Below are 256710 nucleotides of genomic sequence, written 5' to 3'. Positions count from 1 at the left end.
CATAGCAACACAAGCAACTAAAGAATCTATGTTAGATACTTTTCTTTCTGAAGTCTCTAGGCCAGGGGTGGGCAAACTTTTTCACTCGAGGGCCACAATGGGTTCTTAAACTGGACCGGAGGGCCGGAACAATAGCATGGCTGGAGTGTTTGTGTGAACTGATATAAATTCAAAGTAAACATCATTACATAAAAGGGTACGGTCTTTTTTTTTTTTTAGTTTTATTCATTTCAAACGGGCCGGATCTGGCCCGCGGGCCTTGTTTGCCCACAGCTGCTCTAGGCCATTTTCCCAGAATGTGCTCCAGCTTTGTAGCAAATACCTTTTGTTAGAGTCAGGGCACTTACCTAGGTTGCAGGCTCAATCCCCAGTAGGAGGTGTGCAGGAGGCAGCCAATCATGATTATTTCTCATTGTTGTTACCTCTTTCTCATCTTTCTTATTGATGTTTCCTCTCTCTCACTCTCTCTCTCTCTCTTCCTCTCCATTCCTCTCTGAAATCAATAAAAATATATTTTTAAAAGGTTAAGATGGTCAATTTTATGGTATGTGCATTTTACCACAATTTTTAAATAAGAAAAATGCAAAAAGTACAGAAGTCACTCTTCCACTTCTGTCCAACAGCCATCCAATTTCTTCACCCAAAACACCTAACATCACCAGTCTTTGTGTATCTTTCCAGAGTCTATGTATATACAAGCAATTACATATAATCATGCAGACAGGTTCATGTGGGGAAAAACTGAGGCCTAATACACTGTGATACAGGGGTTCAGTGAGACAGACTTCAGACCCTTTATGCTCATTCGTATATTAACAAATGTTGCCCTTGTAATGGTTGGGGACTTAACCCCAGGCTCCAAGTCTTCCTCTGTATAATATCAGCCACGCTAACAACCTATAGATGTTTGTGGGCACAAAATTCCTTGAACCCAGCATATGAAGAGGACAAATGTGTCAATATAGTGTTTGGGGGAAACTTCCAATCAGAATAACAGAGCCCTGGCCAGAGTGGCTCTGTGGCTTGTATGTTCTCCTGTACACCACAAGGTTGTCAGTTGGATTCATGGTCAGGGCACGTGCCTGGGTTGCAGGCTCAATCCCTGGCAAGGTCATGCAATCGATGTTTTGCTCTCATATCGATGTTCCTCTCTCCTTCTTTCCCTTCTCTCTCACATTAAAAAAAAAAATCTTTGAAAAAATTTAAAAGAACATAACAGAATTTACTCAATCCCCAAGCTTCCATAGAAAGGGATTAGGCCAGACTTAGTTGGACCATGTGTCCTTTGGCTACAGTTCCTGTGGAGAGGGAGCCTGCATGGAATGCATCACGCTTATAGGGAAGGTGAAGGCAGGGACATCTGTACCACCAACATGAAAGCTGTTGGATGAAAGAAATTATCTCATTGGAAAAGGGGAATATTTTTCCATTACTTGCTGGTACCTGCTGAGCTAGCGATCTGGTGAGCTACTGAAAGGGGACAGGAAATGAGTCTCCAGGACGATCCCATTTGTTGTTCCTCACCTCCTGGATTCCCCACACTCACTGATCCCCATTCCCAGGCTGTGCCTTAAGCACCCTATGTATTTGCTGGCTCACAGGTCAACACAGAGAAAAACACTTGCTTTCATTCTCAGTAAGGAACTTTGGGAGGTCACTTGGGCAGGCACCAAGAGAACAGCATCCGAAAACTAATTAACCACATAGGAACTGGAGGCCCTTGCACTCTGCCTAGAACCGCACCTAACCATTTCAGATAAGAATTCCAAATTGTCCCCATTTACCCTTTATTCTTATAGAAAATCTCATCCTCATTAGACAATCCTTGTCATGTAGCTTCTGTGCCATGTTTTGCTTGTATGTGGCATTGAGAGGTCTAAACGTATCCCTTAGCCAAGGCGGCTGCTTTCTCCAGAAAAAGCCCTCCTAGAAACAGACACATAAATATGAATTCTGCGTTTCCCTTGTTTCTCCTGCCACAAAACATGCTGGGCTGTTTCCCTGTCCTACTACTCCACTGGGGGACACTGTTCTATTGTTCTGTGTGTGGTTGGCACCATTCTGCATCCCATATTGCTAAGCCACCAGTGTTTATCTGTGGTCATTTACGTCAATTATTAAATCTTGTTCACTCAATTTATTTTACTCACGCAGGCATTTAAATCTCATGACTTAATATGATTTAGTAATGACTCTCCTCTCTTTGCAGGAGTGGAAGAACCAGTACATTCACTTAGAATCACTCGTCGAAGGGTGTGTGTTGGACACAGAGGAACGTAGGTAGGTTTGGTGCTGGGCTGAGCTGGAGGGAGCCGAGGAGCACACACATGACCCGCAGTGGGGTCCACAGAGGCTGAGGCAGGACAAGTGAATGGAGCAATGGCCCCACCAGTACGATTCCAGAAATAAAGTCCTGAGGAGGGAAGTCATAGGGAGTTACTGCTCACACACTCTTCTTTATCTCCAGCAACTCCTTGATAGCTGGCCAACAGTTGGGAGGGGTTTTTTGTTGTTCTTTATAAAGATGCTTGATTATTTATTACTTGTTTTTATTTCAGAGAGAGGAATGAAAAGGGAGGGGAGAGAGAGACAGAGGGAGACAGAGGGAGAGGGAGAGGGGGGAGAGAGAGAGAGAGAGAGAGATTAGCTGCCTACCGCCTGCCCTCCTACTGGAATTGAATTTGAAATCGGGCATTTGCCCTCACCTCCTGATGCATGGGACAAAGTTCAACCAACTAAGCCACGCTGACCTGAAGTAACCACAAAGGATGGTTTGAAATTAAAACTTTTAAGTAAAAGCAGTTTATGGCAGGTAGTCATGACCTGGGCTAGAATCTTTCCTGACAAAGTCAGTCTTTACCATAACTGAGCCTGTTTATTTTGTTTTGCATCTACCATATCTTGAGAAACTTTATATATATATGTATATATATAAAAAAGGAAGTATGCAAATTAGGCCAGGATGCCATAAGGGGTCACGACCATTCAGGAGGAGGTTTTGCCCAGGTGAGGCCAAGACGAAGACAGAGACAGGTGGGCTGGTGAGCCACCGTGCCCCGGCTCCAGCCGGCCCCCTGGAGCCGGAGCGGACATGGACAAGGACAGGGGGGCTGGCTCGCAGCCTCCGCAACAGAGCATAGGCCCGGAGAGGAGACAGTGGGCCTGTAGCCTGTGGAACCAGCGCTGCTCCCTCTGGCCTCCCTCGGAGTTGGCCTGGGTCCCTCCCAGCTCCCATGGGCACCAGAGGCTCGCTTCAGCCTCCCCTGGAAGCAGTGCAGCTCCCGGCAGTGCACTTCGTTCCCCCGACCCCCCGGCTCCCGCAGAAACAGTGGGCAGCCTACTGTGTGCGATATCGCAGGATGGGCTACTAGTATCAGAATAACTTCCCTTGATTCAAATCCACCTATCACATTTCCTTATGTGCTTCTGGTATATGTTAAACCACCCCTAGAAAATTTTTACTTCCAAAGCATATCCACATATACACATTTACCTGATGGGGCTGGGGATGGGGGTGGGGGTGGGGGGCTTCGGCTACCACCTGTCTTGGACAAGCTCAGCTCCATCTTAGGCACCACCTCAGCCTGGGCAATAGCCCACTTGCCCTGGCGGTTGCCTAGGTGCCTGGAGCAGAGCACCTCTCCCCATGGGTCCAGCACATGGGCATCTACCATGTGAGGCACAGAGCTGGAGCTGGGGGCTGCTTGAGTGGTCTGCCCCTGCTGGCCCCTCCAATGGGAGTGCAGCCAAGGAAGAAGGGAGAGCTGAGTGGGGAGGTGCTGGGACCAGGCAGAAGGTACAGGCCTGTGGAAATGGGTGCAGGGAGAAGGCCCATCGGAATTGCTGAGGCCCCTCTGGACTGCCTTCAGCCTTTTCTTCCCTCTGGCTGTGTGACCAGAACGGACAATGGGTGGAGCACGGTCAGTCAAGGGAGCTATGTCTCCAAGGAGCATGGAAGAGACTGAGCCCATGAAGGGCCGCTATGGGGAGCCCAGTGAGGTAGGGATAGGATGGCGTGTGGGGGGTCCTGAAGGTAGCCCAGGCACCTCTGTGCTGTGGCATATAAAACATCAGGGCCTCCCTCCTTGTCTCCCTTTCCAGCTTGGAGAGGAAGGCAGGGGAGGCCCCAACGGTGTCCCCCTCCTGCCCCCTTGATGCCAAAAGATCCCGAGGGTATTGCGGGGGCGGAGGGCGGGGGGGGGGGGGGGGCGGAGGGAGGCAGAGGAGGAACTTATGCAACCCAAGCAGGCCAGGGCAGCAGTTAATCCACTCCATCCACAAACAGCCCTGCCTCTGACTTAAAACCCTAAGCCAAAGTGCTATAGATTTTAGGAAAAAACTCAGTACTAATTAGAATATCCTATTTACATTTGACTCTTTCTCCTCAAGCCCCTCTATAAGAGGCAAATGATTGAATATTTTCATGAGAGTTTATTTAAATCTTTGGAAGATAATTTTAATGGAAGGCTACACGAGATCAGTATTTGAAGCAAAATCTTAACCAAAACTTCCCTCCTCCTAAGCATCCTAGCAAGAAGTCATCTCTAAAATTTTAAAGTTAAAGGTTCTGTCAGGTATTGCCTAAAATCAAAAAACAAAAACAAGCAAAATATCTGTGTTGTAAGGCAGAAAAATTCAGCTCAGCAAGTTAGTAGTTTAACAAGGGGAGGGCTTGATGATGTATTTGAAAAGATGAGTTTCAAAACGAAAGAAAAAAAGAGAGGTTCCCACTACCCCAACACACACCAGAAACAGACCCTCCTCCAGCTTACCCAAAGGCTCCTCGGCCATGCCAACTCCCAGACTCCTGCACTCAGGATGACACCACCTGTAAAGCACAGAACTTCTGCTTTGCTTCTGAAGTGATGCAACCACAATACCTTCATTTTCCCTTTCTTCAAGGTCAGAAAGATCCTGAAGCTGTAAGGATTTTGAAGTAAAGGTCCTTCCTAGAGTCTCAATGTAGACTTTAAATGTTTTGTTATTAGAAATAAAAACTAAGTTCCAACAATCTCAGCTGTCAGTTGAGGTGTCCTGTAGCTTCAAAATCAAGTAAGACTTGCAGATGAAGTACTAGATATGAACAACTATTTTTATAAGTACCATACAAATACTGGAGAAAATTATGGACACCATCACCCAAGTCTATGTAATTATTATTAACTAGAGGCCCAGTGCACAAAAATTTGTGCACTCAGCGGGGGGTCCCTCAGACTGGCCTGCGCCCATTTGCAGTCCGGGACCCCTTGGGGGATGTCCACCTGTCGACTTAGGCCCACTTCCCCGGGGATCAGGCCTAAGCTTGCAGTCAGACATCCTTCTGGAAGCCAGGGAGCCCTTGGGGGATGTCTGACTAAAGGCTTAGGCCCCCAAGGGATCGGGTCTAAACCATTAGTTGGACATTCTTAGTGCTGCCACAGAGGTGGGAGAGGCTCCTGCCACCATCTCTGCACTGGCCAACCATGAGCCAGCTCTGACTGAGTGGCACTCCCCATATAGAAGTGCACTGCCCACCAGGGGGGCAGCTCCTGCATTGAGCGTCTGCTCCCTGGTGGCCAGTGCGCATCATAGCAAGCAATCATTCTGCTGTTCAGTCAATGTGCATATTAGCCTTTTATTATTATTATATAGGATGTCCCTATTCCCCCCCTTTCCCCCCTCTACCCAGCTCTTGCCCCCCACTTCTCTCTGGCCATCACCATAGTGTTGTCTGTGTCCATGGGTTGTGCATATATTTTCTTTGGCTAATCCCTTCTTTAAATTCACTTCTTTATATTTTCATTTTCGGATAAGTGCTTATAACTGCAATATTATATATTTTCTATTATATCATTTATAATTAAGATATTTTTTAATTGAACCCTTGTAAATTTTAGCACAATTTAATAAATTATGCTAGAAGCAATTAGGAGATTTTTCATGTAATGCAGATACATTTCAATTAATATTTTATTAATTTTTAATTTTTTAATATTTTAATGTGAAATAATCTCATACATGTAAAAAAAACTATAAAATACTACAGCATATTATATGCACCTTCACCCAATTTCGTAGGTGTTAATAATTTAAACATAACCATTATACAACTAACAAAGTTTGGAATATATTTTTCTTATAATCTCTTTAATGTTACTTAATCCATTTACTTTGTTTTTGTTAATCTTCACCCAAGGATATTTTTCCATTGAATTTGAGAGAGAGTGAAGGGAAAGGGAGAGACAGATTGATTGGTTGCCTCCTGCACATGCCCTGATAGGGACTGGGGATCAAGCCAGCAACTGAGGTACATGCCCTTGACTGGAATCAAACCTCAGACCCTTTAGTCCATAGGCTAATGCTCTATCCACTGAGAAAAACAGGATGCAGCTTAATTCATTTACTTTCAATCTATATGCGTCTTTATATTTGAATTGGCTATTGTTTTTGATTCACCCTCATAATCTGTCTTTTAATTGGTGCATTTATGCCACTGACTTTCAGAGTGCTAACTGATAGTGTTACTGCCATATCAGGTGGCTTCTGGGGCTTCTGGGGCCGGCCTGGGGCCCAGGATCGGATCCAATCATGGGCGGCAGGCAGGCAGCTTCCGGGGTCGCACAGGGGGGTCGGGATGGCGGCTTGCACTGGCGGCTCACACTGTCCCACCCTGCCTGGAGTATGCAAATTAGCGTCCATCTTCATTGGTGGTTAGTTTGCATATCATGCTGATTAGCCAATGGGCGGCATAGCGAAGGTACAGTCAATTACCATGTTTGTCTATTATTAGATAGGATTCTAGGTGGCAGGCCAATATTCAGATACTTCCACTTACAGGTCTCTCACATCTCCTCCCCACAACCCAGGTCTATTCTAGTCTCTAAAGTCTAGAATTTCAATGTTGAAAGGAGTCTCATTAGTCAAAGAAAATCCACAAAGTTTACCTTACTGATTCCTTTTGAACGATCACTGAAAACAACGTAGTAAATTGCCAGTACTTAGTTAGCACTGGGAGCTGTTTAGGGCAAGGGCCTCATGTTGAACTGCCCTATGTCTGATGCCAAGATGAAGCAAAAGACAAAAGATATAGACCTAAGAATATCACAAATCTGACACAGAGACTTATTTTTAATACACCTGAAAGTTATGAATTTCATAGTGATTGTGAATATTAAATAGGATACATTTTAAGCAATAAGTTCATAGTAAACTATAAGTATTATTTTTTAAGCCACAGTACTTTTCGGCACAATTTCTAGGGGCCCTGGCTAACTGAAAAGTTGCACTGAACTCTGGTGGTGAAAATGATGATGGAACAACTTAGAAAGCCATGCATATGCCAATTACAGGGTTATGGGTACCCAAAGGCAGTAAATTGTTTTAGTCATCCCATCCTGTAGCTCCTGTTTCAGACTATAACCTGAAGAGCAGAAAAAATGGACCTGCCACCAAGGTAGGATCTTAATTTGCAGCACTCCCCCCCCGCAAGTTACGAACCCCTGTTAGAAGATACCTCTGCATAAATTTTATAAGCAACTAAAACAAAGGTCATCTGCATGTAAAGTTCAAAGCTGCTTTCAGAATGCAAATCTTCAGTGTTAACTCTCTAAATAACTTACACATTCATGTGGATTTCTCATATCCCTAGCCCTTACTTAAAGGTGTATTTCAATTTTTAATGATGTAGTACCACAGGTCCTCAAATTCAACATCATTTTGTTGCGTTATAATGTCCACAGGAACTTAACTCTTGTGTTATTATTTAACCTATATTGTAAAATTGGTTTTGTTTTACATCATTTCACTTAAAAGTTGCAGATCATACCAGCATGGTTATGTGAGCACTTCGTGTATATGATGGATTTATAAAATTCCAATAATACAAATAAAGTCAAAGCATTATTTTTATTGAGTTATTGGTGCATCTTCCTCTATCACTAGTCTGTAAGCTCTTCAAGTGCTAGAAGGAACCATATCTTATCATCCCCAGAACTAAACACAGTTCTTGGCATATCATAGGAGGTTGACGGTCCTTTGATTGAGTGAATGAATGAAATGAGCAAATATGAAAATGAAATTACTTTTTCCAACTGAAGCTGACTGCTGACAAGCAGGGCTGAAGACAAATTTTTAAATGCTGACTGCTGCAGGGAAGGCCAGCCTGTACAGTGAATCAGTGAAGCAGCTCTGGACAACAAGGAAGCTTCCAAAGCTGGTCCCTGGGGAGCAGAGACAGTTGTCTCCTTGGATAACCTGGCCACACTGCTTGCTGGCAACCATTTTCCTTCATGATACTGAAAAAAAAAACAATCTCTCTGATGCCTTAGGACTTTCCTTGATTTTAAGAATTATTCATTTTCTGAATTTATAAGAGTTTAATCATGTGTACTTGCCAAAATATAAAGGTATACATACTCACTAATAATTAAGGCCCTGAATTAAATAAAGAAATCGAATATGAATGCCCTCTTTTCTCAACTATATATTAACTTGTGGAACATTTCCTTCATTGCTCTGTCAGTGATGGGCTTTATGCTGTGAGAATCTCAAAACCTAAAGCTTATGCAATGAATTGGTCTCAATGTCCAATTGAGAGGGGAAGAAATGTATTATAACGGATATGAAGTAATTGTTTCCTGATCTTTCCAGTACCTGTAACATCTGAGTGGCTGTGTGAAATGGCTACATGCTTGAATGAGGTAGATCAGAGTCTGCAAGTTAAAATCTGCTGATCATCTTTTCAGCGACAGGATTGAAGAAGGTGGTGAGCAGGGTACACAAGTAAAGATGGTCTACCTGAGTCATATCTGAGGAGAGTTCTCAGACTCAGTAGAGGTGAAGTCAATGAGGAAAAGAACATGGGTAAGAACAGGCAGCAAGGTCAGTAAAAAGCCAGATCATGAAGTCAATCAGAGAGGCTTATGAAGACATAATTATAACATGAAAAGTTTGGGAAATCTAAGACTCACTCATTCATTCAGAGGAATTAAAATGGTCCATGAGAGGTTGGGTAGGTGGGAAGACATCAACCAAAGAACTTGCATGCATATATGCACAACCCATGGACAGAGACAATAGGGTGAAGGGCTGGGGTGGGGGGCGGGAGAGAACTGGAAGGGGTCAATGGGGGGAAAAGGAGGATATATGTAATACTTTCAACAATAAAGATTTTTAGAAATAGTCATGGCTAATAATAATAATAATGATATAATAATAATAATAATAATAATAATAATAAAATGGTCCATGAAAAAAGAATTATGGTTGAATTGAGGCATATACCTGGTAATTAACTATATTTCTGGGGCTCTGAGAAAGTAAAATTGGACAGCATTTTAAATGGAATAAGGGAGGGGAAACCAAGATGGCGACATAGGTTAACGCTGGAGTTTGCTGCCTCGAACAACCACTTCAAAAATACAACTAAAAGACGGAACGGACATCATCCAGAACCACAGGAAGGTTGGCTGAGTGGAAGTTCTACAACTAGGAGGAATCGAGAATGAGAGGAGGCGCAGTGCTGAAGTAAAATACTAAGGTGCGGAGTGTGCAGGGCGCGGGCTGGTAGCTGAGGGCGCGGTTGTCTGTTTCAATCAGGAGGGAGCCTCAGACTCTGAGCTCCAGATCTGGGCGAGTCTCTAGGGACCCAGACTCAAACGGGAGAAGCAGGACTGTCTGGCTACGGTCCCTCCGAGGTTTGCAGCTGTTGCTAGGACAGAGAGGCAGAGCCCCTGGGGACGGACTGGGAGCAGCCATAACTGCTCCCTCCTCCGCCCTGTCGATCCCCTGGGACCAGCCCCGCCCAAGCCCTACACAGAGGCATTTGCAGGATAGCCTCAGGCAAAGGCTAGATTAGCACCTCCCTAAAGGACACAAGTTCTTCCACTGCAGACACAGCTGATTATCACAGCCAGTCGGCCTGGAGGTCAAATCCCTCTAGTATTAACTACAACAATCAAGGCTTAACTACAACAAGACTGCGCACAAAGACCACTAGGGGGTGTACCAAGAAAGCGTAAAAAATGCGGAGACAAAGAAACAGGACAAAACTATCAAGGGAGGATATTGAGTTCAGAACCACACTTTTGAGGTCTCTCAAGAGGCTTCTAGAGTCTGTCGATAAACTTGATGAGATGTACAGGAAATCTAATGAGACCCTCGATGGTGTGATAAAGGACCATCTAGAAAGTAAGCATACACTGACTGAAATAAAGAATATTATACAGACTCCCAACAGCAGACCAGAGGAGCGCAAAATCAAGTCAAAGATTCGAAATGCGAAGAAGCGAGAAACACCCAACCGGAAAAGCAAAATGAAAAAAGAACCCAAAAATACGAAGATAGTGTAAGGAGCCTTTGGGACAGCTTCAAACGTACCAACATCAGAATTATAGGGGTACCAGAAGATGAGAGAGAGCAAGATATTGAAAACCTATTTGAAGAAATAATGACAGAAAACTTCCCCCACCTGGTGAAAGAAATAGACTTACAAGTCCAGGAAGCGCAGAGAACCGCAAACAAAAGGAATCCAAAGAGGACCACACCAAGACACATCATAATTAAAATGCCAAGAGCAAAAGACAAAGAGTGAATCTTAAAAGCAGCAAGAGAAAGAAACTCAGTTACCTACAAGGGAATACCCATACGACTGTCAGCTGATTTCTCAACAGAAACTTTGCAGGCCAGAAGGGAGTGGCAGGAAATATTCAAAGTGATGAATAGCAAGAACCTACAACCAAGATTACTTTATCCAGCAAAGCTATCATTCAGAATTGAAGGTCAGACAAAGAGCTTCACAGATAAGGAAAAGCTAAAGGAGTTCATCACCACCAAACCAGTATTATATGAAATGCTGAAAGGTATTCTTTAAGAAGAGGAAGAAGAAGAAAAAGGTAAAGATACAAATTATGAACAACAAATATGCATCTATCAACAAGTGAATCTAAGAATCAAGTGAATAAATAACCTGATGTACAGAATGAACTGGTGATTATAATAGAATCAGGGACATAGAAAGGGAATGGACTGACTATGCTTGGGGGGAAAAGGGGTGTGGGAGATGCGGGAAGAGACTGGACAAAAATCGTGCACCTATGGATGAGGACAGTGGGTGGGGAGTGAGGGCGGAGGGTGGGGTGGGAGCTGGAAGGAGGGGAGTTATGGGGGGAAAAAAGGAGGAACAAATGTAATAATCTGAACAATAAAGATTTAATAAAAAATAAAAATAAATAAAAAAAATAAATGGAATAAGGTTTCAACAATGCATTAAAGAATGTTTAAACATTTTTCTGGGAACTGAAGGAAGTTCTGAATAGGCAGTTTGGGAGTGATGATGATGATAAAGCATCCTTTGGGTTATAACTCATGAAGATTTTGTCAAGCACACATATCTTAAAACTACATAATAGTAAATGCAAGCAAGATTCTTCCTGTGGACATTTCTTAAATTAAGGGGCAGCATAAAATGGCATGGGGCTTTAACATCATTAAATTTGGGTTTGACCTCGAGCTTCCACTGGTATTGTCATGAACCTTAAGTAAGTCCCTTCACCCTCCTGAGTTTAAGTTTCTTTATCTAAAAAACAAATAATAATAATAATAATAATAATAATAATAATAAAATGGGACCCAGCAGATGGGTGTAGTGAGGCATCCTTATGGATTCTGAAAGCCAGAGTGCCCTGCAAATGCCAGCCTGTTATTCCTGAGTTCAGTGCTTCATGCAGTGGAGATGGTGTTACAGAAGCCAAAGAAATACCAAGCATGCTTCCTAGAGAAAGGGAGGGACCCCGTTTATTAACACTAGTGGATTCCTGGAATAATTTCCAAATCAGAGGGAAGAAACATGCAGAGAGCCTGTCTATATATATCCCGCTGAGGTCTTTGTCTTGCAGATATGCCTCCTGCCCCTTTCCTGGCCCTGCAGGAAAGCCTCAAGGTGTCAGGCCACATCTAATGGATGGTCTGTCCTGGTACCTGCATAACAACCCTCCCCCCATGCCCCCCAGGGCGGTGCATTGTTCACAGTTTTTATGGCCTGAGGCGCCTTGCAAGACCAGTTTCCTCCTCACTGGGAGTGTGCACCTGGGCCCATCTTCACTGGAGATTTCGGGGAAAGCTGCTCTGGTCTCAGGCCTTTGGCCTCCGTGGGCATCCCTGGCTGAGGAACATGACCTTCCATGATGGCACGGGAGCCGGGAGGCCCTGCAGCCAGGAAGGCCAGGCTGGGAGCACCCTGAGGACGCTGTGGGTGGTCCCCGGCCATTTAAGTGAAATGTCAGCCTGGAAAACAAAACAAAACCGCCCCTTCCAGCCTATTCCCCAAGGCACCTGCGGAGGGGGTGCATGTCATGAACCAGTTTTTGTCTGAAATCCTAACATTTGAGAAGCACGAGGAGGCCACCTGTGATGCTGTGGAGAGTTCTCTCTCGAAAATCAGTGCCTGGGAGCAAGGGCCCCGCTCAGAGGACCTGAGGCAGCTGAGGTGCTGAAGCTGGACTCCGGATACTCCGTCTCCTGAAAGCTGTGTCTCCATCCCTCCCTCCACCCTGGCCAGGCCCTGGCCCTGTGTCCAGGGCTCAGCTCCCATACCGCCATGGTTTTGTTACTGTCGGTGGGATTTGCAAAAGGCACCACCAACTCCTCCATTCCACCATTAATGGTTACTGCAAAAGGCACCAACTCCTCCATTCCACTGTCATCGGCTACCACAAATGCCACCATCTCCTCCATTCCACCATCAACGGCTTACGCAAAAGGCACCAACTCCCCCATTCTACCTTTAACTGTGGGTTCTGAACCTACTCTAAAGACAGACTATATATTGGAAATATGAATTAACTGTTGTCTTACCACAATGAGACATTAAATTACAATAACATGTTGTTACTGAAGTCACAGGTGCTGCCATGATGAAGTTGTTTTTATATCAAAGAAGAAGAAGGAGGAGGAGGAGAAGGAGGAGGTAACTGACTTTTTTTCTCCTGCTGCTTTTAAGATTCACTCTTTGTCTTTTGCTCTTGGCATTTTAATTATGATGTGTCTTGGTGTGGTCCTCTTTGGATTCCTTTTGTTTGCGGTTCTCTGCGCTTCCTGGACTTGTAAGTCTATTTCTTTCACCAGGTAGGAGGACTTTTCTGTCATTATTTCTTCAAATAGGTTTTCAATATCTTGCTCTCTCTCATCTTCTGGTACCCCTATAATTCTGATGTTGGTACATTTGAAGCTATCCCAAAGGCTCCTTACACTATCTTCGTATTTTTGGGTTCTTTTTTCATTTTGCTTTTCCGGTTGGGTGTTTCTCGCTTCTTCGCATTTTGAATCTTTGACTTGATTCTTGCGCTCCTCTGGTCTGCTGTTGGGAGTCTGTATAATATTCTTTATTTCAGTCAGTGTATGCTTACTTTCTAGATGGTCCTTTATCACACCATCGAGGGTCTCATTAGATTTCCTGTACATCTCATCAAGTTTATCGACAGACTCTAGAAGCCTCTTGAGAGACCTCAAAAGTGTGGTTCTGAATTGAATATCCTCCCTTGATAGTTTTGTCCTGTTTCTTTGTCTCCACATTTTTTACGCTTTCTTGGTACACCCCCTAGTGGTCTTTGTGCGCAGTCTTGTTGTAGTTAAGCCTTGATTGTTGTAGTTAATACTAGAGGGATTTGACCTCCAGGCCGACTGGCTGTGATAATCAGCTGTGTCTGCAGTGGAAGAACTTGTGTCCTTTAGGGAGGTGCTAATCTAGCCTTTGCCTGAGGCTATCCTGCAAATGCCTCTGTGTAGGGCTTGTGCGGGGCGGATCCCACGGGATCAACAGGGCGGAGGAGGGAGCAGTTATGGCTGCTCCCAGTCCGTCCCCAAGGGCTCTGCCTCTCTGTCCCGGCAACAGCTGCAAACCTCGGAGGGACCGTAGCCAGACAGTCCTGCTTCTCCCGTTTGAGTCTGGCTCCCTAGAGACTCACCCGGATCTGGAGCTCTGAGTCTGAGGCTCCCTCCTGATTGAAACAGACAACCGCGCCCTCAGCCACCAGCCCGCGCCCCGCGCACTCTGCACCTTAGTATTTTACTTCAGCACTGTGCCTCCTCTGATTCTCGGTTCCTCCTAGTTGTAGAACTTCCACTCAGCCAGCCTTCCTGTGGTTCTGGGCGATGTCGGTTCGGTCTTTTAGTTGTATTTTTGAAGTGGTTGTTCGAGGCAGCAAACTCCGGCGTTAACCCATGCCGCCATCTTGGTTTCCTCCTAAAAATATTTTAAATTACATGTAAAAATTTATAATGAAGTAAAATTGTTCATAGTATGTCAAAGTATGGGCCATAAAATTGTTGGTGTTATTGTTTTTTAAAGTTCGAGAGGTGTTGTTATGATCTCATCTAGGGATAAAAAACACAAAGATAAACCTAAAACTATTACTGTGGGGTAACAGGGGATTTCTGTTTACTTCCTTTTGCTTAAGCATTTCTAAATTTTTCCACAGTTTTGCTTTATTTATCTTACTTTTTTAGTATATTTTATTGATTTTTTACAGAGAGGAAGGGAGAGAGATAGAGAGTTAGAAAAATTGATGAGAGAGAACATCAATCAGCTGCCTCCTGCACATCTCCCACTGGGGATGTGCCCGCAACCCAGGTACATGCCCTTGACCGGAATCAAACCTGGGACCTTTCAGTCCACAGGCCCATGCTCTATCCACTGAGCCAAACTGTTTTCGGCCACAGTTTTACTTTTAAAAAATATATATATTTGTATTGATTTCAGATTGCCAGAGGCAAAGACCAACAGTAGTTAGCATATTAATGTGAAAAGACCCACTGGAAAGCCAATGGACTTTGATATTCAGCAGAGCTGAATATCAGCATAATATTGCCCTGCTATTGGCCAAATGGCTCAAGGCAATCCCCTAAACTGATAGTCCTTTTACTGTGTACCAAACTTTACTTTTGATATGCCTGTATGCATTCCTAAAGGGCAAGTGTGAATTCAAGTGAATAAAAGCAGACGGGACCCAGTTTTCAGAGAGCTTCTCCACTAGAGGGGTGTTTCTGCCTGGCCCCCCATGCCTTCTAAATTCATATTTCTTGTCTAGTGTTTTCATTTGTGCGCAGCCCCTTCTTCAGATCCTGAACCCTTGCTGCAAATGGATGCAGCATCAAATGGGAATGGGGAAAGAGAAAGAGATAGAAACATCAATGATGAAAAAGAATCACTGATTGGCTGCTTTCTGCACACTCCCTACTGGGGACCGAGCCCACAACCCTGGCATGTGCCCTGACCTGGAATTGAATCATGACCTCCTGGTTCACAGGTTGATACGCAACCACTGACTCACAATGGCCGGGCTCCACAGTGTTGCTTTTAAAATAATGAATCAGAATGAAGGCTTTTGCTTTGTCTTGTTTTATTTTAAAGAAGGAAGTGCCAAAGGCTCAATGCTTGCTTAAATTCATAGAAGACCCAATGCATCTTGTTTATAGCTAAATCTCTGATATGTGGACAGTGCTCAGCTCATAGTATGCATTCAATAATTATTTATACAATAAACGAATGAGTAAATGAGCGAGTAAATGAATGGACAGAGTGTTAACTGAAGAGGTGGAAGAACACTTGGTCTCCAGTTTATAATGTACCTTCTCCATCCATTACAGTCTAGAAAGGGCACAATTCCCAGTTAATAAGAAAATGAAGCCTAACGTGGGAAGGAAGATTGTTTGGCATCTCATTCCTTGCTTGAATGAAGTCCTTTCTAGCAGCTGAGACAACATACAGTTAGAGACTGATAATCCTGGATATTGGAAGGCAGAGAACTTATAGAATATTGAAGACAAGCACACAGCCAACCAGCTTTCCAAAGAGGAGGGGGAAAGAAGACAGATTCCATAAACTTAGGAGTGGTAATATTCTCTACCTATGCAATTCTTGGTAAGAAACCCTTTGTTGGCAATTTAAAAGGGAAGTATTCATGCAAGTCAGCATGGGTGCAGCTAGGGTGAGTCAGGCTGGATGGACCCCTTCCCTCTCTGGTGGCAGGAACATCTGAGGAAGGGTGGGGTGGAAAGAGCTACAAACAAAATATCTGATCTTCAGCACTAAACAAAAGTACCCTGGGATCAAACAGCAAAGAGTAAAATACAGGAAAGTGCTGTGCAATCTAATGTTAATCAGCATCATTGCTGTATGGGCCAGTGTGCAAAAACAAAAACAAACTTTGAGCCTTAATGTCCCCCAAATTCTCCTCTCCCGCTCCAGTCCTTCTTTGAATTGGGAAAGTGGAGTCAGTTAAGCAAGACTGAAGCTCCAGAAGGAGGATGGATGTTGCCTACCAAAGACCAAAGCTTGAAGACAGATGACTCAGTGTTCTCAGTAACTTTGTAAGACCTAAGCAATGGTACACGTCAGCTTCGTCCATCCTCTTGCCCATGTGTGTCTCCTGCATCCGCACATCGGATGTTCTTGTAGCCACGGAGACAAAGGCCACTGACTGCCACTCTCCCCCTCCTGCACACACAGTAGCCCACAGTCTGTAGAGAGGAGAAAGACAGTCATCAGAGGCATCCATCTAAGTGTCAGTTTCTCTCCCTAAGTATGCTCTCCGTTTGTTGAGAGAAAGAAGGCAATTCAGACCCTCTCCTAGGGGAGGGAGAATGAAGTCTAAGGGGGAAGGAATCCATGGCCTTTTCTTCCCTGGTTATCCTTAACCAACTGACAAGTGTTCTTGTTAAATCCACCCACCTACTCCCAAGGAGATAGCTACCCAGGTCCACTGGAATATGAGCCATATTGGCTTGCTTTGTCACTACCTGCAGTGCCCATGTGAACGAGAGGGCTGTGAAATACAATGCAAAGTGTTAAGTCAACAGACCATAAGAACCTGGACAACAGACCTCATCTCTATCACTCTCACCCTCACTTCTTTCTCTCCAGGAGCCCACTCTTCTGTCTGTTCCTTAAATGCACCAAGCCCATTGCCACCTCCAGGTCTTTGCCCTTGCTGTTTCCTCTACCCAGATACACTGCCCCCTAATTTGTGTGAGTCTGGCTCCTTCTCAACAAGCAGGTTCTAGATGAAATGATACCCCCTACCAATGGTCTTCCCTCTCCAGCTTATTATGCAACTTCCACCAAACCTTCAGGCATTCTCTATCATATTATATATGGTTTATTTTCTTTCTAGCTTTGAACTCCATCTTCTACTACCTTGTTTGTCTGTCTGCCCCACTATATTTTCAGGATCTGAAGAGCAGGGATCTTGCTTTTCTTGTCTGTCTCTGTATCCCCAGGGCCCAGAAAGTGCCTATCATACAGTAAAAGCTCAATAAACATCCACTGAATATGGACGCAAGGAAGATTTCACTCACTTAGATAATTTACGTTACATATCCCTTTCAGTAACCAGGTACAACTTTAAAACCTTAATTGTATTACTCAAATGTTCCCATAGCATCACGAGTGGTGGATTTCAGGACTAAAAAACAATCCCTTTGATTAGCTCAAAAGTTCCTGCTCTTTGGGCTTTAAAGTTTTCTTTTGAGTAAAAGCACATATTCTTTGCAAACAAACTTACTTGGAACCCCACAATATAAAACTAATAAAAATACAGGTGCTTGCCAAACCGGTTTGGCTCAGTGGATAGAGCGTCGGCCTGCAGAATGAAGGGTCCCAGGTTCGATTCCGGTCAAGGGCATGTGCCTGGGTTGCGGGCACATCCCCAGTGGGAGGTGTGCGGGAGGCGGCTGATCGATGTTTCTCTCTCATCGATGTTTCTGACTCTCTGTCTCTCTCCCTTCCTCTCTGTGAAAAATCAATAAAATATATTTAAAAAATAAAAAAATAAATAAAAATACAAAAAAAAAATACAGGTGCTTAAATCAAAACCACAATGAAATTCCATCTCATGCCCATTAGTATAGATACTACCAAAAAAACAAAAACAGAAAATAACAAGTGTTGGCAAGGATGTGGAGAAATTGGAACTCTTGTGCACTGTTCATGGAAATGTAAAATGGTATACAGCTGCTGCATAAAGCAATATGAAAATTAAAAATAGATTTACCAAATGACCAAGCAATCCCACTTTTGAAAACAGGATCTCCAAGAAATATTTGTACGTTCCTGTTCCTAGCTAAAATGTGGAAGCAACCCAAGTGTCCATCAACAGATGAATGGATAAGCAAAATAGATATATGCATACAACTGGAATATTATTCAGTCTTCAAAAGTAAAGAAATTATGATATACGCTACAAAATTGATGAATCTTGAGGACATTATGCTAAGTGAAATAAATTAGTCACCAAAAGACAAATACTGTATGATTCCACATATATATGAGGTACCTAGAATAGTGAATTTCATGGAGACAAAAAGTAAAATGGTGATTTCTAATGGCTGGGAGGAGTGGGGAATGGGGACTTATGTTTAATGGGTATGGAGTTTAAGTTTGCAAGATGAAAAAAGTTCAGAGATGGATAATGGTGATGATATATGAATGTACTTAATACCAATGAACTGTACAATTAAAAATAATTACAATGGCTGCCTGGCCAGTGTGATTCAGTGGTTGAGTGTTGACTCATGAACCAGGAGGTCACCAGGTCAATTCCCATTCAGGGAACATGCCCAGGTTGCAGGCTCAATCCCCAGTGTGAGGTGTATGGGAGGCAGCCAATCAATGGTTCTCTCTCATCATTGATGTTTCTATCTCTCTCTCCCTCTCCCTCCCTCTCTGATATCAATAAAAATATTTTTTAAATAAAAACACTTATAAATGAGCTAACAAATTTAAAAGTGAAATGAATACTTAATATTGCATATCCAGAGGGCAGGAGAGGTAGAGTAGCATTTTCCCTTGAGGCATGAACTGTATTTGTCACAAGAGTGGATGTTTAGGTTACAGGTCACATGGGCCAGCCCTGAGTACCACATCCCAAGAGACATAGGTGCTTTTGTGTTCCCTGATCAATTAGTTTTGTATGTTTTTGTGATATGAAGAGTCCTCCAGAGCATGAGGTCTAGGTCAGAGTCCCTTCCTGCCTGTGTCTCAAAGTAGTACCAATCTCAGTGCTTTGAAAGTTGGGATGTATTAAGCAAATGATACCTCTTGTCTACCACCAGGAGCAGCAGTCCCAGAATATCAACCTTATGCATGGCTTGTAGGTGTCAAGAGTTGCCATGAAAGACTCACTTATAGGCCCTGGCCAGTGAGGCTCAGTTGGTGGGTGCGGTCCCATGCACTGACAAGTAACCAGGGAAAGTGTGGAAAGATTGCACGCACCAGACAACCCTTCGCAAAAGGTCATGCAGCTGGTTTAAGAGAGAACTAGAACATTAGTTCTCCTTCGTTGAGGACAACAAACAGAGCTCAAAGCACTTTCTTTAGTCACCATGCATCTTGCAGATGAAGTCAGGCATCTGAGATGGTTTCACTTGGAAACACAAGGAAGTTTGCAAGGAAGAGTCACAACGTCAAGGTTCTTTCCTCAGAAGGGACCCATAAATAGAATAGCTATTCTAAGATTTCATGAGCTGTCCAGGATACAGACACATGACAAATGGACTGATAGGAAAGGAGGGAGAGGGTAGGTTGAAGTAACAGCAGAAAATTCCCATATAGACCAATTGCAGGACTGACAGGAGGGTGGATGACCCCAATGAGGGAATATTGACCCTTCCCTCAGATATACTGACCTTTGGCTTCCTCTGTCACTGAAATAGTAGAGTAACTCAGCTTATACTAAACAAACATGGTGTGCAAGCACATATCACAGGATGTAGTAAGAGGAGCATTTACAGAAAGATGACAGGATATTTGGTATTTCTGTAAGGGAAGAAACTATGGATGCTCTAGGCACTATTATGAAATAATTATAGTAATCACCTCATACAGGAAACACTTCATCTGAGAGATGATGCCCACAGGGCCCTAAGGGTAGTCCTGAAGCATAGTTAGTGCTCACTAAACATTGGTTCCTGTTGTTATTGGGCTGGAAGACCTGAGGCTTGAGTAGCACATGTAGAGTATCACAGCCTGGTCTCTTGTTTATGCCAAGCTAAGTAACAAATAGAGCTCATCTGATTCTTAAATGTCACCAATGATGCTTGGGGGCCTGGGAGGTCCAAAGGGGGAGGTATAAAGACTCAAGAAGTACACAAACACACTTACAAAATGTTTCCCACATTGGGGAAGTCAAGAAATGGCAGTGAGTATATTGTGAAATCAGACATTTGTTCCTTCATTTTTTCTTTCACTGAACAAGCAAGTATTCCGTGCTGTGTCAGACACCTCTGTATACCACTTCCATTCTTTCACCTCATCTCTTACTCTGGCCACCACCTCAGCAAGTTCTGCACACAGTTTGTCCAGCTCCATGTAGATACCATCTGACGGCACTTTACTTTGGCCATCATGCATAGCCCTCTTTTCCTGTATCAGAGATTCTCTGATGCTGAGATATAGAATGCCTACAGGAATCTGCTCAATACTCGGGCATGTGCAACCTAGAAGTACTGAACAAGCACTCATGACTAAAGTGGAGGGTATTACAGTGAAGGAGGAAATCTGTGACTTGTCCTGTGGATGTCAGCCAGCCTCTGCCCTCAGCCACAATAGTGCTAAATGCAATGAGGTTGTGCAGAGGCACGTTAGTGACAAGGACGGAGGCTACACATGGTACCAACAGTATGGGATTTCTCTCATCAAGGCCAACTTAACTATTGCCACTACTGAATGTCTAACCTTCCAGCAGCAGAGATGTCAAGCCTCAATATGGCCCTTCCCTCAAGGACAGACATATTGAGTATCTTGAGAAAACAATCCTGCAAGAGAGAACAATCCAACCTCAGTGCCTTTGCCAGCTGGTAAGATTTACAGACAGCATGGTGTTTGCACAACACTGACTCCGGCAAGATGTTCCCTTTCATAGCAAATGAGATGAGTCAGTGGGCATATGGGATCCACTGGTATTACTATGTACTTAATCACCCAGAAGCAGCCAGACCAAGAAAATGGTGCGGTATTAATAATTTAGCTAAGACAACAAACTTCAGGATTGAGACTCCACAATGCAATATATGCACTAAACTAAAAGCCGATAGAGGATGCCATGGCCCCAGTAACTAGAACATATAGGAACCAAGGAATTAATGTAGGATTGGTCTCTCTCTCTCCATGATTCCCCTTGATCTATTTGTGGTTCCCATCCCTGCAACATTAGGCTTTGCTGGATTAAGTTGGAGTAGGCTCTGCTAGGTTCCTGGGAAGGATGGGGACAATGATGATGCACTAGTATAGGGTTCCACTTCACCTGAAAGAACTAATAAAACTATCTGAAGGAGGCTTTCTAATGGATTTGACAAAACCAAGGCACAAACATATGGGAGGGAAGCAAGGGATGGACTGTATCATTCATATCTTTTGACTCTACCCCTTACCTCAGCCACATGCTCAGTCATCACTCTTTTAGATTTACATAAGCTTCCTGCAGGTGTCTTGCTTCCGCCTGTCCTTCATAACCCTAACTTCCTCCATGGGGCTCCTCTGATCCTGTGATGTGGAACACATGCAAGAACACAACACACACGCATGAGCAAAGCAGAAGTGCGAGGAAAGTATACCTGTGACCCACCATTGGTCAATGAAGGGTTGCTCCCATCATCTATTACTGTGTAACCAATCACCCAAAGCTGAATGGTATAAAATACAACTATTTTGTTCTACTCACAAATTCTATGAGACAGAAATCCATACAGGGCACAGTAGGGATGGCTTGTCTCTGCTTCATGATGCCTGGGGTCTCACCTGGGAAAACACAAGTGGCAAGGGGTGACTCCAATGGATGGGGAATCACCTAGAACAGCACTGTCCAATGTAAAAATAATGCAGTCATATATGTAACTTTGAATTTCCACATAGCCATATTAAAAAAGTAAAAAGAAACACATAAAATCAATTTTAATAATATATTTTCTCTAACACAATATATCCAAAATTTTATCATTTACGCATGTATTCAATATAAAAAAAGAGACATGTTAACAATTTTATTTGGGACGGGGGGGGGGGGGGGGGGCGAGGTGGAGGGAGTACTAAATCTTTGAAACCAGGCTGTAGTTTGTGCCTTCAGAACATCTTAATTTAGATTAGCCTCATTTATTTCTTTTCTATTTTAAGTATACTTTTTATTTTGAATTAATTGTAGGTTCACATTTAGTTGTAAGAAATAAAAATAGACATGATACCGAGAGCACAGACAACTGAAGCAAAAATCAACACATGAGACTACTATGATATATAAAACTTTTGTACATTAAAGGACACAGTCAACAGAGTGACAAGGCAACCAGTAGAATGGGGAAAATTTACAAATCATATATGTGGTCATTTTTTTTGGGGGGGTGTCTATTTTCTGTTATTCATATTGGGTGATTTCTATTGTTCTGTTTCTATTTTCTCTGTACCCACCCACTGAACATTTTATTTTGGTTATGGCATTTTCCAGTTCTATGATTTCCATTTAGTTCTTCTTTATATCTTCTACTTCTCACTTTCTATTTCTTTACTGAGGCTTTCTATTTTTTCATTTGTTTCAAGAGTTAGACTAGCCCCATTTAAAGTGCTCAGTAACCACATGTGGCTTGTAGTTATATTAAGAAATACTATATAGTTCTAGAGGCTTCCTCACTCCTCTGCCTGGAACCTAGGCTGGGATGACCTAAAGGCTACGTTCATGTGGAACTGTCTATCAGAACACCTGCATGTGGTTTGGGCTTCCTCACAGTATGGCAGTCTCAAACTAGTCAGTCTTCTTACTGGTAGCTTAGAGTTCCAAGAGTGAGTGAGTATCCCAGTGATGAAGGTTGAAGCTCCATGGCTTTTCCCAACCTAGCCTCAGCGGTCACATGATTGAACAATAGTCACTAGCCTTCTCTGTTTCAAAAGAAAATATAGACCCCACTGTTTGATGAGAAGGGAGGGGGTCATAATGGCCCCATTTTCTAAATGCCAAAGAGATGAAAACCAAGAGATAAATGCTTCCTCTCTCTTTCCCCAGGCAAAATATTCTGAGATGCATTCATAAGGCTCTTCAAAAATCTCAATAGAATCAAGCACTAATCCCCACAATTGGCTGAGTTCCTCACTCCTGCTCCTAGGAATACTTCCCAATTTACCAAGTGCTCATGCTCTGCTTTCAGGGGAACCTAGACTAAGACCCTAACATATGCTAGTCACCAGGGAAACCACAGTAAACAAAGACGCAAAAATCCCTGCTCTCATGGAGTTTATGTTCTAGAAGATACAAATATTAAAAGATTTTGAAGTAAAACATGTAGTATGTTAAGTGTTAGGTACACAGGAGAAAAATAAAGAAACTTGGCCAGGGGGAGATTATAATTTTAGAGGTCACAGAAAGATTTAATAAAAAGATAACTTTAGAGGAGGTTAGGGATAAAGTAATACAGATATTTGATGGAAGAGTGGTCAAGCAGAGGGAACAGAAATCTGGGTCAGCCTGCATAACTGAAGCAGAGTGAGTGAGGGGGAGTAGTAGGACATGAAAACAGAGAGCCAACAGGGGCCAGACCACATAGGAGCTTATAAGAGAGAGCAAACAGGGATCAGATCACACAGGGGCTTGTAATTTAGTATAAGAATCGGGCTTTACACTGAGTGGAATTAAAAAGCCATTGGAGTTCCAGCCAATGTGGCTCAGTGGCTGAGTGTTGACCTATGAACCAGGAGGTCATGGTTCGATTCCCTGTAAGGGTATATACCTGGGTTTCATGCTCAATTCCGGAGGGGAGGAGGCGTGCAGGAGGCAGCCAATCAATTATTCTCTCTCATCATTGATGGTTCTATCTCTCTCCCTTTCCCTTCTTCTCTGAAATCAATAAAAATACATATTTTTTAAGAAGCCATTGAAGGGTTTCAAACAGGATTGAATTGATCTAACTTCCTTTTTAACAAAGTCACTATGGCTGCAACGTGCAGAATGAACTAAAGAGGGGCAAGGACAGAATCTCAGTGAGAGACAGGATGGCTTGGACCAGGAGGAGAGAGTAGAGGTGGTAAGGAATAAGATGCTGGACATATTTCCCAAAGAAAAACCAACATATTTGTTAATGGATTGGATGTGGGATATGAAACAAAGAGAGGAGTTCAGGGTAAATATTCTAGGTGAGGAGTCACACAACCAGGTTTACACATTAGAGCAGCGGTTCTCAACCTATGGGTCGCGACCCCTTTGGGGGTCGAACGACCCTTTCACAGAGGTCCCCTAAATACATTCTGCAAATCAGATATTTACATTACGATGCATAACAGTAGCAAAATTACATTTATGAAGTAGCAACAAAATATCTATGATTCTTCAGAACATGAGGAACTAACTGCATTAAAGATTCGGGGCATTAGGAAGGTTAAAAAACATTGCATTAGAGCATTCCTTCTAGGGATCACCCCTGATAATAGGCTCTTGGTGCACTTGAAAGTAGTTAATTCCTGAGGGGAAAACTCTGATTTAGAAGATTAACCAAATCTCCTTAGGAAGGATCTTTAATAAAATACGGTCACTCCTGTTGACTGTAAACAAAAAGTCAACTAGGTATTCTTTCTGCAAAAAGGAGTTGGGAAAAAGTAAAGATTGCACTCTAGTATATACATACATGACCTTTACAAAGAGAAAGTAAGGAGTTCCTTTACAGAGAGGGAGGGGAAGATAAGGGGCGAGGCTGTTTTGACCACAATGCTCAGTAAATCGTTAACATTCTTTCTATAGGGCTTTCATGATCCGCATAGGACTCAGTGATAGTGAACCTTTTGAGCTCGGCGTGCCAGCATTTTGAAAAACCCTAACTTAACTCTGGTGCCGTGTCACATATAGAAATTTTTTGATATTTGCAACCATAGTAAAACAAAGATTTATATTTTTGATATTCATTTTATATATTTAAATGCTATTTAACAAAGAAAAATCAACCAAAAAAATGAGTTCGCATGTCACCTCTGACATGCGTGTCATAGATTCGCCATCACTGGCATAGGATGTGATTCCTGTCTTGGCTAAGGTTCTTGTCACCAATTTTGACACTTTTGACTATATCTATTGGGCAGAAGGGAAAGCCCCAAATCATTGTTCCCCCAACTTCCTATTGCATTCCCAGGCTTGTTCCCTTTCTTAGAAATATCTGTTGTTGATTGTATAGCCAAAGAATAGCATTCTTCTGCCCTGTAACTTCCTGATCCTCCTCTTATAAATACAAAGGCTGAGCTGGGTCCAGAGAATCAGGGAGCAAAGAGCCCAGGATCCTCAGGCCAGCACTGTCTGCACACTGGGGAGATGAAGGTCTCTGCAGCTGCTCTCTCCTTCTTCATCCTTGCTGCAACCCTTGGATCCCCTGCCCATGGATCCCTGGCCCAGGAATCCGGGGATGATGGTGAGTTGAATGAGCCTTCTCACTGGGGACCAACTGAACGGTAACTTGCAGTTAGGGAGGACACACAGAGGGACACTCTCCTGCAACATAGAGGTGAATCTGGCACTTGTTTAAAAGCAGTAGCAGCAAGTATAGACCTTTTTCTGCAGCTTTTGGTTCATGGGAAAAACCATATAAAGAAGACTTGTCTCACTTGGGGAAACAATTTTCTTTCCTTTTTTTTTTTAAAATATATTTTATTGATTTTTCACAGAGAGGAAGGGAGAGAGATAGAGTCAGAAACATCGATGAGAGAGAAACATCGATCAGCTGCCTCCTGCACATCCCCCACTGGAGATGTGTCCACAACCCAGGTACATGCCCTTGACCGGAATCGAACCTGGGACCTTTCAGTCCGCAGGCCGATGCTCTATCCACTGAGCCAAACCAGTTCCGGCGGAAACAATTTTCATGGCCAGAATTATTTAATCCTTTCTCTTGGCTGATATAGGATTCTATGTACAAGATCAAAAGAACTGTACTAAAATTATAAATCTGGAGAAAGAAGCATAGAACCCTACTTTAGAACTATTATATACCATGTGGAGTGAAACTATCATTTTGAAGAAGAAATGAGACAATCTGGACAAGTGACTCACCTAAGTCCACCTCATGATTCTATTTTTAAAACTAGTATCTAGCACTGTCTATGTACAAGCAGGCACTGCTCTAATTGTCTTATAGATATTAATACATTGAATCATCTTTAAGATCCTGGCATCAGGATTTTAGAGATGCTTAGGTGGGGCATGGCCAAACAAAGGTTGGAAACCACTGGTCTAGATGTATTTTGGAATGCAGAATCTTTCAGGTTTTACAAAGGTAATATAGCCCTGGCTGGTTTTCTCAGTGGTTAGAGCATCGGCCCTCGGACAGAAGAGTCACGGGCTCTATTCCCAGTCTGGGAAAGGGGGTTAGGCTGAGAAATGAAATAGGTAGAGATAGGGAGACACTGCTGCCTCCCAGTGACTTCTCTTTCCTTCTTGTCTGTTTCTCCCAAATAGAACGAAGAATGGTGATGCATCAGTTGAATCCCCTATCGGACTCTCTAGGTAAATGAGCCTGGCCAGTCTAACTCAGCAGTTGGGCATTGACCCAGATACCATTAGGTCACTGGTTCAGTTCTGGGTCAGAGCACATGCCCAGGTAGTGGACTCAACCCCTAGTAGGGGCTATGTGCACCCCTTCTCTCATCGAAGTTTCTATCTCCCTATCCCTCTTCCTTCCTCTCCTTCTAAAAATCAATGAAAATACTGATGTGTTTTTTAAAGAAGGTAAAAGTTTAGTTGTGGCATATATTTAAAAGCGGCTGGTGGGTACAGATCTGCTCAGTGGCTTCATTCACCTTGTTTAGAGGACATGGGGAAGAGAAAGGGTGCTGAGGATGGTGAACATCTACAGGGAAGATCAGATTGGGCCATGGGTCCCTCCTCCATAGATGACCTCTGTTCCTCCTGCCTGTCCTGGAGAAGGCTCACCTAGGGGAGAGGGTGCTCTCTGATGCCCCCTGCACGCATCGAACCCTTCCACTTCTGGGAGAAATGGTCTTGGCCCTGTTGTGTCCTTGGCCTGGGTGCTTCAGACACAACTCAACCCGGGGAAGTGTGAAGCAAGGAGATGCCAGCAAATGCTGTAGAGGAGGAAAACACGCCCTTTGAGCCCTGTGCCTTCTCACCCTCCCCAGTACTTTGAGGAAAGGAGGAACGGAAATAGTCTTTTCTAAAGACTGTCTTTTCTCTTACTATAGGCATTCACCATCCTGCTGACTGCTGCCTGTCCTATACCTCACGAAAAATCCGATGCAAATCCATGAAAAGTTACTTTTTAACGACCAGTGGGTGCTCCCAGCCTGCTGTCATGTAAGTGCCAAGCATACCAGCCATATCTTGGGAGGAGGGACCTGATGATGGATGGATGCCCATAAAAGTCTCATCCTCTGGATCCTTCAAGGTCAAGGGAGGCTGTGTCCTCATTCTTATCCTGCAGAGCATCAGATATGAGATGTTGCCATTGAAGATGGAAGCTAGGGAAGGAAGGAGAGAGCAGGAGCAGGTCTGCACCAGGAAACTCCCATGAGTCACTAAGAAAGTCTCACGGGCTGAGGGAGCGTCTCAGAGAGGAGACACCCTGAGTGCCTGCAGCAGAGAAAGGAACAAGCTGGGCTGAGTGGAGAATCTGAAGGGCCGGGAAGATGGGTCTCCCCATCTCTATTTGCAGAACCCTCCTCAATGTGTAACCTTTCCCCTCCTTGTTCCCCAGCTTCAACACCAAAAAAGGGAAGCTTGTCTGTGCCAACCCCGATAAGGCGGATGTTCAGGATTGTGTAACGAAACTGAAGCAGGATCAGGCTCTGGAGGAACCTGAGCAGGATTCATTTGAGCTACTGAGCAAATTGTTGACTGTTAAGAAGGAATACTAGGTCCCAGCCCCCCATCTCCATTCCCTCTTTTCTCACCTCCTGGGAGCATCTTGGCCAGAATTATTTTGTCAAAAGCAACAATTACTATTCCGTTCTGGTTATAAAAACTGTGCATTAATAAAACGCATCCAATTTAACTTCACTTGACCTTTGAGAGGAAAAAGAAATGCAGGAATTGCTGAACTTTGGATTTGTGTGTTTTTCAAAATGAGACATCAGACTATCATTTTTTAAGAAGCTAAAAACATGACTCATTCAGCCCAGGCCAGCGTGGCTCAATGGTTAGAATGTAGGCCTTCACACCAAAGGGTCTTAGTTTTAACTTCCAGTCAACAGCAGTACCTGTTTTGCAGGTTTGATCCTGACCCTGATGGGGTGCATGTGGGAGGCAATGAGTCGATGTATCTCTCTCATATTGAAGTTTCTCTCTCCCTCTCTCTCTCTCTCTCTCTCTCTCTCTCTCTCTCTCTCTCTTCCTTCCCTACCTCCTTTCCACTGTCAATGGGAAAAAATATTGAGTAAGAATTTTAAAAATAAATAAAAATTTTAAAAACATGTCTCATTCAAATTTGACAGATCGCATATATGTCAAAGATGTACTTCACCTATTAATGAGGGAACCATACTGATTCTATTATCATCTGAGGAACAGAGATTTATACAGTTAGGTGGGGGTGGCATTCTGAAATTTGGTTAACTTAGAGAAAAATGAAGTAATATTCAATATTCCAATATAACTGTAACTTTTGCAATTATCTTTTCTACCAAAAAAAAAAAGCCCCACACATTTTCATCAGAGCTGGACAAAAATTTACAAGTTAACATGTAAGTGGTCTGATCAACAGTAAATAGAGCATCCATCAAAAGTTCATTCTCTTCACCCCTCACAGATGAAAGGAGTCCTGGGGTGGGCCTTTTAGACAATTTCCCAATGTAATTGAAAGGCATGCAGTCATCCTTTTGGAATGTTTTTTCTTAATAGATATACTTCCTAAAAGATGTCATCTTTAAACTTAAAGGACATTAAGGAAAACATTTCAAGTTGAAGTTAATATCAGTTTTACATCCATACCTTTAAAGCCTATACATTTATATTTACAATTAGTAAATCTTGGTCAACTCTCTCATAAAACTCAGAAGAAAGCACTGAATTCTAAACAACCAGAAAGCTTTTCTATGCGTCTATCATAAAGGCTGCATAGATTAATGGTTTGAAGTAAATAGATTTTGCCCAAGCTTCCTGTTTTATAGGTATTCATCTCAAAAGGCTTGAAAAACCAAGAGGATATGAGGATCAGTCTCTAGAAAAACAAAAAACACCCAGGCATACTCAGTCAAAAATCTGAGTTCTGTGTGACTTAGTCGGTACAGAGATAGACAATCATATAGAGAAAATATTCCTGCTGCAGAGAGGAATTTTGCCACCGAACTCAGTGTACTATACATAAGGACTTATGCACTATGCCCTGAGCTTATGTTTATGTTTCCTGTGAGATCATGAGTTACTAGAAGGGTAGGACCCTGTCTTACCCATCTTTGTGTCTACAGTACTAGTTACAGCGCCTAGCATATTCTCTTTTAACTAGTTCATTTTTTATAGTATATTTTTATTGATTTCAGAGAGGAAGGGAGAAGGAGAAAGAGAGAGAGAGAGAGATCAGTGATGAGAGAGAATCATTGGTTGGCTGACTCCTGCATGCCTGCTACTGGGGATCGAACCCACAACCTGGGCATGTGCCCTTGGCCAGAATTGAACCTGGGACCCTTCAGTCCTCAGGCCATCGCTCTATCCACTGAGCCAAAACAGCTAAGGCTAACTTGATTATTGGTTGGCTTTTTTAAAATTGATTTTTTACAGAGAGGAAGGGATTGGGATAGAGAGTTAGGCACATCCATGAGAGAGAAATATCGATCAGCTGCCTCCTGCACACCCCTCACTAGGGATGTGCCCACAACCAAGGTACATGCCTTGACCCGAAATGAACCCATGACCCTTCAGTCTGCAGGCCGACACTCTATCCACTGAGCCAAACCAGCTAGGGCTAACTTATTTATTGATTGGCATTTTTTAATGAATGGGAATACTTATGCTAGCATGAAATAATTATCTTACAGTGTATTTCACAGAAGTAATGAATGACCTAATCTATTGAGCAGTTAGTTATCTCATTGTCTTCCTCCAAACTGTTTGTCAGGCTTAGAACCCAGATGGCAGAGGTACCCAAGAAGATCAATACAAAAGTGGTTGTCCCTTGAAAGGTTTGATAATTCAAAGGGCTATTTTTAGTATCATGTGAGGCTCCTTATAATCACTTCCCTTAAGCCAAAAAGAATCCATTTGCTAAAGAGCACCATTAATTAGCTTAATAAGGATTAATGACATACAAGGCTCTAGGTGCCATGGACAAAGGATCATAACTGAGTTTTTATAGAAAAGAACATCTCCTTATATCTCAATAAATAGAATTATTAGGCATGCATTTCATCTTTGACAAGGAGGATGAAGAGATTTTTATTTTGTAATTAGTTTCATTAGGGGCATTTTTGATATATTTACTTATGTAGACATTTCTAACTATACCACTTAACCATCATTTTTAAATTATGTTTTTCGTGATTTCAGAGAGAGGAAGGGAGAGGGAGAGAGAGATAGAAACACCAATGATGAGAGAGAATCATTGATTGGCTGCCTCCTGCATGCCCCCTACTGGGGACCAAACCTGTAACCCAGGCAGATGCCCTTGACAGAAATCAGAACTGGGAGCCTTCATTCTCTATCCACTGGGCCAAACCAGCTAGGGCTTAACCATCATTTTAAACATTTATTTTTAATACTAGAGGCCCGGTGAACAAAAATTTGTGCACTTGGCAGGGGGGGGAGGTCCCTCAGCCCGGCCTGTGCCCTCTCACAGTCTGGGACCCCTCAGAGGATGTCCATCTGCTGGCTTAGGCCTGCTCCCCGGGGAATTGGGCCTAAGCTGGCAATCAGACATCCCTCTGGCAGCCCGGCAGCCCTTAGGGGATGTCCACTTGCCAGCAGGGAGCAGGTCTAAGCTGCAGTCGGAGATCCTTTAGCGCTGCTGAAGAGGCAGGAGAGGCTCCCACCACCACCACCGCTGTACTGGCAGCCATCAGCCTGGCTTGTGGCTGAGTAGAGCTCCCCCATGTGGGAGTGCACTGACCACCAGAGGACAGCTCCTGCATTGAGTGTCTGCCCCCTGGTGGTCAGTGTGTGTCATAGTGACCAGTCATTCCCAGTCTTTCTGCTGTTAGGGTCAGTTTGCATATTACCCTTTTACCATATAGGATAGAGGCCTGGTGCACGGGTGGGGGCGGGCTGGTTTGCCCTGAAGGGTGTCCCAGATCAGGGTGGGGGTCCTGCTTGGGTGCCTGGCCAGCCTGGGTGAGGGGCTGATGGCTGGTTGCAGCTGGTCACACCCCGTTCAGGGTTGGGATCCCCACTAGGGTCCCTGGCCAGCTTGGATGAGGGGCTGATGGCTGTTTTCAGGCTAGCCACACCCCCTTTAGGGTGTGGTTCCCCACTGGGGTGCCTGGCCAGTCTGGGTGAGGGGCTGAGGGCCGTTTTCAGGCTGACCTGCGACTGAAGCTCCCAGCCTCTCCTTTTTTTCTTTTTTTTTTTTATTCTGGGATTTATTTACCTTCTATAATTGAAACTCTGTTGTCGTCACTGGAGCTAAGAGCTGGGTCCTGCTCGCTCCAGCTCCGTGGCCACGGCCAGCTGAAAGGAGGTATCTGGGGTTTATTTACCTTCTATAGTTGAAACTTTGTTGCTTTGAGTGTAGCTTAGAGGCAGGCCACAGCAGGTGGGGAACCTTGGCTTGCTCCATCACTGGAGCAAGCAAGCCTCCTGCTCGCTTCAGCTGCGTGGCTGCCGGCCATCATCTTGGTTGGGTTAATTTGCATATCTTGCTATTTAGCCAAAAGGAGGAATAGTGAAGGTATGGTTAATTACCATGTTTGTCTATTATTAGATAGGATTAGTATAACAATTCCTACATTGAAATCCTTAACACCAGTCTGCTCTCTTGGTAACTTAATATGTTCTTAATATTGTTTACATAACTCATCTGATTAATTAAACATTTAATGTATACATGTTCATCTAATTTAGATTATGGTATATTATTTAAAAATTCTGAGTTAATGGCATTTAAATTAATGCAAGTGTTCTATATTTATTGTCCTATAGAAGACAAGTTGAGGTTAAGCTGAATTCCTCTCTTCTTTTACAGCCCTTCAAAAGTGTCAAAACCATTATGGGTTGTAAAAACACACACCATAGGCCCAATTTCATCCATGGGCCCTAAATATAAATATAAAGATATATAAATATACATATACATATAAATATACATATAAATATAAGCAGATGGTATATGAACACTTATATAACAAGGCTCATATGAATGTGTATAATAATTCAGACCTCATTACCACTTTTCCTCTATAATTAAAAAGTGTTTCCTGTCTATACCTTGTCTATATGATTATAAAATTGAAAATGCATGGGAGATATTAAATGCTAGAGATGGGCTGGAGCCCTACACAACTTACAGAATTGTAGAATTTTATTCCTGGCAGAAATTGTAGAGATTACCTGATTTGAACCCCTTTTTTATTTTACATATAACTAAAAACTCATATATAAATATAATTTATAATTAACTTACAAATACTTGAAGAATAGCAGGACTTCAAATGAATCCTTGTGTAATTCTTTCAAATTATTTTCGCTGAGAATTTTGAAAAAATGTAAGTTATTTCTTTTTGTTTTTAAATATATTTTTATTGATCTTAGAGAGAAAGGAAGAAAGAAAGAGAGAAACATCGATGATAGGAGAGAATCATTGATCAGCTACCTCCTGAATGCCCCACACTGGTGATTTAGCCCACAACCCTGGCATGTGCTCTGACCAGAAATCAAACTGGTGATCTGATTCACAGGTCAACCTTCAACCACTGGGCCATGCCGGCCTGGTTGTAAAGGTTATTTCTGAATCAAAATGCAAAATAACTACAACTATTTATTGCACAGAAATATATACATATGGAAAACCTGGGTAAATGTGCCATGAAAATACCCTAATTTTTATTTAAGGATGGTGACCTCTGCTCTTTTTTCATTCAAAAATTTCTTCTCATGTCCTCCTCTGTCTCCATCACTCATCACTCACACATCCAAACACACACACACACACACACACCTGTCCACTCTTCCCACTAAATCATATATTTAATGTCTACCCTCTAGATCACAAAGTCTGCTAGAACCCAAATCTGAGTGGTAACAACATTAGCAGATCTGCCATTTCCTCCGCTCCACGCATTTCTCTGATAATACAACTACATATTTAATACAAAGCAACAATTGCGTGGTAAAAAAAAAAAAAAGCATCTCAGCATCAGGCTAGAGAAGCTTCCTGATGAGAAAACTGGAGAGGAGTCGCCATGGATAAATTCATTACAGATCCAGGAAGGACGTTTATCCTTTGAAATGGGATAAAAAGAAAAAGTCATTTCCTAACAAATCCCCCTACACTTTTGCTGTGTGACTTAGAAGCTGGTCCAAAAGTTCATCTTCTGTAATTACATCTGCATGATCAATTGTACAACTCCTGCAACAGGTGACATGAAACTGTTACTCAGGCAAAGCAAAAGGATCAAATTAGTAAGACACCTAATTCCTATAATTTCTTACTTTAATTCTGGATTTTACCAAAATGACTGAATCGGGTGAATTATCACATTTGTTTTGGTTTTGCTTTTTTTTTTCTGCTTTGCTTTTTTTTTCCTGCTTTGCTTTTTAATCAGCTATTCACCAGCAACTATAACAGAAGCTCATTAGCATTTAAGAATAAAAACACAACCAGATAAGGCTCCCCCAACAACTGTGGGCTAAAAGGGGCCACATGATAAACCTGACAACTTCAGGGGAGGCCTGTGTGGCAGCCTTACAAACTCAGAGACTTAAAATAACCACAAAGGATGGTCTGAAATTAAAACTTTTTAAAATATATATTTTTATTGATTTCAGAGAGGCAGGAAGAGGGACAGGGAGATAGAAACATCCAGTATGAGAGAAAATCATTGATCAGTTGCTCACAACTTGGGCATGTGCCCTGACTGGGAATTAAACCCGGACCCTTTAGTCCACAAGCCAGCGTTCTATCCAGGGAGCCAAACTAGCTAGGGTTGAAATTAAAACTTCTTATCTAAAAGCAGTAGTCATGTGCTAGGCTAGAATCTTACCTGACAAAGGTCAATTTTCACCTTAACTAAGCCTGTGTGTTTTCTTTTTGCATCTACCATAACATTCCTTTGGAATCTCAAAGTAATTTCCTTTTTCTAAACCCCTCAAAGCACAGGTGCCACATCAGAGGGGAGACCACAAATCACCTCATTGTTATTGAATTAATTGCTGACTGTTAACTATCTTGTACCCACCTATGTAAAAGAAATATGTGTCTGTCATTTTACTTTTTATTCTATCACCAATGGATTTAACCCATGTAAGTCTTATTTGGATTGTAATGTACCAAATAAGATGAAAAACTGCCATTCTCTGGAGCATTTTCTCAATCCTTTGAGATTCTGCTTCCCAGCAATTGTCAGTTTGGCTCAAATAAACTCACAAAAATTCTTACAGGTTTGAATATTTCTTAGGTTGACATAAACCAAAATGATCCATTTCCTCACCATAATTTTAAAACCACACAGCTAGGGGTGCAAAGAGGAGCGAGATAGTGTGTGTGTGTAAGAGAGAAAGAGGAGAGAGGGAAAGGGAAAGGAGGGGGGGGGGGGCGGAGAGAGAGAGCTCGCGGGCGCTCAAGGAGGTAGACAACATGTCTAAATCCTCAAGTCCCTTTTAAAGAACAGATACATAATAAAAACATAAGGAAACTACATTAGAAACACAGAGAGGTTTGCAAATCAAGAGGCTTCTTTCATCCCCAAAATACCAAACCAACACAAGGGGAGAAAAAATGAATGCAGTGGATCCATGTGCCAAAGTTTCGGTCCTGCCTCATGGAGACACTGCACTGGGGCAAATTTTGAAGAGGAAAATGGGAGGGCTGGGGGCAGAGAAAGAGCGAGCCAGTATGTGGCCTGCAAACTGCAACAAGGCAACCTCCACAAACAATGCGCCTCTGTCCTCTGGTAGATGTAGGTGTGCTGTTCTGTTGTGTTGTGTGTGTTTTTGTTGTGTGTGAGTGTCACTCGATGTGCCCTGGCCTTTCCCCTCAGTCGGGGGAGTGGAGATGGGGGTTCGGGTTTGGGAGAGCTCCGGTGAGGGCAGAGGAGGTGGGCAGGAGCCCGCAGCCATGGGCTGGGTAGATACCTGTAGGCGCTGTTCCTCCTGAAGCTGCTTTCTGTTCAGTCACTGGCTGAGTCATCCTCTTCCTTGCCCTCCCCTCCTCTTCCTCGGCGTCCTCGGAATCCAGGGCCTCCTCTGCTTCCCGGCCTCGTCGTCCTCTTCTCCTTCGTGGTCAACGTACACCACACAGCATTGGGTCTGAGCCACGGAGCCCCTTATGGGCCCCCCCCCCCGCCCCCCCCGGCGCTGGGGGTCGGGTTGGGGGAGGTGAGGGAGGAACTGGCGGCTGCTACCTGGGTTGACTGCTGCCCCTGCCGCCCCCCGGCCCGCATCATCTAGGTCCCCACCTCAGCCACCTTGTCCTGCTGGGGAAGCGCCCCCAGGGGAGCGGAAGTGCTGCCAGGGGAGCAGAGCCCTAGATGGGTCGCAGGTGGGCAGGGGCAGGGCCAGGGCTGCCTGGTTGTCAGAGCACATCAGAGCAATGGAACTTATGGTCTCCCAGTCGAACTCCAGAGGAGACAGTTTGCATATTAGCCTGGAAAAACCCCATACAGTTTTATATATTTACATTCCATACCCTGCTAAATTTGCAGAAATGACAGATTTTGCAACATAGCAACACAAGCAACTAAAGAATCTATGTTAGATACTTTTGTTTCTGAAGTCTCTAGGCCATTTTCCCAGAATGTGCTCCAGCTTTGTAGAAAATACCTTTTGTTAGAGTCAGTGCACATACCTAGGTTGCAGGCTAAATGCCCAGTAGGAGGTGTGCAGGAGGCAGCCAATCATGATTCTTTCTCATTGTTGTTACCTCATTCTCATCTTTCTTATTGATGTTTCCTCTCTCTCTCTTCTCTCTCTCTCTCTCTCTCTCTCTTCCTCTCCATTCCTCTCTGAAATCAATAAAAAAATATTTTTAAAAGGTTAAGATGGTAAATTTTATGGTATGTGCATTTTACCACAATTTTTAAATAAGAAAAATGCAAAAAGTACAGAAGTCACTCTTCCACTTCTGTCCAACAGCCATCCAATTTCTTCACCCAAAACACCTAGCATCACCAGTCTTTGTGTATCTTTCCAGAGTCTATGTATATACAAACAATTACATATAATCATGTAGACAGGTTCATATGGGGGAAAACTGAGGCCTAATACACTGTGATACAGGGGTTTAGTGAGACAGAATTGTGACCCTTTGAGCTCGTATATTAACAAATGATGTCCCTGTAGTGGTTGGGGACTTAACCCCAGGCTCCAAGTCTTCCTCTGTATAATATCAGCCACGCTAACAACCTATAGATGTTTGTGGGCACAAAATTCCTTGAACCCAGCATATGAAGAGGACAAATGTGTCAATATAGTGTTTGGGGGAAACTTCCAATCAGAATTACAGAGCCCTGGCCAGAGTGGCTCTGAGGCTTGTATGTTCTCCCGTACCCAAAAGGTTGTATATTGGATTCCTGGTCCGGGCACATGCCTGGGTTGCAGGCTCAATCCCTGGCAAGGTCATGCAATCGATGTTTTGCTCTCATATCGATGTTCCTCTCTCCTTCTTTCCCTTCTCTCTCACATTTTAAAAAAATCTTTTAAAATATTTAAAAGAACATAACAGAATTTACTCAATCCCCAAGCTTCCATAGAAGGGGATTAGGCCAAACTTAGTCGGACCATGTGTCCCATGGCTACAGGTCCTGTGGAGAGGGAGCCTGCATGGAATGCATCATGCTTATAGGGAAGGTGAGGCAGGGGCATCTATACCACCACCATGCAAGCTGTTGGATGAAAGAAATGATCTCATTGGAAAAGGGGACTATTTTTCCATTACTTGCTGGTACCTGCTGAGCTAGCGATCTGGTGAGCTACTGAAAGGGGATGGGAAATGTGTCTCCAGGACGAGCCCATTTGTTGTTCCTCACCTCCTGGATTCCCCACACTCACTGATCCCCATTCCCAGGCTGTGCCTTAAGCACACTATGTATTTGCTGGCTCACTGGTCAACACAGAGAAAAACACTTGCTTTCATTCTCAGTAAGGAACTTTGGGAGGTAACTTGGGCAGGCACCAAGAGAACAGCATCCGCAAACTAATTAACCACATAGGAACTGGAGGCCCTTACAGTCTGCCTAGAACCCCACCTAACCATTTCAGTAAAGAATTCCAAATTGTCCCCATTTACCCTTTATTCTTATAGAAAATCTCATCCTCATTAGACAATCCTTGTCATGTAGCTTCTGTGCCATGTTTTGCTTGTATGTGGCATTGAGCGGTCTAAATGTATCCCTTAGCCAAGGTGGCTGCTTTCTCCAGAAAAAGCCCTCCTAGAAAACAGATAAATATGAATTCTGCGTTTCCCTTGTTTCTCCTGCCACAAAACATGCTGTCCTGTTTCCCAGTCCCACTGCTCCACTAGGGGACGCTGTGCTATTGTCCTGTGTGTGGTTGGCACCATTCTGCATCTCATATTGCTAAGCCACCAGCAGTTATCTGTGGTCATTTAGGTCTATTATTAAGTCTTATTCACTCAGAATTTCTTTCACTCACTCAGGCATTTAACTCTCACTGACTTAATGTGATGTAGTAATGACTCTCCTCTCTTTGCAGGAGTAGAGGAACCAGTACATTCACTTGGAATCATGCGTTGAAGGATCTGTGTTGGACACAGAAGTAAGTAGGTAGGTTTGGTGCTGGGCTGAGCTGGAGGGAGCGGAGGAGCACACACATGACCCGCAGTGGGGTCCACAGAGGCTGAGGCAGGACAAGTGAATGGAGCAGTGACCCCACCAGTACGTTTCCTGAAATAAAGTCCTGAGGAGGGAAGTTGTAGGCAGTTACTGCTCACACACTCTTCTTTATCTCCAGCAACTCCTTGATAGCTCGCCAACAGTTAGGAAGGGGTTTTTGTTGTGTTTTTAATAAAAATGCTTGATTATTTATTTTAGTTCTGGATTTCAGAGAGAGGAAGGAAAAGGGAGAGAGAAAGAGAGAGAGAGAGAGGGAGAGAGAGAGAGAGAGAGAGAGATACTAGCTGCCTACCGCCTGCCCTCCTACTAGAATTGAATTTGAAACTGGGCATTTGCCCTCACCTCCTGATGCATGGGACAAAGTTCAACCAACTAAGCCACGCTGACTTGAAGTAACCACAAAGGATGGTTTGAAATTAAAACTTTTTAAGTAAAAGCAGTTTATGGCAGGTAGTCATGACCTGGGCTAGAATCTTTCCTGACAAAAGTCAATCTTTACCATAACTGAGCCTGTTTATTTTGTTTTGCATCTACCATATCTTGAGAAACTTTATATATATATGTATATATATAAAAAAGGAAGTATGCAAATTAGGCCAGGATGCCATAAGGGGTCACAACTATACAGGAGGAGGTTTTGCGCAGGTGAGGCCAAGTCGAAGACAGAGACAGGTGGGCTGGTGAGCCACCGTGCCCCTGGCTCCGGCCGGCCCCCTGGAGCCGGAGCGGACATGGACAAGGACAGGGGGGCTGGCTTGCAGCCTCCACAACAGAGCATAGGCCCGGAGAGGAGATGGTGGGCCCGTAGCCTGTGGAACCAGCGCTGCTCCCTCTGGCCTCCCTCGGAGCTGGCCTGGGTCCCTCCCAGCTCCTATGGGCGCCAGCGGCTCGCTTCAGCCTCCCCTGGAAGCAGTGCAGCTCCCAGCGGTGCACTTCGGTTCCCCCCACCGGCTCCCACAGAAGCAGCGGGTGGCCTACTGTGTGCGATATCGCAGGATGGGCTACTAGTATCAGAATAACTTCCCTTGATTCAAATCCACCTATCACATTTCCTTATGTGCTTCTGGTATATGTTAAACCACCCCTAGAACATTTTTACTTCCAAAGCATATCCACATATACACATTTACCTGATGGGGCTGGGGATGGGGGTGGGGGTGGGGGGCTTCTGGCTACCGCCTGCCTTGGACAAGCTCAGCTCCATCTTAGGCACCACCTCAGCCTGGGCAATAGCCCACTTGCCCAGGCTGTTGCCTAGGTGCCTGGAGCAGAGCACCCCTCCCAGTGGGTCCAGAACCTGGGCACCTACCATGTGAGGCACAGAGCTGGAGCTGGGGGCTGCTTGAGTGGTCTGCCCCTACTGTCCCCTCCGATGGGAGTGCAGCCAAGGAAGAAGGGAGAGCTGAGTGGGGAGGTGCTGGGGCCAGGCAGGAGGTGCAGGCCTGTGGAAATGGGTGCAGGGAGAAGGCCCATCGGAATTGCTGAGGCCCCTCTGGATTGCCTTCAGCCTTTTCTTCCCTCTGGCTGTGTGACCAGAACCGACAATGGGTGGAGCACAGTCAGTCAAGGGAGCTATGTCTCCAAGGAGCATGGAAGAGACTGAGCCCATGAAGGGCCGCTACGGGGAGCCCAGTGAGGTTGGGATAGGATGGGGGTGTGGGGGGTACTATAGGTAACCCAGGCGGCTCTGTACTGTGGCATATATCTCATCAGAGCCTCCCTCCTTGTCTCCCTTTCCAGCTTGGAGAGGAAGGCAGGGGAGGCCCCAACGGTGTCCCCCTCCTGTCCCCTTGATGCCAAGAGATCTCGAGGGTATTGCAGGGGGTGGGGGAGGGCGGGGGGAGGAACTTATGCAACCCAAGCAGGCCAGGGCAGCAGTTAATCCACTCCATCCACAAACAGCCCTGCCTCTGACTTAAAACCCTAAGCCAAAGTGCTATAGATTTTAGGAAAAAACTCAGTACTAATTAGAATATCCTATTTACATTTGACTCTTTCTCCTCAAGCCCCTCTATAAGAGGCAAATGATTGAATATTTTCATGAGAGTTTATTTAAATCTTTGGAAGATAATTTTAATGGAAGGCTACACGAGATCAGTATTTGAAGCAAAATCTTAACCAAAATTTCCCTCCTCCTAAGCATACTAGCAAGAAGTCATCTCTAAAATTTTAAAGTTAAAGGTTCTGTCAGGTATTGCCTAAAATTAAAAAACAAAAACAAGCAAAATACCTGTGTTGTAAGGCAGAAAAATTCTGCTCAGCAAGTTAGTAGTTTAACAAGGGGAGGGCTTGATGATGTATTTGAAAAGATGAGTTTCAAAACGAAAGAGAAAAAGAGAGGTTCCCACTACCCCAGCACACACTAGAAACAGACCCTCCTCCAGCTTACCCAAACGCTCCTCGGCCATGCCAACTCCGAGACTCCTGCACTCAGGATGACACCACCTGTAAAGCACAGAACTTCAGCTTTGCTTCTGAAGTGCTGCCACCCCAATACCTTCATTTTCCCTTTCTTCAAGGTCAGAAAGATCCCGAAGCTGTAAGGATTTTGAAGTAAAGGTCCTTCCCAGAGTCTCAATGTAGACTTCAAATGTTTTGTTATTAGAAATAAAAACTAAGTTCCAACAATCTCAGCTGTCAGTTGAGGTGTCCTGTAGCTTCAAAAGCAAGTAAGACTTGCAGATGAATTACTAGATATAAACAATTGTTTTTTATAAGTACCATACAAATACTGGAGAAAATTATGGACACCATCACCCAAGTCTATGAAATTATTATTAACTAGAGGCCCGGTGCACAAAAATTTGTGCACTGGGGGGGGGTGGGGGGTGTCCAGGACCCCTTGGGGGATGTCCACCTGTCAACTTAGGCCCACTTCCCAGGGGATCAGGCCTAAGCTTGCAGTCAGACATCCTTCTGGAAGCCAGGGAGCCCTTGGGGGATGTCTGACTAAAGGCTTAGGCCCCCAAGGGATCGGGTCTAAACCGTTAGTTGGACATTCTTAGTGCTGTCACAGAGGTGGGAGAGCCTCCTACCACCACCTCTGCGCTGGCCAACCATGAGCCAGCTCTGACTGAGTGGCACTCCCCATATGGAAGTGCACTGTCCACCAGGGGGCAGGTCCTGCATTAAGCATCTGCTCCCTGGTGGCCAGTGAGCATCATAGCAAGCAATCATTCTGCTGTTCAGTCAATGTGCATATTAGCCTTTTATTATTATTATATAGGATGTCCGTATTCCCCCCCTTTTCCCCCCTCTACCCAGCTCTTGCCCCCCACTTCTCTCTGGCCATCACCATACTGTTGTCTGTGTCCATGGGTTGTGCATATATTTTCTTTGGCTAATCCCTTCTTTAAATTCACTTCTTTATATTTTTATTTTCGGATAAGTGCTTATAACTGCAATATTATATATTTTCTATTATATCATTTATAATTAAGATATTTTTTAATTGAACCCTTGCAAATTTTAGCACAATTTAATAAATTATGCTAGAAGCAATTAGGAGATTTTTCATGTAATTCAGATACATTTCAATTAATATTTTATTAATTTTTAATTTTTAATATTTTAATATGAAATCATCTCATACATGTAAAAAAAATGATAATACTACAGCTTATTATATGCACCTTCACCCAATTTCGTAGGTGTTAATAATTTAAACATAACCATTATACAACTAACAAAGTCTGGAATATATTTTTCTTATAATCTCTTTAATGTTACTTAATCCATTTACTTTGTTTTTGTTAATCTTCACCCAAGGATATTTTTCCATTGAATTTGAGAGAGAGTGAAGGGAAAGGGAGAGACAGATTGATTGGTTGCCTCCTGCACATGCTCTGATAGGGACTGGGGATCAAGCCAGCAACTGAGGTACATGCCCTTGACTGGAATCAAACCTCAGACCCTTTAGTCCATAGGCTAATGCTCTATCCACTGAGAAAAACAGGATGCAGCTTAATTCATTTACTTTCAATCTATATGCGTCTTTATATTTGAAGTGGGTATTGTTTTTGATTCATCCGCATAATCTGTCTTTTAATTGGTGCATTTATGCCACTGACTTTCAGAGTGCTAACTGATAGTGTTACTGCCATACCAGGTGGCTTCTGGGGCTTCTGGGGCCGGCCTGGGGCCCAGGATCGGATCCAATCATGGGCAGCAGGCAGGCAGCTTCTGGGGTCGCACAGGGGGGTCGGGATGGCGGCTTGCACTGGCGGCTCACACTGTCCCACCCTGCTGGGAGTATGCAAATTAGCCTCCATCTTCGTTGGTGGTTAGTTTGCATATCGTGCTGATTAGCCAATGGGCGGCGTAGCGAAGGTACAGTCAATCACCAAGTTTGTCTATTATTAGATAGGATTCTAGGTGGCAGGCCAATATTCAGATACTTCCACTTACAGGTCTCTCACATCTCCTCCCCACAACCCAGGTCTATTCTAGTCTCTAAAGTCTAGAATTTCAATGTTGAAAGGAGTCTCATTAGTCAAAGAAAATCCACAAAGTTTACCTTACTGATTCCTTTTGAACGATCACTGAAAACAATGTAGTAAATTGCCAGTACTTAGTTAGCACTGGGAGCTGTTTAGGGCAAGGGCCTCATGTTGAACTGCCCTATGTCTGATGCCAAGATGAACCAAAAGACAAAAGACATAGACCTAAGAATATCACAAATCTGACACAGAGACTTATTTTTAATACACCTGAAATTTATGAATTTCATAGTGATTGTGAATATTAAATAGGATACATTTTAAGCAATAAGTTCTTAGTAAACTATAAGTATTATTTTTTAAGCCACAGTACTTTTTGGCACCATTTCTAGGGGCCCTGGCTAACTGAAAAGTTGCACTGAACTCTGGTGGTGAAAATGATGATGGAACAACTTAGAAAGCCATGCATATGCCAATTACAGGGTTATGGGTACCCAGAGGCAGTAAATTGTTTTAGTCATCCCATCCTGTAGCTCCTGTTTCAGACTATAACCTGAAGAACAGAAAAAATGGACCTGCCACCAAGGTAGGATCTTAATTTGCAGCACTCCCCTCCCCAAGTTACTGACCCCTATTAGAAGATACCTCTGCATAAATTTTATAAGCAACTAAAACAAAGTTCATCTGCATCTAAGGTTCAAAGCTGCTTTCAGAATGCAAATCTTCAATGTTAACTCTCTAAATAACTTACACATTCATGTGGATTTCTCATATCTCTAGCCCTTACTTAAAGGTGTATTTCAATTTTTAATGATGTAGTACCACAGGTCCTCAAATTCAACATCATTTTGTTGCGTTATAATGTCCACAGGAACTTAATTCTTGTCTTATTATTTAACCTATATTGTAAAATTGGTTTTGTTTTACATCATTTCACTTAAAAGTTTCAGAACATACCAGCACAGTTATGTGAGCACTTAGTCTATATGAAGGGATTTATAAAATTCCATTAATACAAATAAAGTCAAAGCACTATTTTTTATTGAGTTACTGGTACATCTTCCTCTATCACTAGTCTGTAAGCTCTTCAAGTGCTAGAAGGAACCATATCTTATCATCCCCAGAACTAAACACAGTTCTTGGCATATCATAGGAGGTTGATGGTCTGTTGAGTGAATGAATGAAATGAGCAAATATGAAAATGAAATTACTTTTTCCAACTGAAGCTGACTGCTGACAAGCAGGGCTGAAGACAAATTTTTAAATGCTGACTGCTGCAGGGAAGGCCAGCCTGTACAGTGAATCAGTGAAGCAGCTCTGGACAACAAGGAAGCTTCCAAAGCTGGTCCCTGGGGAGCAGAGACAGTTGTCACCTTGGATAACCTGGCCACACTGCTTGCTGGCAACCATTTTCCTTCATGATACTGAAAAAAAAACAATCTCTCTGATGCCTTAGGACTTTCCTTGATTTTAAGACATTATTCATTTTCTGAATTTATAAAAGAGTTTAATCATGTGTACTTGCCAAAATATAAAGATATACATACTCACTAATAATTAAAGGCCCTGAATTAAATAAAGAAATCGAATATGAATGCCCTCTTTTCTCAATTATATATTAACTTGTGGAACATTTCCTTCATTGCTCTGTCAGTGATGGACTTTATGCTGTGAGAATCTCAAAACCTAAAGCTTATGCAATGAATTGGTCTCAATGTCCAATTGAAAGGGGAAGAAATGTATTATAACGGATATCAACTAATTGTTTAACTGATCTTTCGAGTACCTGTAACATCTGAGTGGCTGTGTGAAATGGCTACATGCTTGAATGAGGTAGATCAGAGTCTGCAAGTTAATGTCTGCCGATCATCTTTTCAGCGACAGGATTGAAGAAGGTGGTGAGCAGGGTACACAAGTGAAGGTGGTCAACCTGAGTCACATCTGAGGAGAGTTCTCAGACTCAGTAGAGGTGAAGTCAATGAGGAAAGGAACATGGGTAAGAATAGGCAGCAAGTCAGTAAAAAGCCAGATCATGAAGTCAATCAGAGAGGCTTATGAAGACATAATTATAACATGAAAAGTTTGGGAAATCTAAGCCTCACTCATTCATTCAGAGGAATTAAAATGGTCCATGAGAGGTTGGGTAGGTGGGAAGACATCAACCAAAGAACTTGCATGCATATATGCATAACCCATGGACAGAGACAATAGGGTGAAGGGCTGGGGTGGGGGGCGGGAGAGAACTGGGAGGGGTCAATGGGGGAAAGGAGGATATATGTAATACTTTCAACAATAAAGATTTTAAAAAATAGTCATGGCTAATAATAATAATAATAATAATAATGTTATAATAATAATAATAATAATAAAAAAAATGGTCCATGAAAAAAAAAATGATGGTTGAATTGAGGCACATACCTGGTAATTAACTATACTTCTGGGGCTCTGAGAAAGTAAAATTGGAGAGCATTTTAAATGGAATAAGGTTTCGACAATGCATTAAAGAATGTTTAAACATTTTTCTGGGAACTGAAGGTAGTTCTGAATAGGCAGTTTGGGAGTGATGATGATGATAAAGCATCCTTTGGGTTATAACTCATGAAAGATTTTGTCAAGCACACATATCTTAAAACTACATAATAGTAAATGCAAGCAAGATTCTTCCTGTGGACATTTCTTAAATTAAGGGGCAGCATAAAATGACATGGGGCTTTAACAGCATTAAATTTGGGCTTGACCTCGAGCTTCCACTGGTATTGTCATGAACCTTAAGTAAGTCCCTTCACCCTCCTGAGTTTAAGTTTCTTTATCTAAAAAACAAATAATAATAATAATAATAATAATAATAATAAAATGGGACCCAGCAGATGGGTGTAGTGAGGCATCCTTATGCACTCTGAAAGCCAGAGTGCCCTGCAAATGCCAGCCTGTTATTCCTGAGTTCAGTGCTTCATGCAGTGGAGATGGTGTTACAGAAGCCAAAGAAATACCAAGCATGCTTCCTCGAGAAAGGGAGGGACCCCGTTTATTAACACTAGTGGACTCCGGGAATAATTTCCAAATCAGAGGGAAGAAACACGCAGAGAGCCTGTCTATATATATCCTGCTGGGGTCTTTGTCTTGCAGATATGCCTCCTGCCCCTTTCCTGGCCCTGCAGGAAAGCCTCCAGGTGTCAGGCCACATCTAATGGATGGTCTGTCCTGGTACCTGCATAACAACCCTCCCCCCATGCCCCCCTGGGCGGTGCATTGTTCACAGTTTTTATGGCCTGAGGCGCCTTGCAAGACCAGTTTCCTCCTCACTGGGAGTGTGCACCTGGGCCCATCTTCACTGGAGATTTCGGGGAAAGCTGCTCTGGTCTCAGGCCTTTGGCCTCCGTGGGCATCCCTGGCTGAGGAACATGACCCTCCATGATGGCACGGGAGCCGGGAGGCCCTGCAGCCAGGAAGGCCAGGCTGGGAGCACCCTGAGGACACTGTGGGTGGTCCCCGGCCATTTAAGTGAAATGTCAGCCTGGAAAACAAAACCGCCCCTTCCCGCCTCTTCCCCAAGGCACCTGCGGAGGGGGTGCATGTCATGAACCAGTTTTTGTCTGAAATCCTAACATATGAGAAGCACGAGGAGGCCACCTGTGCTGCTGTGGAGAGTTCTCTCTCAAAAATCAGTGCCTGCGAGCAAGGGCCCCCGCTCAGAGGACCTGAGGCGGCTGAGGTGCTGAGGCTGGACTCCGGGGTGCCCCATCTCCTGAAAGCTGTGTCTCCATCCCTCCCTCCACCCTGGCCAGGCCCCTGGCCCTGTGTCCAGGGCTCAGCTCCCATACCGCCATGGTTTTGTTACTGTCGGTGGGATTCGCAAAAGGCACCACCAACTCCTCCATTTCACCATTAATGGTTACTGCAAAAGGCACCAACTCCTCCATTCCACTGTCAACGGCTACTGCAAATGCCACCATCTCCTCCATTCCACCATCAACGGCTACTGCAAAAGGCACCAACTTCTCCATTCCACCATCAATGGCTTACGCAAAAGGCACCAACTCCCCCATTCTACCTTTAACTGTGGGTTCTGAACCTACTCTAAAGACAGAATATATATTGGAAATATGAAATAACTGTTGTCTTACCATGAGACAGAAAATTACAATAACATGTTGTTACTGAAGTCACAGATGCTGCCATGATGAAGTTGTTTTTATATCAAAGAAGAAGAAGAAGAAGGAGGAGGAGGAGGAAGAGGAGGAAGTGGAAGAGGAAGAGGAGAAAGAGGGAAAGAAGAGGAGGAAGAGGAGGAGGAAGTGGAGGAGGAAGAAGAAAGAAGAAGAAGGAGGAGGAGGACAACAACATTAAAAAAAACCCCACAAATATATGGAAAGCTTAAAAACAAACTATTCTCTAGCCTATTCTAATGAATTGCTAACTATTCTTAACTACTATTCTAAAACTCCACTCTTTCAAGTGGTTCTTAAGGAATACACCAAATCTTATAAGTTCTTAAAGAACAGAGGAGAAACCAAGATGGCGGCAAGGTAAACACCTGAAATTGCTGCCTCGCACAACCACTTCAAAACTACAATTAAAAAACAAAATGGACATCATCCAGAACCACAGGAAGGCTGACTGAGTGGAAATTCTACAACTAGAAGGAAAGAGAAAACCACATTGAGACTCAGAGGAGGTGTGGAAGTAAAGTGCAGAGGTATGGAGGCACACGCGGAAAGGGCTGGCAACTGAGGACACGGTTGTCTTTTTCAATTGGGAGGGAGACACAAGCTCCCGACTGCTCTGAACTCCAGTTCCAGGCGAGTCGGGGACCCAGACTCATACAGGGAGAAACTGGACTGTCTGGCATCGGGCAGAACTCGAGGACGGCTTTCTCTCAGAGGTGCTTGCAGCGATTACCGCAGGACACTTAGACCCCGGGCCTCCTAGGGCAGGACTGAGGATCAGCCATAGCTGTTTGCTCCACCCTGTTGAATCCCTGAGACCCCGCCCCACCCAAGCTGTGCACAGAGACATTTGCATATGAATGGCCTGGCCCTTTGCAATCTAAAATTACCCAACAAACTGCAGCTGGGTCAGAGAGACACAGAACATCCAAAAGAAGGCCCAAGGCCCCACAGCAGCTTGCATTGCTTCACAGCTGGGCCTCATCTGGGCACCTCCAAACCCCAAACAAAGAAGAGGAATCTTCAGCTCTCTCCATAACTCCTGCTGGGTAGCCTCAGGCAGAGGCTACATTAGCACCTCCTTAGAGATCCAAGAGCCAGTGTACCCAGTGGTCAGAGTGAGACCATCCAGATTACAACTCCTCAGATCCATAAGGGACACACTCAGGGGGCAGACTCAGTGAGCACCAAGGCCCCACTGAAGCAAGCTTTGCCCCATAAGGCTGACTCCAGCACAGAAGTTCTCACACTATAGTCACAACTAATTCTCACAGCCAATTGGCCTGGAGGTCAATTCCTCCCAGTGATACCTACAACAATCAAGGCTTAACTACAACAAGACTGTGCACAAAGCCCACAAAGGGGTGCACCAAGAGAGTCCACCTCAGGTAATTGGGGAGGCTGAGCCACTGGGCCCTATTGGACACCTAGAACACAAAGCCACTCTATCAACACAGGGAAGCAGCCAAAATGCGGAGACAAAGAAACAGGTCACAAATGACAGAAATGGAGGAAAGCAAACTACTGGATATAGAGTTTAAAACCATGGTTATAAGGTTTTTCAAGAATTTTCTAGAAACCGCCGATAAATTTAGTGAGACCCTCGATAATCTAGTGAGACCCTCGAGGATATGAAAAAGGACCAACTAGAAATTAAGCATACACTGAATAAAATAAAAAATATTATACAGAGATACAACAGCAGACTAGAGGGTCCTAAGAATCAAGTCAAAGATTTGAAATACGAAGAAGCAAGAAACACCCAACCAGAAAAGCAAAAAGAAAAAAGAATCCAAAAATATGAAGATAGTGTAAGGAGCCTCTGGGACAATTTCAAGAGTACCAACATCCGAATTATGGGGGTGCCAGAAGAAGAGAGAGAGCAAGATATTGAAAACCTATTTGAAGAAATAATGACAGAAAACTTCCCCTATCTGTTGAAAGAAATAGACTTACAAGTCCAGGAAGCACAGAGAACCCCAAACAAAAGGAATCCAAAGAGGACCACACCAAGACACATCATAATTAAAATGCCAAGAGCAAAAGACAAAGAGTGAATCTTAAAAGCAGCAGGAGAAAAAAAGTCAGTTACCTACAAGAGAATATCCATACAACTGTCAGCTGATTTCTCAACAGAAACTATGGAGGCCAGAAGGGAGTGGCAAGAAATATTCAAAGTGATGATTAGCAAGAACCTACAACCAAGATTACTTTACCAAGCAAAGCTATCATTCAGAATTGAAGGTCAGATAAAAAGCTTCACAGATAAGAAAAAGCTAAAGGAGTTCATCACCACCAAACCAATATTATATGAAATGCTGAAAAGTATTCTTTAAGAAGAGGAAGAAGAAGGAAAAGGTAAGGATAAAAATTATGAACAACAAATACATATCTATCAACAAATGAATTTAAAAATCAAGTGAATAAAAAAATCTGATGAACAGAATAAACTGGTGAATAGAATAAAATCTGGGCCATAGAAAGGGAATGGACTGACAATTTTCAGAACGAAAGGGGTGTGGGAGGTGCAGGAAGAGACTGGCCAAAAATTGACACCTATGGATGAGGAGAGTGGGGCGGGGGAAGGTAAGGGCAGAGGGTGGGGTGGGAATCGGGTGGAGGGGAGCTATGAGGGGGGAAAAGAGGAACAATTGTAATAATCTGAACAATAAAGATTTAATTTTTAAAAAAAGAAAAAAAAGAAAAGAAGACATGAAATAAATGAATAAGGCATCCACCTTAAAAAGCTAGAAAAACTTGAGCTAATTAAACCCAAAGTAGAAGGAAGAAAATAATAAGATTGGTAAGCAATGACCCAGAAAACAAACAAATAAAAGAGAAAAATCAGCAAAATCAAAGACAAATAATTTGGAAAGATTAATAAAAATTGATAAACCCTTGCTGATTCTCATCCATTTCTCATCAAGTCCTCACAAATTTCCTATTACTGGTAGAGACCAGCAGCTGTTGCTCCCAGCCTAGTGCCATGTCAGGGCCAGTCCTCCTGCCCACCATGGGGGAGAGAGCCTACAGGACATGGAGTAGAACACAGCCCACAAACCACAAAGCACAGATATGGGGATGGGGTACCATCCTGGGAAGACCCAGCCCCCTGGGGCCCCAACCAGGTGTGCAGGGCCTGGGGAGTGGTCCCTGAGGTGTTTCTGCATAGGCCCAGAGCCAGCAGGGAATTGAGGAAGAGCTCCCTCCATACAAAGAGAGGAAGGGATAGCAGAAGGCAGTCAGCCCCTATGAGCAATGAAAAAAGTCTAGGCACCTTGAGATTGGGGGACCATTCTTGGCTCTGAAAACAGTCTCCGAGATCCCCAGATCAGAGAGATTAAAGATAGAGATAGAGATAGAGATAGAGAATGAATCCCATAGGTATTCTGCTGTAGAATTGTTCCTTTTTTATTATACTAGTATACTTCTCCCTCTCACCATTGCTCCCTCCATGTAAGAGACTGGAAAGGTCAGTGTCAATCCCAGAAAGGTGTAGGTCCAAACATACACAAGCAATTGAAATTAGACTCTTGAGGGTCTGGAACCTACAAGGAAAGCACCAGAAATGCTAACTGATTGGGCACAAGGACCTGAACTCTATCTGACCTATGTAACCTCAAACACCTCTTCCAGACATATTCTAGGGCTCTGTTTACATTTATTTTAAATTTATGCATGCTATTCTATGGTTCTAATTCCTTTTTGATTTTGAATTGTGTTATTGACTAAATGTTCTGAGAGATCACATAGGCCCCTCTTACTTCCCTTTATTTTTTTTTTCTTCAGTCACACAGGGGATTTCGTTGGCTGCAATGAGCTGAGTCTAGGCAGACACTGTAAGAAATTCATCAAACCAGCAATACTTGTTGACTATGAGTACCCAGTTCTGCTTTCTGGGTTTGGAAAGAATAGTTTTCCTTCTTCCCTCCCTCCATCCTGGATACTCCCTCCAAATTTTATTAAATATGAAATTTGAGAAGTGTTAATATTAAAGAGGGTGTGGAACAATCAATACATATACTCTGCTGCTGGGAATGTGAATTAGTCCTATTGCTTTGGAAAAGACTGTTGTCATCTGTAGAGTAAAGGTAAGCATAGCCAACCTTCTCCTACATACATCCTGCAGATACCATTGCATATGTATGCCAGTAATCATTCACAAGAATGCTCATAGCAGCCCTGCTGGCATTAGCAAGCATAAAAGGGGGCAAATGAAAAATAAATCGTGGTATAGTCAGACACTGAAATATCAGCAGGAGTAAAAGCAAACTACTACAGCTACACACAGTAACATGGGTGAATCTCAGAAGCATAATCAAGAGTGCAGTGTAAACAATATTAGGGAGAGAGATGGCTCAGAGGAGGAAGGGAAAGGGGACAGAATTATAGAGGGGTATATGAATGGAGAGCACAGGGATGCCTGTTATATTGTTAGCCTTTATTCTCAATCCACATTTGATGTCTACTCAATATTAAATAAAAATAATTATAAAACTACAAAAATGAGGTTATAGAAAAGAACATTTTTAACGGTATATGTATATAATACCTATAATTATTATATAGAGAAAACTGCCTAGAAAATTGTGCACCAAAAGAGTAATAGTGGTAAAAGTTAGCTTTTTCCTCTTCTTTATTTTTCTTCAAAATTCTAGCAATAGCATGCACCATTTTTGTTTTAAAAATATTTTAAATTACATATAAACATTTATAATGAAATAAAATTGTACATAGTATGTCAAAGTATGGGCCATAAAATTGTTGGTGTTGTTGTTTTTTAAAGTTAGAGAGGTGTTGGTATGATCTCATCTAGGGATAAAAAACACAAAGATAAACCTAAAACTATTACTGTGGGATAACAGGGGATTTCTGTTTACTTCCTTTTGCTTAAGCATTTCTAAATTTCTCCACAGTTTTGCTTTTATTTATTTTATTTTATTTTTTTAATATATTTTATTGATTTTTTACAGAGAGGAAGGGAGAGAGATAGAGAGTTAGAAACATTGATGAGAGAGAAACATCAATCAGATGCCTCCTGCACATCTCCCACTGGGGATGTGCCCGCAACCCAGGTACATGCCCTTGACCGGAATCGAACCTGGACCTTTCAGTCCGCAGGCCGATGCTCTATCCACTGAGCCAAACTGTTTTCGGCCACAGTTTTGCTTTAAAAAATATATATATATTTGTATTGATTTCAGATTGCCACAGGCAAAGACCAACAGTAGTTAGCATATTAATGTGAACAGACCCACTGGAAAGCCAATGGACTTTGATATTCAGCAGGGCTGAATATCAGCATAATATTGCCCTGCTATTGGCCAAATGGCTCAAGGCAATCCCCTAAACTGATAGCCTTTTACTGTGTACCAAACTTTACCTTTGATATGCCTGTATGCATTCCTAAAGGGCAAATGTGAATTCAAGTGAATAAAAGCAGACGGGACCCAGTTTTCAGAGAGCTTCTCTACTAGAGGGGTGTTTCTGCCTGGCCCCCCATGCCTTCTAAATTCATATTTCTTGTCTAGTGTTTTCATTTGTGCACGGCCCCTTCTTCAGATCCTGAACCCTTGCTGCAAATGGATGCGGCATCAAATGGGAAGGGGAAAAGAGAAAGAGATAGAAACATCAATGATGAAAAAGAATCACTGATTGACTGCCTTCTGCACACTCCCCACTGGGGACCGAGCCTACAACCCTGGCATGTGCCCTGACCTGGAATTGAATCATGACCTCCTGGTTCACAGTTTGATACGCAACCACTGACCCACACTGGCCGGTCTCCACAGTGTTGCTTTTAAAATAATTAATCATAATGAAAGCTTTTGCTTTGTCTTGTTTTGTTTTAAGAAGGAAGTGCCAAAGGCTCAATGCTTGCTTAAATTCATAGAAGACCCAATGCATCTTGTTTATAGCTAAATCTCTGATATGTGGACAGTGCTCAGCTCATAGTATGCATTCAATAATTATTTATACAACAAACGAATGAGTAAATGAGCGAGTAAATGAATGGACAGAGTGTTAACTGAAGAGGTGGAAGAACACTTGGTCTCCAGTTTATAATGTACCTTCTCCATCCATTACAGTCTAGAAAGGGCACAATTCCCATAGTTAAGAAGAAAATGAAGCCTAACGCGGGAAGAAAGATTGTATGGCATCTCATTCCTTGCTTGAATGAAGTCCTTTCTAGCAGCTGAGACAACATACAGTTAGAGACTGATAATCCTGGATATTGGAAGGCAGAGAAGTTATAGAATATTGAAGACAAGCACACAGCAACCAGCTGTCCAAAGAGGAGGGGGAAAGAAGACAGATTCCATAAACTTAAGAGTGGTAATATTCTCTACCTATGCAATTCTTGGTAAGAAACCCTTTGTTGGCAATTTAAAAGGGAAGTATTCATGCAAGTCAGCATGGGTGCAGCTAGGGTGAGTCAGGCTGGATGGACCCCTTCCCTCTCTGGTGGCAGGAACATCTGAGGAAGGGTGGGGTGGAAAGAGCTACAAACAAAATATCTGATCTTCAGCACTAAACAAAAGTACCCTGGGATCAAACAGCAAAGAGTAAAATACAGGAAAGTGCTGTGCAATCTATTGTGAATCAGCATCATTGCTGTATGGGCCAGTGTGCAAAAACAAAAAAAACTTTGAGCCTTAATCTCCCCCAAATTCTCCTCCCCCGCTCCAGTCCTTCCTTGAATTGGGAAAGTGGAGTCAGTTAAGCAAGACTGAAGCTCCAGAAGGAGAATGGATGTTGCCTACCAAAGACCAAAGCTTGAAAGACAGATGACTCAGTGTTCTCAGTAACTTTGTAAGACCTAAGCAATGGTACACGTCAGCTTCGTGCATCCTCTTGCCCAAGTGTGTCTCCTGCATCTGCACATCAGATGTTCCTGTAGCCACGGAGAAAAAGGCCACTGACTGCCACTCTCCCCCTCCTGCACACACAGTAGCCCACAGTCTGTAGAGAGGAGAAAGACAGTCATCAGAGGCATCCATCTAAGTGTCAGTTTCTCTCCCTAAGTATGCTCTCCGTTTGTTGAGAGAAAGAAGGCAATTCAGGCCCTCTCCTAGGGGAGGGAGAATGAAGTCTAAGGGGGAAGGAATCCATGGTCTTTTCTGCCCTGGTTATCCTTAAACCAACTGACAAGTGTTCTTGTTAAATCCACCCACCTACTCCCAAGGAGATAGCTACCCAGGTCCACTGGAATATGAGCCATATTGGCTTGCTTTGTCACTACCTGCAGTGCCCATGTGAATGAGAGGGCTGTGAAATACAATGCAAAGTGTTAAGTCAACAGACCATAAGAACCTGGACAACAGACCTCATCTCTATCACTCTCACCCTCACTTCTTTCTCTCCAGGAGCCCACTCTTCTGTCTGTTCCTTAAATGCACCAAGCCCATTGTCACCTCCAGGTCTTTGTCCTTGCTGTTTCCTCTACCCAGATACACTGCCCCCTAATCTGTGTGAGTCTGGCTCCTTCTCAACAAGCAGGTTCTAGATGAAATGATACCCCCTCCCAATGGGCTCCCCTCTCCAGCTTGTTATGCAACTTCCACCAAACCTTCAGGCATTCTCTATCATATTATATATGGTTTATTTCCTTCTTAGCTTTGAACTCCATCTTCTACTACCTTGTTTGTCTGTCTGCCCCACTATATTTTCAGCATCTGAAGAGCAGGGATGTTGCCTTTCTTGTCTGTCTCTGTATCCCCAGGGCCCAGAAAGTGCCTGTCATACAGTAAAAGCTAAAAAAACATCCACGGAATATGGACACAAGGAAGATTTCACTCACTTAGATAATTTACGTTACATATTCCTTTCAGTAACCAGGTACAACTTTAAAAGCTTAATTGTATTACTCAAATGTTCCCATAGCATCATAAGTGGTGGATTTCAGGACTAAAAACAATCCCTTTGATTAGCTCAAAAGTTCCTGCTCTTTGGGCTTTAAAGTTTTCTTTTGAGTAAAAGCACATATTCTTTGCAAACAAACTTACTTGGAACCCCACAATATAAAACTAATAAAAATACAGGTGCTTAAACCAAAACCACAATGAAATTCCATCTCATGCCCATTAGTATAGATACTACCAAAAAAACAAAAACAGAAAATAACAAGTGTTGGCAAGGATGTGGAGAAATTGGAACTCTTGTGCACTGTTCATGGAAATGTAAAATGGTATACAGCTGCTGCATAAAGCAGTATGAAAATTAAAAATAGATTTACCAAATGACCCAGCAATCCCACTTTTGAAAACAGGATCTCCAAGAAATATTTGTACATTCCTGTTCCTAGCTAAAATGTGGAAGCAACCCAAGTGTCCATCAACAGATGAATGGATAAGCAAAATAGATATATGCATACAACTGGAATATTATTCAGTCTTCAAAAGTAAAGAAATTATGACATACGCTACAAAATTGATGAATCTTGAGGACATTATGCTAAGTGAAATAAATTAGTCACCAAAAGACAAATACTGTATGATTCCACATTTATATGAGGTACCTAGAATAGTGAATTTCATGGAGACAAAAAGTAAAATGGTGATTTCTAATGGCTGGGAGGAGTGGGGAATGGGGACTTATGTTTAATGGGTATGGAGTTTAAGTTTGCAAGATGAAAAAAGTTCAGAGATGGATAATGGTGATGATATATGAATGTACTTAATACCAATGAACTGTACAATTAAAAATAATTACAATGGCTGCCTGGCCAGTGTGATTCAGTGGTTGAGTGTTGACTCATGAACCAGGAGGTCACCAGGTCAATTCCCATTCAGGGAACATGCCCAGGTTGCAGGCTCAATCCCCAGTGTGAGGTGTATGGGAGGCAGCCAATCAATGGTTCTCTCTCATCATTGATGTTTCTATCTCTCTCTCCCTCTCCCTCCCTCTCTGATATCAATAAAAATATTTTTTAAATAAAAACACTTATAAATGAGCTAACAAATTTAAAAGTGAAATGAATACTTAATATTGCATATCCAGAGGGCAGGAGAGGTAGAGTAGCATTTTCCCTTGAGGCATGAACTGTATTTGTCACAAGAGTGGATGTTTAGGTTACAGGTCACATGGGCCAGCCCTGAGTACCACATCCCAAGAGACATAGGTGCTTTTGTGTTCCCTGATCAATTAGTTTTGTATGTTTTTGTGATATGAAGAGTCCTCCAGAGCATGAGGTCTAGGTCAGAGTCCCTTCCTGCCTGTGTCTCAAAGTAGTACCAATCTCAGTGCTTTGAAAGTTGGGATGTATTAAGCAAATGATACCTCTTGTCTACCACCAGGAGCAGCAGTCCCAGAATATCAACCTTATGCATGGCTTGTAGGTGTCAAGAGTTGCCATGAAAGACTCACTTATAGGCCCTGGCCAGTGAGGCTCAGTTGGTGGGTGCGGTCCCATGCACTGACAAGTAACCAGGGAAAGTGTGGAAAGATTGCACGCACCAGACAACCCTTCGCAAAAGGTCATGCAGCTGGTTTAAGAGAGAACTAGAACATTAGTTCTCCTTCGTTGAGGACAACAAACAGAGCTCAAAGCACTTTCTTTAGTCACCATGCATCTTGCAGATGAAGTCAGGCATCTGAGATGGTTTCACTTGGAAACACAAGGAAGTTTGCAAGGAAGAGTCACAACGTCAAGGTTCTTTCCTCAGAAGGGACCCATAAATAGAATAGCTATTCTAAGATTTCATGAGCTGCCCAGGATACAGACACATGACAAATGGACTGATAGGAAAGGAGGGAGAGGGTAGGTTGAAGTAACAGCAGAAAATTCCCATATAGACCAATTGCAGGACTGAGAGGAGGCTGGATGACCCCAATGAGGGAATATTGACTCTTCCCTCCGATATACTGACCTTTGGCTTCCTCTGTCACTGAAATAGTAGAGTAACTCAGCTTATACTAAACAAACATGGTGTGCAAGCACATATCACAGGATGTAGTAAGAAGAGCATTTACAGAAAGATGACAGGATATTTGGTATTTCTGTAAGGGAAGAAACTATGGATGCTCTAGGCACTATTATGAAATAATTATAGTAAGCACCTCATACAGGAAACACTTCATCTGAGAGATGATGCCCACAGGGCCCCAAGGGTAGTCCTGAAGCATAGTCAATGCTCACTAAGCATTGGTTCCTGTTGTTATTGGGCTGGAAGACCTGAGACTTGAGTAGCACATGTAGAGTATCACAGCCTGGTCTCTTGTTTATGCCAAGCTAAGTAACAAATAGAGCTCATCTGATTTTAAATGTCACCAATCATACTTGGGGGCCTGGAAGGGCGGGGTTGGAGGTATAAAGACTCAGGAAGTACACAAAGCACACTTACAAAATGTTTCCTACATTGGGGAAGTCAGGAAATGGCTGTAAGTATATTGTGAAATCAGACATTTGTTCCTTCATTTCTTCTTTCACTGAACAAGCGAGTATTCCGTGCTGTGTCAGACACCTCTGTATACCACTTCCATTCTTTCACCTCATCTCCTACTCTGGCCACCACCTCAGCAAGTTCTGCACACAGTTTGTCCAGCTCCATGTAGATACCATCTGACAGCACTTTACTTTGGCCATCATGCATAGCCCTCTTTTCCTGTATCAGAGATTCTCTGATGCTGAGATATAGAATGCCTACAAAAATCTGCTCAATACTCGGGCATGTGCAACCTGGAAGTACTGAACAAGCACTCATGACTAAAGTGGAGGCCATTACAGTGAAGGAGGAAATCTGTGACTTGTCCTGTGGATGTCAGCCAGCCTCTGCCCTCAGCCACAACAGTGCTAAATGCAATGAGGTTGTGCAGAGGCACTTTAGTGACATGGAGGGAGGCTACACATGGTACCAACAGCATGGGATTTCTCTCATCAAGGCCAACTTAACTATCGCCACTACTGAATGTCTAACCTTACAGCAGCAGGAATATCAACTCTCAATATGGCCCCTACCCTCAAGGAGAGACATGCTGAGTATCTTGAGAAAACAATCCTGCAAGAGAGAACAATCCAACCTCAGTGCCTCTGCCAGCTGGTAAGATTTACGGATAGTATGGTGTTTGCACAACCCTGCCTCAGGCAAAATGTTCCATTTCATAGCAAATGAGATGAGTCAGTGGGCATATGGGATCCACTGGTATTACTATGTACTTAATCACCCAGAAGCAGCCAGACCAAGAAAATGGTGTGGTATGAATAATTTAGCTAAGAAGACAACAAACTTCAGGATTGAGACTCTCCACAATGCAATATATGCACTAAACTAAAAGCTGATAGATGATGCCATGTCCCCAGTAACTAGAACATATAGGAACCCAGGAATTAATGTAGGGTTGGTCCCTCTCTCCATGATTCCCCTTGATCTATTTGTGGCTCCCATCCCTGCAACATTAGGCTTTGCTGGATTAAGTTGGCGTAGGCTCTGCTAGGTTCCTGGGAAGGATGGGGACAATGATGATGCACTAGTATAGGGTTCCACTTAACCTGAAAGAACTAATAAAACCATCTGAAGGAGGCTTTCTAATGGATTTGACAAAACCAAGGCACAAACATATGGGAGGGAAGCAAGGGATGGACTGTATCATTCATATCTTTTGACCCTACCCCTTACCTCAGCCACATGCTCAGTCATCACTATTTTAGATTTACATAAGCTTTGTGCAAGTGTCTTGCTTCAGCCTGTACTTCATAACTCTAACTTCCTGTGTGGGGCTCTTCTGATCCTGTGATGTGGAACACCTGCAAGAACACAACACACACGCATGAGCAAAGCAGAAGTGCGAGGAAATTATACCAGTGATCCGCCATTGGCCAATGAAAGGTTGTTCCCATCATCTATGCTGTGTAACCAACCACCCAAAGCCTAATGGTATAAAATGACAACTATTTTGTTCTACTCACAAATTCTATGAGTCAGAAATCCATACAGGGCACAGTAGGGATGGCTTGTCTCTGCTCCATGATGCCCGGTGTCTCACCTTGAAAAACACAGGTGGCAAGGAGTGACTCCAATGAATGGGGAATCACCTAAAACAGTGCTGTCCAATATAAATATAATGCAGTCATATATGTAATTTTGAATTTCCTCATAACCACATTAAAAAAGTAAAAAGAAACAAATAAAATCAATTTTAATAATATATTTTCTCTAACACAATATATCCAAAAGATAATCATTTCTGCATGTATTCAGTATAAAAAAAGAGACATGTTAACAACTTTTTGGGGGGATTGGGGAGAGTACTAAATCTTTGAAACCCAGGATGTAGTTTGTGCCTTCAGAACATCGTAATTTAGATTAGCCCCATTTATTTCTTTTCAATTTTAAGTATACTTTTTATTTTGAATTAATTGTAGATGCACATTCAGTTGTAAGAAATAAAAATAGACATGACACCGAGAGCACAAACAACTGAAGCAAAAATAAACACATGAGACTTCATCAAACTTAAATCTTTTGTACATCAAAGGACACAGTCAACAGAGTGACAAGGCAACCAGTGGAATGGAGAAAATTTACAAATCGTATATCTGGTCATTTTTTGGGGGGGGTGTCTATTTTCTGTTATTCATATTGGATGACTTCAATTGTTCTGTTTCTATTTTCTCTGTCCCCACCCATTGAACATTTTATTTTGGTTATTGTATTTTCCATTTCTATGATTTCCATTTAGTTCTTCTTTATATCTTCTACTTCTCACTTTCTATTTCTTTACTGAGGCTTTCTACTTTTTCATTTGTTTCAAGAGTTAGACTAGCCTAGCCGTGGGCAAACTACGGCCCGCGGGCTGAATCCAGCCCGTTTGAAATGAATAAAACTAAAGAAAAAAAAAGACCATACCCTTTTATGTAATGATGTTTACTTTGAATTTATATTAGTTCACACAAACACTCCATCCATGCTTTTGTTCCGGCCCTCCGGTCCAGTTTAAGAACCCGTTGTGGGCCTCGAGTCAAAAAGTTTGCCCACCCCTGGACTAACCCCATTTAAAGTGCTCAGTAACCTCATGTGACCGGTAGTTGTTGTATCAAGCAGCACTACAGTTCTAGAGGCTTCCTGACTCCTCTGCCTGGAACCTAGGCTGGGATGACCTAAAGGCTATGCTCATGTGGGACCATCTATCAGAACACCTGCATGTGGTTTGGGCTTCCTCACAGTATGGCAGTTTCCAGCTAGTAAGTCTTCTTACATGGTAGCTAGAGTTCCAAGAGTGAGTGAGTATTCCAGTGAGGAAGGTTGAAGCTCCATGGCTTTTCCCAACCTAGACTCAGCGGTCACATGATTGAACAATAGTCACTAGCTCTCTCTGTGTCAAAAGAAAATATAGACCCCACTGTTTGATGAGAAGGGAGGGGGTCGAAGTTTCCACATTTTCTAAATACCATAGAGATGAAAACCAAGAGATAAATGCTTCCTCTCTCTTTCCCCAGACAAAATATTCTGAGATGCATTCATAAGGCTCTTCAAAAATCTCAATAGAATCAAGCACTAATCCCCACAATTGGCTGAGTTCCTCACTCCTGCTCCTAGGAATACTTCCCAATTTCCCTAGTGCTCATGCTCTGCTTTCAGGGGAACCTAGACTAAGACCCTAACATATGCTAGTCACCAGGGAAACCACAGTAAACAAAGATGCAAAAATCCCTGCTCTCATGGAGTTATGTTCTAGAAGATACAAATATTAAAAGATTTTGAAGTAAAACATGTAGTATGTTAAGTACACAGGAGAAAAAGAAAGAAATTTGGGCAGGGGGAGATTATAATTTTAGAGGTCCCAGAAAGACTTACTGAAAAGATAACTTTAGAGGAGGTTAGGGATAAAGTAATACAGGCATTTGATGGAAGAGTGGGCCAAGCAGGGGGAACAGAAATCTGGGTCAGCCTGCATAACTGAAGCAGAGTGAGTGAGGGGGAGTAGTAGGACATGAAAACAGAGAGCCAACAGGGGCCAGATCACATAGGAGCTTATAATAGAGAGCAAACAGGGATCAGATCACACAGGGGCTTGTAATTTAGTATAAGAATTGGGCTTTACACTGAGTGGAATCAAAAAGCCATTGGAGGTCCAGCCAATGTGGCTCAGTGGCTGAGTGTTGACCTATGAAACAGGAGGTCATGGTTCCATTCCCTGTCAGGGCACATGCCTGGGTTTCAGGCTCAATCCTGGGAGGTGGGGGGGGTGGGGGGGGGGGCGCGTGCAGGAGGCAGCCAATCAATTATTCTCTCTCATCATTGATGTGTCTATCTCTCTTTCCCTTTCCCTTCCTCTCTGAAATCAATAAAAACACATATTTTTTAAAAAGCCATTGGAGCAGCGATTCTCAACCTGTAGGTCGCGACCCATTTGGCGGTCAAACAACCCTTTCACAGGGGTTACCTAAGACCATCCTGCATATCAGATATTTACATTACAATTCATAACAGTAGCAACATTACAGTTATGAAGTAGCAACAAAAATAATTTTATGGTAGGGTCACAACATGAGGAACTATATTTAAAGGGCCAGAAGTTTGAGAACCACTGCATTGGAAAGTGTCAAACAGGATTGAATTGATCTAACTTCTTTTTTAATAAACTCACTATGGTTGCAATGTGCAGAATGAACTAAAGAGGGGCAAGGACAGAATCTCAGTGAGAGACAAGGATGGCTTGGACCAGGTGAAAAGTGGAGGTGGTAAGGAATAATAAGATGCTGGACATATTTTTCAAAGAAAAGCCAACATATTTGTTAATGGATTGGGATGTGAAACAAAGAGAGGAGTCCAGGGTACAGATTCTATGTGAGGAGTCACACAACCATGTTTACACATTAGAGCATTCCTTCTACTGATCATCCCTGATAATAGGCTCTTTGTGCACTTGAAAGTAGTTAATTCCTGAGGGGAAAACTCTGATTTAGAAGATTAACCAAATCTCCTAAGGAAGGATCTTTAATAAAATACGGTCACTCTTGTTGACTGTAAACAAAAAGTCAACTACGTATTCTTTCTGCAAAAAGGAGTTCGGAAAAAGTAAAGGTTGCACTCTAGTATATACATACATGACCGTTACAAAGAGAAAGTAAGAAGAAAGTAGTTCCTGTACCTAGAGGAAGGGGTTAGTTAAGGGAAGAGGCTGTTTTAACGACACAGCTCAGTAAATTGTTAACATTGTTCCTATAGGACTTTCATGATCCACATAGGATGTGATTCTTGTCTTGGCTAAGGTCCTTGTCACCAATTTTGACACTTTGGCCTATATCCATTGAGCAGTAGGGAAAGCCCCAAATCATTGTTCCCTCAACTTCCTATTGCATTCCCTGGCTTGTTCCCTTTTTTAGAAATATCTGTTGTTGATGGGATAGCCAAAGAATAGCATTCTTCTGCCCTGTGACTTCCTGATCTTCCTCTTATAAATATAAGGGCGGAGCTGGGTCCAGGTAATCAGGGAGCAAAGAGCCCAGGATCCTCAGGCCAGCACTGTCTGCACACTGGGGAGATGAAGGTCTCTGCAGCTGCTCTCTCCTTCCTCATCCTTGCTGCTACCCTTGGATCCCCTGCCCATGGATCCCTGGCCCAGGAATCCTGGGATGATGGTGAGTTGAATGAGCCTTCTCACTGGGGACCAACTGAACGGTAACTTGCAGTTAGGGAGGACACACAGAGGGACACTCTCCTGCAACATAGAGGTGATCTGGCACTTGTTTAGAAGCAGTAGTAGTAGGTATAGACCTTTTTCTGCAGCTTTTGGTCCACGGGAAAAACCATATACAGAAGATTTGTCCCACTTGGGGAAACAATTCTCTCCCTTTTCATGGCCAGAATTATTTGATACTTTCTCTTAGCTGATATAGGACTATATGTAGAAGATCAAAAGAACTGTACTAAAATTATAAATCTGGAGAAAGAAGCATAGAACCCTACGTTAGAACTATTATATACCATGTAGAGTGAAACTATCATTTTGAAGAAGAAATGGGACAATCTGGACAAGGTACTCACCTAAGTCCACCTCATCATTCTATTTTTAAAAACTAGTATCTAGCACTGTCTATGTACAAGCAGGCACTGCTCTAATTGTCTTATAGATATTAATACATTGAATCATCCTAACAACCCTGTGTAATAAACTATCAGCAACTCATATAGTTTTGCATATTGAATAGTTATTATTCTCAATAATATAAATGAGAAAACTAAGGCATAGAATCCTTTGATAACTTGGTCAAGATCACACAGACAGTAAGTAGTGAAGTTAGGATATGAGCTAGTTAGGAAAGCTGTTACAGAAAAACAAGGCCACTTAAGACTTTATTTTCAAGCCCCACACACATCATAACAAGCAACAAATCCTATGCCTCATTAAGTATAATTCATACGAAACTATCTAAGAACTGAGCTAAAAGTTTAGTTGTGTTTACCTAATTAGCATAATGCAGGTCTACAATTCCTTACCCAAAACATGAGGTCTAGATCAGTGGTTCCCAATGTGGGACCACCACCCCCACACAGGGGGGTCAATTTGATTTTTAAGGGGGACAATTTGAGAATGAGTTATTAACAGTGAATTTTTTGCATTTCTTATGGTCTAGGGACCTCATATACAGTATATGAATATGTATTGTGACATATTTAAGCATTTCAGTACTCTATTATGTTTTGAAACTTATTTGCTATTTTTTCATATCACTTCATATTATTTTTTAAAACAATTTTTTAGTGATTTCTTCCTCAGTACTTCAACTGTCCTTTCATTCTTTTATTTTTTTCTTTCATGAATGCCATGTTACTTGGAAGCTTGTTTAGACCAAGTTAATGGCCTTTTAGGATTCCTCCATGTGAATAGGAGTTTGCTTTTTGAATAATAAGAATTATATGTCACAGGGGGGCATCAGGATTTTAGAGATGTTTAGGTGGGGCATGGCCAAAAAAAAAAGGTTGGGAACCATTGGTCTAGATGTATTTTGGAATGCAGAATCTTTCAGGTTTTACAAAGGTAATATTGCCCTGGCTGGTTTTCTCAGTGATTAGAGCATCGGCCCTCGGACAGAACGGTCACAAGTTTGATTCCCAGTCTAGAAATAGAATAGGTGGAGATACTGAGACACTGCTGCCTCTCAGTGATTTCTCTTTCCTTCTTGTCTGATTCTCCCAAATAGAACCAAGCATGGTGATACATCAGCTCATTCGCAAGCAGGAAACTCAAGGTAAATGAGCCTGGCCAGTCTAAGTCAGCAGTTGAGTGTTGAGCCAGAAACCATTAAGTCACTGGTTAAATTCTGGGTCAGGGCACATGCCCAGGTTGCAAACTAAATCCCCAGTAGGGGCTGTGCAGACTCTCTATCATCCAAGTTTCTCTCTATCCCTCTTCCTTCCTCTCATTCTAAAAATCAATGAAAACACTTATGTGTTGTTTTTTTTAAAAGAAGGTAAAAGTTTAGTTGTGGCATATATTTAAAAGCGGCTGGTGGGTACAGATCTGCTCAGTGGCTTCATTCACCTTGTTTAGAGGACATGGGGAAGAGAAAGGGTGCTGAGGATGGTGAACATCTACAGGGAAGATCAGATTGGGCCATGGGTTCCTCCTCCATAGATGACCTCTGTTCCTCCTGCCTGTCCTGGAGAAGGCTCACCTACCAGAGAGGGTGCTCTCTGATGCCTCCTGCATGCATCAAACCCTTCCACTTCTGGGAGAAATGGTCTTGGCCCTGTTGTGTCCTTGGCCTGGGTGCTTCAGACACAACTCAACCCGGGGAAGTGTGAAGCAAGGAGATGCCAGCAAATGCTGTAGAGGAGGAAAACACGCCCTTTGAGCCCTGTGCCTTCTTACCCTCCCCAGTACTTTGGAGGGAAGGAGGAACGGAAATAGTCTTTTCTAAAGACTATCTTTTCTTTCACTATAGGCTTTCACCGTCCTGCTGACTGCTGCCCATACTATACCTCACGAAAAATCCGATGCAAATCCATGAAAAGTTACTTTTTAACGACCAGTGGGTGCTCCAAGCCTGCTGTCATGTAAGTGCCAAGCATAGCAGCCATATCTTGGGAGGAGGGACCTGATGATGGATGGATGCCCATAAAAGTCTCATCCTCTGGATCCTTCAAGGTCAAGGGAGGCTGTGTCCTCATTCTTATCCTGCAGAGCATCAGATATGAGATGTTCCCATTGAAGATGGAAGCTAGGAAAGGAAGGAGAGAGCAGGAGCAGGTCTGCACCAGGAAACTCCCATGAGTCACTAAGAAAGTCTCACGGGCTGAGGGAGCGTCTCAGAGAGGAGACACCCTGAGTGCCTGCAGGAGAGAAAGGAACAAGCTGGGCTGAGTGGAGAATCTGAAGGGCCGGGAAGATGGGGCTCCCCATCTCTATTTGCAGAACCCTCCTCAATGTGTAACCTTTCTCCTCCTTGTTTCCCAGCTTCACCACCAAAGGGGAGCAGCGTGTCTGTGCCAACCCCAATAAGGCGGATGTTCAGAATTGTGTAAGGAAACTGAAGCAGGATCAGGCTCTGGAGGAACCTGAGCAGGATTCATTTGAGCTACTGAGCAAATTGTTGACTGTTAAGAAGGGATACTAGGTCCCAGCCACCCATCTCCATTCCCTCTTTCCTCACCTCCTGGAAGCTTCTTGGCCTGAATTATTTTTTCAAAAGCAAGAATTACTGTTCTATTCTGGTTATAAAAGCTGTGTATTAATAAAACGTATCCAGCCCTAGCTGGTTTGGCTCAGTGGATAGAGCATTGGCCTGTGGACTGAAGGGTTCCGGGTTCAATTCCAGTCAAGGGCACATGCCCAGGTTGTGGGCTTGATCACCAGTACGGGGTGTGCAGGAGGCAGCCAATCAATGATTCTTTCTCATCATTAATGTTTCTATCTCTCTCTCCCTCTCCCTTACACTCTAAAATCAATAAAAATATATTAAAATAAATATATAAATAAATAAATAAAAAATAAAACGTATCCAATTTAACTTCACTTGACCTTTGAGAGGAAAACGCAATGCAGGAACTGCTGAACTTTGGATTTGTGTTTTTCAAAATGAGACATCAGATTATCATTTTTTAAGAAGCTAAAAACATGACTCATTCAGCCCAGACCAGCGTGGCTCAATGGTTAGAATGTAGGCCCTCACACCAAAGGGTCTTAGTTTTAACTTCCAGTCAACAGCAGTACCTGTTTTGCAGGTTTGATCCTGACCCTGATGGGGCGCATGTGGGTGGCAATGAGTCGATGCATCTCTCCCATATTGATGTGTGTCTGTCTGTCTGTCTGTCTCTCTCTCTCTCTCTCCCTTTCTCTCTCTCTCTCATCTCTCTTCCCTCCCCACCCCCTTTCCACTGTCAATGGGAAAAAATAGTGACTAAGATTTAAGGAATAAATAAAACTTTAAAAAACATGACTCATTCAGCCGAACTGGTTTGGCTCAGTGGATGGAGTGTCGGCCTGCAGACTCAAGGGTCCCAAGTTCGATTCCGGTCAAGGGCATCTACCTTGGTTGCGGGCACATCCCCACTGGGGGGTGTGCAGGAGGCAGCTGGTCGATCTCTCTCATCGATGTTTCTAACTCTCTATCCCTCTCCCTTCTTCTCTGTAAAAAATCAATAAAATATATTTTTAAAAAAACAACATGACTCATTCAAATTTGACAGATCGCATATATGTCAAAGATGTACTTAACCTATTATTTAGGGAAACATAAAACTGATTCTATTATCATCTGAGGAATAGAGATTTATACAGTTAGTTGGGGGTGGCATTCTGAAATTTGGTTATCTTGGAGAAAAATAAAGTAATATTCAATATTCCAGTATAACTGCAACTTTTGCAATTATCTTTTCTACCGAAAAACACACACACACACATTTGCACCTGTGCACGACAAAAATCTACCAGTTAAAATGTAAGTGCACAAAGTTTGCAGTCTAATCAATAGTATATAGAGCATCAATCAAAAGTTCATTCCCAGCAGCACTCCCACCCCTGGCAGTGACGGCGCGATGCCCTTTGATCTCAGGAGGTCTTGTCTGTGAATCTCACTGCTGGTGGCTCCCTGGGGGACTCACCTGCACATCTCAGGTGACCTCTTGGCTGGGAAAGACTCTGGTTGCTTAAAGATGATGCTCTCTGCTTGAGATTGCAGAGCCAGGCGCTGGGGACCCTGATGCAGAAGACCCATTTCTATGCTTGAGGAGTTCACGGTTTCAAGGGGAAGACACCAATAGTATTAATGAGCCTGAGTGGGCTGCGCTGTTCATCCAGTGATTGTGGTCCACACATGTTAATGATACACACCATGGGCCAGATGATGACAGAGCAGCTCAGGGTTCCTCTGCCAGCCTGGGACTGATGGTGGTGGCTTCTCAGAGCAAAGGATGTGCAAGATGAGTTCTAAAGACCAGGGGCTTCTCACCTACTCTCCCAGTCCAGCTGTATCAGCTTCCTTGCTATTCCAGGAACCTGCCAAACATGCTCCCTGCCCCAGGGCCTTTGCACTCACTATCCTTTCTGCCTAGCATGCTCTTCCCTGGATGTCCATGTGGCTGCCTGTCTCATGGAACTCTCATCTCTGTTTGCATGTCACCTTGTCAGATAAGCCTTCTCTGACCCCCTCGACCCCATCTAAAGCAGCACCCACATTCCAGTCTGTCTCCTTAGCCTGCTTTATTTGTCTTCATGGCACTTGTCAGCAACGACATATGTTAGTTCATTTGTTGTTTGTCTCCCCCACTGGGCTGTAAGCTGGGCGAAGGCAGGGAGCTTCATGTCTGACTACCATTGGATTCCTCACACCTAGAGCAGTGCTTGGTCCGCAGTAGGCACTCAGAAATGACAGAAAGAATGGATGAGGAGACCACCACGATGGCGAGATAGGTAAACAACTGAACTTGCTGCCATGCACAACCACATTAAAACTACAACTAAAACACAAAACAAATATCATCCAGAACCACGGGAAGGCTGGCTGAGTGGAAATTCTGAAACTAGAACGAAAGAGAAAAGCACATTGAGTCGGGTAGGAGGTGCAGAAGTGTGGAAGTGCAGAGGTACGGAGGTGCATGAAAGAAGCTGGCAGCTGGGTATGCTGTTGTCTTTTTCAATCAGGAGGGAGATACAAGCTCCTGATTGCTCTGAAATCCAGTTCCGAGCAAGAATTTGGGCACCCAGACTCATACGGAGAGAAACTGTACTGTCTGGCATCGGGCTGGAACGTGAGGGCGGCTTTCTCGCAGAGGTGCCTGAGGCATTCATTGTTCCTGCACGGGGCCGTGGGACACAGACCCCAGGACCTCTCCAAGGCAAAGCAGACTAGCAGCCATTGCAGTTTGCTCCACCCTGGTGATTCCCTGAGAACTCGCCCCACCCAATTTACAACCCTACCCAAGCTGTGCGCAGAGGCTTTTGCATACTAATGGTCTGACCTTTCTCCACCTAAAAACCTGTTAAACTGTAGCTGGATCAGAGAACCCCAGAGCTTCTAAAAGAAGGCCTAAGGCTCCTCAGCAGTCTGCATTACTTCACAGCTGCACCTCATCTGGGGACCTCCAAACCCCAAACAAAGAGGAGGAATCTGCAGATCTCTCTGTAGCTCCTGCTGGGTGGCATCAGGCCGTGGCTAACTTTGCACCTCCTTGTAGATCCAAGAAGCAATCTGCCCAGTGGTCAGAGTGAGACCATCCAGATTACATCTCTTCATATCCATAACAGGCAGACTCAGTGAGTGCCAAAGCCCCACTGAAGCAAGCCCTGACCCATAAGAGTGTCTCCAGCACTGAAGTTCTCCCATTGGAGACACAACTGGTCCTCACAGCCAACTGACCTGGAGTCAGTTCTTCCCAGTAATACCAACAGCAATCAAGGCTTAATTACAACATGACTGTGCACACAGCCGACAAAGGGGTGCACTAAGAGTGTCCACCTCAGGTAATTGGGGAGGCTGAGCCACTGGGCTCTATAGGACACCTAGCACACAAAGCCACTCTATCAACACAGGGAAGCAGCCAAAATGTGGAGACAAAGAAACAGGTCACAAATGAAAGAAATGGAGGAAAGCAAACTACTGGATATAGAGTTCAAAACCACAGTTATAAGGTTACCCAAGAATATTCTAGAAACCTCTGAGAAATATAGTGAGACCTTCAAAGAAATAAAAAAGGACCAATTAGAAATTAAGCATACACTGACTGAAATAAAGAATAATGTACAGAGATCCAACAGCACACTAGAAGGTCCCAAGAATCAAGTCAAAGATTTGAAATACGAAGAAGCAAAAAACACCCAACCGGAAAAGCAAGAGGAAAAAAAGAATACAAAAATATGACGATAGTGCAAGGAGCCTCTGGAGCAACTTCAAGAGTACCAACATCCAAATTATAGGGGTGCTAGAAGAAGAGAGAGAGCAAGATATTGAAAACCTATTTGAAGAAATAATGACAGAAAACTTCCCCTAGCTGGTGAAAGAAAAAGACTTACAAGTCCAGGAAGTGCAGAGAACCCCAAACAAAAGGAATCCAAAGAGGACCACACCAAGACACATCATAATTAAAATGCCAAGAGCAAAAGACAAAGAGAGATCCTAAAAGCAGCAAGAGAAAAACAGTTAGTTACCTACAAGGGAGTACCCATAGGATTGTCAGCTGATTTCTCAACACAAACTATGCAGGCCAGAAGGGAGTGGCAAGAAATATTCAAAGTGATCAATAGCAAGAACCTACCACCAAGAGCTAAAGGAGTTCATGACTGCCAAACCAGTATTATATGAAATGCTGAAGGGTATTCTTTAAGAAGAGGAAGAAGAAGAAAAAGGTAAGGATAAAAATTATGAACAACAAAGTGACAACAAATACATATCTATCAACAAGTGAATCTAAAAATCAAGTGAATAAAAAAACTGACAAACAGAATAAACTGGTGAATAGAATAGAATCAGGGCCATAGAAAGGGAGTGGACTGACTATTCTCGGGGGTAAGGGAGTGTGGTGGGTGCCGGAAGAGTCTGGCCAAAAATCGTACACCTATGGATGAGGACAGTGGGGGAGGGGGGTAAAGGGAGAGGGTGGGGTGGGAACTGGGTGGAGGGGAGCTATGGGGGGAAAAAGAGGAACAACTGTAGCAATCTGAACAATAAAGATTTATTTTTTTAAAAAGACTCAGGAAGTACACAAACACACTTACAAAATGTTTTCTACATTGGGGAAGTCAAGAAATGGCTGTAATATATTGTGAAATCAGACATTTGTTCCTTCATTTTTTCTTTCACTGAACAAGCAAGTATTCAGTGCTGTGTCAGACACCTCTGTATACCACTTCCATTCTTTCACCTCATCTCCTGCTCTGGCCACCACCTCAGCAAGTTCTGCACACAGTTTGTCCAGCTCCATGTAGATATCATCTGACGGCACTTTACTTTGGCCATCATGCATACCCCTCTTTTCCTGTATCAGAGATTCTCTGATGCTGAGATATAGAATGCCTACAGGAATCTGCTCAATACTCGGGCATGTGCAACCTGGAAGTACTGAACAAGCACTCATGACTAAAGTGGAGGGCATTACAGCGAAGGAGGAAATCTGTGACTTGTCCTGTGGATGTCAGCCAGCCTCTGCCCTCAGCCACAACAGTGCTAAATGCAATGAGGTTGTGCAGAGACACAATAGTGACATGGAGGGAGGCTACACATGGTACCAACAGTATGGGATTTCTCTCATCAAGGCCAACTTAACTATTGCCACTAATGAATGTCTAACCTTCCAGCAGCAGAGATGTCAAGTCTCAATAAGGCCCCTCCCCTCAAAGAGAGACATGTTGAGTATCTTGAGAAAACAATCCTGGAAGAGAGAACAATCCAACCTCAGTGCCTCTGCCAGTTGGTAAGATCTGCGGATAGTATGGTGTTTGCACAACCCTGCCTCAGGCAAAATGTTCCATTTCATAGCAAATGAGATGAGTCAGTGGGCATATGGGATCCACTGGTATTACTATGTACTTAATCACCCAGAAGCAGCCAGACCAAGAAAACGGTGTGGTATGAATAATTTAGCTAAGAAGACAACAAACTTCAGGATTGAGACTCTCCACAATGCAATATATGCACTAAACTAAAAGCCCATAGATCAGCGGTTCTCAAGCTGTGAGTCGAGACCCCTTTGGGGGTCGAACCACCCTTTCACAGGGGTCGCCTAAGACCATCAGAAAACATATATAATTATATATTGTCTTTGTGATTAATTACTATGCTTTAATTATGTTCAATTTGTAACAATGAAAATACAACCTGCATATCACATATTTGCATAATTATTCATAACAGTAGCAAAATTATAGTTATGAAGTAGCAATGAAAATAATTTTATGGTTGGGGGTCACCACAACATGAGGAACTGTATTAAAGGGTCGCGCAATAAGAAGGTTGAGAACTACCGCGATAGATGATGCCATGTCCCCAGTAACTAGAACATATAGGAACCAAGGAATTAATGTAGGATTGGTCCCTCTCTCCATGATTCCCCTTGATCTATTTGTGGCTCCCATCCCTGCAACATTAGGCTTTGCTGGATTAAGCTGGAGTAGGCTCTGCTAGGTTCCTGGGAAGGATGGGGACAATGATGATGCACGAGTATAGGGTTCCATTTAACCTGAAAGGACTAATAAAACCATCTGAAGGAGGCTTTCTAATGGATTTGACAAAACAAAGGCACAGACATATGGGAGGGAAGCAAGGGATGAACTGTAACATTCATATCTTTTGACCCTACCCCTTACCTCAGCCACAAGCTCAGTCATCACTCTTTTAGATTTACATAAGCTTTGTGCAAGTGTCTTGCTTCAGCCTGTCCTTCATAACTCTAACTTCCTGACTGGGGCTCCTCTGATCCTGTGATGTGGAACACCTGCAAGAACACAACACACACGCATGAGCAAAGCAGGAGTGCGAGGAAATTATACCAGTGATCCACCATTGGCCAATGAAAGGTTGTTCCCATCATCTATGCTGTGTAACCAACCACCCAAAGCCTAATGGTATAAAATGACAACTATTTTGTTCTACTCACAAATTCTATGAGTCAGAAATCCATACAGGGCACAGTAGGGATGTCTTGTCTCTGCTGCATGATGCCTGGTGTCTCACCTGGAAAAACACAGGTGGCAAGGAGTGACTCCAATGAATGGGGAATCACCCAGAACAGTGCTGTCCATTATAAATAATATGCAGTCATATATGTAACTTTAAATTTCCCATAACCGCATTAAAAAAGTAAAAAGAAACAGATAAAATCAATTTTAATAATATATTTTCTCTAACACTATATATCCAAAATATTATTATTTTTGTATGTATTCAATATAAAAAAGGAGACATGTTAACAACTTTTTTGCGGGGGATGGGGAGAGTACTAAATCTTTGAAACCCAGGATGTAGTTTGTGCCTTCAGAACATCGTAATTTAGATTAGCCCCATTAATTTCTTTTCAATTTTAAGTATACTATTTATTTTGAATTAATTGCAGATGCACATTCATTGTAAGAAATAAAAATAGACATGACACCGAGAGCACAAACAACTGAAACAAAAATAAACACATGAGACTACATCAAACTTAAAACTTTTGTACATCAAAAGACACAGTGAACAGAGTGACAAGGAAACCAGTGGAATGGGGAAAATTTAGAAATCATATATCTGGTCATTTTCTTGGGGGGGGTGTCTGTTTTCTGTTATTCATATTTGGTGATTGCTATTGTTCTGTTTCTATTTTCTCTGTACCCACCCATTGAACATTTTATTTTGGTTATGGTATTACCAGTTCTATGATTTCCATTTAGTTCTTCTTTATATCTCCTACTTCTCACTTTCTATTTCTTTACTGAGGCTTTCTATTTTTTTCATTTGTTTCAAGAGTTAGACTAGCCCCATTTAAAGTGCTCAGTAACCTCATGTAACCAGTTGTTGCATGAAGCAGCACTACAGTTCTAGAGGCTTCCTCACTCCTCTGCCTGGAACCTAGGCTGGGATGATTTAAAGGCTATGCTCATGTGGGACCGTCTATCAGAACACCTGCATGTGGTTTGGGCTTGCTCATAGTATGGCAGTCTCAAGCTAGTCAGTCTTCTTACATGGAAGCTAGAGTTCCAAGAGTGAGTGAGTATCCCAGTGATGAAGGTTGAAGCTCCATGGCTTTCCCAACCTAGCTTCAGTGGTCACATGATTGAATAATAGTCACTAGCTCTCTCTGTGTCAAAAGAAAATATAGACCCCACTGCTTGATGAGAATGGAGGCGGTCGAAGTTTCCACATTTTCTAAATACCACAGAGATGAAAACCAAGAGAAAAATGCTTCCCCTTTCTTTCCCCAGGCAAAATATTCTGAGATGCATTCATAAGGCTCTTCAAAAATCTCAATAGAATCAAGCACTAATCCGCACAACTGGTTGACTCCCTTACTCCTGCTCCTAGGAATACTTCCCAATTTACCTAGTGCTCATGCTCTGCTTTCAGGGGAACCTAGACTAAGACCCTAACATATGCTAGTTACCAGGGAAACCACAGTAAACAAAGACGCAAAAATCCCTGCAATCATAGAGTTATGTTCTAGAAGATACAAATATTAAAAGATTGTGAAGTAAAACATGTAGTATGTTAAATACACAGGAGAAAAATAAAGAAACTTGGGCAGGGGGAGATTATAATTTTAGAGGTCCCAGAAAGACTTACTGAAAAGATAACTTTAGAGGAGGTTAGGGATAAAGTAATACAGATATTTGATGGAAGAGTGGTCCAAGCAGGGGGAACAGAAATCTGGGTCAGCCTGCATAACTGAAGCAGAGTGAGTGAGGGGGAGTAGTAGGACATGAAAACAGAGAGCCAACAGGGACCAGATCACATAGGAGCTTATAGTAGAGAGCAAACAGGGATCAGATCACACAGGGGCTTATAATTATGTATAAGAATCGGGCTTTACACTGAGTGGAATCAAAAAGCCATTGGAGGTCCAGCCAATGTGGCTCAGTGGCTGAGTGTTGACCTATGAACCAGGAGGTCATGGTTCGATTCCATGTCAGGGCACATGCCTGGGGTTCAGGCTCAATCCTGGGAGGTAAGGGGAGGGGGGCCTGCAGGAGGTAGCCAATCAATTATTCTCTCTCATTATTGATGTTTCAATCTCTCTCCCTTTCCCTTCCTCTCTGAAATCAATAAAAATACATATTTTTTTAAAAAGCCATTGGAGGGCTGTAACCGGTTTGGCTCAGTGGATAGAGAGTCGGCCTGTGGACTGAAAGGTCCCAGGTTCGATTCCTGTCAAGGGCATGTACCTTGGTTGCGGGCACATCCCCCGAAGGAGGTGTGTAGGAGGCAGCTGATCCATGTTTCTCTCTCATCGATGTTTCTAACTCTCTATCTCTCTCCCTTACTCTCTGTAAAAACTCAATAAAATATATTTAAAGAAAAGCCATTGGAGGGTTTCAAACAGGATTGAATTAATCTAACTTCTTTTTAAATAAACTCACTATGGTTGCAATGTGCAGAATGAACTTAAGAGGTGCAAAAACAGAATCTTAGTGAGAGGCAAGGATGGCTTGGACCAGGTGGAGAGTGGAGGTGGTAAGAAATAATAAGATGCTGGACACATTTTTCAAAAGAAAAGCCAACATATTTGGTAATGGATTGGATGTGGGATGTGAAACAGAGAGAGGAGTCCAGGGTACAGATTCTATGTGAGGAGTCACACAACCATGTTTACACATTAGAGCATTCCTTCTACTGATCATCCCTGATAATAGGCTCTTTGTGCACTTGAAAGTAGTTAATTCCTGAGGGGAGAACTCTGATTTAGAAGATTAATTAAATCTAAGGAAGGATCTTTAATAAAATACGGTCACTCTTGTTGATTGTAAACAAAAAGTCAACTACATATTCTTTCTGCAAAAAAAGTTGGGAAAAAGTAAAGATTGCACTCTAGTATATACTTACATGACCGTTACAAAGAGAAAGTAAGAAGAAAGTAGTTCCTTTACCGAAAGGAAGGGGAAGTTATGGGGGAGAGGCTGTTTTAACCACACAGCTCAGTAAATTGTTAACATTCTGCCTATAGGACTTTCATGATCCACATAGGATGTGAGAGCTCCTCTCACATGGTCTCAATTCCTGTCTTGGCTAAGGTCCTTGTTACCAATTTTGATACTCTTACCTATATCCATTGGGCAGTAGGGAAAGCCCCAGATCATTGTTTCCTCAACTTCCTATTGCATTCCCTGGCTTGTTCCCTTTTTTAGAATTACCTGTTGTTGATGGTATAGCCAAAGAATAGCATTCTTCTGCCCTGTGACGTCCTGATCCTCCTCTTATAAATACAAGGGCAGAGCTGGGTCCAGGGCGTCAAGGAGGAAAGAGCCCAGGATCCTCAGGCCAGCACTGTCTGCACACTGGGGAGATGAAGGTCTCTGCAGCTGCTCTCTCCTTCCTCATCCTTGCTGCTACCCTTGGATCTCCTGCCCATGGATCCCTGGCCCATGAATCCTGGGATGATGGTGAGCTCCATAAGCCTTCTCACTGGGGACCAACTGAACGGTAACTTGCAGTTAGGAAGGACACAGAGGGACACTCTCCTGCAACATAGAGGTGAATCTGGCACTTGTTTAAAAGCAGTAGCAGTAGGTATAGACCCTTTTCTGCAGCTTTTGTCCTTGGGAAAACCCACATACAGAAGATTGGTTCCATTTGGGGAAACAATTCTCTCCCTTTTCATGGCCAGAATTATTTGATACTTTCTCTTAGCTGATATAGGACTATATGTAGAAGATCAAAAGAACTGTACTAAAATTATAAATCTGGAGAAAGAAGCATAGAACCCTACGTTAGAACTATTATATACCATGTAGAGTGAAACTATCATTTTGAAGAAGAAATGAGACAATCTGGACAAGTGACTCACCTAAGTCCACCTCATCATTCTGTATTTAAAAACTAGTATCTAGCACTGACTATGTACAAGCAGGCACTGCTCTAATTGTATTATAGATATTAATACATTGAATCATCTTTAAGATCCTGGCATCAGGATTTTAGAGATGCTTAGGTGGGGCATGGCCAAACAGAGGATGGAAACCACTGGTCTAGATGTATTTTGGAATGCAGAATCTTTCAGGTTTTACAAAGGTAATATAGCCCTGGCTAGTTTTCTCAATGGTTAGAGCTTTGGTCCTCGGAGAGATGGGTCACGGGTTCAATTCCCAGTCTAGGGGATGGAGTTAGACTGAGAAATGACGTAGGTAGAGATACTTAGACACTGCTGTCTCCCACGGACTTCTCTTTCCTTCTTGTCTGTTTCTCCCAAATAGAACCAAGCATGGAGATACATCAGTTGAATCCCCTATCGGACTCTCCCGGTAAATGAGCCTGGCCAGTCTAAGTCAGCAGTTGGGCATTGACCCAGAAACCATTAGGTCACTGGTTCAATTCTGCATCAGGGCAGATCCCCAGGTTGCGGACTCAATCCCCAGTAGTGCCTGTGCAGCTTCTCTCTCATCAGAGTTTCTTTCTCTCTATCCCTCTTCCTTTCTCTCGTTCTAAAAATCAATGAAAACACTTATGTGTTGTTTTTTTTAAAAGAAGGTAAATGTTTAGTAGTGGCATATATTTAAAAGCGGCTGGTGAGTACAGATCTGCTCAGTGGCTTCATTCTCCTTGTTTAGAGGACATGGGGAAGAGAAAGGGTGCTGAGGATGGTGAACATCTACAGGGAAGATCAGATTGGGCCATGGGTCCCTCCTCCATAGATGACCTCTGTTCCTCCTGCCTGTCCTGGAGAGGGCTCACCTACCAGGGAGGGTGCTCTCTGATGCCCCCTGCACGCATCAAACCCTTCCACTTCTGGGAGAAATGGTCCTGGCCCTGTTGTGTCCTTGGCCTGGGTGCCTCAGACACAACTCAACCCAGGGAAGTGTGAAGCAAGGAGATGCCAGCAAATGCTGTAGAGGAGGAAAACACGCCCTTTGAGCCCTGTGCCTTCTCACCCTCCCAGTACTTTGGAGGGAAGGAGGAACGGAAATAGTCTTTTCCAAAGACTGCCTTTTCTCTTACTACAGGCTTTCACCATCCTCCGCACTGCTGCCCGTCCTATACACCACGGAAAATCCGATGCAGATTCATGGAAAGTTACTTTGTAATTAGCAGAGGGTGCTCCCAGCCTGCTGTCATGTAAGTGCCAAGCATACCAGCCATATCTTGGGAGGAGGGACCTGATGATGGATGGATGCCCATAAAAGTCACATCCTCTGGACCCTTCAAGGTCAAGGGAGGCTGTGTCCTCATTCTTATCCTGATCCTGCAGAGCATCAGATATGACATGTTCCCATTGAAGATGGAAGCTAGGAAAGGAAGGAGAGAGCAGGAGCAGGTCTGCACCAGGAAACTCCCATGAGTCACTAAGGAAGTCTCACGGGCTGAGGGAGCGTCTCAGAGAGGAGACACCCTGAGTGCCTGCAGCAGAGAAAGGAACAAGCTGGGCTGAGTGGAGAATCTGAAGGGCCGGGAAGATGGGTCTCCCCATCTCTATTTGCAGAACCCTCCTCAATGTGTAACCTTTCTCTTCCTTGTTTCCCAGGTTCAAAACCAAAAGGGGGCAGCGTGTCTGTGCCAACCCCAATAATGCAGACGTTCAGGATTGTGTAACGAAGCTGAAGCAGGATCAGGCTCTGGAGAACCTGAGCAGGATTCATTTGAGCTACTGAGCAAATTGTTGACTATTAAGAAGGGATACTAGGTCCCAGCCACGCATCTCCATTCTCTCTTTCCTCACCTCCTGGGAGCTTCTTGGCCTGAATTATTTTTTCAAAAGCAAGAATTACTATTCTATTCTGGTTATAAAAGCTGTGTATTAATAAAACGCATCCAGCCCTAGCTGGTTTGGCTCAGTGGATAGAGCATCGGCCTGTGGACTGAAGGGTTCCAGGTTCAATTCCAGTCAAGGGCACATGCCCAGGTTGTGGGCTTGATCACCAGTGCGGGGTGTGCAGGAGGCAGCCAATCAATGATTCTTTCTCATCATTAATGTTTCTATCTCTCTCTCCCTCTCCCTTACACTCTGAAATCAATAAAAATATATTAAAATAAATATATATATTAAAAAAATAAAACGTATCCAATTTAATGTCACTTGACCTTTGAGAGGAAAACGCAATGCAGGAATTGCTGAACTTTGGATTTGTGTTTTTCAAAATGAGACATCAGATTATCATTTTTTAAGAAGTTACAAACATGATCAGCCCTGGCCAGCGTTGCTCAATGGTTAGAATGTAGGCCCTCACACCAAAAGGTCTTAGTTTTAACTTCCAGTCAACAGCAGTACCTGTTTTGCAGGTTTGATCCTGACCCTGATGGGGTGCATGTGGGTGGCAATGAGTCGATGCATCTCTCCCATATTGATGTGTGTCTGTCTGTCTGTCTGTCTGTCTCTCTCTCTCTCTCTCTCATCTCTCTTCCCTCCCCACCTCCTTTCCACTGTCAATGGGAAAAAATAGCAAGTAAGAATTTAAAAAATAAATAAAAATTTTAAAGACATCACTAATTCAGCCAAACCAATTTATCTCAGTGGATAGAGCGTCGGCCTGCGGACTCAAGGTTCCCAGGTTCGGTTCTGGTCAAGGACATGTACCTGGGTTGCGGGCACATCCCCAGTAGGAGATGTGCAGGAGGCAGCTGATCGATGTTTCTCTCTCATCGATGTTTCTAACTCTCTCTCTCTCTCCCTTCCTCTCTGTAAAAAATCAATAAAATATATTTTTAAAAAAACAACATGACTCATTCAAATTTGACAGATTGCATATATGTCAAAGATGTACTTAACCTATTATTTAGGGAACCATAAAACTGATTCTATTATCATCTGAGGAACAGAGATTTATACAGTTAGTTGGGGGTGGCATTCTGAAATTTGGTTATCTTGGAGAAAAATAAAGTAATATTCAATATTCCAATATAACTGCAACTTTTGCAATTATCTTTTCTACCGAAAAACACACACACACATTTGCATCTGTGCTGGACAAAAATCTACCAGTTAACATGTAAGTGCACAAAGTTTGTGGCCTAATCAATAGTATATAAAGCATCAATCAAAAGTTCATTCCCGGCAGCGCTCCCACCCCCGGCAGCGACGGCGCGATGCCCTTTGATCTCAGGAGGTCTTGTCTGTGAATCTCACTGCTGGTGGCTCCCTGGGGGACTCACCTGCACATCTCAGGTGACCTCTTGGCTGGGAAAGACTCTGGTTGCTTAAAGATGATGCTCTCTGCTTGAGATTGCAGAGCCAGGCGCTGGGGACCCTGATGCAGAAGACCCGTTTCTATGCTTGAGGAGTTCACGGTTTCAAGGAGAAGACACCAATAGTATTAATGAGCCTGAGTGGGCTGCGCTGTTCATTCAGTGATTGTGGTCCACACATGTTAATGATACACACCATGGGCCAGATGATGACAGAGCAGCTCAGGGTTCCTCTGCCAGCCTGGGACTGATGGTGGTGGCTTCTCAGAGCAAAGGATGTGCAAGATGAGTTCTAAAGACCAGGGGCTTCTCACCTACTCTCCCAGTCCAGCTGTATCAGCTTCCTTGCTATTCCAGGAACCTGCCAAACATGCTCCCTGCCCCAGGGCCTTTGCACTCGCTATCCTTTCTGCCTAGCATGCTCTTCCCTGGATGTCCATGTGGCTGCCTGTCTCATGGAACTCTCATCTCTGTTTGCATGTCACCTTGTCAGATAAGCCTTCTCTGACCCCCTTGACCCCATCTAAAGCAGCACCCACATTCCAGTCTGTCTCCTTAGCCTGCTTTATTTGTCTTCATGGCACTTGTCAGCAACGACATATGTTAGTTCATTTGTTGTTTGTCTCCCCCACTGGGCTGTAAGCTGGGCGAAGGCAGAGAGCTTCGTGTCTGACTACCATTGTATTCCTTACACCTAGAGCAGTGCTCGGTCTGCAGTAGGCACTCAGAAATGACAGAAAGAATGGATAAGGAGACCACCAAGATGGCGGCATAGGTAAACACCTGAACTTGCTGCCATGCACAACCACATTAAAACTACTACAACTAAAAAACAAAACAAATATCATCCAGAACCACAGGAAGGCTGGCAGAGTGGAAATTCTGGAACTAGAAGGAAAGAGAAAAGCACACTGAGTTGGGTAGGAGGTGCAGAAGTGTGGAAGTGCAGAGGTACGGAGGTGCACGAAAGAAGCTGGCAGCTGGGTATGCTGCTGTCTTTTTCAATCGGGAGGGAGATACAAGCTCTTGACTGCTCTGAAATCCAGTTCCAAGCAAGAATTTGGGCACCCAGACTCATACGGAGAGAAACTGTACTGTCTGGCATCGGGCCGAAACATGAGGGCAGCTTTCTCGCAGAGGTGCCTGAGGCGTTCATTGTTCCTGCACGGGGCCGTGGGACACAGACCCCAGGACCTCTCCAAGGCAAAGCAGACTAGCAGCCATTGCAGTTTGCTCCACCCTGGTGATTCCCTGAGAACTCGCCCCACCCAATTTATAACCCTACCCAAGGGCTTTTGCATACTAATGGTCTGGCCTTTCTCCACCTAAAAACCTGTTAAACTGCAGCTGGATCAGAGAACCCCAGAGCTTCTAAAAGAAGGCCTAAGGCTCCTCAGCAGTCTGCATTACTTCACAGCTGCGCCTCATCTGGGGACCTCCAAACCCCAAACAAAGAGGAGGAATCTGCAGATCTCTCTGTAGCTCCTGCTGGCTGGCATCAGGCAGTGGCTAACTTTGCACCTCCTTGTAGATCCAAGAAGCAGTCTTCCCAGTGGTCAGAGTGAGACCATCCAGATTACATCTCTTCATATCCATAACAGGCAGACTCAGTGAGTGCCAAAGCCCCACTGAAGCAAGCCCTGACCCATAAGGGTGTCTCCAGCACAGAAGTTCTCCCATTGGAGACACAACTGGTCCTCACAGCCAACTGACCTGGAGTCAGTTCTTCCCAGTAATACCAACAGCAATCAAGGCTTAACTACAACAAGACTGTGCACACAGCCGACAAGGGGTGCACTGAGAGTGTCCACCTCAGGTAATTGGGGAGGCTGAGCCACTGGGCTCTATAGGACACCTAGCACACAAAGCTACTCTATCAACACAGGGAAGCAGCCAAAATGTGGAGACAAAGAAACAGGTCACAAATGAAAGAAATGGAGGAAAGCAAACTACTGGATATAGAGTTCAAAACCACAGTTATAAGGTTACCAAAGAATATTCTAGAAACCTCTGAGAAATATAGTGAGACCTTCAAAGAAATAAAAAAGGACCAATTAGAAATTAAGCATACACTGACTGAAATAAAGAATAATGTACAGAGATCCAACAGCACACTAGAAGGTCCCAAGAATCTGCTTTGCCCCTTGAAATACGAAGAAGCAAAAAACACCCAACCGGAAAAGCAAGAGGAAAAAAAGAATACAAAAATATGACGATAGTGCAAGGAGCCTCTGGAGCAACTTCAAGAGTACCAACATCCAAATTATAGGGGTGCTAGAAGAAGAGAGAGAGCAAGATATTGAAAACCTATTTGAAGAAATAATGACAGAAAACTTCCCCTAGCTGGTGAAAGAAAAAGACTTACAAGTCCAGGAAGTGCAGAGAACCCCAAACAAGAGGAATCCAAAGAAGACCACACCAAGACACATCATAATTAAAATGCCAAGAGCAAAAGACAAAGAGAGAATCTTAAAAGCAGCAAGAGAAAAAACAGTTAGTTACCTACAAGGGAGTACCCATAGGATTGTCAGCTGATTTCTCAACACAAACTATGCAGGCCAGAAGGGAGTGGCAAGAAATATTCAAAGTGATGAATAGCAAGAACCTACAGCTAAGATTACTCTACCCAGCAAAGCTATCATTCAGAATTGAAGGTCAGATAAAGAGCTTCACAGACAAGCAATAGCTAAAGGAGTTCATGACTGCCAATCCATTATTATATGAAATGCTGAAGGGTATTCTTTAAGAAGAGGAAGAAGAAGAAAAAGGTAAGGATAAAAATTATGAACAACAAAGTGACAACAAATACATATCTATCAACAAGTGAATCTAAAAATCAAGTGAATAAAAAAACTGACAAACAGAATAAACTGGTGAATAGAATAGAATCAGGGCCATAGAAAGGGAGTGCACTGACAATTCTCAGGGGTAAGGGAGTGTGGTGGGTGCCGGAAGAGTCTGGCCAAAAATCGTACACCTATGGATGAGGACAGTGGGGGAGGGGGGTAAAGGGAGAGGGTGGGGTGCGAACTGGGTAGAGGGGAGCTATGGGGGGAAAAAGAGGAACAACTGTAGCAATCTGAACAATAAAGATTTATTTTTTTAAAAAGACTCAGGAAGTACACAAACACACTTACAAAATGTTTTCTACATTGGGGAAGTCAAGAAATGGCAGTAAGTATATTGTGAAATCAGACATTTGTTCCTTCATTTTTTCTTTCACTGAACAAGCAAGTATTCAGTGCTGTGTCAGACACCTCTGTATACCACTTCCATTCTTTCACCTCATCTCCTGCTCTGGCCACCACCTCAGCAAGTTCTGCACACAGTTTGTCCAGCTCCATGTAGATATCATCTGACGGCACTTTACTTTGGCCATCATGCATACCCCTCTTTTCCTGTATCAGAGATTCTCTGATGCTGAGATATAGAATGCCTACAGGAATCTGCTCAATACTCGGGCATGTGCAACCTGGAAGTACTGAACAAGCACTCATGACTAAAGTGGAGGGCATTACAGCGAAGGAGGAAATCTGTGACTTGTCCTGTGGATGTCAGCCAGCCTCTGCCCTCAGCCACAACAGTGCTAAATGCAATGAGGTTGTGCAGAGGCACAATAGTGACAAGGATGGAGGCTACACATGGTACCAACAGTATGGGATTTCTCTCATCAAGGCAACTTAACTATTGCCACTACTGAATGTCTAACCTTCCAGCAGCAGAGATGTCAAGTCTCAATAAGGCCCCTCCCCTCAAAGAGAGACATGCTGAGTATCTTGAGAAAACAATCCTGCAAGAGAGAACAATCCAACCTCAGTGCCTCTGCCAGCTGGTAAGATTTACGGATAGTATGGTGTTTGCACAACCCTGCCTCAGGCAAAATGTTCCATTTCATAGCAAATGAGATGAGTCAGTGGGCATATGGGATCCACTGGTATTACTATGTACTTAATCACCCAGAAGCAGCCAGACCAAGAAAATGGTGTGGTATGAATAATTTAGCTAAGAAGACAACAAACTTCAGGATTGAGACTCTCCACAATGCAATATATGCACTAAACTAAAAGCCCATAGATCAGCGGTTCTCAAGCTGTGAGTTGAGACCCCTTTGGGGGTCGAACCACCCTTTCACAGGGGTCGCCTAAGACCAGAAGAAAACACATATATAATTATATATTGTTTTTGTGATTAATCACTATGCTTTAATTATGATCAATTTGTAACAATGAAAATACAACCTGAATATAACATATTTGCATAATTACTCATAACAGTAGCAAAATTATAGTTATGAAGTAGCAACGAAAATAATTTTATGGTTGGGGGTCACCACAACATGAGGAACTGTATTAAAGGGTCGCGGCATTAGGAAGGTTGAGAACTACTGCGATAGATGATGCCATGTCCCCAGTAACTAGAACATATAGGAACCAAGGAATTAATGTAGGATTGGTCCCTCTCTCCATGATTCCCCTTGATCTATTTGTGGTTCCATCCCTGCAACATTAGGCTTTGCTGGATTAAGTTGGAGTAGGCTCTGCTAGGTTCCTGGGAAGGATGGGGACAATGATGATGCACTAGTGTAGGGTTCCATTTAACCTGAAAGAACTAATAAAACTATCTGAAGGAGGCTTTCTACTGGATTTGACAAAACAAAGGCACAAATATATGGGAGGGAAGCAAGGGATGGACTGTATCATTCATATCTTTTGACCTTACCTCATCCACATGCTCAGTCATCACTCTTTTAGATTTACATAAGCTTTGTGCAGGTGTCTTGCTTCAGCCTGTCCTTCATAACTCTAACTTCCTGACTGGGGCTCCTCTGATCCTATGATGTGGAACACCTGCAAGAACACAACACACATGCATGAGCAAAGCAAAATTGCCAGGAAATTATACCTGTGATCCACCATTGGACAAGGATGGGTTGCTCCCATCATCTATTGCTGTGTAACCAATCACCCAAACCTTAATGGTATAAGATAACAACTATTTTATTCTACTCACAAATTCTATGAGACAGAAATCCATACAGGGCACAGTAGGGATGGCTTGTCTGCTCCATGATGCCTGGGGTCTCACCTGGGAAAACACAGGTGGCAAGGAGTGACTCCAAAAGATGGTGAATCACCCAGAACAATGCTGTCCAATATAAATAATATGAAGTCATATATGTAACTTTAAATTTCCTCATAACCACATTAAAAAAGTAAAAAGAAACAGATAAAATCAATTTTAATAATATATTTTCTCTAACACAATATATCCAAAATATTATCATTTTTGCATGTATTCAATATAAAAAAGGAGACATGTTAACAACTTTTTTGGAGGGGCGGGGTGAGTACTAAATCTTTGAAACCCAGGATGTAGTTTGTGCCTTCAGAACATCTTAATTTAGATTAGCCCCATTTATTTCTTTTCTATTTTAAGTATACTTTTTATTTTGAATTAATTGTAGATGCACATTTATTGTAAGAAATAAAAATAGACATGACACCGAGAGCACAAACAACTGGAGCAAAAATCAACACATGAGACTACATCAAACTTAAAACTTTTGTACATCAAAGGACACAGTCAACAGAGTGACAAGGCAACCAGTGGAATGGGGATACTTTACAAATCATATATCTGGTCATTTTTTGGGGGAGGGGTGTCTATTTTCTGTTATTAATATTTGGTGATTTCTATTGTTCTGTTTCTATTTTCTCTGTATCCACCCATTGAACAATTTATTTTGGTTATGGTATTACCAGTTCTATGATTTCCATTTAGTCCTTCTTTATATCTCCTACTTCTCACTTTCTATTTCTTTACTGAGGCTTTCTATTTTTTTCATTTGTTTCAAGAGTTAGACTAGCCCCATTTAAAGTGCTCAGTAACCTCATGTGACCGGTAGTTGTTGCATGAAGAAGCACTACAGTTCTAGAGGCTTCCTCACTCCTCTGCCTGGAACCTAGGCTGGGATGATTTAAAGGCTATGCTCATGTGGGACCATCTATCAGAACACCTGCATGTGGTTTGGGCTTCCTCACAGCATGGCGGTCTCAAGCTAGTCAGTCTTCTTACATGGTAGCTAGAGTTCCAAAAGTGAGTGAGTATTCCAGTGATGAAGGTTGAAGCTCCATGGCTTTCCCAACCTAGCTTCAGTGGTCACATGATTGAATAATAGTCACTAGCTCTCTCTGTGTCAAAAGAAAATATAGACCCCACTGCTTGATGAGAATGGAGGCGGTCGAAGTTTCCACATTTTCTAAATACCATAGAGATGAAAACCAAGAGAAAAATGCTTCCCCTTTCTTTCCCCAGGCAAAATATTCTGAGATGCATTCATAAGGCTCTTCAAAAATCTCAATAGAATCAAGCACTAATCCGCACAACTGGTTGACTCCCTTACTCCTGCTCCTAGGAATACTTCCCAATTTACCTAGTGCTCATGCTCTGCTTTCAGGGTAACCTAGACTAAGACCCTACCATATGCTAGTCACCAGGGAAACCACAGTAAACAAAGACGCAAAAATCCCTGCTCTCATGGAGTTATGTTCCAGATGATACAAATATTAAGAGATTTTGCCCTAACTGGTTTGGCTCAGTGGATAGAGCCTCGGCCTGCAGACTCAAGGGTCCCAGGTTCGATTCCAGTCAAGGGCATGTACCTTGGTTGCGGGAACATCCCCAGTAGGGAGTGTGCAGGAGGCAGCTGATCGATGTTTCTCTCTCATCGATGTTCTAACTCTCTGTCCCTCTCCCTTCCTCTCTGTAAAAAATCAATAAAATATAGACTTAAAAATAAAATAAAATAAAATAAAAGATTGTGAAGTAAAACATGTAGTATGTTAAGTACACAAGAGAAAAATAAAGAAATTTGGGCAGGGGGAGATTATAATTTTAGAGGTCCCAGAAAGACTTAATGAAAAGATAACTTTAGAGGAGGTTAGGGATAAAGTAATACAGATATTTGAGGGAAGAGTGGTCCAAGCAGAGGGAACAGAAATCTGGGTCAGCCTGCATAACTGAAGCAGAGTGAGTGAGGGGGAGTAGTAGGACATGAAAACAGAGAGCCAACAGGGGGCCAGATCACATAGGAGCTTATAATAGAGAGCAAACAGGGATCAGATCATACAGTGGCTTATAATTACGTATAAGAATCGGGCTTTACACTGAGTGGAATTAAAAAGCCATTGGAAGTCCAGCCAATGTGGCTCAGTGGCTGAGTGTTGACCTATAAACCAGAAGCTCCTGGTTCGATTCCCTGTCAGGGCACATGCCTGGGGTTCAGGCTCAATCCTGGGAGGTTGGAGGAGGGGGGGGCTGCAGGAGGCAGCCAATCAATTATTCTCTCTCATTATTGATGTTTCAATCTCTCTCTCTCTCTCTCCCTTTCCCTTCCTCTCTGAAATCAGTAAAAATACATATTTTTTTAAAAAGCCATTGGAGGGCTGTAACCGGTTTGGCTCAGTGGATAGAGAGTCGGCCTGTGGACTGAAAGGTCCCAGGTTCGATTCCTGTCAAGGGCATGTACCTTGGTTGCGGGCACATCCCCCGAAGGAGGTGTGTAGGAGGCAGCTGATCCATGTTTCTCTCTCATCGATGTTTCTAACTCTCTATCTCTCTCCCTTACTATCTGTAAAAACTCAATAAAATATATTTAAAGAAAAGCCATTGGAGGGTTTCAAACAGGATTGAATTGATCTAACTTATTTTTAAATAAACTCACTGTGGTTGCAATGTGCAGAATGAACTTAAGAGGTGCAAAAACAGAATCTTAGTGAGAGGCAAGGATGGCTTGGACCAGTTGGAGAGTGGAGGTGGTAAGGAATAATAAGATGCTGGACACATTTTTCAAAAGAAAAGCCAACATATTTGGTAATGGATTGGATGTGGGATGTGAAACAAAGAGAGGAGTCAGGGTACAGATTCTATGTGAGGAGTCACGCAACCATGTTTACACATTAGAGCATTCCTTCTACTGATCATCCCTGATAATAGGCTCTTTGTGCACTTGAAAGTAGTTAATTCCTGAGGGGAAAACTCTGATTTAGAAGATTAATTAAATCTAAGGAAGGATCTTTAATAAAATACGGTCACTCTTGTTGACTGTAAACAAAAAGTCAACTACATATTCTTTCTGCAAAGGTGGGAAAAAGTAAAGATTGCACTCTAGTGTATACTTACATGACCATTACAAAGAGAAAGTAAGAAGAAAGTAGTTCCTTTACCGAAAGGAAGGGGAAGTTATGGGGGAGAGGCTGTTTTAACCACACAGCTCAGTAAATTGTTAACATTCTGCCTATAGGACTTTCATGATCCACATAGGATGTGAGAGCTCCTCTCACATGGTCTCAATTCCTGTCTTGGCTAAGGTCCTTGTTACCAATTTTGATACTCTTACCTATATCCATTGGGCAGTAGGGAAAGCCCCAGATCATTGTTTCCTCAACTTCCTATTGCATTCCCTGGCTTGTTCCCTTTTTTAGAATTATCTGTTGTTGATGGTATAGCCAAAGAATAGCATTCTTCTGCCCTGTGACGTCCTGATCCTCCTCTTATAAATACAAGGGCAGAGCTGGGTCCAGGGAGTCAGGGAGGAAAGAGCCCAGGATCCTCAGGCCAGCACTGTCTGCACACTGGGGAGATGAAGGTCTCTGCAGCTGCTCTCTCCTTCTTCATCCTTGCTGCTACCCTTGGTTCCCCTGCCCATGGATCCCTGGCCCAGGAATCCTGGGATGATGGTGAGTTGAATGAGCCTTCTCACTGGGGACCAACTGAATGGTAACTTGCAGTTAGGGAGGACACACAGAGGGACACTCTCCTACAACATAGAGGTGAATCTGGCACTTGTTTAAAAGCAGTAGCAGTAGGTATAGACCTTTTTCTGCAGCTTTTGTCCTTGGGAAAAACCATATACAGAAGATTGGTTCCATTTGGGGAAACAATTCTCTCCCTTTTCATGGCCAGAATTATTTGATACTTTCTCTTAGCTGATATAGGACTATATGTAGAAGAGCAAAAGAACTGTACTAAAATTATAAATCTGGAGAAAGAAGCATAGAACCCTACATTAGAACTATTATATACCATGTAGAATGAAACTATCATTTTGAAGAAGAAATGGGACAATCTGGACAAGTCCACCTCATCATTCTATTTTTAAAACTAGTATCTAGCACTGTCTATGTACAAGCAGGCACTGCTCTAATTGTCTTATAGATATTAATACATTAAATCATCTTAACAATCCTGGCATCAGGATTTTAGAGATGGTTAGGTGGGGCATGGCCAAAAAAAGGTTGGGAACCACTGGTCTAGACATATTTTAGAATGCAGAATCTTTCAGGTTTTACAAAGGTAATATAGCCCTGGCTGGTTTTCTCAATGGTTAGAGCTTTGGTCCTCAGAGAGAAGGGTCACGGGTTCGATTCCCAGTCTAGGGGATGGAGTTAGACTGAGAAATGACGTAGGCAGAGATACTTAGACACTACTGTCTCCCACCGACTTCTCTTTCCTTCTTGTCTGTTTCTCCCAAACAGAACCAAGCATGGTGATACATCAGTTGGATCCCAGAGGACCCTCTCCCGGTAAGTGAGCCTGGCCAGTCTAAGTCAGCAGTTGGGCAATGACCCAGAAACCATTAGGTCACTGGTTCAATTCTGCATCAGGGCACATGCCCAGGTTGCGGACTCAGTCCCCAGTAGGGCCTGTGCAGCCTCTCTCTCATCAGAGTTTCTTTCTCTCTATCCCTCTTCCTTCCTCTCCTTCTAAAAATCAATGAAAACACTATGTGTTATTTTTTTTTAAAGAAGGTAAATGTTTAGTTGTGGCATATATTTAAAAGCGGCTGGCGGGTACAGATCTGCTCAGTGGCTTCATTCACCTTGTTTAGAGGACATGGGGAAAGAGAAAGGGTGCTGAGGATGGTGAACATCTACAGGGAAGATCAGATTGGGCAATGGGTCCCTCCTCCATAGATTACCTCTGTTCCTCCTGCCTGTCCTGGAGAAGGCTCACCTACCAGGGAGGGTGCTCTCTGATGCCTCCTGCACGCATCAAACCCTTCCACTTCTGGGAGAAATGGTCCTGGCCCTGTTGTGTCCTTGGCCTGGGTGCTTCAGACACAACTCAACCCGGAGAAGTGTGAAGCAAGGAGATGCCAGCAAATGCTGTAGAGGAGGAAAACACACCCTTTGAGCCCTGTGCCTTCTCACCCTCCCCAGTACTTTAGAGGGAAGGAGGAACGGAAATAGTCTTTTCCAAAGACTGCCTTTCCTCTTACTACAGGCTTTCACCGTCCTCCTGACTGCTGCCCGTCCTATACACCACGAAAAATCCGATGCAGATTCATGGAAAGTTACTTTGTAACGACCAGTGGGTGCTCCCAGCCTGCTGTCATGTAAGTGCCAAGCATACCAGCCATATCTTGGGAGGAGGGACCTGATGATGGATGGATGCCCATAAAAGTCACATCCTCTGGATCCTTCAAGGTCAAGGGAGGCTGTGTCCTCATTCTCATCCTGATCCTGCAGAGCATCAGATATGAGATGTTCCCATTGAAGATGGAAGCTAGGAAAGGAAGGAGAGAGCAGGAGCAGGTCTGCACCAGGAAACTCCCATGAGTCACTAAGGAAGTCTCACAGGCTGAGGGAGCGTCTCAGAGAGGAGACACCCTGAGTGCCTGCAGCAGAGAAAGGAACAAGCTGGGCTGAGTGGAGAATCTGAAGGGCCGGGAAGATGGGGCTCCCCATCTCTATTTGTAGAACCCTCCTCAATGTGTAACCTTTCTCCTCCTTGTTCCCCAGCTTCACCACCAAAGGGGGGCAGCTTGTCTGTGCCAACCCCAATAATGCGGAAGTTCAGGATTGTGTAACGAACCTGAACAGGACTCAACTCCAGGTACTGAGAAAATTGTTGACTGAAAAGCAGGGATACTAGGTCCCAGCCACCCATCTCCATTCCCTCTTTTCTCACCTCCTGGAAGCTTCTTGGCTGGAATTATTTTGTCAAAAGCAACAATTACTGTTCCATTCTGGTTATAAAAACTGTGCATTAATAAAATGCATCCAATTTAACTTCACTTGATCTTTGAGAGGAAAAAGAAATGCAGGAATTGCTGAACTTTGGATTTGTGTTTTTGAAAATGAGATATCAGAGTAACATTTTTTAAGAAGCTAAAAACATGACTCATTCAGCCCTGGCCAGCGTGGCTCAATGGTTAGAATGTAGGCCCTCACACCAAAGGGTCTTAGTTTTAACTTTCAGTCAACAGCAGTACCTGTTTTGTAGGTGTGATCCTGACCCTGATGGGGTGCATGTGGGTGGCAATGAGTCGATGCATCGCTCTCATATTGATGTTTCTTTTTCTCTCTCTCTCTCTTCTCTCCCTCTCTCTCTCTCTTCCCTCCCCACCTCCTTTCCACTGTCAATGGGAAAAAATATTGCCTAAGAATTTAAAAAATAAATAAAAATTTAAAAAACATGTCTCATTCAAAGTTGACAGATCGCATATATGTCAAAGTTGTACTTCACCTATTAATGAGGGAACCATACTGATTGTATTATCATCTGAGGAACAGAGATTTATACAGTTAGGTGGGGGTGGCATTCTGAAATTTGGTTAACTTAGATAAAAATAAAGTAATATTCAATATTCCAATATAACTGTAACTTTTGCAATTATCTTTTCTACCAAAAAAAAAAAGCCCCACACATTTTCATCAGTGCTGGACCAAAATTTACAAGTTAACATGTAAGTGGTCTGATCAATAATAAATAGAGCATCCATCAAAAGTTCATTCTCCTCACCCCTCACAGATGAAAGGTGTTCTGGGGTGGGCCTTTTAGACAATTTCCCAATGTAATTGAAAGGCATGCAGTCATCCTGTTGCCTTATTTCCATTTGGAATGTTTTTTCTTAATAGATATACTTCCTAAAAGATGTCATCTTTAAACTTAAAGGACATTAAGGAAAACATTTCAAGTTGAAGTTAGTATCAGTTTTACATCCATACCTTTAAAGCCTATACATTTATATTTACAATTAGTAAATCTTGGTCAACTCTCTCATAAAACTCAGAAGAAAGCACTGAATTCTAAACAACAAGAAAGCTTTTCTATGCGTCTATCATAAAGGCTGAATAGATTAATGGTTTGAAGTAAATAGATTTTGCCCGAGCTTCCTGTTTTATAGGTATTCATCTCAAAAGGCTTGAAAAACCAAGAGGATATGAGGATCAGTCTCTAGAAAAACAAAAAACACCCAGGCATACTCAGCCAAAAATCTGAGTTCTGTGTGACTTAGTCGATACAGAGATAGATAATCATATAGAGAAAATATTCCTGCTGCAGAGAGGAATTTTGCCACCGAACTCAGTGTACTATACATAAGGACTTATGCACTATGGCTTGAGCTTATGTTTATTTTTCCTGTGAGCTCATGAGTTACTAGAAGGGTAGGACCCTGTCTTACCCATCTTTGTGTCTACAGTACTAGTTACAGCGCCTAGCATATTCTCTTTTAACTAGTTTATTTTTTATAGTATATTTTTATTAATTTCAGAGAGGAAGGGAGAAGGAGAGAGAGAGAGATCAATGATGACAGAGAATCATTGGTTGGCTGTCTCCTGCATGCCAGCTACTGGGGATCGAGCCCACAACCTGGGCATGTGCCCTTGGCCAGAATTGAACCTGGGAACCTCAGTCCTCAGGCCATCGCTCTATCCACTGAGCCAAAACAGCTAAGGCTAACTTGTTTATTGGTTGGCTTTTTTAAAATTGATTTTTTACAGAGAGGAAGGGATTGGGATAGAGAGTTAGGCACTTGCATGAGAGAGAAATATCGATCAGCTGCCTCCTGCACACCCCTCACTGGGGATGTGCCCACAACCAAGGTACATGCCTTGACCCGAATTGAACCTGTGACCCTTCAGTCTGCAGGCCGACACTCTGTCCACTGAGCCAAACCAGCTAGGGCTAACTTATTTATTGATTGGCATTTTTTAATGAATGGGAATACTTATGCTAGCATGAAATAATTATCTTACAGTGTATTTCACAGTAGAAGTAATGAATGACCTAATCTACTGAGCAGTTAGTGATCTCATTTGTCTTCCTCCCAACTGTTTGTCAGGCTTAGAACCCAGATGGCAGAGGTACCCAAGAAGATCAATACAAAAGTGGTTGTCCCTTGAAAGGTTTGATAATTCAAAGGGCTATTTGTAGTATCATGTGAGGCTTCTTATAATCACTTCCCTTAAGCCAAAAAGAATCCATTTGCTAAAGAGCACCATTAATTAGCTTAATAAGGATTAATGACATACAAGGCTCTAGGTGCCATGGACAAAGGATCATAACTGAGTTTTTATAGAAAAGAACATCTCCTTATATCTCAATAAATAGAATTATTAGGCAAGCATTTCATCTTTGACCAGGAGGATGAAGAGATTTTTATTTTGTAATTAGCATCGTTAGGGGCATTTTTGATACATTTACTTATGTAGACATTTCTAACTATACCACTTAACCATGGTTTTTAAATTATGTTTTTCGTGATTTCAGAGAGAGAAAGGGAGAGGGAGAGGGAGATAGAAACATGAGCGAGAATCGCCCCAGGATTGAGCCTGAAACCCAGGCAGGTGCCCTGACTGGGAAGCAAATCATGATCCCTTGGTTCATGGGTCACTGCTCAACCACTGAGCCATATTGGCTGGGCTTAACCACCATTTTAGTTTTTATTTTTTAATTTTTTTTTATTGACTTCAGAGAGGAAGGGAGAGGGAGAGAGAGATAGAAACACCAATGATGAGAGAGAATCATTGATTGGCTGCCTCCTGCACGCCCCCTACTGGGGATCAAATCTGTAACCCAGGCAGATGCCCTTGACAGAAATCAGAACTGGGAGCTTTCATTCTCTATCCACTGAGACAAGTCAGCTAGGGCTTAACCATCATTTTAAACATTTATTTTTAATATTAGTATAACAATTTCTACATTGAAATTCTTAACACCAGTCTGCTCTCTAGGTAACTTAATATGTTCTTAATAATACTGTTTACATAACTCATTGATTAATTAAACATTTAACATATAAATGTTCATCTAATTTAGATTACTGGTATGTTATAAAAAAATTCTGAGTTAATGGCATTTAAATTAATGCAAGTGTTCTATATTTATTGTCCTATAGAAGACAATTTAAGGTTAAGCTGAATTCCTCTCTTCTTTTACAGCCCTTCAAAAGTGTCAAAATCATTATGGGTTGTAAAAACACACACCATAGGCCCAATTTCATCCATGGGCCCTAAATATAAATATAAATATACATATAAATATAAGCAGATGGTATATGAACACTTATATAACAAGGCTCATATGGATGTGTATGATAATTCAGACCTCATTACCACTTTTCCTCTATAATTAAAAAGTTTTTCCTGTCTATACCTTGTCTATATGATTATAAAATTGAAAATGTATGGGAGATATTAAATGCTAGAGATGGGTTGGAGCCCTACACAACTTACAGAATTGTAGAATTTTATTCCTGGCAGAAATTGTAGAGATTACCTGATTTGAACCCCTTTTTATTTTACATATAACTAAACACTCATAAATAAATATAATTTATAGTTAATTTACAAATACTTGAAGAATAGCAGGCCTTCAAATGAATCCTTGTGTAATTCTTTCAAATTATTTTCGCTGAGAATTTTGAAAAAATGTAAGTTATTTCTTTTTGTTTTTAAATATATTTTTATTGATCTTAGAGAGAAAGGAAGAAAGAAAGAGAGAAACATCGATGATAGGAGAGAATCATTGATCAGCTACCTCCTGAATGCCCCACACTGGTGATTTAGCCCACAACCCTGGCATGTGCTCTGACCAGAAATCAAACTGGTGATCTGATTCACAGGTCAACCTTCAACCACTGGGCCATGCCGGCCTGGTTGTAAAGGTTATTTCTGAATCAAAATGCAAAATAACTACAACTATTTATTGCACAGAAATATATACATATGGAAAACCTGGGTAAATGTGCCATGAAAATACCCTAATTTTTATTTAAGGATGGTGACCTCTGCTCTTTTTTCATTCAAAAATTTCTTCTCATGTCCTCCTCTGTCTCCATCACTCATCACTCACACATCCAAACACACACACACACACACACACCTGTCCACTCTTCCCACTAAATCATATATTTAATGTCTACCCTCTAGATCACAAAGTCTGCTAGAACCCAAATCTGAGTGGTAACAACATTAGCAGATCTGCCATTTCCTCCGCTCCACCCATTTCTCTGATAATACAACTACATATTTAATACAAAGCAACAATTGCGTGGTAAAAAAAAAAAAAAGCATCTCAGCATCAGGCTAGAGAAGCTTCCTGATGAGAAAACTGGAGAGGAGTCGCCATGGATAAATTCATTACAGATCCAGGAAGGACGTTTATCCTTTGAAATGGGATAAAAAGAAAAAGTCATTTCCTAACAAATCCCCCTACACTTTTGCTGTGTGACTTAGAAGCTGGTCCAAAAGTTCATCTTCTGTAATTACATCTGCATGATCAATTGTACAACTCCTGCAACAGGTGACATGAAACTGTTACTCAGGCAAAGCAAAAGGATCAAATTAGTAAGACACCTAATTCCTATAATTTCTTACTTTAATTCTGGATTTTACCAAAATGACTGAATCGGGTGAATTATCACATTTGTTTTGGTTTTGCTTTTTTTTTTCTGCTTTGCTTTTTTTTTCCTGCTTTGCTTTTTAATCAGCCATTCACCAGCAACTATAACAGAAGCTCATTAGCATTTAAGAATAAAAACACAACCAGATAAGGCTCCCCCAACAACTGTGGGCTAAAAGGGGCCACATGATAAACCTGACAACTTCAGGGGAGGCCTGTGTGGCAGCCTTACAAACTCAGAGACTTAAAATAACCACAAAGGATGGTCTGAAATTAAAACTTTTTAAAATATATATTTTTATTGATTTCAGAGAGGCAGGAAGAGGGACAGGGAGATAGAAACATCCAGTATGAGAGAAAATCATTGATCAGTTGCTCACAACTTGGGCATGTGCCCTGACTGGGAATTAAACCCGGACCCTTTAGTCCACAAGCCAGCGCTCTATCCAAGGAGCCAAACTAGCTTGGACTGAAATTAACACTTCTTATCTAAAAGCAGTAGTCATGTGCTAGGCTAGAATCTTACCTGACAAAGTTCAATTTTCACCTTAACTAAGCCTGTGTGTTGTCTTTTTGCATCTACCATAACATTCCTTTGGGATGTCAAAGTAATTTCCTTTTTCTAAACCCCTCACAGCACAGGGGCCACATCAGAGGGGAGACCACAAATCTCCTCATTGTTATTGAATTAATTGCTGACTGTTAACTATCTTGTACCCACCTATGTAAAAGAAATATGTGTCTATCATTTTACTTTTTATTCTATCACCATTGGATTTAACCCATGTAAGTCTTATTTGGATTGTAATGTATCAAATAAGGTGCAAACCTGCCATTCTCTGGAGCATTTTCTCAATCCTTTGAGATTTTGCTTCCCAGCAATTGTCAGTTTGGCTCAAATAAACTCACAAACATTCTCTACAGGTTTGAATATTTCTTAGGTTGACATAAACCAAAATGATCTATTTCCTCAACATAATTTTAAAACCACACACCGAGGGGTGCAAAGAGGAGCGAGAGAGAGAGAGAGAGAGAGAAAGGGAGAAAGAGGAGAGAAGGAGAGAGAGAGCAGGGAGGTAGACAACGTGTCTAAATCCTCAAGTCCCTTTTAAAGAACAGATACATAATAAAAACCTAAAGGAAACCACATTAGAAACACAGAGAGGTCTGCAAATCAAGAGGCTTCTTTCATCCCAAAATACCAAACCAACACAAGGGGAGAAAACATGAATGCAGTGGATCCATGGGCCAAAGTTTCGGTCCTGCCTCATGGAGACACTGCACTGGGGCAAATTTTGAAGAGGAAAATGGGAGGGCAGGGGGCAGAGAAAGAGCGAGCCAGTATGTGGCCTGCAAACTGCAACAAGGCAACCTCCATGAACAATTCGCTCTGTCCTCTGGTAGATGTAGGTGTGCTGTTCTGTTGTGCTGTGTGTGTTTTTGTTGTGTGTGAGTGTCACTCGATGTGCCCTGGCATTTCCCCTCAGTCGGGGGAGTGGAGGTTGGGGTTCGGGTTGGAGAGCTCAGGTGAGGGCAGAGGAGGTGGGCAGGAGCCCGCAGCCATGGGCTGGGTGGGTACCTGTAGGCGCTGTGCCTCCTGAAGCCGCTTTCCGTGCAGTCACTGGCCGGGTCGCCCTCTTCCTCATCCTCCCCTCCTCTTCCTCGGCGTCCTCGGAATCCAGGGCCTCCTCTGCTTCCCGGCTTCGTCGTCCTCTTCTCCTTGGTGGTCAACGTACACCACACAGCATTGGGTCTGAGCCACGGAGCCCCTTATGGCCCCAGGCGCTGGGGGTCGGGTCGGGGAGGTGGGGAGGAGCTGGCGGCTGCTACCTGGGGTGACTGCTGCCCCCGCCGCGTCCCCCCCCCCCCGCCCCCCCGCCCCGCATCATCTAGGCCCCCACCTCAGCCACCTCGTCCCGCCAGGGAAGTGCTGCCAGGAGAGGGGAGCCCTAGATGGGTCCTCAAGTGGGTGGGGGCGGGGCCAGGGCTGCCTGGGTTGGCTGGCACGTGGGCGGGGGCGGGGTCAGGGCTGCCTGGGTGGACTGGCACGTGGGCGGGGGCGGGGCCAGGGCTGCCTGGGTTGGCTGGCACGTGGGCGGGGGCGGGGCCAGCCCTGCCTGGGCGGGCTGGCACGTGGGTGGGGCGGGGCCAGGGCTGCCTGGTAGGATTGGCACGTGGGTGGGGGCGGGGCCAGGGCTGCCTGGGTTGGCTGGCGCGGGGGCGGGGCGGGGCCAGGGCTGCCTGGGTGGGCTGGCACGTGGGTGGGGCGGGGCCAGGGTTGCCTGGGTGGACTGGCACATGGGCGGGGGCGGGGCCAGCGCTGCCTGGGTGGGCTGGCACGTGGGTGGGGCGGGGCCAGGGTTGCCTGGTGGCCTGTCCCAGTGTCCATTCAAGTTGAAGGTGGCCGCCTGGTGCGGGCAGGAATGAGGCCCTAGGGAATTGCTGGGGCCTCACTCTGGACCGCCTTGAAGCCCTAAGTCCTATCCTCCATTTTGCTAGGTGACTGCTGGAACCAATGGTTGACAAGCAACAGGTACCACAGGCCTGGAGCAGCGTGGTCACCTGAGCTGCACCTCCCAGGAGCCTAGAACTGAATGAGCCTCACTGATGCACTAAAGCAGCGGTTCTCAAACTGGGTGTTGAAGGACCCTTTCACAGGGGTCACCTAAGACCATCGAAAAAAACATTTGTAATTACATCTTGTTTTGTGATTAATCACTATGCAATGAAAATACATCCTGCATATCAGATATTTACATTATGATTCATAATCTTAGCAAAATTACAGTTAGGAAGTAGCAACGAAAATAATTTTATGATTGGGGGTCACCACAATATGAGGAACTGTATTAAAGGGTTTCGGCATTAGGAAGGTTGAGAATCACTGCTCTAGAGGGAAATGTGCATGCTGTCCAGACTGATGCCTCCCAGTTGCCGTTATGAGTATTTGCCTTTTAATATTAATTTGGAGACATACTTTTTATTTATTTATACTAGAGGCCCAGTACATGAAATTCGTGCATGGGTAGGCTGCCTAGCAGCTGCTGGGGGGGAAGGGGGAGGAGGGAAGAAGCGGGGGAGAGTTGCAGGGGGGCGGGGTGGGTGGGGAGGGCCTCCCTTCCCTGGCTGCCAGGCTGGACCTTCCTTCCTTCCATGCTGCCCCCTGGTTGTAGCGCACATCATACTGAGCCATCGAACTTACGGTCTCCCAGTCGAACTCCGGAGGAGACAGTTTGCATATTAGCCTAGAAAAACCCCATACAGTTTTATATATTTACATTCCATACCCTGCTAAATTTGCAGAAATGAAAGATTTTGCAACATAGTAATACAAGCAACTAAAGAATCTATGTTAGATACTTTTGTTTCTGAAGTCTCTAGGCCATTTCCCCAGAATGTGCTCCAGCTTTGTAGAAAATACCTTTTGTTACAGTCAGGGCACATACCTAGGTTCAATCCCCAGTAGGAGGTGTGCAGGAGGCAGCCAATCAGGATTCTTTCTCATTGATGTTTCCTCTCTCTCTCTCTTCCTCTCCACTCCTCTCTGAAGTCAATAAAAATATATTTTTAAAAGGTTAAGATGGTAAATTTTAGGGTATGTGCATTTTACTACAATTTTCATGCATTGGGCCTCTAGCAAAAACATAAAAAGCACAGAAGTCACCCTTCCACTTCTGTCTTAACATCCATCCAATTCCTTCACCCAAAACACCTAACATCACCAGTCTTTGTGTATTTTTCCAGAATCTATGCCTATACGAGCAAATCCATATAATCATGTAGACAGTTTCATATGGGGAGAAACTGATGCCTAATACACTGTGATACAGGGGTTCAGTGAGACAGACTTGAGACCCTTTGAGCTTGTTCATATATGAACAAATGATGCCCTTGTAATGGTTGCGGACTTGACTCCAGGCTCCAAGTCTTCCTCTGTATATCAGCCATGCTAACAACCTATAGATTTTTGTGAGCACAAAATTCCTTGAACCCAGCATGTAAAGAGGACACATGTGTCAATATAGTGTTTGGTTGTTTTGGGGGGAAACTTCCAATCAGAATAACAGAGCCCTGGCCAGAGTGGCTCTGTGGCTTGTATGTTCTCCCATACACCCCAAGGTTGTCAGTTGGATTCATGGTCAGGGCACACGCTTGGGTTTAGGCTCCATCCCCGCGAGAGGGCAGGCAAGGGAAGTTTTGGTCTCATATCGATGTTCCTCTCTCCTTCTTTCCCTTCTCTCTCACACTTAAAAAAAATCTTTTAAAAAATTTAAAGAACATCACAGAATTTACTCAATCCCCAAGCTTCCATAGAAGGGAATTAGGCCAGACTTAGTTGGACCATGTGTCCCATGGCTACAGGTCCTGTGGAGAGGGAGCCTGCATGGAATGCATCACGCTTATAGGGAAGGTGAGGCAGGAACATCTATACCACCACCATGAAAGCTGTTGGATGAAAGAAATTATCTCATTGGAAAAGGGGACTATTTTTCCATTACTTGCTGGTACCTGCTGAGCTAGCGATCTGGTGAGCTACTGAAAGGGGACAGGAAATGAGTCTCTAGGATGATCCCATTTGTTTCTCCTCACCTCCTGGATTCCCCACACTCACTGATCCCCATTCCCAGGCTGTGCCTTAAACACACTATGTATTTGCTGGCTCACTGGTCAACACAGAGAAAAACACTTGCTTTCATTCTCAGTAAGGAACTTTGGGAGGTCACTTGGGCAGGCACCAAGAGAACAGCATCTGCAAACTAATTAACCACATAGGACCTGGAGGCCCTTGCTCTCTGCCTAGAACCCCACCTAACCATTTCAGATAAGAATTCCAAATTGGCCGAAACCGGTTTGGCTCAGTGGGTAGAGCGTCGGCCTGCGGACTGAAAGGTCCCGGGTTCGATTCCGGTCAAGGGCATGTACATTGGTTGCGGGCACATCCCCAGTAGGAGATGTGCAGGAGGCAGCTGGTCGATGTTTCTCTCTCATCGATGTTTCTAACTCTCTATCCCTCTCTCTTCCTCTCTGTAAAAAATCAATAAAATATATTTTTTAAAAAAAAGAATTCCAAATTGTCCCCATTTACCCTTTATTCTTATAGAAAATCTCATCCTCATTAGACAATCCTTGTCATGTAGCTTCTGTGCCATGTTTTGCTTGTATGTGGCATTGAGCGGTCTAAACGTATCCCTTAGCCAAGGCGGCCGCTTTCTCCAGCAAAAGCCCTCCTAGAAACAGACACATAAATATGAATTCTGTGTTTCCCTTGTTTCTCCTGCCACAAAACATGGTGTCCTGTTTCCCAGTCCCACTGCTTCACTGGGGGACACTGTTCTATTGTTCTGTGTGTGGTTGGCACCATTCTGCATCTCATATTGCTAAGCCACCAGCATTTATCTGTGGTCATTTAGGTCTATTATTAAATCTTGTTCACTGAGAATTTCTTTCACTCACTCAGGCATTTAAGTCTCACTGACTTAATGTGATTTAGTAATGACTCTCCTCTCTTTGCTGGAGTAGAGGAACCAGTACATTCACTTGGAATCATGTGGCGAAGGATCTGTGTTGGACACAGAAGTAAGTAGGTAGGTTTGGTGCTGGGCTGAGCTGGAGGGAGCGGAGGAACACACACATGACCCACAGTGGGGTCCACAGAGGCTGAGGCAGGACAAGTCAATGGAGCAGTGGCCCCACCAGTACGTTTCCTGAAATAAAGTCCTGAGGAGGGAAGTCGTAGGCAGTTACTGTTCTCACACATTCTTCTTTACCCTTTATCTCCAGCAACTCCCTGGTAGCTATCCAATAGTTTAGAGGGGTTTCTGTTGTTGTGGTTTGTTTTTCAAAAGACTTTTGATTATTATTTTTATTGATTTCAGAGAGAGGAAGGGAAAGAAACATGCTCCCCTACGACCCTGACATGTGCCCTGACCTGTAATCCAACATGGACCTCCTGGTAGGTGAGATGACATTGAATCAACTGAGCCACACTGGCCGGGCTGGGAGTTTTTTTAATTAAAAAAAAATACCAAAAACCTACTCTGAATTTTACACCAGCTTTAAAGAGTGAAGAACCAGCTATACCAGGACAGGGCACATATTTATCCACTATCTTAAAGGCTTGGGGTGGGGGGGGGGGGGGGGGAATAGGCTCAGGGACCCAAATATTCTGAGAACCCCAAGGCCTGTTGAGAGGGGAGAAAGTGAATGATCCTCTATGGATAGGAGGTCAAATGTATTATAAATAACTGGTGAGCTAGGGGGACAGAGCACCAGAATAACCTATACCAAGGGTGGGCTCCTTTTTGTGAGTGGGTGCCAAAACCAGCAAAATCTCTCACTCAAAATTCTTCTGCGTGTCAACCCTAATATTTTGAGAACATGTGTGGATGAAAGGGGCCACATGCTGACCTGACAAGCTCAGGAGAGGCCTGCATGGCAGTTTTGCAGACTCGGAGACCTAAAGTAACCACAAAGGATGGTCTGAAATTAAACCTTAACTAAAAGCAGTTATGGTGGGCAGTTACGTCCTAAGCCGATATCTTCACTGATAAGGTCAACCTTTACCGTAACTGAGCCTATCTGTCTTTTTGCATCTATGATAACATACCCTTGAAATGTCTGGGTAACTTATGATTTCCCTGTATCTGGAGCCCTTGGGGCACAGCCAGGTGTGCTGAGCCCAGGACAGATACCACAAATTCCTTCATCATCATGTTAATTGTTCCTGCACCCATCTAAGTATGTGTCCATCATTTTACTTTTTATCCTATCACAGAGGTCCCCCCTGCCCCCCCGCTTCGCTTAATCCCACCTCCTTAAATCTGTCACCAATGAATTTCATGTAATCCACCTATGTCCCTCCTTTGATTGCAATGTATAAATACAATTGTAACCCCGCCATTCTCCATAGCACTATCTCAATTTGTTGAGGTTCTGCTTCCCGGCATATGTCGACAGTTTGGCTCAAATAAACTCACAAAAATTCTTTACAGATTTCAATGGTTTTTTTACGTTGACACATGTTACCCCTACTTGATATCTCTTAAGGTGTACGTATTTGAAGAATCTTGAAGAAATCATAAAATTCATTCGAGCGACAAAAACACAGTATATGATGATGAAAAATACATTTATTTCTTAATGTATACATGTACACTGATAGTCCGACAGAAAACTTTATGACTCCGTTTGATATTATCAGTGGGACTTTTGCTGCTGCATCACTGATGACAGAGATTTTACATCAGGTTTATATTTCGTGACCTTCAGAAATATGCACAAGCTACTACTTTCATCCATCAGGCTACTCCTATTATGAGACTTAACAAAATTCATCACTGAGAACAACGATTCACAAGTGCATGTGGATGAAAACATGGAGAGTAACGCTGTTGCAGCTTCTTAAACAGAAAAAATTTTCTGCAATGGCATTCCAAGTCCTCAATAGATCGTTTTCGACACTATTGACATTGTTCTTCCCCTCTCTCGTCAATCCATGTCTATGGTCTTTTAGATAACTTGTTATGTAAAATTATTTATTTAACTAAGATGCACCTACACTGAATTTATCTGAAAAATAAAAAAGTCGATATTAAGAAAAAAATTGTAAATGGAAGTGTTAGGTCAGAGAGAGCCCAGGATCGGATACATGCAGGCATGTGATGAGACAATGGACTTCCCCTGGAATTTCTCACAGATCAGCGCGCCAGACACAGATACTGGCTTCTCCCTGACGGCCCCCACACAGATACTGACTCCTTCCTGAATTCTTTGCGGACACCCTGCAGCTGAAACTTCCTCAGCTAAATACCTCAGCTCATGTCCCTGCCCTCACCCAACCACAGTATAAAAAAAGCACCCCCCTCCTTGTTGGCATGAATCCACATGCCCTGTCTTTGGGGTACGTGGGTCTCCCAGGGACGCAGAAATAAACCTTTCCTTTTATTTTCTTTTCTGATTCACTCGACTCTTTATTTCTTACGCCGCCTCCTGAGCCACCTAACCTAACAGGAAGATTATAAGAGAGGGTTTCACGTGCCAGCAAAAGTTACTGGCGTGCCATGTCCAGCACTCGTGCCAGGGGTTGCCCACCACTGCCCTATACCCCTGGGAGAGGAGGTGTCTGCCAGTTCTCAGGGACTGAGTGTATTGGGGAAACAAGGGAGAGAAGACCTCTTCACCTCCTTGGACCACACTGCTGCTTGAGGAAGTATTGGCTTCCCCAGGGATTCCAGCTTCAGCCCTGCTTGTCTTGCCTATGGCCCTTCTTATTTGCATATAAATACTTGGCTATTTACACTTTCATTCCTTACATCAAGGCTAGAGGTAGCTATGAACTGACACATTTGCAATACATGTTTAATTAGGCAGAAGATGGCCTTGCTCTGTGAAGGTATCAGGCGCTAGTTTCCCCACCTGTGTCAGAAGCAGACTCGGACGTGTCCATCCTCCTTAAGGAATCAGCAGATTTACTCCGCTCCCTGGAGTAAGAAGAAGACAAAGGTCAAGGCTTTGACTCTTGAAAGATATAATTAAACTATTATTTCCTCATTTTAGATAAGAATTCTAACTGTTCCCAATCATTTACATTTTCAAGAAGGGTTCCTGCTCCTGTGCCTTCTGCTCCCCCTTCTTACTTTGCTTCCCGCCAAATCTATGCTTGAGTGAAAACGACCGCCTGCTCCAATATCCACGTTGCTAGAAAACAGATGGGGAGACATGAACTCTACGTTTCCCCTGCTTTGTCCCACCACAGTACTTTGTCCTCCTCAAATTTACCTCTATATCAATGTCAGACGAAGATGTGAATCTGGAGAAAAAGCTGCTTGGAGGAAAATACATACCAACAGTTAGTGATTCATGCCATTCTCCATGTCTCTCACACATACAGTTCTGGTCTTATTCGGACTAATTGGGTACTTGGGTCTATATTCCTGAGCAAAATCACCACACACCTGGGACCTTGAAAATGATTCCTTGAATGCTGGGCTTCCAATTCTCTGTGACAGTTTAAAATGGCCCTGCAAAGTCTCTGAGAGACCTATGTATGTAGCTTCGCATGGGATATAGGCAGGATTTTCAGTGTGTTGCTTACTGCATTTTTAAGCATGTGTAGTGTGGACAAAAGGGGTCACAAGCTCTGGGGAGGTCTGCATGGCAGTCTTGCAGACTCAGAGACCTAAAGTAACCACAAAAGATGGTCTGAAAATTAAATATTTAACTACACACAGGTTATAGAAGGGTTCTCATGTCCTAGGCCAGTATTTTCCCTGACAAAGATCAACTTAGATCTTTACTGAGCCCATTTGTCTTCTTGCCTCTAAGATAACATATCTGTGAAATGTCTGGGTAACTTGTAAATTCCTCTTTTTTCTGGACCCTTCAGGGTGCAACAAATAGCACCAAGACATTCCCTCATTGTTATGTTATCAAGTTAATCGTCAACTGTTAATTATGTTGAACTGTCCTGTATCCATCTATGTAAAAGCAGCACATGTCCATCATTTCACTTTTCTCCTATCCCAGAGGTTTTCCTGCTTTGCTTTATCCCACCTCCTTAATCTCTCACCAATGGATTTCATGTAATCCACCTACATCCCTTTCCTTTGATTGCAATGTATAAATACAGATGTAACCCGCCATTCTTTGGAGCATTACCTCAATTCCTAGAGGTTCTACTTCCCAGCATATGTTGACAGTTTGGCTCAAATAAACTCAAAAAAATTCTTTACGATGGTTTTTTTACGTTAACAGCAGCAAAAATTCAGCACTCTTTGGGTCACCAACCTGCACCCAATCCTGCACCCAGCCCCTCCATTGGAGCACGCCTACCAACTCCACCACTGTAATGACAGAATGGCACACATTGCTCCTATAAGGTGACATCCTTCAGATGCTTGGTTGTTTTCAGATATGCATACCCTTGATGACCTGTGTAGTTTTCACCAGTGTCCTTAAAGTGAACACAAAGGTTTAAATTTCTTGACTTTCATGATTTTGTGGGGTTTTCTGACTCAAGTGAATAATGAGCCATTTTCTGAGGTCACCTCTGGCCGCTTACAGAAAGAGGAAGTTCCTCTCCTTATAAAATTCTACTTTAAAAATCACCGGACCCATATTTACCTTGAGCTTCCTCTGTTCTGTACCTTCCTCCGAAAACTCTATTTTGGAAGAAAACATTATGATTATTCAGCACAATGACCTCTAAAGCTTTATTCCTTCTCTTTTAAGTGAGATGGTAAATGTTTTGAGGACAGAAACTCTGTCTAGTACTTTGACTCTTCCATAGTCCTCACTTAGGACCTTGCATGCAGCTGGCAATGCATTTTATTGGCTGTTTCAGATCACATTCAGCAGATAATTCCCGATAAAACTCTTAGAAGTAGCAAAGAAAATGAAAGTGCCTACCAGAAACCTACACAGCAGGTTTGTTTTAGTTCAAGAACAAGAGTAGGATGCCTGTTAATACTGATACTATTTATCATTGTTGAGGAGGTCCTAATCAATTTAATAGGAAAAATGAAATACTGGAAGGAAAGAGACAAAACATATTTGCACGTGAGATAATGCACAACCTAAAAAGCCCAAGAGCATAGATTAAAATTGTATTCAGTAAGATGGCTAAATCAAGACATGCAAATCTCAACAGCTTTCCTACATACCACAAATAACTAATAAAAAAATGAAAGAGTCCATTTACAATATCAATAAAATGTATAAAGGAATAAACTTAACAAAAATGTGCAAGACCCATTAAAACTCTTCTGAAGGACTTTAGAAAGAATACACAAAGTGAGGTACCATGTTCCTAGAAGGTAGTAAAGATGCCAATTCTCCTTAAATTAATCTACAAATGCACTGTAATCCTATTCAAATTCCAAGATAATTTTTAAACATAAACTGACCAATTGACATTTGGTAGAGAAAATATGCAATGAAATGTATGAAAAAAATAAAAAAGGAGGCGTTTAACTTCCAAAAAGGAGGTTAAAATGGAACTGAAATTATATAGTGACACAGGGCCTAGCCAGTTTGGCTCAGTGGATAAAGCGTTGGCCTGCAGACTGAAGTGTCCTGGGTTCCATACTGGTCAAGGGCACATTCCCCGGTTGCAGGCTTGATCCCTACCAGGGGATGTGCAAGAGGCAGATGATCAATTTTTCTCTCATCATTGATGTTTCTATCTTTCTCTCCCTCTCCCCTCCTCCCTGAAAGCAATATATATATCTATATCTATCTCTATCTATATATCTATATATATATATATATATTTATACTGCTACTGATAGTTCTACTGGTACAAAATAAAGATAACTGGGTCAACAGAATACAGTCCACAGAAAGGTAGATTTCAGATCAGTGAAGAAAGAATGAGATCTTCAATAAAACATTTTAAGACAATTGGATTTTCATGTAGGGGAATAACAGTCAACCACAGGAAAAGCAAATAAAACCAATGATAGGTGTTTTTTTTTAATTTGTGAAAAAAAACCCCAAATATTACAAAAAGGACTAGAAGAAAATATCAGACTACTTTCATACTGTGAGGTGACAAAGACCTCACTAATAAACTCCACACCCCATAAACCAAGAGAAGATCGACAGATATGGTGACAGACTGTCTACACACAGCCTACTCTTCACAGCCCGTCCCCTCTTCCACCCTGGATTGTCATCTTCCTGTTGATTTATGGAACTCTTTTTACATTAAATAACTTAATCCTTAGTGGCTTTCATTGAATTTCAATGTTTCAAATATTCCCCAGTGTTCTTTTTTGTTGTTGTTAATCCTCACCTAAGGATATTTTTTCCGTTGTTTTTCAGAGAGAGTGGAAGGGAGGGGACAGGAGGGAAGAAAGAGAGAGAGAAATAGGAATGTGACAGAGGCACATCTACTGGTTGCCTCTTGCATGGCAGGTACCCTGCAACCCAGGTACCTGCCCTTGTCCTGGAATCAACATGGGACCTTTCGGTGCTTGGACTGATGCTCTAACTACTGAGAAACAGCGGCTATGGCCCCAGTGTTTTTGTCTTTAAGGAGACAGAACAGTGGAGTAGGAAGCACGGACTTCGCAGTCAGGCAGAACAGGGTCCTGCTTTTGCCTTTGCCACTGGGAGCTTAAGTCCATCTCCATCTATGGGAGAAGGTGGTACTATCTTCCTCACAGGATTGTGGGGATTGAATCACTCATGTATATGGAAATATCTTCATCCTGTGCTTGGCCTCAACCAGTGCTAAGTTTTCTAATGGTGTCACAGACAAGGTGGTCAAATCTATCAAATTTTCTGCCTGTGGTATCAGGCTCAAAAAGCTGTTTCCCACCAACAGATTATAAATATATTGCTTCTGTTTTCTTCTAGTACTTATACAGGTTCCATTTTTTTTTTACATTTTGTAAATATATTTGTTTAAGATGAGAATATAGATCTGCTATTATTTTCCCTCTCAAATAATTAGGTGGCTTTTCTATTCCCATTTTTCATTTTCTTCCACAGATTAGAATATTAAAATGTGACATTTCAAAAGTCTTAGGAACATATAGGTCTGAAGCCACTTGGTCTTTACACATCTCTGCTCTGCTCCATGATGTGTTCACCCAGGTATTTCTGTCTTGGGGAGGCACTTTTTAAAAAATAGTTTACCATATTTTTAAGTTCTCAAGGGAGGCAAATGCCTAACTATTACCTCAAAGAAAAATAGTGACACAGCTCACAAAAAAACTAGGAACAGCATGGCTGGAAGACTCTGGGAAAGCTTCATGAAGAAAGATGAACCTGAGCTGGCTTTTGAGATATTCACCGGACTTCCCCAGGGAGAGCACAATAAGGGAATTTTAGATGGGCAAAGGCATTTAAAAGAGTGGGAATGGGGCTGGTGTGGCTAGGTTATGGTGTGGGGTGGCTTTGGCTGGAATGGAGGGCTGCCATGACTGTTGAAAGGGTAAATAAAATATATTATGTTGGATTTATGGGGTAGAGTCAAGATCATCAGCTTACTAAATCATTCTTTAATGTCAGCAATCTGCCTGTAGGGAAAGTACACCATTATGTAATTGAACAAAAGGGACACAGACAAGCTCTAGGAACAGGTGACTCTAACATGACATGCTTTAGAGAAGCCTGATGCAGGATTTAGGTTGCAGTGTTTTAACTGAACCTACTAACACCATGCCTTACACACTGGAGAAGAAAGCTGCTAAGTATACCTTAAGAATTGACAAGATCACACTTTTATCATTATGCCATGTCCCATCAGCTAGGGTGACATAGCTCCATGAGGTTGGAGATTCTATATCTCTCCTCATTTTATCCAACAAAGAAAGAAATCAGGAAGAGAGTAATTGGTGAGTACATCAACTCAACCTTGTTCATTTTGAGTTGAAGAAATTGTGCTATCATATCAAATCTGGCCTATCAAACTTAAGTTTCCAAACAGTCTAGTGGCTGGTTTGGCTCAGTGTATAGAGCATTGGCCTGTGGACTGAAGGTTCCCAGGTTTGATTCCAGTAAAAGGCACATGCCTGGGTTGAGGGCTTGCTCCCAATAAGGGGCTTGCAGGAGGCAGCCCATCATTGATGTTTCTATCTCTCTCTCCCTCTCCCTTCCTCTCTGAAATCAATAAAAATATATATTTTAAAAATGGTCTAATGGCTTGTTATCTTGATTTCATTTTCAGAGATTTCTAGGAGTGGGCTTCCTTTAGACATCCCAAGAATATAATTTGTAATAAAAAAAAGAATGAAGCATATCTCAGTGCTCATGACTAAAGAAGAGTATCAAGTAGGAGTAGACAGGACGGTGGCTTTGATTTTCAGGTTGTGGGTTCTGAACCTCCTCAAAGATGGACTATATATTGGAAATCTGAATTAACTGTTGTCTTACCACAGTGAGACAGAAAACTACAAAATAAAACGTTGTTACTGCAATCACAGGTGATGCAATGATGACTTCGTTCTTATATCTTGGCACTTCTTGACTGAGCTAGAAGGACGAGGAGGAAGAGGAAGAAGAAGAGGAGGGAGAGGAAGTGGGAAAGGGGGAGAGGGAGGGGGAGGGGAAGAGGAGGACAAGGAGGGGGAGGAGGACCAGGCGAAGAAGAACAAGAACAACAACATTAAAAAAAACCCACAAAGATATAGAAAGCATAAAAACTAACTATTCTCTAGCCTAGTCTAATGAATTGATAACTATTCTTAACTACTACTCTAAAACCCCACCTTTCCACATGGTTCTTAAGCAACATACCAAATCTTATAGTTTCTTAAAGAACATAGCACATCTAATGTTATGTAATCTGATCATTAGCATTTTCTTGTACAATTTGTTTATTTTAGAATTTGGGTCCTCTTCTCATCTACCCTAGGAACAGTGGCACAAATCTCTAAATGAGCAAAGTGGAAGATCACTGTCTAAGCAAAAGTCACGTGATCAAGACAGGACTGAGAGGAGGTGCTCCTGGTCTTCCTACCTGGGTATTTTCATGGCATGTCCTAAATCAGTGATGACGAACCTTTTGAGCTGGGCGTGTCAGCATTTGAAAAACCCTAACTTAACTCTGGTGACCTGTCACATATAGAAATTTTTTGATATTTGCAACCATAGTAAAACAAAGATTTATATTTTTGATATGTATTTTATATATTTAAATGCCATTTAACAAAGAAAAATCAACCAAAAATATGAGTTTTCGTGTCACCTGTGACAGGTGTGTCATAGGTTCTCCATCACTGTCCTAAACTGACTAAAAGTCCAGGTCAGGTGTTTCAGGACCTGTCCTTACCTCATTAGACACCCTCTCTTCCTGCTTCTTGAGGGTTTGCATCCTCTCATCTTTCCATTGTTCCTCATTCCACTCTGAGTTGGATATCTTTACTTCCTGCTGCTCAGTGAGCAGTCTCATCAGAAGGCCTATTCCAGAAAAGAGTTTCCTCGGTTAATTTTTGAAACTTGAATGGTTAAGTTCAGGTTTAGGAGAAGGATTTCATCTGTTGTTTTTCAAATGATTCAGGGACATATCTGCATCATGTACATTTGAAAGAGGCAGTTTAATGAATGGTAATAAAGTTGATTCTATATCTTCTAGATTTCCCTCCAAGAAATAAGGCAATTGGTAATTTAGTGCACTATTAACATCACTTTTATCATTAAAGTCTAGCTGCTCACTCATAATGGATGCCGAAGTGTCACGATTTTTGACTGAGGATGCCCTCTCTGGCTCAATGGTCAGCACAGTGCTGGTGTCCTGCCGGGCCTGTAATGTCTTCATTAGCGGTCCTTCTATTATGAGTTCTTCATCTGTCAAAAAAGAAGAAATCGCATTTGATATTGAAAGACTCACGGGACAGCTATTTGTCAGTCCACAGCCATACATCCCAGTCCAATATATAGGGAATCAGCAAGTATCTGAGTGCCATTTGGAGAGGAGAAATATAAACCCCAACTTACATCTATGATTGTCGACAAAACAAAAGGAGAAACTGTCTCTTTTTTTAAAGTGATTATTTACTTAGAGCATTCCCTAGCATGACATATGGTGACTATATTTAGGATTATTCCATTGGTCCCCAAGGGCCAACTGCCGGTTACTGGAGGAAAGCCAGGGCTGGAAGACCCACTCAGTTAGACGCTCTGCAGATCTACTGTGAACTCCTCACATTCACGCACCCATCCTGTCCTGCTTCAGATGCAGGAGCCTGAGCCTTCCTCTCTCTGCTCTTCAGGATGCTTGTGTTCTTGCTACCATCACAGATGACCACGATTAACACCCATGGCTAACACGTCCTCATCTGGACACACCCTTCTCCACTAACCCACCGATTCCTCACTTGGGCCCTGCCTTCACATATGGCAGCCCCATAACAGACGGCTCTATACAGAAAAAACAATATGTCTACCCTCACTCTGTGCTTAAGATTTAGGCAGGCATCTGGGATGTACATTAAGAGACTTGCCAGGTTGTGTACCACTGTGGAATGTTCAATAAATCTATGGAATAATATTTGGGGTTCTAAAATACGTAAGGGAAAAATAACTTTTGTCAGATGCCTACTTTGCTATCATTTCATGTCATTTCTTATATTTTCAGCTGTACTTGGGGAACCATCCAAAGATTCTGACTGTGTGAAGGTCAAGTGCACCATTGTGCAGCTGGTACACAAGAATTTTCAGAAGAATTAACAGTATTGCTGGTGGTGATAAGGGTGAGAGAAGGAGGTAACGTCCTGGGAAAGAGCATGGGCTTGCGGGAGAGCCCCAAACTGGGAGCTGGAGACCTGGGCATGAGGTGACAGCTGTCAGCCCTTTCTGGTCTTGTTTTCACTCACCTTAAAAGGAGATGAAAATGCCTGTTCTGCCCACTGTTGGGGCAGAAGGGAGTAATATCATTGGTCAAAACATTGTTTTGAAAAATAAGCAACACTGACTCTATATCAGTAGCACAGATCACTGATAGAAACTTGTATTTAAGCTATCTGGGCATGAAAACACATTTGGGAAGTTATCAAGTAGTTGCCAATAAACCTAACTTGTAGAAAAATACTTAAAAGCACACGACTGTTTGGTGGATAGAACACCTTGTGCTTCAGAGCAAGGTCAGAGGTGCACAGTCTAAAAAGAAAGAGCCCTCCCATGCCATAGAAGGGCTGGGTAGCAGCTTCTGGTGATGGATTCAAAAACTCTCAGGTTCCAAATAAGACTTACATAAAACAGCATCATTTGTACTCTTTTCATAAACTTGCAAAAACAAAATAAAAATGTATCAATATCTGTGTACACTGCAAAGGGCAATTGAAACCTAATGCATACAAAAGAGTTTACAAACTGTGACACACTAATGAACAAGTTCTCATTTGGAAGCAAAGCACCCAGCAGAGAGCACAACACACAGGATGTAGCCATTAATGGTAATACCCTTCCCTTCATCTGACTTTTAGCAAAGAGAAGTTCTTAAAATTTTAGAGTTGAACTCTGAGTAAATGAATAAAAATAATACAGTTACTTTATTTGCCTAAAAATGTATCGTCATTGATTACAAATAAAAAATGAAAACAAAATAAAAATTAAAAAGTTTATCATCAGGCAATTGAGACTCACCACAAGGTGTGTCCGTCACACATTCGACCTCACAATTCAGTTTGACTGTCTTGGCAACAGCCTCAATATGATTTTTAAATTGGCAGAGGCAGCAGGCCAAATGGTTAGGTAAGATACTATAAATGGAAACATACAGAATTATATTAGTGATAAAGGAGTTACTTGGAAAACAGTTGTTTTTTAAAACTTAAACATGCACCGACTGTATGACATAGCCATTACACTTTCAGGCACTTATCAAGAGAAATTGAAGTATATTTCCATAAACAGACTTGTACATAAATATTCACAATAGCTTTATTTGTAATAGTCAAAAATTGGAACAACTCAAACAGTCATCAATGTTGAAAAATACTGATATATCCATTTTTAATGGAATACTATTCAGTAATAAAAAGAAATGAATTATTGATAGGCAAAACAACATGGATTAATTTTATATAATAAAAGGCTAATATGCAAATCGACCAAACTGCAGAACGACCAGTTGCTATGATGTGCACTGACCACCAGGGGGTAGACACTCAACAAAGGAGCTGCCCCCTGGTGATCAGTGCACTCCCACAGAGAGAATGCCTCTCAGCCAGAAGCTGGGCTCATGGCTGGTGAGCACAGCGGTGGTGGTGGTGGTGGTGGTGGCGGCGGGAGCCACTCCTGCCTCCACAGCAATGCTAAGGATGTTCAAGTGCTAGCTTAGGCCCACTACCTATAGGGAGCTGTCACTGGGCATCCACCAAGATCTGGGCTGAGAGACACTCCCCCACCCCCCTCCCCCACTGCATGATTTTCGTGCACTGGGCCTCTAGTCTTAAAATAATCAGCTAAATAAAGGAGGCCAGTTAGAAAAGAGTAGATACTATACAATTTCATTTATATAAAATTCTAGAAAATGCAAACTAACCTATAGTAACACAAAGCAGATCAGTGTTTGCACAGGAATTGGGGAGGGCAAGGAGGAGTGGGAAGGAAGAATTATAAAAGGGACATGATACAGCTTTTTGAGGTTATAGACAGTTTGATTTTAATGATGGCTTTGTGGTGTGCAGGAGGCAACCAATCAACCAATTGATATGACTCCCTCACATTGATATTTCTCTTTCTCTCTCTCTCTCTCTCTCTCTCTCTCTCCCTTTTATCCCACTCTCTTCCTCCCTTCCACCCTCACTAAAAATCAATAGGAAAAATATCTCCTGGTGAGCATTAAAAAAAGATAAACAAACAGAAAAACAGTCCAGCCTGCCGGTGTAGTTTAGAGATTGAGAATTGACGTATGAACCAAGAGGTTACGGTTGGATTCCAGGTCAGGGCACAGGCCTGGATGCAGGCTCAATCCCCAGTAGGTTACATGCAGGAAGCAGCTGATCAATGATTCTCTCATCATTGAGGTTTCTATTTCTCTCTCTCCCTCTGCCTCTCCCTCTCTAAAATAAATAAAAATATATATATTTTTAAAAACTTCTGGTCTTCAGTGATAAGTTTAATAGAAGGCACAACCTTGGAAAAGATATTTAGTAAACACATATCTTACAGAAAGGACTTTATATAAAACACTCTTAAAACTCAATAATAAGATAAATGTCAAATTAAAATGGATTTGAACAGACACTCCATTGAAAAATATATTTTCACATAGACATTCCACACCACCAGCTATTAGAGAAATGCAAGTTAAAATCACACTGCAATACAAATGCATTCCTACTAGAAAGGATAATTTAAAAAAATCAAACAGAAATATAAAGATCAGATGAAAATGTGGAGCAATTGCAACTCTCATCTACTGCTGGTGGGAAGGCGAGATGGAACAAGCACGTTAGAACACAGTTAGGCAGTTTCTTTACTAGTTAGATATGCACTCAGCATATAATGCAGCAACCCCACCCTTAGGTATCTTACTCCAAAGCAATGAAAACGTATGTTCACACAAAGACCTGCATGTGAGTATTTTTAGCATCTCTATTCATAATAGCCAAAAAACTAGAAACAGCTCAAATATCCATTACCCGATTACTACAGAAACAAACTAGTATATACACACAATCGGAATACTATGCAGCAATAAAAAAAGAAATGTACTACTGATAGATGCAACAACTAAGATGGATCTCAAAAGGATCATGCTACATGAGAGAAGCCACACACAAAAAGCTACACTACCTACAGCATGTCAAACTCACAGCCCACGGCCACGTGCCTCATTTATTTGGATCGTGTTAGCTTTTGAGTTTGACACACTAGCTCTACATGATTTCATTTATAAGACACTCTGTAAAAGGCAGGACTATAACAATAAAAAATCAGACCTGTGCTTGAAAGGGGCTGGAGGTGGGAGGAGAAACTGACTGCAGAGAAATATGAGGGGACCCTAGCCAGCTTGGCTCAGTGGATAGAGCATCAGCCTGTGGACTGAAGGATCCCAGGTTCGATTCCGGCCAAGGGCACATGTCATTCCCCAGTAAGGGGTGTGCAGGAGGCTGCCAATCAATGATTCTCTCTCATCATTGATGTTTCTATCTCTCTCTCCTCCCTTCCTCTCTGAAATCAATAAAGAAATTCATTTTTTAAAAAAAGAAATATGAGGGGCCCTATGGGGATGATAAATGTGTTCTGGATCTCTAATGTGATGGTGGTACATTTATCAAGACTACACATTTATCAGAACTCACTAAACTGTACGCTTTAAAAGAGAGAATTATATGAAATACAAATTATACCTCAATAAACCTGACTTAAGAAAATAAAAAAGCAAACCCAAAAGAACTAAGTGAAAATAAATATTAAAAAAATCAACTTACAGTTTCTCTAATTCAGGAGCTGTCATGAGAATGTTATCAAGTGTTGTCAATGTCAATTGTGTTGTTCCCATGTCTCTGAAGGAGAAAGACCAAACATGCATGATATGAACCCAAAGACAAAAATTCTATTCTTAAAAAGACACTTAATAACATCTGTTCACTTAAATTCTGGCTTCTCTGTCAAGCCAGCTCCATAATTCAAGGTACTTTAGTTTACTTTCCATAGATAATCATTTTAGAGAGCTCTTCTTGAAGAAATTTAAATGTATTGCATCATCAAATTAATGTATTTTCATCATCAAACTAATGACTTTGGTGAACAGTACAATGTGTTATTTTGTTTTTGTGTTACCATCATCCTACTTCTCATTCTCTGTTCCAACCACTATGTGATCACTCTTTTAAAAAAGCACAGAATGTACAACTTATTCCTTTTTTCTTTTTGAGATCCATGGTATTTCTCCATGCATCTACATGTTTCATGTCCGAATGTGTTTTTCAACACTACTCCCTTCCTCTGCTGGCTGTCTTGCCCTTGTACATTTTTTATCACTTTTCTGTGCCAATAAATCATTTTTGAGAATAACCCAGTTAAAATTTAAATTATGAGTTTTTTGTCAAAATGCAAAATAGTTCATCTTTGACAAAAGAACAGAAATCATCTCATGAGCCATGAAATTGTTGCAATACTTACAAATATTTCAATGCTGGCAAATTAAAAAGATATGGATCTTGAACAGTCATCAGAGGATTTTCATGTAGAATTCTGGAAAATGCAATAGAATTAAAATTGTCTGCATTTTTAATAACTGCTATGAAAGTTTATATTCATTTTGTTGGTTCAAAACGTGAAGGTTAAAAAAATCATTTTTGGTCTATTCCCAGAGATCACCCTTAGAATCTGTAAAGCATTCTCTTTTGTTGTTGTTAATCTCACCTGAAGATATTTTTTCCACTTCTTTTTTTAGAGAGAGTGAGAGAGACAAAAAAACAACAACAACACATCAATGTGAGAGAGACACATGGGTTGGTTGCCTCCACCACATGACCTAATGGGGGCCAGAAATAGAACCTACAACTCAGCTATGTGCCCTTGACCAGGTATTGAACCCAGAATCCCTTGTTGTATGGGCCAATGCTCCAACCACTGTATAACACAGGCCAGGGCTACAAAGGATTCTTAATTGGGGAACTACCCAAGTCTCTGAATGATAAAGTGCAGAAGAGAAAGTAAAAAAAAGAAAAGAAAGAAAGAAGTGGATAGCAAAGAAAAATATACTGAAGAACCTTTCAGATTGAAAACCCCATTATTGACTATGCTGATAGGAAGCTCCTGCTCTACAGAAAATCCATTTCTTTTTTCTTTTTTTCAATATTTCTTTATTCATTTCAGAGAGGAAGGGAGAGAGAGAGAGATAGAAACATCAATGATGAGAGAATCATTGATATGCTGCCTCCTGCACACCCCCTACTGGGGATCAAGCCTGCAACCCAGGCATGTGCCCTTGGCCAGTATTTAAACTGGGACCCTTCAGTCCCCAGGCCGATGCTCTATCCACCGAGCAAAGCCGGCCAGGGCAAGGAAATACCATTTCCAATGTCCTCATAATTCAAGGTGCTTTTCTTTCATCTCCAGAAATTTTTTAAAATCCAGTGTAAACCATCAAGTTAAATAGAAAAATAGACCTAATTCCTTGCTTTTGGAGCCACAAATGGGATAGATGTAAGAGGAACTGGTGAAAGCCATGCTCCTATCACATACTCCCATGTGTATTCTTGCATCACAGGCTTTCTTATAGTGTATGTAATCACCTATTTACTTGTCAATTTCTTGGACTATTAATGCCTGACATTTACTAGGAATTTAATGGATGCTTGTTTAAAAAATAAATAATATTTTGATTACATATCAAATAAATAAACTTCTTAATTGACACAAACTTTTATTCCCAGTGCTGACATAAACCTTCCTCTCAATTCAGTATTACCAGCCTCCCCCCTCAATTCTTGAAAACAAAGAAGCCCATGCCAAAGGTCAATTCTGAGAAAGCAGAGCATGGCATATGTCAGTTAAACAAGTCTCTTGGACACTTTGTACCTTAGTTTCCTCATTTAAAGAAGAAGAAAAAAAAAAGAATGGCTCTTAAGCCATTCTTCTCGAGTTCAAACTGAGCTTATACCCAGCCAACCAATCACTGTATGAAGTTTTTACACATAGCTTTTTACATGTGTTCATCTTCTATTTCACTTACAACTTGTGTAACAGCTGCATTCCATGCCAGGTCTGAAATGTTCCAAAGTTCACTTTGGTGATTAAATTGCAACCAAGATTTCTATTAAAAAAAGACAAGAGCAAAAGAAGAGAAAAAAATTCTTTCAGATCACTTATCCTTTAGCAGAGATTCTAATTTATATATGATAAAACAACCTCAATACTCCCTCTATATACTAAAATTCTTACTATGGGAGATATTTGCTTATGGTTTATGCTTTCATGTTTATACATGTGGTGCATTAGATACAAAAAAAATGCTTCTATTAAACTGATCCATATTTCTCTCAAATAAGGTTACACAACCTCAACACTATTGACATTTGGGGCTAGATAATTATTTATTATGGGGAACTGTCCTTTGCCTTGAACAATAATTCTGGCCTCTGCCACTAGATGCCAGTAGCAAATCTACAGTTCAGACAACTACAACTCTCTTTGGCTATTGCCAAGTGTCACCTAGTGCAAAATCACCCTGGTTGAGAACCACTGCTATAGTATGGTTCATTCCGTTTTTAACTTTTTGAGGAAAGTCCATACTGTCTTCCACAGTGGCTACACCAGTCTGCATTCCCACCAGCAGGGGAGGAGGGTTCCTTTTTCTCTACAGTCTCACCAGTACTTATCATTTGTTGATTTGTTGATGATAGCCATTCTGATTGGTCTGAAATGTTATCTCATTATTGTTTTGAGTTGCATCTCTCTGATGATTAGTGACTTTGAACATGTTTTCATATGTCTCTGGACGTTCTGTATGTCCTCTTTCACAAAGTGTCTATTTAGACCTGTTGCCCATTTTTGTTGGATTATTTATCTTCCTTTTGTTAAGGTATATGAGTTCTCTGTAAATTTTGGAGATTATACCCTTATTGGAAAAATCATTGGCAAATATGTTCTCCCATGCACTGGGCTTTCTTGTTGTTTTGTTGATGGTTTCTTTTGCTGTGCAGATAGAATGGTTCATTCGGAATGTGACAGAATTCTCACACTAATCTATGCTAGAGACAAATGGGATTTGCTACATAAATTTAGTAGTTTTCTAGTAATAAAATTTTAATCTTACTTCAAAATAAATAACAAAAAGGTTTACAATTATGTTTTATGAAATTCCTAAACACAATGAGGTTATATTTATAACTTACATATATTGTAAAAGAGGTAATGAATCAAATGCATTCTTTTCAATAAATTCTATCTTATTGCAGGACAAGTCCCTAGAAAAAGTGAAAGAAAAATAGTGTTTAATTACTTATTAGTATGTAATTAGTAGGAATAACTGGTAGACGTTACAATAATATTGAATACACAGGTTTAGTCTAAACTGAAAACCTTAAGAATTGTGATTTGAACCATCCAGAACCCATTATACTGCCCTCACTCAAAAGTCTCACCATCAGGATCTTCACAGATACAACATACAACTATAGATCTGGATACATTTTGAAGGTATTTATTCCTGAGAGCAGAAGAATTGATTAGAAGACCCTTTGTGGTCTCATCAAATTTAGATTATGAGCTAAAGTTTATATCTTCGTGTACATTTATAAATGTCTAACATTAAAAAAAAAATAGTCTCACATCTACACACCTCCCTGGTTTACTTCTGTGTTTTAGACAAATTCAATACCAGAAGAAATAAAAGATGCCTTTTCACATAACTTAAAAGGAAGTGACTGCTCTAAATAATACAGAACTTTGAACTAATACAGAACGTTGAACTAATGATACTTTCTATTATACTAATAGCAATTCATTTCTTATTATACATTGTTTTAATACCCATGTATTTAATGGCTTCAGTTGTACAGTGGTCGGACAACAGAACACAACATGGTGTTGGATTTTTATTTTAAAACACCATCCCTTGTCTATAATTGACTGTCTTATTTCCATTGATTCCACTTTAGTCCCTCACTTTTCTCACTTTTCTCCTCACTTTTCTAACTGTCTTATGACTGGAGTTTCCATCTATAATCTCCCCTTTGCTAAACCATCCTGCACACAGCCACCAGATTAACACTCCAGAAGTGGTTCTCAAATACCAAGTCAGCATCACTTGGGAACTTATTAAAGATGGAAATTCTCAGTCCGACTGTGGAGCGACTGAATTAGTAACTGAGGGTACAGCTTGGGTTTTAACAAGCCCTCCAAGTGACTCTGTTGTAGGCTAAAGCTTCTCCTCGAGCAATGCTGTGATAACTTGGTACTTGGCATCAAAACCCCAGAAGATCTGGCTCTAATCTCCTCCTCCGCCTACGTGTACTCTACAGCTACTCAAGGTATATTTTCCCAAGCTCCTTTTGCAAGCTTATTCTACTCAAGATGTCTGTCCATTGATCCCCAAAAGCCCTTCAAGGTCGTGTTCAAACAGCATTGCTCTACTGACATCTTTGCTGATCCAACATAAAGTCTTTTTTCCCTCTGCTGTCACCAAAACCAATTTATATATTCATTTCTTACAAAATTTTAATAGAGTTATTTTTGCATCCTATCTCCTCTGAGTATAAACTCCTTAAAGTATGGACTGGGTCTTGCTCATCAGCATTGTCTACTGACATGCAAACAGGTGCAAACTGAAATATTTATCAAATAAACAAATAGCTGGGAAGTAGAGAGAAAAATGATTTTTAAAAGAAATGTAGTTTTATTATTTCATGGCTCCCTCTTGTGTGCCACTGCAGCACATAGTCTTCCATTTAGTACTTGTGCTGTATGGTTTGAGTTAATATGTTTATTTTCCCTATGAGAGCATCAATTATCAGAAGGGTAGGAACCCTGACGTACCTATCTTGTGCCTATAGTTCTAGGTACAGTGCTTGGCATGTTCTGTTTTAGATTGCTTATTGATAGGCATTTTTTAATGGATGGGAATACTTTATGCTAGCATCAAATAGGTAGCTTACAAAGTATTTCTCAGTAGAAGTAATGAATGACATAACCTATTGAGCAGTTATTTACTTCATTTTATTTCCTCCAAACTGTATGGAAGGTTTGAAAGCGAGATAGCAAGAAGACCAATATAAAAGTGGATGTCCCTCTGAAGCTTGAAAGGTTTAATAATACAAATGACTATTTTTAGTGTCATGTGAGGCTCTTTATACCTACTTGCCTGAAGCCTTCCATATTTGCAGAAAGAATCCATTTGCTAAATAGCATCATTCATTAGCCTAATAAGGATTAATGACAGACACAGCTCTGGGTGCCATGGACAAAGAATCATAGTTGAGTTTTTATACTAACGAACATCTCCCTATTTCTAAGTAAATATGATACCAGGCAAGCATTTCTTCCTTGACAAGGAGGCTGAAGAGATTTTTATTTTGTAATTAGCGAAGTGAGGGGCATTTCTGATATACTTACTTAGTGGAGACATTCCTAACAATACCACTTAACCATCATTTTAAACATTTACTTTTAGTATTGGTATACCAATTCTTGCATTGAAATCCTCAACACCAGTCTGCTCTCTTCGTAATTTAATATGTTCTTAATAATATTGTTTACATAATTCATCTGCTTAAACACTTAATGTGTGGATGTTAATCTAATTTAGATTTAATTATCAAAAAATTTTGGGTTAATGGCATTCAAATAATGTAAATGCTTTATAGTTTCTTGTCCTATAGGAGGCAATTTGAGGTTAAGCTAAATTCCTCTCATTTTACTAAATCAACATTTTAAAACCTTTCATGTAAAGGTCAGACAGTAAATATTTTAGGCTTTGCAGGCCTCAAATAGTCTGTCTTGCATATTCTTCTTGGTTTCTTTTCTTTCAAAGTCCTTTAAAAGTGTGAAAATCCTTCTTAACTTATGTGCTGTAAGATCCAAACAATCTGGGGGAGGAAGGAGGTGGCCAGGGAGAGGTAAATGGGGGGGAAAGGATACTTATGTAATACTTTAAAAAATAAAGAATTTAAATTAAAAAAATGTAATGAGCAATCATAGGCCCAATTTGATTCTTGGGCCCTAAACTAAATATAAATATAAGCAGATGGTATATAAACCTTACATAACAAGGCTCATAATGGTGTGTATCATTACCCATACCTCATCACCACTTTTACTCCATAACTGAAGAGTTTTTTCTATCAATATTTTGTCTAGAGGGCAAAACTGAAACTGAAAATGCATAGGAGATATTAAATGCTAGAGATGAGCTACACAGACTTATGGAATTGTAGAATTTTATTGCTGGAAGAAATTGTAGAAATTTTTTCATTTGAACCCCTTATTTATTTTATAGATAATATAACTAAAATCTCATAAGTAAATACAATTAACTTACAAATACTGGAGGGAAGCCAGGCCTTCAAATGAATCTTTACGTAATTCTCTCAAATTATTTGCACTGAGATTTCTGAAAAATGAAAAGGTTATTTCTGGATCAAAATGCAAAATAACTACAACAATTTCCTGCACAGAAATATATATGGGGAAACCTGGGTAATGGTGCCCGCGAAATACCCTAATTTTTATTTAATTGAAGGAAGATAATCTGTGTATTTTTTTTCAAACCTTTCTTCTCCCGTCCTCTTTTGCAAACAATATAGCATTCTAAAATGGATTCACTTTCTTTACTCAGCTTTCTTTCTTCCCAAAGAACTTACCAATATTTGAAATGATATGTACCTAGTTAATACATATATATGTGTGTATATATATACACACAATATAGGCCTAGTGCACTAAATTCAGGCATAGGGTAGGGTCCATATACCTGGCTGGTGATCAGGGCTAATTGGGACCTTCCGGCTGCCTGGCCAGGGCCTCCCTTCCCTGGTTGCTGGCTGCTGGCCAGGGCCTTCCTTCATTTGTTTCGCACCACTCCCTGATGGTCAGTACACATCTTAGCAAGCCATCGGCCTCCCAGTTGAATTCCCATGGGGACAATATGCATATTAGGCTTTTATATATATATATATATAGGTATTCATTTTCATATTATATACTTGTAAACCCCTTGAAAAATGGAGTAATTTGTCTACTTTGTTCTTGAGCATGTAATTCTGGCACATAAAACAGTTCCTGGCACATAGCAGACGTTCCATAAATACTTTTCCCATGATTTCAGAAAATGACAAACATCATTTTCAGTCTGCTACTTTTGTTTAAAACAAATCATCCATTTACTATCACTCATGAGAATAAGCACAGCTTTATAGGCAAGGAACTGTCTTTCTTCTCCTCTACATTTGTGACTATTAATCTTTGGAGACAAGAGCCCTGTGAGAATTTCATAAAACTATGGACCCTTTCCCTAGAAAACTACACTTTCTTGAATACATGCCAAAGTGTGCATATAATTTTCATTTGCTGATTACCCCTTCAGGCCAGAGTCGGTGAATAGCACTGTATGGATTGAATTCAGGGGGCCAAACCTGAACGGGAAATAAAATTACATCTCTATTTTCACAAACATCTACCAAAAATTAGCATTGCCCTACATTGTGAATGTAGGCAACAAACCATACTAGATTAACAGTATAGTACTTCATTGGGTCTCCAATAAATTCACAGATGTTTTCATATAATATATTTGTTGCAGATATCTCAAAATAACATTTATTCTCATCACTACATTGAAGTTATAATAGTTATCAGATCAACCACTATAGCTTGTGTTACTTATAAGAGGAGCAGATTTGACATGGCTGCTTTTGCTTAGTGGTTAGAGTGTTGGCCAACAAACCAAAAGGTCATGGGTTCGATTCCCAGTCAAGGGCACATACCTTGGTGGTAGGTTCAATCCCTAGCCCCAAACCAGCAGGAGGCAGTCAATTGATATCTCTTTCTCATGTCTTTCTATATCTCTCTCTCTCTCTCTCTCTTTCTCTCTTTCCCTCTTTCCACTCTCTTTGAAAAATATTAATGGAAAAAATATCTTAGGACAAGGATTAAAGAAAAACGTAAAAAATAGAAGTAGTATCAATAATATTTTTATTGCTTTAATTTAAAAATATACTTTTATTAATTTTACAGAGGAAGGAAGAGGTAGAAAGAGAGAGAGAAACATCAATGATGAGAGAGAATGATTGATCAGCTTCCTCCTGCACAGCCCACTGGGGGTTGAGCCTGCAACTGGGTATGTGTCCTCAATGGGAATCCCACAGTGACTTCGATGTGCATAGGATGACACTCAACCACTGAGCCATGGTGGCTGGCCTTTCAATAATCTATTTTTTAAAAATATTTTAGTCCTAGCTGGTTTGGCTCAGTGGATAGAATGTCTGCCTATTGACCAAAGGTCCCGGGTTCAATTCTGGTCAAGGGCACATACCTTGGGTTGCAGGCTCTTCCCCAGCCCAGGCCTGTTAGGGTCTCCTGCAGGAAGCAACCAATCAGTGTGTCTCTCTCACATTGATATTTCTCTCTGTCTTTACCTCTCTCTTACACTCTCTCCAGAAATCAAAGGGAAAATATCCTCAGGGGAGGATTAAAAAATAAATAATCATAGGAAAATAAAAAATGATTTTAAATACGCATTTTAATAATAGCTTTCCTTTATTTTCATATATATTTTAACTTATACATCTTTTAAAAATATAGTCCTCAAGAATATAGGCTTCTGCAGATAACCAAGAGATATTTGGGAGGAAAAATGGTAAGAAATGGTGCAGTGGGGGGTCCACTGACTCTAAGTTAGGAACCTCTTCTTTCCAAGGTATAAATCTCAAGCTGACTTAGAAATCTCCAAACCTGCCTGGCCAGCATGGCACAATGTTTGAATGTCAACCTATGAAGCAAGAGGTCACGGTTGATTCCCAAGTAGAGGTATATGCCCAGCTTGCGGGCTCAATCCCCGGTGTGGAGTGTGCAGAAAGCAGCCAATCAATGGATTCTCTCTCATCATGGATGTTTCTATCTCTCTCTCTCTCCCTCTTCCTTTCTGGGATCAATAAAAAATTATTTTTAAGAAACAGATGTTCAATAAATAAATAAAAGTATCTGAATTCACAAGTAATCAGAAAAATTCAAACTTAGGGGGGAACGCCTTTATTCACCCATTAGACCAGCCAAAAAATGGAGACTACCTAGTGATGGAAGGATAGAAGACAATAAGTACTGTAGTTGCCCACTTAGTGGTGTATAAATTGGCATAATTTCTTTAAGGAAAATTAAATGCTGTATCAATATAGTTTCATCCCAACAATTCCATTTCTAAATATCTATTCTACATCAATACCAGCCTATGGTCCCAAAGATGCATGGACAAGAATGTATGTTGCATCAAATACATGTAACAAGAAAACTGGACATAATCTAAATATCCATCAATAGGGGGATTATTAAACTATGAAATATTCTGAAACAGTTTAAATGAATTGGGTAACCCTCTCTCTAACAAGAAGGAAACATGTGTAAGATATATTATGAGGAGAAAGAATCAAGACGTAGGATGTTATCAATTATGTAAAGAAAGATATGAAAATCACATAACATACCTATTTTGCTATCTGTAAATATGTATGTAGGCAAATACATTGAAAAGGATATGTAAGGAAATATAGGAAACATAGAGAAGCAGTTACCTTCGGGTGAGGATGAGGACACAAGCAGGGTTTTCAGTATATCTGCTATCTAATTTTCATATATTAAAAAACATAATCATGTGTTGCTTATCATAATAGAAAATAAGTTTCAATTGACTGTGATTATAAAGAGGGCCTACCAAATTTAATTTTTAAAATCAACAGAATTGCAATCAATAGACTTGATTTGGGATACAGAGTAGGAAATACCTTTTCTCAGAGCTACTGACCTCAAAATTCTGGACCAAGAAGTTCTTACAGTGCAGTTAGTTTTTTTAAATTTACGTATGGAGAGAATATACTCACAGTTTCTCAACCAAATGGTATGACTTCCACGTATCTTTACCAATGTAAGAAATGGCGTTTCCTTGCAAGTTTCTGCAAAGAAACAGTTAATATCATTGAATAAGTAAGAAACAAATGAACAGAATAAGTAAAACAATCATTGCAACCTTGATATTTAAATGCAGGAAACACAAGCTTTCTAATTTCCACATCTGTCAGCTTTCCAGTTTGCACAATTAATAAAGATATAATGTGAAAAAAAAAAAAAAAGATATAATGTGAGCTCCAGTTGGTTTTGCTCAGTGGATAGAGCATCAGCTTGTGGACTCAGGGGTCCCAGGTTCAATTCTGGTCAAAGGCACATGCCTGGGTTGTGGCTCCATCCCCAGTAGGGGGCGTGAAGTAAGCAGCAGATCAATGATTCTCATCATTCATCTCATCATTGATTCTCATCATTGACCTCATCATTCTCTCTCTCCCTCTCTCTTCCTCTCTGAAATCAATAATAATGTATTTTTTTTAAAAACCCACCAACAGTGAGAATGTGTCCATGAATTACAAGTGTTTAAAAGAAGCTGTTAAATTCCTGAGGTTCAGTTTCAAACACTAACTCAGTGGATGACTTTGAATCTTTAGCTTTGTCCTCATCCCTCAGCAACACCTTACCTATTCAGGTTACATATTTTTCAGGAAGGTCAGAAAAAGTCAGTTATCTGTCTGCCCCTCTGCCTAGTGGACATCTCCTCTCAAGCAGAAGCCTTCTTGTTGCTTTATGCTCACCAATGAAAGAAGCCCAAACTGAGCTCACCTCCTCAAACTGGCTCTCTTTCACAACTGCTGTATGCCCACCTGTCATACCAAAATCATTCTCCTCATCATCCAGGACAGAAATTTTCCAGGGTCATATTTGATCGTTCTCTTTACTGTACATCCCATACTCACTCCACTCAATTACTAAAGCTTGTCAGTTCTTCCTTTATAGTGTTCCGAGGATTTTCTTTCTTCTTCTATCACAACACTCTGATTCAGAGTCTTCCCACTGAACTCCTAGAGTATTCTACTCGGTCTCCCTGAGTCAAGATTTCCTTTCTAGATCACTCTACCTATGGAATCTGAAATAATCCCCACACCGCCCCCCCCTTTTTTTTACTCATCTGTGTTTCTCACTTGAAAACTTTCAATAGGACTCCTTTTCTCAGTGTAACTTCGAAACCCCTAGATCTGATAGTCAAGAGTTTTCATCATCATATTTTTTACTACTTCCTAAACCAATTCTTTATAACCAGACTGGTCTATTAAGTCATGCTCATTCCTGTAGCCATGCCTTTGCCCTACTGTACTCACTATTTTACCAAACCATAGCCTCCCTTAAGTCCCAGCTAAACTTTTGGGTTATCCATGCAGCTTTCCCTGACTTCCATACACCAATAACTAAAGATTCTGCTGTATTATAGCACCTCTGGCCTGTATTTCTTTTAGAACTTAATTATATATCACCTCCTTTTTTATGTATATTCCCTTTCTTCCCCCCTACCGCTGTCATGTTCCATAGACAAAGTCATACTTCTGTGGCTCACACAGTACTTAAACCTGGGCTGGGAACAAAATGGGTCATTTATATAAAAAGCCAGGGGGCAAAGATAAGTTCTAGATATGACTGAGGGATCAAATAATAATAGCGAACACAGACATATGTTAGGAAATTTTATAAATTATATATATGTATACACACACACACACACACACACATTAACTCTTCTGAAACTCACAACAATCCTATGTAAAGGTAACTATATAATCTTCATTTTACAGGTGAGGAAATTGAGTCTCAACACTAATAAAGGCGTACTGGGTTCAAACCCAGTCACTCTGGTTGTAGAATCTCTACTCCTAACCACTTTGTGGTATCACCACCAATGAGTCTGGGAGAGGGCCATGTGGCTATAAAGAGAATGAAGCATAAGTGGGAGGACAGTAGAGGTTAAGGAATGAAATGCTAGGGATAAAAATTTGGAAAAATAATATGGGCAATTACAAGCAAAAGACTGGTTAAGGGGGAACGAAGTATTAAGAAGAATAAAGATAAGGAATAGCTGTCAAACAAAGATAAAAACAAAGTCATTCAACATGGTTTGGGGGGAGATGAGGAAGGCCCAGGAAGACCTCAAGCAAAAGGCTGCCATGTCAGCCAGGATGCAGAGAGCAAATGAGGAAAGGCAATACTTACAAGATGGTGAAGGTGCCATTATAGGTGCTGGGCTCTGGTACTGGCACTCTGTTGAGCCTCTGCTTGGAGACAAAACCAATACATGACAGTGTGCCATAACTGCAGGAACAGAGCTCACAGATGTTCATGGTGGCACTCTGTTCAGTCATTGGAGGAACTGTCTCTGATGACTCTGTTGGTTGAAGTTCTGGATGTTCAAGTGTCACCTCAGGGTGCTTTGCAGGAGCTGTAGTCTGCTGCAGGGCTGTAACATCAGCCTCCAAAGTCGGTTCTGGAGTGATGGTGATCTCCAGGTCCAAAGGTGGAAAGGTTGGCTGATGCGCCTGAACAGTGTCTGGCGGTGGGAGTGTCACCTCAGGGTGCTTTACAGGAACTGTAGTCTGTTGCAGGGCTGTAGCACCAGTCTCCACCGTAGACTCTGGAGTGATGGTGAGTCCCAGGTCCACGGGTGGAATGCTTGGCCACTGAGCCTGAACCAGCACTTGGGGGGGAAATGTCACCTCAGAGGGCTTTGGCGGAGCTGCAGTCTGCTGCAGGGCTGTAGCCGCAGCCCCCGAAGTGTGTTCAGGCGTGATGGTGAGTCCCAGGTCTACGGGTGGAAAGGTTGGCTGCTGAGCCTGATGGATGTGAGAATTTTTTATCTCTTCAAGAGGCACCGAAGGTAGAACTGATCTCTTTGAAGAGCGAACATATTCAGGATAGGGTTGTTGCTTATCTTGATCTCCTTTGTCGTCCAACAAAAATTTCAATTGCTCAGAGGACACTGCAGGCTGAGTTGCAGCTTCTTGTTGGGGTGGAAGCTGAACTAAAGCCTCCTGAGGGTTTGGAGAAGGTTCCGTTTTCTCAGGGGCCTCTGCAAGTACAGCTGAGACTTCATGGTTGACAGAAGAAAGTTCAAGGTGTGCAGGATTTTGCTGATCCCAAGACCAGGGCTTGGTGGGCCCCAGGGGCATGGGGGTCAGCAGGAGAGAGTCCATGGCCACCTCCGGAATCGGAGCTGCCAGGACCTGCAGCCACAACAGCTGCCATAGGAACAGGAACCGTGGGGCCCACATGTGCAGCCCGGACATGACAGGCAGAGGTCCGGGGCACAGTGAGCCACCAAGGCGAATGGGGCAAGGAGAGTGACCCAGAAGACTGGGGCACAAGAGGTAATCCAAAATAATGGAGCACAATTAGCGATCCAGGAGACTGGAGCACAAGGAGCGATCCAAAATACTGGGGCACGTACACGCAACCCAGAGAAGTGGGACCAAGTCCCTGAGCTGAGCAGGAGCCCAATAATTTGCAGCCATGTCACAATTGGCAGCCATGTCACAATTGGCAGCCATGTCACAATTGGCAGCCATGTCACATTTGGCAGCCCTGTCCTGCATGTGCCCCTTAGCAACCAAGCACCCCTCCCCCACCTCAAGTTCTAACCTTTATTTAGGCAACCTTTATTATTCTGGGGCTGAAGTGCCTACAGAAGAGGGAGCCTTTTCCCCAAAATCACCAGCGACCAAGTGGTTCCTTTCACCTGAAGAAAAGATAACTATCTCCCTCTGGGTCTCCCCTCTCCACTCACAGTGAGGCAGGATTTGGACTGCACACTTGGGTAGCCCCAGAGCCCAGGCATGGTGGGATGTAGGGAGGGGGTGTAAAAGAAGGTGGGGAGGAGGGGAGTATTGAAGAGCTCTCCAAGAAAGCCACAGGGCCTGGCATCTTGTTATAATGTACCCCACGAATCACAGAAGGACGCCTCAAGAAGTCGAATTAAAGAGTCACGTTTATTGCAATCCGGGGCTCTGAGGGGGCACTTCGCTCTCCCAAATCTCGAATTGATAAGATGGCTGCAATACCAGTTTTATAGAGGCAAAAATCACAAAGGTATTGAGTACATCCCAGGGTTTGGGATGAGGAACCTGGTTGGCAAAAAAGCAGTTTGCAGAAGCAGAATTAAGCATGTTAATTATAGTTTTGGGTCTCAGGATCACTGCCTTGACAGAAACACATTATCTAGAGCCCTCGGCTCTTGGGACTACTGAGTCACCAGGAACACATTATCTAGAGCCATCGAGGCAATTTAGAGTAAATGTGCTGTCCTGGTTTTGGGGACTAGAAGAATGTGCTTCCTAAAACCAGTAAGATCACAATCAATGTGATATTCACATTACAATTCAAAGGCATCCAATCGAATGGGATGATTTCTATAATTCAGAAAATCAAAATAACTTTTCTATTGTTAAGCCAAACAGCAGGGTTAGAGTTAAACTACAGTTTCTACCTGAGATGGTTGCTACCATACTTTATTCTCAGGAAATTCAGAAGAGCTAGTCCAGTCTGGCAATCTGAGCTCCTCTTCAAAGCTGAAATCTGAGAGTCTTCCTCCCATGGCCATACTGCTTCCTGGAAAAATAGCTGACCTACAAAATACACCAGTTAGAGTGGTGTGGAGTGGGACACACTTTACAGTTCAAAAATGTTGCCATTTTCTTGAAATTCTCAATATCCATGTTTGATTTTTTTTTTAAATTCGCACCCAAAGATATGTTTATTGATTTTAAAGAGAGACAAGGGGGTAGGGAGAGGGGGAGAAAGAGAGAAACATCAATATGAGAGAGAAATATATCGGTTGCCTACAGTACACAACTGATATCACATTGCATCCTCACATGGAGAGTAGACAGAGAGGAAGCAAGCTCTTCATGACCCTGACAAGGACACTGTTCCCATTCATGAGGGCTTCACCGTTATGATCTCATCTAACCCTAATTACTTGCCAAATGAAATAATACTCTTGCATTGGTCATTGGGTTTCAACATATGAATTTGGGTTGGGGTGACATAAATATTGAACCGTAACATTTCAATTTTGGACTAAAGCTAAGTTTGTGGTTCTTGGTTACGCTAGACCTATCAAACTAATACAGACTCCAACTACTCTTCAGGAATGGTTTTGAACTTCAGTGATTAGTGGGTTGAGAAATCTTCTCAGGTCTCTTGATTAATATAAAGCTAATTGAAAATAGCATATGCATAAATAACTTCCCTTAATCTTTAGAGAATAAAAGAATTATCACCTTATAAAAATATATTTTTTGTTGATTTCAAAAAAGTAGAGAGAGGGAAAGAGAGAGAGAGACACACATCAATGATGAGAGATAATCATTGACTGGCTGCCTCCTGCACACCCCACACTGGGGTTTGAGCCTGCAACCTGGGCATCTGCCCTGACGGGAAATCAAACCATGATCTGATCGTTCATAGGTTGAGGCAGCCAGGCTATTTATTACCTTTATAAAGGAACATTTCTCAGCCAGACCCCACAATTAATTCACAGCTTGGGGCTGTCAGGATAAAATCTGTGTATTTCCAACCACCCCAGGGAGTTGATTCATAATCCACCAGAGACGAAGAACTTGAAGAGCCCCAGATAAGGTCAGTTAATTAAAAAATGAAATTATGTTCTAGGACTCTAGCTACAAGGAAAAAATGATGAAAGAAAAATCAGAAACTCAAATCAAGCTCCAGATAACTGAAAATTCCAAAATCCTTTCTTGTTGGCTGGCAAAATCTACATCATAGTATAAGTATTATTGTTCTGACTAATTAATGCTGTCTATGCCCATGGGAATGCTGGCTAGCCATAAAACAGCAAGAAAGAACACTCCCCTAGAGCAAGCATGTCAAACTCGTGGCTGGTGGGAATGAGGCATGTGCGGCCTGCCGGCTGCAAGTTTGACATGCTTGCACTAACAAAACCATTTAAGGCAGAGACTTAAAAAAATCAACTGAAAACAGCTAACAAATTCAAAGATCAAGTGGCTTGTTTTTCTGGGAAATAAATGAATAAGAAAACATAATTTTTGTTATTTGTTTACCCTTATACTATTTGTTAAAGAACCACTGATGTTAAAGTAATAAACCAACTCATAGCCACAAATGCCATTGAAAGCAAGCTCTTGAAATTTGCTGTAATTCCAGTCCATTCAAAGAGTGCAAGATTCTCTGCCACCTTATTTTATTTTTGACAAAGTCTGGTTGCATTTTCCAATGAGTTCTGGTAAGCCAGCCAACAACTCTCTGACCTCTCCTATATTTTTTGGAATTTTAAGCATAAAGCCAGCAAGGACTTGCCTGGTGTTGAGGGAACAAAGTTATTTCCGATTAAGACTCTAATTGGATAAAAATCATTAAGAAAATAATTTAGTAATGCCAACTAAATTTACAAAGACTTATATTGATCTTTAAGTTAAAGATTGAGTGTACAATGGCGAGCTAAAATGAAACATTGTATACCGAGCGGTGCTGGGGCCGTGGTCTTCTTCCCGTGCCTGTGTGGCAGCCTTACTAACTCAGAGACTTAAAATAACCACAAAGGATGATCTGAAATTAAAACTGTTTAAAAAATATATATCTTTATTGATTTCAGACAGAGAGGGAGGAGAGGGAGAGAGGAACATCAAGGATGAGAGAGAACCATTGATTAGTTGCCTACAATATGGACAGGTGCCCTGACCGGGAATGAAACCCGGACCCTTCAGTCCACAAGTCAGCACTCTATCCCAGAGCCAAACTGGCTAGGGCTCAATTTAAAACTAAAAGCAGTAGTCATGTTCTAGGCTAGAATCTTACCTGACTAAGTTCAATTTTCACCTTCCTAAGCCTGTATGTTGTCTTTATGCATCTACCATAACATTCCTTTGGAATCTCAAAATAATTTCCTTTTTCTAGACCCCTCAAAGCACAGGTACCACATTAGAAGGGAGACCACAAATGCCCTCACTGTTATTGAATTAGTTGCTGACTATTAACTATCTTGTACCCACCTATGTAAAAGAAATATGTGCCGCTCTAACAGGTTTGGCTCAGTGAATGGAGCGTCGGCCTGCGGACTGAAAGGTCCCAGGTTTGATTCTGGTCAAGGGCCTGTACCTTAGTTGTGGGCACATACCCAGTAGGGAGTGTGCAGGAGGCAGCTGATCAATGTTTCTCTCTCATCGATGTTTCTAACTCTCTATCCCTCTCCCTTCCTCTCTGTAAAAAATTAATAAAATATGCCGAAACCGGTTTGGCTCAGTGGATAGAGCGTCGGCCTGCGGACTAAAGGGTCCCGGGTTCGATTCAGGTCAGGGGCATGTACCTGGGTTGCGGGCACATCCCCAGTGGGAGATGTGCAGGAGGCAGTTGATCGATGTTTCTCTCTCATCGATGTTTCTGACTATCTCTCTCCCTTCCTCTCTGTAAAAAATCAATTAAAAATATATATTTAAAAAATTAATAAAATATATTTTTTTTAAAAAAGTATGTGTCTATCATTTTACTTTTTATTCTATCACCAATGGATTTAACCCATGTAAGTCTTATATGGATTGTAATGTATCAAATAAGGTGCAAAACTGCCATTCTCTGGAGCATTTTCTCAATCCTTTGAAATTTTGCTTCCCAGAAATTGTCAGTTTGGCTCAAACAAACTCACAAAAATTCTTACAGGTTTGAATATTTCTTAGGTTGACATAACCCAAACTGATCCATTTCCTCAACATAATTTTAAAACCACACAGCTAGGCGTGCAAAGGGGAGTGTGTGTGTGTGTGTGTGTGTGTGTGTGTGTGTGTGTAAGAAAGAGGAGAGAGGGAGAGGGAGAGAGTGAGCGAGAGGGACAGAGAAAAAGAGGGAACAGGGAGGGAGACAACCTCTCTAAATCCTTAAGTCCCTTTTAAAGAACAGATACATAATAAAAACCTAAAGGAAACCACATTAGAAACACAGAGAGGTTTGCAAAACAAGAGGCTTCTTTCATCCCAAAAATACCAAACCAACACAAGGGGAGAAAAAATGAATGCAGTGGATCCATGTGCCAAAGTTTTGGTCCTGCCTCATGGAGACACTGCAAGCAAAGCCAAAACAAATGTGATAATGCATCTGATTCATTCCCAGGCTGTGCCTTAAACACACTATGTATTTGCCGGCTCACTGGTCAACACAGAGAAAAACACTTGTTTTCATTCTCAGTAAGGAACTTTGGGAGGTAACTTGGGCAGGCACCAAGAGAACAGCATTAAAGAGGAAAATGGGAGGGCTGGGGGCAGAGAAAGAGCGAGCCAGTATGTGGCCTGCAAACTACAACAATGCAACCTCCATGAACAATTTGCCTCTGTCCTCTGGTAGATGTAGGTGTGCTTTTCTGTTGTGCTGTGTGTGTTTCTGTTGTGTGTGAGTGTCACTCGATGTGCCCTGGCATTTCCTCTCAGTCGGGGGAGTGGAGGTTGGGGTTCGGGTTTGGGAGAACTCCAGTGAGGGCAGAGGCAGTGGGCAGGAGCCCTCAGCCATGGGCTGGGTGGGTACCTGTAGGCGCTGTGCCTCCTGAAGCTGCTTTCCCTGCAGTCACTGGCCGCATTGGCCTCTTCCTCATCCTCCCCTCCTCTTCCTCACCATCTTCCCCTCTTCTCCTTCTGTGGTCAACGTACACCACACACTATTTGGATCTGTGCCATGGAGCCCCTTATGGCAGTGAGGCGCACCTATGACACAAGAACTCATTTTTTTGGTTGATTTTTCTTTGTTAAATGGCATTTAAACATATCAAACAAATATCAAAAATATAAATCTTTGTTTTACTATGGTTGCAAATAACAAAATATTTCTATATGTGACATGGCACCAGAGTTATTTAGGGTTTTTCAAAATGCTGACACACAGAGCTCAAAAGGTTCGCCATCACTGCCTAATGGCCCCAGGAGCTCAGGGTCTGGTGGGGGGGGGGGGGGGGGGGGATGTAGGGGAGGAGCTGGCAGCAGCTACCTCCTATGACTGCTGTCCCTTCCGCCCTGCACCATCTAGGTCCCCACCTCAGCCACCTCCCGGTGCTTCCATAGAAGAGGATTAGGCCAGACTTAGTTGGACCATGTGTCCCATGGCTACAGGTCCTGTGGAGAAGGAGCCTGCATGGAATGCATCATGCTTATAGGGAAGGTGAGGCAGGGACATCTATACCACCACCATGAAAGCTGTTGGATGAAAGAAATTATCTCATTGGAAAAGGGGGCTCTTTTTCCATTACGTGCTGGTACCTGCTGAGCTAGCGATCTGGTGAGCTACTGAAAGGGGACAGGAAATGAGTCTCCAGGACGGTCCCATTTGTTTCTCCTCACCTCCTGGATTCCCCACACTCACTGATCCCCATTCCCAGGCTGTGCCTTAAGCACACTATGTATTTGCTGGCTCACTGGTCAACACAGAGAAAAACACTTGCTTTCATTCTCAGTAAGGAATTTTGGGAGGTAACTTGGGCAGGCACCAAGAGAACAGCATCCGCAAACTAATTAACCACATAGGAATTGGAGGCCCTTACACTATGCCTAGAACCCCACCTAACCATTTCAGAAAAGAATTCCAAATTGTCCCCATTTACCCTTTATTCTTATAGAAAATCTCATCCTCATTAGACAATCCTTGTCATGTAGCGTCTGTGCCATGTTTTGCTTGTATGTGGCATTGAGCGGTCTAAATGTATCCCTTAGCCAAGGTGGCTGCTTTCTCCAGAAAAAGCCCTCCTAGAAAACAGATAAATATGAATTCTGCGTTTCCCTTCTTTCTCCTGCCACAAAACATGCTGTCCTGTTTCCCAGTCCCACTGCTCCACTAGGGGACGCTGTGCTATTGTCCTGTGTGTGGTTGGCACCATTCTGCATCTCATATTGCTAAGCCACCAGCAGTTATCTGTGGTCATTTAGGTCTATTATTAAGTCTTATTCACTCAGAATTTCTTTCACTCACTCAGGCATTTAACTCTCACTGACTTAATGTGATGTAGTAATGACTCTCCTCTCTTTGCAGGAGTAGAGGAACCAGTACATTCACTTGGAATCATGCGTCGAAGGATCTGTGTTGGACACAGAAGGAAGTAGGTAGGTTTGGTGCTGGGCTGAGCTGGAGGGAGCGGAGGAACACACACATGACCCGCAGTGGGGTCCACAGAGGCTGAGGAAGGACAAGTGAATGGAGCAGTGACCCCACCAGTACGTTTCCTGAAATAAAGTCCTGAGGAGGGAAGTCGTAGGCAGTTACTGCTCACACACTCTTCTTTATCTCCAGCAACTCCTTGATAGCTCGCCAACAGTTAGGAAGGGGTTTTTGTTGTGTTTTTAATAAAAATGCTTGATTATTTATTTTAGTTCTGGATTTCAGAGAGAGGAAGGAAAAGGGAGAGAGAGAGAAAGAGAGAGAGAGAGAGAGAGAGAGAGAGAGATACTAGCTGCCTACCGCCTGCCCTCCTACTAGAATTGAATTTGAAACTGGGCATTTGCCCTCACCTCCTGATGCATGGGACAAAGTTCAACAAACTAAGCCACGCTGACTTGAAGTAACCACAAAGAATGGTTTGAAATTAAAACTTTTTAACTAAAAGTAGGTTATGGTAGGTAACCAGCTGGCCCCACCCCCTGGTTGAACTTCTGGTCAAGGAGACAATTTGCATATTAGATTTTTATTATATAGGATATATATATACATATATACATATGTATATATATATATATAGAGAGAGAGAGAGAGAGAGAGGGGGGGGGGGAATATGCAAATTAGGCCAGGACACCATAACAGGTCATGACCATACACCAGGAGGTTGTGCGCACAGGTGAGGCCTGGGCTAATATGGAGACAGAGACAGGAGGGCTGGCAAGCCGTCGTGCTGGACTTGGGCCGGCCCCCTGGAGCCAGAGTGGACACAGACAAGGACGGGAGGTTGGGGGAGCTGGCTGGCAGCCTCCGCAATGGAGCACAAGCCTGAAGAGGAGACGGTGGGCCCGCATCCCGTGGAAGCAGCACGGCTCCCTCTGGCCTCCCGCAGAATTGGCGCGGGTCCCTCCCGGCTCCTGTGAGCGCTGGTGGCTCGATTCAGCCTCCTGTGGAAGCTTCGCAGCTCCCGGTGGTGCACCTCGGTTCCCCCTGGCGCCCGCAGAAGCAGCAGGTGGACTACTGCACATGATATCGCAGGATGGGCTACTAGTATCAGAATAACTTCCCCTGACAGTACATCAGGACAAATCCACCTATCACATTTCCTTATGTGCTTTTGGAATATGTTAAACCACCCCTAGAAAGTTTTTACTTCCAAAGCATATCCACATATACACATTTACCTGATGGGGGCTGGGGATGGGGGTGAGGGTGGGGGGCTTCCTCTGGCTACTACCCTTGGGCAAGCTTAGCCCCATCTTGGGCACCACCTCAGCCTGGGCAACAGCCCACTTGCCCGGGCTGTTGCCTAGGTGCCTGGAGCAGAGCAACTCTCCCCATGGGTCCAGCACATGGGCATCTACCATGTGGGGCACAGAGCTGGAGCAGGGGCTGCTTGAGTGGTCTGCCCCTGCTGGCCCCTCCGATGGGAGTGCAGGCAAGGAAAAAGGGAGAGCTGAGTGGGGAGGTGCTGGGGCCAGGCAGGAGGTGCAGGCCTGCAGAAATGGGTGCAGGGAGAAGGCGCATCGGAATTGCTGAGGTCCCTCTGGATCATCTTCAGATTTTTCTTCCCTCTGGCTATTTGACCAGAACTAACAATGGGTGGAGCATGGTCAGTCAAGGGAGCTATGTCTCCAAGGAGCCTAGAAGAGACTGAGCCCATGAAGGGACCACTATAGGGCATGCAGTGAGGTTGGGATAGGATGGGGGTGTGGGGGGTACTATAGGTAGCCCAGGCGGCTCTGTACTGTGGCATATATCTCATCAGGGCCTCCCTCCTTGTCTCCCTTTCCAGCTTGGAGAGGAATGCAGGGGAGCACCCAAAGGTGTCCCCCTCCTGACCCTTTGATGCCAAGAGATCCCGAGGGTATTGCCGGGGGTGGGGGGGGCTTGGGGTGGCGGAGGGAGGAACTTATGCAACCCAAGCAGGCCAGGGCAGCAGTTAATCCACTCCATCCACAAACAGCCCTGCCTCTGACTTAAAACCCTAAGCCAAAGTGCTATAGATTTTAGGAAAAAACTCAGTACTGATCAGAATATCCTATTTACATTTGACTCTTTCTCCTCAAGCCCCTCTATAAGAGGCAAAGGATTGAATATTTTCATGAGAGTTTATTTAAATCTTTGGAAGATAATTTTAATGGAAGGGTACACGAGATCAGTATTTGAAGCAAAATCTTAACCAAAATTTCCCTCCTCCTAAGCATCCTAGCAGGAAGTCATCTCTAAAATTTTAAAGTTAAAGGTTCTTTCAGGTATTGCCTAAAATTAAAAAACAAAAACAAACAGGCAAAAAACCGGTGTTGAAATGCAGAAAAATTCTGCTCAGAGAGTTAGTGGTTTAACAAGGGGAGAGCTTGATGATGTATCCAAAAAGATGAGTTTTAAATGAAAGAAAAAAGGAGAGGTCCCCACTACTCCAACACATTCCAGAAACAGACCCTCCTCCAGCTTACCCAAACGCTCCTCGGCCATGCCAACTCCGAGACTCCTGCACTCAGGATGACACTACCTGTAAAGCACAGAACTTCAGCTTTGCTTCTGAAGTGATGCAACCACAATACCTTCATTTTCCCTTTCTTCAAGGTCAGAAAGATCCCGAAGCTGTAAGGATTTTGAAGTAAAGGTCCTTCCCAGAGTCTCAATGTAGACTTCAAAATGTTTTGTTATTAGAAATAAAAACTAAATTCCAATAATCCCAGCTATCAGTTGAGGTGTCCTGTAGCTTCAAAATCAAGTAAGACTTGCAGATGAATTACTAGATATAAACAATTGTTTTTATAAGTACCATACAAATACTGGAGAAAATTATGGACACCATCACCCAAGTCTATGAAATTATTATGAATTCTAGCTGGCAGTCCAATACTCAGATACTTCCACTTACAGGCCTCTCACATCTCCTCCCCACATCCCAGGTCTATTCTTGTCTCTAAAGTCTAGAATTTCAATGTTGAAAGGAGTCTAGTTAGTTCAGTGGTCAGCAAACTAATTAGTCAACAGAACCAAATATCAACAGTACTTCTTCAAAATAGACTCACCCAGGCCCAAAACCGACTTTTGCACATGGGCCACAAAGTTTCAATCGCACTGTAAATGCACACCCACACGTGGTATTTTGTGGAAGAGCCACACTCAAGGGGCCAAAGAGCCGCATGTGGCTCGTGAGCTGCAGTTTGCCAACCACGGAGTGAGCCAAAGAAAATCCACAAAGTTTACCTTGATGATTCCTTTTGAACAATCACTGAAAACAATGTAGTAAATTGCCAGTTCTTAGTTAGCACTGGGAGCTGTTTAGGGCAAGGGCGTCATGTTGAACTGCCCTATGTCTGATGCCAAGATGAACCATAGGACAAAAGACATAGACATAAGAATATCACAAATCTGGAGAAACCAAGATGCCGGCATAGTTAAACACTGGGAATTGCTGCCTCCCACAACAAATTCAAAAAACAACTAAAAGACAAAAAGGACATCATCCAGAACCACAGGAAGGCTGGCTGAGTGGAAATACTACAACTTGAAAAAAAGAGAAAAGCACACTGAGACTCAGAGGAGGTACGGAGGTAAAGTGCAGAGGTACAGAGGCACACAGGCAAGGGCTGGCGGGAGGGAGTCACAAGCCCCCGACTGCTTTGAACTCCAGTTCCAGGTGAGTCTCTGGGGACCTAGACTCATACAGGGAGAACCTGGACTGTCTGGCAGCAGGCAGAACTCAGAACTCGAGGGCGGCTTTCTCTCAGGGGTGTCTGCAGCAATTACCAGGACACTGAGACTCAGTGCTGGGGGGGCCCTTAGGGCAGGGCTGAGGATCAGCCATAGCTGCTTGCTCTACCCTATTGATTCCCTGAGACCCCGCCCCACCCAAGCTGCTGCAGAGGCTCTTGCATATGAATGCCCTGGCCCTTTGCAATCTGAAAAGTACCTAATAAACTGCAGTTGGGTCAGACAGACCCAGAACTTCCAAGAGAAAGCCCAAGGCCCCACAGCTGCTTGCATTGCTTCACATCTGGGACTCATCTGGGCACCTCCAAACTCCAATCAAGAAAGGGGAATCTGCCGAAGCCGGTTTGGCTCAGTGGATAGAGCGTCGGCCTGCGGACTGAGGGGTCCCGGGTTCGATTCCGGTCAAGGGCATGTACCTGGGTTGTGGGCACATCCCCAGTAGGAGATGTGCAGGAGGCAGCTGGTCGATGTTTCTCTCTCATCGATGTTTCTGACTCTCTATCTCTCTCCCTTCCTCTCTGTAAAAAATCAATAAAATATATTTAAAAAAAAAAAAAAAAAGAAAAGAAAAAGAAAGGGGAATCTGCAGATATCTTCATAGCTCCTGCTGGGTAGCCTCAGGCAGAGGCTAAATTAGCACCTCCTTAGATCCAAGAGCCAGTGTACCCAGTGGTCAGAGTGGGACCATCCAGATTACAACTCCTCAGATCCATAAGGAACACACTCAGGGGCAGACTCAGTGAGCACCAAAGCCCCACTGAAGCAAGTCTTGCCCCAGAAGGGTGTCTTCAGCACAGAAGTTCTCCCACCGTAGACACAGCTGATTCTCACAGCTAATTGGTCTGGAGGTCAGTTCCTCCCAGTGATACCTACAACAATCAAGGCTTAACTACAACAAGACTGTGCACAAAGCCCACAAGGGGGTGCACCAAGAGTGTCCACCTCAGGTAATTGGGGAGGCTGAGCCACTGGGCCCTATAGGACACCTAGCACACAAAGCCACTCTACCAACACAGGGCAGCATAAAAAATGCGGAGACAAAGAAACAGGTCACAAATGACAGAAATGAAGGAAAGCAAACGACTGGATATAGAGTTCAAAACCATGGTTGTAAGGTTTTTCAAGAATTTTCTAGAAACCGCCTATAAATTTAGTAAGAGGATATGAAAAAAGACCAACTAGAAATTAAGCATACACTGACTGAAATAAAGAATAATATACAGGGATCCAACAACAGACAAGAAGATCTCCAGAATCAAGTCAAAGATTTGAAATACGAAGAAGCAAAAAACACCCAACCAGAAAAGCAAAAAGAATCCAAAAATACGAAGATAGTGTAAGGAGCCTCTGGGACAGCTTCAAGCGTACCAACATCCGAATTACAGGGGTGCCAGAAGAAGAGAGAGGGCAAGATATTGAAAACCTATTTGAAGACATAATGACAGAAAACTTTCCCTTCCTGGTGAAAGAAATAGATTAACAAGTCCAAGATGCACAGAGAACCCCAAACAAAAGTAATCCAACAAGGACCCGCCAAGATACATCATAATTAAAATGCCAAGGGCAAAAGACAAAGAGGGAATCTTAAAAGCAGCAAGAGAAAAACAGTCAGTCACCTACAAGGGAATACCCATACGATTGTCAGCTGATTTCTCAACAGAAACTATGCAGGCCAGAAGGGAGTGGCAAGAAATATTCAAAGTGATGAATGCCAAGAACCTACAATCAAGATTACTTTATCCAGCAAAGTTATCATGCAGAATTGAAAGTCAGATAAAGAGCTTCATAGATAAGAAAAAGCTAAAGGAGTTCATCACCACCAAACCAGTATTATATGAAATGCTGACAGGTATTCTTTAAGAAGAGGAAGAAGAAAAAGGTAAAGATAAAAATTATGAACAGCAAATACATATCTATCAATAAGTGGATCTAAAAATCAAGTGAATAAAAAATCTGATGAACAGAGTAAACTGGTGAATATAATAGAACCAGGGGCATAGAAAGGGAGTGGACTAACAATTCTGGGGGGGAAAGGGGTGTGGGGGTACAGGAAGGGGCGGAGAGTGGGGTGGGAACTGGGTGGAGGAGAGCTAAGGGGGAAAAAAGAGCAACAACTGTAATAATCTGAACAATAAAGATTTCATCTGGAAAAAAAAAGAATATCGCAAATCTGACACAGAGACTTATTTTTAATACACCTGAAATTTATGAATTTCATAGTGATTGTGAATATTAAATAGGATACATTTTAAGCAATAAGTTCATAGTAAACTGTAAGTATTATTTTTTAAGCCCCAGTACTTTTCGGCACCATTCCTAGGGGCCCTGGCTAACTGAAAAGTTGCACTGAACTCTGGTGGTGAAAATGATGATGGAACAACTTAGAAAGCCATGCATATACCAATATAGGGTTATGGGTACCCAAAGGCAGTAAATTGTTTTAGTCATCCCATCCTGTAGCTCCTATTTCAGACTATAACCTGAAGAACAGAAAAAATGGACCTGCCACCAAGGTAGGATCTTAATTTGCAGCACTCCCCTCCCCAAGTTACTGACCCCTGTTAGAAGATACCTCTGCATAAATTTTATAAGCAACTAAAGCAAAGTTCATCTGCATCTAAGGTTCAAAGCTGTTTTCAGAATGCAAATCTTCAGTGTTAACTCTCTAAATAACTTACACATTCATGTGGATTTCTCATATCCCTAGACCTTCCTTAAAGGTGTATTTCAATTTTTCATGTACCGCAGGTCCTCAAATTCAGCATCATTTTGTTGTGTCATAATGTCCACAGGAACTTAACTCTTATCTTATTAATTAATCTATATGGTAAAATTGTTTTTGTTTTACATCATTTCTCTTAAAAGTTGCAGAACATACCAGCATGGTTATGTGAGCACTTCGTGTATATGAATGGATTTATAAAATTCCAATAATACAAATAAAGTCAAAGCATTATTTTTATTGAGTTATTGGTACATCTTCCTCTATCACTACTTTGTAAGCTCTTCAAGTGCTAGAAGGAACCATTATCTTATTTTTTCATCTCCAGAACCAAACACAGTTCTTGGTATATGATGGGAGATTGACGGTCCTTTGATTGAGTGAATGAATGAAATGAGCAAATATGAAAATGAAATTACTTTTTCCAACTGAAGCTGACTGCTAACAAGCAGGGCTGAAGACAAATTTTTAAATGCTGACTGCTGCAGGGAAGGCCAGCCTGTACAGTGAATCAGTGAAGCAGCTCTGGACAACAAGGAAGCTTCCGAAGCTGGTCCCTGGGGAGCAGAGACAATTGTCTCCTTGGATAACCTGGCCACACTGCTTGCTGGCAACCATTTTCCTTCATGATACTGAAAAAAAAAACAATCTCTCTGATGCCTTAGGGCTGTCCTTGATTTTAAGACATTATTCATTTTCTGAATTTATAAAGAGTTTAATCATGTGTACTTGCCAAAAATATAAAGGTACAAATCATCACTAATAATTAAGGCCCTGAATTAAAAAAAAGAAATCTACAATGCCCTCTTTTCTCAACTATATATTAACATGTGGAACATTTCCTTCATTACTCTGTCAGTGATGGGCTTTATGTTGTGAAAATCTCAAAACCTAAAGCTTATGCAATGAATAGGTCTTAATGTCCAATTGAGAGGGGAAGAAATGTATTACAACGGATACCAAGTAACTGTTTCCTGATCTTTCGAGTACCTGTAACATCTGAGTGGCTGTGTGAAATGGCTACAGGCTTGAACGAGGTAGATTGGCGTCTGAAAATTAATGTCTGCTGATCATCTTTTCAGCAACAGGATTGAAGAAGGTGGTGAGCAGGGTACACAAGTGAAGGTGGTCAACCTGAGTCACATCTGAGGAGAGTTCTCAGATTCAGTAAAGGTGAAGACAATGAGGAAAGGAACATGGGTAAGAATAGGCAGCAAGGTCAGTAAAAAGCCAGATCATGAAGTCAATCAGAGAGGCTTATGAAGACATAATTATAACATGAAAAGTTTGGGAAATCTAAGCCTCACTCATTCATTCAGAGGAATTAAAATGGTCCATGAGAGATTGGGTAGGTGGGAAGACATCAACCAAAGAACTTGCATGTATATATGCATAACCCATGGACAGAGACAATAGTGTGGTAAAGGCCTGGGGTGGGGGGCGGGGGAGGACTGAAAGGGGTCAATGGGGGGGAAAGGAGGATATACTTTTAACAATAAAGATTTTTTTAAAAAGTCATGGCTAATAATAATAAAATGGTCCATGAAAAAAGAATGATGGTTGAATTGAGGCACATACCTGGTAATTCACTATACTTCTGGGGCTCTGTGAAAGTAAAATTTGACAGACTTAAATGGAATAATGTTTCTACAATGCATTAAAGAACGTTTAAACAGCCAAAACCGGTTTGGCTCAGTGGATAGAGCGTTGGCCTGCGGACTGAAAGGTCCCAGATTCGATTCCGGTCAAGGGCATGTGCCTGGGTTGGGGGGACATCCCCAGTGGGGGATGTGCAGGAGGCAGCTGATCGATGTTTCTAGCTCTCTATCTCTCTCCCTTCCTCTCTGTGAAAAATCAATAAAATATATTTTTAAAAAATAAAAATAAAGAATTTTTAAACATTTTTTCTGGGAACTGAAGGGAGTTCTGAATAGGCAGTTTGGGAGTGATGATAAAGCATCCTTTGGGTTATAATGCATGAGAAATTTTGTCAAGCACACATATCTTAAAACCATATAATAGTAAATGCAAGCAAGATTCTTCCTGTGAACATTTCTTAAATTAAGGGGCAGCATAAAATGACATGGGGCTTTATCATCATTAAATTTGGGTTTGACCTCGAGCTTCCACCGGTATTGTCATGAACCTTAAGTAAGTCCCTTCACCCTCCTGAGTTTACGTTTCTTTATCTAATAACAAGAGTAATCACAATAAAATCGGACCCAGCGGAAGGGTGTAGCGAGGCATCCGCAGGCGTTCTGTAAGCCCTGCAAATGGCAGCCTGTTACCCTGAGTTCAGTGCTTCCTGCGGTGGAGCTGGGAGTGTGCACCTGGGCCCCTTCACTGGAGATTTCGGGGAAAGCTGCTCTGGTCTCAGGCCTTGGGCCCCGTGGGCATCCCTGGCTGAAGAGCATGACCCTCCATGAAGGCACGGGGAGCCTGGCGGCCCTGCAGCGGGGAGGCCAGGCTGGGAGCACCCGAGGACGCTGTGGGTGGTCCCCGGACATTTAAGTGAAATGTCAGCCGGGAAAACAAAACCGCCCCTTCCCGCCTCTTCCCCAAGGCACCTGCCGAGGGGTCCTTTCCTGAACCAGTTTTGTCTGAAATCCTAACATTCGAGAAGCACGAGGAGGCCACCTGAGCTGCTGTGGAGAGTTCTCTCTCGAAAATCAGTGCCTGCGAGCAAGGGCCCCGCTCAGAGGACCTGAGGCGGCTGAGGTGCCGAGGCTGGACTCCGGGCCGCCCCGTCGCCCGGAAGCCGTGTCTCCATACTCCCTCCACCCTGGGCTCAGCTCCCAAACCGCCATGGTTTTCTTACTGTCGGTCGGATTCGCAAAGGGCACCGACTCCCGCGTTCCACCTTTACCGGTTCCGCTCAGACCCTGGAGTGGCCAGCGGCACTGCGCCTGCGCCAGGCTGTGCGAGGGGCGGGGCCAGCTCGGCACCTGACCTCTCCTTGGCCCCGCCCACTCCGGGATTCTTCGCCTGCAGGTTCATTCTTCCCAAAACAGACTATGGAGTGCTAGGGAGTTAGCACTAACTGCTGAATTTTTAGAAATGTTTCCACTTCCTGACTCTGAGAAATGACCACTAAAGATGTAATCCTTTGGCCGTGCCGTCAAGCGCTGGTCCGCGAGGGGTCATCCCGGCGCGGGTCCCCTCAGCGCTCCCACCACCCGCCTACTCCCACCCCAGCCCCACCCCCGCTGCAGAGCAGAGCCGTACAGAAGTCGGGTGATACACACCGACAAGGTAACCCTGGGTTATAAATTAGGTGAAAGTCATGACAGGCAGAGTGAGCTGAGGCGGGCGGGTGGTGACTGGAGTGACTGGAGGGCTTACTGGACGTGTGGGAGGGAAGGGTCTCCAAGAAGATGACATCTGAGAGGCACCAGCCAGGGAGAGCAGGACAGGCATAGTGCCCAGCCAAGTGCAAAGGTGCTCGGTGGGGCAGTGCCCGGGGCAGTAGAGTTGCCGAAGGCGCTTCTCGTAGCTGGAGAACTGAAAGGTTCAATGGGGTGAGGTGCAGAGTGGAGCGGACCAGGTACAAGAGGAAGCAAGCAGCCAGATTATGAAAGGCGCACAGACACTTGGATAAAGTCTGCAGTGAGATGCATTGAAAGGTTTTTAGAAGGTGACCTGATGCATTGTGATAGATGTTATAACAAGACCACTGGGTAAAGGGGGAATATCTATCTGCCTTGACTTATGTGGGAGATAACACTGTCAGAACCAATTGTGGGAAGCCTTGGTTTCTGTTCTAAACCTCTTCCCCTCCAACGCTGGGGCTGTTTGGAGCAGAGGAAGCAAAGGAGTTTCTAAATCAGAAAACCAGCAGCTGCAGGACTCCAGGGCAAGGCCAGGCATTCCCAGGTTTCCTTGGCCTTAAGTCACTGGCAGTGCAGCAGGCAGCGCACAGGAATGTGTCCAGGCCAATGGTCTGGCAGAGGGGTGGGCAGCAGGCAGGCAAGGACAATGCAGCACTGGACCCTCAGTGCAGGCCCCTTAGGGTCCCCAGCTGTTAACCTACAAGGGTGTGGTGGGGGGGAGGGGGGAGACACACCCTTTTTGTACTTCCAGGCTCCACCCTGACCCCCAAGTAAAATGATCCTTGGGAGGCTCAAGGGCTGCCTAGGGGCTTCTGAAGAGGATGTGGGAGAAAAAAATACAACTTTCATTCCTATTGATTTGTATTTTACTCTGGATTTTTAATTTATTATGGGTTTTTTTTTTCAAATAAAGCAGCACATTCATATGCTTTAAAAATGTAAAGATACAAGGATCTTGAAGAGATATTGGTACCCCCATATTCATAGCAACATTCTTCACAATAGCAAAAAGGTAGAAGCAAAGGTAACAAGGGAGGACAGAATAAACAAAATATGGTATATACACTGGAATATTATTCAGTGCTCCCACTTGCTACAATATGAACTTGGAGGACACTATGCTATGTGAAGAAAGTCAAAGACAAAACACAAATACCGTATGATCCCATTTGTATAAGGAGTCAGAGTGGTCAAATTCACAGGATTAGAAAGGAGAGTGGTGGTTGCCAGGAGTTGCAGAGCAGGCATGGGTAGAGTTTCAGTTTCGCAAGATGAAAACGTTCTGGAGATGGATGGTGGTGATCATTGCACAACACTGTGAATGTACTTAATAGTGTGGTAAAGGCCTGGTGTGGGGGCCGGGAAGGACTGGACGGGATCAATGGGGGGAAAAGGAGGATATATGTAATACTTTCAACAATAAAGATTTTTTTAAAAGTCATGGCTAATAATAATAATAATGAAATGGTCCATGAAAAAAGAATGATGGTGGAATTGAGGCACATACCTGGTCATTTACTATACTTCTGGGGCTCTGAGAAAGTAAAATTGGACAGCACTTAAATGGAATAATGTTTCTACAATGCATTAAAGAATGTTTCAACATTTTTCTGGGAACTGAAGGGAGTTCTGAATAGGCAGTTTGGGAGTGATGATAAAGCATCCCTTAGGTTATAATGCATGAGAAATTTTGTCAAACACACATATCTTAAAACCACATAATAGTAAATGCAAACAAGATTCTTCCTGTGAACATTTCTTAAATTAAGGGACAGCATAAAATGACATGGGGCTTTAACATCATTAAATTTGGGTGTGACCTCGAGCTTCCACCGGTATTGTCATGAACCTTAAGTAAGTCCCTTCACCCTCCTGAGTTTACGTTTCTTTATCTAATAACAAGAATAATCACAATAAAATGGGACCCAGCGGAAGGGTGTAGCGAGGCATGCCTGGGCGTTCTGTAAGCCCTGCAAATGGCAGCCTGTTACCCTGAGTTCAGTGCTTCCTGCGGTGGAGCTGGGAGTGTGCACCTGGGCCCCTTCACTGGAGATTTCGGGGAAAGCTGCTCTGGTCTCAGGCCTTGGGTCCCGTGGGCATCCCTGGCTGAAGAGCATGACCCTCCATGAAGGCAGGGGGAGCCGGGCGGCCCTGCAGCGGGGAGGCCAGGCTGGGAGCACCCGAGGACGCTGTGGGTGGTCCTGGGACATTTAAGTGAAATGTCAGCCGGGAAAACAAAACCTCCCCTTCCCGCCTCTTCCCCAAGGCACCTGCCGAGGGGTCCTTTCCTGAACCAGTTTTGTCTGAAATCCTAACATTCGAGAAGCACGAGGAGGCCACCTGAGCTGCTGTGGAGAGTTCTCTCTCGAAAATCAGTGCCTGGGAGCAAGGGCCCCGCTCAGAGGACCTGAGGCGGCTGAGGTGCCGAGGCTGGACTCCGGGGCGCCCCGTCGCCCGGAAGCCGTGTCTCCATACTCCCTCCACCCTGGGCTCAGCTCCCAAACCGCCATGGTTTTGTTACTGTCGGTGGGATTCGCAAAAGTCACCACTCTTCCATTCCACCTCCAACTGTCAACGGCTGCTGCAAAGGGCACCAACTCCCGCATTCCACCTCCAACTGTCAAAAGCTTCCACAAAGGGCACCAACTCCTCCATGTGTCCAGGCCAATGGTCTGGCAGGGGGTGGGCAGCAGGCAGGCAAGGACAATGCTGCACTTGACCCTCCCTGGTGGCCCCTGAGGGTCCCCAGCTGTTACCCTACAAGGGTGTGGTATGGGGGAGCCAGATGCTTTTTGTCCTTCCGACTCCATCCTCACCCCCAAGTAAAATGATCCTTGGGAGGCTCAAGGGCTGCCTACGGGATTCTGAAGAGGATGTGGGAGAAAAAGTACAGCTTTCATTCCTATTGATTTGTATTTTACTCTGGATTTTTAATTTATTGTGGGGGTTTTTCAAATAAGCAGCACATTCATATGCTTTAAAAATCTAAAGTTAAAAGGATCTCGAAGAGATATTGGTACCCCCATATTCATAGCAACATTCTTCACAATAGCAAAAAGGTAGAAGCAAAGGTAACAAGGGAGGACAGAATAAACAAAATATGGTATATACACTGGAATATTATTCAGTGCTCCCACTTGCTACAATATGAACTTGGAGTTCACTATGCTATGTGAAGAAAGTCAAAGACAACAAGGCAAATACCATATGATCCCATTTGTATAAGGTGTGGTCGAATTCACAGGACTAGAAAGGAGAGTGGTGGTTGCCAGGGGCTGGAGAGCAGGCATGGGTAGAGTTTCGGTTTTGCAAGATGAAAATGTTCTGGAGATGGATGGTGGTGATCATTGCACAACACTGTGAATGTACCTAATGTCACAGACGTGTACACTAAAAGATTTTTAAGATGGGCCAGGTCAGTGTGGCTCAGTGGTTGAAAGTCTATGAATCAGGAGGTCTCAGTTCAATGCCCAGTGAAGGCACATGCTTGGGTTGTGGGCTCAATCCCCACTAGGGTGTGTGCAGGAGGGAGCTGATCACTGATTCTCTCTTCACTGATGTTTCTATCTCTCCCTCTCCATTCCTCTCTGAAATCAACATAAAATATAGTTTTTAAAAGGGTTAAGATGGTCACTATTATAGTATGGGCATTTTACCACAATTTTTAAATAAGAAAAATGGAAAGAGTACAGAAGTCACTCTTCCTCTTCTGTCCAACAGCCAACAAATTTCTTCACCCAAAACACCTAACATCACCAGTCTTTGTGTGTCTTTCCAGAGTCTATGTATATACACGCAAATCCATAAGGAGATATAGACAGGTTCATATGAGGAGGAATTAACGCCCAATACACTGTGATACAGGGGTTCAGTGAGACAGACTTGAGACCCTTTAAGCTCTTATATTAACGAATGATGCCCTTATAATGATTGGGGACTTGACTCCATGCTCTAAGTCTTGCTCCGTATAATATCAGCCACGCTAACATCCTGTAGATTTTTGTGGGTATAAAATTCCTCGAACCAGCATGTAAAGAGGACACATGTGTCAATATAGTGTGGGTTATTTGGGGGAGGAGGGACTTCCAATCAAAATAACAGAGCCCTGGCCAGAGTGGCTCTGAGGCTTGTATGTTCTCCTGTACTCAAAAGGTTGTATGTTGGATTCCTGGTCAGGGCAAACGCCTGGGTTGCAGGCTCAATACGTGGCTGGGGCCATGCAGTCAATGTTTTGCTCTCATGTTGATGTTTATTTCTCCCTCTTCTTTCCCTTCTCTCTCACATTTTTCACATATCTTTTAAGCAATTTAAAAGAACAAAACAGAATTTACTCAATCCCTATGTTTCCATAGAAGGGGATTAGGCCAGACTTAGTAGGACCACGTGTCCCATGGCTACAGGTCCTGTGGAGAGGGAGCCTGCATGGAATGCATCACGCTTATAGGGAAGGTGAGGCAGGGACATCTATACCACCACCATGAAAGCTGTTGGATGAAAAATAATTATCTCATTGGGAAAGGGGGCTCTTTTTCCATTACGTGCTGGTACCTGCTGAGCTAGCGATCTGGTGAACTACTGAAAGGGGACAGGAAATGAGTCTCCAGGACGATCCCATTTGTTGTTCCTCACCTCCTGGATTCCCCACACCTCACTGATCCCCATTCCCAGGCTGTGCCTTAAGCACACTATGTATTTGCTGGCTCACTGGTCAACCCAGAGAAAAACACTTGCTTTCATTCTCAGTAAGGAACTTTGGGAGGTAACGTAGGCAGGCATCAAGAGAACAACATCAGCAAACTAATTAACCACATAGGAACTGGAGGCCCTTACACTCTGCCTAGAACCTCACCTAACCACTTCAGATAAGAATTTCAAATTGTCCCTATTCATTTACCCTTTATTCGTATTGAAAATCTCATCCTCATTAGACAATCCTTGTTGTATAGCTTCTGTGCCATGTTTTGCTTATATGTGGCGTTGAGAGGTCTAAATGTATCCCTTAGCCAAGGCGGCCACTTTCTCCAGCATAGGCCCTCCTAGAAAAAGACACATAAATATGAAATCTGCATTTCTCCTGCTTTCTCCTGCCACAAAACATGCTGGGCTGTTTCCCATTCCCACAGCTCCACTGGGGGACGCTGTGCTATTGTCCTGTGTGTGGTTGGTACCATTCTGCATCTCATATTGTTAAGCCAGCAGCAGTTATCTGTGGTCATTTAGGTCAATTATTAAATCTTCTTCACTCAGAATTTCTTTTACTTACACAGGCATTTAAATCTCATGACTTAATGTGATTTTGTAATGACTCTCCTCTCTTTGCAAGAGTGGAGGAACCATTATCACTTGGTGTCATGCAGCCAAGGATCTGTGTTGGATACAGAAGGAAGTTGGATAGTTACTGCTCACACATTTTTCTTTACCCTATATCTTCAGCAATTCCCTGGTAGCTATCCAACAGGTTAGAGGGGTTTCTGTTGTGGTTTGTTTCTTTACCCTATATCTTCAGCAATTCCCTGGTAGCTATCCAACAGGTTAGAGGGGTTTCTGTTGTGGTTTGCTTCAAAGACTGTTGATTCTTTATTATTTTTATTGATTTCAGAGAGAAGAAGGGAAAGAGAGATGCTCCCCTACTACCCTGACATGTGCCCTGACCAGTAATCCAACCATAGACTCCTGGTAAACGATACAACATTGAATCAACTGAGCCACACCAGCTGGGCTGGGAGTTTAATTTTAAAAAAATACCAAAACCTACTGAGAATTTTACACTAGCTTTTAAGGGTGAAGATCCTGCTACACCAGGACAGGGCACACATTTGTGTATGATCTTAAAAGCTTGGGGGGCAAATAGGCTCAGGGACCCAAATATTCTGACAACCCCAAGATCTGTTGAGAGGGGCGAAAGTGAATGATCCTGTACAGATAGGTTAAATATGTTATAAATAACTGGTGAGCCAGGGGGACAGAGCACCTGAGTAGCCTATACCCCTGGGGGAGGAGGTGTCTGCCAGTTCTCAGGGACTGAGTGTCTTGGGGAAACAAGGGAGAGAAGACCTCTTCACCTGGTTGGACCACACTGCTGCTTGAGGAAGTATTGGCTTCCCCAGGGATTCCAGCTTCAGCCCTGTTTGTCTTGCCTATGGCCCTTGTTATTTGCATATAAATACTTGACTATTTACACTATAATTCCTTACCTCAAGGCTAGAGTTAGCAATGAATTGATACATTTCAAATACATGCTTTATTAACTATATTAATAAAAGCCTAGATCAAGGGTGGGCAGCCTTTTTGTGAGTGCATGCCCAAACCAGCAAAATCTCTGACTCAAAATTCTTCTGCGTGCCAACCCTAATTTTTTGTGAACATGTTAGGCCTACTTGATATCTCTTAAGGTGTACATATGTGAAGAAACTTGAAGAGACCTGACCGATTTGGCTCAGTGGCTAGAGCGATGGCCTGTGGACCAAAGGGTCCCGGGTTCGATTCCGGTCAAGGGCATGTGCCTCGGTTGCAGGCACATCCCCAGTGGGGGGTGTGCAGGAGGCAGCTGATCGAGGTTTCTCACTCATCGATGTTTCTAACTCTCTATCCCTCTCCCTTCCTCCCTGTAAAAAATCAATATATTTTAAAAAAAAGAAATTTGAAGAAATAATAAAATTCATTTGAGCGACAAAAACACAGTATATGATGATGAAAAATACATTTATTTTTTAATGTATACATGTACACTGCTAATCCAACAGAAAACTTTGACTCCGTTTGATATTATCAGTGGGACTTTTGCTGCTGCATCACTGATGACAGAGAAATTACATCAGGTTTATATTTTGTGACCTTCAGAGATATGCACGAGCTACTACTTTCATCCGTCAGGCTACTCCTATTATGAGACTTAACAAAATTCATCACTGAGAACAAAGATTCACAAGTGTATGTGGATGAAACCAAAACACTGGTCAGATCTAGGAAGGCAGAGAGAGTTAAGGCAGAGGCATAGAAATTGCTCTTCCCCTCTCTCGTCAATCCATGTCTATGGTCTTTACAATAACTTGTTATGTAAAGTTATTTATTTATCTAAGATGTACCTACACTGAATTTATCTGAAAAATAAAAAAGTCGATATTAAGAAAAAAATTGTAAATGGAAGCTTATAAGAGAGGGTCTCACGTGCCAGCAAAAGTTACTCATTATTATAACTCATTATAACTATTCATTATTTCCTCATTTTAGATAAGAACTCTAAGTGTTCCCAATTACTTACGTTTTTAGGAACAATTCCACCTCCTGAGACTTCCGCTCCCCCTTCTTGCTTTTCTTCCTGCCAAATATATGGTTCAGCCAAACATGGCATCCGTGTCAGGGGTTGCCCACCCCTGGCCTAAGTGGTCCTCACGTCCTTGCATGCGACATCATCACAAGATGGCCACCACAAGATGGCCACATGCACCACGCAGGCGGTGCCCAGTGGCTGCTCCATGTGGTGAGGCCTAGGGGTCCCATTGCTCCACATGGCGCGGAGGAGGCCAGTATGGGCATCTCCGCCACCTCAAGTAAAGTAGGTGGATCCCAGTGGAGGAGGCGGGTCGCTATAGCAGAGGGCAGCTGGGGGCGATTGGGCCGGCAGGGGAGGGCAGCTGGGGGCGATCAGGCTGTCAGGGCAGCAGTTAGACATCAATTGGGCTGGCAGGGGAGCGGTTAGGGTGCGATCAGGCGGGCAGGCAGAAGCGGTTAGAGGCAATCAGGCAGGCAGGCAGGTGAGTGGTTAGGAGCCAGCGGTCCCGGATTGTGAGAGGGATGTCCGACATCCCCCGAGGTGTCCCAGATTGGAGAGGATGCATGCCAGGCTGAGGGACAACCCCACCCCCACCACACACACACACGAATTTCATGCACTGAGCCACTAGTGCTTTATTAATATGCCTGAGGATGGGGTTCACTCTGGAGATTCATTCAGGAATTTATTAGAGTCTAGCAGCTCACTCATAAGAAATGAGGAAGTGTACCTATTTTTGATAGAGGATGCCCTCTCTGGCTCAATGGTCAGCTCAGAGAAAAACACTTGCTTTCATTCTCAGTAAGGAACTTTGGGAGGTAACTTAGGCAGGCATCAAGAGAACAACATCAGCAAACTAATTGTATCCCTTAGCCAAGGCGGCCACTTTCTCCAGCATAAGCCCTCCTGGAAAAAGACACATAAATATGAAATCTGCATTTCTCCTGCTTTCTCCTGCCACAAAACATGCTGGGCTGTTTCCCATTCCCACTGCTCTACTGGGGGACGCTGTGCTATTGTCCTGTGTGTGGTTGGTACCACTCTTCATCTCATATTGTTAAGCCAGCAGCATTTATCTGTGGTTATTTAGGTCAATTATTAAATCTTGTTCACTCAGAATTTCTTTTACTTACACAGGCATTTAAATCTCATGACTTAATGTGATTTTGTAATGACTCTCCTCTCTTTGCAAGAGTGGAGGAACCATTATCACTTGGTGTCATGCAGCCAAGGATCTGTGTTGGATACAGAAGGAAGTTGGATAGTTACTGCTCACACATTTTTCTTTACCCTATATCTTCAGCAATTCCCTGGTAGCTATCCAACAGGTTAGAGGGGTTTCTGTTGTGGTTTGTTTTACAAAGGACTTTTGATTCTTGATTATTTTTATTGATTTCAGAGAGAAGAAGGGAAAGAGAGATGCTCCCCTACTACCCTGACATGTGCCCTGACCAGTAATCCAACCATAGACTCCTGGTAAACGATACAACATTGAATCAACTGAGCCACACCAGCTGGGCTGGGAGTTTAATTTTAAAAAAATACCAAAACCTACTGAGAATTTTACACTAGCTTTTAAGGGTGAAGATCCTGCTACACCAGGACAGGGCACACATTTGTGTATGATCTTAAAAGCTTGGGGGGCAAATAGGCTCAGGGACCCAAATATTCTGACAACCCCAAGATCTGTTGAGAGGGGCGAAAGTGAATGATCCTGTACAGATAGGTTAAATATGTTATAAATAACTGGTGAGCCAGGGGGACAGAGCACCTGAGTAGCCTATACCCCTGGGGGAGGAGGTGTCTGCCAGTTCTCAGGGACTGAGTGTCTTGGGGAAACAAGGGAGAGAAGACCTCTTCACCTGGTTGGACCACACTGCTGCTTGAGGAAGTATTGGCTTCCCCAGGGATTCCAACTTCAGCCCTGTTTGTCTTGCCTATGGCCCTTGTTATTTGCATATAAATACTTGACTATTTACACTATAATTCCTTACCTCAAGGCTAGAGTTAGCGATGAGTTGATACATTTCAAATACATGCTTTATTAACTATATTAATAAAAGCCTAGATCAAGGGTGGGCAGCCTTTTTGTGAGTGCATGCCCAAACCAGCAAAATCTCTGACTCAAAATTCTTCTGCGTGCCAACCCTAATTTTTTGAGAACATGTTAGGCCTACTTGATATCTCTTAAGGTGTACATATGTGAAGAAACTTGAAGAGACCTGACCGATTTGGCTCAGTGGCTAGAGCGATGGCCTGTGGACCAAAGGGTCCCGGGTTCGATTCCGGTCAAGGGCATGTGCCTCGGTTGCAGGCACATCCCCAGTGAGGGGTGTGCAGGAGGCAGCTGATCGAGGTTTCTCACTCATCGATGTTTCTAACTCTCTATCCCTCTCCCTTCCTCCCTGTAAAAAATCAATATATTTTAAAAAAAAAGAAATTTGAAGAAATAATAAAATTCATTTGAGCGACAAAAACACAGTATATGATGATGAAAAATACATTTATTTTTTAATGTATACATGTACACTGCTAGTCCAACAGAAAACTTTATGACTCCATTTGATATTATCAGTGGGACTTTTGCTGCTGCATCACTGATGACAGAGAAATTACATCAGGTTTATATTTTGTGACCTTCAGAGATATGCACGAGCTACTACTTTCATCCGTCAGGCTACTCCTATTATGAGACTTAACAAAATTCATCACTGAGAACAAAGATTCACAAGTGTATGTGGATGAAACCAAAACACTGGTCAGATCTAGGAAGGCAGAGAGAGTTAAGGCAGAGGCATAGAAATTGCTCTTCCCCTCTCTCGTCAATCCATGTCTATGGTCTTTACAATAACTTGTTATGTAAAGTTATTTATTTATCTAAGATGTACCTACACTGAATTTATCTGAAAAATAAAAAAGTCGATATTAAGAAAAAAATTGTAAATGGAAGCTTATAAGAGAGGGTCTCACGTGCCAGCAAAAGTTACTCATTATTATAACTCATTATAACTATTCATTATTTCCTCATTTTAGATAAGAACTCTAAGTGTTCCCAATTACTTACGTTTTTAGGAACAATTCCTCCTCCTGAGACTTCCGCTCCCCCTTCTTGTTTTTCTTCCTGCCAAACATATGGTTCAGCCAAATATGGCATCCGTGTCAGGGGTTGCCCACCCCTGGCCTAGGTGGTCCTCACGTCCTTGCATGCGACATCATCACAAGATGGCCACCACAAGATGGCCACATGCACCACGCAGGCGGTGCCCAGTGGCTGCTCCATGTGGTGAGGCCTAGGGGTCCCATTGCTCCACATGGCGCGGAGGAGGCCAGTATGGGCATCTCCGCCACCTCAAGTAAAGTAGGTGGATCCCAGTGGAGGAGGCGGGTCGCTATAGCAGAGGGCAGCTGGGGGCGATTGGGCCGGCAGGGGAGGGCAGCTGGGGGCGATCAGGCTGTCAGGGCAGCAGTTAGACATCAATTGGGCTGGCAGGGGAGCGGTTAGGGTGCGATCAGGCGGGCAGGCAGAAGCGGTTAGAGGCAATCAGGCAGGCAGGCAGGTGAGTGGTTAGGAGCCAGCGGTCCCGGATTGTGAGAGGGATGTCCGACATCCCCCGAGGTGTCCCAGATTGGAGAGGATGCATGCCAGGCTGAGGGACAACCACCGCCCCCCCCCCACACACACACACATGAATTTCATGCACTGAGCCACTAGTGCTTTATTAATATGCCTGAGGATGGGGTTCACTCTGGAGATTCATTCAGGAATTTATTAGAGTCTAGCAGCTCACTCATAAGAAATGAGGAAGTGTAGCTATTTTTGATAGAGGATGCCCTCTCTGGCTCAATGGTCAGCTCAGTGCTGGTGTTCTGTTGGCCTTGTAATGCTTTTATGAGAGTTCCTTCTAATAGGAGTTCTTCATCTGCCAAAAAAGAAGAAATCACATCTGATATTGAAAGACTCACGGGACACCTATTTGTCAGTCCAGAGCCTACATCCCAGTCCAATATATAGGGACTCAGCAAATATTTGAGTGCCATTTGGAGAGGAGAAAAATAAACCCCAACCTACATCTATGATTATTGACACAACAAAAGGAGAAACTGTCTCTTTTTTTAAAGTGGTTAATTACTTAGAACATTCCCTAGCATGACATATGGTGACTATACTTAGGACTATACCATTGGGCCCCAAGGGCCAACAGCCGGTTACTGGAGGAAAGCCAGGGCTGGAAGACCCACTCAGTTAGACGCTCTGCAGATCTACTGTGAACTCACATTCACGCACCCATCCTGTCCTGCTTCAGATGCAGAGGGGGCCTGAGCCTTCCTCTCTCCACTCTTCAGGATGCTTGTGTTCTTGCTACCATCACAGATGACCACGATTAACACCCACGGCTAACACGTCCTCATCTGGACCCACCCTTCTGCACTAACTCACCGATTCCTCACTTGGGCCCTGCCTTCACATATGCCAGCCCCATAACAGATGGCTCTATACAGAAAAAACAATATGTCTACCCTCACTCTATGCTTAAGATTTAGGCAGGTACTCGGGATGTACGTTAAGAGACTTGCCAGGTTGTGTACCACTGTAGAATCTCCTATATATATAAAAGCCTAAGCAACCATCGCAACTGAACAGGCGACCAAACAGGCTGTGTGAGGCAACTAGGCTGGCAGGGGGATTAGTGAGGGGCAACCAAATGTTCGAGCAGCAGGCTGCATGCGGTGACCAGGCCCACAGGGAGTTAGTGAGGGGTGACCAAACAACCAAGCAGCATGGTGCATGGGGCAACCAGACACACGGTGGGGGCGGGGGGGGGGGGGTGGCAGTTGTGGGCAACCAGGCCGGAACGGGGGGGGTGGTGGGGGGCAGTAAGTGGTGACCAGGCCAGCACAGCGGCAGTTAGGGGCGACCAGGCTGGCAGGGGAAGAGCAGTTGGGGGCAACTAGGCTGGCAGGAGGGGCAGTGGGGGTGACTTGGCCAGCAGGGGGGGCAGTTAGGGCTGATCAGGCAGGCAGGCAGGCAGGCAGATGAGCAGTTGGGAGCCAGTGGTCCCATATTGTGAGTCAGACATCCTCCAAGTGGTCCTGGATTGGAGAGGGTGCAGGCTGGGCTGAGGGGATCCCTCATGTGCAAATTTCATGCACTGAACCTCTAGTGTTCAATAGATCTAAGAAATAATTTTTGGGGTCCTAAAATACAGAACGGGAGAAACAACTTTTGTCAGTTGCCTACTTTGCTATCATTTCATGTAATTTCTTATATTTTCAGCTTTACTTAGGGAACCATCTAACGATTCTGACTGTGTGAGGACAAGTGTACCATTGAGCAGCTGGGTTTATTTTCCAGAAGAATTGAAAGTGTTGCTGGTGATGATAAGGGTCAGAGAAGGGGGTAACGTTCGGGGAAAGAGGAGCATGGATGGTCTTGTGGAAAGTCCAAAACTGGGAGCTGGAGACCTGGGCTCTAGGTGACAGCTCTTAGCCCTTTCTGATCTTCTTTTTACTCACCTTAGAAGGAGATTAAAATGCCTATTCTGCCCACTGTTGGGGCAGAAGGGAGTAATATAATTGGTCAAAACATTGTTTTGAAAAATAAGCTAAACTGACTTCATGTAAGTAGCACAGCAGTATTATTTCTGATGTGCCCCAGGTCACGATGGAAACCTGTTTTTAAGCTATCTGGGCATGAAAGCACATTTGGGAAGTTATCAAGTAGCTGCCAATAAACCTAATGTGTAGAAAAATACTTAAAAGCACACAAATGTTTGGTGGATAGAAAACCTTGTGCTTCAGAGCAAGTTCAGAGTTGGACAGTCTAAAAAGAAAGAGCCCTCCCATGCCTTAGAAGGGCTGGGTAGCAGCTTCTGGTGATGGATCCGAAAACTGCCAGGTTCCAAATAAAACTTCCATAAAATAGCATCATTTGTACTCTTTTCATAAACTTGCAAAAACAAACAAAATAAAAATGTATCTTTATCTGTCTACACTGCAAAGGGCAATTGAAACCTAATGCATACAAAACAGTTTACAAACTGTGACACACTAATGAACAAGTTCTCATTTGGAAGCAAAGCACCCGGCAGAGAGCACAACACACAGGATGTAGCCATTAATGGTAATACCCTTCCCTTCATCTGACTTTTAGCAAAGAGAAGTTCTTAAAATTTTAGAGTTGAACTCTGAGTAAATGAATAAAAATAATACAGTTACTTTATTTGCGTAAAAATGTATCGTCATTGATTACAAATAAAAAATGAAAACAAAATAAAAATTAAAAAGTTTATCATCAGGCAATTGAGACTCACCACAAGGTGTCTCGGTCACACATTCGGTCTCACAATTCAGTTTGACTGTCTTGGCAACAGCCTCAATATGATTTTTAAGTTGGCAGAGGCAGCAGGCCAAATGGTTAGGTAAGATACTATAAATGGAAACATACAGAATTATATTAGTGACAAAGGAGTTACTTGGAAAATAGTTTTTTAAAAACTTAAACATACACCTACTGTATGACCCAGCCATTCCACTTTCAGGTATTTGCCAAGAGAAATAGAAGTATATTTCCATAAACAGACTTGTACATAAATATTCATAATAGCTTTATTTGTAAGTCAAAAATTGGAACAACTCAAATAGCCATCAGTGTTGAAATATACTGATATATCCATTATTAATGGAATACTATTCAGCAATAAAAATGAATTATTGATATGCAAAACAACATGGACTAATCCTGCATAATAAAAGGCTAATATGCAAAACAACTGAATGACGAAATGACTGGTCACTATGATGCACACTGACCACCAGAGGGTAGACGCTAAACACAGGAACTGGCCCCTGGTGGTCAGTGCACTGGCACAGGGGGAGCACCTCTCAGCCAGAAGCTGGGCTCATGGCTGGTGAGTGCAATGGTGGTGGCTGCAGCCTCATCTGCATCCAAAGCAGTGCTAAGGATGTCTGAGTGCTGGCTTAGGCCCGCTTCCTACAGGGAGCCATCAGTTGGGCTTCCCCCGAGAGCTGGGCTGAGAGACCCCACTCCAGTGCACGAATTTCGTGCATGAGGCCTCTAGTCTTAAAATAATCATCTGAGTAAAGGAAGCCAGTAAGAGAGAGTAAGATGTAGGTGTGCTGTTCTGTTGTGCTGTGTGTGTTTTTGTTGTGTGTGAGTGTCACTCGATGTGCCCTGGCATTTCCCCTCAGTCAGGGGAGTGGAGGTTGGGGTTCGGGTTTGCGAGAGCTCGGGTGAGGGCAGAGGAGGTGGGCAGGAGCCCGCAGACATGGGCTGGGTGGGTACCTGCAGGCGCTGTGCCTCCTGAAGCCGCTTTCCCTGCACCCACTGGCTGCGCCGTCCTCTTCCTCGGCGTCCTCGGAATCCAGGGCCTCCTCTGCTTCCCGGCCTCGTCGTCCTCTTCTCCTTCGTGGTCAACGTACAACACACAGCATTGGGTCTGAGCCAGGGAGCCCCTTATGGCCCCAGGCGCTGGGGGTCGGGTCGGGGGAGGTGGGGGAGGACCTGGCGGATGCTACCTGGGGTTACTGCTGCCCCCGCTGCCCCCCACCCCGCATCATTTAGGCCCCCACCTCAGGCACCTGGTCCTGCCGGGGAAGCGCCGCCAGGGGAGCGGAAGTGCCACCAGGAGAGCGGAACCCTAGATGGGTCCTCACGTGGGCGGGGGCGGGGCCAGGGCTGCCTGGGTGGACTGGTACGTGGGAGGGGGCGGGGCCAGGGCTGCCTGGGTGGACTGGTACGTGGGAGGGGGCGGGGCCAGGGCTGCCTGGGTGGACTGGCATGTTGGTGGGGGCGGGGCCAGCGCTGCCTGGGTGGACTGGCACGTGGGCGGGGGCGGGGCCAGGGCTGCCTGGCTGGCCTGTCCCAGTGTCCATTCAAGTTGAAGCTGGCCACCTGGTGCGGGCAGGAATGAGGCCCTAGGGAATTGCTGGGGCCTCACTCTGGACCGCCTTGAAGCCCTAAGTCCTATCCTCCAATTTTCTAGGTGACTGCTGGAACCAGTGGTTGACAAGCAACAGGTACCACAGGCCTGGAGCAGCGTGGTCACCTGAGCTGCACCTCCCAGGAGCCTAGAACTGAATGAGCCTCACTGATGCACTAAAGCAGCGGTTCTCAAACTGGGTGTTGAAGGACCCTTTCACAGGGGTCACCTAAGACCATCGGAAAACACATATGTAATTACATCTTGTTTTGTGATTAATCACTATGCAATGAAAATACATCCTGCATATCAGATATTTACATTATGATTCATAACCTTAGCAAAATTACAGTTAGGAAGTAGCAACGAAAATAATTTTATGATTGGGGGTCACCACAACATGAGGAACTGTACTAAAGGGTTTCGGCATTAGGAAGGTTGAGAATCACTGCTCTAGAGGGAAATGTGCATGCTGTCTAAACTGATGCCTCCCTGTTGCTGTTATGAGTATTTGCCTTTTAATATTAATTTGGAGACATACTTTTTATTTATTCTAGAGGCCCAGTACAAGAAATTCGTGCATTGGTAGGCTCCCTAGCAGCTACTGGGGGGGGGGGGGGGGGGCGGGGGGAGGAAGGAGGGAAGAAGCGGGGGAGAGTTGCAGGGGGGCGGGGTGGGTGGGGAGGGCCTCCCTTCCTTGGCTGCCAGGTGGGACCTTCCTTCCTTCCATGCTGCCCCCTGGTTGTAGGGCACATCATACTGAGCCATCGAACTTACAGTCTCCCAGTCTAACTCCGGAGGAGACAGTTTGCATATTAGCCTAGAAAAACCCCATACAGTTTTATATATTTACATTCCATACCCTGCTAAATTTGCAGAAATGAAAGATTTTGCAACATAGCAACACAAGCAACTAAAGAATTTATGTTAGATACTTTTGTTTCTGATGTCTCTAGGCCATTTTCCCAGAATGTGCTCCAGCTTTGTAGAAAATACCTTTTGTTACCAGTCAGGGCACATACCTAGGTTCAATCCCCAGTAGGAGGTGTGCAGGAGGCAGCCGATCAGGATTCTTTATCACTGATGCTTCCTCTCTCTCTCTCTCTCTCTCTCTTCCTCCCCACTCCTCTCTGAAATCAATAAAAATATATTTTTAAAAGGTTAAGATGGTAAATTTTAGGGTATGTGCATTTTACCACAATTTTCATGCATTGGGCCTCTAGTAAAAACATAAAAAGTACAAAAGCCACCCTTCCACTTCTGTCTTAACATCCATCCAATTCCTTCACCCAAAACACCTAACATCACCAGTCTTTGTGTATCTTTCCAGAATCTATGCCTATACAAGCAAATCCATACATACATGTAGACAGATGCATATGAGGAGGAACTGAGGCCTAATACACTGTGATACAGGGGTTCAGTGAGACGGACTTCAGACTCTCTGGGCTCAAATATTAACGAATGATGCCCTTGTAATGGTTGGGGACTTGAGTCCAAGCTGCAAGTCTTCCTCTGTATAATATTAGCCCCACTACCTACCTATAGATGTTTGTGGGCACAAAATTGCTTGAACCCAGCGTGTAAAGAAGACAAATGTGTCAATATACTGTTTTGTTGTTTTTTGGGGGGGAAATAACCATCAGAATAACAACGGAGCCCAGGCTGGTGTAGCTCTGTGACTTGGGTGTCCTCCCATGCACCAGAAGGTGGTTGGTTTGATTTCTGGTCAGGGGACATACCTGGGTTGCAAGCTTGATCCCCGGTAGTGGGCATGCGATCCATGTTCTCCTCTCACATCTATGTTTCTCTCTCTCTCCTTTTCCTTTCCCCTCTCTCTCAAATTAAAAAAAAAGTATATTCATAGCAACATTCTTCACAATAGCAAAAAGGTAGAAGCAAAGGTAACAAGGGAGGACAGGATAAACAAAATATGCTATATACACTGGAATATTAGTCAGTGCTCCCACTTGTTACAATATGAACTTGGAGGACACTATGCTATGTGAAGACAGTCAACGACAAAAAGGCAAATACCGTAAGATCCCATTTGTATAAGGTGTCAGAGTGGTCCAATTCACAGGACTAGAAAGGAGAGTGGTGGTTGCCAGGGGTTGGAGAGCAGGTATGGGTAGAGTTTCAGTTTTGTAAGATGAAAATGTTCTGGGGATGGATGGTGGTGATCATTGCACAACACGGTGAATGTACTTAATGTCACTGACGTGTACACTAAAAGATTGTTAAGATGGGCCGGGTCAGTGTGGCTCAGTAGTTGAAAGTCAATCTATGAATCATAAGGTTACAGTTCAATGTTCAGTCAGGACACATGTCTGGGTTGTGGGCTCAATCCCCACTAGGGGGTGTGCAGGAGGCAGCCAATCACTGATTGTCACTTCATTGATGTTTCTATCTCTCCCTCTCCATTCCTCACTGAAATCAATAAAAATACAGTTTTTAACAGGGTTACGATGGTCAATTTTATGGCTTGGGCATTTTACCACAATTTTTAAATAAGAAAAATGCAAAGAGTACAGAAGTCACTCTTCCACTTCTGTCCAACAGCCAACCAATTTCTTCACCCAAAACACCTAACATCACCAGTCTTTGTGTGTCTTTCCGAGTTTACGTATATACACGCAAATCCATATTAAGATATAGACAGGTTCATATGTGGAGAAATTAACGCCCAATACACTGTGATACAGGGCTTCAGTGAGACAGACTTGAGACCCTTTGAGCTTGTTCATATATTAACAAATGATGCCCTTGTAATGGTTGCGAACTTGACTCCAGGCTCCAAGTCTTCCTCTGTATAGCAGCCATGCTAACAACCTATAGATTATTGTGGGCATAAAATTCCTTGAACCCAGCATGTAAAGAGGACACATGTGTCAATATAGTGTTTGGTTGTTTTGGGGGGACACTTCCAATCAGAATAACAGAGCCCTGGCCAGAGTGGCTCTGTGGCTTGTATGTTCTCCCATACACCCCAAGGTTGTCAGTTGGATTCATGGTCAGGGCACACGCCTGGGTTGCAGGTTCCATTCCCGAGAGAGGGCATGCAAGGGATGTTTTGGTTTCATATTAATGTTCCTCTCTCCTTCTTTCCGTTCTCTCTCACATTTAAAGAAAATCTTTTAAAAAATTTAAAAGAATGTAACAGAATTTACTCAATCCCCAAGCTTCCATAGAAGGGGATTAGGCCAGATTTAGTAGGACCATGTGTCCCATGGCTACAGGTCCTGTGGAGAGGGAGCCTGCATGGAATGCATCACGCTTATAGGAATAGGAAAGGTGAGGCAGGGACATCTATACCACCACCATGAAAGCTGTTGGATGAAAGAAATGATCTCATTGGGAAAGGGGACTATTTTTCCATTACTTGCTGGTACCTGCTGAGCTAGCGATCTGGTGAGCTACTGAAAGGGGACAGGAAATGAGTCTCCAGGACGATCCCATTTGTTTCTCCTCACCTCCTGGATTCCCCACACTCACTGATCCCCATTCCCAGGCTGTGCCTTAAACACACTATGTATTTGCTGGCTCACTGGTCAACACAGAGAAAAACACTTGCTTTCATTCTCAGTAAGGAACGTTGGGAGGTCACTTGGGCAGGCACCAAGAGAAGAGAATCCGCAAACCAATTAACCACATAGGAACTGGAGGCCCTTGCACTCTGCCTAGAACCCCACCTAACCACTTCAGATAAGAATTCCAAATTGTCCCCATTTACCCTTTATTCTTATAGAAAATCTCATCCTCATTAGACAATCCTTGTCATGTAGCGTCTGTGCCATGTTTTGCTTGTATGTGGCATTGAGAGGTCTAAATGTATCCCTTAGCCAAGGCGGCTGCTTTCTCCAGAAAAAGCCCTCCTAGAAAACAAACACATAAATATGAATTCTGCCTTTCCCTTGCTTTCTCCTGCCACAAAACATACTGGCCTGTTTCCCAGCCCCACTGCTTGACTGGGGGACACTGTGCTGTTGTCCTGTGTGTGGTTGGCACCATTCTGCATCTCATATTGCTAAGCCACCAGCAGTTATCTGTGGTCATTGAGGTCAATCTTGTTCACTCAGAATTTCTTTTACTCACTCAGGCATTTAAATCTCACTTACAATGTGATTTAGTAATGACTCTCCGCTCTTTGCAGGAGTGGAGGAACCAGTACATTCACTTGGAATCACACGTCAAAGGATCTGTGTTGAACACAGAAGTAAGTAGGTAGGTTTGTTGCTGGGCTGAGCTGGAGGCAACCGAGGTGCACACACATGACCCGCAGTGGGGTCCACAGAAGCTGAGGCAGGACAAGTGAATGGAGCAGTGGCCCCACCAGGATGTTTCCTGAAATAAAGTCCTGAGGAGGAAATTCTTCTTTATCTCCAGCATCTCCTTGATAGCTGTCCAACAGTTAGGGAGGGTTTTTTGTTGTGGTTTGTTTTTCAAAAGACTTTTTATTCTTTATTATTTTTATTGATTTCAGAAAGAGGAAGGGAAAGAAACATGCTCCCCTACTACCCTGACATGTGCCCTGACCAGTAATTCAACATGGACCTCCTGGTAGTTGAGACGACATTGAATCAACTGAGCAACACTGGCCGGGCTGGGAGTTTTTTTTAATTAAAAAAAAAAATACCAAAAACCTACTGTGAATTTTACACTAGCTTTTAAGAGTGAAGAACCTGCTATTCCAGGACAGGGCACACATTTATGCAAGATCTTAAAGGTTTGTGTGTGGGGGATGGGGGGGGGGGGTGGAAATAGGCTCAGGGAACCAAATATTCGGAGAACCCCAAGGCCTGTTGAGAGGGGAGAAAGTGAATGATCCTCTATGGATAGGAGGTCAAATGTATTATAAATAACTGGTGAGCTAGGGGGACAGAGCACCAGAATAACCTATACCAAGGGTGGGCTCCTTTTTGTGAGTGGGTGCCAAAACCAGCAAAATCTCTGACTCAAAATTCTTCTGCGTGCCAACCCTAATTTTTTGAGAACATGTTACACCTACTTGATATCTCTTAAGGTGTACGTATGTGAAGAACCTTGAAGAAATCATAAAATTCATTTGAGCGACAAAAACACAGTATATGATGATGAAAAATACATTTATTTTTTAATGTATACATGTACACTGATAGTCTGACAGAATACTTTATGACTTCGTTTGATATTTTCTGTGGGACTTTTGCTGCTGCATCATTGATGACAGAGATTTTACATCAGGTTTATATTTCGTGACCTTCAGAAATATGCACAAGCTACTACTTTCATCCATCAGGCTACTCCTATTATGAGACTTAACAAAATTCATCACTGAGAACAGATTCACAAGTGCATGTGGATGAGAACATGGAGAGTAACGCTGTTGCAGCTTTTTAAACAGAAAAAATTTTCTGCAATGGCATTCCAAGTCCTCAATAGATCGTTTTCGACACTATTGACATTGCTCTTCCCCTCTCTTGTCAATCCATGTCTATGGTCTTTAAGATAACTTTTTATGTAAAATTATTTAACTAAGATGCACCTACACTGAACTTACCTGAAAAATAAAAAAGTCGATATTAAGAAAAAAAGTGTAAATGGAAGTGTTAGGTCAGAAAGAGCCCAGGATCAGATACATGAAGACATGTGATGAGACAATGGGCTTCCCGGGAATTTCTCACAGGTCAGCGTGCCAGACAGATACTGGCTTCTCCCTGACGGCCCCCACACAGATACTGACTCCTTCCTGAATACCTTGCTCACCCCCTGCAGCTGAAACTTCCTCAGCTAGATACCTCAGCTCATGTTCCCGCCCCTCACCCAACCGCAGTATAAAAATACCGCCCCCCCCCCCCCTCCCTGTTGGCGTGAATCCACGTGCCCTGTCTTTGGAGTACGTGGGTCTCCCGGGGATGCAGAAATAAACCTTTCCTTTTCTTTTCTTTTCTGATTCACTCGACTCTTTATTTCTTATGCTGCCTCCTGAGCCACCTAACCTAACATTTCGTGCCTTGAAACCTGGGTGGTGTGAGCACCTCATTTGGCTGTCCCTCTGCAGCTTGGGGTGCCTGCCTCTTCCTCCTTGTAGCTCTGGACCCATCAGGACCTCATCTCTTCAGCTCAGCAACTTTTCCCAGTTTGGCAACATCAGCGCTGAGTCCCATTCCACCCCTGTGCTGGTCCCAGGTGGCCACCTGCCCGCCAGCATCTCTGTCCATAAAACTCGGCCCCGTCAGAGATTGCCTCTTTCCCGACCCTTCCAGGAAGGCTCCTCTGGACCTGGGAAGTAGTGGAGACGTCCCTACATTTCCTGGCCCAATCGTCCTTCCGTAGCGTGGGTTAAACTGCTGGGATGCCAGCCTTTGGCCCCTCTACAGGCCACGGGATCAAGCACAGGGGGAATCCAAATTCCAAACCTGACTGAGCACACCTCTAGGGTGCCGGCTCACCGATCTGGCTAAACACTATGCCTGCCCCAGAACTGCGTCCTATTTCTGTAATGTAGCATGGCCTCAGTCTGAAAACGGGACCTTGACTTTACCATCCGCATCGATCTCAGGAATTTCTGCCAGCGAACTGGGAAATGTGCCCAAGTCTCTCTCTCTCAGACTCTCTCTCCACCCAGTCTGTGTCCCCATCTCTTCCCCCCACAGTTCCTTCTGCGGTCTCTCCTCGCCTGGTCCTTCCTCCTCCCGCTGGGCTGTCCCTGCACTGCTGCGAGGCCTTGCGTGCCTCCGAGCGCGCGGTGTCTGTGGTGCGTGGGGGGGTGGGTTCATGTGCTGTGTGTGTGTGGTGGCAACGGCACTGCCATCGTCTCCGCGTCCTCGCACCCCTCCCCCTCCACTGGAGACCACCCGAAACATCCCCTGGCAAGAGCCGCCTGTTCTCCCACCAGCCTCTGTGCCCCTGTCCATCCACACTCTCCCCTCCTCCCTGCCAGACCCTCCTCCAGCCTTGCCTTCTCCGCAGCCTCCTAACCCCGCCTCCCTTCTTCCACCCGCCCCCCGCGGAAGCCAAAAACTCAAAAGGCCTGGACAACAACCCCCCCTCCTGCACGCTACCGCTGTGTGCACTGCACCCTCGTCCTCAGGCTCGGTCAGTCTGCGCACACACTTTTAACTACAATTGAGAAGCAGCTGGTGTCTTTCTCTGCCAACCCCACTGTGTTAATCAAAGAATTCCGGTAACTTTCCCACGCCCACCCAGGCCACCTCTCCCGCTCTCTCCCCTCCCCTTACGGGCCTGCCTAGTAACCTGTACCCATGCAGTACCCTCTGTAAATTCTAATTGCCCGCCTTCCTCTGTGCGCTCCACCGAATCTCCTCCCTCATGACTGCCAGCACTTTAATTCACAGGTGGCCGGCCAGTTCCCTTTGTGAGAGGTTGCAGCTGGGCTCTCTTCAGACCCTCTTAACCAGCAGCTTCCTTCTCCCCTATCCCTGAAAGCCCAAATCCTGAGAACGTTACCTCCAAAACAGCCTCTTCCCTCATACCCCGGTCCGAGATCAAGTGAAAAATGGCCTTGAAGGTTCTTAATGCCCGTGAGGAGCAGGCACAGTCAGAATGGCAGGCCTGCCTTCCACAGAAGGTAGATCTGCAGACACGCCTTGGTGTTGGCCCTGAGGTCAACAGCAGCCACGCATGGCCCTAAGGGGGCTGTGCGCAGTGGGGGTGCAATGAAAGGAACACCACCAGAGAATGCTTCAAATGCAGAGATGAAGGCCACTGGGCAATGCAGTGCCCCCAGCCCCGGGCTCCAACCAAGCCCTGCCCAGCGTGTGGTCAAAGCTGCCACTAGAAAAGTGACTTCCCCTGGATAGGTGGCGGGCCCTCTGCACCCCAGTGTGGAGGGGCCACCCTTCCAGGTCATGACCCACCGCTGGCCATGCTGGGACTGGCTGAAGACTGAAGATGCCCAGCCCCGACGGCCCCCACCACCATCGCCGAGCCCAGGGCTGCACTGAAGGCAACAGGTCACCTTCCTGGTCGACATGGGGGCTACCTTCTCTGTCCTGCCCTCCTTTTTAGGGCCCCTTTAATCTTCCAAGATCTCGGTCATGGGTATTGATGGCAAATCCACCTGCCCGCTGGCCGCCAGACCCCTTACCTGCCTCCTTGATGATAACATGCCCCGTGCCCCTTTTAGGATGAGATATTCTCACCATCCTAGTGGCCACTCTGCCCTTCAGCCTCCCTGCTCCTGGCCCCCTTTACAGGGATGCCGATCATCCACTGCCACGAGGCCTCTTATGGGGCCCTGTTGTCCCAGACCTCAGTCTCACCTACCTCAGTGGCCTACCTCAGTCTCGCTGTGAACACCTTATCTCCTTATCTCCTCCACGACTGTCCCCTTTTCTTAACTGAGAACTACTCTGACCTCAGCGCCTTCTCGCCCCATCCCACTCCACCCTTCCCAAAATAAAAAATGCAGCAGTTTTATAATCCAAGCTGCTAGAGGCCTGGAAACAGGCTGCACGACCTGCTCCCTCCCTCCCCGCCTTTTCTCCAACCTCCAGATCCCTGGCTTCCACTCCTCTGTCCCTTTCTCTTTTCCCTTGGATAACAGCACATTCTAACATTTCCTCTCACTTTCACTGCAATACCTACCTCTCTCAGGCTCACCAAATGCCTCCCACCATCCCTGAAGAAGATTCGGCAACACCATCCAGGACCTGATGGATGACCCATCATTCCTCACAGGCTCTTACCTGGCAAGGGACCCTCCAATTTTGCTCAGGTTTTTTATATTTTCAGGTGAAACGGACATGGTATGATGAGGGAGTCATCAATTCTACTGTCTGGGATGGGAAATCCTCTAGTGTCACTCTCTATTTATGAACCCTGGACCTACTCCTATGCCCACCCTCAATAACACAACTTTCCATCTACTCTCCAACATCAATCCCTCCTCTTCTACATCCTGCTGGATTTGTCTGTCACTGGCTCGAACCCTCATCATAGCCATTCAACTCCAACAAATTGGACCATCTAACTAAACTCTCTCTAGAAATTCACAGCTCCTGGCCAGACCTCCTGCCCATGGCCCTGACCGAACTCTGCTACACCAAGGAGCCCCGCCTTCTTAAGTCCTTTTGAACTCCTATATGGGAGACGCTTCTTGCTCAACCACCGTCTCCTTACTGATTCCCCTCCCCTGGGAACCTACGTCCACAAGCCTTGGAGCCTAGATGGACGGGACCTCACATCGTGATCCTTACAACACCCACCGCAGCCAAGCTGCTCGGTGACCCATCGTGGCACCACCTCTCCAGGCACAAGAGGACTCCGGAGCAGCATGACTTCTGTAAATGTGAGGTGTTGGGCCCCACTAAAGTCCGCCTTAGCCTCCCACCCCCTCCTCCTTCTCCTCCTGGCCCTGAGCAACCTACACCAACCACTACCTGCTTATGTGTGGAGGTTCAAGGTCCATGAAACCTACCACCAGAACGGCAAACAAGTCACCCAGCAGGTAGGATCTCAGGATTGCCCCCTGATCAGAGGCCAGACAGGGATCAGGGTGACTGTCGACATCCGGTCAGTATACAATGGTGGCTGACCCTATGCCTGTTTTGCTTATGACCAAGAGGACCCAGACAGGTGTAATCAAGATGTTGACACCTATGGGGGTTGCCGCTGGAGAGACTGTGTTGTCAATGATGCCTACAGGGGTGGCTCCTTTATCGGGGAGAAGGGGGCCTTCCATATCATAATCTGAGATCCCTGAGACCAGCAACGGGTTACAGGTGTTGTGGGAAAGCTATACTTAAGTAGTTGGAGCTCAACCCCTTCAGTGACCATTTACATCTCCCGGGAATATGACCTGGCCCAAGAGGCCCAAGTCCAGGTCTCCAACAGCATCCTACAGGCCGAACAGTCCCTTAAAGTGAAGCTGCCTGACTCCCCCCGGGTAGAAGTCCTGTCTTCTTGGCTCCAACCTACACCAACCCCTACCTGTTTATGTGAAACCTGGACCTACTCCTATGCCCACCCTCCCCTGACGTCAACAGCAGCCACGCATGGCCCTAAGGGCGGCTGTGCGCAGTGGGGGTGCAATGAAAGGAACACCACCAGAGAATGCTTCAAATGCAGAGATGAAGGCCACTGGGCAATGCAGTGCCCCCAGCCCCGGGCTCCAACCAAGCCCTGCCCAGCGTGTGGTCAAAGCTGCCACTAGAAAAGTGTACAGACCCTGACTAAGCTGAGTGAAGAACTCAACACACCCTACTATTCCTCAATGAGACCCACACCCTGTCCAATGTCTTGCACTGCTTTCTATGCACCTCTCTCCGAAGGTCTTTGCTGGCTGCCGTCCCACTCACGACTTCTCCAAGAACCCAAGGGAAAGGTGAATGTCAGCCTCCTGTGGCTGGCATTCCCCTTTGGGAACCTGAAACTCCAGAGCCCACCCTGCCCCCACGGATATGCTATCAGACCAGTAATCGGAGGGCGAGTCACTTGGAACTGCACCCAGAACTACATCGCATCCAGTCACACCCAAGGCCAGCCTGGGTACCTTCTTTTGGTACAACGGTATCTTAAGCAACTGCATAAACTCCTCTGACCCCAGTCCTTGCTTCGTGGTCATGGTAGTTCCCCAACTAACCTTGTATGGAGAGTCAGAGCTCGCCTGGCTGCTCCCTCCATCCAGCCTCAGGGCCCGCTAGGCCGCCTTCCTCCCTGTCACTGGAGTATAGCTACCTCAATAGGCCTTGGGGGGTGGGGGGGATCCTCAGGAACAGTCTGGTCATGGCTCAGGACTTTAATGACAAGCTCCAGTTAGCCCTGGAGTCCACTACTGCTTCTTTAGCATCCCTACTGCGACATATAACATCAAAAGCCCAAGTAGCCCTACAGAACCAGAGTGCCTTAGACCTTCTGAGTGCAGAAAGAGGAGGAACCTGCATATTCCTTAGGAAGAATGCTGCTACTACATCAAGAGACCGGAGTAGCGGAGTAAAATGTACAGACCCTGACTAAGCTGAGTGAAGAACTACATGCAGGACACTTCCAGGACAACTCTCCTTTCAGCTGGTTCCAAAGCCCCTTAGCTACCTGGGTCCTACCCATGGTAGGGCCCCTAATTCTCATCTGTGTCTTTTTTCTCCTAGCCCCCTGCCTCCTCAAGTTCATCCGCTCCCGTTGCGGAGATGTCACGGGTGACTGTGAATCAGCTCCTGCTTCATCTCTACACTCGGCTCCCCTCCGAACTGCCTCTACCTGACCCTGGCCTTTAAATGCCCCCCCCCCCCCCCCACGTCCCTGGTCAACTGGAAGTAGCCAGAATGAGTCGGCGTCCCCTATCACCAAAAGGCCAGGATGTTAGGTCTGAGAGAGCCCAGGATCAGATCCATGCAGTCATGTGATGAGACAATGGACTTCCCCTGGAATTTCTCACAGATCAGCATGCCAGACACAGATACTGGCTTCTCCCTGACCACCCCCACACAGATACTGACTCCTTCCTGAATACCTTGCTGACCCTCTGCAGCTGAAACTTCCTCAGCTAAATACCTCAGCTCAGGTCCCCAGCCCTCACCCAACCACAGTATAAAAAAAGGTCCCCCACTGTTGGTGTGAATCCACTTGCCCTGTCTTTGGGGTACGTGGGTTTCCCGGGGATGCAGATATAAACCTTTTCTTTTCTGATTCACTCGACTCTTTATTTCTTACACCGCCTCCTGAGCCACCTAACCTAACAGGAAGATTATAAGAGAGGGTTTCAAGTGCCAGCAAAAGTTGGCATGCGACCCAGGGGTTGCCCACCACTGCCCTAAACCCCTGGGAGAGGAGGTGTCTGCCAGTTCTCAGGGACTGAGTGTATTGGGGAAACAAGGGAGAGAAGACCTCTTCACCTTTGGACCACACTGCTGCTTGAGGAAGTATTGGCTTCCCCAGGGATTCCAGCTTCAGCCCTGCTTTTCTTGCCTATGGCCCTTCTTATTTACATATAAATACTTGACTATTTACACTTTCATTCCTTACACCAATTCTAGAGGTAGCTATGAACTGACACATTTGCAATACATGTTTAATTAGGCAGAAGATGGCCTTGCTCTGTGAAGGTATCAGTCGCTAGTTTCCCCACCTGTGTCAGAAGCAGACTCAGACGTGTCCATCCTCCTTAAGGAATCAGCAGATTTACTCCGCTCCCTGGAGTAAGAAGAAGACAAAGGTCAAGGCTTTGACTCTTGAAAGATACAATTAAACTATTCATTATTTCCTCGTTTCAGATAAGAATTCTAAGTGTTCCCAATTATTTACGTTTTCAAGAACGGTTCCTGCTCCTGTGCCTTCTGCTCCCCCTTTTTGCTCTGCTTCCTGCCAAATCCATGCTTCAGCGTAAACAACCGCCTGCTCCAAAATCCATGTTGCTAGAAAACAGATGGGGAGACATGAACTCTACGTTTCCCCTGCTTTGTCCCACCACAGTACTTTGTCCTCCTCAAATTTACCTCTATATCAATGTCAGACGAAGATGTGAATCCGGAGAAAAGGCTGCTTGGAGGAAAATACATACCAACAGTTAGTGATTCATGCCATTCTCCATGTCTCTCACACATACAGTTCTGGTCTTATTCGGACTAATTGGGTACTTGGGTCTATATTCCTGAGCAAAATCACCACACACCTTGAAAATGATTCCTTGCATGCTGGGCTTCCAATTCTCTGTGACAGTTTAAAATGGCCCTGCAATGTCTCTGGGGGACCTATGTATGTAGCTTCGCATAGGATATAGGCAGGATTTTCAGTATGTTACTGCATTTTTAAGCATGTGCAGTGTGGACAAAAGGGATCACACCTAACCAGACAAGCTCAGGGGAGGTCTGCATGGCAGTCTTGCAGACTCAGAGACCTAAAGTAACCACAAAAGATGGTCTGAAAATTAAATATTTAACTACACACAGGTTATAGTGGGTTCTCATGTCCTAGGCCAGTATTTTCCCTGACAAAGATCAACTTAGATCTTTACTGAGCCCATTTGTCTTCTTGCCTCTAAGATAACATCTCTGTGAAATGTCTGGGTAACTTGTAAATTCCTCTTTTTTCTGGACCCTTCAGGGTGCAACAAATAGCACCAAGACATTCCCTCATTGTTATGTTATCAAGTTAATCGTCAACTGTTAATTATGTTGAACTGTCCTGTATCCATCTATGTAAAAGCAGCACATGTCCATCATTTCACTTTTCTCCTATCCCAGAGGTTTTCCTGCTTTGCTTTATCCCACCTCCTTAATCTATCACCAATGGATTCCATGTAATCCACCTACATCCCTTTCCTTTGATTGCAATGTATAAATACAAATGTAACCTGCAATTCTTTGGAGCATTACCTCAATTCCTAGAGGTTCTACTTCCCAGCATATGTTGACAGTTTGGCTCAAATAAACTAAAAAAAATTCTTTACAATGGTTTTTTTACGTTAACAGCAGCAAAAATTCAGCACTCTTTGGGTCACCAACCTGCACCCAATCCTGCACCCAGCCCCTCCATTGGAGCACGCCTACCAACTCCACCACTGTAATGACAGAATGGCACACATTGCTCCTATAAGGTGACACCCTTCAGATGCTTGGTGGTTTTCAGATATGCATACCCTTGATGACCTGTGTAGTTTTCACCAGTGTCCTTAAAGTGAACACAAAGGTTTAAATCTCTTGACTTTCGTGATTTTGTGGGGTTTTCTGACTCAAGTGAATAATGAGCCATTTTCAGAGGTCACCTCTGGCCGCTTACAGAAAGAGGAAGTTCCTCTCCTTATAAAATTCTACTTTAAAAATCACCGGACCCATATTTACCTTGAGCTTCCCTTTTTCTTTAGCTTCCTCCGAAAAATCTATTTTGGAAGAAAACATTATGATTATTCAGCACAATGACCTCTAAAGCTTTATTCCTTCTCTTTTAAGTGAGATGGTAAATGTTTTGAGGACAGAAACTCTGTCTAGTACTTTGACTCTCCCATAGTCCTAACTTAGGACCTTGCATGCAGCTGGCAATGCATTTTATTGGCTGTTTCAGATCACATTCAGCAGATAATTCCCGATAAAAACTCTTAGAAGTAGCAAAGAAAATGAAAGTGCCTACCAGAAACCTACACAGCAGCTTTGTTTTAGTTCAAGAACAAGAGTAGCATGCCTGTTATTACTGATACTATTCATCATTGTTGAGGAGGTCCTAATTAATTTAATAGGAAAAATGAAGTACTGGAAGGAAAGAGACAAAACATATTTGCACGTGAGATAATGCACAACCTAAAAAGCCCAAGAGCATAGATTAAAATTGTATTCAGTCAGATGGCTAAATCAAGACATGCAAATCTCAACAGCTTTCCTACATACCACAAATAACTAATAAAAAAATGAAAGAGTCCATTTACAATATCAATAAAATGTATAATGAAATAAACTTAACAAAAAATGTGCAAGACCTATTAAAACTCTTCTGAAGGACTTGAGAAAGAATACACAAAGTGAGGTACCATGTTCCTAGAGGTAGTAAATATGCCAATTCTCCTTAAATTAACCTACAAATGCACTGTAATCCTATTCAAATTCCAAGATAATTTTTAAACATAAACTGACCAACTGACATTTGGTAGAGAAAATATGCAATGAAATGTATGAAAAAGATAAAAAAGGAGGCGTTTAACTTCCAAAAAGGAGTTTAAAATGGAACTGGAATTAGATAGTGACACAGGCCCTAGCCAGTTTGGCTCAGTGGCTAGAGCGTTGGCTTGCAGACTGAAGCATCCTGGGTTCCATTCTGGTCAAGGGCACATTCCCGGGTTGCAGGCTTGATCCCTAGCAGGGGATGTGCAAGAAGCAGATGATCAATTTTTCTCTCATCATTGATGATTCTATCTTTTTCTCCCTCTCCCCTCCTCCCTGAAAGCAATATATATATATATATATATATATATATATATATATATATATACACACATATATATATATATGGATGTAGATAGATAGAGAGATATAGCTATAGATATAGATAGATAGATATAGATATATAAATATATATATATACAGATATATGTATATGTCTATATCATTATATATATACTGCTACTGATAGTTCTACTGGTACAAAACAAAGATAACTGGGTCAACAGAATACAGTCCACAGAAAGGTAAATTTCAGATCAGTGAAGAAAGAATGAGATCTTCAGTAAAACATTTTAAGACAATTGGATCTTCATGTAGGGGAGTAACAGTCAACCACAAGAAAAGCAAATAAAACCAATGATAGTTTTTTTTAATTTGAGGGAAAAAAACAAATATGACAAAAGGACTAGAAGAAAATATCAGACTACTTTCATACTGTGAGGTGACAAAGACCTTGCTAATAAACTCCACACCCCATAAACCAAGAGAAGATCGACAGATATGGTGACAGACTGTCTACACACAGCATACTCTTCACAGCCCTTGCCCTCTTCCACCCTAGATTGTCTTCTTCCTGTTGATTTATGGAACTCTTTGTACATTAAATAACTTAATCCTTAGTGGCTTTCACTGAATTTCAATGTTTCCAATATTCCCCAGTGTTCTTTTTTGTTGTTGTTAATCCTCACCTAAGGATATTTTTTCCATTGTTTTTCAGAGAGTGTGGGAGGGAGGGGGCAGGAGGGAAGAAAGAGAGAGAGAAATAGGAATGTGACAGAGGCACATCAACTGGTTGCTTCCTGCATGGCAGGTGCCCTGCTACCCAGGTACCTGCCCTTGTCCTGGAATCAACCTGGGACCCTTCGGTGCTTGGATTGATGCTCTAACTACTGAGAAACAGCGGCTATGGCCCCAGTGTTTTTGTCTTTAAGGAGACAGAACAGTGGAGTAGGAAGCACGGACTTCGCAGTCAGGCAGTACAGGGTCCTGCTTTTGCCTTTGCCACTGGGAGCTTAAGTCCATCTCCATCTATGGGAGAAGGTGGTACTATCTTCCTCACAGGATTGTGGGGATTGAATCACTCACGTATATGGAAACATCTTCATCCTGTGCTTGGCCTCAACCAGTGCTAAGTTTGCTAATGGTGTCACAGACAAGGTGGTCAAATCTATCAAATTTTCTGCCTGTGGTATCAGGCTCAAAAAGCTGTTTCCCACCAACAGATTATAAATATATTGCTTCTGTTTTCTTCTAGTACTTATACAGGTTCTATTTTTTTTTTACATTTTGTAAATATGTTAAAGATGAGAATATAAATCTGCTATTATTTTCCCTCTCAAATAAGTAGGTGGCTTTTCTATTCCCATTTTTCATTTTCTTCCACAGATTAGAATATTAAAATGTGACATTTCAAAAGTCTTAGGAACATATAGGTCTGAAGCCACTTGGTCTTTACACATCTCTGCTCTGCTCCATGATGTGCTCACCTAGGTATTTCTCTCTTGGGGAGGCACATTTTTAAAAATTGTTTACCATATTTTTAAGTTCTCAGGGGAGGGAACTGCCTTACTATTACCTCAAAGAAAAATAGTGACATAGCTCACAAAAAAACTAGGAACAGCATGGCTGGAAGACTCTGGGAAAGCTTCATGAAGAAAGATGAACCTGAGCTGGCTTTTGAGATATTCACCGGACTTCCCCAGGGAGAGCACAATAAGGGAATTTTAGATGGGCAAAGGCATTTAAAAAAGTGGGAATGGGGCTGGTGTGGCTAGGTTATGGTGTGGGGTGGCTTTGGCTGGAATGGAGGGCTGTCATGACTGTTGAAAGGGTAAAGAAAATATACTATGTTGGATTTATGGGGTAGAGTCAAGATTGTCAGCTTACTAAATCGTTCTTTTAATGTCAGCAATCTGCCTGTAGGGAAAAGTACACCATTATGTAGTTGAACAAAAGGGACACAGACAAGCTCTAGGAACAGGTGATTCTGACATGACATGCTTTAGAGAAGCCTGATGCAGGATTTAGGTTGCAGTGTTTTAACTGAACCTACTAACACCATGCCTTACATACTGGAGAAGAAAGCTGCTAAGTATACCTTAAGAATTGATAAGATCACACTTTTATCATTATGCCATGTCCCGTCTGCTAGGGTGACATAGCTCCATGAGGTTGGAGATGCTATATCTCTCCTCATTTCATCCAACAAAGTAAGAAATCGGGAAGAGAGTAACAGGTGAGCACATCAACTCAACCTCGTTCATTTTGAGTTGAAGAAATTTTGCTATCATATCAAATCAGGCCTATCAAACTTAAGTTTCAAAATAGTCTAGTGGCTGGTATGGCTCAGTTGATAGACCATTGGCCTGTGGACTGAAAGGTCCCAGGTTCAATTCCAGTAAAGGGCACATGCCTGTGTTGCGGGGTTGCTCACAATAAGGGCCTTGCAGGAGGCAGCCCATCATTGATGTATCTATCTCTCTCTCCCTCTCCCTTCCTCTCTGAAATCAATAAAAATATATATTTTCAAAATGGTCTAATGGCTTGTTATCTTGATTTCATTTTCAGAGATTTCTAGGAGTGGGCTTCCTTTAGGCATCCCAAGAATATAATTTGTAATAAAAAAAAGAATAAAGCATATCTCAGTGCTCATGACTAAAGCAGAGTATCAAGTAGGAGTAGACAGGACAGTGGCTTTGATTTTCAGGTTGTGGGTTCTGAGCCTCCTCAAAGATGGACTATATATTGGAAATCTGAATGAACTGTTGTCTTACCACAAGGAGACAGAAAACTACAAAATAAAACGTTGTTACTGCAATCACAGGTGACGCAATGATGATTTCCTTCTTATATCTTGGCACTTCTTGCCTGAGCTAGAAGGAGGAGGAGGAAGAGGAAGAGGAGGGAGAGGAAGAGGGGAAGGTGGAGAGGGAGGGGAACAAGAGGAGGAGGAGGGTTAGGAGGAGGAGGAGAATGAGGGGGAGGAGAATAAGAAGAACAAGAACAAGAACACAAACAACAACATTAAAAAAAACCACAAAGATATGGAAAACATAAAAACTAACTATTCTCTAGCCTATTCTAATGAATTGCTAGCTATTCTTAACTACTACTCTAAAACCCCACCTTTCCACATGGTTCTTAAGCAATATACCAAATCTTACAGGTTTTTAAAGAACATACCACATCTGATGTGTTATGTAATCTGATCATTAGCATTTTCTTGTACAATTTGTTTATTTTAGAATTTAGGTCCTCTTCTCATCTACCCTAGGAACAGTGGCACAAATCTCTAAATGAGCAAAGTGGAAGATCACTGTCTAAGCCAAAATCACATGATCAAGACACGACTGAGAGGAGGTGCTCCTGGTCTTCCTACCTGGGTACTTCCATGGCATGTCCTAAATCAGTGATGGCGAACCTTTTGAGCTCGGCGAGTCAACATTTTGAAAAACCCTAACTTAACTCTGGTGCCGTGTCACATATAGAAATTTTTTGATATTTGCAACCATAGAAAAACAAAGATTTATATTTTTGATATGTATTTTATATATTTAAATGCCATTCAACAAAGAAAAATCAACCAAAAAAATGAGTTCATGTGTCACCTGTGACAGGCGTGTCATAGGTCCTCCATCACTGTCCTAAACTGACTAAAAGTCCAGGTCAGGTGTTTCAGGACCTGTCCTTACCTCATTAGACACCCTCTCTTCCTGCTTCTTGAGGGTTTGCATCCTCTCATCTTTCCATTGTTCCTCATCCCACTCTGAGTTGGATATCTTTACTTCCTGCTGCTCAGTGAGCAGACTCATCAGAAGGCCTATTCCAGAAAAGAGTTTCCTCGGTTAATTTTTGAAACTTGAATGGTTAAGTTCAGGTTTAAGAGAAGGATTTCATCTGTTGTTTTTCAAATGATTAGGGACATATCTGCATCATGTACATTTGAAAGAGGCAGTTTAATGAATGGTAATAAAGTTGATTCTATATCTTCTAGATTTCCCTCCAAGAAATAAGGCAATTGGTAATTTAGTGCACTATTAACATCACTTTTATCGTTAAAGTCTAGCTGCTCACTCATAATGGATGCCGAAGTGTCACGATTTTTGACTGAGGATGCCCTCTCTGGCTCAATGGTCAGCACAGTGCTGGTGTCCTGCCGGGCCTGTAATGTCTTCATTAGCGGTCCTTCTATTATGAGTTCTTCATCTGTCAAAAAAGAAGAAATCGCATTTGATATTGAAAGACTCACGGGACAGCTATTTGTCAGTCCACAGCCATACATCCCAGTCCAATATACAGGGAATCAGCAGGTATTTGAGTGCCATTTGGAGAGGAGAAATATAAACCCCAACTTACATCTATGATTGTCGACAAAACAAAAGGAGAAACTGTCTCTTTTTTTAAAGTGGTTAATTACTTAGAGCATTCCCTAGCATGACATATGGTGACTATATTTAGGATTATTCCATTGGTCCCCAAGGGCCAACTGCCGGTTACTGGAGGAAAGCCAGGGCTGGAAGACCCACTCAGTTAGACGCTCTGCAGATCTACTGTGAACTCACATTCACGCACCCATCCTGTCCTGCTTCAGATGCAGAGGGGCCCTGAGCCTTCCTCTCTCCACTCTCCAGGATGCTTGTGTTCTTGCTACCATCACAGATGACCACGATTAACACCCATGGCTAACACGTCCTCATCTGGACACACCCTTCTCCACTAACCCACCGATTCCTCACTTGGGCCCTGCCTTCACATATGGCAGCCCCATAACAGACGGCTCTATACAGAAAAAAACAATATGTCTAGCCTCGCTCTGTGCTTAAGATTTAGGCAGGCATCTGGGATGTACATTAAGAGACTTGCCAGGTTGTGTACCACTGTGGAATGTTCAATAAATCTATGGAATAAGACTTGGGGTTCTAAAATACATAAGGGAAAAATAACTTTTGTCAGATGCCTACTTTGCTATCATTTCATGTCATTTCTTATATTTTCAGCTGTACTTGGGGAACCATCCAAAGATTTCGACTGTGTGAAGGTCAAGTGTACCATTGTGCAGCTGGTACACAAGAATTTTCAGAAGAATTAACAGTATTGCTGGTGGTGATAAGGGTGAGAGAAGGAGGTAACGTCCTGGGAAAGAGCATGGGCTTGCGGGAGAGCCCCAAACTGGGAGCTGGAGACCTGGGCACGAGGTGATAGCTGTCAGCCCTTTCTGGTCTTGTTTTCACTCACCTTAAAAGGAGATGAAAATGCCTGTTCTGCCCACTGTTGGGGCAGAAGGGAGTAATATCATTGGTCAAAACATTGTTTTGAAAAATAAGCAACACTGACTCTATATCAGTAGCACAGATCACTGATAGAAACTTGTATTTAAGCTATCTGGGCATGAAAGCACATTTGGGAAGTTATCAAGTAGCTGCCAATAAACCTAACGTGTAGAAAAATACTTAAAAGCACACGACTGTTTGGTGGATAGAACACCTTGTGCTTCAGAGCAAGGTCAGAGTTGCACAGTCTAAAAAGAAAGAGCCCTCCCATGCCTTAGAAGGGCTGGGTAGCAGCTTCTGGTGATGGATCCAAAACTCTCAAGTTCCAAATAAAACTTACATGAAACAGCATCATTTGTACTCTTTTCATAAACTTGCAAAAACAAAATAAAAATGTATCAATATCTGTGTACACTGCAAAGGGCAATTGAAACCTAATGCATACAAAACAGTTTACAAACTGTGACACACTAATGAACAAGTTCTCATTTGGAAGCAAAGCACCCAGCAGAGAGCACAACACACGCAATGTAGCCATTAATGGTAATACCCTTCCCTTCATCTGACTTTTAGCAAAGAGAAGTTCTTAAAATTTTAGAGTTGAACTCTGAGTAAATGAATAAAAATAATACAGTTACTTTATTTGCCTAAAAATGTATTGTCATTGATTACAAATAAAAAATGAAAACAAAATAAAAATTAAAAGGTTTATCATCAGGCAATTGAGACTCACCACAAGGTGTGTCGGTCACACATTCCGTCTCGCAATTCAGTTTGACTGTCTTGGCAACAGCCTCAATATGATTTTTAAATTGGCAGAGGCAGCAGGCCAAACGCTTAGGTAAGATACTATAAATGGAAACATACAGAATTATATTAGTGACAAAGGAGTTACTTGGAAAATAGTTGTTTTTTAAAGCTTAAACATGCACCGACTGTATGACATAGCCATTCCAATTTCAGGCACTTATCAAGAGAAATTGAAGTATATTTCCATAAACAGACTTGTACATAAATATTCACAATAGCTTTATTTGTAATAGTCAAAAATTGGAACAAGTCAAATAGCCATCAATGTTGAAAAATACTGATATATCCATTTTTAATGGAATACTATTCAGCAATAAAAAGAGATGAATTATTGATAGGCAAAACAACATAGACTAAACCTATATAATAAAAGACTAATATGCAAATCGACCAAACTGCAGAACGACCAGTTGCTATGATGTGCACTGACCACCAGGGGGTAGACGCTCAATACAGGAGCTGCCCCTTGGTGGTCAGTGCACTCCCACAGAGAGAATGCCTCTCAGCCAGAAGCTAGGCTCATGGCTGGTGAGCACAGCGGTGGTGGTGGTGGTGGTGGTGGCGGGAGCCACTCCTGCCTCCAAGGCAATGCTAAGGATGTTCAAGTGTTAGCTTAGGCCCACTACCTATAGGGAGCTGTCACTGGGCATCCACCAAGATCTGGGCTGACAGACACTCCCCCACCGCCCTCCCCCCATTGCACGATTTTCGTGCACTGGGCCTCTGTTCTTAAAATAATCAGCTGAATAAAGGAGGCCAGTTAGAAAAGAGTAGATACTATACGATTTCATTTATATAAAATTCTAGAAAATGCCAACTAACCTATAGTAACACAAAGCAGATCAGTGTTTGCACAGGAATTGGGGAGGGCAAGGAGGAGTGGGAAGGAAGAATTATAAAAGGGACATGATACAGCTTTTTGAGGTTATAGACAGCTTGATTTTAATGATGGCTTTGTGGTGTGCAGGAGGCAACCAATCAACCAATTGATATGTCTCCCTCACATTGATCTCTCTCTCTCTCTCTCTCTGTCTCTCTCTATCTCTCACTCTCTCTCTCTCCCTTTTATCCCACTCTCTTCCTCTCTTCCACCCTCACTAAAAATCAATAGGAAAAATATCTCCTGGTGAGTATTAAAAAAAGACAAAAAAAACCCAAAAAAACAGTCCAGCCTGCCGGTGTAGTTTAGAGATTGAGAATTGACGTATGAACCAAAAGGTCACAGTTGGATTCCGGGTCAGGGCACAGGCCTGGATGCAGGCTCAATCCCCAGTAGGTTACATGCAGAAAGCAGCTGATCAATGATTCTCTCATCATTGAGGTTTCTATTTCTCTCTCTCCCTCTGCCTCTCCCGCTCTAAAATAAATAAAAATATATATTTTTTAAAAACATCTGGTCTTCAGTGATAAGTTTAATAAAAGGCACAACCTTGGAAAAGATATTTAGTAAACACATATCTTACAGAAAGGACTTTATAGAAAACACTTTAACACTTAATAATAAGATAAATGTCAAATTAAAATGGATTTGAACAGACACTCCATTGAAAAATGTATTTTCACATAGACATTCCACACATCAGCTATTAGAAAATGCAAGTTAAAATCCCGCTGCAATACAAATGCATTCCTACTAGAAAGGCTAATTTAAAAAATCAAACAGAAATATAAAGGTCAGGTGAAAATGTGGAGCAATTGCAACTCTCATCTACTGCTGGTGGGAAGGCGAGATGGAACAAGCACGTTAGAACACAGTTAGGCAGTTTCTTTACTAGTTAGATATGCACTCAGCATATAATGCAGCAACCCCACCCTTAGGTATCTTACTCCAAAGCAATGAAAACGTATGTTCACACAAAGACCTGCATGTAAGTATTTTTAGCATCTCTATTCATAATAGCCAAAAAACTAGAAACAGCTCAAATATCCATTACCCGATTACTACAGAAACAAACTAGTATATACACACAATTGGAATACTATGCAGCAATAAAAAAGAAATGTACTACTGATAGATGCAACAACTAAGATGGATCTCAAAAGGATCATGCTACATGAGAGAAGCCACACACAAAAAGCTACACTACCTACAGCATGTCAAACTCACAGCCCACGGCCACATGCCTCATTTATTTGGATCGTGTTAGCTTTTGAGTTTGACACACTTGCTCTACATGATTTCATTTATAAGACACTCTGTAAAAGGCAGGACTATAACAATAAAAAATCAGACCTGTGCTTGACAGGGGCTGAAGGTGGGAGAAGGAACTGAGTGCTGAGAAATATGAGGGGACCCTAGCCAGCTTGGCTCAGTGGATAGAGCATCAGCCTGTGGACTGAAGGATCCCCGGTTCAATTCCGGCTAAGGGCACATGTTGGGGTTGCGGGCTCATTCCCCAGTAAGGGGAAAGAGGCAGCCAATCAATGATTCTCTCTCATCATTGATGTTTCTATCTCCTCTCCTTCTCCCTTCCTCTCTGAAATCAATAAAGAAATACATTTTTTTTAAAAAGAAGAAATATGAGGGGCCCTGTGGGGATGATAAAAGTGTTCTGGATCTCTAATGTGATGATGCTACATTTATCAAGACTACACATTTATCAGAACTCACTAAACTGTACGCTTTAAAAGAGAGAATTATATGAAATACAAATTCTACTTAAATAAACCCGACTTAAGAAAATAAAAAAGCAAACCATAAGAACCAAGTGAAAATAAATATAAGAAAAATCAACTTGCCGAAACCGGTTTGGCTCAGTGGATGGAGCGTCAGCCTGCGGACTGAAAGGTCCCAGGTTCGATTCCGGTCAAGGGCATGTACCTGAGTTGCGGGCACATCCCCGGTAAGGGGTGTGCAGGAGGCGGCTGATCGATGTTTCTCTCTCATCTATGTTTCTAACTCTATCTCTCTCTCCCTTCCTCTCTGTAAAAAATCAATAAAATATATTAAAAATAAAAAAGAAAAATCAACTTACAGTTTTTCTAATTCAGGAGCTGTCATGAGAATGTTATCAAGTGTTGTCAATGTCACTTGTGTTCTTCCCATGTCTCTGAAGGAGAAAGACCAAACATGCATGATATGAACCCAAAGACAAAAATTCTATTCTTAAAAAGACACTTAACAACATCTGTTGACCTAAATTCTGGCTTCTCTGTCAAGCCAGCTCCATAATTCAAGGTGTTTTAGTTTATTTTCCATAGATAATCATTTTAGAGAGCTCTTCTTGAAGAAACTTAAATGTATTGCATCATCAAATTAATGTATTTTCATCATCAAACTAATGACTTTGGTGAACAGTACAATGTGTTATTTTGTTTTTGTGTTACCATCATCCTACTTTTCATTCTCTGTTCCAACCAGTATGTGATCACTTTTTTTAAAAAAGCACAGAATGTACAACTAATTCCTTTTTTCTTTCTGAGATCCATGGTATTTCTCCATGCATCTACATGTTTCATGTCCGAATGTGTTTTTCAACACTGCTCCCTTCCTCTGCTGGCTATCTTGCCCTTGTACATTTTTTTATCACTTTTCTGTGCCAATAAATCATTTTTGAGAATAACCCAGTTAAAATTTAAATTATGAGTTTGTTTGTCAAAATGCAAAATTGTTCTTCTTTGACAAAAGTAAGAACAGAAATCATCTCATGAGCCATGAAATTGTTGCAATACTTACAAATATTTCAATGCTGGCAAATTAAAAAGATATGGATCTTGAACAGTCATCAGAGGATTTTCATGTAGAATTCTGGAAAATGCAATAGAATTAAAATTGTCTGCATTTTTAATAACTGCTATGAAAGTTTATATTCATTTTGTTGGTTCAAAACGTGAAGGTTAAAAAAATCATTTTTGGTCTATTCCCAGAGATCACCCTTAGAATCTGTAAAGCATTCTCTTTTGTTGTTGTTAATCTCACCTGAAGATATTTTTTCCACTTCTTTTTTTAGAGAGAGTGAGAGAGACAAAAAAACAACAACAACACATCAATGTGAGAGAGACACATGGGTTGGTTGCCTCCACCACATGACCTAATGGGCGCCAGAAATAGAACCTACAACTCAGCTATGTGCCCTTGACCAGGTATTGAACCCAGAATCCCTTGTTGTATGGGCCAATGCTCCAACCACTGTATAACACAGGCCAGGGCTACAAAGGATTCTTAATTGGGGAACTACCCAAGTCTCTGAATGATAAAGTGCAGAAGAGAAAGTAAAAAAAAGAAAAGAAAGAAAGAAGTGGATAGCAAAGAAAAATATACTGAAGAACCTTTCAGATTGAAAACCCCATTATTGACTATGCTGATAGGAAGCTTCTGCTCTACAGAAAATACCATTTCTTTATTCTTTTTTTCAATATTTCTTTATTCATTTCAGAGAAGAAGGGAGAGAGAGAGAGATAGAAACATCAATGATGAGAGAATCATTGATATGCTGCCTCCTGCACACCGCCTACTGGGGATCAAGCCTGCAACCCAGGCATGTGCCCTTGGCCAGTATTTAAACTGGGACCCTTCAGTCCCCAGGCCGGTGCTCTATCCACTGAGCAAAGCCGGCCAGGGCAAGGAAATACCATTTCCAATGTCCTCATAATTCAAGGTGCTTTTCTTTCATCTCCAGAAATTTTTTAAAATCCAGTGTAAACCATCAAGTTAAATAGAAAAATAGACCTAATTCCTTGCTTTTGGAGCCAAAAATGGGATAGATGTAAGAGGAACTGGTGAAAGCCATGCTCCTATCACATACTCCCATGAGTATTCTTGCATCACAGGCTTTCTTATAGTGTATGGAATCACCTATTTACTTGTCAATTTCTTGGACTATTAGTGCCTGACATTTACTAGGAATTTAATGGATGTTTGTTTAAAAATAAATAATATTTTGATTACATATCAATCAAATAAATAAATTTCTTAGTTGGCACAAACTTTTATTCCCAGTGCTGAAATAAATTTTCCTCTCAATTCAGTATTACCACCCCCACCTCAATTCTTGAAAACAAAGAAGCCAATGCCAAATGTCATTTCTGGGAAAGCAGAGCATGGCATATGTCAGTTAGACTAGTCTCTTGGACACTTTGTACCTTAGTTTCCTCATTTAAAAAAGAAAAAAAAAAGAATGGCTCTTAAGCCATTCTTCTCGAGTTCAAACTGAGCTTATACCCAGCCAACCAATCACTGTATGAAGTTTTTACACATAGCTTTTTACATGTGTTCATCTTCTATTTCACTTACAACTTGTGTAACAGCTGCATTCCATGCCAGGTCTGAAATGTTCCAAAGTTCACTTTGGTGATTAAATTGCAACCAAGATTTCTATTAAAAAAAGACAAGAGCAAAAGAAGAGAAAAAAATTCTTTCAGATCACTTATCCTTTAGCAGAGATTCTAATTTATATATGATAAAAACACCTCAATACTCCCTCTATATACTAAAATTCTTACTATGGGAGATATTGGCTTATCGTTTATGCTTTCATGTTTATACATGTGGTGCATTAGATACAAAAAAATGCTTCTATTAAACTGATCCATATTTCTCTCAAATAAGGCTACACAACCTCAACACTATTGACATTTGGGGCTAGATAATTCTTTATTATGGGGAACTGTCCTTTGCCTTGAACAATAATTCTGGCCTCTGCCACTAGATGCCAGTAGCAAATCTACAGTTCTGACAACTACAACTCTGGCTATTGCCAAGGGTCACCTGGTGCAAAATCACCCTGGTTGAGAACCACTGCTATAGTATGGTTCATACTGTTTTTAACTTTTTGAGGAAAGTCCATACTGTCTTCCACAGTGGCTACACCAGTCTGCATTCCCACCAGCAGGGGAGGAGGGTTCCTTTTTCTCCACATTCGCACCAGTACTTATCATTTGTTGATTTGTTGATGATAGCCATTCTGATTGGTCTGAAATGTTATCTCATTATTGTTTTGAGTTGCATCTCTCTGATGATTAGTGACTTTGAACATGTTTTCACATGTCTCTGGACGTTCTGTATGTCCTCTTTCAAAAAGTGTCTATTTAGACCTGTTGCCCATTTTTGTTGGATTATTTATCTTCCTTTTGTTAAGGTGTATGAGTTCTCTGTAAATTTTGGAGATTATACCCTTATTGGAAAAATCATTGGCAAATATGTTCTCCCATGCACTGGGCTTTCTTGTTGTTTTGTTGATGGTTTCTTTTGCTGTGCAGATAGAATGGTTCATTCGGAATGTGACAGAATTCTCACACTAATCTATGCTAGAGACAAATGGGATTTGCTACATAAATTTAGTAGTTTTCTAGTAATAAAATTTTAATCTTACTTCAAAATAAATAACAAAAAGGTTTACAATTATGTTTTATGAAATTCCTAAACACAATGAGGTTATATTTATAACTTACATATATTGTAAAAGAGGTAATGAATCAAATGCATTCTTTTCAATAAATTCTATCTTATTGCAGGACAAGTCCCTAGAAAAAGTGAAAGAAAAATAATGTTTAATTACTTATTAGTATGTAATTAGTAGGAATAACTGGTAGACGTTACAATAATATTGAATACACAGGTTTAGTCTAAACTGAAAACCTTAAGAATTGTGATTTGAACCATCCAGAACCCATTATACTGCCCTCACTCAAAAGTCTCACCATCAGGATCTTCACAGATACAACATACAACTATAGATCTGGATACATTTTGAAGGTATTTATTCCTGAGAGCAGAAGAATTGATTAGAAGACCCTTTGTGGTCTCATCAAATTTAGATTATGAGCTAAAGTTTATATCTTCGTGTACATTTATAAATGTCTAACATTAAAAAAAAATAGTCTCACATCTACACACCTCCCTGGTTTACTTCTGTGTTTTAGACAAATTCAATACCAGAAGAAATAAAAGATGCCTTTTCACATAAGTTAAAAGGAAGTGACTGCTCTAAATAATACAGAACTTTGAACTAATACAGAACGTTGAACTAATGATACTTTCTATTATACTAATAGCAATTCATTTCTTATTATACATTGTTTTAATATCCATGTATTTAATGGCTTCAGTTGTACTGTGGTCGGACAACAGAACACAACATGGTGCTGGATTTTTATTTGAAAACTCCATCCCTTGTCTATAATTGACTGTCTTATTTCCATTGATTCCACTTTAGTCCCTCACTTTTCTCACTTTTCTAACTGTCTTCTGACTGGTGTTTCCATCTATAATCTCCCCTTTGCTAAACCATCCTGCACACAATCACCAGATTAACACTCCAGAAGTGGTTCTCAAATACCAAGTCAGCATCACTTGGGAACTTATTAAAGATGGAAATTCTCAGTCCGACTGTGGATCGACTGAATTAGTAACTGAGGGTACAGCTTGAGTTTTAACAAGCCCTCCAAGTGACTCTGTTGTAGGCTAAAGCTTCTCCTCGAGCAATGCTGTGATAACTTGGTACTTGGTATTCAAAACCCCAGAAGATCTGGCTCTAATCTCCTCCTCCGCCTACGTGTACTCTACAGCTACTCAAGGTATATTTTCCCAAGCACCTTTTGCAAGCTTATTCTACTCAAGATGTCTGTCCATTGATCCCCAAAAGCCCTTCAAGGTCGTGTTCAAACAGCACTGCTCTACTGACATCTTTGCTGATCCAACATAAAGTCTTTTTTCCCTCTGCTGTCACCAAAACCAATTTATATATTCATTTCTTACAAAATTTTAATAGAGTTATTTTTGCATCCTATCTCCTCTGAGTATAAACTCCTTAAAGTATGGACTGGGTCTTGCTCATCAGCATTGTCTACTGACATGCAAACAGGTGCAAACTGAAATATTTATCAAGTAAACAAATAGCTGGGAAGTAGAGAGAAAAATGATTTTTAAAAGAAATGTAGTTTTATTATTTCATGGCTCCCTCTTTTGTGCCACTGCAGCACATAGTCTTCCATTTAGTACTTGTGCTGTATGGTTTGAGTTAATATGTTTATTTTCCCTATGAGAGCATGAATTATCAGAAGGGTAGGAACCCTGACATACTTATCTTGTGCCTATAGTTCTAGGTACAGTGCTTGGCATGTTCTGTTTTAGATTGCTTATTGATAGGCATTTTTTAATGGATGGGAATATTTTTTGCTAGCATCAAATAGGTAGCTTACAAAGTATTTCACAGTAGAAGTAATGAATGACATAACCTATTGAGCAATTATTTACTTCATTTTATTTCCTCCAAACTGTATGGAAGGTTTGAAAGCGAGATAGCAAGAAGACCAATATAAAAGTGGATGTCCCTCTGAAGTTTGAAAGGTTTGATAATACAAATGACTATTTTTAGTGTCATGTGAGGCTCTTTATACCTACTTGCCTGAAGCCTTCCATATTTGCAGAAAGAATCCATTTGCTAAATAGCATCATTCATTAGCCTAATAAGGATTAATGACAGACACAGCTCTGGGTGCCATGGACAAAGAATCATAGTTGAGTTTTTATACTAACGAACATCTCCCTATTTCTAAGTAAATATGATACTAGGCAAGCATTTCTTCCTTGACAAGGAGGCTGAAGAGATTTTTATTTTGTAATTAGTGAAGTTAGGGGCATTTCTGATATATTTACTTAGTGGAGACATTTCTAATACCACTTAACCATCATTTTAAACATTTACTTTTACTATTGGTATACCAATTCTTGCATTGAAATCCTCAACACCAGTCTGCTCTCTTCATAATATAATATGCTCTTAATAATATTTTTTACATAAGTCATCTGCTAAAACATTTAATTGTAAATGTTAATCTAATTTAGAATCAATTATAAAAAAATTTTGGGTTAATGGCATTCAAATTAATGTAAATGCTTTATCTTTTCTTGTCCTATAGGAGGCAATTTGAGGTTAAGCTAAATTCCTCTCATTTTACTAAATCAACATTTTAAAACCTTTTATGTAAAGGGCAGACAGTAAATATTTTAGGCTTTGCAGGCCACAAATAGTCTGTCTTGCATACTCTTCTTTGTTTCTTTTCTTTCAAAGTCCTTTAAAAGTGTGAAAATCCTTCTTAACTTATGTGCTGTAAGAACCAAACAATCTGGGGGAGGAAGGAGGTGGCCGGGGAGAGGTAAATGTGGGGGAAAGGATACTTATGTAATACTTTAAAAGATAAAGAATTTAAATTAAAAAAATGTAATGAGCAATCATAGGCCCAATTTGATTCTTGGGCCCTAAACTAAATATAAATATAAGCAGATGGTATATAAACCTTACATAACAAGGCTCATAATGGTGTGTATCATTACTCAGACCTCATCACCACTTTTACTCCATAACTGAAGAGTTTTTCCTATCAATATTTTGTCTAGAGGGCAAAACTGAAACTGAAAATGCATAGGAGATATTAAATGCTAGAGATGAGCTACACAGACTTATGGAATTGTAGAATTTTATTGCTGGAAGAAATTGTAGAAATTTTTTCATTTGAACCCCTTATTTATTTTATAGATAATATAACTAAAATCTCATAAGTAAATACAATTAACTTACAAATACTGGAGGGAAGCCAGGCCTTCAAATGAATCTTTACGTAATTCTCTCAAATTATTTGCACTGAGATTTCTGAAAAATGAAAAGGTTATATCTGGATCAAAATGCAAAATAACTACAACTATTTCCTGCACAGAAATATATATGGGGAAACCCGGGTAATGGTGCCCGCGAAATACCCTAATTTTTATTTAATTGAAGGAAGATAATCTGTTTTTTTTCAAACCTTTCTTCTCCCATCCTCTTTTGCAAACAATATAGCATTCTAAAATGGATTCACTTTCTTTACTCAGCTTTCTTTCTTTCCAAAGAACTTACCAATATTTGAAATGATATGTACCTAGTTAATACGTATATATGTGTGTATATATATACACAATATAGGCCTAGTGCACAAAATTCAGGCATAGGGTAGGGTCCATATACCTGGCTGGTGATCAGGGCTAATTGGGACCTTCCGGCTGCCTGGCCAGGGCCTCCCTTCCCTGGTTGCTGGCTGCTGGCCAGGGCCTTCCTTCATTTGTTTCGCACCACTCCCTGATGGTCAGCGCACATCTTAGCAAGCCATCGGCCTCCCAGTTGAATTCCCATGGGGACAATATGCATATTAGGCTTTTATATATATATATATAGGTATTCATTTTCATATTATATACTTGTAAACCCCTTGAAAAATGGAGTAATTTGTCTACTTTGTTCTTGAGCATGTAATTCTGGCACATAAAACAGTTCCTGGCACATAGCAGACGTTCCATAAATACTTTTTCCATGATTTCAGAAAATGACAAACATCATTTTCAGTCTACTACTTTTGTTTAAAACAAATCATCCATTTACTATCACTCATGAGAATAAGCACAGCTTTATAGGCAAGGAACTGTCTTTCTTCTCCTCTACATTTGTGACTATTAATCTTTGGAGACAAGAGCCCTGTGAGAATTTCATAAAACTATGGACCCTTTCCCTAGAAAACTACACTTTCTTGAATACATGCCAAAGTGTGCATCTAATTTTCATTTGCTGATTACCACTTCAGGCCAGAGTCGGTGAATAGCATTGTATGGATTGAATTCAGGGGGCCAAACCTGAATGGGAAATAAAATTACATCTCTATTTTCACAAACAGCTACCAAAAATTAGCATTGCCCTACATTGTGAATGTAGGCAACAAACCATACTAGATTAACAGTATAGTACTTCATTGGGTCTCCAATAAATTCACAGATGTTTTCATATAATATATTTGTTGCAGATATCTCAAAATAACATTTATTCTCATCACTACATTAAAGTTATAATAGTTATCAGATCAACCACTATAGCTTGTGTTACTTATGAGAGGAGCAGATTTGCCATGGCTGCTTTTGCTTAGTGGTTAGAGTGTTGGCCAACAAACCAAAAGGTCATGGGTTCGATTCCCAGTCAAGGGCACATACCTTGGTGGTAGGTTCAATCCCTAGCCCCAAACCAGCAGGAGGCAGTCAATCGATATCTCTTTCTCATGTCTTTCTCTCTCTCACTCTCTCTCTCTTTCTCTCTCTCTCTTTCTCTCTCTCTCTCTCTCTTTCCCTCTTTCCACTCTCTTTGAAAAATAGTAATGGAAAAAATATCTTAGGACAAGGATTAAAGAAAAACATAAAAAAGAGAAGTAGTATCAATAATATTTTTATTGTTTTACTTTAAAAATATACTTTTATTAATTTTACAGAGGAAGGAAGAGGTAGAAAGAGAGAGAGAAACATCAATGATGAGAGAGAATGATTGATCAGCTTCCTCCTGCACAGCCCACTGGGGGTTGAGCCTGCAACTGGGCATGTGTCCTCAATGGGAATCCCACAGTGACTTCGATGTTCCTAGGCTGACACTCAACACTGAGCCATGGTGGCTGGCCTTTCAATAATCTATTTTTTTAAAAATATTTTAGTCCTAGCTGGTTTGGCTCAGTGGATAGAATGTCTGCATATTGACCAAAGGTCCCGGGTTCAATTCTGGTCAAGGGCACATACCTTGGGGTGCAGGCTCTTCCCCAGCCCAGGCCTGTTAGGGGCTCCTGCAGGAAGCAACCAATCAATGTGTCTCTCTCACATTGATATGTCTCTCTGTCTTTACCTCTCTCTTACACTCTCTCCAGAAATCAAAGGGAAAATATCCTCAGGGGAGGATTAAAAAATGAATAATCATAGGAAAATAAAAAATGTTTTTAAATACACATTTTAATAATAGCTTTCCTTTATTTTCATATATATTTTAACTTATACATCTTTTAAAAATATAGTCCTCAAGAATATAGGCTTCTGCAGATAACCAAGAGATATTTGGGAGGAAAAATGGTAAGAAATGGTGCAGTGGGGGGTCCACTGACTCTAAGTTAGGAACCTCTTCTTTCCAAGGTATAAATCTCAAGCTGACTTAGAAATCTCCAAACCTGCCTGGCCAGCATGGCACAATGTTTGAATGTCAACCTATGAAGCAAGAGGTCACGGTTGATTCCCAAGTGGAGGTATATGCCCAGATTGCGGGCTCAATCCCCGGTGTGGAGTGTGCAGAAGGCAGCCGATCAATGGATTCTCTCTCATCATGGATGTTTCTATCTCTCTCTCTCTCCCTCTTCTTTTCTGGGATCAATAAAAAATTATTTTTAAGAAACAAATGTTCAATAAATAAAAGTATCTGAATTCACAAGTAATCAGAAAAATTCAAACTTAGGTGGGACCGCCTTTATTCACTCATTAGATCAGCCAAAAAATGGAGACTATCTAGTGATGGAAGGATAGAAGACAATAAATACTGTAGTTGCCCACTTAGTGGTGTATAAATTGGCATAATTTCTTTAAGGAAAATTAAATGCTGTATCAATATAGTTTCATCCCAACAATTCCATTTCTAAATATCTATTCTACATAAATACCAGCCCATGGTCCCAAAGATGCATGGACAAGAATGTATGTTGCATCAAATACATGTAACAAGAAAACTGGACATAATCTAAATATCCATCAATAGGGGGATTATTAAACTATGAAATATTCTGAAATAGTTTGAATGAATTGGGTAACCCTCTCTCTAACAAGAAGGAAACATGTGTAAGATATATTATGAGGAGAAAGAATCAAGACGTAGGATGTTATCAATTATGTAAAGAAAGATATGAAAATCACATAACATACCTATTTTGCTATCTGTAAATATGTATGTAGGCAAATGCATTGAAAAGGATATGTAAGGAAATATAGGAAACATAGAGAAGCAGTTACCTTCGGGTGGGGATGAGGACACAAGCAGGGTTTTCAGTATATCTGCTATCTAATTTTCATATATTAAAAAACATAATCATGTGTTGCTTATCATAATAGAAAATAAGTTTCAATTGACTGTGATTATAAAGAGGGCCTACCAAATTTAATTTTTTAAAATGAACAGAATTGCAATCAATAGACTTGATTTGGGATACAGAGTAGGAAATACCTTTTCTCAGAGCTACTGACCTCAAAATTCTGGACAAAGAAGTTCTTACAATGCAGTTAGTTTTTTTAAATTTACGTATGGAGAGAATATACTCACAGTTTCTCAACCAAATGGTATGACTTCCACGTATCTTTACCAATGTAAGAAATGGCGTTTCCTTGCAAGTTTCTGCAAAGAAACAGTTAATATCATTGAATAAGTAAGAAACAAATGAACAGAATAAGTAAAACAATCATTGCAACCTTGATATTTAAATGCAGGAAACACAAGCTTTCTAATTTCCACATCTGTCAGCTTTCCAGTTTGCATAATTAATAAAGATATAATGTGAGCTCCAGTTGGTTTTGCTCAGTGGATAGAGCATCAGCTTGTGGACTCAGGGGTCCCAGGTTCAATTCTGGTCCAAGGCACATGCCTGGGTTGTGGCTCCATCCCCAGTAGGGGGCGTGAAGTAAGCAGCAGATCAATGATTCTCATCATTCATCTCATCATTGATTCTCATCATTGACCTCATCATTCTCTCTCTCCCTCTCTCTTCCTCTCTGAAATCAATAATAATGTATTTTTTTTAAAAACCCACAAACAGTGAGAATGTGTCCATGAATTACAAGTGTTTAAAAGAAGCTGTTAAATTCCTGAGGTTCAGTTTCAAACACTAACTCAGTGGATGACTTTGAATCTTTAGCTTTGTCCTCATCCCTCAGCAATAACTTACCTATTCAGTTTACATATTTTTCAGGAAGGTCAGAAAAAGTCAGTTATCTGTCTGCCCCTCTGCCTAGTGGACATCTCCTCTCAAGCAGAAGCCTTCTTGTTGCTTTATGCTCACCAATGAAAGAAGCCCAAACTGAGCTCACCTCCTCAAACTGGTTCTCTTTCACAACTGCTGTATGCCCACCTGTCATACCACCATCATTCTCCTCATCATCCAGGACAGAAATTTTCCAGGGTCATATTTGATCTTTCTCTTTACTGTACATCCCATACTCACTCCAGTCAATTACTAAAGCTTGTCAGTTCTTCCTTTATAGTGTTCCGAGGATTTTCTTTCTTCTTCTATCACAACACTCTGATTCAGAGTCTTCCCACTGAACTCCTAGAGTATTCTACTCGGTCTCCCTGAGTCAAGATTTCCTTTCTAGATCACTCTACCTATGGAATCTGAAATAATCCCCACACCGCCCCCCCCTTTTTTTTTACTCATCTGTGTTTCTCACTTGAAAACTTTCAATAGGACTCCTTTTCTCAGTGTAACTTCGAAACCCCTAGATCTGATAGTCAAGAGTTTTCATCATCATATTTTTCACTACTTCCTAAACCAATTCTTTATAACCAGACTGGTCTATTAAGTCATGCTCATTCCTGTAGCCATGCCTTTGCCCTACTGTAGTCACTATTTTACCAAACCATAGCCTCCCTTAAGTCCCAGCTAAACTTCTGGGTTATCCATGCAGCTTTCCCTGACTTCCATACACCAATAACTAAAGATTCTGCTGTATTATAGCACCTCTGGCCTGTATTTCTTTTAGAACTTAATTATATATCACCTCCTTTTTTATGTATATTCCCTTTCTTCCCCCCTACCGCTGTCATGTTCCATAGACAAAGTCATACTTCTGTGGCTCACACAGTACTTAAACCTGGGCTGGGAACAAAATGGGTCATTTATATAAAAAGCCAGGGGGCAAAGATAAGTTCTAGATATGACTGAGGGATCAAATAATAATAGCGAACACAGACATATGTTAGGAAATTTTATAAATTATATATATGTATACACACACACACACACACACACACACATTAACTCTTCTAAAACTCACAACAATCCTATGTAAAGGTAACTATATAATCTTCATTTTACAGGTGAGGAAATTGAGTCTCAACACTAATAAAGGCGTACTGGGTTCAAACCCAGTCACTCTGGTTGTAGAATCTCTACTCCTAACCACTTTGTGGTATCACCACCAATGAGTCTGGGAGAGGGCCATGTGGCTATAAAGAGAATGAAGCATAAGTGGGAGGACAGTAGAGGTTAAGGAATGAAATGCTAGGGATAAAAATTTGGAAAAATAATATGGGCAATTACAAGCAAAAGACTGGTTAAGGGGGAACGAAGTATTAAGAAGAATAAAGATAAGGAATAGCTGTCAAACAAAGATAAAAACAAAGTCATTCAACATGGTTTGGGGGAGATGAGGAAGGCCCAGGAAGACCTCAAGCAAAAGGCTGCCATGTCAGCCAGGATGCAGAGAGCAAATGAGGAAAGGCAATACTTACAAGATGGTGAAGGTGCCATTATAGGTGCTGGGCTCTGGTACTGGCACTCTGTTGAGCCTCTGCTTGGAGCCAAAACCAATACATGACAGTGTGCCATTACTGCAGGAACAGAGCTCACAGATGTTCATGCTGGCACTCTGTTCAGTCATTGGAGGAACTGTCTCTGATGACTCCCCCGAAGTGTGTTCAGGAGTGATGGTGAGTCCCAGGTCCACGGGTGGAATGCTTGGCCACTGAGCCTGAACCAGCACTTGGGGGGGAAATGTCACCTCAGAGGGCTTTGGCGGAGCTGCAGTCTGCTGCAGGGCTGTAGCCGCAGCCCCCGAAGTGTGATCAGGAGTGATGGTGAGTCCAAGGTCCATGGGTGGGATGGTTGGCCACTGACCCTGAACCCCCACTTCCTGTTGAAATGTCACCTCAGAGGGCTCTGGAGGAGCTGCAGTCTGCTGCAGGGCTGTAGCCGCAGCCCCCGAAGTGTGTTCAGGAGTGATGGTGAGTCCCAGGTCCACGGGTGGAATGCTTGGCCACTGAGCCTGAACCAGCACTTGGGGGGGAAATGTCACCTCAGAGGGCTTTGGCGGAGCTGCAGTCTGCTGCAGGGCTGTAGCCGCAGCCCCCGAAGTGTGTTCAGGCGTGATGGTGAGTCCCAGGTCTACGGGTGGAAAGGTTGGCTGCTGAGCCTGATGGATGTGAGAATTTTTTATCTCTTCAAGAGGCACCGAAGGTAGAACTGATCTCTTTGAAGAGCGAACATATTCACGATAGGGTTGTTGCTTATCTTGATCTCCTTTGTCGTCCAACAAAAATTTCAATTGCTCAGAGGACACTGCAGGCTGAGTTGCAGCTTCTTGTTGGGGTGGAAGCTGAACTAAAGCCTCCTGAGGGTTTGGAGAAGGTTCCGTTTTCTCAGGGGCCTCTGCAAGTACAGCTGAGACTTCATGGTTGATAGAAGAAAGTTCAAGGTGTGCAGGATTTTGCTGATCCCAAGACCAGGGCTTGGTGGGCCCCAGGGGCATGGGGGTCAGCAGGAGAGAGTCCATGGCCACCTCCGGAATCGGAGCGGCCAGGACCTGCAGCCACAACAGCTGCCATAGGAACAGGAACCGTGGGGCCCACATGTGCAGCCCGGACATGACAGGCAGAGGTCCGGGGCACAGTGAGCCACCAAGGCGAATGGGGCAAGGAGAGTGACCCAGAAGACTGGGGCACAAGAGGTAATCCAAAATAATGGAGCACAATTAGCGATCCAGGAGACTGGAGCACAAGGAGCGATCCAAAATACTGGGGCACGTACACGCAACCCAGAGAAGTGGGACCAAGTCCCTGAGCTGAGCAGGAGCCCAATAATTTGCAGCCATGTCACAATTGGCAGCCATGTCACAATTGGCAGCCATGTCACAATTGGCAGCCATGTCACATTTGGCAGCCCTGTCCTGCATGTGCCCCTTAGCAACCAAGCACCCCTCCCCCACCTAAAGTTCTAACCTTTATTTAGGCAACCTTTATTATTCTTGGGCTGAAGTGCCTACAGAAGAGGGAGCCTTTTCCCCAAAATCACCAGCGACCAAGTGGTTCCTTTCACCTGAAGAAAAGATAACTATCTCCCTCTGGGTCTCCCCTTTCCACTCACAGTGAGGCAGGATTTGGACTGCACACTTGGGTAGCCCCAGAGCCCAGGCATGGTGGGATGTAGGGAGGGGGTGTAAAAGAAGGTGGGGAGGAGGGGAGTATTGAAGAGCTCTCCAAGAAAGCCACAGGGCCTGGCATCTTGTTATAATGTACCCCACGAATCACAGAAGGACGCCTCAAGAAGTCGAATTAAAGAGTCACGTTTATTGCAATCCGGGGCTCTGAGGGGGCATTTCGCTCTCCCAAATCTCGAATTGATAAGATGGCCGCAATACCAGTTTTATAGAGGCAAAAATCACAAAGGTATTGAGTACATCCCAGGGTTTGGGATGAGGAACCTGGTTGGCAAAAAAGCAGTTTGCAGAAGCAGAATTAAGCATGTTAATTATAGTTTTGGGTCTCAGGATCACTGCCTTGACAGAAACACATTATCTAGAGCCCTCGGCTCTTGGGACCACTGAGTCACCAGGAACACATTATCTAGAGCCATCGAGGCAATTTAGAGTAAATGTGCTGTCCTGGTTTTGGGGACTAGAAGAATGTGCTTCCTAAAACCAGTAAGATCACAATCAATGGGATATTCACATTACAATCAAAAGGCATTCAATCGAATGGGATGATTTCTATAATTCAGAAAATCAAAATAACTTTTCTATTGTTAAGCCAAACAGCAGGGTTAGAGTTAAACTACAGTTTCTACCTGAGATGGTTGCTACCATACTTTATTCTCAGGAAATTCAGAAGAGCTAGTCCAGTCTGGCAATCTGAGCTCCTCTTCAAAGCTGAAATCTGAGAGTCTTCCTCCCATGGCCATACTGCTTCCTGGAAAAATAGCTGACCTACAAAATACACCAGTTAGAGTGGTGTGGAGTGGGACACACTTTACAGTTCAAAAATGTTGCCATTTTCTTGAAATTCTCAATTTCCATGTTTGATTTTTTTAAAAAATTCGCACCCAAAGATATGTTTATTGATTTTAAAGAGAGACAAGGGGGTAGGGAGAGGGGGAGAAAGAGAGAAACATCAATATGAGAGAGAAATATATCGGTTGCCTACAGTACACAACTGATATCACATGGCATCCTCACATGGAGAGTAGACAGAGAGGAAGCAAGCTCTTCATGACCCTGACAAGGACACTATTCTCATTCATGAGGGCTTCACCGTTATGATCTCATCTAACCCTAATTACTTGCCAAATGAAATAATACTCTTGCATTGGTCATTGGGTTTCAACATATGAATTTGGGTTGGGGTGACATAAATATTGAACCGTAACATTTCAATTTTGGACTTAAGCTAAGTTTGTGGTTCTTGGTTACGCTAGACCTATCAAACTAATACAGACTCCAACTACTCTTCAGGAATGGTTTTGAACTTCAGTGATTAGTGGGTTGAGAAATCTTCTCAGGTCTCTTGATTAATATAAAGCTAATTGAAAATAGCATATGCATAAATAACTTCCCTTAATCTTTAGAGAATAAAAGAATTATCACCTTATAAAAATATATTTTTTGTTGATTTCAAAAAAGTAGAGAGAGGGAAAGAGAGAGAGAGAGACACATCAATGATGAGAGATAATCATTGACTGGCTGCCTCCTGCACACCCCACACTGGGGTTTGAGCCTACAACCTGGGCATCTGCCCTGACGGGAAATCAAACCATGATCTGATCGTTCATAGGTTGAGGCAGCCAGGCTATTTATTACCTTTATAAAGGAACATTTCTCAGCCAGACCCCACAATTAATTCACAGCTTGGGGCTGTCAGGATAAAATCTGTGTATTTCCAACCACCCCAGGGAGTTGATTCATAATCCACCAGAGACGAAGAACTTGAAGAGCCCCAGATAAGGTCAGTTAATTAAAAAATGAAATTATGTTCTAGGACTCTAGCTACAAGGAAAAAATGATGAAAGAAAAATCAGAAACTCAAATCAAGCTCCAGATAACTGAAAATTCCAAAATCCTTTCTTGTTGGCTGGCAAAATCTACATCATAGGATAAGTATTATTGTTCTGACTAATTAATGCTGTCTATGCCCATGGGAATGCTGGCTAGCCATAAAACAGCAAGAAAGAACACTCCCCTAAAGCAAGCATGTCAAACTCGTGGCTGGTGGGAATGAGGCATGTGCGGCCTGCCGGCTGCAAGTTTGACATGCTTACACTAACAAAACCATTTAAGGCAGAGACTTAAAAAAATCAACTGAAAACAGCTAACAAATTCAAAGATCAAGTGGCTTGTTTTTCTGGGAAATAAATGAATAAGAAAACATAATTTTTGTTATTTGTTTACCCTTATACTATTTGTTAAAGAACCACTGATGTTAAAGTAATAAACCAACTCATAGCCACAAATGCCATTGAAAGCAAGCTCTTGAAATTTGCTGTAATTCCAGTCCATTCAAAGAGTGCAAGATTCTCTGCCACCTTATTTTATTTTTGACAAAGTCTGGTTGCATTTTCCAATGAGTTCTGGTAAGCCAGCCAACAACTCTCTGACCTCTCCTATATTTTTTGGAATTTTAAGCATAAAGCCAGCAAGGACTTGCCTGGTGTTGAGGGAACAAAGTTATTTCCGATTAAGACTCTAATTGGATAAAAATCATTAAGAAAATAATTTAGTAATGCCAACTAAATTTACAAAGACTTATATTGATCTTTAAGTTAAAGATTGAGTGTACAATGGCGAGCTAAAATGAAACATTGTATACCGAGCGGTGCTGGGGCCGTGGTCTTCTTCCCGTGCCTGTGTGGCAGCCTTACTAACTCAGAGACTTAAAATAACCACAAAGGATGATCTGAAATTAAAACTGTTTAAAAAATATATATTTTTATTGATTTCAGACAGAGAGGGAGGAGAGGGAGAGAGGAACATCAAGGATGAGAGAGAACCATTGATTAGTTGCCTACAATATGGACAGGTGCCCTGACCGGGAATGAAACCCGGACCCTTCAGTCCACAAGTCAGCACTCTATCCCAGAGCCAAACTGGCTAGGGCTCAATTTAAAACTAAAAGCAGTAGTCATGTTCTAGGCTAGAATCTTACCTGACTAAGTTCAATTTTCACCTTCCTAAGCCTGTATGTTGTCTTTTTGCATCTACCATAACATTCCTTTGGAATCTCAAAATAATTTCCTTTTTCTAGACCCCTCAAAGCACAGGTACCACATTAGAAGGGAGACCACAAATGCCCTCACTGTTATTGAATTAGTTGCTGACTATTAACTATCTTGTACCCACCTATGTAAAAGAAATATGTGCCGCTCTAACAGGTTTGGCTCAGTGAATGGAGCGTCGGCCTGCGGACTGAAAGGTCCCAGGTTTGATTCTGGTCAAGGGCCTGTACCTTAGTTGTGGGCACATACCCAGTAGGGAGTGTGCAGGAGGCAGCTGATCAATGTTTCTCTCTCATCGATGTTTCTAACTCTCTATCCCTCTCCCTTCCTCTCTGTAAAAAATTAATAAAATATGCCGAAACCGGTTTGGCTCAGTGGATAGAGTGTCGGCCTGCGGACTAAAGGGTCCCGGGTTCAATTCAGGTCAGGGGCATGTACCTGGGTTGCGGGCACATCCCCAGTGGGAGATGTGCAGGAGGCAGTTGATCGATGTTTCTCTCTCATCGATGTTTCTGACTCTCTATCTCTCTCCCTTCCTCTCTGTAAAAAATCAATTAAAAATATATATTTAAAAAATTAATAAAATATATTTTTTTAAAAAAAGTATGTGTCTATCATTTTACTTTTTATTCTATCACCAATGGATTTAACCCATGTAAGTCTTATTTGGATTGTAATGTATCAAATAAGGTGCAAAACTGCCATTCTCTGGAGCATTTTCTCAATCCTTTGAAATTTTGCTTCCCAGCAATTGTCAGTTTGGCTCAAACAAACTCACAAAAATTCTTACAGGTTTGAATATTTCTTAGGTTGACATAACCCAAACTGATCCATTTCCTCAACATAATTTTAAAACCACACAGCTAGGCGTGCAAAGGGGAGTGTGTGTGTGTGTGTGTGTGTGTAAGAAAGAGGAGAGAGGAAGAGGGAGAGAGTGAGGGAGAGGGAGAGAGAAAAAGAGGGAACAGGGAGGGAGACAACCTCTCTAAATCCTTAAGTCCCTTTTAAAGAACAGATACATAATAAAAACCTAAAGGAAACCACATTAGAAACACAGAGAGGTTTGCAAAACAAGAGGCTTCTTTCATCCCAAAATACCAAACCAACACAAGGGGAGAAAAAATGAATGCAGTGGATCCATGTGCCAAAGTTTTGGTCCTGCCTCATGGAGACACTGCAAGCAAAGCCAAAACAAATGTGATAATTCACCTGATTCATTCCCAGGCTGTGCCTTAAACACACTATGTATTTGCCGGCTCACTGGTCAACACAGAGAAAAACACTTGTTTTCATTCTCAGTAAGGAACTTTGGGAGGTAACTTGGGCAGGCACCAAGAGAACAGCATTAAAGAGGAAAATGGGAGGGCTGGGGGCAGAGAAAGAGCGAGCCAGTATGTGGCCTACAAACTACAACAATGCAACCTCCATGAACAATTTGCCTCTGTCCTCTGGTAGATGTAGATGTGCTTTTCTGTTGTGCTGTGTGTGTTTTTGTTGTGTGTGAGTGTCACTCGATGTGCCCTGGCATTTCCCCTCAGTCGGGGGAGTGGAGGTTGGGGTTCGGGTTTGGGAGAACTCCAGTGAGGGCAGAGGTGGTGGGCAGGAGCCCTCAGCCATGGGCTGGGTGGGTACCTGTAGGCGCTGTGCCTCCTGAAGCTGCTTTCCCTGCAGTCACTGGCCGCATTGGCCTCTTCCTCATCCTCCCCTCCTCTTCCTCACCATCTTCCCCTCTTCTCCTTCTGTGGTCAACGTACACCACACACTATTTGGATCTGTGCCATGGAGCCCCTTATGGCAGTGAGGCGCACCTATGACACAAGAACTCATTCTTTTGGTTGATTTTTCTTTGTTAAATGGCATTTAAACATACCAAACAAATATCAAAAATATAAATCTTTGTTTTACTATGGTTGCAAATATCAAAATATTTCTATATGTGATCTGGCACCAGAGTTATTTAGGGTTTTTCAAAATGCTGACACACAGAGCTCAAAAGGTTCGCCATCACTGCCTAATGGCCCCAGGAGCTCAGGGTCTGGTTTGGGGGGGGGGGGGGGGATGTAGCGGAGGAGCTGGCAGCAGCTACCTCCTATGACTGCTGTCCCTTCCGCCCTGCATCATCTAGGTCCCCACCTCAGCCACCTCCCGGTGCTTCCATAGAAGAGGATTAGGCCAGACTTAGTTGGACCATGTGTCCCATGGCTACAGGTCCTGTGGAGAGGGAGCCTGCATGGAATGCATCACGCTTATAGGGAAGGTGAGGCAGGGACATCTATACCACCAACATGAAAGCTGTTGGATGAAAGAAATTATCTCATTGGAAAAGGGGACTATTTTTCCATTACTTGCTGGTACCTGCTGAGCTAGCGATCTGGTGAGCTACTGAAAGGGGACAGGAAATGAGTCTCCAGGACGGTCCCATTTGTTTCTCCTCACCTCCTGGATTCCCCACACTCACTGATCCCCATTCCCAGGCTGTGCCTTAAGCACACTATGTATTTGCTGGCTCACTGGTCAACACAGAGAAAAACACTTCCTTTCATTCTCAGTAAGGAACTTTGGGAGGTCACTTGGGCAGGCACCAAGAGAACAGCATCCGCAAACTAATTAACCACATAGGAATTGGAGGCCCTTACACTCTGCCTAGAACCCCACCTAACCATTTCAGAAAAGAATTCCAAATTGTCCCCATTTACCCTTTATTCTTATAGAAAATCTCATCCTCATTAGACAATCCTTGTCATGTAGCTTCTGTGCCATGTTTTGCTTGTATGTGGCATTGAGCAGTCTAAATGTATCCCTTAGCCAAGGTGGCTGCTTTCTCCAGAAAAAGCCCTCCTAGAAAACAGATAAATATGAATTCTGCGTTTCCCTTCTTTCTCCTGCCACAAAACATGCTGTCCTGTTTCCCAGTCCCACTGCTCCACTAGGGGACGCTGTGCTATTGTCCTGTGAGTGGTTGGCACCATTCTGCATCTCATATTGCTAAGCCACCAGCAGTTATCTGTGGTCATTTAGGTCTATTATTAAGTCTTATTCACTCAGAATTTCTTTCACTCACTCAGGCATTTAACTCTCAATGACTTAATGTGATGTAGTAATGACTCTCCTCTCTTTGCAGGAGTAGAGGAACCAGTACATTCACTTGGAATCATGCGTCGAAGGATCTGTGTTGGACACAGAAGTAAGTAGGTAGGTTTGGTGCTGGGCTGAGCTGGAGGGAGCGGAGGAACACACACATGACCCGCAGTGGGGTCCACAGAGGCTGAGGAAGGACAAGTGAATGGAGCAGTGACCCCACCAGGTCACTGAAATAAAGTCCTGAGGAGGGAAGTCGTAGGCAGTTACTGCTCACACAATCTTCTTTATCTCCAGCAACTCCTTGATAGCTCGCCAACAGTTAGGAAGGGGTTTTTGTTGTGTTTTTAATAAAAATGCTTGATTATTTATTTTAGTTCTGGATTTCAGAGAGAGGAAGGAAAAGGGAGAGAGAGAGAAAGAGAGAGAGAGAGAGAGAGAGAGAGAGAGAGAGAGAGAGAGAGATACTAGCTGCCTACCGCCTGCCCTCCTACTAGAATTGAATTTGAAACTGGGCATTTGCCCTCACCTCCTGATGCATGGGACAAAGTTCAACAAACTAAGCCACGCTGACTTCAAGTAACCACAAAGAATGGTTTGAAATTAAAACTTTTTAACTAAAAGTAGGTTATGGTAGGTAACCAGCTGGCCCCACCCCTTGGTTGAACTTCTGGTCAAGGAGACAATTTGCATATTAGATTTTTATTATATAGGATATATATATAGAGAGAGAGAGAGAGAGGGGGGGGGGGAATATGCAAATTAGGCCAGGACACCATAACAGGTCATGACCATACACCAGGAGGTTGTGCGCACAGGTGAGGCCTGGGCTAATATGGAGACAGAGACAGGAGGGCTGGCAAGCCGTCGTGCTGGACTTGGGCCGGCCCCCTGGAGCCAGAGTGGACACAGACAAGGACGGGAGGTTGGGGGAGCTGGCTGGCAGCCTCCGCAATGGAGCACAAGCCTGAAGAGGAGACGGTGGGCCCGCATCCCGTGGAAGCAGCACGGCTCCCTCTGGCCTCCCGCAGAATTGGCGCGGGTCCCTCCCGGCTCCTGTGAGCGCTGGTGGCTCGATTCAGCCTCCTGTGGAAGCTTCGCAGCTCCCGGTGGTGCACCTCGGTTCCCCCTGGCGCCCGCAGAAGCAGCAGGTGGACTACTGCACATGATATCGCAGGATGGGCTACTAGTATCAGAATAACTTCCCCTGACAGTACATCAGGACAAATCCACCTATCACATTTCCTTATGTGCTTTTGGAATATGTTAAACCACCCCATAGAAAGTTTTTACTTCCAAAGCATATCCACATATACACATCTACCTGATGGGGGCTGGGGATGGGGGTGAGGGTGGGGGGCTTCCTCTGGCTACTACCCTTGGGCAAGCTTAGCCCCATCTTGGGCACCACCTCAGCCTGGGCAACAGCCCACTTGCCCCGGCTGTTGCCTAGGTGCCTGGAGCAGAGCACCTCTCCCCGTGTGTCCAGCACATGGGCATCTACCATGTGGGGCACAGAGCTGGAGCTGGGGCTGCTTGAGTGGTCTGCCCCTCCTGGCCCCTCCGATGGGAGTGTAGGCAAGGAAAAAGGGAGAGCTGAGTGGGGAGGTGCTGGGGCCAGGCAGGAGGTGCAGGCCTGCAGAAATGGGTGCAGGGAGAAGGCCCATCGGAATTGCTGAGGTCCCTCTGGATCATCTTCAGATTTTTCTTCCCTCTGGCTATTTGACCAGAACTAACAATGGGTGGAGCATGGTCAGTCAAGGGAGCTATGTCTCCAAAGAGCCTAGAAGAGACTGAGCCCATGAAGGGACCACTATAGGGCATGCAGTGAGGTTGGGACAGGATGGGGGTGTGGGGGGTACTAAAGGTAGCCCAGGTGGCTCTGTACTGTGGCATATATCTCATCAGGGCCTCCCTCCTTGTCTCCCTTTCCAGCTTGGAGAGGAAGGCAGGGGAGCACCCAAAGGTGTCCCCCTCCTGACCCTTTGATGCCAAGAGATCCCGAGGGTATTGCCGGGGGTGGGGGAGCGTGGGGTGGCGGAGGGAGGAACTTATGCAACCCAAGCAGGCCAGGGCAGCAGTTAATCCACTCCATCCACAAACAGCCCTGCCTCTGACTTAAAACCCTAAGCCAAAGTGCTATAGATTTTAGGAAAAAACTCAGTACTGATCAGAATATCCTATTTACTTTTGACTCTTTCTCCTCAAGCCCCTCTATAAGAGGCAAAGGATTGAATATTTTCATGAGAGTTTATTTAAATCTTTGGAAGATAATTTTAATGGAAGGGTACACGAGATCAGTATTTGAAGCAAAATCTTAACCAAAATTTCCCTCCTCCTAAGCATCCTAGCAGGAAGTCATCTCTAAAATTTTAAAGTTAAAGGTTCTTTCAGGTATTGCCTAAAATTAAAAAACAAAAACAAACAGGCAAAAAACCGGTGTTGAAAGGCAGAAAAATTCTGCTCAGAGAGTTAGTGGTTTAACAAGGGGAGAGCTTGATGATGTATCCGAAAAGGTGAGTTTTAAATGAAAGAAAAAAGGAGAGGTCCCCACTACTCCAACACATTCCAGAAACAGACCCTCCTCCAGCTTACCCAAACGCTCCTCGGCCATGCCAACTCCGAGACTCCTGCACTCAGGATGACACTACCTGTAAAGCACAGAACTTCAGCTTTGCTTCTGAAGTGATGCAACCACAATACCTTCATTTTCCCTTTCTTCAAGGTCAGAAAGATCCCGAAGCTGTAAGGATTTTGAAGTAAAGGTCCTTCCCAGAGTCTCAATGTAGACTTCAAAATGTTTTGTTATTAGAAATAAAAACTAAATTCCAATAATCCCAGCTATCAGTTGAGGTGTTCTACAGCTTCAAAATCAAGTAAGACTTGCAGATGAATTACTAGATATAAACAATTGTTTTTATAAGTACCATACAAATACTGGAGAAAATTATGGACACCATCACCCAAGTCTATGAAATTATTATGAATTCTAGCTGGCAGTCCAATACTCAGATACTTCCACTTACAGGCCTCTCACATCTCCTCCCCACATCCCAGGTCTATTCTTGTCTCTAAAGTCTAGAATTTCAATGTTGAAAGGAGTCTAGTTAGTTCAGTGGTCGGCAAACTAATTAGTCAACAGAACCAAATATCAACAGTACTTCTTCAAAATAGACTCGCCCAGGCCCAAAACCGACTTTTGCACATGGGCCACAAAGTTTCAATCGCACTGTAAATGCACACCCACACGTGGTATTTTGTGGAAGAGCCACACTCAAGGGGCCAAAGAGCCACATGTGGCTCGTGAGCTGCAGTTTGCCAACCACGGAGTTAGCCAAAGAAAATCCACAAAGTTTACCTTGATGGTTCCTTTTGAACAATCACTGAAAACAATGTAGTAAATTGCCAGTTCTTAGTTAGCACTGGGAGCTGTTTAGGGCAAGGGCCTCATGTTGAACTGCCCTATGTCTGATGCCAAGATGAACCATAGGACAAAAGACATAGACATCAGAATATCACAAATCTGGAGAAACCAAGATGCCGGCATAGTTAAACACTGGAAATTGCTGCCTCCCACAACAAATTCAAAAAACAACTAAAAGACAAAAAGGACATCATCCAGAACCACAGGAAGGCTGGCTGAGTGGAAATACTACAACTTGAAAAAAAGAGAAAAGCACACTGAGACTCAGAGGAGGTACGGAGGTAAAGTGCAGAGGTACAGAGGCACACAGGCAAGGGCTGGTGGGAGGGAGTCACAAGCCCCCGACTGCTTTGAACTCCAGTTCCAGGTGAGTCTCTGGGGACCTAGACTCATACAGGGAGAACCTGGACTGTCTGGCAGCAGGCAGAACTCAGAACTCGAGGGCGGCTTTCTCTCAGGGGTGTCTGCAAGCAATTACCAGGACACTGAGACTCAGTGCTGGGGGGGCCCTTAGGGCAGGGCTGAGGATCAGCCATAGCTGCTTGCTCCACCCTGTTGATTCCCTGAGACCCCGCCCCACCCAAGCTGCTGCAGAGGCTCTTGCATATGAATGCCCTGGCCCTTTGCAATCTGAAAAGTACCTAATAAACTGCTGTTGGGCCAGACAGACCCAGAACTTCCAAGAGAAAGCCCAAGGCCCCACAGCAGCTTGCATTGCTTCACATCTGGGACTCATCTGGGCACCTCCAAACTCCAATCAAGAAAGGGGAATCTGCCGAAGCCGGTTTGGCTCAGTGGATAGAGCGTCGGCCTGCGGACTGAGGGGTCCCGGGTTCAATTCCGGTCAAGGGCATGTACCTGGGTTGTGGGCACATCCCCAGTAGGAGATGTGCAGGAGGCAGCTGGTCGATGTTTCTCTCTCATCGATGTTTCTGACTCTCTATCTCTCTCCCTTCCTCTCTGTAAAAAATCAATAAAATATATTAAAAAAAAATAAAGAAAAGAAAAAGAAAGGGGAATCTGCAGATATCTTCATAGCTCCTGCTGGGTAGCCTCAGGCAGAGGCTAAATTAGCACCTCCTTAGATCCAAGAGCCAGTGTACCCAGTGGTCAGAGTGGGACCATCCAGATTACAACTCCTCAGATCCATAAGGAACACACTCAGGAGGCAGACTCAGTGAGCACCAAAGCCCCACTGAAGCAAGTCTTGCCCCAGAAGGGTGTCTTCAGCACAGAAGTTCTCCCACCGTAGGCACAGCTGATTCTCACAGCTAATTGGTCTGGAGGTCAGTTCCTCCCAGTGATACCTACAACAATCAAGGCTTAACTACAACAAGACTGTGCACAAAGCCCACAAGGGGGTGCACCAAGAGTGTCCACCTCAGGTAATTGGGGAGGCTGAGCCACTGGGCCCTATAGGACACCTAGCACACAAAGCCACTCTACCAACACAGGGCAGCATAAAAAATGCGGAGACAAAGAAACAGGTCACAAATGACAGAAATGAAGGAAAGCAAACGACTGGATATAGAGTTCAAAATCACGGTTATAAGGTTTTTCAAGAATTTTCTAGAAACCGCCTATAAATTTAGTAAGAGGATATTAAAAAAGACCAACTAGAAAGTAAGCATACACTGACTGAAATAAAGAATAATATACAGGGATCCAACAACAGACAAGAAGATCTCCAGAATCAAGTCAAAGATTTGAAATACGAAGAAGCAAAAAACACCCAACCAGAAAAGCAAAAAGAATCCAAAAATACGAAGATAGTGTAAGGAGCCTCTGGGACAGCTTCAAGCGTACCAACATCCGAATTATAGGGGTGCCAGAAGAAGAGAGAGGGCAAGATATTGAAAACCTATTTGAAGACATAATGACAGAAAACTTTCCCTTCCTGGTGAAAGAAATAGATTAACAAGTCCAAGATGCACAGAGAACCCCAAACAAAAGTAATCCAACAAGGACCCACCAAGATACATCATAATTAAAATGCCAAGGGCAAAAGACAAAGAGGGAATCTTAAAAGCAGCAAGAGAAAAACAGTCAGTCACCTACAAGGGAATACCCATACGATTGTCAGCTGATTTCTCAACAGAAACTATGCAGGCCAGAAGGGAGTGGCAAGAAATATTCAAAGTGATGAATGCCAAGAACCTACAATCAAGATTACTTTATCCAGCAAAGTTATCATGCAGAATTGAAAGTCAGATAAAGAGCTTCATAGATAAGAAAAAGCTAAAGGAGTTCATCACCACCAAACCAGTATTATATGAAATGCTGACAGGTATTCTTTAAGAAGAGGAAGAAGAAAAAGGTAAAGATAAAAATTATGAACAGCAAATACATATCTATCAATAAGTGGATCTAAAAATCAAGTGAATAAAAAATCTGATGAACAGAGTAAACTGGTGAATATAATAGAACCAGGGGCATAGAAAGGGAGTGGACTAACAATTCTGGGGGGGAAAGGGGTGTGGGGGAACAGGAAGGGGCGGAGGGTGGGGTGGGAACTGGGTGGAGGAGAGCTATGGGGGGAAAAGAGGAACAACTGTAATAATCTGAACAATAAAGATTTCATCTGGAAAAAAAAGAATATCGCAAATCTGACACAGAGACTTATTTTTAATACACCTGAAATTTATGAATTTCATAGTGATTGTGAATATTAAATAGGATACATTTTAAGCAATAAGTTCATAGTAAACTATAAGTATTATTTTTTAAGCCACAGTACTTTTCGGCACCATTCCTAGGGGCCCTGGCTAACTGAAAAGTTGCACTGAACTCTGGTGGTGAAAATGATGATGGAACAACTTAGAAAGCCATGCATATACCAATATAGGGTTATGGGTACCCAAAGGCAGTAAATTGTTTTAGTCATCCCATCCTGTAGCTCCTATTTCAGACTATAACCTGAAGAACAGAAAAAATTGACCTGCCACCAAGGTAGGATCTTAATTTGCAGCACTCCCCTCCCCAAGTTACTGACCCCTGTTAGAAGATACCTCTGCATAAATTTTATAAGCAACTAAAGCAAAGTTCATCTGCATCTAAGGTTCAAAGCTGTTTTCAGAATGCAAATCTTCAGTGTTAACTCTCTAAATAACTTACACATTCATGTGGATTTCTCATATCCCTAGACTTTCCTTAAAGATGTATTTCAATTTTTAATGTACCGCAGGTCCTCAAATTCAACATCATTTTGTTGCGTTATAATGTCCACAGGAACTTAACTCTTATTTTATTAATTAATCTATATGGTAAAATTGTTTTTGTTTTACATCATTTCACTTAAAAGTTGCAGAACATACCAGCATGGTTATGTGAGCACTTCGTGTATATGAATGGATTTATAAAATTCCAATAATACAAATAAAGTCAAAGCATTATTTTTATTGAGTTATTGGTACATCTTCCTCTATCACTAGTCTGTAAGCTCTTCAAGTGCTAGAAGGAACCATCATCTTATTTTTTCATCTCCAGAACCAAACACAGTTCTTGGTATATGATGGGAGATTGACGGTCCTTTGATTGAGTGAATGAATGAAATGAGCAAATATGAAAATGAAATTACTTTTTCCAACTGAAGCTGACTGCTAACAAGCAGGGCTGAAGACAAATTTTTAAATGCTGACTGCTGCAGGGAAGGCCAGCCTGTACAGTGAATCAGTGAAGCAGCTCTGGACAACAAGGAAGCTTCCGAAGCTGGTCCCTGGGGAGCAGAGACAGTTGTCTCCTTGGATAACCTGGCCACACTGCTTGCTGGCAACCATTTTCCTTCATGATACTGAAAAAAACAATCTCTCTGATGCCTTAGGGCTGTCCTTGATTTTAAGACATTATTCATTTTCTGAATTTATAAAGAGTTTAATCATGTGTACTTGCCAAAAATATAAAGGTACAAATCATCACTAATAATTAAGGCCCTGAATTAAAAAAAAGAAATCTACAATGCCCTCTTTTCTCAACTATATATTAACATGTGGAACATTTCCTTCATTACTCTGTCAGTGATGGGCTTTATGTTGTGAAAATCTCAAAACCTAAAGCTTATGCAATGAATAGGTCTTAATGTCCAATTGAGAGGGGAAGAAATGTATTACAACGGATACCAAGTAACTGTTTCCTGATCTTTCGAGTACCTGTAACATCTGAGTGGCTGTGTGAAATGGCTACAGGCTTGAACGAGGTAGATCGGAGTCTGCAAATTAATGTCTGCTGATCATCTTTTCAGCAACAGGAGTGAAGAAGGTGGTGAGCAGGGTACACAAGTGAAGGTGGTCAACCTGAGTCACATCTGAGGAGAGTTCTCAGATTCAGTAAAGGTGAAGACAATGAGGAAAGGAACATGGATAAGAATAGGCAGCAAGGTCAGTAAAAAGCCAGATTATGAAGTCAATCAGAGAGGCTTATGAAGACATAATTATAACATGAAAAGTTTTGGAAATCTAAGCCTCACTCATTCATTCAGAGGAATTAAAATGGTCCATGAGAGACTGGGTAGGTGGGAAGACATCAACCAAAGAACTTGCATGTATATATGCATAACCCATGGACAGAGACAATAGTGTGGTAAAGGCCTGGGGTGGGGGGCGGGGGAGGACTGAAAGGGGTAAATGGGGGGGGAAGGAGGATATACTTTTAACAATAAAGATTTTTTTAAAAAGTCATGGCTAATAATAATAAAATGGTCCATGAAAAAAGAATGATGGTTGAATTGAGGCACATACCTGGTAATTCACTATACTTCTGGGGCTCTGTGAAAGTAAAATTGGACAGCACTTAAATGGAATAATGTTTCTACAATGCATTAAAGAACGTTTAAACAGCCAAAACCGGTTTGCCTCAGTGGATAGAGCGTTGGCCTGCGGACTGAAAGGTCCCAGGTTCAATTCCGGTCAAGGGCATGTGCCTGGGTTGGGGGGACATCCCCAGTGGGGGATGTGCAGGAGGCAGCTGATCGATGTTTCTCTCTCATCGATGTTTCTAACTCTCTATCTCTCTCCCTTCCTCTCTGTGAAAAATCAATAAAATATATTTTTAAAAAATAAAAATAAAGAATTTTTAAACATTTTTTCTGGGAACTGAAGGGAGTTCTGAATAGGCAGTTTGGGAGTGATGATAAAGCATCCTTTGGGTTATAATGCATGAGAAATTTTGTCAAGCACACATATCTTAAAACCATATAATAGTAAATGCAAACAAGATTCTTCCTGTGAACATTTCTTAAATTAAGGGGCAGCATAAAATGACATGGGGCTTTAACATCATTAAATTTGGGTTTGACCTCGAGCTTCCACCGGTATTGTCATGAACCTTAAGTAAGTCCCTTCACCCTCCTGAGTTTACGTTTCTTTATCTAATAACAAGAGTAATCACAATAAAATCGGGCCCAGCGGAAGGGTGTAGCGAGGCATCCCTAGGCGTTCTGTAAGCCCTGCAAATGCCAGCCTGTTACCCTGAGTTCAGTGCTTCCTGCGGTGGAGCTGGGAGTGTGCACCTGGGCCCCTTCGCTGGAGATTTCGGGGAAAGCTGCTCTGGTCTCAGGCCTTGGGCCCCGTGGGCATCCCTGGCTGAAGAGCATGACCCTCCATGAAGGCACGGGAGCCGGGCGGCCCTGCAGCCGGGAGGCCAGGCTGGGAGCACCCGAGGACGCTGTGGGTGGTCCCCGGACATTTAAGTGAAATGTCAGCCGGGAAAACAAAACCGCCCCTTCCCGCCTCTTCCCCAAGGCACCTGCCGAGGGGTCCTTTCCTGAACCAGTTTTGTCTGAAATCCTAACATTCGAGAAGCACGAGGAGGCCACCTGAGCTGCTGTGGAGAGTTCTCTCTCGAAAATCAGTGCCTGCGAGCAAGGGCCCCGCTCAGAGGACCTGAGGTGGCTGAGGTGCCGAGGCTGGACTCCGGGCCGCCCCGTCGCCCGGAAGCCGTGTCTCCATACTCCCTCCACCCTGGGCTCAGCTCCCAAACCGCCATGGTTTTCTTACTGTCGGTCGGATTCGCAAAGGGCACCGACTCCCGCGTTCCACCTTGAAGGGTTCCGCGCAGACCCTGGAGTGGCCAGCGGCACTGCGCCTGCGCCAGGCTGTGCGAGGGTCGGGGCCAGCTCGGCACCTGACCTCTCCTTGGCCCCGCCCACTCCGGGATTCTTCGCCTGCAGGTTCATTCTTCCCAAAACAGACTATGGAGTGCTAGGGAGTTAGCACTAACTGCTGAATTTTTAGAAATGTTTCCACTTCCTGACTCTGAGAAATGACCACTAAAGATGTAATCCTTTGGCCGTGCCGTCAAGCGCTGGTCCGCGCGGGGTCATCCCGGCGCGGGTCCCCTCAGCGCTCCCACCACCCGCCTACTCCCACCCCAGCCCCACCCCCGCTGCAGAGCAGAGCCGTACAGAAGTCGGGTGATACACACCGACAAGGTAACCCTGGGTTATAAATTAGGTGAAAGTCATGACAGGCAGAGTGAGCTGAGGCGGGCGGGTGGTGACTGGAGTGACTGGAGGGCTTACTGGACGTGTGGGAGGGAAGGGTCTCCAAGAAGATGACATGTGAGAGGCACCAGCCAGGGAGAGCAGGACAGGCATAGTGCCCAGCCAAGTGCAAAGGTGCTCGGTGGGGGAGTGCCCGGGGCAGTAGAGTTGCCGAAGGCGCTTCTCGTAGCTGGAGAACTGAAATGTTCAATGGGGTGAGGTGCAGAGTGGAGCGGACCAGCTACAAGAGGAAGCAAGCAGCCAGATTATGAAAGGCGCACAGACACTTGGATAAAGTCTGCAGTGAGATGCATTGAAAGGTTTTTAGAAGGTGACCTATGCATAGTGATAGATGTTATAACAAGACCACTGGGTAAAGGGGGAATATCTATCTGCCTTGACTTATGTGGGAGATAACACTGTCAGAACCAATTGTGGGAAGCCTTGGTTTCTGTTCTAAACCTCTTTCCCTCCAACGCTGGGGCTGTTTGGAGCAGAGGAAGCAAAGGAGTTTCTAAATCAGAAAACCAGCAGCTGCAGGACTCCAGGGCAAGGCCAGGCATTCCCAGGTTTCCTGGGCCTTAAGTCACTGGCAGTGCAGCAGGCAGCGCACAGGAATGTGTCCAGGCCAATGGTCTGGCAGAGGGGTGGGCAGCAGGCAGGCAAGGACAATGCAGCACTGGACCCTCAGTGCAGGCCCCTTAGGGTCCCCAGCTGTTAACCTACAAGGGTGTGGTGGGGGGGAGGGGGGAGACACACCCTTTTTGTACTTCCAGGCTCCACCCTGACCCCCAAGTAAAATGATCCTTGGGAGGCTCAAGGGCTGCCTAGGGGCTTCTGAAGAGGATGTGGGAGAAAAAAATACAACTTTCATTCCTATTGATTTGTATTTTACTCTGGATTTTTAATTTATTATCGGGTTTTTTTTTTTTCAAATAAAGCAGCACATTCATATGCTTTAAAAATGTAAAGATACAAGGATCTTGAAGAGATATTGGTACCCCCATATTCATAGCAACATTCTTCACAATAGCAAAAAGGTAGAAGCAAAGGTAACAAGGGAGGACAGGATAAACAAAATATGCTATATACACTGGAATATTATTCAGTGCTCCCACTTGCTACAATATGAACTTGGAGGACACTATGCTATGTGAAGAAAGTCAAAGACAAAACACAAATACCGTATGATCCCATTTGTATAAGGAGTCAGAGTGGTCAAATTCACAGGATTAGAAAGGAGAGTGGTGGTTGCCAGGAGTTGCAGAGCAGGCATGGGTAGAGTTTCAGTTTCGCAAGATGAAAACGTTCTGGAGATGGATGGTGGTGATCATTGCACAACACTGTGAATGTACTTAATAGTGTGGTAAAGGCCTGGTGTGGGGGCCGGGAAGGACTGGACGGGATCAATGGGGGGAAAAGGAGGATATATGTAATACTTTCAACAATAAAGATTTTTTTAAAAGTCATGGCTAATAATAATAATAATGAAATGGTCCATGAAAAAAGAATGATGGTGGAATTGAGGCACATACCTGGTCATTTACTATACTTCTGGGGCTCTGAGAAAGTAAAATTGGACAGCACTTAAATGGAATAATGTTTCTACAATGCATTAAAGAATGTTTCAACATTTTTCTGGGAACTGAAGGGAGTTCTGAATAGGCAGTTTGGGAGTGATGATAAAGCATCCCTTAGGTTATAATGCATGAGAAATTTTGTCAAACACACATATCTTAAAACCACATAATAGTAAATGCAAACAAGATTCTTCCTGTGAACATTTCTTAAATTAAGGGGCAGCATAAAATCACATGGGGCTTTAACATCATTAAATTTGGGTGTGACCTCGAGCTTCCACCGCTATTGTCATGAACCTTAAGTAAGTCCCTTCACCCTCCTGAGTTTACGTTTCTTTATCTAATAACAAGAATAATCACAATAAAATGGGACCCAGCGGAAGGGTGTAGCGAGGCATCCATAGGCGTTCTGTAAGCCCTGCAAATGGCAGCCTGTTACCCTGAGTTCAGTGCTTCCTGCGGTGGAGCTGGGAGTGTGCACCTGGGCCCCTTCACTGGAGATTTCGGGGAAAGCTGCTCTGGTCTCAGGCCTTGGGTCCCGTGGGCATCCCTGGCTGAAGAGCATGACCCTCCATGAAGGCACGGGGAGCCTGGCGGCCCTGCAGCGGGGAGGCCAGGCTGGGAGCACCCGAGGACGCTGTGGGTGGTCCCCGGACATTTAAGTGAAATGTCAGCCGGGAAACAAAACCGCCCCTTCCCGCCTCTTCCCCAAGGCACCTGCCGAGGGGTCCTTTCCTGAACCAGTTTTGTCTGAAATCCTAACATTCGAGAAGCACGAGGAGGCCACCTGAGCTGCTGTGGAGAGTTCTCTCTCGAAAATCAGTGCCTGGGAGCAAGGGCCCAACTCAGAGGACCTGAGGCGGCTGAGGTGCCGAGGCTGGACTCCGGGGCGCCCCGTCGCCCGGAAGCCGTGTCTCCATACTCCCTCCACCCTGGGCTCAGCTCCCAAACCGCCATGGTTTTGTTACTGTCGGTGGGATTCGCAAAAGTCACCACTCTTCCATTCCACCTCCAACTGTCAACGGCTGCTGCAAAGGGCACCAACTCCCGCATTCCACCTCCAACTGTCAAAAGCTTCCACAAAGGGCACCAACTCCTCCATGTGTCCAGGCCAATGGTCTGGCAGGGGGTGGGCAGCAGGCAGGCAAGGACAATGCTGCACTTGACCCTCCCTGGTGGCCCCTGAGGGTCCCCAGCTGTTACCCTACAAGGGTGTGGTATGGGGGAGCCAGATGCTTTTTGTCCTTCCGACTCCATCCTCACCCCCAAGTAAAATGATCCTTGGGAGGCTCAAGGGCTGCCTACGGGATTCTGAAGAGGATGTGGGAGAAAAAGTACAGCTTTCATTCCTATTGATTTGTATTTTACTCTGGATTTTTAATTTATTGTGGGGGTTTTTCAAATAAGCAGCACATTCATATGCTTTAAAAATCTAAAGTTAAAAGGATCTCGAAGAGATATTGGTACCCCCATATTCATAGCAACATTCTTCACAATAGCAAAAAGGTAGAAGCAAAGGTAACAAGGGAGGACAGAATAAACAAAATATGGTATATACACTGGAATATTATTCAGTGCCCCCACTTGCTACAATATGAACTTGGAGTTCACTATGCTATGTGAAGAAAGTCAAAGACAACAAGGCAAATACCATATGATCCCATTTGTATAAGGTGTGGTCGAATTCACAGGACTAGAAAGGAGAGTGGTGGTTGCCAGGGGCTGGAGAGCAGGCATGGGTAGAGTTTCGGTTTTGCAAGATGAAAATGTTCTGGAGATGGATGGTGGTGATCATTGCACAACACTGTGAATGTACCTAATGTCACAGACGTGTACACTAAAAGATTTTTAAGATGGGCCAGGTCAGTGTGGCTCAGTGGTTGAAAGTCTATGAATCAGGAGGTCTCAGTTCAATGCCCAGTGAAGGCACATGCTTGGGTTGTGGGCTCAATCCCCACTAGGGTGTGTGCAGGAGGGAGCTGATCACTGATTCTCTCTTCACTGATGTTTCTATCTCTCCCTCTCCATTCCTCTCTGAAATCAACAAAAAATATAGTTTTTAAAAGGGTTAAGATGGTCACTATTATAGTATGGGCATTTTACCACAATTTTTAAATAAGAAAAATGGAAAGAGTACAGAAGTCACTCTTCCTCTTCTGTCCAACAGCCAACAAATTTCTTCACCCAAAACACCTAACATCACCAGTCTTTGTGTGTCTTTCCAGAGTCTATGTATATACACGCAAATCCATAAGGAGATATAGACAGGTTCATATGAGGAGGAATTAACGCCCAATACACTGTGATACAGGGGTTCAGTGAGACAGACTTGAGACCCTTTAAGCTCTTATATTAACGAATGATGCCCTTATAATGATTGGGGACTTGACTCCATGCTCTAAGTCTTGCTCCGTATAATATCAGCCACGCTAACATCCTGTAGATTTTTGTGGGTATAAAATTCCTCGAACCAGCATGTAAAGAGGACACATGTGTCAATATAGTGTGGGTTATTTGGGGGAGGAGGGACTTCCAATCAAAATAACAGAGCCCTGGCCAGAGTGGCTCTGAGGCTTGTATGTTCTCCTGTACTCAAAAGGTTGTATGTTGGATTCCTGGTCAGGGCAAACGCCTGGGTTGCAGGCTCAATACGTGGCTGGGGCCATGCAGTCAATGTTTTGCTCTCATGTTGATGTTTATTTCTCCCTCTTCTTTCCCTTCTCTCTCACATTTATCACATATCTTTTAAGCAATTTAAAAGAACAAAACAGAATTTACTCAATCCCTATGTTTCCATAGAAGGGGATTAGGCCAGACTTAGTTGGACCATGGCTACAGGTCCTGTGGAGAGGGAGCCTGCATGGAATGCATCACGCTTATAGGGAAGGTGAGGCAGGGACATCTATACCACCACCATGAAAGCTGTTGGATGAAAAATAATTATCTCATTGGGAAAGGGGGCTCTTTTTCCATTACGTGCTGGTACCTGCTGAGCTAGCGATCTGGTGAACTACTGAAAGGGGACAGGAAATGAGTCTCCAGGACGATCCCATTTGTTGTTCCTCACCTCCTGGATTCCCCACACCTCACTGATCCCCATTCCCAGGCTGTGCCTTAAGCACACTATGTATTTGCTGGCTCACTGGTCAACCCAGAGAAAAACACTTGCTTTCATTCTCAGTAAGGAACTTTGGGAGGTAACGTAGGCAGGCATCAAGAGAACAACATCAGCAAACTAATTAACCACATAGGAACTGGAGGCCCTTACACTCTGCCTAGAACCTCACCTAACCACTTCAGATAAGAATTTCAAATTGTCCCTATTCATTTACCCTTTATTCGTATTGAAAATCTCATCCTCATTAGACAATCCTTGTTGTATAGCTTCTGTGCCATGTTTTGCTTATATGTGGCGTTGAGAGGTCTAAATGTATCCCTTAGCCAAGGCGGCCACTTTCTCCAGCATAGGCCCTCCTAGAAAAAGACACATAAATATGAAATCTGCATTTCTCCTGCTTTCTCCTGCCACAAAACATGCTGGGCTGTTTCCCATTCCCACAGCTCCACTGGGGGACGCTGTGCTATTGTCCTGTGTGTGGTTGGTACCATTCTGCATCTCATATTGTTAAGCCAGCAGCAGTTATCTGTGGTCATTTAGGTCAATTATTAAATCTTCTTCACTCAGAATTTCTTTTACTTACACAGGCATTTAAATCTCATGACTTAATGTGATTTTGTAATGACTCTCCTCTCTTTGCAAGAGTGGAGGAACCATTATCACTTGGTGTCATGCAGCCAAGGATCTGTGTTGGATACAGAAGGAAGTTGGATAGTTACTGCTCACACATTTTTCTTTACTCTATATCTTCAGCAATTCCCCGGTAGCTATCCAACAGGTTAGAGGGGTTTCTGTTGTGGTTTGTTTCTTTACCCTATATCTTCAGCAATTCCCTGGTAGCTATCCAACAGGTTAGAGGGGTTTCTGTTGTGGTTTGCTTCAAAGACTGTTGATTCTTTATTATTTTTATTGATTTCAGAGAGAAGAAGGGAAAGAGAGATGCTCCCCTACTACCCTGACATGTGCCCTGACCAGTAATCCAACCATAGACTCCTGGTAAACGATACAACATTGAATCAACTGAGCCACACCAGCTGGGCTGGGAGTTTAATTTTAAAAAAATACCAAAACCTACTGAGAATTTTACACTAGCTTTTAAGGGTGAAGATCCTGCTACACCAGGACAGGGCACACATTTGTGTATGATCTTAAAAGCTTGGGGGGCAAATAGGCTCAGGGACCCAAATATTCTGACAACCCCAAGATCTGTTGAGAGGGGCGAAAGTGAATGATCCTGTACAGATAGGTTAAATATGTTATAAATAACTGGTGAGCCAGGGGGACAGAGCACCTGAGTAGCCTATACCCCTGGGGGAGGAGGTGTCTGCCAGTTCTCAGGGACTGAGTGTCTTGGGGAAACAAGGGAGAGAAGACCTCTTCACCTGGTTGGACCACACTGCTGCTTGAGGAAGTATTGGCTTCCCCAGGGATTCCAGCTTCAGCCCTGTTTGTCTTGCCTATGGCCCTTGTTATTTGCATATAAATACTTGACTATTTACACTATAATTCCTTACCTCAAGGCTAGAGTTAGCAATGAATTGATACATTTCAAATACATGCTTTATTAACTATATTAATAAAAGCCTAGATCAAGGGTGGGCAGCCTTTTTGTGAGTGCATGCCCAAACCAGCAAAATCTCTGACTCAAAATTCTTCTGCGTGCCAACCCTAATTTTTTGAGAACATGTTAGGCCTACTTGATATCTCTTAAGGTGTACATATGTGAAGAAACTTGAAGAGACCTGACCGATTTGGCTCAGTGGCTAGAGCGATGGCCTGTGGACCAAAGGGTCCCGGGTTCGATTCCGGTCAAGGGCATGTGCCTCGGTTGCAGGCACATCCCCAGTGAGGGGTGTGCAGGAGGCAGCTGATCGAGGTTTCTCACTCATCGATGTTTCTAACTCTCTATCCCTCTCCCTTCCTCCCTGTAAAAAATCAATATATTTAAAAAAAAAGAAATTTGAAGAAATAATAAAATTCATTTGAGCGACAAAAACACAGTATATGATGATGAAAAATACATTTATTTTTTAATGTATACCTGTACACTGCTAGTCCAACAGAAAACTTTGACTCCGTTTGATATTATCAGTGGGACTTTTGCTGCTGCATCACTGATGACAGAGAAATTACATCAGGTTTATATTTCCTGACCTTCAGAGATATGCACGAGCTACTACTTTGATCCGTCAGGCTACTCCTATTATGAGACTTAACAAAATTCATCACTGAGAACAAAGATTCACAAGTGTATGTGGATGAAACCAAAACACTGGTCGGATCTAGGAAGGCAGAGAGAGTTAAGGCAGAGGCATAGAAATTGCTCTTCCCCTCTCTCGTCAATCCATGTCTTTGGTCTTTACAATAACTTGTTATGTAAAGTTATTTATTTATCTAAGATGTACCTACACTGAATTTATCTGAAAAATAAAAAAGTCGATATTAAGAAAAAAATTGTAAATGGAAGCTTATAAGAGAGGGTCTCATGTGCCAGCAAAAGTTACTCATTATTATAACTCATTATAACTATTCATTATTTCCTCATTTTAGATAAGAACTCTAAGTGTTCCCAATTACTTACGTTTTTAGGAACAATTCCACCTCCTGAGACTTCCGCTCCCCCTTCTTGCTTTTCTTCCTGCCAAATATATGGTTCAGCCAAACATGGCATCCGTGTCAGGGGTTGCCCACCCCTGGCCTAGGTGGTCCTCACGTCCTTGCATGCGACATCATCACAAGATGGCCACCACAAGATGGCCACATGCACCACGCAGGCGGTGCCCAGTGGCCACTGCATGTGGTGAGGCCTAGGGGTCCCATTGCTCCACATGGCGCGGAGGAGGCCAGTATGGGCATCTCCGCCACCTCAAGTAAAGTAGGTGGATCCCAGTGGAGGAGGCGGGTCGCTATAGCAGAGGGCAGCTGGGGGCGATTGGGCCGGCAGGGGAGGGCAGCTGGGGGCGATCAGGCTGTCAGGGCAGCAGTTAGACATCAATTGGGCTGGCAGGGGAGCGGTTAGGGTGCGATCAGGCGGGCAGGCAGAAGCAGTTAGAGGCAATCAGGCAGGCAGGCAGGTGAGTGGTTAGGAGCCAGCGGTCCCGGATTGTGAGAGGGATGTCCGACATCCCCCGAGGTGTCCCAGATTGGAGAGGATGCATGCCAGGCTGAGGGACAACCCCACCCCCACCACACACACACACGAATTTCATGCACTGAGCCACTAGTGCTTTATTAATATGCCTGAGGATGGGGTTCACTCTGGAGATTCATTCAGGAATTTATTAGAGTCTAGCAGCTCACTCATAAGAAATGAGGAAGTGTAGCTATTTTTGATAGAGGATGCCCTCTCTGGCTCAATGGTCAGCTCAGAGAAAAACACTTGCTTTCATTCTCAGTAAGGAACTTTGGGAGGTAACTTAGGCAGGCATCAAGAGAACAACATCAGCAAACTAATTGTATCCCTTATCCAAGGCGGCCACTTTCTCCAGCATAAGCCCTCCTGGAAAAAGACACATAAATATGAAATCTGCATTTCTCCTGCTTTCTCCTGCCACAAAACATGCTGGGCTGTTTCCCATTCCCACTGCTCTACTGGGGGACGCTGTGCTATTGTCCTGTGTGTGGTTGGTACCACTCTTCATCTCATATTGTTAAGCCAGCAGCATTTATCTGTGGTCATTTAGGTCAATTATTAAATCTTGTTCACTCAGAATTTCTTTTACTTACACAGGCATTTAAATCTCATGACTTAATGTGATTTTGTAATGACTCTCCTCTCTTTGCAAGAGTGGAGGAACCATTATCACTTGGTGTCATGCAGCCAAGGATCTGTGTTGGATACAGAAGGAAGTTGGATAGTTACTGCTCACACATTTTTCTTTACCCTATATCTTCAGCAATTCCCCGGTAGCTATCCAACAGGTTAGAGGGGTTTCTGTTGTGGTTTGTTTCTTTACCCTATATCTTCAGCAATTCCCTGGTAGCTATCCAACAGGTTAGAGGGGTTTCTGTTGTGGTTTGTTTTACAAAGGACTTTTGATTCTTGATTATTTTTATTGATTTCAGAGAGAAGAAGGGAAAGAGAGATGCTCCCCTACTACCCTGACATGTGCCCTGACCAGTAATCCAACCATAGACTCCTGGTAAACGATACAACATTGAATCAACTGAGCCACACCAGCTGGGCTGGGAGTTTAATTTTAAAAAAAATACCAAAACCTACTGAGAATTTTACACTAGCTTTTAAGGGTGAAGATCCTGCTACACCAGGACAGGGCACACATTTGTGTATGATCTTAAAAGCTTGGGGGGCAAATAGGCTCAGGGACCCAAATATTCTGACAACCCCAAGATCTGTTGAGAGGGGCGAAAGTGAATGATCCTGTACAGATAGGTTAAATATGTTATAAATAACTGGTGAGCCAGGGGGACAGAGCACCTGAGTAGCCTATACCCCTGGGGGAGGAGGTGTCTGCCAGTTCTCAGGGACTGAGTGTCTTGGGGAAACAAGGGAGAGAAGACCTCTTCACCTGGTTGGACCACACTGCTGCTTGAGGAAGTATTGGCTTCCCCAGGGATTCCAGCTTCAGCCCTGTTTGTCTTGCCTATGGCCCTTGTTATTTGCATATAAATACTTGACTATTTACACTATAATTCCTTACCTCAAGGCTAGAGTTAGCGATGAGTTGATACATTTCAAATACATGCTTTATTAACTATACTAATAAAAGCCTAGATCAAGGGTGGGCAGCCTTTTTGTGAGTGCATGCCCAAACCAGCAAAATCTCTGACTCAAAATTCTTCTGCGTGCCAACCCTAATTTTTTGAGAACATGTTAGGCCTACTTGATATCTCTTAAGGTGTACATATGTGAAGAAACTTGAAGAGACCTGACCGATTTGGCTCAGTGGCTAGACCGATGGCCTGTGGACCAAAGGGTCCCAGGTTCGATTCCGGTCAAGGGCATGTGCCTCGGTTGCAGGCACATCCCCAGTGGGGGGTGTGCAGGAGGCAGCTGATCGAGGTTTCTCACTCATCGATGTTTCTAACTCTCTATCCCTCTCCCTTCCTCCCTGTAAAAAATCAATATATTTTAAAAAAAAAGAAATTTGAAGAAATAATAAAATTCATTTGAGCGACAAAAACACAGTATATGATGATGAAAAATACATTTATTTTTTAATGTATACCTGTACACTGCTAGTCCAACAGAAAACTTTATGACTCCATTTGATATTATCAGTGGGACTTTTGCTGCTGCATCACTGATGACAGAGAAATTACATCAGGTTTATATTTTGTGACCTTCAGAGATATGCACGAGCTACTACTTTGATCCGTCAGGCTACTCCTATTATGAGACTTAACAAAATTCATCACTGAGAACAAAGATTCACAAGTGTATATGGATGAAACCAAAACACTAGTCGGATCTAGGAAGGAAGAGAGAGTTAAGGCAGAGGCATAGAAATTGCTCTTCCCCTCTCTCGTCAATCCATGTCTATGGTCTTTACGATAACTTGTTATGTAAAGTTATTTATTTATCTAAGATGTACCTACACTGAATTTATCTGAAAAATAAAAAAGTCGATATTAAGAAAAAAATTGTAAATGGAAGCTTATAAGAGAGGGTCTCACGTGCCAGCAAAAGTTACTCATTATTATAACTCATTATAACTATTCATTATTTCCTCATTTTAGATAAGAACTCTAAGTGTTCCCAATTACTTACGTTTTTAGGAACAATTCCTCCTCCTGAGACTTCCGCTCCCCCTTCTTGTTTTTCTTCCTGCCAAACATATGGTTCAGCCAAATATGGCATCCGTGTCAGGGGTTGCCCACCCCTGGCCTAGGTGGTCCTCACGTCCTTGCATGCGACATCATCACAAGATGGCCACCACAAGATGGCCACATGCACCACGCAGGCGGTGCCCAGTGGCTGCTCCATGTGGTGAGGCCTAGGGGTCCCATTACTCCACATGGCGCGGAGGAGGCCAGTATGGGCATCTCCGCCACCTCAAGTAAAGTAGGTGGATCCCAGTGGAGGAGGTGGGTCGCTATAGCAGAGGGCAGCTGGGGGCGATTGGGCCGGCAGGGGAGGGCAGCTGGGGGCGATCAGGCTGTCAGGGCAGCAGTTAGACATCAATTGGGCTGGCAGGGGAGCGGTTAGGGTGCGATCAGGCGGGCAGGCAGAAGCGGTTAGAGGCAATCAGGCAGGCAGGCAGGTGAGTGGTTAGGAGCCAGCGGTCCCGGATTGTGAGAGGGATGTCCGACATCCCCCGAGGTGTCCCAGATTGGAGAGGATGCATGCCAGGCTGAGGGACAACCACCCCCCCCCACACACACACACACACATAAATTTCATGCACTGAGCCACTAGTGCTTTATTAATATGCCTGAGGATGGGGTTCACTCTGGAGATTCATTCAGGAATTTATTAGAGTCTAGCAGCTCACTCATAAGAAATGAGGAAGTGTAGCTATTTTTGATAGAGGATGCCCTCTCTGGCTCAATGGTCAGCTCAGTGCTGGTGTTCTGTTGGCCTTGTAATGCTTTTATGAGAGTTCCTTCTAATAGGAGTTCTTCATCTGCCAAAAAAGAAGAAATCACATCTGATATTGAAAGACTCACGGGACACCTATTTGTCAGTCCAGAGCCTACATCCCAGTCCAATATATAGGGACTCAGCAAATATTGAGTGCCATTTGGAGAGGAGAAAAATAAACCCCAACCTACATCTATGATTATTGACACAACAAAAGGAGAAACTGTCTCTTTTTTTAAAGTGGTTAATTACTTAGAACATTCCCTAGCATGACATATGGTGACTATACTTAGGACTATACCATTGGGCCCCAAGGGCCAACAGCCGGTTACTGGAGGAAAGCCAGGGCTGGAAGACCCACTCAGTTAGACGCTCTGCAGATCTACTGTGAACTCACATTCACGCACCCATCCTGTCCTGCTTCAGATGCAGAGGGGGCCTGAGCCTTCCTCTCTCCACTCTTCAGGATGCTTGTGTTCTTGCTACCATCACAGATGACCACGATTAACACCCACGGCTAACACGTCCTCATCTGGACCCACCCTTCTGCACTAACTCACCGATTCCTCACTTGGGCCCTGCTTCACATATGCCAGCCCCATAACAGATGGCTCTATACAGAAAAAACAATATGTCTACCCTCACTCTATGCTTAAGATTTAGGCAGGTACTCGGGATGTACGTTAAGAGACTTGCCAGGTTGTGTACCACTGTAGAATCTCCTATATATATAAAAGCCTAAGCAACCATCGCAACTGAACAGGCGACCAAACAGGCTGTGTGAGGCAACTAGGCTGGCAGGGGGATTAGTGAGGGGCAACCAAATGTTCGAGCAGCAGGCTGCATGCGGTGACCAGGCCCACAGGGAGTTAGTGAGGGGTGACCAAACAACCAAGCAGCATGGTGCATGGGGCAACCAGACACACGGTGGGGGCGGGGGGGGGGGGGGGGGTGGCAGTTGTGGGCAACCAGGCCGGAACGGGGGGGTCGTGGGGGGCAGTAAGTGGTGACCAGGCCAGCACAGCGGCAGTTAGGGGCGACCAGGCTGGCAGGGGAAGAGCAGTTGGGGGCAACTAGGCTGGCAGGAGGGGCAGTGGGGGTGACTTGGCCAGCAGGGGGGGCAGTTAGGGCTGATCAGGCAGGCAGGCAGGCAGGCAGATGAGCAGTTGGGAGCCAGTGGTCCCATATTGTGAGTCAGACATCCTCCAAGTGGTCCTGGATTGGAGAGGGTGCAGGCTGGGCTGAGGGGATCCCTCATGTGCAAATTTCATGCACTGAACCTCTAGTGTTCAATAGATCTATGAAATAATTTTGGGGGTCCTAAAATACAGAACGGGAGAAACAACTTTTGTCAGTTGCCTACTTTGCTATCATTTCATGTAATTTCTTATATTTTCAGCTTTACTTAGGGAACCATCTAACGATTCTGACTGTGTGAGGACAAGTGTACCATTGAGCAGCTGGGTTTATTTTCCAGAAGAATTGAAAGTGTTGCTGGTGATGATAAGGGTCAGAGAAGGGGGTAACGTTCGGGGAAAGAGGAGCATGGATGGTCTTGTGGAAAGTCCAAAACTGGGAGCTGGAGACCTGGGCTCTAGGTGACAGCTCTTAGCCCTTTCTGATCTTCTTTTTACTCACCTTAGAAGGAGATTAAAATGCCTATTCTGCCCACTGTTGGGGCAGAAGGGAGTAATATAATTGGTCAAAACATTGTTTTGAAAAATAAGCTAAACTGACTTCATGTAAGTAGCACAGCAGTATTATTTATGATGTGCCCCAGGTCACGATGGAAACCTGTTTTTAAGCTATCTGGGCATGAAAGCACATTTGGGAAGTTATCAAGTAGCTGCCAATAAACCTAATGTGTAGAAAAATACTTAAAAGCACACAAATGTTTGGTGGATAGAAAACCTTGTGCTTCAGAGCAAGTTCAGAGTTGGACAGTCTAAAAAGAAAGAGCCCTCCCATGCCTTAGAAGGGCTGGGTAGCAGCTTCTGGTGATGGATCCGAAAACTGCCAGGTTCCAAATAAAACTTCCATAAAATAGCATCATTTGTACTCTTTTCATAAACTTGCAAAAACAAACAAAATAAAAATGTATCTTTATCTGTCTACACTGCAAAGGGCAATTGAAACCTAATGCATACAAAACAGTTTACAAACTGTGACACACTAATGAACAAGTTCTCATTTGGAAGCAAAGCACCCGGCAGAGAGCACAACACACAGGATGTAGCCATTAATGGTAATACCCTTCCCTTCATCTGACTTTTAGCAAAGAGAAGTTCTTAAAATTTTAGAGTTGAACTCTGAGTAAATGAATAAAAATAATACAGTGACTTTATTTGCGTAAAAATGTATCGTCATTGATTACAAATAAAAAATGAAAACAAAATAAAAATTAAAAAGTTTATCATCAGGCAATTGAGACTCACCACAAGGTGTCTCGGTCACACATTCGGTCTCACAATTCAGTTTGACTGTCTTGGCAACAGCCTCAATATGATTTTTAAGTTGGCAGAGGCAGCAGGCCAAATGGTTAGGTAAGATACTATAAATGGAAACATACAGAATTATATTAGTGACAAAGGAGTTACTTGGAAAATAGTTTTTTAAAAACTTAAACATACACCTACTGTATGACCCAGCCATTCCACTTTCAGGTATTTGCCAAGAGAAATAGAAGTATATTTCCATAAACAGACTTGTACATAAATATTCATAATAGCTTTATTTGTAAGTCAAAAATTGGAACAACTCAAATAGCCATCAGTGTTGAAATATACTGATATATCCATTATTAATGGAATACTATTCAGCAATAAAAATGAATTATTGATATGCAAAACAACATGGACTAATCCTGCATAATAAAAGGCTACTATGCAAAACGACTGAATGACGAAATGACTGGTCACTATGATGCACACTGACCACCAGAGGGTAGACGCTAAACACAGGAACTGGCCCCTGGTGGTCAGTGCACTGGCACAGGGGGAGCACCTCTCAGCCAGAAGCTGGGCTCACGGCTGGTGAGTGCAATGGTGGTGGCTGCAGCCTCATCTGCATCCAAAGCAGTGCTAAGGATGTCTGAGTGCTGGCTTAGGCCCGCTTCCTACAGGGAGCCATCAGTTGGGCTTCCCCCGAGAGCTGGGCTGAGAGACCCCACTCCAGGGCACGAATTTCGTGCATGAGGCCTCTAGTCTTAAAATAATCATCTGAGTAAAGGAAGCCAGTAAGAGAGAGTAGATGTAGATGTGCTGTTCTGTTGTGTTGTGTGTGTTTCTGTTGTGTGTGAGTGTCACTCGATGTGCCCTGGCATTTCCCCTCAGTCAGGGGAGTGGAGGTTGGGGTTCGGGTTTGAGAGAGCTCGGGTGAGGGCAGAGGAGGTGGGTAGGAGCCCGCAGCCATGGGCTGGGTGGGTACCTGCAGGCGCTGTGCCTCCTGAAGCCGCTTTCCCTGCACCCACTGGCTGCGCCGTCCTCTTCCTCGGCGTCCTCGGAATCCAGGGCCTCCTCTGCTTCCCGGCCTCGTCGTCCTCTTCTCCTTCGTGGTCAACGTACACCACACAGCATTGGGTCTGAGCCAGGGAGCCCCTTATGGCCCCAGGCGCTGGGGGTCGGGTCGGGGGAGGTGAGGGAGGAGCTGGCGGCTGCTACCTGGGGTGACTGCTGCCCCCGCTGCCTCCCGCCCCGCATCATCTAGGCCCCCACCTCAGGCACCTGGTCCTGCTGGGAAGCGCCGCCAGGGGAGCGGAAGTGCCACCAGGAGAGCGGAACCCTAGATGGGTCCTCACGTGGGTGGGGGCAGGGCCAGGGCTGCCTGCAAGGACTGGCATGTGGGAGGGGGCGGGGCCAGGGCTGCCTGGGTGGGCTGGTACGTGGGCGGGGGCGGGGCCAGGGCTGCCTGGGTGGACTGGCACGTGGGCGGGGGCGGGGCCAGGGCTGCCTGGGTGGACTGGCACGTGGGCGGGGGCAGGGCCAGGGCTGCCTGGGTGGACTGGCACGTGGGCGGGGGCGGGGCCAGGGCTGCCTGGGTGGACTGGCATGTTGGTGGGGGCGGGGCCAGCGCTGCCTGGGTTGACTGGCACGTGGGCGGGGACGGGGCCAGGGCTGCCTGGGTGGCCTGTCCCAGTGTCCATTCAAGTTGAAGCTGGCCACCTGGTGCGGGCAGGAATGAGGCCCTAGGGAATTGCTGGGGCCTCACTCTGGACCGCCTTGAAGCCCTAAGTCCTATCCTCCAATTTTCTAGGTGACTGCTGGAACCAGTGGTTGACAAGCAACAGGTACCACAGGCCTGGAGCAGCGTGGTCACCTGAGCTGCACCTCCCAGGAGCCTAGAACTGAATGAGCCTCACTGATGAACTAAAGCAGCGGTTCTCAAACTGGGTGTTGAAGGACCCTTTCACAGGGGTCACCTAAGACCATCGGAAAACACATATGTAATTACATCTTGTTTTGTGATTAATCACTATGCAATGAAAATACATCCTGCATATCAGATATTTACATTATGATTCATAACCTTAGCAAAATTACAGTTAGGAAGTAGCAACGAAAATAATTTTATGATTGGGGGTCACCACAACATGAGGAACTGTATTAAAGGGTTTCGGCATTAGGAAGGTTGAGAATCACTGCTCTAGAGGGAAATGTGCATGCTGTCCAGACTGATGCCTCCCAGTTGCTGTTATGAGGATTTGCCTTTTAATATTAATTTGGAGACGTACCTTTTATTTATTTATACTAGAGGCCCAGTACACGAAATTCGTGCATGGGTAGGCTGCCTAGCAGCTGCTGGGGGGGGGGCGGGGTGGCGGGGGGAGGAAGGAGGGAAGAAGCGGGGGAGAGTTGCAGGGGGGCGGGGTGGGTGGGGAGGGCCTCCCTTCCCTGGCTGCCAGGCTGGACCTTCCTTCCTTCCATGCTGCCCCCTGGTTGTAGTGCACATCATACTGAGCCATCGAACTTACAGTCTCCCAGTCGAACTCCGGAGGAGACAGTTTGCATATTAGCCTAGAAAAACCCCATACAGTTTTATATATTTACATTCCATACCCTGCTAAATTTGCAGAAATGAAAGATTTTGCAACATAGCAACACAAGCAACTAAAGAATCTATGTTAGATACTTTTGTTTCTGATGTCTCTAGGCCATTTTCCCAGAATGTGCTCCAGCTTTGTAGAAAATACCTTTTGTTACCAGTCAGGGCACATACCTAGGTTCAATCCCCAGTAGGAGGTGTGCAGGAGGCAGCCAATCAGGATTCTTTCTCACTGATGCTTCCTCTCTCTCTCTCTCTCTCTCTCTCTCTTCCTCCCCACTCCTCTCTGAAATCAATAAAAATATATTTTTAAAAGGTTAAGATGGTAAATTTTAGGGTATGTGCATTTTACCACAATTTTCATGCATTGGGCCTCTAGTAAAAACATAAAAAGTACAGAAGCCACCCTTCCACTTCTGTCTTAACATCCATCCAATTCCTTCACCCAAAACACCTAACATCACCAGTCTTTGTGTATCTTTCCAGAATCTATGTCTATACAAGCAAATCCATACGTACATGTAGACAGGTGCATATGAGGAGGAACTGAGGCCTAATACACTGTGATACAGGGGTTCAGTGAGACGGACTTCAGACTCTCTGGGCTCAAATATTAACGAATGATGCCCTTGTAATGGTTGGGGACTTGAGTCCAAGCTGCAAGTCTTCCTCTGTATAATATTAGCCCCACTACCTACCTATACATGTTTGTGGGCACAAAATTGCTTGAACCCAGCGTGTAAAGAAGACAAATGTGTCAATATACTGTTTTGTTGTTTTTGGGGGGGGAAATAACCATCAGAATAACAACGGAGCCCAGGCTGGTGTAGCTCTGTGACTTGGGTGTCCTCCCATGCACCAGAAGGTGGTTGGTTTGATTTCTGGTCAGGGGACATACCTGGGTTGCAAGCTTGATCCCCGGTAGTGGGCATGCGATCCATGTTCTCCTCTCACATCTATGTTTCTCTCTCTCTCCTTTTCCTTTCCCCTCTCTTTCAAATTAAAAAAAAAGTATATTCATAGCAACATTCTTCACAATAGCAAAAAGGTAGAAGCAAAGGTAACAAGGGAGGACAGGATAAACAAAATATGTTATATACACGAATATTATTCAGTGCTCCCACTTGTTACAATATGAACTTGGAGTTCACTATGCTATGTGAAGACAGTCAACGACAAAAAGGTAAATACCGTAAGATCCCATTTGTATAAGGTGTCAGAGTGGTCCAATTCACAGGACTAGAAAGGAGAGTGGTGGTTGGCAGGGGCTGGAGAGCAGGCATGGGTAGAGTTTCAGTTTTGTAAGATGAAAATGTTCTGGGGATGGATGGTGGTGATCATTGCACAACACGGTGAATGGACTTAATGTCACTGACGTGTACACTAAAAGATTGTTAAGATGGGCCGGGTCAGTGTGGCTCAGTAGTTGAAAGTCAATCTATGAATCATAAGGTTACAGTTCAATGTTCAGTCAGGACACATGTCTGGGTTGTGGGCTCAATCCCCACTAGGGGGTGTGCAGGAGGCAGCCAATCACTGATTGTCACTTCATTGATGTTTCTATCTCTCCCTCTCCATTCCTCACTGAAATCAATAAAAATACAGTTTTTAACAGGGTTAAGATGGTCACTATTATAGTATGGGCATTTTACCACAATTTTTAAATAAGAAAAATGCAAAGAGTACAAAAGTCACTCTTCCACTTCTGTCCAACAGCCAACCAATTTCTTCACCCAAAACACCTAACATCACCAGTCTTTGTGTGTCTTTCCGAGTTTACGTATATACACGCAAATCCATATTTAGAGACAGGTTCATATGTGGAGAAATTAACGCCCAATACACTGTGATACAGGGGTTCAGTGAGACAGACTTGAGACCCTTTGAGCTTGTTCATATATTAACAAATGATGCCCTTGTAATGGTTGCGAACTTGACTCCAGGCTCCAAGTCTTCCTCTGTATATCAGCCATGCTAACAACCTATAGATTTTTGTGGGCATAAAATTCCTTGAACCCAGCATGTAAAGAGGACACATGTGTCAATATAGTGTTTGGTTGTTTTGGGGGGACACTTCCAATCAGAATAACAGAGCCCTGGCCAGAGTGGCTCTGTGGCTTGTATGTTCTCCCATACACCCCAAGGTTGTCAGTTGGATTCATGGTCAGGGCACACGCCTGGGTTGCAGGCTCCATTCCCGAGAGAGGGCATGCAAGGGATGTTTTGGTCTCATATTAATGTTCCTCTCTCCTTCTTTCCGTTCTCTCTCACATTTAAAGAAAATCTTTTAAAAAATTTAAAAGAATGTAACAGAATTTACTCAATCCCCAAGCTTCCATAGAAGGGGATTAGGCCAGATTTAGTAGGACCATGTGTCCCATGGCTACAGGTCCTGTGGAGAGGGAGCCTGCATGGAATGCATCACGCTTATAGGAAAGGTGAGGCAGGGACATCTATACCACCACCATGAAAGCTGTTGGATGAAAGAAATGATCTCATTGGGAAAGGGGACTATTTTTCCATTACTTGCTGGTACCTGCTGAGCTAGCGATCTGGTGAGCTACTGAAAGGGGACAGGAAATGAGTCTCCAGGATGATCCCATTTGTTTCTCCTCACCTCCTGGATTCCCCACACTCACTGATCCCCATTCCCAGGCTGTGCCTTAAACACACTATGTATTTGCTGGCTCACTGGTCAACACAGAGAAAAACACTTGCTTTCATTCTCAGTAAGGAACGTTGGGAGGTCACTTGGGCAGGCACCAAGAGAAGAGAATCCGCAAACCAATTAACCACATAGGAACTGGAGGCCCTTGCACTCTGCCTAGAACCCCACCTAACCATTTCAGATAAGAATTCCAAATTGTCCCCATTTACCCTTCATTCTTATAGAAAATCTCATCCTCATTAGACACTCCTTGTCATGTAGCGTCTGTGCCATGTTTTGCTTGTATGTGGCATTGAGAGATCTAAATGTATCCCTTAGCCAAGGCAGCTGCTTTCTCCAGAAAAAGCCCTCCTAGAAAACAAACACATAAATATGAATTCTACCTTTCCCTTGCTTTCTCCTGCCACAAAACATACTGGCCTGTTTCCCAGCCCCACTGCTTGACTGGGGGACACTGTGCTGTTGTCCTGTGTGTGGTTGGCACCATTCTGCATCTCATATTGCTAAGCCACCAGCAGTTATCTGTGGTCATTGAGGTCAATCTTGTTCACTCAGAATTTCTTTTACTCACTCAGGCATTTAAATCTCACTTACAATGTGATTTAGTAATGACTCTCCTCTCTTTGCAGGAGTGGAGGAACCAGTACATTCACTTGGAATCACACGTCAAAGGATCTGTGTTGAACACAGAAGTAAGTAGGTAGGTTTGGTGCTGGGCTGAGCTGGAGGCAACCGAGGTGCACACACATGACCCGCAGTGGGGTCCACAGAAGCTGAGGCAGGACAAGTGAATGGAGCAGTGGCCCCACCAGGATGTTTCCTGAAATAAAGTCCTGTGGAGGAAATTCTTCTTTATCTCCAGCATCTCCTTGATAGCTGTCCAACAGTTAGGGAGGGTTTTTTGTTGTGGTTTGTTTTTCAAAAGACTTTTGATTCTTTATTATTTTTATTGATTTCAGAAAGAGGAAGGGAAAGAAACATGCTCCCCTACTACCCTGACATGTGCCCTGACCAGTAATTCAACATGGACCTCCTGGTAGTTGAGACGACATTGAATCAACTGAGCAACTCTGGCCGGGCTGGGAGTTTTTTTAATTAAAAAAAAAAATACCAAAAACCTACTGTGAATTTTACACTAGCTTTTAAGAGTGAAGAACCTGCTATTCCAGGACAGGGCACACATTTATGCAAGATCTTAAAGGCTTGTGTGTGGGGGATGGGGGGGGTGGAAATAGGCTCAGGGACCCAAATATTCTGAGAACCCCAAGGCCTGTTGAGAGGGGAGAAAGTGAATGATCCTCTATGGATAGGAGGTCAAATGTATTATAAATAACTGGTGAGCTAGGGGGACAGAGCACCAGAATAACCTATACCAAGGGTGGGCTCCTTTTTGTGAGTGGGTGCCAAAACCAGCAAAATCTCTGACTCAAAATTCTTCTGCGTGCCAACCCTAATTTTTTGAGAACATGTTACACCTACTTGATATCTCTTAAGGTGTACGTATGTGAAGAACCTTGAAGAAATCATAAAATTCATTTGAGCGACAAAAACACAGTATATGATGATGAAAAATACATTTATTTTTTAATGTATACATGTACACTGATAGTCTGACAGAAAACTTTATGACTTCGTTTGATATTTTCTGTGGGACTTTTGCTGCTGCATCATTGATGACAGAGATTTTACATCAGGTTTATATTTCGTGACCTTCAGAAATATGCACAAGCTACTACTTTCATCCATCAGGCTACTCCTATTATGAGACTTAACAAAATTCATCACTGAGAACAGATTCACAAGTGCATGTGGATGAGAACATGGAGAGTAACTCTGTTGCAGCTTTTTAAACATAAAAAATTTTCTGCAATGGCATTCCAAGTCCTCAATAGATCGTTTTCGACACTATTGACATTGCTCTTCCCCTCTCTTGTCAATCCATGTCTATGGTCTTTAAGATAACTTTTTATGTAAAATTATTTAACTAAGATGCACCTACACTGAACTTACCTGAAAAATAAAAAAGTCGATATTAAGAAAAAAAGTGTAAATGGAAGTGTTAGGTCAGAGAGAGCCCAGGATCAGATACATGAAGACATGTGATGAGACAATGGGCTTCCCGGGAATTTCTCACAGGTCAGCGTGCCAGACAGATACTGGCTTCTCCCTGACGGCCCCCACACAGATACTGACTCCTTCCTGAATACCTTGCTGACCCCCTGCAGCTGAAACTTCCTCAGCTAGATACCTCAGCTCATGTCCCCGCCCCTCACCCAACCGCAGTATAAAAATACCGCCCCCCCCTCCCTGTTGGCGTGAATCCACGTGCCCTGTCTTTGGAGTACGTGGGTCTCCCGGGGATGCAGAAATAAACCTTTCCTTTCCTTTTCTTTTCTGATTCACTCGACTCTTTATTTCTTATGCTGCCTCCTGAGCCACCTAACCTAACATTTCGTGCCTTGAAACCTGGGTGGTGTGAGCACCTCATTTGGCCGTCCCTCTGCAGCTTGGGGTGCCTGCCTCTTCCTCCTTGTAGCTCTGGACCCATCAGGACCTCATCTCTTCAGCTCAGCAACTTTTCCCAGTTTGGCAACATCAGCGCTGAGTCCCATTCCACCCCTGTGCCGGTCCCAGGTGGCCACCTGCCCGCCAGCATCTCTGTCCATAAAACGCGGCCCCGTCAGAGATTGCCTCTTTCCGGACCCTTCCAGGAAGGCTCCTCTGGACCTGGGAAGTAGTGGAGACGTCCCTACATTTCCTGGCCCAATCGTCCTTCCGTAGCGTGGGTTAAACTGCTGGGACGCCAGCCTTTGGCCCCTCTACAGGCCACGGGATCAAGCACAGGGGGAATCCAAATTCCAAACCTGACTGAGCACACCTCTAGGGTGCCGGCTCACCGATCTGGCTAAACACTATGCCTGCCCCAGAACTGCGTCCTATTTCTGTAATGTAGCATGGCCTCAGTCTGAAAACGGGACCTTGACTTTACCATCCGCACCGATCTCAGTAATTTCTGCCAGCGAACTGGGAAATGTGCCCAAGTCTCTCTCTCTCAGACTCTCTCTCCACCCAGTCTGTGTCCCCATCTCTTCCCCCCACAGTTCCTTCTGCGGTCTCTCCTCGCCTGGTCCTTCCTCCTCCCGCTGGGCTGTCCCTGCACTGCTGCGAGGCCTTGCGTGCCTCCGAGCCTGCGGTGTCTGTGTGCGTGGGGGGGTGGGTTCATGTGCTGTGTGTGTGTGGTGGCGACGGCACTGCCATCGTCTCCGCGTCCTCCCAACCCCCCTCCCCCTCCACTGGAGACCACCCGAAACATCCCCTGGCAAGAGCCGCCTGTTCTCCCACCAGCCTCTGTGCCCCTGTCCATCCACACTCTCCCCTCCTCCCTGCCAGACCCTCCTCCAGCCTTGCCTTCTCCGCAGCCTCCTAACCCCGCCTCCCTTCATCCACCCGCCCCCGCGGAAGCCAAAAACTCAAAAGGCCTGGACGACAACCCCCCCTCCTGCATGCTACCGCTGTGTGCACTGCACCCTCGTCCTCAGGCTCGGTCAGTCTGCGCACACACTTTTAACTACAATTGAGAAGCAGCTGGTGTCTTTCTCTGCCAACCCCACTGTGTTCATCAAAGAATTCCGGTAACTTTCCCACGCCCACCCAGGCCACCTCTCCTGCTCTCTCCCCTCCCCTTACGGGCCTGCCTAGTAACCTGTACCCCATGCAGTACCCTCTGTAAATTCTAATTGCCCGCCTTCCTCTGTGCGCTCCACCGAATCTCCTCCCTCATGACTGCCAGCACTTTAATTCACAGGTGGCCGGCCAGTTCCCTTTGCGAGAGGTTGCAGCTGGGCTCTCTTCAGACCCTCTTAACCAGCAGCTTCCTTCTCCCCTATCCCTGAAAGCCCAAATCCTGAGAACGTTACCTCCAAAACAGCCTCTTCCCTCATACCCCAGTCCGAGATCAAGTGAAAAATGGCCTTGAAGGTTCTTAATGCCCGTGAGGAGCAGGCACAGTCAGAATGGCAGGCCTGCCTTCCACAGAAGGTAGATCTGCAGACACGCCTTGGTGTTGGCCCTGAGGTCAACAGCAGCCACGCATGGCCCTAAGGGGGCTGTGCGCAGTGGGGGTGCAATGAAAGGAACACCACCAGAGAATGCTTCAAATGCAGAGATGAAGGCCACTGAGCAATGCAGTGCCCCCAGCCCCGGGCTCCAACCAAGCCCTGCCCAGCGTGTGGTCAAAGCTGCCACTAGAAAAGTGACTTCCCCTGGAAAGGTGGCGGGCCCTCTGCACCCCAGTGTGGAGGGGCCACCCTTCCAGGTCATGACCCACCGCTGGCCATGCTGGGACTGGCTGAAGACTGAAGATGCCCAGCCCCGACGGCCCCCACCAACATCGCCGAGCCCAGGGCTGCACTGAAGGCAACAGGTCACCTTCCTGGTCGACATGGGGGCTACCTTCTCTGTCCTGCCCTCCTTTTTAGGGCCCCTTTATCCTTCCAAGATCTCGGTCATGGGTATTGATGGCAAATCCACCTGCCCGCTGGCCGCCAGACCCCTTACCTGCCTCCTTGATGATAACATGCCCCGTGCCCCTTTTAGGATGAGATATTCTCACCATCCTAGTGGCCACTCTGCCCTTCAGCCTCCCTGCTCCTGGCCCCCTTTACAGGGATGCCGATCATCCACTGCCACGAGGCCTCTTATGGGGCCCTGTTGTCCCAGACCTCAGTCTCACCTACCTCAGTGGCCTACCTCAGTCTCGCTGTGAACACCTTATCTCCTTATCTCCTCCACGACTGTCCCCTTTTCTTAACTGAGAACTACTCTGACCTCAGCGCCTTCTCGCCCCATCCCGCTCCACCCTTCCCAAAATGAAAAATGCAGCAGTTTTATAATCCAAGCTGCTAGAGGCCTGAAGACAGGCTGCACAACCTGCTCCCTCCCTCCCCGCCTTTTCTCCAACCTCCAGATCCCTGGCTTCCACTCCTCTGTCCCTTTCTCTTTTCCCTTGGATAACAGCACATTCTAACATTTCCTCTCACTTTCACTGCAATACCTACCTCCTTCAGGCTCACCAAATGCCTCCCACCATCCCTGAAGAAGATTCGGCAACACCATCCAGGACCTGATGGATGACCCATCATTCCTCACAGGCTCTTACCTGGAAAGGGACCCTCCAATTTTGCTCAGGTTTTTTATATTTTCAGGTGAAACGGACATGGTATGATGAGGGAGTCATCAATTCTACTGTCTGGGATGGGAAATCCTCTAGTGTCACTCTCTATTTATGAACCCTGGACCTACTCCTATGCCCACCCTCAATAACACAACTTTCCATCTACTCTTCAACATCAATCCCTCCTCTTCTACATCCTGCTGGATTTGTCTGTCACTGGCTCGAACCCTCATCATAGCCATTCAACTCCAACAAATTGGACCATCTAACTAAACTCTCTCTAGAAATTCACAGCTCCTGGCCAGACCTCCTGCCCATGGCCCTGACCAAACTCTGCTACACCAAGGAGCCCCGCCTTCTTAAGTCCTTTTGAACTCCTATATGGGAGACGCTTCTTGCTCAACCACCGTCTCCTTACTGATCCCCCTCCCCTGGGAACCTACGTCCACAAGCCTTGGAGCCTAGGTGGACGGGACCTCACATCGTGATCCTTACAACACCCACCGCAGCCAAGCTGCTCGGTGACCCATCGTGGCACCACCTCTCCAGGCTCAAGAGGACTCTGGAGCAGCATGACTTCTGTAAATGTGAGGTGTTGGGCCCCACTAAAGTCCGCCTTAGCCGCCCACCCCCTCCTCCTTCTCCTCCTGGCCCTGAGCAATCTACACCAACCCCTACCTGCTTATGTGTGGAGGTTCAAGGTCCGTGAAACCTACCACCAGAACGGCAAACAAGTCACCCAGCAGGTAGGATCTCAGGATTGCCCCCTGATCAGAGGCCAGACAGGGATCAGGGTGACTGTCGACATCCGGTCAGTATACAATGGTGGCTGACCCTATGCCTGTTTTGCTTATGACCAAGAGGACCCAGACAGGTGTAATCAAGATGTTGACACCTATGGGGGTTGCCGCTGGAGAGACTGTGTTGTCAATGATGCCTACAGGGGTGGCTCCTTTATCGGGGAGAAGGGGGCCTTCCATATCATAATCTGAGATCCCTGAGACCAGCAATGGGTTACAGGTGTTGTGGGAAAGCTATACTTAAGTAGTTGGAGCTCAACCCCTTCAGTGACCATTTACATCTCCCGGGAATATGACCTGGCCCAAGAGGCCCAAGTCCAGGTCTCCAACAGCATCCTACAGGCCGAACAGTCCCTTAAAGTGAAGCTGCCTGACTCCCCCCGGGTAGAAGTCCTGTCTTCTTGGCTCCAACCTACACCAACCCCTACCTGTTTATGTGAAACCTGGACCTACTCCTATGCCCACCCTCCCCTGACGTCAACAGCAGCCACGCATGGCCCTAAGGGGGCTGTGCGCAGTGGGGGTGCAATGAAAGGAACACCACCAGAGAATGCTTCAAATGCAGAGATGAAGGCCACTGGGCAATGCAGTGCCCCCAGCCCCGGGCTCCAACCAAGCCCTGCCCAGCGTGTGGTCAAAGCTGCCACTAGAAAAGTGTACAGACCCTGACTAAGCTGAGTGAAGAACTCAACACACCCTACTATTCCTCAATGAGACCCACACCCTGTCCAATGTCTTGCACTGCTTTCTATGCACCTCTCTCCGAAGGTCTTTGCTGGCTGCCGTCCCACTCACGACTTCTCCAAGAACCCAAGGGAAAGGTGAATGTCAGCCTCCTGTGGCTGGCATTCCCCTTTGGGAACCTGAAACTCCAGAGCCCACCCTGCCCCCACGGATATGCTACCAGACCAGTAATTGGAGGGCGAGTCACTTGGAACTGCACCCAGAACTACATCGCATCCAGTCACACCCAAGGCCAGCCTGGGTACCTTCTTTTGGTACAACGGTATCTTAAGCAACTGCATAAACTCCTCTGACCCCAGTCCTTGCTTCGTGGTCATGGTAGTTCCCCAACTAACCTTGTATGGAGAGTCAGAGCTCGCCTGGCTGCTCCCTCCATCCAGCCTCAGGGCCCGCTAGGCCGCCTTCCTCCCTGTCACTGGAGTATAGCTACCTCAATAGGCCTTGGGGGGGGTGGGGGGGGATCCTCAGGAACAGTCTGGTCATGGCTCAGGACTTTAATGTCAAGCTCCAGTTAGCCCTGGAGTCCACTACTGCTTCTTTAGCATCCCTACTGCGACATATAACATCAATAGCCCAAGTAGCCCTACAGAACCAGAGTGCCTTAGACCTTCTGAGTGCAGAAAGAGGAGGAACCTGCATATTCCTTCAGGAAGAATGCTGCTACTACATCAAGAGACCGGAGTAGCGGAGTAAAATGTACAGACCCTGACTAAGCTGAGTGAAGAACTACATGCAGGACACTTCCAGGACAACTCTCCTTTCAGCTGGTTCCAAAGCCCCTTAGCTACCTGGGTCCTACCCATGGTAGGGCCCCTAATTCTCATCTGTGTCTTTTTTCTCCTAGCCCCCTGCCTCCTCAAGTTCATCCGCTCCCGTTGCGGAGATGTCACGGGTGACTGTGAATCAGCTCCTGCTTCATCCCTACACTCGGCTCCCCTCCGACCTGCCTCTACCTGACCCTGGCCTTTAAATGCCCCCCCCCCCCCCACACGTCCCTGGTCAACTGGAAGTAGCCAGAATGAGTCGGCGTCCCCTATCACCAAAAGGCCAGGATGTTAGGTCTGAGAGAGCCCAGGATCAGATCCATGCAGTCATGTGATGAGACAATGGACTTCCCCTGGAATTTCTCACAGATCAGCATGCCAGACACAGATACTGGCTTCTCCCTGACCACCCCCACACAGATACTGACTCCTTCCTGAATACCTTGCTGACCCTCTGCAGCTGAAACTTCCTCAGCTAAATACCTCAGCTCAGGTCCCCGGCCCTCACCCAACCACAGTATAAAAAAAGGTCCCCCACTGTTGGTGTGAATCCACGTGCCCTGTCTTTGGGGTACGTGGGTTTCCCGGGGATGCAGATATAAACCTTTTCTTTTCTGATTCACTCGACTCTTTATTTCTTACACCGCCTCCTGAGCCACCTAACCTAACAGGAAGATTATAAGAGAGGGTTTCAAGTGCCAGCAAAAGTTGGCATGCGACCCAGGGGTTGCCCACCACTGCCCTAAACCCCTGGGATTGGAGGTGTCTGCCAGTTCTCAGGGACTGAGTGTATTGGGGAAACAAGGGAGAGAAGACCTCTTCACCTTTGGACCACACTGCTGCTTGAGGAAGTATTGGCTTCCCCAGGGATTCCAGCTTCAGCCCTGCTTGTCTTGCCTATGGCCCTTGTTATTTGCATATAAATACTTGACTGTTTACACTTTCATTCCTTACACCAATTCTAGAGGTAGCTATGAACTGACACATTTGCAATACATGTTTAATTAGGCAGAAGATGGCCTTGCTCTGTGAAGGTATCAGTCGCTAGTTTCCCCACCTGTGTCAGAAGCAGACTCGGACGTGTCCATCCTCCTTAAGGAATCAGCAGATTTACTCCGCTCCCTGGAGTAAGAAGAAGACAAAGGTCAAGGCTTTCACTCTTGAAAGATACAATTAAACTATTCATTATTTCCTCGTTTCAGATAAGAATTCTAAGTGTTCCCAATCATTTACGTTTTCAAGAACGGTTCCTGCTCCTGTGCCTTCTGCTCCCCCTTTTTGCTCTGCTTCCTGCCAAATCCATGCTTCAGCGTAAACAACCGCCTGCTCCAAAATCCATGTTGCTAGAAAACAGATGGGGAGACATGAACTCTACGTTTCCCCTGCTTTGTCCTGCCACAGTACTTTGTCCTCCTCAAATTTACCTCTATATCAATGTCAGACGAAGATGTGAATCCGGAGAAAAGGCTGCTTGGAGGAAAATACATACCAACAGTTAGTGATTCATGCCATTCTCCATGTCTCTCACACATACAGTTCTGGTCTTATTCGGACTAATTGGGTACTTGGGTCTATATTCCTGAGCAAAATCACCACACACCTGGGACCTTGAAAATGATTCCTTGCATGCTGGGCTTCCAATTCTCTGTGACAGTTTAAAATGGCCCTGCAATGTCTCTGGGGGACCTATGTATGTAGCTTCGCATAGGATATAGGCAGGATTTTCAGTGTGTTACTGCATTTTTAAGCATGTGCAGTGTGGACAAAAGGGATCACACCTAACCAGACAAGCTCAGGGGAGGTCTGCATGGCAGTCTTGCAGACTCAGAGACCTAAAGTAACCACAAAAGATGGTCTGAAAATTAAATATTTAACTACATACAGGTTATAGTGGGTTCTCATGTCCTAGGCCAGTATTTTCCCTGACAAAGATCAACTTAGATCTTTACTGAGCCCATTTGTCTTCTTGCCTCTAAGATAACATCTCTGTGAAATGTCTGGGTAACTTGTAAATTCCTCTTTTTTCTGGACCCTTCAGGGTGCAACAAATAGCACCAAGACATTCCCTCATTGTTATGTTATCAAGTTAATCGTCAACTGTTAATTATGTTGAACTGTCCTGTATCCATCTATGTAAAAGCAGCACATGTCCATCATTTCACTTTTCTCCTATCCCAGAGGTTTTCCTGCTTTGCTTTATCCCACCTCCTTAATCTATCACCAATGGATTCCATGTAATCCACCTACATCCCTTTCCTTTGATTGCAATGTATAAATACAAATGTAACCTGCAATTCTTTGGAGCATTACCTCAATTCCTAGAGGTTCTACTTCCCAGCATATGTTGACAGTTTGGCTCAAATAAACTAAAAAAAATTCTTTACAATGGTTTTTTTACGTTAACAGCAGCAAAAATTCAGCACTCTTTGGGTCACCAACCTGCACCCAATCCTGCACCCAGCCCCTCCATTGGAGCACGCCTAACAACTCCACCACTGTAATGACAGAATGGCACACATTGCTCCTATAAGGTGACATCCTTCAGATGCTTGGTGGTTTTCAGATATGCATACCCTTGATGACCTGTGTAGTTTTCACCAGTGTCCTTAAAGTGAACACAAAGGTTTAAATCTCTTGACTTTCGTGATTTTGTGGGGTTTTCTGACTCAAGTGAATAATGAGCCATATTCAGAGGTCACCTCTGGCCGCTTACAGAAAGAGGAAGTTCCTCTCCTTATAAAATTCTACTTTAAAAATCACCAGACCCATATTTACCTTGAGCTTCCCTTTTTCTTTAGCTTCCTCCGAAAAATCTATTTTGGAAGAAAACGTCATGATTATTCAGCACAATGACCTCTAAAGCTTTATTCCTTCTCTTTTAAGTGAGATGATTAATTTTTTGAGGACAGAAACTCTGTCTAGTCCTTTGACTCTCCCATAGTCCTAACTTAGGACCTTGCATGCAGCTGGCAATGCATTTTATTGGCTGTTTCAGATCACATTCAGCAGATAATTCCCGATAAAAACTCTTAGAAGTAGCAAAGAAAATGAAAGTGCCTACCAGAAACCTACACAGCAGCTTTGTTTTAGTTCAAGAACAAGAGTAGCATGCCTGTTATTACTGATACTATTCATCATTGTTGAGGAGGTCCTAATTAATTTAATAGGAAAAATGAAGTACTGGAAGGAAAGAGACAAAACATATTTGCACGTGAGATAATGCACAACCTAAAAAGCCCAAGAGCATAGATTAAAATTGTATTCAGTCAGATGGCTAAATCAAGACATGCAAATCTCAACAGCTTTCCTACATACCACAAATAACTAATAAAAAAATGAAAGAGTCCATTTACAATATCAATAAAATGTATAATGGAATAAACTTAACAAAAAATGTGCAAGACCTATTAAAACTCTTCTGAAGGACTTGAGAAAGAATACACAAAGTGAGGTACCATGTTCCTAGAAGGTAGTAAATATGCCAATTCTCCTTAAATTAACCTACAAATGCACTGTAATCCTATTCAAATTCCAAGATAATTTTTAAACATAAACTGACCAACTGACATTTGGTAGAGAAAATATGCAATGAAATGTATGAAAAAGATAAAAAGGAGGCGTTTAACTTCCAAAAAGGAGTTTAAAATGGAACTGGAATTAGATAGTGACACAGGCCCTAGCCAGTTTGGCTCAGTGGCTAGAGTGTTGGCTTGCAGACTGAAGCATCCTGGGTTCCATTCTGGTCAAGGGCACATTCCCGGGTTGCAGGCTTGATCCCTAGCAGGGGATGTGCAAGAAGCAGATGATCAATTTTTCTCTCATCATTGATGATTCTATCTTTTTCTCCCTCTCCCCTACTCCCTGAAAGCAATATATATACATATATATATATATATATATATATATACATATATATATATATATATGGATATAGATAGATAGAGAGATATAGCTATAGATATAGATAGATAGATATAGATATATAAATATATATATATACAGATATATGTATATGTCTATATCATTATATATATATATATATATATATATATATATATATATATATTGATACTGCTACTGATAGTTCTACTGGTACAAAACAAAGATAACTGGGTCAACAGAATACAGTCCACAGAAAGGTAAATTTCAGATCAGTGAAGAAAGAATGAGATCTTCAGTAAAACATTTTAAGACAATTGGATCTTCATGTAGGGGAGTAACAGTCAACCACAGGAAAAGCAAATAAAACCAATGATAGTTTTTTTAATTTGAGAAAAAAAAAACAAATATGACAAAAAGGACTAGAAGAAAATATCAGACTACTTTCATACTGTGAGGTGACAAAGACCTTGCTAATAAAATCCACACCCTATAAACCAAGAGAAGATCGACAGATATGGTGACAGACTGTCTACACACAGCATACTCTTCACAGCCCTTGCCCTCTTCCACCCTAGATTGTCTTCTTCCTGTTGATTTATGGAACTCTTTGTACATTAAATAACTTAATCCTTAGTGGCTTTCACTGAATTTCAATGTTTCCAATATTCCCCAGTGTTCTTTTTTGTTGTTGTTAATCCTCACCTAAGGATATTTTTTCCATTGTTTTTCAGAGAGTGTGGGAGGGAGGGGGCAACAGGGAAAAAAGAGAGAGAGAAATAGGAATGTGACAGAGGCACATCAACTGGTTGCTTCCTGCATGGCAGGTGCCCTGCTACCCAGGTACCTGCCCTTGTCCTGGAATCAACCTGGGACCCTTCGGTGCTTGGACTGATGCTCTAACTACTGAGAAACAGCGGCTATGGCCCCAGTGTTTTTGTCTTTAAGGAGACAGAACAGTGGAGTAGGAAGCACGGACTTCGCAGTCAGGCAGTACAGGGTCCTGCTTTTGCCTTTGCCACTGGGAGCTTAAGTCCATCTCCATCTATGGGAGAAGGTGGTACTATCTTCCTCACAGGATTGTGGGGATTGAATCACTCACGTATATGGAAAAATCTTCATCCTGTGCTTGGCCTCAACCAGTGCTAAGTTTGCTAATGGTGTCACAGACAAGGTGGTCAAATCTATCAAATTCTCTGCCTGTGGTATCAGGCTCAAAAAGCTGTTTCCCACTAACAGATTATAAATATATTGCTTCTGTTTTCTTCTAGTACTTATACAGGTTCTATTTTTTTTTACATTTTGTAAATATGTTAGTTTAAGATGAGAATATAAATCTGCTATTATTTTCCCTCTCAAATAAGTAGGTGGCTTTTCTATTCCCATTTTTCATTTTCTTCCACAGATGAGAATATTAAAATGTGACATTTCAAAAGTCTTAGGAACATATAGGTCTGAAGCCACTTGGTCTTTACACATCTCTGCTCTGCTCCATGATGTGTTCACCTAGGTATTTCTCTCTTGGGGAGGCACATTTTTAAAAATTGTTTACCATATTTTTAAGTTCTCAGGGAAGGGAACTGCCTTACTATTACCTCAAAGAAAAATAGTGACATAGCTCACAAAAAAACTAGGAACAGCATAGACTCTGGGAAAGCTTCATGAAGAAAGATGAACCTGAGCTGGCTTTTGAGATATTCACCGGACTTCCCCAGGGAGAGCACAATAAGGGAATTTTAGATGGGCAAAGGCATTTAAAAAAGTGGGAATGGGGCTGGTGTGGCTAGGTTATGGTGAGGGGTGGCTTTGGCTGGAATGGAGGGCTGTCATGACTGTTGAAAGGGTAAAGAAAATATACTATGTTGGATTTATGGGGTAGAGTCAAGATTGTCAGCTTACTAAATCGTTCTTTTAATGTCAGCAATCTGCCTGTAGGGAAAAGTACACCATTATGTAGTTGAACAAAAGGGACACAGACAAGCTCTAGGAACAGGTGATTCTGACATGACATGCTTTAGAGAAGCCTGATGCAGGATTTAGGTTGCAGTGTTTTAACTGAACCTACTAACACCATGCCTTACATACTGGAGAAGAAAGCTGCTAAGTATACCTTAAGAATTGACAAGATCACACTTTTATCATTATGCCATGTCCCGTCTGCTAGGGTGACATCGCTCCATGAGGTTGGAGATTCTATATCTCTCCTCATTTCATCCAACAAAGTAAGAAATCGGGAAGAGAGTAACAGGTGAGTACATCAACTCAACCTCGTTCATTTTGAGTTGAAGAAATTTTGCTATCATATCAAATCAGGCCTATCAAACTTAAGTTTCAAAATAGTCTAGTGGCTGGTATGGCTCAGTTGATAGACCATTGGCCTGTGGACTGAAAGGTCCCAGGTTCAATTCCAGTAAAGGGCACATGCCTGTGTTGCGGGGTTGCTCACAATAAGGGCCTTGCAGGAGGCAGCCCATCATTGATGTACCTATCTCTCTCTCCCTCTCCCTTCCTCTCTGAAATCAATAAAAATATATATTTTCAAAATGGTCTAATGGCTTGTTATCTTGATTTCATTTTCAGAGATTTCTAGGAGTGGGCTTCCTTTAGACATCCCAAGAATATAATTTGTAATAAAAAAAAGAATAAAGCATATCTCAGTGCTCATGACTAAAGCAGAGTATCAAGTAGGAGTAGACAGGACAGTGGCTTTGATTTTCAGGTTGTGGGATCTGAGCCTCCTCAAAGATGGACTATATATTGGAAATCTGAATGAACTGTTGTCTTACCACAAGGAGACAGAAAACTACAAAATAAAACGTTGTTACTGCAATCACAGGTGACGCAATGATGATTTCCTTCTTATATCTTGGCACTTCTTGCCTGAGCTAGAGGGAGGAGGGGGAAGAGGAAGAGGAGGGAGAGGAAGAGGGGAAGGTGGAGAGGGAGGGGAAGAAGAGGAGGAGGAGGGTTAGGAGGAGGAGGAGAATGAGGGGGAGGAGAATAAGAAGAACAAGAACAAGAACACAAACAACAACATTAAAAAAAACCCACAAAGATATAGAAAGCATAAAAACTAACTATTCTCTAGCCTTTTCTAATGAATTGCTAGCTATTCTTAACTACTACTCTAAAACCCCACCTTTCCACATGGTTCTTAAGCAATATACCAAATCTTATAGGTTTTTAAAGAACATACCACATCTGATGTTATGTAATCTGATCATTAGCATTTTCTTGTACAATTTGTTTATTTTAGAATTTAGGTCCTCTTCTCATCTACCCTAGGAACAGTGGCACAAATCTCTAAATGAGCAAAGTGGAAGATCACTGTCTAAGCCAAAGTCACATGATCAAGACACGACTGAGAGGAGGTGCTCCTGGTCTTCCTATCTGGGTATTTTCATGGCATGTCCTAAATCAGTGATGGCGAACCTTTTGAGCTCGGCGAGTCAACATTTTGAAAAACCCTAACTTAACTCTGGTGCCGTGTCACATATAGAAATTTTTTGATATTTGCAACCATAGAAAAACAAAGATTTATATTTTTGATATGTATTTTATATATTTAAATGCCATTCAACAAAGAAAAATCAACCAAAAAAATGAGTTCGTGTGTCACCTGTGACAGGCGTGTCATAGGTCCTCCATCACTGTCCTAAACTGACTAAAAGTCCAGGTCAGGTGTTTCAGGACCTGTCCTTACCTCATTAGACACCCTCTCTTCCTGCTTCTTGAGGGTTTGCATCCTCTCATCTTTCCATTGTTCCTCATCCCACTCTGAGTTGGATATCTTTACTTCCTGCTGCTCAGTGAGCAGTCTCATCAGAAGGCCTATTCCAGAAAAGAGTTTCCTGGTTAATTTTTGAAACTTGAATGGTTAAGTTCAGGTTTAAGAGAAGGATTTCATCTGTTGTTTTTCAAATGATTAGGGACATATCTGCATCATGTACATTTGTAAGAGGCAGTTTAATGAATGGTAATAAAGTTGATTCTATATCTTCTAGATTTCCCTCCAAGAAATAAGGCAATTGGTAATTTAGTGCACTATTAACATCACTTTTATCGTTAAAAGTCTAGCTGCTCACTCATAATGGATGCCGAAGTGTCACGATTTTTGACTGAGGATGCCCTCTCTGGCTCAATGGTCAGCACAGTGCTGGTGTCCTGCCGGGCCTGCAATGTCTTCATTAGCGGTCCTTCTATTATGAGTTCTTCATCTGTCAAAAAAGAAGAAATCGCATTTGATATTGAAAGACTCACGGGACAGCTATTTGTCAGTTCACAGCCATACATCCCAGTCCAATATATAGGGAATCAGCAAGTATCTGAGTGCCATTTGGAGAGGAGAAATATAAACCCCAACTTACATCTATGATTGTCGACAAAACAAAAGGAGAAACTGTCTCTTTTTTTTAAAGTGGTTAATTACTTAGAGCATTCCCTAGCATGACATATGGTGACTATATTTAGGATTATTCCATTGGTCCCCAAGGGCCAACTGCCGGTTACTGGAGGAAAGCCAGGGCTGGAAGACCCACTCAGTTAGACACTCTGCAGATCTACTGTGAACTCCTCACATTCACGCACCCATCCTGTCCTGCTTCAGATGCAGAGGGGCCCTGAGCCTTCCTCTCTCCACTCTCCAGGATGCTTGTGTTCTTGCTACCATCACAGATGACCACGATTAACACCCATGGCTAACACGTCCTCATCTGGACACACCCTTCTCCACTAACCCACCGATTCCTCACTTGGGTCCTGCCTTCACATATGCCAGCCCCATAACAGACGGCTCTATACAGAAAAAAACAATATGTCTACCCTCGCTCTGTGCTTAAGATTTAGGCAGGCATCTGGGATGTACATTAAGAGACTTGCCAGGTTGTGTACCACTGTGGAATGTTCAATATATCTATGGAATAAGACTTGGGGTTCTAAAATACATAAGGGAAAAATAACTTTTGTCAGATGCCTACTTTGCTATCATTTCATGTCATTTCTTATATTTTCAGCTGTACTTGGGAAACCATCCAAAGATTTCGACTGTGTGAAGGTCAAGTGTACCATTGTGCAGCTGGCACACAAGAATTTTCAGAAGAATTAACAGTATTGCTGGTGGTGATAAGGGTGAGAGAAGGAGGTAACATCCTGGGAAAGAGCATGGGCTTGCGGGAGAGCCCCAAACTGGGAGCTGGAGACCTGGGCACGAGGTGACAGCTGTCAGCCCTTTCTGGTCTTGTTTTCACTCACCTTAAAAGGAGATGAAAATGCCTGTTCTGCCCACTGTTGGGGCAGAAGGGAGTAATATCATTGGTCAAAACATTGTTTTGAAAAATAAGCAACACTGACTCTATATCAGTAGCACAGATCACTGATAGAAACTTGTATTTAAGCTATCTGGGCATGAAAGCACATTTGGGAAGTTATCAAGTAGCTGCCAATAAACCTAACGTGTAGAAAAATACTTAAAAGCACACGACTGTTTGGTGGATAGAACACCTTGTGCTTCAGAGCAAGGTCAGAGTTGCACAGTCTAAAAAGAAAGAGTCCTCCCATGCCTTAGAAGGGCTGGGTAGCAGCTTCTGGTGATGGATCCAAAACTCTCAAGTTCCAAATAAAACTTACATGAAACAGCATCATTTGTACTCTTTTCATAAACTTGCAAAAACAAAATAAAAATGTATCAATATCTGTGTACACTGCAAAGGGCAATTGAAACCTAATGCATACAAAAGAGTTTACAAACTGTGACACACTAATGAACAAGTTCTCATTTGGAAGCAAAGCACCCAGCAGAGAGCACAACACACGCAATGTAGCCATTAATGGTAATACCCTTCCCTTCATCTGACTTTTAGCAAAGAGAAGTTCTTAAAATTTTAGAGTTGAACTCTGAGTAAATGAATAAAAATAATACAGTTACTTTATTTGCCTAAAAATGTATCGTCATTGATTACAAATAAAAAATGAAAACAAAATAAAAATTAAAAAGTTTATCATCAGGCAATTGAGACTCACCACAAGGTGTGTCGCTCACACATTCCGTCTCGCAATTCAGTTTGACTGTCTTGGCAACAGCCTCAATATGATTTTTAAATTGGCAGAGGCAGCAGGCCAAACGGTTAGGTAAGATACTATAAATGGAAACATACAGAATTATATTAGTGACAAAGGAGTTACTTGGAAAATAGTTGTTTTTTAAAGCTTAAACATGCACCGACTGTATGACATAGCCATTCCAATTTCAGGCACTTATCAAGAGAAATTGAAGTATATTTCCATAAACAGACTTGTACATAAATATTCACAATAGCTTTATTTGTAATAGTCAAAAATTGGAACAAGTCAAATAGCCATCAATGTTGAAAAATACTGATATATCCATTTTTAATGGAATACTATTCAGCAATAAAAAGAGATGAATTCTTGATAGGCAAAACAACATAGACTAAACCTATATAATAAAAGACTAATATGCAAATCGACCAAACTGCAGAACGACCAGTTGCTATGATGTGCACTGACCACCAGGGGGTAGATGCTCAATACAGGAGCTGCCCCTAGGTGGTCAGTGCACTCCCACAGAGAGAATGCCTCTCAGCCAGAAGCTGGGCTCATGGCTGGTGAGCACAGCGGTGGTGGTGGTGGTGGTGGTGGCGGGAGCCACTCCTGCCTCCAAGGCAATGCTAAGGATGTTCAAGTGTTAGCTTAGGCCCACTACCTATAGGGAGCTGTCACTGGACATCCACCAAGATCTGGGCTGACAGACACTCCCCCACCGCCCTCCCCCACTGCATGATTTCCGTGCACTGGGCCTCTGTTCTTAAAATAATCAGCTGAATAAAGGAGGCCAGTTAGAAAAGAGTAGATACTATACGATTTCATTTATATAAAATTCTAGAAAATGCCAACTAACCTATAGTAACACAAAGCAGATCAGTGTTTGCACAGGAATTGGGGAGGGCAAGGAGGAGTGGGAAGGAAGAATTATAAAAGGGACATGATACAGCTTTTTGAGGTTATAGACAGCTTGATTTTAATGATGGCTTTGTGGTGTGCAGGAGGCAACCAATCAACCAACTGATATGTCTCCCTCACATTGATCTCTCTCTCTCTCTCTCTCTCTCTCTGTCTCTCTCTCTCTGTCTCTCTCTCTCTCACTCACTCTCTCTCCCTTTTATCCCACTCTCTTCCTCCCTTCCACCCTCACTAAAAATCAATAGGAAAAATATCTCCTGGTGAGTATTAAAAAAAGACAAAAAAAACAAAAAAACAGTCCAGCCTGCCGGTGTAGTTTAGAGATTGAGAATTGACGTATGAACCAAAAGGTCACAGTTGGATTCCGGGTCAGGGCACAGGCCTGGATGCAGGCTCAATCCCCAGTAGGTTACATGCAGAAAGCAGCTGATCAATGATTCTCTCATCATTGAGGTTTCTATTTCTCTCTCTCCCTCTGCCTCTCCCACTCTAAAATAGATAAAAATATATATTTTTTAAAATCATCTGGTCTTCAGTGATAAGTTTAATAGAAGGCACAACCTTGGAAAAGATATTTAGTAAACACATATCTTACAGAAAGGACTTTATATAAAACACTTTAACACTTAATAATAAGATAAATGTCAAATTAAAATGGATTTGAACAGACACTCCATTGAAAAATGTATTTTCACATAGACATTCCACACATCAGCTATTAGAAAATGCAAGTTAAAATCACGCTGCAATACAAATGCATTCCTACTAGAAAGGCTAATTTAAAAAATCAAACAGAAATATAAAGATCAGGTGAAAATGTGGAGCAATTGCAACTCTCATCTACTGCTGGTGGGAAGGCGAGATGGAACAAGCACGTTAGAACACAGTTAGGCAGTTTCTTTACTAGTTAGATATGCACTCACCATATAATGCAGCAACCCCACCCTTAGGTATCTTACTCCAAAGCAATGAAAACGTATGTTCACACAAAGACCTGCATGTGAGTATTTTTAGCATCTCTATTCATAATAGCCAAAAAACTAGAAACAGCTCAAATATCCATTACCCGATTACTACAGAAACAAACTAGTATATACACACAATTGGAATACTATGCAGCAATAAAAAAAGAAATGTACTACTGATAGATGCAACAACTAAGATGGATCTCAAAAGGATCATGCTACATGAGAGAAGCCACACACAAAAAGCTACACTACCTACAGCATGTCAAACTCACAGCCCACGGCCACATGCCTCATTTATTTGGATCGTGTTAGCTTTTGAGTTTGACACACTTGCTCTACATGATTTCATTGATAAGCACTCTGTAAAAGGCAGGACTATAACAATAAAAAATCAGACCTGTGCTTGACAGGGGCTGAAGGTGGGAGGAGGAACTGACTGCTGAGAAATATGAGGTGACCCTAGCCGGCTTGGCTCAGTGGATAGAGCATCAGCCTGTGGACTGAAGGATCCCAGGTTCAATTCCGGCTAAGGGCACATGTTGGGGTTGCGGGCTCATTCCCCAGTAAGGGGAAAGAGGCAGCCAATCAATGATTCTCTCTCATCATTGATGTTTCTATCTCCTCTCCTTCTCCCTTCCTCTCTGAAATCAATAAAGAAATATATTTTTTTTAAAAAAGAAGAAATATGAGGGGCCCTGTGGGGATGATAAAAGTGTTCTGGATCTCTAATGTGATGATGCTACATTTATCAAGACTACACATTTATCAGAACTCACTAAACTGTACGCTTTAAAAGAGAGAATTATATGAAATACAAATTCTACTTAAATAAACCCGACTTAAGAAAATAAAAAAGCAAACCATAAGAACCAAGTGAAAATAAATATAAGAAAAATCAACTTGCCGAAACCGGTTTGGCTCAGTGGATGGAGCGTCAGCCTGCGGACTGAAAGGTCCCAGGTTCGATTCCGGTCAAGGGCATGTACCTGAGTTGCGGGCATATCCCCGGTAAGGGGTGTGCAGGAGGCGGCTGATCGATGTTTCTCTCTCATCTATGTTTCTAACTCTATCTCTCTCTCCCTTCCTCTCTGTAAAAAATCAATAAAATATATTAAAAATAAAAAATAAAAATCAACTTACAGTTTTTCTAATTCAGGAGCTGTCATGAGAATGTTATCAAGTGTTGTCAATGTCACTTGTGTTCTTCCCATGTCTCTGAAGGAGAAAGACCAAACATGCATGATATGAACCCAAAGACAAAAATTCTATTCTTAAAAAGACACTTAACAACATCTGTTGACCTAAATTCTGGCTTCTCTGTCAAGCCAGCTCCATAATTCAAGGTGCTTTAGTTTATTTTCCATAGATAATCATTTTAGAGAGCTCTTCTTGAAGAAACTTAAATGTATTGCATCATCAAATTAATGTATTTTCATCATCAAACTAATGACTTTGGTGAACAGTACAATGTGCTATTTTGTTTTTGTGTTACCATCATCCTACTTTTCATTCTCTGTTCCAACCAGTATGTGATCACTTTTTTAAAAAAAGCACAGAATGTACAACTAATTCCTTTTTTCTTTCTGAGATCCATGGTATTTCTCCATGCATCTACGTGTTTCATGTCCGAATGTGTTTTTCAACACTGCTCCCTTCCTCTGCTGGCTATCTTGCCCTTGTACATTTTTTATCACTTTTCTGTGCCAATAAATCATTTTTGAGAATAACCCAGTTAAAATTTAAATTATGAGTTTGTTTGTCAAAATGCAAAATTGTTCTTCTTTGACAAAAGTAAGAACAGAAATCATCTCATGAGCCATGAAATTGTTGCAATACTTACAAATATTTCAATGCTGGCAAATTAAAAAGATATGGATCTTGAACAGTCATCAGAGGATTTTCATGTAGAATTCTGGAAAATGCAATAGAATTAAAATTGTCTGCATTTTTAATAACTGCTATGAAAGTTTATATTCATTTTGTTGGTTCAAAACGTGAAGGTTAAAAAAATCATTTTTGGTCTATTCCCAGAGATCACCCTTAGAATCTGTAAAGCATTCTCTTTTGTTGTTGTTAATCTCACCTGAAGATATTTTTTCCACTTCTTTTTTTAGAGAGAGTGAGAGAGACAAAAAAACAACAACAACACATCAATGTGAGAGAGACACATGGGTTGGTTGCCTCCACCACATGACCTAATGGGGGCCAGAAATAGAACCTACAACTCAGCTATGTGCCCTTGACCAGGTATTGAACCCAGAATCCCTTGTTGTATGGGCCAATGCTCCAACCACTGTATAACACAGGCCAGGGCTACAAAGGATTCTTAATTGGGGAACTACCCAAGTCTCTGAATGATAAAGTGCAGAAGAGAAAGTAAAAAAAAGAAAAGAAAGAAAGAAGTGGATAGCAAAGAAAAATATACTGAAGAACCTTTCAGATTGAAAACCCCATTATTGACTATGCTGATAGGAAGCTTCTGCTCTACAGAAAATACCATTTCTTTATTCTTTTTTTCAATATTTCTTTATTCATTTCAGAGAGGAAGGGAGAGAGAGAGAGATAGAAACATCAATGATGAGAGAATCATTGATATGCTGCCTCCTGCACACCGCCTACTGGGGATCAAGCCTGCAACCCAGGCATGTGCCCTTGGCCAGTATTTAAACTGGGACCCTTCAGTCCCCAGGCCGGTGCTCTATCCACTGAGCAAAGCCGGCCAGGGCAAGGAAATACCATTTCCAATGTCCTCATAATTCAAGGTGCTTTTCTTTCATCTCCAGAAATTTTTTAAAATCCAGTGTAAACCATCAAGTTAAATAGAAAAATAGACCTAATTCCTTGCTTTTGGAGCCAAAAATGGGATAGATGTAAGAGGAACTGGTGAAAGCCATGCTCCTATCACATACTCCCATGAGTATTCTTGCATCACAGGCTTTCTTATAGTGTATGGAATCACCTATTTACTTGTCAATTTCTTGGACTATTAGTGCCTGACATTTACTAGGAATTTAATGGATGTTTGTTTAAAAATAAATAATATTTTGATTACATATCAATCAAATAAATAAATTTCTTAGTTGGCACAAACTTTTATTCCCAGTGCTGAAATAAATTTTCCTCTCAATTCAGTATTACCACCCCCACCTCAATTCTTGAAAACAAAGAAGCCAATGCCAAATGTCATTTCTGGGAAAGCAGAGCATGGCATATGTCAGTTAGACTAGTCTCTTGGACACTTTGTACCTTAGTTTCCTCATTTAAAAAAGAAAAAAAAAAGAATGGCTCTTAAGCCATTCTTCTCGAGTTCAAACTGAGCTTATACCCAGCCAACCAATCACTGTATGAAGTTTTTACACATAGCTTTTTACATGTGTTCATCTTCTATTTCACTTACAACTTGTGTAACAGCTGCATTCCATGCCAGGTCTGAAATGTTCCAAAGTTCACTTTGGTGATTAAATTGCAACCAAGATTTCTATTAAAAAAAGACAAGAGCAAAAGAAGAGAAAAAAATTCTTTCAGATCACTTATCCTTTAGCAGAGATTCTAATTTATATATGATAAAAACACCTCAATACTCCCTCTATATACTAAAATTCTTACTATGGGAGATATTTGCTTATGGTTTATGCTTTCATGTTTATACATGTGGTGCATTAGATACAAAAAAAATGCTTCTCTTAAACTGATCCATATTTCTCTCAAATAAGGCTACACAACCTCAACACTATTGACATTTGGGGCTAGATAATTCTTTATTATGGGGAACTGTCCTTTGCCTTGAACAATAATTCTGGCCTCTGCCACTAGATGCCAGTAACAAATCTACAGTTCAGACAACTACAACTCTCTTTGGCTATTGCCAAGTGTCACCTGGTGCAAAATCACCCTGGTTGAGAACCACTGCTATAGTATGGTTCATACTGTTTTTAACTTTTTGAGGAAAGTCCATACTGTCTTCCACAGTGGCTACACCAGTCTGCATTCCCACCAGCAGGGGAGGAGGGTTCCTTTTTCTCCACATTCTCACCAGTACTTATCATTTGTTGATTTGTTGATGATAGCCATTCTGATTGGTCTGAAATGTTATCTCATTATTGTTTTGAGTTGCATCTCTCTGATGATTAGTGACTTTGAACATGTTTTCATATGTCTCTGGACGTTCTGTATGTCCTCTTTCAAAAAGTGTCTATTTAGACCTGTTGCCCATTTTTGTTGGATTATTTATCTTCCTTTTGTTAAGGTGTATGAGTTCTCTGTAAATTTTGGAGATTATACCCTTATTGGAAAAATCATTGGCAAATATGTTCTCCCATGCACTGGGCTTTCTTGTTGTTTTGTTGATGGTTTCTTTTGCTGTGCAGATAGAATGGTTCATTCGGAATGTGACAGAATTCTCACACTAATCTATGCTAGAGACAAATGGGATTTGCTACATAAATTTAGTAGTTTTCTAGTAATAAAATTTTAATCTTACTTCAAAATAAATAACAAAAAGGTTTACAATTATGTTTTATGAAATTCCTAAACACAATGAGGTTATATTTATAACTTACATATATTGTAAAAGAGGTAATGAATCAAATGCATTCTTTTCAATAAATTCTATCTTATTGCAGGACAAGTCCCTAGAAAAAGTGAAAGAAAAATAGTGTTTAATTACTTATTAGTATGTAATTAGTAGGAATAACTGGTAGACGTTACAATAATATTGAATACACAGGTTTAGTCTAAACTGAAAACCTTAAGAATTGTGATTTGAACCATCCAGAACCCATTATACTGCCCTCACTCAAAAGTCTCACCATCAGGATCTTCACAAATACAACATACAACTATAGATCTGGATACATTTTGAAGGTATTTATTCCTGAGAGCAGAAGAATTGATTAGAAGACCCTTTGTGGTCTC

General features: G+C 43.3%; 7 protein-coding genes and 4 long non-coding RNA genes across 16 annotated transcripts; 6 read left to right on the top strand and 5 right to left on the bottom strand.

Moving 5' to 3' along the window:
* Window positions 1-25217: 25217 nt before the first annotated feature.
* Window positions 25218-28029, top strand: LOC138993854 (C-C motif chemokine 15-like). The gene is made up of 4 exons (XM_070393283.1): window positions 25218-25404; window positions 26448-26495; window positions 27191-27302; window positions 27703-28029. The coding sequence occupies exons 1-4, from the start codon at window positions 25308-25310 to the stop codon at window positions 27860-27862; spliced, it is 417 nt and encodes a 138-aa protein (XP_070249384.1). The 5' UTR covers window positions 25218-25307; the 3' UTR covers window positions 27863-28029.
* A 33945-nt stretch (window positions 28030-61974) lies between these two features.
* LOC138993666 (C-C motif chemokine 15-like) lies at window positions 61975-65925 on the top strand. 2 transcript variants are annotated; one of them, XM_070392926.1, is made up of 4 exons: window positions 61975-62124; window positions 63688-63735; window positions 64432-64543; window positions 64944-65925. In XM_070392926.1, the coding sequence occupies exons 1-4, from the start codon at window positions 62028-62030 to the stop codon at window positions 65101-65103; spliced, it is 417 nt and encodes a 138-aa protein (XP_070249027.1). In that variant the 5' UTR covers window positions 61975-62027; the 3' UTR covers window positions 65104-65925. The 2 variants fall into 2 exon arrangements, with proteins under 2 accessions (XP_070249027.1, XP_070249028.1); XM_070392927.1 differs by lacking the exon at window positions 63688-63735.
* An 8989-nt stretch (window positions 65926-74914) lies between these two features.
* On the top strand, window positions 74915-77603 carry LOC138994276 (C-C motif chemokine 4-like). Its single transcript, XM_070394080.1, has 3 exons — window positions 74915-75050; window positions 76608-76719; window positions 77126-77603. The coding sequence occupies exons 1-3, from the start codon at window positions 74954-74956 to the stop codon at window positions 77250-77252; spliced, it is 336 nt and encodes a 111-aa protein (XP_070250181.1). The 5' UTR covers window positions 74915-74953; the 3' UTR covers window positions 77253-77603.
* Window positions 77604-87380: 9777 nt separating this feature from the next.
* LOC138994069 (C-C motif chemokine 15-like) lies at window positions 87381-97143 on the top strand. Of its 3 annotated transcripts, none has more exons than XM_070393698.1 (5): window positions 87381-87521; window positions 88320-88367; window positions 89068-89179; window positions 89586-89679; window positions 96973-97143. In XM_070393698.1, exons 1-5 carry the CDS (start codon window positions 87425-87427, stop codon window positions 96994-96996), a joined length of 375 nt encoding a protein of 124 aa, XP_070249799.1. In that variant the 5' UTR covers window positions 87381-87424; the 3' UTR covers window positions 96997-97143. The 3 variants fall into 3 exon arrangements, with proteins under 3 accessions (XP_070249799.1, XP_070249800.1, XP_070249798.1); XM_070393699.1 differs by lacking the exon at window positions 96973-97143 and adding an exon at window positions 90231-90403; XM_070393697.1 differs by lacking the exon at window positions 96973-97143 and having other exon boundaries at window positions 89586-90403.
* Window positions 97144-101585: 4442 nt separating this feature from the next.
* On the bottom strand, window positions 101586-120997 carry LOC138993820 (leucine-rich repeat-containing protein 37B-like). The gene is made up of 13 exons (XM_070393199.1): window positions 120917-120997; window positions 117774-117845; window positions 116612-116692; window positions 115054-115125; window positions 114360-114434; window positions 111565-111680; window positions 109636-109767; window positions 109253-109380; window positions 108355-108453; window positions 104596-104633; window positions 103252-103294; window positions 103061-103170; window positions 101586-102953 (listed from the first exon to the last, which is right to left on the bottom strand). Exons 3-13 carry the CDS (start codon window positions 116629-116631, stop codon window positions 102869-102871), a joined length of 918 nt encoding a protein of 305 aa, XP_070249300.1. The 5' UTR covers window positions 116632-116692; window positions 117774-117845; window positions 120917-120997; the 3' UTR covers window positions 101586-102868.
* Window positions 120998-135224: 14227 nt separating this feature from the next.
* Window positions 135225-143915, bottom strand: LOC138994939 (uncharacterized). The gene is made up of 4 exons (XR_011468496.1): window positions 143880-143915; window positions 142640-142666; window positions 137070-137125; window positions 135225-135633 (listed from the first exon to the last, which is right to left on the bottom strand). It is a non-coding gene; the product is annotated as an uncharacterized lncRNA (long non-coding RNA).
* A 143-nt stretch (window positions 143916-144058) lies between these two features.
* Window positions 144059-164239, top strand: LOC138994936 (uncharacterized). Of its 2 annotated transcripts, none has more exons than XR_011468492.1 (4): window positions 144059-144313; window positions 159667-159856; window positions 163757-163819; window positions 164087-164239. It is a non-coding gene; the product is annotated as an uncharacterized lncRNA (long non-coding RNA). The 2 variants fall into 2 exon arrangements; XR_011468491.1 differs by having other exon boundaries at window positions 163757-163827.
* A 7360-nt stretch (window positions 164240-171599) lies between these two features.
* LOC138994935 (leucine-rich repeat-containing protein 37B-like) lies at window positions 171600-197235 on the bottom strand. The gene is made up of 15 exons (XM_070395264.1): window positions 195814-197235; window positions 193630-193701; window positions 190069-190140; window positions 186941-187012; window positions 185784-185864; window positions 184227-184298; window positions 183526-183600; window positions 180474-180589; window positions 178545-178676; window positions 178163-178290; window positions 177245-177343; window positions 173382-173419; window positions 172038-172083; window positions 171847-171956; window positions 171600-171735 (listed from the first exon to the last, which is right to left on the bottom strand). The coding sequence occupies exons 1-15, from the start codon at window positions 196944-196946 to the stop codon at window positions 171651-171653; spliced, it is 2331 nt and encodes a 776-aa protein (XP_070251365.1). The 5' UTR covers window positions 196947-197235; the 3' UTR covers window positions 171600-171650.
* A 7123-nt stretch (window positions 197236-204358) lies between these two features.
* LOC138994937 (uncharacterized) lies at window positions 204359-213131 on the bottom strand. Its single transcript, XR_011468493.1, has 4 exons — window positions 213056-213131; window positions 211799-211825; window positions 206237-206292; window positions 204359-204800 (listed from the first exon to the last, which is right to left on the bottom strand). It is a non-coding gene; the product is annotated as an uncharacterized lncRNA (long non-coding RNA).
* Window positions 213132-213218: 87 nt separating this feature from the next.
* LOC138994938 (uncharacterized) lies at window positions 213219-233550 on the top strand. Of its 2 annotated transcripts, none has more exons than XR_011468495.1 (4): window positions 213219-213489; window positions 229034-229223; window positions 233120-233182; window positions 233450-233550. It is a non-coding gene; the product is annotated as an uncharacterized lncRNA (long non-coding RNA). The 2 variants fall into 2 exon arrangements; XR_011468494.1 differs by having other exon boundaries at window positions 233120-233190.
* Window positions 233551-240957: 7407 nt separating this feature from the next.
* LOC138994790 (leucine-rich repeat-containing protein 37B-like) lies at window positions 240958-256404 on the bottom strand. The gene is made up of 12 exons (XM_070394968.1): window positions 256356-256404; window positions 255194-255274; window positions 253637-253708; window positions 252937-253011; window positions 249869-249984; window positions 247936-248067; window positions 247554-247681; window positions 246637-246735; window positions 242747-242784; window positions 241396-241441; window positions 241205-241314; window positions 240958-241093 (listed from the first exon to the last, which is right to left on the bottom strand). Exons 2-12 carry the CDS (start codon window positions 255211-255213, stop codon window positions 241009-241011), a joined length of 921 nt encoding a protein of 306 aa, XP_070251069.1. The 5' UTR covers window positions 255214-255274; window positions 256356-256404; the 3' UTR covers window positions 240958-241008.
* Window positions 256405-256710: the final 306 nt, after the last annotated feature.

Source organism: Myotis yumanensis, unplaced genomic scaffold, assembly GCF_028538775.1.
Source record: "Myotis yumanensis isolate MYYU_CA2020_CCGP unplaced genomic scaffold, mMyoYum1.0.hap1 SCAF_16, whole genome shotgun sequence".
Taxonomy (NCBI): domain Eukaryota; kingdom Metazoa; phylum Chordata; class Mammalia; order Chiroptera; family Vespertilionidae; genus Myotis; species Myotis yumanensis.
The sequence above is the reverse complement of the archived record's forward strand: the minus strand, read 5'-3'. Positions and strand labels throughout refer to the sequence as shown.

Coding starts and splice junctions, on each gene's coding strand:
- LOC138993854 (XM_070393283.1), top strand. CDS start 25,308: ATGAAGGTCTCTGCAGCTGCTCTCTCCTTCTTCATCCTTGCTGCAACC. Junction 25,405..26,447: donor CCAGGAATCCGGGGATGATG/GTGAGTTGAATG, acceptor TCTCCCAAATAG/AACGAAGAATGGTGATGCAT. Junction 26,496..27,190: donor TCCCCTATCGGACTCTCTAG/GTAAATGAGCCT, acceptor CTCTTACTATAG/GCATTCACCATCCTGCTGAC.
- LOC138994935 (XM_070395264.1), bottom strand. CDS start 196,946: ATGTCCGGGCTGCACATGTGGGCCCCACGGTTCCTGTTCCTATGGCAG. Junction 180,590..183,525: donor GCTCCTGAATTAGAAAAACT/GTAAGTTGATTT, acceptor TTCCATTTATAG/TATCTTACCTAAGCGTTTGG. Junction 178,677..180,473: donor TGTGACCGACACACCTTGTG/GTGAGTCTCAAT, acceptor CTTTTTTGACAG/ATGAAGAACTCATAATAGAA.
- LOC138993820 (XM_070393199.1), bottom strand. CDS start 116,631: ATGCAGCTGTTACACAAGTT. Junction 114,435..115,053: donor TTGCCAGCATTGAAATATTT/GTAAGTATTGCA, acceptor TTTCTCCTTCAG/AGACATGGGAACAACACAAT. Junction 111,681..114,359: donor GCTCCTGAATTAGAGAAACT/GTAAGTTGATTT, acceptor TTCCATTTATAG/TATCTTACCTAACCATTTGG.
- LOC138994790 (XM_070394968.1), bottom strand. CDS start 255,213: ATGCAGCTGTTACACAAGTT. Junction 249,985..252,936: donor GCTCCTGAATTAGAAAAACT/GTAAGTTGATTT, acceptor TTCCATTTATAG/TATCTTACCTAACCGTTTGG. Junction 241,094..241,204: donor CAGGAACCGTTCTTGAAAAC/GTAAATGATTGG, acceptor TTCTTACTCCAG/GGAGCGGAGTAAATCTGCTG.
- LOC138994069 (XM_070393697.1), top strand. CDS start 87,425: ATGAAGGTCTCTGCAGCTGCTCTCTCCTTCTTCATCCTTGCTGCTACC. Junction 87,522..88,319: donor CCAGGAATCCTGGGATGATG/GTGAGTTGAATG, acceptor TCTCCCAAACAG/AACCAAGCATGGTGATACAT. Junction 89,180..89,585: donor TGCTCCCAGCCTGCTGTCAT/GTAAGTGCCAAG, acceptor CTTGTTCCCCAG/CTTCACCACCAAAGGGGGGC.
- LOC138994276 (XM_070394080.1), top strand. CDS start 74,954: ATGAAGGTCTCTGCAGCTGCTCTCTCCTTCCTCATCCTTGCTGCTACC. Junction 75,051..76,607: donor CCATGAATCCTGGGATGATG/GTGAGCTCCATA, acceptor CTCTTACTACAG/GCTTTCACCATCCTCCGCAC. Junction 76,720..77,125: donor TGCTCCCAGCCTGCTGTCAT/GTAAGTGCCAAG, acceptor CTTGTTTCCCAG/GTTCAAAACCAAAAGGGGGC.
- LOC138993666 (XM_070392926.1), top strand. CDS start 62,028: ATGAAGGTCTCTGCAGCTGCTCTCTCCTTCCTCATCCTTGCTGCTACC. Junction 63,736..64,431: donor TCGCAAGCAGGAAACTCAAG/GTAAATGAGCCT, acceptor CTTTCACTATAG/GCTTTCACCGTCCTGCTGAC. Junction 64,544..64,943: donor TGCTCCAAGCCTGCTGTCAT/GTAAGTGCCAAG, acceptor CTTGTTTCCCAG/CTTCACCACCAAAGGGGAGC.